At 37.7% G+C, this 262,916-nt stretch overlaps 12 protein-coding genes across 17 annotated transcripts; 6 read left to right on the top strand and 6 right to left on the bottom strand.

The window, feature by feature from the left end:
• Nucleotides 1–9,353: 9,353 nt before the first annotated feature.
• On the top strand, nt 9,354–10,034 carry LOC306879530 (transcription factor Sox-21-A; the record flags this gene model as incomplete). Its single annotated transcript, XM_079432538.1, has 1 exon — nt 9,354–10,034. One exon carries the CDS (start codon nt 9,354–9,356, stop codon nt 10,032–10,034), a length of 681 nt encoding a protein of 226 aa, XP_079288664.1.
• A 2,581-nt stretch (nt 10,035–12,615) lies between these two features.
• On the top strand, nt 12,616–20,364 carry LOC306878878 (dynein regulatory complex subunit 2-like). Its single transcript, XM_079431457.1, has 9 exons — nt 12,616–12,673; nt 13,337–13,503; nt 15,011–15,178; nt 15,337–15,506; nt 16,950–17,088; nt 17,462–17,659; nt 17,785–17,997; nt 19,203–19,355; nt 19,609–20,364. The coding sequence occupies exons 2-9, from the start codon at nt 13,360–13,362 to the stop codon at nt 19,900–19,902; spliced, it is 1,479 nt and encodes a 492-aa protein (XP_079287583.1). The 5' UTR covers nt 12,616–12,673; nt 13,337–13,359; the 3' UTR covers nt 19,903–20,364.
• A 3,614-nt stretch (nt 20,365–23,978) lies between these two features.
• On the top strand, nt 23,979–30,726 carry LOC306878637 (ADP-ribosylation factor 3). The gene is made up of 5 exons (XM_079431093.1): nt 23,979–24,024; nt 26,776–27,059; nt 27,645–27,755; nt 28,456–28,580; nt 29,318–30,726. The coding sequence occupies exons 2-5, from the start codon at nt 26,912–26,914 to the stop codon at nt 29,477–29,479; spliced, it is 546 nt and encodes a 181-aa protein (XP_079287219.1). The 5' UTR covers nt 23,979–24,024; nt 26,776–26,911; the 3' UTR covers nt 29,480–30,726.
• Nucleotides 30,727–33,802: 3,076 nt separating this feature from the next.
• LOC306879027 (receptor tyrosine-protein kinase erbB-3-like) lies at nt 33,803–59,699 on the top strand. The gene is made up of 29 exons (XM_079431698.1): nt 33,803–34,326; nt 42,068–42,219; nt 42,397–42,583; nt 43,384–43,509; nt 44,214–44,276; nt 44,379–44,497; nt 44,606–44,747; nt 44,936–45,049; nt 46,100–46,217; nt 46,415–46,488; nt 46,571–46,661; nt 47,216–47,233; nt 48,058–48,269; nt 48,731–48,863; nt 49,911–50,004; nt 50,100–50,257; nt 51,302–51,355; nt 51,434–51,575; nt 51,651–51,770; nt 51,938–52,036; nt 52,989–53,174; nt 53,266–53,421; nt 54,160–54,235; nt 54,324–54,470; nt 55,073–55,170; nt 55,281–55,460; nt 56,113–56,181; nt 56,326–56,593; nt 57,757–59,699. Exons 1-29 carry the CDS (start codon nt 34,224–34,226, stop codon nt 58,596–58,598), a joined length of 4,341 nt encoding a protein of 1,446 aa, XP_079287824.1. The 5' UTR covers nt 33,803–34,223; the 3' UTR covers nt 58,599–59,699.
• Nucleotides 59,700–60,368: 669 nt separating this feature from the next.
• LOC306879326 (proliferation-associated protein 2G4-like) lies at nt 60,369–69,987 on the top strand. Its single transcript, XM_079432165.1, has 13 exons — nt 60,369–60,724; nt 63,179–63,307; nt 63,500–63,605; nt 64,077–64,146; nt 64,523–64,615; nt 64,801–64,864; nt 65,551–65,629; nt 65,958–66,036; nt 66,139–66,272; nt 66,557–66,651; nt 66,743–66,870; nt 67,781–67,834; nt 68,649–69,987. Exons 1-13 carry the CDS (start codon nt 60,640–60,642, stop codon nt 68,709–68,711), a joined length of 1,179 nt encoding a protein of 392 aa, XP_079288291.1. The 5' UTR covers nt 60,369–60,639; the 3' UTR covers nt 68,712–69,987.
• Nucleotides 69,988–71,014: 1,027 nt separating this feature from the next.
• On the top strand, nt 71,015–138,677 carry LOC306878930 (myosin-10-like). Of its 3 annotated transcripts, XM_079431545.1 has the most exons (43): nt 71,015–71,363; nt 72,470–72,844; nt 81,316–81,472; nt 99,621–99,648; nt 101,159–101,261; nt 102,963–102,992; nt 103,575–103,592; nt 105,206–105,298; nt 106,615–106,678; nt 106,973–107,071; nt 107,283–107,426; nt 108,145–108,240; nt 110,111–110,229; nt 110,796–110,948; nt 112,057–112,230; nt 112,406–112,579; nt 113,157–113,271; nt 116,712–116,905; nt 117,043–117,164; nt 117,282–117,351; nt 118,228–118,388; nt 118,524–118,632; nt 118,815–118,946; nt 119,247–119,453; nt 119,696–119,833; nt 119,956–120,079; nt 120,170–120,341; nt 121,107–121,319; nt 121,827–121,971; nt 122,182–122,388; nt 123,034–123,138; nt 123,288–123,440; nt 124,874–125,122; nt 125,726–125,938; nt 131,560–131,772; nt 132,166–132,327; nt 132,549–132,677; nt 132,809–132,897; nt 133,227–133,350; nt 133,531–133,739; nt 133,841–133,949; nt 134,525–134,697; nt 136,735–138,677. In XM_079431545.1, exons 2-43 carry the CDS (start codon nt 72,491–72,493, stop codon nt 136,865–136,867), a joined length of 5,976 nt encoding a protein of 1,991 aa, XP_079287671.1. In that variant the 5' UTR covers nt 71,015–71,363; nt 72,470–72,490; the 3' UTR covers nt 136,868–138,677. The 3 variants fall into 3 exon arrangements, with proteins under 3 accessions (XP_079287671.1, XP_079287673.1, XP_079287672.1); XM_079431547.1 differs by lacking the exon at nt 103,575–103,592 and having other exon boundaries at nt 71,133–71,363; nt 102,963–102,996; nt 105,210–105,298; XM_079431546.1 differs by lacking the exon at nt 103,575–103,592 and having other exon boundaries at nt 71,133–71,363.
• A 200-nt stretch (nt 138,678–138,877) lies between these two features.
• Nucleotides 138,878–153,128, bottom strand: LOC306878931 (ubinuclein-2-like). 3 transcript variants are annotated; one of them, XM_079431548.1, is made up of 17 exons: nt 152,503–153,128; nt 151,205–151,321; nt 151,008–151,109; nt 150,580–150,708; nt 149,477–149,577; nt 148,758–149,274; nt 147,944–148,014; nt 147,704–147,833; nt 146,681–146,790; nt 146,423–146,533; nt 146,201–146,341; nt 146,074–146,121; nt 144,490–144,535; nt 143,027–144,358; nt 141,549–141,756; nt 141,234–141,302; nt 138,878–140,210 (listed from the first exon to the last, which is right to left on the bottom strand). In XM_079431548.1, the coding sequence occupies exons 1-17, from the start codon at nt 152,803–152,805 to the stop codon at nt 140,164–140,166; spliced, it is 3,582 nt and encodes a 1,193-aa protein (XP_079287674.1). In that variant the 5' UTR covers nt 152,806–153,128; the 3' UTR covers nt 138,878–140,163. The 3 variants fall into 3 exon arrangements, with proteins under 3 accessions (XP_079287674.1, XP_079287675.1, XP_079287676.1); XM_079431549.1 differs by lacking the exon at nt 141,234–141,302 and having other exon boundaries at nt 152,503–153,118; XM_079431550.1 differs by lacking the exon at nt 151,008–151,109 and having other exon boundaries at nt 152,503–152,925.
• An 896-nt stretch (nt 153,129–154,024) lies between these two features.
• On the bottom strand, nt 154,025–161,100 carry LOC306878932 (intraflagellar transport protein 56). Its single transcript, XM_079431551.1, has 18 exons — nt 160,990–161,100; nt 160,706–160,821; nt 160,358–160,504; nt 160,196–160,288; nt 159,899–160,013; nt 159,415–159,464; nt 159,174–159,319; nt 158,794–158,965; nt 157,925–158,102; nt 157,787–157,842; nt 157,471–157,524; nt 157,291–157,354; nt 156,275–156,363; nt 156,108–156,191; nt 155,958–156,027; nt 155,645–155,751; nt 155,245–155,378; nt 154,025–154,442 (listed from the first exon to the last, which is right to left on the bottom strand). Exons 2-18 carry the CDS (start codon nt 160,706–160,708, stop codon nt 154,331–154,333), a joined length of 1,674 nt encoding a protein of 557 aa, XP_079287677.1. The 5' UTR covers nt 160,709–160,821; nt 160,990–161,100; the 3' UTR covers nt 154,025–154,330.
• Nucleotides 161,101–163,029: 1,929 nt separating this feature from the next.
• On the bottom strand, nt 163,030–166,704 carry LOC306879450 (small ribosomal subunit protein uS2). Its single transcript, XM_079432403.1, has 8 exons — nt 166,603–166,704; nt 165,925–166,096; nt 164,860–164,978; nt 164,303–164,548; nt 164,092–164,220; nt 163,433–163,601; nt 163,264–163,299; nt 163,030–163,177 (listed from the first exon to the last, which is right to left on the bottom strand). The coding sequence occupies exons 2-8, from the start codon at nt 166,055–166,057 to the stop codon at nt 163,083–163,085; spliced, it is 927 nt and encodes a 308-aa protein (XP_079288529.1). The 5' UTR covers nt 166,058–166,096; nt 166,603–166,704; the 3' UTR covers nt 163,030–163,082.
• Nucleotides 166,705–170,744: 4,040 nt separating this feature from the next.
• Nucleotides 170,745–184,942, bottom strand: LOC306879375 (mitochondrial glycine transporter B-like). Of its 2 annotated transcripts, XM_079432250.1 has the most exons (10): nt 184,642–184,831; nt 184,450–184,512; nt 184,225–184,296; nt 183,975–184,099; nt 176,797–176,921; nt 176,069–176,153; nt 174,687–174,866; nt 174,414–174,582; nt 174,146–174,312; nt 170,745–172,706 (listed from the first exon to the last, which is right to left on the bottom strand). In XM_079432250.1, exons 4-10 carry the CDS (start codon nt 183,987–183,989, stop codon nt 172,584–172,586), a joined length of 864 nt encoding a protein of 287 aa, XP_079288376.1. In that variant the 5' UTR covers nt 183,990–184,099; nt 184,225–184,296; nt 184,450–184,512; nt 184,642–184,831; the 3' UTR covers nt 170,745–172,583. The 2 variants fall into 2 exon arrangements, with proteins under 2 accessions (XP_079288376.1, XP_079288375.1); XM_079432249.1 differs by lacking the exon at nt 184,450–184,512 and having other exon boundaries at nt 184,642–184,942.
• A 1,286-nt stretch (nt 184,943–186,228) lies between these two features.
• LOC306879355 (myosin-9-like) lies at nt 186,229–204,900 on the bottom strand. Its single transcript, XM_079432212.1, has 41 exons — nt 204,715–204,900; nt 201,266–201,597; nt 200,907–201,063; nt 200,781–200,808; nt 200,585–200,678; nt 200,047–200,067; nt 199,079–199,171; nt 198,936–198,999; nt 198,715–198,813; nt 198,343–198,486; nt 197,850–197,945; nt 197,446–197,717; nt 197,171–197,344; nt 196,886–197,059; nt 195,821–195,935; nt 195,316–195,506; nt 195,101–195,222; nt 194,883–194,952; nt 194,641–194,801; nt 194,293–194,401; nt 194,077–194,208; nt 193,783–193,989; nt 193,544–193,681; nt 193,027–193,150; nt 192,666–192,837; nt 192,275–192,487; nt 191,913–192,057; nt 191,443–191,649; nt 191,219–191,323; nt 190,863–191,015; nt 190,507–190,755; nt 190,166–190,378; nt 189,535–189,747; nt 189,257–189,418; nt 188,946–189,074; nt 188,722–188,810; nt 188,474–188,597; nt 188,162–188,370; nt 187,882–187,990; nt 187,435–187,607; nt 186,229–187,314 (listed from the first exon to the last, which is right to left on the bottom strand). Exons 2-41 carry the CDS (start codon nt 201,590–201,592, stop codon nt 187,206–187,208), a joined length of 5,886 nt encoding a protein of 1,961 aa, XP_079288338.1. The 5' UTR covers nt 201,593–201,597; nt 204,715–204,900; the 3' UTR covers nt 186,229–187,205.
• A 3,489-nt stretch (nt 204,901–208,389) lies between these two features.
• LOC306879374 (phospholipid phosphatase-related protein type 5-like) lies at nt 208,390–260,163 on the bottom strand (the record flags this gene model as incomplete). The annotated part of the gene is made up of 7 exons (XM_079432248.1): nt 208,390–208,606; nt 211,068–211,207; nt 212,325–212,501; nt 213,541–213,791; nt 215,317–215,437; nt 242,607–242,795; nt 260,086–260,163. The coding sequence occupies 7 exons, from the start codon at nt 260,161–260,163 to the stop codon at nt 208,498–208,500; spliced, it is 1,065 nt and encodes a 354-aa protein (XP_079288374.1). The 3' UTR covers nt 208,390–208,497.
• Nucleotides 260,164–262,916: the final 2,753 nt, after the last annotated feature.

Here is a 262,916-nt window from a genome sequence, read left to right on the forward strand (position 1 = left end):
TTGAAATTTTGATCATCATGGCTTACAGATAATGAAAACCCAAGAAAATAAGAAGATAACATAAGATCAATTTAAAAAAAAAAAAAAAAGGATATTTTAAACAGAAGTTTCAATACTTGGTTGGGCCTCCTTTTGCATGAATTACTGCATCAATGCGGCGTGGCATGGAGACAATCAGCCTGTGGCACTGTTCAGGTGGTATGGAAGCCCAGGTTGCTTTGATAACGGCCTTCAGGTCATCTGCATTGTTGGGTCTGGTGTCTTTCATCTTCCTCTTGACAATATCCCATAGATTCTCTATTCTCAATCAATAGTCATTGAACCAGCTTTTGGTACCTTTGGCAGTGAGGGCATGTGCCAAGTCCTGCTGGAAAATGAAATCAGCATCTCCAGCAGAAGGAAGCATGAAGTGCTCTAAAATTTCCTGGTAGATGGCTGCGTTGACTGTGGACTTTAGAAAACACAGTGGACCAACATCAGCAGATGACATGGCAGCCCAAATCATCACTGACTGTGGAAACTTCACACTGGACTTCAAGCAACATGGATTCTGTGTCTCTCCACTCTTCCTGCAGATTCTGGGACCTTGATTTCCAAATTAAACGCAAAATTTACTTTCATCTGAAAAGAGGACTTTGGGCAACAGTCCAGTTCTTTTTCTCCACAGCCCAGGTAAGACGCTTCTGACGTTGTCTCTGGTTCAGAAGTGGCTTGGTAGCCCTTTTCCTGAAGATATCTGAGCGTGGTGACTCTTGATGCACTGACTCCAGCTTCAGTCCACTCCATGTAAAGCTCTCCCAAGTGTTTGAATCAGCTTTGCTTGACAGTATTCTCAAGCTTGCAGTCATCCCTGTTGCTTGTGCACCTTTTCCTACCCAAATTCTTCCTTCCAGTCAACTTTGCATTTAATATGCTTTGATACAGCACTCTGTAAACAGCCACCCCTTTCAGTAATGACCCTCTGTGACTTATCCTCTTTGTGGAGGGCGTCAATGTTCGTCTTCTGGATCACTGCCAAGTCAGTAGTGTTCCCCATTATTGTGGTTTCAAAGAACAAGAGATACCTGGAATATACTGTAGGGATGGTCATTAATTGAAACTCAAATGTAAATATTCTAATATTTTGAGATACTGAGTTTTGACTTTCATGAGCTGTAAGCTCTAATCATCAAAATTAAAACATTTTTTTTTAAATGTTTTACTTTACATGTAATGAATTCAAATATATGAAATTTTCACTTTTTGAAATACGTTACAAGAAAAAATGAACTTTTTCACGATATTCTAATTTTTTTAGATGTACCTGTATATTTAAGCACCTCTCACTGTTTAAGTTAAAATAACTTAACTTAACTTACAAACTTTGAAAACCCATTATTTTCCAGTCAATTCAATAATGTGTGCAAAGTAAATCACAAGTAGCTTTATACAAGCTGCGTTAAATAATAATTCATTAAACATATGGTTAAACATCATAATATAATAATTTTTGTTTTATATGTTGCATGTAAAATTAATTATTTAAAATCAACAGCTACATAAGAATTGTCTTTTTTCAGAACCGCACTGAAAAGAAAAAGATTTTTACACAGAAATTGCTACTAAATTTTATTAAATGTGATGTTTGAAGCAGAAAGACTGAAGCAGTATTTCTTTCAAAAATTAATCCAATAATCTTTAACTTCTATGTTTAACAATATCTGCCAAAAAATATGAAGCTTGAACTGTGCCGATTTTACAGGTTCAAGTGCATACTAAATTTTTACAGCATTTATATATAAATCGCACTACATGAACATGTTAAATTGACAACCCTAATCATGTCACAGGGCACAGTATGTTTTCCTAACCTTCATTTCCATATGGGTTGATTACAGCTGGGAAACCCCCTGTATTCCAATAACCAGGAGAAGAAAAAACATTGTCACTTTACATCCCGCTTCATAATGGCTTTAAGATTTGGTGCCGGAGGTGACAGCAGGTATTTGTTTACAGTCTGTCATCCATGTCCTATGGTGTTTTGAGACTATGTTATGTTAGGACATAAAGGAATTAACCTGAAGGCAAAATCCTGAATTGACTGAGAACAAGAGGCAATGTGTTAGGCAAGCAGGCATCGAATCACAGCCTCTTGTCCTCAACATTTGTGGCTTTGTCTGTAATCGTAACCATCATCTCTGGAGTGTAAGCGATACTGTAGGCCTTTCTCCTCCTGGATGGACAAACAAAAGTGTGAGATCTTTGCAGTAGATGATCCTATTGTGTTCAGTTCAAAGGTGTGCACAAGAAGGAATGCCTGCCTTTACTTCTTCATTGAAAAAGCACTTTCAATACACTCTGGTAATGCCTAAAAATTGAGAGAAATTATGAAAGCATAGCCAGATCCATTATTATGAGACATATGTGGTATGATCCCCTTACAGCGATGATCTCATGGCAAAGCTAAACACACACACACACACATTCTCAAGCATGTGAAGTAGGCCAGAGTTACATTCATCTTGTGATTTGGATGCCTGCTCTTGTCATTTGTCACTTATTAAGATTATTAAATTTCTTGACATGCACAGTGGCACCAAAAAGCATTTGCACTCTTTAAAATGTTTGAATGTCATTGCAGTATTATTAGAACAAGTTGCATTAATTTTAAGGAAAGAAAGCACTGTTAATATTACTATTAACTAATACTATTACTTTTAATATTATGGTTAAATGTTCAAACATAATTTTCCCAGTTCAAAGCAAGTTCTGCTGACAGCGTCTGTGATTTTCTGTCATTTACAACTAAAAATTATTCTCATTCATCACGTTTGTGCATTGAATTTGTGCAGTAATGCTAACCCTATGGATGTCCACTTCCACCATGGAATAAAAAATTTTTTTTTGACTTTTTATCTCACTTTTCTCTCATAATTGTGAGATATAAACTCAGAATTGCGAGATATAGAAATGCAAGATACTGTATATACTTGCAAGAAATATACTTGCAATTGCAAGAAAAAAAAAGAGAGAAATGGTTGCAATTACCTTTTTTATATTTTTTTATTCCGTGGAAGAAGAAAAAACAATTGCGAGAAAATAAACTCAGAATTCCGACTCAGCTCGGAATTGCAAGATGTTAAATTTTTTGACATAAATATTATGCACATTGGCACCAAAACATATTTGCACACCTAAGCTCTGCTTAAAAATGTTTCGGTGTCATTGCATTATCAAATGATTACAATGAGTTACGATAGTTAAAGGATAGTTGACCCAGAAATGAAAGTTCTGTCGTTCCAAACCTCTATGGCTTTCTTCTGAGGAACACAAAAGATAGTTTGAAGAATGTTTGGGTCTAAACAACATTGGACTCCATTGACTCATTATAAACACGTTCAAAATACTGAGTTTCACAGAACAACAAGAAGTTTGTTTTTGCAGACAATGCTTGATTTTGGTGTTTGTTTTATAATGTGATGAAATTCAGACACTGTAAATGTTGCCTAAGTTTCCCAATAGGAGTCGTGTCATTTTATATGGGCCATTTCCTTACGATTTTCTGTCAAAACACAACAAAAGTACTAAAGTTAAATCTTCTGAACAATCACCTTCTGACAGAAATTGCTTTTCTGGAGCAAATCGCTTAAAGGGACAGGGAGAGAAGCATTTGTCATGCTACCACCCCCATTCTCTGTTTTATGGCACGGTCTTAATATCAGTTGCAAAGCTGCACAATGTCTTGATGAAGGTGACCGTGCCTTTAGAAATCAGTGTGACATAGAAAGCAGCTGTTTGCTTCTCCTTTGGACCGCTGCAGTCTGCGCTGACAATGTAGACTGATAACTGATTGCACGCTTAAAGAATGTTCCCAGTTCAAAACAAGTTCTATAAGCATCTGTGATTTTCTCTTGTTTATGACCTAAAAGAGTTTAGACTCATTCTTCGACTTCGTAAAACTTCATTTGTGGTAGTGCCAACTCTATGAAAGTTTGTTTCCACCATGGACTAAAAAAAAAGGTAATTGTGACTTTTATCTCACAATTCTGAATTTTTCTCTAGGACTAGTTGCAACATAAAAGTCATCTGTGGGATATAAACTCAAAATTGTGAGACACGGAATTTGGAGAGCGAAAAAGTCAGTGTTCTGAGTAATATCAGAATCTTGCAATTTTGAGAGAAAAAGTTGGAAATGCATGAAAAAAGTCAGAATTCTGAGATTTTATCTCATAATTCTGTTATCACAACTCAAATTTCAGAGTTTGTTTTTCTCGGAACGTTTACATCTCTCAATTCTGAACTCTTTTTTTCTAAATTGCGAAAAGCAAATTCTGAATTGTGAGATTAAAAAGTCACTTTTTGTACTGTTTTATTTCATGGCGGAGATGGGCTTCCATACCAAACCATGAGATTATGAGATTTTAATATTACATTAATTTTTGCATTTTGAATTGTATGAGAACACAACATTTTTATTTGAAAAAAAAGTAAGCATGAAGACCTTCACTGGGGAGTGAACAGACCATATGAAAATATTTTTGTACAAATTAAGCCACCAATTCACAAAAACAAAATAGCTACAAATTGAGTGTATCTTACAGTGGATGTCACTAGAGCAAGGCATTGCAATGGTATAAACGTTAAAATATGATAATAGAATTATTTTGTCAGTAAAGAATTGTACATGTTGCATGTGTTTAGAGTGATATACAGCTAATGGCTTGTGAATGTGGAGTCCTGTCAACTCCTGTCTTGACCATGTAAAGCCATTCTGAAACTTTCATGATACACACAAAGATGCAAAGAAATTGCCAGTAATATGTAACCTAAAAAATTCTCACCTATAGAGCCAACGTGCATTAATCTTAGCTCATTAAGAATAAGTTAACTGCTCTGAAACCCTGCAGAATGTGTTTCTCTCATAGACTTCCATTGCATGTGTATTAATAATTAACACTAGCTTAAAATTTTGACATTTAAAATAAGTTATTTTCGATTATTTCAATTTTTTCTGTTAAAATAGACACTACCAATTAAAACTAATTTTCTCTAACAACTATACATTGTAGCAAATGATTGTAAACAAAACAGATTATTGGAGTACGTTTTTACGAGAAAATACTAAAATACTAAATTTCTTGTTTCATTCAGTGTTTTTCTTGTAAATGCATGTGGAATTTCCGAATGAAAATTGTGTCTAAACTATTTTTCCAGTGTATTTACAAAGCAAATAATAAAGCAGTTTGTCATCAATTGTATAAACCTAACCTCCAAAAACTTTTTCAAGGTTTCATAATCTCATTAACAAAGAACTTCAACAACAATTCAAGCTGTTCTCATGCACGTGATGGTCGAGCATGTCTGATGACTTTTTGAGAGAATAAACGTTGGCTTTTCTCTCCAATCCTCTCCATTCATCCCAGTGTTTTCTTTGGATCCAGATCCCTGTCTTAAAGTCCGGCTGTCATGGTGATAGATGGGGATTCTTCCCCTTTCTGTCCTTTTGTTCACAGGCCCAAACTCTCAGCAGTTTCTCTTTCGAACAAAACCTTCAAATGACTCTGAGTGAATGTGATTAGGTTGAAGGACCTCAGACAAATTGAGTAGACAAAAACACTGGTCATTGTCCTGCCATTTGCTCCCATTGTTCCCATTCTCCGCAGTGAAAGCCTTCAGAACATTAGCCACACAGTGTGACCATCCTTCACTCTCACTGGAGCTGTCCTTTTATCTCCTTTCACATTCACTGGATTCATTACGGCCTACAAAGGACAGCCAACAAAACAGCTTGTGATGTCAGCTGGATTCTGGGTTCCTCGTGGGAAGCCTGTGTGCTCGACGCTGGAGCGGGTGAAAAGACTCGGGACCCCTGTAATTGTGGGACGAACGCACATCAGGCGCTGGGTGGCCGTACGTTGTGGTAGATGCTGCATGTCGTCCGTCTTGAAGGACACTGTGTATTTTAGACATTTCAAGAGGAATTCATGAGAATGATAGACTTATTTCATGGGCAGTGGAACTCTTTTTACCATTTCTTGGACCCTGACCATGGGGGTCTTATTAATAATATATCATATTTGTTTTAAAATATAATTTTAAAAAGTTTGTTTTAATTCATATTTATGACATTATTCTCCCTATATTAAATTGCATGTTATTTTTTATTTAGTACTGTCTAATTTTACATATAGTCCACAAGACAAAACAATTACTGAATCTGAACAAATGAACCAGTCCAAAAGTTTACATGCCCTGAAGTTTACAAGTTTACAAACCTTTTTGAATTGGGGGATTTTATTTTGTCTTCTAGGAAACATGTACATGTCTTATGTTGCTTCTGAAGTGCAGTACCAAATGAAAAAAAAACATCATACTTGTTCAAAAATTTACATCCCAGCTCTTAAAGGGATAGTTCACCCAAAAATGAAATTCTGTCATCATTTACTCACCCTCAAGTTGCTTCAAACCTGTTGAATACAAAAGATGATAACCAAACAGTTGACGATAGCCATTGGCGTCCATAATATAGAAAACAATATGGAAGTCTATGGTTACCATCAACTGTTCGGTTACCAACATTCTTCAAAATATCTTCTTTTGTGTTCATCAGAAGAAAAACTCATACAGGTTTGGAATGACATGAGGGTGAGTAAATGGTAACAGAATTTTTTTTTTTTAATGAAACTATCAATTGAATGCGTCGTATTGTCTTCTTGTTTTGACCTGTTATGAGTCCCTCATGTTGTTCTCAGTGTGGAATTGTCCTCGATTGTCAATGTTGGAAAGTGTTCAAATATGCATGATGCAAGAAAACCAAAAAAAGTGCAGAACTGATTCCTTCTACACACACTTGCTCTTTAGAACACAAATGTTAAAAGCACTAAAAGCTTTGCTGTTTCTGTCAAAGCGCAGTGGAGATAAAGTACTGAAGGCAAGGCAAAGCTGGACGTACAATGGCCTTTCTTCCAGCTGAAAATTAAAGGATTTCTCCATTTAACGCATTGTTCTTTTCTTCCGCTCTCTCCAAAGAACTTTCTTTTCCTTTCTGCTAAATAAGCTTCTCTTTGAGAGATACCCGGGAGCACTCATGCAAATCCAAGATGCGTTCCGAGATGTTTTCAGGAGATTAAAAGGGAGGCTAAACACAGAGATGGTTTTAAGAGTCCTATATAGAGTTCCTATAATTACTCCAGAGCATATTGTTCTGGTGTGGTCCTGACTCATGACTGACACCTCCTAGTTCTCAGGGTGTGACCGCTCCATAAAAGCAATTACAAAAGGATCTTATCACTTCCTGTGAATGAAAACATGGTTGGAATTATTGTTCATTTGTGTATGCAATAATGAAATACAATAAAAACACACTGGCTAGTTTATTGCACTTAAGTGGAAAAAGACATTGCATGTAATGAATACTAGTTTATGGAATACTATACATATATCTACAATAAGCAGAAGTATTCTACACAGTTGTCACATGAACTCATCACGTTGTGGGTAAATGTCATACATCATTTTGAAAATAAAAACATGTGTTATAGTATACTTTATTTTTGTGGACACACTCTCAGCCCAATCAAGTAATGGTTTAAAGTGTCGAGTGCTTTGCAGTTTGCACTGTGGGATGCAGTAATGTATGCAACGTGCTCTGGTGTATGCTGTTCATTATGGGAAATTTAGTACAGGTCGACAATTCATATCCATTTTAAAAATATATATTTTTGAACTTCTAAAAGATCATCGGAGTATGTTTTACAAGAGAATATTTCAATTTTTTCTACTTTTTTATGTTTAATTCAATGTTACTTGCTTTGTAATTAATTATTATGAATAGCAAATGATGAGTGAAAATTGTTTCTTCACTTTAAGAAGAAAAACAAATCTGTAAAAAAAATCACTGCAATGCATTGTGTAATTCCAAATACAGGTAAAACACCAGGGAAAAAAACTATTCTAACATTGCAATTTTAATTTGGGCTTGGTTATAGAGCCTGAGTGGTTAAAGCAGATCAATTGCCTGCAAAAAAATACGTCCATGGTTACAAGATGATTATGGAGATTTGAGTTTATACAAAGAGACACCATTAAAAGAAACAAAAGAGTGCAGAATTTCAACTTGCTTGTCTTAAGAAGCACTTCCTTTCTCCAGCAACCCTCTAATATAGAAATCCATTCAAAAAATGGCATTATAATCACATAGTAACAGAGAAACACATATGACTGCAGTTATGGACACAAGGTTAACTGAACTTGTCGGGGTGCCTTTCAATGACAGTCTCTGTGGGAAATGTAATGCTAGCAGCCTATTAGTTAATCACTGAGTTACCAAAACAAAAGTGACAACTTCTTCTCTGTTGAGTATTTATTTATTAGATGATAGACAGACAGACAGACAGACAGACAGACAGACAGACAGACAGACAGACAGACAGACAGACAGACAGATAGATAGATAGATAGATAGATAGATAGATAGATAGATAGATAGATAGATAGATAAATAGATAGATAGATAGATAGATAGATAGATAGATAGATAGATAGATAGATAGATAGATAGATAGATAGATAGATAGATAGATAGATAGATAGATAGATAGATAGATAGATAGATAGATAGATAGATAGATCCCAGAAAATTAATTAATAATATGATATGAATGCACAACTTGAATGCTTTGGATAATGCAAAATATACATTTTCAGTTCAGATTTAAGAACATTACAACACATTTAAACCATGACACTTTCATCCATCAGAATCTAGTATATCATTGGTTGAGTGAATGTTTGAAAAGTTTGGATTTGTATAATAACATTGTGATGACTAATGAGTAGGACTTTTCAAAGTGTAATGCCATTTGTAACAATCTGAATTTGCATTTATTTGTTAAAGATTTAAAAATGTAATTTTGTCATTGAACTGCTACCACTGAAAGAAATGCAAAACAGTCCCACAGTGCTGCTGCTAATAGTGTTTCAAGATTTCACAGGACACACCCACACTTACGTCATTGGTCTCAGGATTAAAGGACACGCCCACTTCATTTATAACTCAGCGCAGGCGCCACAAATCTGAGCAGTGATGAGCATTTAAACCCAGATCACTTCAGAGCCTCCCATACACACACCGTGCGTCCATGGATAACAACTCCAACAACTGGGACTTGTTTGAAAAGATAAACATCTGATTTTTGCAAGTCACATAAATTTGACAAATAGTCTAAACTTATTTCTAGGCGCAGACTCAGAATTGGTGCCATGATACAAAGGTAACACAGCCAGGTCTGACTGAACTGTGCGTCAAAGGAACTTTGGGCTGCTTTCCGGCGCACTGAAGTGAAAAAGGAGCAGCAGAGGAAACTGCTTCAGAAATGGCAAAGCCTATGGACCATGTTAAACGCCCCATGAACGCTTTTATGGTGTGGTCGAGAGCCCAGAGACGGAAGATGGCACTGGATAACCCAAAGATGCACAACTCTGAGATCAGCAAACGGCTCGGAGGCGAATGGAAACTCCTGTCAGACTCTGAAAAAAGACCTTTTATAGACGAGGCCAAACGCCTTAGAGCCGTTCACATGAAAGAACACCCGGATTACAAATACAGACCTCGGAGAAAGCCCAAAAACTTGATCAAAAAAGACAGGTATCATTTTAACGTGACGTACAGTGACCCGCTGAAATCGGACTCGTTGAGCGCGGAGAAAACGTCTGTCGCCGCTGCTACTCGGGTGTTTTTCACTCACCACCTGTCCACCAATCCCTACCCGTTTCTCGACCTGAACTCCAAAATGTCGGAATTACCCCCTGCACCTTTCCCACATTACTCAATGCTCGGGTATCCCGGTGGATTCTCCGCGTTTCCCGGGATTCCCGGGGTTCTGGCCGGTGCGCCGCACGCTCACCCGTCCGCGGGTAACCCGGGCCACATGGTGCCCTATAACTGCCTGGGCTGGCCGGGTTCTGGACCTGCTGTTCCTTCATCATACCTGCTTTTACCAGGAATGACCAAAGCTCAGCATGAACCTTATCTGACGTACGCTGCGACGATATGATTGGAAATGAATGGACCACAATGTTTGTGTGGTATAAGGTGCACGTGCACTTGTTTAAAGCTTTGCATTTTGTAAGAAAAAAGAAATAAATGTTTAAAATATTATTTGTGCAAAGAGTTGAATCTTTAATCTTTTTTGTATTTTATAAAAAAAAAAAAAATATTGCATTTGTGTAGTTAGCAGAACTTTGCTGTAAAAACAACTATGCTACAAGCATAACTAAATAGATATATAAGGCATTTTGTTTTACAGTTAGTAACCGTACATGTCATTAATTGATATAATGTTAATATTCCAGCCTATTATAGAGCTAATTAATGATGTTACTGTAAAACGTGCTGATAGCAGGTGGTAGTACAATCCAAGGTCACATGGTACGACCAATAATAACATAAAGACGCAGTGTTACACACAAACAAAACATATTAAATAATGCTATAAACACTGCATTACACTCAAATAAACTTAACTGACGATTAATGTTTTAAACCTAAATGTTAGGAATTAATGTCTATCACCATAAATTATGAGATCATTCATGCATTAAGTACTTGATACTTTCATGTTTACACATAAATTTGCCTGTTGTTTTCTTCATATATTATAAAGTAAATTATACTTTTGTAATTTTACAATAAAACTGACAACAACTTTATTTTATACAGCATCTTTTAAAGTGGTTTTCTCAAAGCGCTGTAAAATTGAGTATATATTTTACCGTGCATGTTAAGGTAACTGAATTAATGGGGTTTTACTGTAGCATTTTGCATTATTTTCCTGTTAAAATTACTTTTTCTTTATAATGAGACATGACATGTATGAACACATGATATGAGCTGATGTTATGACATGTGCATTTTTTTAAAATCTACTTTAAGTTTTTACGGTCAATTATACCAAATGTGGAGAGAAATACAGAAGGGATCATCTCTTCCAATCACCTTCTAATATCTGTTTGTTTTTGTCAAAATAATGTTTTTTCTGAAAAACCTGATAAATCTGTAATATGATGCAGAACAGCAATGGCACATGGGGAAACAATCTGTTAAGAGGACAGCCAAATCCATAACATCAGATAGCTTAAGCAGATAATTGCTCTCAACCAGGAACAGACTCCAAACAGTGATGAGGAGAAGCCCTTAAGAGGGAAGTGAATGTAAAGGCCAGAAAAATACATAACAAAGGCGACTCAGACACTATAGCTCCCGATGGGAAGTTTCTTTTCTCAAGTTCATGTGATCAGTTAACTTGCACTTCTCATCCTTTTGTTGGCTAAACACAAGACACAAAAAAGAAAGACACGAATAAATGTTTCCCCAAAATATTTAAAATAATAATCAATTAAATTGCACATTGCACAGGTTTATTTATATACCATATAATAAATAAGATCAATAATATTTGTTAACTTAAAGTCACTAAAACTAAACTGAGCTATTGAGTAATGTAACTACATTTACATCATGTGTTGTCTCAGACAAAAATCCATTTATTAGAACCCCTCTGTAAACCTGGCTCCTGGCGCTGGGCATTTTAGCAGACAGAATGACATTTTAACATTTTAAAAGCAAAACAACTGAAAAATCTAATTGTACCAGGAGGCCTATATAGTGAGATTTATGATTTAAAAAAAAAACAGGTAGAAGTTGCCAGAGCAATGTTAATCACAATAACATAAAATGCAATCAGTTTAATGTGCAAGTAATACAAATTATTGTTATAATATATTTTGCATGTCAGTCAACCAGTGGTCTAATTTTTTATCTATAATCAACAGTGACAACAGGTTACAAAGATCATAGGTAATTATTGGAAGCTAAGGGTAAGTATAAAGATAACATACAGTATATGACAAATAGCAGAATGATTAAGCTCCAGGAATGCAATTATTTTATTATGTTTTTTTAGTAACAATAAAACACTTTTATGTTAATTGACATAAACAGAAACCATTCAGGGTAGCTTTGAAATATTCTTAAAGACAAACAAGCACCTACAGTATTATTGCTGTAATTAAAGTTATTTTAAATACAATAGTAAAAATATGTGTTTATTTATTTTTAAGTTAATCGATACAACATATTGTCAACAACGTGTCATTATGTTGTACTGATAAATAAATAAATAATCTTGAAAAACATTTCGGAAAACGTTTCGGCTTAAACTACTTTCAAGTACGACAAAATTTCAAAATCAGTTTGACAAATAAAAAATGTACAAATAAATTGCGTTCATGCTGCAAGTCTTTTCTAGTCTATGAGCATGCGCACCTTTAAAGCCATAGCTCCCTCTGCTGCTAACAGCTAGCATTACCTTAAATGTTTATGTTTTATATTTTGTGCCTTAGTTTATTGTTTGTTTTATATATGAATGCCTTTATGCATGTATGATTTTATCTGTCAACTATTGAGTTTACTTTAAAAAAAAAAATGCAATGCACAATTGTTTTGCCTTTTTTGTCCAGCACACTTGAGCAAAACGACTTTATGAAAGGTTTTATTTTATGTCACAGCTAGATTAATTTCTGTGATGTGAAACGTGCACGCGCCCTACTGGATCCACGTGGCAGTGCAGCAGCTTTACTTTTGGTTGCTAGGAAACAGTCAACAGTCAGAGTCAGTGCGTGGAGACGTCGAAGGGTAAGACGATGTGAAATAACGCTACCAGTGCTGCTAAAAAATACTTTTACCAACCAAAAGTTTAAATATTACAACTGAAAACGTTTTTGCGTTTCTTGCTTTATTTCTACCGCTTACTGCGTGAAAATATTTAGCAAATATCTGCATGAAAGAGCAGCGTGGCCTTGGCCTTTAATTAATCTGAATAAAGGATTCGTTGATGATTAGTACAAATATTCTATCTATCTATCTATCTATCTATCTATCTATCTATCTATCTATCTATCTATCTATCTATCTATCTATCTATCTATCTATCTATCTATCGATCATGACAGATACGTAGCGGAAGGGGAGGGTCTACTGGTTTCTGGATGACAAAAAAACCTTATTAAAGTACATTTTTATATATTTGGGGCACAATTTGTGTCTTGACAAACTTTCTCTCAGAAGAAAAGATACAAGTAGGCCTACTCATTTGAATTCACTGTGTTATTCTATTGAATTAAACTCGGACACAAGATTTATTAGAATTGTATTAGATTTAAATGCTTTTCATGTTTTTGGTTTAGTGCCTATGGCTAAACTGAGGAATATTATTATGTAATCTTTAGTTGTTAGTTCAGTGTTTTTGCAAGTTCTGATTTTGTGTAGTTATGAAATGCATCTTCTCTTTTAAATTAGTGATCCACAGAAGTTCAGCAAGCATGCCTAAAAAAGCAGGGAAGAAAGGAGGCGGAAAACTTGCCGGAATGACAGAAGAGGAGAGGCTTCTGTACATGCAGCAGAAAGCTCAAGCTGAGGAGGAGATAGCCAAGAGAAAAGAGGACATGCTCACACACTTCCTCAAGGTGTGGCAAACACCTGACAAATAACATATCAAACATTTATAAGGTGAAGAAAATAGTTTAGAAATTGGAAAATTCAGAAGGCTTTTGTTTGTCATAAAATCATTTTGTAAATTAAATTTTATGCATATGAGGATTTATGAGGATCAAGAGTTTGATGGTGTCCTGAGTTTTTAAACTCGGCTTCCTTCCATCATAAATCAGCATGTTATCAGTCACATGGTCCGAATTTTACACACTCTTGCAAAGTATCATTTTGGATGTGATTTCTATAACCAGAATATGATACATTTGACACAGAATCAATTGGAAGAAACATTTCAAGCTAGAATGGTCAAACTCATACATACCAAACACAAATATGAATCCTTCAGCTATTCAATAATGATTAAAAAGACATACATAATATTTGATTAAAACACAATAATCTAATGTGCGGGTTACAAACATAATATAGGTTATTTCTATGCAGAGAAATAATTCATAAGTCCTTTTAAGATGATTTGTATTGCATATGAACAGATTGTGTGTAGTTCTATGGCGAATAAGAGGCATGTTCTGTGACGACCAGAGAGAGGTTAAAAGGTCTCCTAAGGAATTCCAGTCTGTCTTTGTCTTGTATGGGGGAAGACCTTCCCAAGAGAGTCTGTAGCTCGTGATTTACATGTGACGGCAATCTCTTTGACCATCAGTCTTGATTACTTGCCCCAAATTTGACAGTCTCCTTCCTGAATTGGAATTATCCTGTTCTTTTGTCTCAAGGTTGTAAGATGTTCTGTGAAAGAGGCTTGCTGGTTAGTTTGCTTGCTTCAGACTAGTTGGCGCTAGGATTTGGACAGATTTATGACGTTGTCCTGGGCCCCTCTTTGTGGAATCTCAGCTTCTCATGTTTCGATGTTCTGATCGAATCTTAAATTTGTCTGATTCAGTCTCTGATATCCTACAACGGGGCCATGTACCGTCAGGGGCGGGGAATTGAAAATGGGTCGTGGATGGGTATTCCAGCATGCTTAATCCCATAGAAAATCTGTGGAGTTGTCAAACGTCAGCCTCAAAACCTTAATGACTTGGAGAGGATATGCAAAGAGGAGTGGGAAAAAATCCCTCCTGAGATGTGTGCAAACCTGGAAGAAACATCTGACCTCTGTGATTGCCAACAAGGGTTTTGCCATCAAGTACTAAGTCATGTTTTGCAAAGGGGTCAAATACTTATTTCACTCATTAAAATGCAAATAAATTTATAACTTTTTTTGAAATGCGCTAGAATTTTTTATTTTTTTTTGTTATTCTGTCTCTCACTGTTCAAATAAACCTACCATTAAAATTATAGACTGATCTTTTCAAAGGGCAAACGTACAAAATCAGCAGGGGATCAAATCATTTTTTTCCCACTATGTATATTTATATATATAATTTATATATTGTACTTATATTTAGAATTTTCAAATGCAGACAGATTAATGCTTGTGAGACAAGAGATTTCTGCACTGACATATGATTTGTTTTTTAGGATAAACTGCAGAAAGAGGAGAGGAACACCATACTGAATCTACATAAGCTGCGGCAGCAGTGGCGCGCTGTTTTAACACAGACCAAGACAGCAGAGCTACGCAATGACATGTCAGTGCTCAGCCAGAACTTTGAAAGAGTCCTGGACTACAAAGATGACATCATTAAGGTGACAACATCATTTAAGAAAATTTCATGTATTCACAAAGCTTTAATGTATATAACATAGACTAGACTGTCACTTATAACTCATAGGAATGTCAGGATGCCATAATTTTTACAAGAGGGTGGAAGCAGCAAGCTTGTGTGTGTATATGTTTTAAACAGAGTTTGGTGGTTGATCTGTCTGAGAGGGAGCAGCAGTCAGAGCTGGCTCGCAGTTCTCATCTGCAGAACGTGGATTATCTGTTAGAGCTTCATACGAGTCGGCTGGCAGGACTCGAGTTGAACTTCAACACAAATCTAGAAGGACTTGGTTCAGAGTATAATACTGAGAGGTATGTATACACACACAAACACTCTGAATGTAATGTAGCCTGTTTCCCAGTTCCTGACAACATCAGTTGGGTAATTCTTTTTGTGCTGAACTGTAGGAAATGAACATACTTTTGGTTGTAATTTTGCTAAAAACTTATCCTCTGGCTCTTGTTTTGTAGATAAGTTTGTTTCTTCATCAGAACAGATTTGGACAAAATTAACATTACATCACTAGCTCACCAATGGATCCTCTGCAGTGAATGGGTGCCGTCAGAATGAGAGTCCAAACAGCTGATAAAAACATCACAATAATTCACAAGTAATCCACACCACTCCAGTCCATCAATTAACATCTTGTGAAATGAAAAGATTAGTGTTTGTAAGAAACAAATACATCATTAAAGTTTTTACTTTAAACCATTGCTTCTGGCTAGAATGTAAGTCCATAATCTATGCAGTAGTAGCCACAGCCATATCACCCTGCAGCCCAAGACCGGTTGCCCACTGAAGCTAAGCAGGGTTGAACCTGGTCAGTACCTGGATGGGAGACCTCCGGTGAAAACTAGGTTGCTGTTGGTAGAGGTGTTAGTGAGGCCAGCAGGGGGTGCTCACCCTGTGGTCTGTGTGGTTCCTAACCCCCCGGTATAGTGACGGGGACACTATACTGTAAAAAGCACCGTCTTTCGGATGAGACATTAAACTAAGGTCCTGACTCTCTGTGGTCATTAAAAATCCCATGGCACTTCTCGTAAAGAGTAGGGGTGTAACCCCGGTGTCCTGGCCAAATTCCCTCTACTGGCCCTTGTCAATCATGGCCTCCTAATAATCCCCATCCACTTGATTGGCTCTATGACTGTCTCTCCTCTCCACCTGTAGCTGGTGTGTGGTGAGTGTACTGGCGCCGTTGTACTGTGGCTGCCGTCACATCATCCAAGTGGATGCTGCACACTGGTGGTGGTTGAGGAGAGACCCCCACACATGATTGTAAAAGTGCTTTGGGTGTACAGCAATACACAATAAAGCGCCATATAAATGCATCATTCATTCACTTCTTCCAGTGAAAAGGTATGCATATTTCTCTCCTGATTCAGACAAGATTACTTTTTCTCTGGTTTTGAAGTTAAAAAGATCTTGATGGCTTTGTTTATTACAAACACACAGCTTGTGACAAACACACTCTCATTCTGACGGCACCCATTCACTGCAGAGGATCCATTGATGAGCAAGTGATGTAATGCTAAAAATCTGTTCTGATGAAGAAATAAACTATTCTACATCTTGAATGGCCTGAGAGTGAGTACATTTTGAGCAAATTTTCAATTTTGGGTGAACTATTCCTTTAAGGGCCTGAATTTTACAAAAAAAAAGAAAAAAAGAATCTCATATATTAAACAATTGAAAATGCACTTCAAAGGAATGAACAAAGTTAGCATCATCTGTACTATATTTCTTTTATATTTCAGAGAGCAAATTGTTTCAGAGCACCAGCAGGAGAGTATGTATTTGGAGAAGGTGATGTTTTCCATGGAAAAGCATTACACTGATCTTGACAATGAGGCTAGACGTGACTACGAGAGCACTCGCAATCAAATAAAAAAACAGGTACTGGTTTTATTATATTTACGATTATTCATTTGCCAGAAGCTATTATCCAAAGCGACTTAAATGAGGAACATTGCAAACAATTTGTCATAGTGCCAACAATATTCATAGGTTTAATAAAAACTAGATTAGCAAACAAGCTAGAGCAGAGGAGAAACACAGAAAAGAAGAAAAAGAGAAGTTTTTAAAAAATATAATAAGGGTTAGAGTGAGTGTCTAATTGCATTAACCTAATGGATTACAAAAATACAGATTACACAAATAAACAAATATGTGTGTATATATATGCAAGAATCTGTACAATATTTAACAAACAATCAAGACATAATTATGGGTTTATTATAATACAATGATGTTGGTTTTGTTTCTGCAGAACAAAGAGGATAAGCAAACAGTGAAAGATCAGATGGAAGGGTTTGTGGAAAAACTGTGGCGGGAACTGCAGCAGGTTTTACACCACTACAATGAGACCACCAAAGACAGATTCATCGCAACTGAGTCTCTGCAAATCAAGGATGAACAAAGTGCTAAAGAGATTGACATGCATAAAAAGCACATTCAGAAGTTGCAGGTCAGCAACAAAGTAGCTGACTACTTGGAAGAAGCAGTTTTCCACATACTTCCAATTGTGTTATTTCATAGATTTTATGATTTTATTCCGATTTAAAATGTGAAAGATTTGTTGAACATTTGCAGGAGTCTATCTCTGCTCTGCGCTGTCAGCTGAGCTCCAGTCAAACCGGAGGAACAGCTCAGCAGCTTCATTCAGGCCGTGAAGAGCTCGCCCAGAAAGTTCAACATTTCAGAGTCCAGCTCGCTGAGGGCCAAACCATTCGGAGAAAGCAGCTCACCAAACTTACCATTCAAAGCAGCGATGCTACTAAAAAACTACAAGACATTGTAGCCATGGTACGTTAATGCATCCACATTTTTTACAATATTTCCACACCATCAACAAATTGTTCTTTATTTTCCAAACATCTTCTTTGTCCCTTCAAGTAATGCCATACAGTAGGGAATTAGGATGCTGTTTTAGATTGCTAAATATTTTATGATTTTTACGAATCTTTTCATTCATCTTATTTCTTGTACATGTTTCAAGTGAGGCATCAAAACCTCGTAGAAAATGAGTAGAATTAAAGTAGATTTATTATTATTATTTAAATACATTTTAATTCAAAATAAACAAAATTATAAAAAAAAAAAAATATATTAATATACTGTAATTATAGTATATTAGATTGATCATAATATAATTAAAAATTCATCCATTCTCCTATATAATGTAATGTAATATAATATAATATGTGACTCTGGACCACAGAACCAGTGATAAGTGAAAGTTTTTTTCAATTGAAATTTAGACGGCTTTCCATTGATGTATGGTTTGTTAGGATAGGACAATATTTGAAAATCTGGAATCTTAGCGTGCAAAAAAATCAATTTATTGAGAAAATCACCTTTAAAGGTTTCAAATGAAGTCCTTAGCAATGCATATTACTAATCAAAAATTACGTTTTGATATATTTACGGTAGGAAATGTACAAAATATCTTCATGGAACATGATCTTTACTTAATATCCTAATGCTTTTTGGTGTAAAAGAAAAATTTATCATTTTGGCCCATGCAATGTATTGTTGGCTTTTGCTGCAAATAATATACCAGTGCGACTTAAGACTGGTTTTGTTGTCCATGGTCATATATAATATAATATATTATTATATAATATAATATAATATAATATCAAAAATCTCCTTCAAACAGTCAAACATTCCATGAAAGAGACTGTAGTCATAGTTTATTCATAATAAAGTTAAAAGTATAAGGTCATTGCAATGTTGTTGTTATGCTTATAGCAAATTGGTCATGCCCTGTCATATAATAACTGAGTTGGTCAATAAAGGATGGTTGTTCACAAAATATAATGAAGACTGAAATAAGATTTGTCATCTAGATAAATCCTTAAGGTTCTTAAAACAGGGAGAAACTGATTCTTGTATCATAAGAAGATTTACAAGAGAGTCTTTGTTCTTTGAACAGGGATGCATTTTGAATATTTATTGTGAGTAGTGTTGGATCTGGAGTAGAGATCATACCTCTCTCTCTTCCATAGGGGGAAAGGTTGATTCGTCTCTCTGAGATGTGTAGTAAGCTGGAGACGGAGTATGAGAAGGTTCTGCCCTTCTACACATCCTCACTGAGTGAAGAAGAGCTGAATCAGGAGAGAGCCAATGCCATGGAGCCGCCAACTGAGAAACTCGCTCAGGTAATGAGCACAGAGCTCAAGCTTATTCAAATCACACTCAGTAGTCCTTCAGGATCCACGTTGAACCTACATTCAAATCTGCCTCCATTCTGGCATACAGTGGCTTTTCACAACCCAATGAATTTCAGATGGGGGAAAAACATCATTTTCTCAATGGATATCAAGTTTCACTTAGAAATATATTGTGGACTATTCATGCAATGTGATGTGTTGCATTTATTGACGTTTGACTTGTCCTGTTCTCTTTCCCCAGATAATGCTTGACTATTTGCCTCTTGAGAAGTTCTGGCAACGGTACAACAAGGTTCAGCTTGAACATTTGTGTCTGAAGCGAGAGAAAACGCTGCTGTTACAGGAGAATGAACGACTGAGGCTGTATCTGAAGCAGTACCTGGATGAAGTTTCGGTTTCTGATGAGAGTTTTCGGCAACAGAAGCTTCTGGTGGTGTTGTCTCCTTCTCTTCAGGACACCGCTGCCACTGAGAGACGCGATCAGAAGCGCTATGTGGTCCAAGAAGCAGCAAATATTGTGCAGAAACAGTTTTAGGGAATAAAAATGCAACGTGTAATGCAAAAGTGTTTCTGGTTGCAATTAAAATGCTTTCTGCCTAGCATTCAATCAGTTAGTCTGTTTAATGCATTGATCTCAGTACATTTGAAATTAAATAGACACTTTCTTCACAGCTCTTTCATTCTTCTGTATATTAACTTGCGACAGTTCTAGAGAAAAAAATTAAATATGTTAATGAACAACAATAGCAGTAATTCTGTGTTTTGAAATTCTAATATTTGATTTGCTGCAAGGTTTGTCTGCATTTTTCAAACTCCTTATCAAATACTGGCCTGGAGTGAATGTTATCTTTCTGTTTTAACTCCCGTTGACGTGGGAAAATCACAAATTTGCATGAGGGACTTTAAGTTGAGGCAGATTTGTTTCATTCTCTCAACAAACGTCTTTTACATCAGGAAGACAGGTCGAAACCTCTTAGAAAGTAAAGTGAAGTTCATTAAAAAAAAAAGAAAAAGACACATTATTCATTGTTTAGACATTTATCCCATATAAATACATGAGCTCTATCACTCATAGATAGATGCATGACAAGATGACTGCAAACCTTCATAGTTCAGACGTTGATGCATGATGTCCTTAAAATAAATGCTGTACTGCTGTATATAATCTAGTAATGCGACGACAGGACAACAAATAACGTTAAGCTATGTTCTATCCAGTACATAACATTTATGCTCAGAGACGTAAAAAATGAAAATTGAATGTGAATGAAAACTATTGCGATGTGATGCAACACGTTATGTATTTCATTCAATCAATCAATCAATCAATCAATCAATTTTTGGCCCAAGAAACACCTCAGAAAACTGAAATATCTTATTTTGCACTGTAACTGTATAAACATTTAAGGTAACATAATATGATATATATATATATATATATATATATATATATATATATATATTGCTTTATGTTGATTTTAAGTACTTTGTAATTTAGCCAATTTGGATTTGTTTATAATTAATGCCAGTCTTTTGCATTATAATGTTAGTGAGAGACATAGCTTATACACTTGGAACTATTTAATTGAATATTTAATAAAATATACTTATATATATATAAAAAATTATATATATTTTTATATACTATAAAAAGTAGTAAAAAAGTAAAGAGTGTAAAGACCATCGACTCTACCGTGCGACTCCACCGGGCAGGGACACCGGCAAGGGATAGTAGTAGCTTTTTATTACATTTTTTCATTGATATGTTTATTATTGAAATGTTGTTGTTATATGCATGTGTTAATTTGATTTAATTTCTTTATTTTCTTAAATATGTGGGTAGATAGTATTTATAGAGTTGTAACTTTTTAGTTTTAGTTACTTTTTCTTATTTGTAAGTCGCTTTGGACAAAAGCGTCTGCTAAATGACAAAAGTAAGTAAGTAAAAAGTAAAACATAAATGTTTGAGACCGTATGTTAACATTATCTGAAGAAATTATGTGTGTGTGTGTGTGTGTGTGTGTGTGTGTGTGTGTAGTGAAATTATACCTGTGTATATATAGTGTTATTATAGCATCATTAATATACTATTAAAGATTTATTAATATTTTTCATTAAACGTTTTTATTTTTTCTGTTTTAAAATGGTCAAAAGCATAATATTACAGAGTGGACGTCGTAAGGAAATAAACTGCGCAGACCATCGACTGTGCTTAAAAAGCTTATGCTTGTTTGTATTGATACGTGAATGTGCATTTGTTATTAAAGCATGCATGCAGCGAGCCGCCACGTGGACTCTTGTAGTAATAGTCACTAGTCTCTCCACATGAGGGCGCGTGATACTCTGCGCTTCAGAAAACCACCGATGCATCCTTTTTTTCTTGATTTGTTTAAAGGCAAAGTGTCTAATTTCTGCAAAACAAGCGTCAGTACCCGGATCTGCAAAAATAATAGTTGTTGTCAGACAAGTTTCCTGATAACTCCCCCGTCTCCCATTGGTCTAACACAAACAGATAGCTCCGCCCCCGCCACGCTCAACCAATGAGCGACGAGCATGAAGTATTTTATGATCCACTTCAGCTTTAAGATTATTTTCTTTACAATAAACTTGAATAAAAACATAGATAAATGCGAATTATATCAATTTTAATCTATAGTCTATAATCGCTATACACGTGTACCATCTAGCCTAATTATTTGCTTCTTTGAATTCACATTAGGTTGACAATCTTATTTTTATATTTACTTTTACTTACTTTTTACTTTTAGTCATTTAGCAGACGCTTTTATCCAAAGCGACTTACAAATAATAAAAAGTAACTAAAACTAAAAGTTAACACTCTGTAAATACTCTATACACACCCATTTAAGAAAATACAGAAATTAAATAAAATTGACAAATGCATACAACAATATTTCAATAGTAAACATAAAAAGGAAAAAAATAAATATATTTATATTTTTAATTTAAAAATAAAATAAAAATAAAAAGCGATACTTATATCCTTTGCCTATATTTTTTAGTTATCTTTGCAAATTATGTTCTTTTATTTTCACTTTTTACTATTGTTATTTTATTATCATTAGTTGATGTTATTTTAGTATCCCTAGTTTTTGCTAATATGTTGAAATAGATTTTTCTGTTTTCGTTGTACATTTTAATAAATTTGTTGTGTATTTTGTTATTATTTTTTGGTTTTTATTGAAATATATTTATGCAGGCTGGTTCGTATGAAGTTTTAATTTGTTTAGTTTTAGTTATTTTAAAATGAGAAATGCCTTGCCTTGGCAACAGCTGAAATAAAACACTTTAAAAAGTTATTTCAGTTATTTAATTACAAGTAATTATATTTTATAATGGTTTTAGCTTTAGTTTAGTTTAACGATAACAAGTCTGGAGTATGTTTATTTATTTAGTCATTTAGCAGACGCTTTTATCCAAAGCGACTTACAAATGAGGACATAAGAAGCAATCAAAACCAACAAAAGAGCAACAACGTGCAAGTGCTATTACAAGTCTTGGTTAGCCTAACGCAGTACAGATAATTATTATTATTATTGTTATTTTTTAATAAAAAGACATAGATAAAATACAATTAGAATAGATAGTGCTAGAGTTAGAGGGTCAAGTAAAGATGGAACAGATGAGTTTTTAGCCGTTTCTTGAAGATGGGTAAGGATTCGGCTGCTCGGATCGAGTTGGGCAGGTCATTCCACCAGATGGGAACAGTTAATGAAAAAGTCCTTGAAAGTGTTTTTCTGTGTTTTTGGGATGGTACAATAATTCGTTGTTCACTTGAAGAACGCAAGCTTCTAGAGGGCACATAAGTCTGAAGTAAAGAATTTAGGTAAAGGGGTGCAGAGCCAGTGGTGGTTCTGTAGGCAAACATTAATGCCTTGAATTTAATGCGAGCAGCTATTGGTAGCCAGTGCAAATTGATGAACAGAGGCGTGACGTGCGTTCTTTTCGGCTCATTAAAGATTAATCTTGCAGCGGCATTTTGGATTAATTGTAGAGGTTTAATAGAATTGGCTGGAAGACCTGCCAAGAGAGCATTGCAATAGTCAAGTCTGGACAGAACAAGAGCCTGAACAAGGAGTTGCGTTGCATGTTCCGAGAGAAAGGGCCTGATCTTCTTAATATTATATAATGCAAATCTGCAGGACCGGGCAGTTTTAACAATGTGGTCTGAGAAATTCAGCTTATCATCAATCACAACTCCAAGGTTTCTGGCTGTTTTTGAAGGAGTTATGGTAGTTGTAAGTTGCTAAACTATTTCATATTAAGCGTCAGTTTAATAGTTTATTTATTATTTCATTTCAAGACTTAAAATGTGTTTTTATTTTCCCTTTTGTTTCCATATAGCCCTAAATTAATTAAAATAAACATTTTATGCCTCTATACAGAAATCATATAAATCATATTAGCTCAGAATTCCCAGGGATGTTGTAGTCTGAAGGACTGTTGTGACACCTCAAGCATTTCCTTGACATGTCATTTGTTTGGTTCTGCTAAACCAAAACTGGAGGCAGTCTCAAGATGCGAAAACCAAACATCGCGAGAAGTCCCCATCCAAGCCGGTGCTGTCGGCGTAAACTCTCGCGAGATTTTCTCTCTGTCTCTCCGTGTCCAAAATCGGCTGGTGTCAGCTCGCAAGGTAATGCAGATACGTTCAATTGTTGTGTTTGCTTTAAAATGAAGCGTTTGGAAGTGGTTCTGGCGGGTTGAAATGTTGTCTGTACGTTTGGTGAAAAATGACAGCGCGTCTTATATTGCGGCTGGAAACAGAAAGGCCTTTCGCGAGGCACGCGCCGTCTCTCCATCTCTCCAAATGAATGAAGATCTGTATCACAGATGAAGTGCTTGCTGTCTTACGCCTCTTCAGACATTATGACGGCTCGTATTGCTTTTGCATGAATTGTAGTGATCTTGCATAAGAACAATTTCATGCATCTGCTTCGCGCCAAACGCCTCTCTTCAGGGAGAAGCTCCTATCTTTGTATCCTACGCCGACATTGTCAAAGGGTCGTGGGCCTTTATGAGCTCCAACAGACCGTCAGTAACCCAAATTATTAATGTTTTTAAAGACCGTCGTATTAGAAATCATGTGGACCTATTTCGATGTCTCGTGACTACATTGTTGGGTTCTCTTGCACGGAAAATCATTCAGAAACAAGGAAGCCTTTAAAAAACGACGAAGTCTGTTACAAAAATAGTTGTAAATGGTATTCGTGAAGTGTTTTGAGTGGAAGGGGCGTCAGCACCATGGACAGCTCACTATCATCATTATCAGATTACTATTCATCACAAACACCTTCTCGTATTACTGTCTTAGTGGACATATTTACATGTGCATCAAGTATAGTTTATGCTGGTTATGCATCTTTAATATTGTTACCTTTTGTCTTGATTTTAAAGGTGAGGCCAAGGCGAGTTGTCACACTTCTGTCATTATTACTCAGAATAGATTTATTTTTAAAAGTAAGTTTATTTCTAGGCATGTTTTACAAAAAATATATTTTTTTTCAGCAGAATTTAATTTTCGAAACACAAAACAAGTCATGTTAAATATGGACATGCTGAAGTTTTTTTTTTTTTTTTTTTTAATTTTGAATTTTTGAAGCACAAGACAATGTTACGCAAAAATGTAAAATCATTTTTTTTAATTGCAACATTTAAAACATTTGAGAAACTAAGCTGATATGAAAAAAAAATTACAAGTCCTGTGCTCACAGTTTAACATTTTAATTTCAAATCTGGACATGTGTCAATGATGTGCTTTTTATTGTGTTTTGTTTTTGCCTGGATTTGTTTAACCAACAGTTATAGCAAGAATTTGATAATTGGTATTTCAGTTTGATGGACAGAATTAACTAATAATATGTGCTGAACATTTACTCACCCTCAGACCGTCTTCCAAGAAGTAGACGAGTTTGTTTCTACATCAGCAACAAAATTGGAGAAAAGTAACATTACATTACTTGCTCAGCAATGGATGCTCTGCAGTGAATGGGTGCCGTCAGAATGAGAGTCCAAGCAGCTGATAAAAACATCACAATAATACACAAATAATCCACATCACTCCACTTTAATGGAAAACCTCAGTATATTACATTTGTAAAACACAAAAATCATTGCTTCCGGCTAAAATACATGTCCATAATTCATAATAATATTTTCTCCGGTGAAAAAGTCCATTCCCTGTTTTCCTCTCACATCAAAATCCACTGAAATATTTGTTTAGAACTGTTTCAGACTGTTTTCGCTGTGCGTATTTCTCTTCTGATTTAGACAACTTTTTAACTGGAGAAAACAGTATTAAGGATCAAGCACTCGTATTTTAGCTGATGGAATTGTGGACATCTTAAAGGATTTTTTTCTCACAACGCACAGATTTTCACATTTTTATTGATGGACTGGAGTGGTGTGGCTTACTTGAGGATTATCAAGATGTTTTTTATCAGCTGTTTGGACTCTCATTCTGACGGCACCCATTCATTACAGAGGATCCATTTAAGTAATGCTAAATTTCTCCAAATCTGTTCCGATAAAGAAACAAACTTATCTACATCTTGGAAGTAAATATTCAGAAAATTGTCATTATTGGGTCACCTATTTCTTTAAAAGTGTTTAAAACAAGGTGATTTGACTCAAAACCCTTAGAGTTCCATAGATACAGCCACTGTGTGACTAACCTCAGTCTCCCTTAAACAAGTTTAATTTCAAATTTAAGCTTTATACATCGACATTCATGAATTAGGACAACACGGTTATCAGGGAATGTGTTCTACATCTCGGATAACTCCATCTGGGAATGTTCAGGGATGACTAGTGGGGGTTCATGTGAAGAGAGGGATGAACAGATTGCTGGATGGCCTGAAGACATGGCAGGATCATAGTTTCTTCAATTCAGTATGTAGCTTGTACACATAAAGCATACTAGTGAAGATCAGAAATGTACTGTCTACACACATCGAGAAGCATCATGTTCATTCAGTCCGCCCCCTCTGAATTCTGAGGCTTGCAACAGCCAAATGCGTCTTTGATAATCAGTTGCTTGATTACAGCGGGTGAAAGAATGTTTGACTGAAATGTTCAGATTGCACAGATCATCATTTACATGTTAAATTCGGTCAGTCCAATTGAATCACACTTTATGTAGATCATTTGCTGCAAAATGAGCATGCATATTTGCCTCTAAAGGGTACATATTTGTACCATAAAGCTACGTATTAGTATCTATAATAAGTAAATATTAGCACCTAAAAGGAAGAAAAGGCACTTTTGAAAAGTGACAGCTTTTGGACCTTTTTTTTCACTTTTGATCAATTTAATGTGTCCTTGCTGAATAAAAGTGCACATTTTATGAGCGTGAGCGTAACATTCCCTTTCCTTTTTCCCTTTTCAGGACTCTAGATTCTTTTTATCAGCGATATAACCTTGTTTCTCAAGGCTTTCAGTCTTTTATCTCAGTGGATTGTTCCACACCAAGGACTCACAGCTTTCTGGATTGTGATTGGCTAGACGAAGCAAAACGTTGAATCATGGGGAATATTTTTGGCAATCTGCTGAAGAGTCTGATAGGGAAGAAAGAGATGAGAATTCTGATGGTTGGATTAGATGCTGCTGGTAAAACCACCATCCTTTACAAACTGAAGCTGGGAGAGATCGTGACCACCATCCCAACCATTGGTAAAATCCTTCTCTTTCTTTATTCTATAGTTATGTTTACCTACAATTCTATTATACAGGTATCTGTACATCCTTAGACAGTATTCAAGGTCTGAGACACAATGACATTTCAAACACACAGTGTATAAATTTGTATTTAGTTTGTGTATTTCATCATATAATGAACTTTTGTGAAACAGCTGGTTGAAGAAAATTTCCATTTCAGTTTTTTTTAGTAAATTTATCATTTAAATTTGCTATTTGAAATTAAATAGAGAAGATTGTTCAGTTTTGACTTGCACTGTAACTTGTGGTTTCCATTTAGCTAAATATTTTAATGCTGCTATTACTGTTGGCAAACATAAATGCTTTTTATAGCAGAATCTGCCAGGTATGCAGTATTTGTAGAAGTCTGTAAGTTAGGAATTATGTCAATTATTCTTAAGAAATTAAAATGTTACAGTTTCCCTAATATCCCTATACATATACACTATCTAGAGCATTATATTTTTACAGTTGCTGTGAGGAGAATGTACAGTAACTGAATTGTACTGTGATTCTGGGTCATACAGTGTAAGTTTGTGATGTTTGTGTTTGTGTTTTAAGGCTTTAACGTGGAGACAGTGGAGTACAAGAACATCAGCTTCACCGTGTGGGATGTGGGTGGTCAGGATAAAATCAGACCGCTCTGGAGACACTACTTTCAAAATACACAGGGTGAGTTACACATACACTCCACTTCTCCCACTAAAACACAAGCTGTATTGAGTTGACTGTGTAAATGATGGTAATTTGGTGATTCTGTGTAGTTTGCGTTGTGTTCAGTGAGCACACACTGCATTTACACGGCTGTGCCTGCAGAACCACCTTGGAAACATCAAGCAGGGTTATTATAGCTAGCTAAAATTAAATGCATAAAAATATTTTTGTTACTTGAATTATAATAAACAAAAATGGAACTAAAATAAAATATGCATAAAATTAATTAATTTCTTTATTTAAAAAAAATATATTTTATTGGACTAGTTCCCTAGGTAACATTATTCATTTTCATTTAGTTTAGTTTAAAATATAACTAAAACTGAAATAAAAAAATTATAAAAAACTAAATATTCTTAATATATATATATATACTTTATATAAAATATATCAAGTATATATATATATAATAAACTAATAATGATGACAAAAACACAACAGAATTCCTAAAACAATAGCTAAAATATCTCAGTGATACTAAAATAACACTGGTTACATGTCCACATCTTAGTGTAAAATAGCTCAAATAATGTTCTTTTCAAACAAAACATTGCATCGCTGAATACAGTCTGTGTATTTTGTGTGTTGTGTTAATGTTTGTTGCTTGTTGAATTAAATTAAGTCTCTATTCTTTATCTCTGCTCATTTTTTTTCTTAGGTCTTATCTTCGTGGTTGACAGCAACGATCGGGAGAGAGTTAACGAGGCACGGGAAGAGTTAATGAGGATGCTTGCAGAAGACGAATTGCGTGATGCTGTCCTTCTTGTCTTTGCAAACAAACAGGTACTGTGATTTTTTTTAATTAAAGCATCCCTACAACCTGACAAATCACAAAATATATGTCCTAAAAATAATTAAATACCATTTCAAAGATTTGGGTCATGTTTATTCAGCAAGAATGAAATAATCTGAAGTGACAGTAAATATTTCTACATTGTCACAAAAAAAATTCTATTTCAAATAAATGCTGTTCATTTGAACTTTCTATTCATAGATAACCCAAAAAACATGTATTTTCCCAACAACAAAAACAAATTAAGCAAAACTACTGTTTTCAACATAATAAGAAATGTTTATTGAGCAGCAGATCAGTATATTAGAATGATTTCTGAAGGATCATGTGACACTGAAGACTGGAGTAATTATGCTGAAAATTCAGATTTGCCAACACAGGAAAAAATTGCATTTTAAAATATATTCAAATAGAAAACAGTTCTTTTAAAATTGTAATGCTATTTCACAATATTACTGTTTTAAGTGTATTTTCATCAAATAAATGCAGTCCATAGTGACCATAATATACTTCTTTCAAAAACATTAATAAGTCTTCCTCAAACTTTTCAATGTTAGTATATAGGTTACTAGCAGAACATTTTAGATAAACCGAAAATGGCCAGTCCATAATCTATTGTCTGTATTTCTATTGCTAAATTGTATATTTATTTTAGAATAAAAACATATGGTCCTATCTAAGCAAATATTCAATTTCACAATCTTGTTTTATTCCTCCTTGACTCCAGGATCTGCCAAACGCTATGAATGCAGCTGAGATCACAGACAAACTCGGCCTCCATTCGCTCCGCCATCGTAACTGGTATATACAAGCGACCTGCGCGACCAGCGGCGACGGTCTGTACGAAGGGCTCGACTGGCTCGCCAATCAGCTCAAGAATAAGAAGTGAGGGGCGGGATTTTCATTACGTGGCCGTCTCTCGTTTTGGGAAAGGGGTGGGACTAATTTGGCCTTCGGAATAATTATGGTTGGTTTCTCTTTGTTTAATTTTTGTTATTTTTTGGTTGTATTCTGGAAAAACACAGTATGTGGTTTATGGAGCCTTCTACGCTCTGTGTAAATCATCTGTATGTTTGTACGCACACACGCATTCACACGCAGATCAATATTTCCTCTGTTGACTTTTCCATTTCACTGTACGAATACTGTCGGTTTATAGCATCAACGTTTAATCGATTTCATCGTCTCTCTCTCACGTGTTTACAATCAGTGATCAGTGTTGTCCTTGACTGCCATGAAAAAGATTGTTGGGTCTGAGCGTGCTCATGTATTATGTTATATGCTTATGTATTTCCTAGTATTGTCGAAATGCTCCGTAGATGCGATTATGATGCAGTTTGCCTCCTCACGCACACAATATCCGCAGTCTTCGATCCCAGCAGTTTGTGATTGCCTCAGATACCCTGCTGTGTTTTGCATGGCTCTTTCTCTCAGTGTTGTGTTAAGCGTTGTGGTGTAGTAGAGGTTAGATCTGCATGTGTGTGTTTAGTCACACGGAACTGGTTGGTGTTGCATGCTGCTTTGTGGCTGTGCTGTACTATAATGGACGCTGTACAACGAATGTCGCTTATCACACATCCCTCGCCTAAATTGTGAGTCAAGCTGTAAATAAAGCTTTTTCTAATCAAACCCCTTTGTTGTAGAATTGACTTGGCTAAATGTTGCATGGGTCACTTGCATTGTCTGCATGGCATGCATGCTGTGCTTTTAGTCCAATAGATAGATAGATAGATAGATAGATAGATAGATAGATAGATAGATAGATAGATAGATAGATAGATAGATAGATAGATAGATAGATAGATAGATAGATAGATAGATAGATAGATAGATAGATAGATGCTGTTTAACACAGTCCTTTATTAGTTGCTATACTCATTTCCACTGACATGATTAGTAGATTGTTATGACACTAAACTATTTTTTGCTTTTGCTTTCATATTAGTGAACAGCATAAAACAGCACACACATGTACATTAAACCTCGGTATGTCAGTGGTCTGTGGCAAACTGCATAATAACTCATCATAATGCATTTTTAGGGTTCAGACTAACATCGCCCCCAACGAATGTGAATTTTGTTGAATCAGTGCACACATTTGGGCTTTATTCATGGTGTTTTTGATTATTATAGTTCAGAAATGAGAAGAAAAAAAAAATATATATATATATATTTAAAGTAGGTTGTCTTTTGTGTTTAACACTTCATAATCTATAACATCAACAATCTATATCTGTTACAGACTACAAGGACAAAAGAAAAATCATATGCTAATCTATTTTACCGTACTATCTAGTGTAAATACAACAGAACTGCTTATCCTGCATTGCGTATGTGTTGGTAATCCATCCATCACACAAAAATCTAACACTAACACAGTCTGTTTGTAACTGTATGTGTTTCTAACATTCTTTTCTAGTTTGCATTTTTGGCATCTTCCCACTTAATACCCACACCTTCACACTAAAACCCATTGTTATGACTCTTATGACTGTATGAACATTATAAAAGGCAAGTCTTTTCAACCTAGGACATGATCTGTATGGAGTCTTGTATTATTTTGAGCGCTGTAGCGTGTGGGTGATGCAGGAACGGGAGAGTTACCAAAACAACTGTGCTATTTAGCAAGACACTTAACCTCAAATGCTCCAGTTTGGCTATGGAATATAAGCTTAGTTAGCTTAACACACACTACAGTAGTATTTCAGCATATAATGCAAACAGCGATGTGTCTGCAAGGCCATTTCTACACAAGTCTGCAGTGTGAATCGTCCAGTCTGTTAAGTTTTGTGGCCTTATCTTCTTACAAAAGTGTGTTTTCACAAGGTTATTTATTAACTAAGTTATTGAGTTGTTTTGTTTTAGTTGATCTGGGAACAAAAGGGGTTAAAAAAATCTCAAATACATAGTTTGCTTGATTTCAAAGCATTTATTCTTTGCATTAAATAGTTTGTGTTCTTATTGTGTAGCTAGGGTTGAATTTTTTGGATGGTTTAAAGTTTGAGTTGATCTTCTTCGATATTATATTTTTATTTATGTATTTATTTTGGTGAGTGTTTTGGTGAATGTGTTTTTACCTCTGTGTGCTTATGCATTTTCTTTGTTGATTTTTTTACTGTGTTGGGTTAATCATTTTGATGGATTATACCGTGTCAGTGAACATAATCAATGAAGGGGAAAACAATTTATCACTGAATAATAAATAAATAGAATTTAGAAATCATGGATGAAATGTGTAATTATCTGTTACAGTAGATTAAGAAAGATTATTGTTGATTATTATGATGTAGACCGACACCAAAATCTTTCTCTCCCTCTGATCCCTGACTGTAACACTACACTCAAATAAAAACGGGAAAATTATTTGCTGTCTTCTCTCTTTTGTGTTTGTTCCATTTTACATTTTCAATGCTAAGAACATTATGTAATGACCACACCTGCTGGCAGATTATAGTAGATAATGTTGAATAAACCTATCCCTCCTGTGCTTTGAAACTTTGTGGAGTATCGAGTCTCTTTCTGCACTGCAGTCCCTTACTTCAACCAGAAGAAGGCAGAACTATTGTGAGAACCAACACAGTTTCAGACACTACTCGGTTATGAAAGGAAGCAAAGAACAAAAAAGTATATTCTCATTACGGCATATGTGCATGACAATGTATAACCTATATACAGTGCAAAATATTTATATAAAAACCCTCAAGCAAAGCAGAAAGTGTGTTCGAGAGCTCAATCAGGGTGTGTTCTGGCCAATAATGCTGTTGGCTGGTGAGATATTAACGAAAAAGAAATGTGTCCCAAAATCATAAAATGCATTGTTTATGTGCTGCACTTCCTTGTAAAAAAAAAAGTCATATGATGTACCCCCAGAGCATATAGAGGACAGTGTGTTTGTCTGTCTGTGTACTTGTTTGTTCATTCAGTGCCTCATACAGACCCGTAGTGCAGGAAGAGCTGGTCTTTAAAACCTGTTTTCCAACTGTGACTACACTCACATGCTGTCTGAATGGAGAACAAGGGGGAGGTACCAATATGAATACTTTATGCTGTGAACAGAAAAACACACTTTAAAATCATAATTTGATTAACGAGTAGCATATATTGTTGGGTCATATAAAATCCGAGGAACTATAAGGAATATGCTTAATAATAAATAAAAAATACTTAATAATTATTCTAGATTTCACTTAAATGCATTATTGTGAGGCACAGTGTGTGATGTGTGCTCTCAAAGTTTAGTGTTTACTGTTGAGATATTTAGAATTTAAAGTATTACCATGAATAAATTACAAAAAGGACACTAGAATGGGAAAAATAAATACATACCAATATAAAAATGTGTATAGTAATTAAAAATATATATTAATTATTATTTTGGCAGTTATTCAATTCGATGTGATTTTTGAGAGTGAAGTTTCAAGTAAAAGTTTAGTGATTACTTGAAAAATTACAATGAATAAAATCCTAAAATGACATTAAAATAAAAAAAAAACTTATTTTTTATTTTTCATAATTAAAATGTATTATTTTGACAGTTATTGAATTGATGTGGTTTTTGTTTCAGACTGATGTGTGATTTGAAAACTTTAGTGTTTACTTTTGAGGCATTTAGGATTTCAGGAATTACATTGAATAGGGTGCATTACAAAATGGAAAAACATAAATGCATAAATAAAAATATAAGTAATAATAAAATATTATTTAAAATGCATTATTGTGGCAGTTATGTATTATGTCTGAGAGTGATGTGTGCTCTAAACACTTTCTTGTCTCAGAGGTCTGAAGCCATCTGAGCTGAGGCACAAAGTGCTCTTTGTGAGACTGTGAGTCCAGAGCCATCAAAGAAACACTGATAAACTAGTGGACGATACCGGCACACAATGCCAGCCTTGACTTACACACAATGAGACCCTCACTCCAAGATGACATTATTATCGATACAGCAAAGCCCGGATGTGTGTATATGTGTGTTTGTTCAGGGAGAGAGAGAGAGGAAGAGAGAGAGAGCGCATCTTGGCACATAAATCTATCACAATCTCGTCGGTGTTTTCAGTGTTGGTTGTGAGGACTGTCGGGAAATTCAGAGCACTCTCTGTCTAATAATGGTCAAGAGTTCACAATCAAGGCTTTATGACTTGTTTACATGTTTGAAATAAATCAGTGCACGAGCTTTGGAATTACAAGGTCGACGTCACCTAGATCAGACCCAATCAGCGTTCAGCATCGTTCACCTGTAACAGGTAACAAACCTCGAGACGGCATTCCTGCGTGCGCGAGCCTTTTCATATTTACAAACCTTCTGGCCGCTTTTCTTCTCAAACTATTGATTGTATTACAATTTGTGTTGAAATCAAAGTGTTTGCTTTAAACTGACGTTTACTGGAGGATTTTATAGTCTATAAACTTTTCCTGCACCTGACGGAAATGGACTACTTGATATTGTTTTCGTTTGTTCTACACTGAATACAATATTTGGAACATTTTGGATTAAAAAGGGAAGAAGCGAGAGAGAAAAAACCCTAAGAATTTCTGTCAAACGTGGACAAGCCGAAGTGAAGGGAGCATCGCCTCTTCCGCGCTTCTTTGGCCATGAATATTTAACTGACTGACTTCACATTGGGAATATTCTGAGGATGAGGATGATGAAGATGAAAGGAGCTCTTCTGCAGATGCTCGCGCTGTGTCTCGCGCTCCGTTCACCTGCGCGCGCTCAGACGGAGGAAGGTAAACATGAAGGTAAATCTGTTTTTACTGTATGCACAATGCACCTGTCTGCGGCTGGAAAGACATAAGAGAATAGCATTTGCATTTTAATATTTAGGATGCTAATGCATTATCCATTTGCTACTTTTATTAAATTGATACTTTGTCACAAGTGTAATAGTAATAATAAAGTGTAATTTGCCTATAAATATTGTTTATATATAGGCTATAATGTAATATAATTTAAAAATAGTAGCCTATTTATAAACAGCTCAACAAATTTGTAGCAAAATGTGTTTTTTAAGACCCATATGTCATACACAATATACATCCCAAAATAGTGATGTTGCTGTCAGTAGCTAATGCATTCAGAAAACCTGTTCCTGCACCATTGTGTCTAAGCGCGATATTTTTGTTTATCTAACTGTGAGTGTATAAAAGGAGAGATTTGTTCCTGTACTAAATCAGTGCTCAGTTCAAATAACAAGTGACTCCACCAGTAGATTTTGTTAAACCTGTTCCCTGACTCAACGGCTGTCTTCTGAAAGAATCACAGAGGAGTTTGAACTTGTGATGCCAGCTGCATTTACCTACTTCTTGTATTGAATCTCATTAATGTTCGCTAGAATATTGTCTAGTTGTTTAGTTGTCTATTTTTTGGTTTTGTCTACACAGAAGAGCAACTGTGACTTTATTCAAAGAGCATCCCAGTTTTCAAATTAGTGTTCATTCGATGTGTGTAATTATTGTTAATTCCACCCAAATCTTGAATATTGGGTTGCATACAGTATTTTGTAAATTGCATATATCACATAATTTATACTTTCTATAGTGAAGAATCATCAGAAGCAGGAAGTATCCATGAAGAAAATACTAGACAACACATACGGAGGCTCACATACAGAGACCGAGTGAGATGTGATTTGATGCATTGGTTGATCTTTGGCCTCTGCAATAGTGTTGACTAAGAAGGGAGGAGCACAATGGCATGAACAACAACAGGTGTGTAGTCCAGGTGATCTGGCAACAGGTGAAACTACTGGACAGAGTCACATAATCCCACGTCATCTCTCAGAACAATCTGATTTGACTGCGACCCCCTGAATAGAATCCCTTACAAATCAAGCATTTCTTTATTTATGTCATGACAACTCCTGGAGAGTTTTAGCATGGTAATGTGCATGGCAATGTTAATGTGTTTGGTCTTGGCGGAATAGATCTGCTATGCTGCTGCGGCAGAAAAAGTACCAAGATTTGCTACTGCCAGTCCATCCAGAGACATGCTGCTGTGAGCATGTAGGAAATACTGCTGCTGCGCATATAACATACATAAAATAACCCCCATATACACTGTAAAAAATTATCGTGATTTTAACGGTAAAAACTGTGAAAATGCTACGGTAAAAACCTGTTACATGGTTAACGGAAAGTTCCTGTAAAATTTACAGGGAAAAACCGTAAACTGACGTTCCCAGAATTCCCTGCATTCCATTTCAAATTCTGTTTGAATTTGACGTTTTTTCTTTGAAATAACTATGTTTCTTCTTAGTTTTTTCTTATCAGTTATGTTTATTAGGGTTGTATGTTACATCTAATGTTGTTAAATTAATGTTTATAGCATATTTCAGTTTAATGAGTCTCACCATGATGCTGTTTAGTGCTTGTGTGAATGACACTGTGCACCTTCTATATATTCTATTGTTTAAAAGTTGCTTGTGATGGGCTTTGGCTCATCATGTGACTTTCTCATCATCACCAGCATATGGTGGATATCAGTGTATTTCAAAGGAACAAAAGGCATATTAAGATTATATCAGTTAAAGAAATTACGGTATTTAACTGTAAATTTAAGTTAAAACCGTAAAACCTAAAACATTGCTACCGTATTTTTACGGGAGAATTCTGGCAACCACAGTTGCCAGTTTTTTACCGTAAATTTTACGGAATTTTTTTTTACAGTGTATAGTGTACATAAAAGTACCCCATTGCAGATCTATACAGGTGGTGCTGGGGGAGGTGGAGGGATTCTGATGTGCATTGCAACTGCTACAGCAAGCACTAACCAAATATTTGAATGTTGAGCAGCAAGATAATTGGCTGCGCATGCAATTAAAATGGCTGTGGTAATGATGTGATGAGTTAGAGCCTAGAGTTTCATGGTAGTACTTTGTATTTATGTTGAAAATAACTAAAATGGTGTGGGGGATTGCATCTAAATGAGCATTAAATATACAGTAAATATCCCAAAATCCCTATTTCTCATTTTGCCTATATTTAAGGCTTGTATCACAGAAAATAAATGTTTTAAAATCTGAAGTGGTCCTTTCTGATCTGAATGTCAATTAAAGGGATAGTTTACCCAAAAATAAAATTTTTAATAGTGTAAGGACTTCTTCCTTTTCCTTGTAATCACAATAAATGTTAACTATTGATTTTCAAGCTTGAAAAACATTGCAAAACACCTTAAAAGTATCATAAAAGTAGTCCATACAACCCATGCACTATATTCCAAGTCTACTAAAGCATATAGACCGAAATTTAATTTGTTATTCAGTGAAATATTGATGGAGTATGTCTATCCAAGCTCTTCTTGGTGCATCCTTTAAAAAGTTGGGGAAAAAAACAATATCCGATTCATGAATGTATCACTCTTCTGAATCAGATCTTTTCAATGAATTTTCAAATCATAGTTTGCATAGATTGCACTTTATGAATCACACTGAAATGATTCTAGTTAATTGTGACTGTGTTTTTTTGTTTTGGTCTCAGTGCTTTACAGCTCAAGGGATGATTATCAGTGAATAACAACTGTAGCTTTGGTTTTCTATAAAACAAAATCCCCTTTTGTGTTTCATGGAAGAGTTATTTAGAACGACATGAGGGCTAGTAAGGACTGAAATACACTATACAATCTTGAAAATCAGAATAGACATCATCATGGCGATTTGTAAACTGTCACAGAGAATAATTGGACATCATAGAGTAAACAACTGAGGATCACACAATACCAGTCTTTCTGGTTGTTCCGATCACAACAAATTCACACGTAAACATGTGCCTCACTGCTGGGAGACACATGATAGATGAAATATGTGTTCTAAAATCATCTCAAAATATATATTTGATATCCTACAAATGAATGTAACGATAGTGTGATTCACAAACCAGCACAAACTCGACCAAAAATCAAGCCATAAGTAATTGTTGGTGAACTATTCCTTTCAATGTATTTATTGTAAGTGAGACTTTTCCATGGTGACAGACTGCCGTTGTCATGTTATTTCACAATGAGCTGGTGCGGTACATCTACAAAAATCAGAAACATAGCATATTTTTTGAAAGAATGCATTAAGGAACACCTGTTCTAACCATATTTGTTAGAAATGAATACAGTACACTTATTTTAGTATGCAACATGTGAATGCATACTTTTTAGTTGACCATTGCACTTGAGTCATACAAAAAGATATATGTCAAATGTCCCGTAAAGATTACGGCGGTTGTCGACCTTTTGGCATTGTCATGAAGTGTTCTGAGTGGAGTTTGAAGACGTCAGTATGAGTAGTACAGTGTGTGTTAAAGGCTCCCACACACATACTAAAGGCCGCTTCTCCTGGAGAGCTGAATAGATTCACAAGCACAGTGTGTGTAGCCTCTCTGTTTCTGCTGTCGCCTCCACATTCATTGTACATTCATTTATGGAAATACTCAGTTTTGAGCCCTGCCAAACTCTTGGTTTACGTCAAAGGATCATTTGAGTGAACAGTGAACATTTAGGCCCAAATGGTAAAAAAAAACTTCAATCTTAATATGGAACCTACTGAACCTTTCATTATAAGATAATAAATGGATGCCACAGTGTTTTAGTAAAAATATTTATGTTAAAATACATTTAAAAAATACTTTCAAGGTGAAATGTGCCACCAAACAACGACAAATAAAATCACTTTTTTCAAACAGGTTTTCGAACACTGTTCCACATTTTAACATTAATTATTTGTTTAGCATTAGCTATCTGCAATAGTTAAATGACGCATATTTATTCATGTTAATCTTTACATTTACTAATACACTGTATCTTTTAACATTAGTTAATACAAACAATGAACAACTGTATTTTTATTGCCTAACATTAACAAAGGTTAATACATGATGTAAAAATGTATATTGCTTACTGTTAGTTTGTGTTAAAGAATGCATTAACTACTTAACAAACAACTTATTGGAAAGTGTTACCCAATATTTTGATAGCACCATAGTGTTTACACTTTTCATAGATATAAACCTAAGACTGACTTTCTTATAGCGTAGCAATAAAAATAAATTATAAATAAAATGTAGACATTTATTTTATTATATATGTATTTTTTTCATATTGCATGCACATCTACTCACACACACAAACATGTCTGATAAATCAAAATTCCTTCTCTTGCCCGGGGAACAGGAGTAGCCTGTAACTTTTAATGGCTTTTAGGTGCAAAACAAAGTCATTAAGCTAGGCATGGTTTCTGTGTGTGCATGCCTGTGTGTTGTGTGTTAGCTGACCCTTTAATGACAATAAGTGATTCAGACATTAATGTGTAGATTTATGTGTATTTATGCCTGTGAGAACCAATCAGTCAGGTTTGGATAATCTCTTTGTGACTGTGGCCAAGTTTCTGTTTACCACGCAGCTAAGCCATGTCTGTTGTGTACTGCTTTAGACCTCCCCTGGCTTTTGTTTCTCGTACCTGTGATGTGAACCTGAAAGTTGAACCTAGCATGTGTATTTTGTGAGCGTTTGTTTGAGTTTTGGCGGTTCCTACACTTGTTTTCGCGCTCTGGTTGAATGGGAGCATTGTATCATTGTCTGCACACTTGAGTGGGCCTTTCACATCAACACATTCATGCTTTTAGAACAGCAGAATATTCAAGTTTGTTCAAACTTTTTTAAAATTCATACTTCTTTTAAAAGGATAGCGCACCAAAAATCATTCACTCACCCTCATGCCGTTCTAAATATGTGACTTACTTTCTTCTGTTGAGCATAAAAGAAGATATTTTGAAGAATGTGGGTAACCAAACAGTATGGAAAAATACTTTGCAAATCAGTGGGTACCAGAAACTGCTTGGTTTAATTTTTGGGTGAACTGTCCTCTTAATTTTATTTTTTCCTTTTAATGTGGCATCTTAAAAACACAGAATTCATGAGGTGCAATATCAAAGACATGCATTTAGTGCATATTTGCAAAAACTATTAAAAAGAGAAAAGGCAAAGGTACTGGTAATATTCTGCCAGGACATTTTAAATAAAGATTACACTTAAGTGGCCTTCTATTTTATTAATATTATATTTTCTGCAAGTACAGGTTTTAAAAACAAATTCTTGCAATACGTATTTGAAGTACACAACAAGTGCGCATTCAATACAATAAGGTGCACTTCTGTTTCACAAGGAGAGTTATGAAATGAGACTTGTAGTTGTTTGTTTTAGGGCTCCTCTTCTTGCAGTTTTGCTGCTTCCATTTAATCGCTTCTGTGAACTTAAACCTACAGGATTTGCAATGCTCAGAGGTTGCTATTTCATAACGCGAGCTCGCAGTTCTGTTTCAAGTAGCAACTTTTTAGGTGTCTCAGGTCAAATGTCTGAAGTAGCCTACATTTAACAAATGAGGCATGTGCTGACATATAGTATGCTTATAGAGTTAAATGAAATAAGATGAATGTTATAGCATAACTCAGATGTTATGTTTCATACTGAAATCTCAGACTTTTAATTGCATACTTTGTAATTATACTGGGGTCTTTTTCCTCAAAAGAATAATCTAAGCAGGCAAAAGTTCAATACTTCTGCTTTAACTGATGTTTGAAGCCTTTTTTGACGTTACTGGCCTTACCTGTCCCATTGTGGGCCATAACACGCAAAATTTCATTTTATTTAATTTCTCATTTTCAGTTAGCTTCAGTTAAGAATTTTTACAAAAAACCAAAACAAACAGAAACACAAAAAACGAACTAAAATTAAAGTAATAATATAAAATAAAATCTACTTCATAATACTAACAAAACCTTTAAACCTATAGTATATCAAAAATACTAAAATAAGACTGCTGTGATCTGTGTTTGCGCTGTGTCTGTGTTGAGCGTTCCCTGCATTTACCAAAGGAGAAGTTTGATAAGAACTGAAAGATTTCTGAATACAGTCTGGACCTACAAGAATTCTTTCTGAAAAGCACAATGTCTGATCGACACATCACACCTGTGTGGCTGGACCGAACACCTGCTTGTATTTCGCAAGAAACATTTAGGCCATTTGTTGGACTCTGTAACGCTGTTAACAGTTTACAGTATGCATGTGTTATCAGTGTCTGTGTTTTTCAATTCTTTTGCATGGAATGAAGAGAAGCATTGCTCTATTTATGAGAACAGAAACACTTCTACCTGCCATTATGAATGTATGATTCTGTAATCTCATATGCTTTCTGATCCTAATGGGTCATGAATGGACCATATTCTCAGAAGAATTTGAATCTGTAAAGGCTCCTGCGGGCATTTCTGAGTACCTCTAAGTATTAATGGGAATATTTTTTCCTAGACTCCCACCCTAAGTAATGGCTTGTTTTGACCGTGGCAGATTTGAACCAAGGGCAAAATTTGAAATGCAAACCAGCTTCACCTCAAACTACCTTAGTCCTCTGTTACATTTCATTTGTCCTTCGTGATGTCACTACATAAACAACAACAGCTCTATCTGTGGTATCATCAGCTGATGCTCAGTTTGAGATTTCGTTTGCATGAAATAGATGATAATGTGCAGTCAGTGGGCCATTATTGTAAATAATGACCCCTGTTAAGTTATTTTTGTGATAAAACACAATTGCTGGTCATTATCCTAGTAATTACAAAGCTTCTCACTACATAAATATATAAATGGGCATGAAATATTAAATATTAGCTGAGATCATGCAATTATTCCACTAATTAAAAGACGTCATACCACATCAATATATAAATGGGCATAAAATATTAAATATTCGCTGAGATTGTGATATAATCAGATGATGCATCTTTTCAGATTTTTTTGCATTAAATATGGCATAATGTGCATTCAGTCTGCCATTACTGTGAATAATAACCACTGTTGAATTATATTTTGCTAATATACAATTGCTGGTCATTATCCCACTAATTTTAACCACATAAATATATAATTAGGCATGAAATATTAAATATTAACAGAAAACACTGAGTAATATGATAGATATTATATATTGTAGCAGCCATTATATAAAAATATTTTAACATATTTTCTTTTCAATAGAAATGTATTATTCACTATTGTTTTTTAATTTAATTTAATATTTAATATTTTAATTTAATAGTTTCATGAAGCAAGGTTGCATTAAATTGATAAAGTGATTGTAAAGAAATTTATATTGTAAATTATATTTGAAATAATATAGGCCTATCACAGTTTCCTTAAAAATATTAAACAATATTTATTGAGCAAATCAGCATATTAGAGTGATTTCTGAAGGATCATGTGACATTAAAGACTGGATTAATGATGCTGAAAATTCAGCTTTGACATTTCAGGAATAAATTACATTTTAAAATATATTAAAATAGAACACAGTTATTTAAAATTATAATAATATTTCACAATTTTACTATATTCTTGATCAACTAAATGCAGCTTGGTGAACATAAGACCATCTTTCACTTTTAAATGGTCGCTCATTTGTTTTTTGTTACAGTAAATTCTCTCTTTCTCTCTCTCTCTCTCTTACAGTGTGTACAGGCACGCAGAACTCGCTGAGTGTGACAGGAAGCTCTGAGGTCCAGTACAAGCTTATGAAGGAGATGTACACGGGCTGTAAGATTGTCATAGGAAACCTGGAGATCACACAGATGGAGCACAACCGCGATTTCTCATTCCTACAGGTGAGGAAAATAGACCAAGTTGGTAGGATCTAAAGGATGTAACAAGAGATCAGGCCACTTCTGAATAAAGCAAGTGTGCATGAGCTCACACCAGATTCATTTGTGTGGGCTCATGTCTGCGTCTGTATGTCTATTATGTTTCATTTGATGAACGTGTAACCCAATCTCTCTTCTCAGTCTATCCGTGAGGTAACGGGCTACATCCTCATCGCCATAAACCAGTTCAGACATTTACCGCTGGAACAGCTGCGAGTCATCCGAGGGACGTCTCTGTACGAAGATCGCTTTGCTCTCGCCATCCTCGTCAACTATCAGAAAGACGGAGTGTATGGACTAAAGGAGCTGGGCCTCACACACTTGACAGGTGCGCTCACACATACGTGACAGGTGACACATTCTCACCCACAGAAAACACGTACTGTCAAAACGCCCCACGAATGTCTATGGCAACAAGACTCTCTGGAGGGTGTGGTGTGGAAGAGTGAGTCAACGGACAGAATTTTTTTTTTATGTGTGTGTGATTTATTAAAGGATTTCACCCACAATCTCTTCATAAACCCCAACTTGGACCGACACATACTTGTGACTGCCTTATAGATTGTAGAAAAATCCTATAGTATATTCTTCATCACGATAAATTCCAGGAGATTAGCGTTAGATGTCTACAGTTAGGCTCGAGCATGTACCAACCTGCTTCAGCAAACACGACACTTCTAATGTGAAATACAATCCATGTTGTCTTTTCATTGTGTGATTCTGAGTGTGTGAATCAATTAACATGTTTGTCATTTTTTTCCATTGCCCTTCCTTTAACCTCTTACTAATTTCATTGTGACTCAATGTGTGGAATCAATATGAATGTTACTTGTTTTAAAATCTGAACACAGAATATAATGCATCTTTATTAGTAAAGTTTGATTACTCTTAGCAATCACCTAACAAAACCATAGCAAATATTCACAACACCCTTGTTTTGTGGCATTTTAGGAAAAAAAAAAAAAAAAAAAATTGTAAAATCTCTTTGTGTTTATATATATATATATATATATATATATATAATTTTCTTCTTTCTGAGAGTTTAGAGGACAGGTTTCAAGTTTCGAGTTCTACCATTATGTCTTTGCTCTTATCTTAGTACTTCTAAGTATTTCTCATGATCTGCAGAGATCCTGGAGGGTGGAGTGCAGATCATCCAGAATAAATTCTTGAGCTATGCGCCGCAGATCAACTGGCTAGACATTGTGAAAGACAGTGGGGCAGAAATCATCATCGAAGACAATGGACCAGAATGTAAGGAGTGTAATGTAATATAAAACATTACAATATGTAATATATGTTAATATACAGTTCCAAAAATTTGGGATTGGTAACTTTTTACTAATTGGATTTTTCTACTGTTTTTTTGAAAGATGTTTCTTATGTTCAGCAAGGCTGCATTTATTTGGTTAAAAAGCAATACAATTTTTAAATATCATTACAATTTAAAATAAATGTTTTCTATTTATATATATTATAAAATGTAATTTATTCATATGATGGTATTAAAGCTGATTTTTCAGCATCATTACTCAATCATTCTAATATGCTGATTTGCTGCTCAAGAAGCATATTAGTGTTGAAAAGTAGCTTTGCTGCTTAATTTTTTTGTGGAAACCCTGATACATTTTATTTTTCAAGATTCTTTGATGAATAGAACGTTCAGAATGACAGCATTCATTTGAATATTTTTATAACATTATTACATTACCACTTTTGGCAGCAAATAAAGTTAAGTAAAGTCAATTAAAATAAAGTAAAATAAATTTATTAATTTCTAATATTTAATACTGACCACACAAACTTTGGAATGGTAGTGTATAATGAATAAACTATTTTTTATACATATGTAGTTGAAGATTTAATTATGATATTAATTTTAAATGTTTTGCCAAATAGATCTTTACTTTGGCTGATGATCTTATGGTAATGTATAAATTAGTTTATTTTCTGTTTAGTTCCCTGTCATGAGTTTTGTGGGGATCGGTGTTGGGGTCCAGGAAATGACTCTTGTCAAATCTGTAAGTCCTTGGAAACTCACACACACATGTTGTTCATCTTCTGTGTGTCAAACACGCACACACACACACACACTGCTCACTATGTTTCTCTCCTGTTCTCAGTGACTAAGACAGTGTGCGCACCGCAGTGCAACAGCCGCTGTTTTGGCCGCAGCCCGAGCGAGTGTTGTCACATAGAGTGTGCCGGGGGCTGCACCGGGCCGCTCGACACCAACTGCTTTGTATGTTCAACAAACTTACACCAGTTCTTGAACACGTGTTGCACTAGCATACCAGATTCAATGAATCAAACCTTGCTTGCTGTGACTTGGGTGTCTGTGTGTTCTCAGGCCTGCAGAAATTTTAACAACTCGGGGTCATGTGTGCCGCAGTGTCCACAGGCTCTCATCTATAATAAAGTGACGTTCAAATTGGAACCAAATCCTAATGCAAAATACCAGTACGGCACGATGTGTGTATCGCATTGTCCAAGTAAGTGATTCCTTGTGTTGCATGGAGTGCGTTTACCTGTAACATAGCATTGTAGGTTATAATGCCATAATAACTGAATACCCCACTCTCCTAATGGGACCTAAATAGGGTTTTTGTAGGATTTATGGTTATAGTTTGACAATTTGCATACAGCATATACTTATTTGCTCTGTTCTCTTGTACTTCAGCTAACTTTGTTGTAGACGGCAGTTCATGTGTAAGCAGCTGTCCAGCAGACAAGATGGAGGTGGATAAAAAAGGGGTGAAAAGATGTGAGCCATGTGGGGGTCTCTGTCCGAAAGGTAACATGCATACTTTGTTTACCCAGTTATCTAAATGGGTGCATAATTCTGTTGTTTTACACTTCTGGTCAAAAGTTTGGCATAATTGTTTGTTTTTTTAAAGTTTTTCAAAGACATCTTTGCTCACCAAGGCTGCATTTATTTAATCAATAAATACAGTAAAATAGAAATATTATTACAATTTAAAACAGCTGTTTTCAATTTTAGTATGTTTCAAAATGAAATTTATTCCTGTGATGTAAAGCAAAATTTTTAGCATCATTATTTCAGTCCTCAGTATGTATCATGGTAAATGTATGTTTCCAACATTGGTAATAATAAGAATCATTATTAATAATTGGGCACCCGTAATTGAACAGCAAATCAAAGATTTCTGAAGGATCATGTGATACTGAAGACTGGAGTAATGATGCTGAAAATTCAGCTTTGCATCACAGAAATAAATGACATTTTATAGAAATATGAAAATTGAAAATGGTTATTTTAATTGTAATAATTTTTTCACAATATTTGTGGTTTTCACTACTGTAAAAGTAGTTCTTCACATCACTTAAAAACATGAAATTATTTGAAACTTTTGACCAATAGTGTATGTAAAGCTAACCAAAACTACTACTGACTAGCTTAACATTTTTAGAGGGGGAAAAACATACTTTACAAGCAAAAAACTCTAATGATTATGAACGATTTACTGATTTTCCTGAATATAACACTTGTAATGCCATTGTTTATATTTACTGTTGTCTTTTTGTTAGTCCTTTTGAATATCCACTAAATGTGTCACCGTTGTTCCCTGAAGGAGCGGTTTTATTTTTAACCATTGCCAGAAAAGAAAATGTGCTAAAAATGACAATAAAGTTGTCTTTGACCTTTTGACCTTTAATGTATAGCATGCCACTCCTGTAAGTGCTTAGTTGCATTGTTAGTGCTTAGCATTATTATTAAAAGGTGCTTCACTGTTTGTTGAGAAAAAAGCACAATCTCCTTCATGTCCATCTTTGTGTGTTCTCAACCATAACTGTGTTCTTTCTGTTTTCTCTCTTTGTGCAGCATGTGTTGGCACTGGTACACCTTCCAGGCAGACCGTAGACTCGCAGAACATCGACAGTTTCATAAACTGCACTAAGATTCAGGGCAGCCTGCATTTCCTTGTAACAGGAATTAGAGGGTGAGATTTGAGATCATCAGCATTTGAGATGATGGTGATTGAAATGTTCATGACAAAAATGTTGAAAATGAGTTCTCCTTTCTTACACACTCTTGGACAAGAGCATGAAAGGAGTTAAAGAGACCCACTATAGTTGCAATATGCATCGCATGCTGTTAAGAAATGGTGACCTTTCTGTACCGCTCTTTCCTTTCCAGAGACAGTTACAATAATATCAGTGCTCTCGATCCAAAGAAACTGAAGATCTTCAACACTGTCAGAGAAATAACAGGTGTGTGTCTCTGTGTGTATCTTTGTCATTTCTTCTGCCCTCTCTGTACATCATCTAACTCAGTCTTCTGTCTGCTTGACAGACATTCTGAGTATTCAGTCTTGGCCTGAAGAGCTGGAAGATCTTTCTGTCTTCTCAAATCTTTCAACAATACAGGGAAGAACTCTGTACAGGTGAGCAACCGGCCCATCCTTTGTTTGTTAGCCATTTACATTGTCTCCTGAATTCTTAACACTTAAATGCATCAGTGTAAACAAAGCATTTATGTTATTAGCAGTGCTTGCACTGTTTGTGCTACAGACATGAATGATACTTTAAATCATCCTTGATTGGATTTATCTAGCTGACAATTAAACAGTTAAAAAAATCCCTTACGCTTAAGGTGGGACCATATGTAGCATAGGGATCAGATATTATATTGGTTGGCTTTTCTTTTTTTTATATGAACCAGTATGCAAGTTAAACAATTTAGCACTATTAATATATTATCATAGTATTTAGTAGGCAACATTTCATTTTTCATAGAAGTTTTGTAAGGTTTTCATCAGATATTTATTTTAAATTGTATTTCTGCTTCGTTTCAATTACTGAAAACAAGTTTCTTTGAAAAAGTAAAAAAAAAAAAAAAAAAAACATTATAATAATGATCTCATTTTTGCCTGAGATTTCTAGAAGTTGTGTGACATTCATTATTCATTTTTGTACTGCTTTCTTGTTTTCCCTCCAGAGGGATAAGCAGTAAGAGGTAGGATTGTATGTTTAGCTTTTAGCTTGTACTCCTTTTTCTCTCTTTGCTTGATTTATTCTATATATTCATAAATAAATCATTAAAATCTCATATTTTGCATTAGTTATTAGTGCTTTACAATCAGCTCAGTGGTGTGGTATTTCTAAGCTTCAGATTGGTGGTTGGGAATCTTGCATGGAAACATTTCTGTCGATCATGAAAAGTTAATTAATTGTTTCACGATACCAGTCTTTCATCTGGGACAGCCAAAAATCGTGCAGTGTCTCAGCCTTTAAAGTCAACATGAAATTGTGTTCAAAACCTATATTAGTTACTTATCTGACATACACTACTATTCAAAGGTTTGGAGTTAATGAGATTTTTATTAATTTTTTCAGTACTTTTACTCAGCAAGGATGCATTAAATTGATCAAAAGTGACAGTAAAGACATTTATAATGTTACAAAAAATACAAATAAATATAAAAATTTCAGTTATTTAAAATTGTAATAATATTTCAAAGTATTACAGTTTTTACTGTATTTAAAAATTAAATAAATGCAGCCTTGGTGAAAAAACACAAACCTTTAAAAGGTAAATCTGAATGAAAATTTTCATGCTAAAAAGAATAAAAAATAAACTCATTAACTGACATATATATATATTCAGTGGGACTTGATTTTATCAATTAAGAATCTATAGATTTTTTGCATTTATCTTCACATGCATCAATGAAACCAGTGCACAATACAACTAGCAACTTCATGTTGACTGAAGAACCATGTAATTTCATTTGTCTTTTATTTTTCAAATGACCTCTCTTTCCACATGTTCTCATTTAGGGGTTACTCGCTTTTGGTGATGAAGATTCCTACGCTGAAGTCCCTGGGTCTTCGCTCACTGAAACGGATGGGTGATGGAGGCATCTACATCACTGGAAACAAGCAGCTCTGTTATCACCACACTGTGAACTGGACACGTCTGTTCGGGAGCAGCCCTCGGCGCCGCCAGAAACCCCTCGACATCAAAGACAACCAGCTACAAGAGCTGTGCAGTGAGTACATGCTGTAGTTATGGGTTGTCTGAACAACTATAGTTTGTCATTAGGAAGTGGTTTTAAAGGGATAGTTCACCCAAAAATGAACTTTCTGTCATTTTTTACTAACCTCCATGTAATTGCAAACTTATATTAATTTCTTTCTTCGGTGGAACACAAAAGAAGATATTTTGTAGAATGCTGGTAACCAAACAGTCGAAGTCTGTGAGAACTGTAACTGCTTGATGAGCTTCAAAATAAAAAACTTTTTGGGTGGACTATCGCTTTAATTCTGATAGTGCCATGAATTTAAAGACACAACTTCTCTTGGAGAGGGTTCCAGCATAGAAGGCCTATGGAATATGTTGCTTATTAAATGTGAAAAAACATGAAAACATTCTAAAAATATTAAAGATAAAAAATATCATTATTCATCATCGCTAATTAACAATATATTCATCATTGCTGTGTGTTTGTAGTTGAAGAAGGGCACGTGTGTGATCCCCTGTGTTCATCTGAGGGCTGCTGGGGTCCGGGACCCGATCAGTGTGTGTCTTGCAAGAACTACAACAGAGGAGGAACATGTGTACCACAATGCAACTTCCTGTCAGGGTCAGTATAGGACATTATTTATTTATTTATTTATTTACTTTACATGCATCATCATTGTAGTTACATTTGGTGCAATTGATTATGGAAAAAAAACCATTAAAATTATTATTATTATTAAATGTGTGTGTGTGTGTGTGTGTGTGTGTACTTGTTTATGCTACATCGTGGGGACCAAATGTCCCCACAAGGATAGTAAAACCTGAAATGTCTGCGGTAATAAAATAGTAAATGATGTTTATCTGAAAGTGTAACAATGCAAACAGGTTTCCTGGAAGGGGTTGGGTTAGGGTATATAAAATATTGTTTAGACAGTATAAAAGTAAGAAGTCTATGGAAAGTCCCCACAATTCACAGAAACAAATGTGTGTGTGTGTGTGTGTGTGTGTGTGTAAAGCTAACTGTTGCAATGAATGAATCTGCGTTTTTAAATTAATTGAGTGAGTCGATTCAGTGACTTATTCATAAAGAATGAATCAGCCATTTAAACAAATCGGTTGAGTGAATGACTAAACAATTCACTCACTTAGACAGTGACCTGCCGCCACCTACTGGCGGTTTTAGTTTTACAGTTATATTTCAATATTTATTATTATATAATATTTATTTGAAAAACATTAATATGCATTTATTATCATTATTTATACAATGTTTCCTACATTTTGTAATGTCTGTAAAAAGCTGTTCTCATCTAACACAATAATGATTAAATGTTATAGTAATTAATTGCCACATAATATCTATAATTAGATTGTAACTATTTGTGACCTTTTATGTTGACTAAAAGGCTGCAAAAAATGTGGCATTTCCAGTGTATTAATAATACTGAGCAATCTGGAATGAAAATTTCAGTGTTCTGTAATGATTTTGACACTGAAACAGCGCCAAGACATGCACTCCTTAGGCAGTGAACTAAGGAGTGGATTGAGACACACCTAGTGAGTGTTGTGTGCTGTAGATAAGGAAAAACATATACTGAATGATTTAGTACTGTGAGAACTACTAGAAGAGATTTCCGGACCCCTGAATAATCTATTTTGCCCTCTACAGTGAAAAGCGCGAGTTTGCCGGACCTAAACGAGAGTGTGTGCTGTGTCACCAGGAGTGTGCGGTGCAGGACGGCAAACACACCTGCACAGGACCGGTGTGTAATCAATGGCTCTCTGATAGAATGTGATTCACTGTTTGCACAGATTGTTTGATTTATTAAATAATCTCTCCGTCTAATTCTTCCTGCAGGGTGCTGATGAGTGTGCAGCCTGTGTGCATTTGCAGGACGGCCCGTACTGTGTGCCCTCATGTCCAGAGGGGGTTCAGGGGGAGAATGGGCTCATCATTTATAAGTTCTCCAACAGCCAGCACAAATGCCAACCATGCCATGCAAACTGCACCCTGGGGTGAGCAATATATGTATTATATCAAATAAAATGCACATAAAATGAATTCTGTTTTTGAACTCTGAGATATTAATTTTCAATTAGTATATGATGCAATGGCCAGTTTATTCCTCACAAGTGTACTATTCAGAAGTTTGGGGTTTACAAGATTTCTTTATTTTTTGTTGTTAATTTTTGAAAGAAGTCTCTTGTGCTCACCACATTTATTTGACAAAAAAATAATAAATAGATATATAAATAAATAAATAGATAAAATGTAGAAACAGTAATATTTTAGAATATTATTACAATTTAAAAGAACTGTTTTCTGTTTTCAACAAGGCAGCATTCATTTGATAAAAAAAATACAGTAAAATTTTATTATTTTAAAATAAATTATATATATTTAAAGTGTATTTAAATCAATAATAAAATATTTAAATATTTATTTAAAGAAATAAATTACTTTAAAATAGCAAACATTTATAGTTGCAGTTACATTTCACATATTATTTCTATAATTTAAATAATAAATATATAAATGATAAATAATAATAATAAATTAAGTCTAATAAAAACTTATTTCAATTCAATGTTTTCTATTTAAAATATTTTAAATTTAGCCTATATATTTGCATAGTTTTGTTTATGTATATGTATATTCCTGTGAATTTTCAGCATCATTACTCCAGTCTTTAGTGTCACATGATCTTTCAGAAATCATTCTGAATCATGCTGATTTGCTGCTCAAGAAATGTTGAAAACGGTTGTGCTGTTTAACAGTTTTGAACCTTTCTCAGGATTTTTTAACCAATAGAAAGTTTAAAAGAGCAACCTTTATTTGAAATAGAAATAAATTTTGTTTATTGAAATGACAAATGTCTAATGCATTTTGCTGTAAAATATTAATTTCTTTAAACAAAGTATTAAAAGTATTAATTTCTTTAAAAAAATGACTGACCCCAGATTTTGAAGAGTAATGTATGTCATTGCAGTTATAATGCCTAGCATAATCGAAATATGTTTGCAAATCAGTTAAAGATGCCTGTATATTTTCTGTGTCAGATGTTTGGGTCCAGGTCAGAATGACTGTGTGGATTCGTCCAGGTCAGATGCTGGGTAAGTGTCTCCCCCTGCTGGTGTGTTGTATGGCATGCAGCTGCCTGTCAGTGTGTAATTGTGTGTTTTGTGCTTCAGGTTGCCTGTGACAGCAATAGTGCTGAGCGTTATATTCGGGGTGCTGCTCGCATTCTCAGTGTTTGTGCTGAGCGTTCTCTATCGCAGAAGTGCGGCTATCCGCAGAAAACGTGCCATGAGGAGATATCTGCAGAGTGAGGAGGTGTGAGCACATATACATATGAACCAACAAACTGAAGTGTTGTGAAGTTTTCTAAGGTTTAATAATGTGTTTTAGAGTTTTGAACCACTGGATCCTGGAGAAAAAGGTGTGAAAGTTCATGCACGGATTCTGAGGGGGTCTGAGCTACGAAAGATCAAACCTCTCGGCTCTGGAGTTTTTGGTACTGTGCACAAGGTACTGTACTTCCACGTCATTACATAAGCTCACACCGAAACCTGACAATAGCTCATATCACTTACTGAAGCATTTCCTCCGGGTGTTCTCATAATACATTGTTTTCTTTCTTTTTTTTGACTCTCTCACTCTGTTACTTTAACTGTATTTCATTTGTTTCTTCACAGGGAGTTTGGATACCAGAGGGAGACACTGTAAAGATTCCAGTGGCTATCAAGACTATTCAAGACCGTACAGGACGACAGACCTTTCAGGAAATTACAGATGTAAGACACACACACAGACAGACACACACATTGCCTATATACACTACTTATATACTATATACACCAATAAACTAGTTTATTTGTTTGTTTTTATTTTATTGTTATTATTTTTTTTTGCTTAAAATCATTTTTACACACTTTATTTTTACTTATGGTAAATAATTATCTGAAAACTTTTTTAAAAAATTCAGTTTGACCGGTGGGCGATAAATGGAAAAAAAAAAATACAGTAAATGGGGAACTTGACATATTTGTAGAAATATTGTTTTAATTAATGCTTTTATTCAGCAAAGATCAAAAGTGACAATAAAAGTATTTATAATGTTAAAAACATTATACTTGAAATAAATGATGTTTATTGGAACTTTCTAGAATATAAAATATATAACAGTTTCCATAAAAATATTAAGCTGCACAACTGTTTTCAGCATTAATAATAATAATAATAAATGTTTCTTGAGCAGAAAATCAACATTTTAGATAGATAAACAAATTAACATGTTAGAATGATTTCTGAAGGATCGTGTAATATTGAAGAGTAATGATGCTGAAAATTCAGCTTTGCGTCACATGAATGAATTACATTTTAAAAGATGTTTAAATAGAAATCAGTCCATTTAATTTGTAATAATATTTCACAATATTTCTGTTTTTACTGTAACTTTGATCAAATAAATGCAGCCTTTGTGAGCAAAAAGAGACTTTTTTCAAAAACTGAAAAAAATTGTACTGATCTCAAACTTTTAATAAATGAGCACAATTACTGTTAATTTAATTTTTTTTGTTTATAGTGACTTTTAGAAGTTTTAAATTAGAAACTGATGACTATTCATTTGTATTACTGTGTCAGAATGTTAACTATTCATTAATACCTTTTTACAAAACAACCACATAAAAACATTCAAAATGATTCCACGTACTAAATTGTAAATGATTTCTTTCTGTCCTGCAGCATATGTTGGCTATGGGGAGTCTGGACCACCCGTATATAGTCCGGCTCTTAGGCATCTGTCCCGGGCCCAGTCTGCAGCTGGTCACTCAGCTCAGTCCACAGGCCTCTTTGCTGGAGCACATCCGGCAGCGCAGAGACAGCCTCAACCCTCAGAGACTGCTCAACTGGTGTGTGCAGATTGCCAAGGTGAGAGAAACACAAAGTGCGTTTCGAGGTATTCAGATCATTTCAAACTCACTTAAACAACTGAAGTCTTTCCTCGCTTGCTCAATCCTAGGGTATGTACTATCTAGAGGAGCAGCGAATGGTCCACAGGAACCTGGCTGCCCGCAACATCCTGCTCAAGAGCGACTTTATAGTTCAAATAGCTGATTATGGCATCGCTGACCTCCTCTACCCTGATGACAAGAAATACTTCTTCAATGAAATTAATGTAAAGCAGACTTAAAAAGTTTGAAATAATAAAGTTTTCCAATGTTTTTTAAATAAGTCTCTTATGCTCACTAAAAGGCTGCATTTATTTGATTTAAAAATAAAGCATAGTTTAAAGCAAAACTAATATTCTGAAATATTTTATTATTCTAATATGCTGATTTGCTGCTAAAGAAAAAAATTATTATTGCCATGAATGCTGAAAATAGATGTGCTTAATATTTGGAAACTGTGATACACTAAGGGGAAAGAAAGATGGAAAAAAATGTATACTTTTATTCAGCATGGATGCATTTAATTGATTAAAAGTGACAGTAAAGATGTTTATAATGTTACAAAAGATGTCTGTTTTAATGAACTTTCTGTTCATTAAAGAATCCAAGAATTTTAGCTCAAATCAGCACATTAGGATGATTTCTGAAGGATCATGTGACACTGAAGACTGGAGGAATGATGCTGAAAATTCAGTTTTGATTACATTTAAAAAATATTCCAATAAAAAAAAAGTTATTTTAACTTGTAATAGTATTTTACAATATTATTATTTTTTACTGCGTTTCAATTAAATAAATGAAGCCTTGTTGATCATGAGACTTTTTTTCAAAAATAGTATAACAAAAAAATAATTATTCCAAACATTTGATTGTTAGTGTATATGTACTGCTACTATATTCAAAGCAGTTCCTCAACCAGTATCGCTAAACTGTGCCTCTTTTTTCCTAATGTTTGTCATTTCTAGACGCCAATTAAATGGATGGCCCTGGAAAGCATCTTGTTCCGCAGATACACACACCAGAGTGATGTCTGGAGCTATGGTGAGTCCATGGGTCGCACCATAAAATGGAACCGTAAAACACTGCACTTTGGATCTGATGATTCTATAAGAGGTCACTCTATCTCTAGGTGTGACAGTCTGGGAAATGATGTCATATGGGGCGGAGCCTTACTCTGCTATGCGACCACAAGAAGTACCTGATCTGTTAGAGAAAGGGGAACGCCTCTCTCAGCCTCAGATCTGCACCATCGATGTCTACATGGTCATGGTCAAATGTGAGTTGAGTCTTAACCCATAATGCAAAGTGGCAGTGATCTTGTGCCTCATCTCATTTATCATCTTGACACTCGACATATATATTCTTGCAGATGTTAGCATGAAAAGTTTGTAAATGAAAATTAGGACTGCACAACATATAAGTATATATTTAGCTTCGATTTATTATTTAATTTCAGTTTTAATAATTTTAGTACTTCAACTTATTTTATTTCAGTTAGTTGCGAAGGCAGCAATTCTAAATGTTTACGTTAAGTTTAAATACAACTTAAAATTTGATATTGAATATTCATTTAATATTTCGATTTGTATTTCTTTTGGTATTATTTAACAGTAATGAAATATGCTTGTGTATGCTTTAAAAACGTTAACAATTTAAAAATACTGTTAAATGTAATATGTAGCAAGTCTTGAAATGAATATCCATTTTTCATACATTATATCTATTTTTCATTCATTATGTCATATATTTTTCATGCATTTCATTATAATTTTAAGCCTATATTCATTTGTAGCATTTATTATTTATTTTCATTTGTTGTAACATAATTTTTTTTTTCATGTATTTGATAAAATAAATAATTATCGGCTTATTTTACAGGTTGGATGATTGATGAAAATGTTCGGCCAACTTTCAAGGAGCTAGCCAATGGGTTCACCCGAATGGCCAGAGACCCCTCCCGATATCTTGTCATCAGAGTAAGTCAAACTGACAGAGTACTTCATCATTTACTTCATTGTATGTTGCATGTCCTGGTCAAGCTGGAGCTGGTTTGAATGGCTTTTGTTGATTGGTGCTCCACCACTAGGAGGAGTACAGTGCTCCTGAACCGGCCTCAGAAGAGTCCCATCAGAGGGGAACTGAGATGGACATTCTAGGGGTGGCACTGCAGGACCAGGAAGATGAAGTCTTGGAAGATACCACAGACATGCCACGCTACATAACGCCATCTAGGAGCTTCTCTAGATTGCGTGTAGACTCTCATCGGGTGTGTTTTATTATATTGATCAGAATTAATTTGTGAAGGTTTCAAAAGAGACTAATAGGCAAATAGACATCATAAAACAGACATCATTAACTATTAAAAAATTTGGGGTTGGTTAGATTTTTTATATAATTGAAAGAAGCCTGTCTAATGTTCACTTAGTCTGCATTTTACATTGAATTTACATTGAAAGTTGTCTAATTTGATATATTTTAAAATTTCATTTATTCCTGTGATGCAAAGCTGAATTTCCAGCATCATTACTCCAGTCTTCAGAGCCACATGATCCTTCAGAAATCATTCTAATATGATGATTTTATGCTCAAGAAAGAACATTTCTTAATAGCATCAATTATGTAAACTATGTGCTTCTTAATATTTTTGTGGACAGCATCATACTTAGGACATTTTCAGGACTTAAACAGAAGGATCAGAAGAAGAATAGTATTTTAGTATCTAATAGAAATCTTTTGCAACAATTGTAAATGTAATGCATTCTAGTAGAATAAGAATATTAATTTATTTTTTAAAAATTAACTGGTCCCAAACTTTTGAACGTTAGTGTATATTTTCAGATGATTTGTGGAGGCTCTATAAATAATGAATTAATAAGCAACATATCTTTTTGACACTTTTCTTTTTATTGTTACACCAGTCAAGTCTGACTCCATCCAATGTTGCTGGATATCTACCAATGACGCCTGGTCTGGAGAGCTCAGCACAGGTGAGGTTTCAATCATACATTCACACAAAAACTACATTTTGATGTGTTAGAAATGAATATTGGAGGAGTAATGCACTTATTCAAGAGCATATGGCTTAATATATAACTTATAATCAATATATTGTCCACCTCATTTTGCTGTAGACGGGATGGGCATCTCGGTCCCGTCTCGACTCTGGATGCACTGTTTCTGAGAGCTCGGAGGGACGGGGAACTGCGGTGGAGCTGGAAATGAATGAGGACTTCTCGATGGTTGGCAGCATGAGGAGGGCCACACATCGTGAGGACAGCGCTTACATGTCACAGCGGGACAGCCTATTAGGACCTCCGGAAACAACCTCCACAGGGACTCAGGGAGAAGAGGACCAAAATGGATACGTGCTGCCTGGATTTGGTGAAAGTCCAGAGAAAGGTGAGCATAAGCAATTAGAGCAGCGTGTGTGTGTGTGTAACCTTTACGCAACAATTTATGCAAACTTTTGATGCGGTGAACCTTGGAAGGTCCTGTGAAGCAAGATTGAAAAGTCTGTGGAAACCTATTTCGGCCTTCATAGTAAAAAAAATAAAAAAATATTTATGAGATCAGGTTTAAAATAAGAAATAAATGTATGTTGTCAGATATAAAATCCCATTCTGAGATATAAACTTACAGTTTAACTTACACTTACACTACTGTTCAAAACGTGAAATAATTATTTTTGAGAGACGTCTCTTATGCTCTCCAAGGTTGCATTTATTTGATTAAAAATATAGTAAAAACAGTGAATATTGTGAAATATTATTACAATTTAAAATAACTGTTATCTATTTAATTGTATTATAAAATGCTATTTATTCCTGTGATGCAAAGCTGAATTTTCATCATCATTACTCCAGTCTACAGTGTCCCACGATCCTTCAGAAATCATTGTTTTTTGCTGCGATTTAAACATTTCTTCTTATTATCAATGGTTAAAAAAAAGTTTTTTTTTTTGCTGCTTAATTTTTTTGGGGTGAATCAATACACCACCGTTCAAAAATGTAACATATTGTATATTTTTTTATTATTTTATAAATTACATTTTAAAATATATTAAAATGGAAAACCAATTCTTCTAAATTGTAATAATATTTCACAATATTTGTGCTGCTTATTTTATTTTATTTTATTTATTTATTTGGGGGGGGGGGGCAATACTATACCATTCAAAAATGTAACATATCTTATATTTTGTTATTATTTATAATTATTTAATTCTTCTAAATTGTAATAATTTTTCATAATATTACTGTTTTTGCTTTATTTTTGATTAAAAATAAATGCAGCCTTTTTGACATTTTTCTCCTTATTGTCACACTATTTTCCTATTTTGATATTGTGCAGTTGCTTTGATACAATTTGTATTGTTAAAAGCACTATATAAATAAAGGTGACTTGACTTGAACATAAGAGACTAAAAAACAAAAAAATCTCGGAAAAATTAGCAATTACATTAAATTAGCAATTTTTTATTTATTTATTTTCTTTTATCAGTTTCCATAAATATGAGTAGCCTACTCATGTTAACACATCTCTTGTATTTTGATTTTCTTTAGAAACTCTTCTATTGGCATCGTCACGTGCAAAACGTTCTCAAAGGAGACTCTCAAGAGGTCATTCCGGCGACTTTTTGGAGGCCCACAGTGTTGCAGGTGATGAATACGAGTATATGAACAACCAGACCCTTTCTCTCGGGCATATACCAAGGCAGCTTAAAGATTACAATCAGCGACCGCCACGCAACCGCAGCGCCTCCTTCAACCCTGCTGGCTTGTACAGCAATCACAAATCTCTAGCGTCCAGCAGACCCAGTAAGAGATCGTCGATCGAGGGCTCAGAAAGTAGTGGCGGCCTCTCCCAGTCCTCGACCGACCAAAGGAGTCACAGCGATGGCGATTTTCTGTCCAGTGAAGCGGAGTACACAGACGGCGATCTGGATCTCCAGGAGCTTCAGTACGAGTACATGGACATCCGTGGTGGTGCAGGACCACCAGCCAAAATGGTACTCAAACTTCACCTCCCAAGACCGGTTTCCCATCCTCCTCGCAGAAGATCGCCACAAGGCGATGGAGATGAATATGTGGAGGAAGACTATCAGTACACTAACCGTCAGCCTCGGCTGAGGAATTCGCTCAGGGTTCAGGGGTTAATGGAAGGGGAAGGAGAAGTGTATGAATATGAGGATATGGACTCATTGGCTGCAGGTGGAGCGTCTGCAGCCGAATACCAGAATCTGGAGGGAGAAGATGAGGAGAGTGTTGGGCTGACGGATGAACCCCAGAGCCCGGGGCCGGAAGAGTATTTAAAAGTCCCTGCAGGGATGGAACATAAAGCTTTCGATAACCCTGACTATTGGCACAGCAGGTCATTTCATAAAGCCAATGCTGTCCGCACATAGACACGGAGAACGTGAAGGAACTTGATGCAAATGAACAAATGCAAGTTGAACTGTGACGAAAGTTGAGCATATTATTCAGTAATGCACTTCTTTACTGGTTCAAATCCAGAGAAAAACTGATGCAATCTTGACAAAATAAATGTATTTTGATGTAAAATGTATTTTAATGTAAAAAATGTGGCATTATGGTTTAAATACTTTTAAACAAGAGCAGCTTTGTTCTTTTTTTGATATGGTGGAATTCATGAGCTACACATTGAATGCACTGAGATTTACATCTGGATATGTATGTAAGTGTGTGGTTACTTGATGTTCTGTTAATGCCAAGTTTGTTGCACTCATTAAGTGAAGCCATAAGTTTGCTGTTTGTGCATTTGAGAGTTAGTGTTCATCTTAAATATCTGTTATTTAATGTGTTCATGAAGTGCCCAATTCAGTCAGCAGCTGTGCATCTGTTCAGATTGCACTCAAATTATTTCACAATTTAAATGTAATTTTCAAAATACATCTAATCTGAGGTATTTACATTCGGAATGTATAAAATTATGGGTAACACTTTATAATAAGGTTCATTAGTTAACATTAGTGAACTACTTTAGTTAACATGATCTAAGAATTAACAATACATCTTCAGCATTTATTAATCTTAGTTAATGTTAATTTCAACATTTATTAATGCAATGCATTAAAATAAACAGTTGTAAACATTAGTTAATGCACCCACTGCATTCCCATGAACTAATCTTAAGAAAGATTAATATATACTGTAATAAATGTATTGTTCGTTGTTCATGTTATATCATTAAATAATGGAATCTTATTGTAAAGTGTTGCCAAATTATGATGCCAGTTGAATAGCATATTGATTGAATTTGGGTAAAGGTATTTTTCTATGAGGTGTTTGTTGTGCATGCCTTCTGAACAAATCATAATGAAGTACTTGTGTTATGTTTCAAATGAAATGGCCAGTAAACAAGCTTTTATATTGTTTTGTACACACATATCTAACTAAAGTATTTTCTCTACTTTGTAACGGTTTGAAATGATTTTTTTATTTGCTTTTAGCTTACACTTTCAATAAAATCTTTCTATATAAACCTGAACATTTGAAGCTTTTACTCTCATACTCGTAACCTTTTTTCTTTGTGTTTTGTTAAAAATTTAGTAGCGTCTCAATACATATTGAGGTGGCTATTAATAAGAACTATTAGGACAATTCCCATGAAGACCAAGACAGATTTATCATCTGTGTGTGTTTGAGGGGCTCAAAGCAGGTGAGTTATGAATTCATCCAACCTAATTTTCAGAGATGCCTTGTTTGATACTGTAACATATACAAGCCTGTTTTATGATTTATTATTGTGTATTATAATCTCTTATCAGTTGAACAGAAAATCAGAAGTCTTGCGCTCACAATTTAACATTATTAACAATATTTATTTTGTTAATGTAATAATGCGATATTTAATAATGAAATATGTAATATTGTTTTGTGGATTTTATTTAAATCCTTTTAAGCAATTGAAAATGAGAAGTGCCTTAAAGCTATAAATTACTTGCAATGAACCATATATAGATTAATTTAAGTTTAGTTTATAATGTATTTATTTTATATTATAAATCTAATAATATTAATTTTAATAATTATTATTTCATATTATTATTTCAGCATATATTAATTGTAAGCTATTATTATTATTTTTTTTTCAATGATAATTCCGGTTTGTTATTTGAAAAGGTGTATTGTGAAATTGGAAAGCATCATAATTCAATACTGTCAGAAATTTTCAGGACAGTCAGATGAGTTGTAAATTTGACTACTGTGCCCTTTTTTGGAAAACATCCAAAAGCCTCGGTTGGATTTGGCGCCATCGTATGTGACGACACATGTGACGCGGCTGCGTAGTAGGCGTGGCTACGCTGTGCGTGGAGGCTGTGGGCGGAGCTGGACGTTTGGCGAGCCGCCTGGTGGTAGCGTGACTGATTTCTGCTGTCCGCTCATCGTACTGCCAAGAGAGACGCTTCAGAAGCCGGTGCAACGATGTCCGACAACGAGCAGCAAGAGCAGACCATCGCCGAAGACTTGGTCGTGACCAAGTACAAGATGGGCGGTGACATCGCCAACCGTGAGTTTGACGTTTGAGTGCAGGAGGTGTATAGTCTGTGACACGGGCCTTTCTCACGCATGCCATGTGTTAGGACGCGATGAGCGGCATGGGACACAAGACCCCGGCGCCCTGGCCTACGCTACATACAGCCGCATGAGACCTCTTTTAAATACATAGCTGTTCCTCCTGTACATGTCTATTAAGCCTGTACACTTGTTTTGCAGTCCTATAGAACGGATGGACTCATTCTGGAGCTAATGCTAGCTAGCTAGCATTAGCCCTCAGTGCATGTCAGTGGACACTTGTGGCTCTGGCATTGCCAGCTGGTAGAGGTTAGTCCTCAAAGGCATGGGTTATTAGTGAGCTGTCTGGATGGATATGTCCACTGCTGCCTTACTGTGGCAGATCAGTGACTTGATAGCTTTCACATCCCATCTGTCAGCGTCGTTCTCGCAGGTAGTGAACAGCATGGAGGTGATGCTGACAGGGCTTTTGACATTATCAGTCCAGAGCATTGTATTTTTTTGCACTTTAGTTACGCCAATTGTTTCAGACTTCATTGTTGAGACTATAGTAGTTTCTTCCCTCATTTAAGCTCAAGCACCTGTTATTTGCATATCTTATCTGTGTTATAAGTGATTGTTGCTGGTTTTCTTTCAGGACACTAATTTGTTTTGCATACAAGTTTGCACTAAAATCTAATGTTAAGAAGTGTTGATATTACATCTTGAACCATTATGGTTTCTAAATGGGTGTCAAAGTACACTTTTCACTTCCTTTGCTTCTATTCAAATGCATGGGAATGCTGGAGGGGGTAAACACAAACTCATGTGAAGAAGTTTAACATTTCGCTGTGTTCTGACCTCTGGGCTGGTGTCATGAGAAGATGTGAGACCAATAGAAGATTGATGCGTCACAGCATGACCTATAAGCTGAATAAAAAAAAAAAAAAACACACAATCTATGAATTGAACTGTTGTAGAGTCTGAAGAAATTTAGCGTGCTTAAAGTCTAGTGTGACCACCTCCTGAATTTGTGGTTTTATGCTCTCAACAGGCAATGATCAATGTGCAAATCATCAGCTGCATTCAAAATTGCACACTCTGAGTAGGGGGTACTTTTAAACAAGAATTTTGCAATCATTGGAAAAAAAATATAGTATTTGCATACTATATGCAAACAAATGCGTAAAATATGTTCTCACATATACACAGTACACATGGATATAGTATGTAAACATAAACTTTTATTTTGAATCGATTAATTGCGATTAATCGTTTTGCAGCCCTAATGTTGTCATTGTCACATGACCCAACAGCGTCAGTTGCTTTATCCGTGTTGCTATCCGGTTACTTGTTGCCTGCTGTTTTAAGAATACTATAAATTTAGACCTACTGCATGCTGTATAGCAGGGAAATGTGCCGTTTCGAATGCAGCCATTGTTATTTGCACGAAGCATCTTTATTCTCAATGCAAGCCTTGTTTAATGTAGTCTGGGTCATTTTTTGATATTGTATAGTGTTGTGGATGAGAGCATGTGACATAATCATGCATTGATTCAAACCGAGCAGTATTTCTGTGCAAAATTATTGCTCACTTGTTAGAAACCATAACCAGTCCATGTTGGAAAATGCCCAATTTGATTATGGTTTCTAACAAGTGAGCAATCATTTTGCACAGAAATACTGCTTGGTTTGAATTAATGCACAGCTTTTGACATCAGCAATAAAACATACTATAAATGTTGCTTCTCCCTTTCAAAAGCCTATTTATTTAGATGACTATGACCAATTATGTTATTAGAAGGATTGGTTGGACTTTCATTTAGTGTAGGTTTTACTCAGTTTTCTGAATAACATTTTGAGGGTGCCGTCACATTGCAAATTTTCACAGGCATTTCGAGTGCAGTCATTTCAATAGCACTCCATGTGATCTGAAAGCTCAAAAGGTTTTCCCATGCAAATTTAGCAAGGGGTTCAGATTGGTGGTGGAAATTCACCATGCTGACCAACAGTGGGGAAGTCGTGGCCTAATGGTTAGAGAGTCGGACTCGTAACCGAAAGGTTGCGAGTTCGAGCCCCCGGCCGGCAGGAATTGTAGGTAGGGGGAGGGAACGTCCAGCGCTCTCTCCACCCTCAATACCACGACTGAGGTGCCCTTGAGCAAGGCACCGAACCCCCAATTGCTCCCCGGGCGCCGCAGCATGGCTGCCCACTGCTCCGGGTGTGTGTTCACGGTGTGTGTGTGTGTGTGTGTGGATTTGTTCACTACTCACTGCTGTGTGTGTGCACTTGGATGGGTTAAAGGCAGAGCACCAATTTCGAGTATGGGTCACCATACTTGACAATACGTCACGACTTTTTTTTAACAGAAAGCTGCTTGGTTTGAAAGTGACTTCTTTGTGAGCCTAACATCAAAACCCTATAGACAATAGACTTTTTTTGCCCATAAATATTGTTCTTCTCTTTTTAGAGGTGTTGAGGGTCGTCATCGATGCAGCCAAACCAGGAGTTTCAGTTCTCAGCCTCTGTGAGAAAGGAGATGCTTTCATCATGGCAGAGACTGGGAAGATCTTTAAGAGGGAGAAGGACATGAAGAAAGGTGAGACCGAAATGCAGACGTGGCTAAATGCTTGTGGTTCGTAAGAGAGTGAGTGAGCCCATTCAGAATAGATGGGTTCAGATTTAGACTCCTCCAGAGAAATCTGCAGGCCTCGTTTGATATATCTCTCTCTCCTCACACATTATGCAGAAGGTCTTTTTGTTGAGGATTGGTGGTTGTCCTTTCTTGCAGGCATTGCGTTCCCCACCAGTGTCTCAGTCAATAACTGTGTCTGCCACTTCTCTCCCCTGAAGAGCGACCCAGACTACACACTGAAAGATGGAGATTTGGTCAAAATGTAGGCAAACTCCCCTCTCCAGTTCGTCTGCGTCTGTCTAACCTCCCCATGTCTTTTCCTTCCTCTCCTTTTCCTCAAGTCACTCTCCTTCCTCTTACTCGGCCCATCTTGTCTGCAGTGCTCTCCACTCTCTGTCTCTACCCCTTCCGACTGTGTCTTCCTGCTTGCTCCCTTGTTTCTTTGTGATCCACACATGCAACTTTGCACTTTAATATTACACTTAAGTGTTTTTATGTAGACTCTGCAACAAAAAAAAGTTTTCTGGAATCTTTTATAGAACATGTAATTGTCTGTGTCAATGTATTAACTCATACAGCAAGACATATTTATGGTCTGGTACTTCGTTTTTATTGTTCATTTGAAGTTTTGCTGATTATTTTCATTGTTCTCTGAAAGCACATAGGCTTTGCTCAGGTTTCCCTGCACCTATTTGTCTTTTTTCCCTCTTTAATTTCTCTTTTGTCTCAACAGTGATTTAGGAGTACATGTCGACGGCTTCATCACCAACGTGGCCCATAGCTTTGTAATTGGAGCTACTAAGGTTCGTGTGCATATATATGCTTTTCTTTCCCACCGTTACTACGTTTCTCATTTTATAAAGTTTCATGGCTGTATGGATGCCTGAAAGTGCTACTATAATATGATAATACTCTCACACCTCTCTGGAAAATTTGCTACTAATTGGTCAGTTGTATCATTTCATGGTCGCCGTCCCAGGCAAACAGTTTTCTTCATGGCTATGCTAGTTTCATTTAACTCGTATTGATCTGTTTTCTCTACTGCATAATAGAATCATTTATTTGGTAGTAAGTAGTGTCACGATAATTGCAACCATAAACCTTGACACAAAACTAGTGACTTTTCAGCTGAATGTACATTATGCTGTAATTTTGTGATGTGATTTTGATTTCTTTCAGGAAGCACCTGTGACGGGAAGGAAGGCTGATGTCATCAAAGCAGCACACCTGTGTGCGGAAGCAGCTTTGCGTCTCGTCAAACCTGGCAACCAGGTTAGTACATACTTCACAATTAAAGTGGAAAATAGTTAAGGTTGAACTTTTAAACATCTATGAGAACATGAGTTGAAAGCTCTTCAACACAAGATTGCACAGAATAGTTCGGTTTGTCTTAAAAACTGTCTTATATGGTGATGATCTGTTTTTCATGCAAAGTGTTTTGTCTTTTACCTCTGAAGAACACTCAAGTAACAGAGGCCTGGAATAAGATTGCCCAGTCATTCAAGTGCCATCCAATTGAGGGTGAGTTACGGCTGTTATATCATTTGGGAAAGCCCAACAGCAATTAAAACATTATCCATTCAGAAAGTATTGTGGAGTTTGAAGGTGTGGTGGTTAGTAAACTCATTACTCGGTAAAACTGAGAATGAAAACTCATTATTTGTACCAAAACTGGACTGGCTTGATATCTGATATTTGCTTTAAAGGGACAGTTCACCCAAAAATGTCATCGTGTCTGTCATGCCAAATTCTGTCGTTCCAAACCCACACTTTTGTTTATTTTTGAAAAACAAAAAAGTTATTTTTAATGAAACCTGAGAAATTGCTTTCCCTACTTTTGAAAGTCCTTGGAACCAAAACTTTGATGCGTTGAGAAGTTCATAAAGAGATTTTAAGAGTAATCCATGTGAATCGAGTGATTTAATCCGAGATGGATATATATGGTGCACTGATTAATTCACACACAAACATTGATCAACAACACACATATATGAAGAACATCAAATATGATAAACTGAAGCTCAGACATGTTTCATTTCTGAGTTGAACTAACCCTTTAATTGTATTTTAGATACATAAAACATGAAAGACAAACAACCCAAAGTACGTGCAAGTGCCAACAGGAATGTGTGACTGTGATCTACCCATTGTTCATAGGAGCATGTGCCAATATTCACAGTTCTTCTCTTCTTTTTTTTCATGGATAGGTATGCTGTCCCATCAACTAAAGCAACACATTATTGATGGAGAGAAGACCATTATCCAGAACCCCACAGATCAACAAAGGTATAAAACAAACCCGAATATGGAATTTCTTAATGTTCTCAAACACCTCAATCCAAGAGAGCACATTTTTATGATACCTCAGAGCCACAGGGTTTATACATTTTGGAAAAATTGGTCAACAAATGGCTTCCTTACAATATCTGCAGTTAAAGGTGGGATAAGTATTTTAGTATTATTAAAAATGGCTTCTTATAAGATTTTTGCATGACAAAGTTTATGGGTGGATTCTTTTGATTTAAGAAGCAAGCAATCTCATATGAAACATTAATAACAATCGGTAGAGAGATTTTCAGGGGCAAGCACAACAATCTCCGCTGTCTCAAAACAGGAAGGACCACGAGAAGGCAGAGTTTGAAGTTCATGAAGTTTATGCCGTGGATGTGCTGATCAGCACAGGAGAGGGAAAGGCATGTAATAATCACACGTTTATGAATGACACCTGGAATTTTAAATCTGTTCTGCATGGTTGTAATGCAGTAGATTTGATTGTGTACTTCTCATACCAATAGGCAAGAGATGGCGGCCAGAGGACAACCATCTACAAACGGGACCCCAGTAAGCAGTATGGGCTGAAAATGAAGACCTCAAGAATGTTCTTCAGTGAGGTGGAGAGGCGCTTTGATGCCATGCCCTTCACTCTTAGGTGGGCAGCAGCACTATTCTCCCATTTTTTTGGTTTCTAATTGGCTAAATCAAGAAGTGCATCTGAATTGGATATTCTGTTCTTCGAAGAATGAAGCATGTGATGTAGATTTTGACTCGAACGATGCAAGAACAATGCTGTTGATTTTTGATGACGGGTGCGCTCTATATTTGTATCATCACATGAGAAGGCTAGGACAATGACTTAAAAACTTGGTGGATAAATCGATGATGGTTTAGATTTCATGGGGATTTGGTAAACAAAGTAGTCTTTGTGTCCTGCAGGGCGTTTGAGGATGAAGGAAAGGCTCGTTTGGGAGTGGTGGAGTGTGCCAAACATGAGCTCCTGCAGCCTTTTAGTGTCCTGAACGAGAAAGAAAGTCAGTTTCATTATCATTGCTGCATTTCTTTCTGCTTTGACCTCTTTCTGTACCTGGTAAATATCTCTTTCCACCTGTTTCTGGTCTTTAGGTGAATTTGTGGCTCAGTTTAAGTTCACAGTGCTGCTGATGGCCAATGGGCCCTTGAAAATCACCAGTGGACCATTTGAAGCAGAACTCTACAAGTCTGAATTTGATGTTCAAGATCCTGAACTGAAGGTACATTAGACCCATCGATTCCATTTAAATTGACTATAGACCCTTTTTGTGTCGACGTCACAGTGCTAGCTGGAGGCAAAACAAAGGGAAAACTGGAGGCGGCCCATTCAAACCAGCACGGATTCAGCTACATAAGCAGCTTAAAATATAGTCTTGTTGTGATGTTGGGTGCCAGAATCGACATAGTACAGGATCCAATTTGAAATGTTATCGCTTACCTGCCGCCAATGCCAGACAAAAAAAACAACGACTGTGGTTAAATGCGATAAAATGAGCGCACCGGACCGAAACGATCGTCAAAAATGCTCGCGTTTGCAGCGCACCCTTCTTATCAGAAAAGGTTCAATTAATTATTGTCTTTTGCTGTTATGAGTGCGTCTAAAGATTTCTTATGCATCTCACGATTTTGTCATGTATTGTGATTCTATATTCATTAATTGTGGCTGGAATAATAATGTAGCTGTAAAAATAGTTGCCTGCTGAAATTGAAATGTATAAACATCTTCATGACTAGATAGTCAGGGTGAGTTTGTCTTTGTTATACACGTTAGATGTGAGTCACTCAACCGGAGGGAATCCTGTCAGACCGACCAAGCTTTGAGTTAAAGCGTGTGCGGGTCGGCCAATCTGGTTTCGTCCGTTAAAGTTAACCTTTTCAAATAACAATCGCGGTCCCGGACAGTGAGTGACCTTACGAATTTCAAATTTGGGTAAATCGCGTAAAATCGGATTTTATCCAGTTATGGTTAAAAAAAAAAAACAAGCTAACAAATTTCATAGCTAGCATTAGTGAAGCGGTCAGGGGAATCTTTCTGCCTCCTAAGCTCCGTCACTTTCTGCTAACAGAAAAAGGGTCTACAAACGAAGGTTTTTCCTACCATGATGTTTTGTTTTTTTCTGTCATTTTCAGTCTCTGATCCAGAGTTCTGCAAGTCGCAAGGCACAGAAGAAGAAGAAAAAGAAGGTGAGGCTTTTGCTTTAGGAAGAAGGAACAATCCTCATGTTGTTCACAAGCAAATGACTTTTTTTTTCTTCCATTAAACACAAAATGAGAAGTTCAATAGAACGAAACAAGCTTTTAAGCCATTATAAAGTTGTCATTTGCACTCCTGTAAGAAACTAGGTTCAACAGAAATTTTCAGCAAATTTCTTAAATTTTTAGTTTGTGTTTTCCACATCACTATTATATGGATATAATATGGAACATGGCATGCAGGTTCTTTGGATTAAAGCCTGTTCATACCAAGAATGATAAATGTATTGCACCCATACTAACGCACTATAACATTGTTTATCATAAGCATCCCTGCAGTTATGTCATCTGCATCTTTAAATGCTCATGCAGGATGCATTCTGATTGGCTGTCAGTGTGTTAATCATTCATCAGCTGTTAAAAATCATTCTGAAAGTGTCGTTATTGTTATAGTTGTGGTGTGGACTTCCTATTCTCATAGAGTTAGAATGCTTGTATCATTATAGTTTTACGATGCTTATATTGTTATAGTTATGATTATCAGTATAGTTATCATTCTTGGTGTGAACAGGCCTTGAGACTTATGGTGCTTTTGTCATTTTGGAGCTTGACTGTCCCCTTTCATTATAATTATATGAAAAATAGTCATTGTTGTCAGCCTGAACAAAGGAATGACAGCCATGCGGGTTTTTATGGGTGCATTGTAACTTTTTATACTGTCATGGAATTCTGTTTATTTTGCATAATTGAATACCATCCGTCAGTGCTCTTCATTCATGTGTCTTCCTGATGCTTTTTGTTATAGGCTTCCAAAACTGCAGAGACTGCTACAGGCCAACCAGCTGAGAATGAAGTTGCAGCTAAATAGAGGCGACACCGTCTCACGAAATCCCCGAAGAGCAAAAACCTCAACATTTCACTCTCGCCCTACTGTCTATCCTCATCAAATTTGATCAAGAGTCACTGTTAAAGCCTGTGTTTAAGCATTTCTGCCTCCCCTGTTACGGAGAAATGTCATTTCAATTTGGACTCTAAGCGAGTGCAACAAATTTGTACTTTCATAATGAATCTATTAACTCTTTTGAAGCACTCGATTTACATTTCAACTGGAACGCAATGCCTTTTTCAAAATGTAATTAAAAAGCTTCGCAATTCTTTTGTAGAGTTGCGTTTTTCACAACATGTACTGGTGACTGTTTGAAATGCTTTATTTGGCCCAAAGCTTCATTTGAAACTGCATTACATTAGATTAAGTGGTTTTGGGAAAGAAACCAATTCGATTTGCAGCTATTTCTCAGGGTTCTGAAGAAAAAAAACAACAACATCTCCCTTACCTGAGAAGTAGTTTTGTACAATTAGGTTTGAGAACACATCCGTGGAGAATTTCATGACTTACAGGGGCATTAGAATTGGAATTCTGTGTATAGAATTCCTAAGTACTCCATTGTGACGCTATAGCATTTCCAAAAAGGGGAACATTAAGTCTTTTTCTCTAACTGCCATCCCTTTTCACAAGTGTCACATTTGAAGATGACATAATTGGTCATGCTTTATTCCTGCCCGTTCTTTCTTTTTTTTCTCCACATTTTAATTTCTAATTATTTTTTGTTGATGCAGGGAGATTTTCCAAACATATTTTAAGCTGTAATAATTCAAGTTAATATTAGAAACTGATTTATTAGGGATTTGGTTAAAGGTCTGGTCCAAGGTACACTAAAGCTACTTCAACCCACTGAAAACTTCACTTCCACTTGCCAAGGGCCAGCATAGTATCACTTTATCTTCTACAAGCAATAGAGTGTCTGTTTGACTGAATATACAGATCAAAACTAGGCTCGGACTGGATTGAGAAGCTTTCCCAGTGTCATTTTACAATCCAGTCAGTGCAGTTATTTCAGGAGAAGTGGCTCTAGAGCATTTCTGGATCAGTTCTATTATTTGGGACTTCGTTGAGGCTGGTTCGATACATCTTTTGAAATGTTGGTTATTGTGACTTTTGTTCTGTTTCCAGATTGTAAAGGTTTATGTGGGAGAGGAGGCTGGTGGATTGGATTTGACACAATCTTGTTTTTGTAGTACGAACCATCATATGGGACTATTTTACAACTAATGAAATAAAACATAAGTTTGAATATATTTTCTTTAAGATTGTCATCATTGATTGTAAGAATGCACACAGTTTATGCCAATATAGTTGGTGTACTAGGATTGTTTAATTCGAGTTCTGTTAGTTATAAGTCATTTAGAAGTTCGAAGCGTTTGTAATAGCTCTGAGAAAATAACAGGAACTTTTTGAAGGTTTTGTGTCGATATACTATTTATAAGTCAGATAATTATATGTCTACTACTTTATTTGTGTCTCCAGTAGGGAGAAGTTGAACTTTTGAATGGAAAAGTAGGGTTTCTTTTTATATAAATGGCAACAGAGGGCGCTGTGCGGCCCAGACTAACAATCCCTGTCGAAATTCATTGAGAAGATGCTTGATCCAAGTCTATCAGTTAACAAGAGAGACTAAAACATGTTAAAAACAGACCAGACACAACCATCCACGACAATACTTAAAACTAGAAATAGCTGAAATGTCTTAATTCCACAACCACTCACATGTGACGAGACAGATACACATGAACTTAGTTAAAAATAAAAATTTATTAAGGAAATTGTTTTATCCAATGAATAATTTACCCTGATATGCTAGAGATGTCGGATTTTTTTAAACGAATCATAGGAGTCGGATCTTTTCAATGATTCTGAACAGCTTTCGAAACGTGTGGCGAAAAGTTTCAGTATATCTAGTTTAGTTTTACTAGCACACATACGAAACACATCCAAAATAAATAAATAACATAAAAAGCTGAGTATGTAAAATGGGATGCCGTGCTGAATCGTTAAAAAAACCGTTCGAAAGAAATGAATCTGAACATCACCAGAAAATGAGGTTTTAAACGTCAAGATAGGTAGATTTTCTATGCTTCACCGTTTCATAATTATAATTTACTATAAAATAAATTTGGTATCTATTATTTTTATTATTATTTCGCCAATTATTTATCATTATTTTCCGTTTTTTATAAATTCTAATTTTAATTAATAATTTTGAATAATTTTCGGTCATTATTTCACGCTCACGGCATCGCAACCAATGCGTTTCTATGGATCCAGCTCCCGCTACATAGAAGAAAGCTTGCATGAACAATCACTTTTTGTTGAGGGGGAGGGGGTTGGGTGTAATGCTAATAAACCAATAGCTTGTGGTCAAGCCCCGTTACAATCCAATCCCCGTTCCATAAGGGAGCCGGTGGGTGTGACCGGAGTGCGACGGAGAGGCGGGCGCAAGAGAGTGCGATGCTGAGTTCGGTTGAGGAGTTCAGAGAAGCAGGTCTGCGGACGGTGGCATCGGTGCGAAACAAGGGAATATTTGGCCGAATTTCAAAAGAACTGGGTTATAAAAACTGGACGCGCTGGATAGCAGCTCATTCATCTCTTCGTGCACGTAGGTCTCATCGCTGACAGCCCGTGGTAAGTTTATACGTCTGTTCATTTTGGCCCGTTTTTCCCCGTTTGCCGTATAACGGTTTATTTTTCGCATTACTTTTGAAGCAGCGGGGAGAGCTAACGCTAGCCCACGTTAGCGAGTTTGTTATTGCGGTTCTTTTAAGCAGATAAATACATTTCCAAATTGAACAATCCCTTGCTTTTGGGCAGCCCTGAGCAGCATATGTCGGTTAATGCACCTATAAAACGTTTGTCCGCTTCGACCCGGGCCATATAACGGGAGATACGGGAGATGGTGATGAGGAGGAGTCGCGTGCAGCTCCCGGTTTGCAGGCGCGAACTTCAGCTCGTGTTTTCTCCGTTAACGGTCACCTCGTCACTTTATTTGTATACGTACTTAAGTGGCATATTTGTGGGATATCGTTTCAGATTATTTTTTGAGACGGTGACCTTTAGAAGGGTGTTTTTGAGGTGGTTTATCATTGAATGAATTGTTGAAGGACTGGAGTCCCGCTTCAGTTTAACGTTACCGGGGATTCATCACGCTCTCATCTGTGAAATAACCGACATCACCCGTTTTTCCCCCCTGCTTGTCTTATTTTAGCCGTTTTTTCCCTCTGTGAAAATGACAGTAACTCTTAGTCCGGTTGTAGGCCACAGTAGACCGAGACCATCTGGCTCTTGCTGTTATTGGGTTGTTTTTTTGTTAATGCGACTGAAAGGCCACTGAAGGTGATTCATATTAAACTTACATTAACTAGAAGCTGTAAACTAATTCAGGCAATGCTGCTGTTTCATGACAAATGCTGTATTTGATGAATATTCATCAACTAATAGTGAGCTAGTGAGGTGAGAGATAAATCCACACAGTAGTAATGAACATATGCCAGAAAAACCACTACAGCTGTTTTATTTTTACAATTAGGACTGATTTAAAATGTTAACTATATTATATAATAAATTGAAGTGAATGCTGCATAGTAACTACAAATTGAACCTTCTCAGCTATATGCATGTAAATCCAATGAAATATTTGACCCTTCAAACTCCTTTGCCACTGTGTCATATCACATAAATTCAAAGTGAATCTCTGCTCTTTCTTCACTAACTCTCTCTAACTCTTTTTCCAGGTGGCCTATTTTTAGTTCCTCATGCCGGAGATGGCGCAGCGGAGCGGGCAAGAGGACCCCGAGCGGTACCTCTTTGTGGATCGGGCCGTGGTCTACAACCCAGCTAACCAGGCAGACTGGACGGCCAAAAAGCTGGTGTGGGTTCCTTCCGAACGGCATGGGTTCGAGGCGGCCAGCATCCGAGAGGAACGTGGAGAGGAGGTGCTCGTTGAGCTGGCTGAAAATGGCAAGAAGGCTGTGGTAAACAAAGATGACATCCAGAAGATGAACCCACCCAAGTTCAGCAAAGTGGAGGATATGGCAGAACTCACCTGCCTGAATGAAGCGTCTGTTTTACACAACCTGAAAGATCGCTACTACTCTGGGCTCATATATGTAAGTGTGATGATAATACATTTGCTTTCAAATGGCAGACTTTTCTACCTTGGTTTATGCAGGTTTGTGTAGGGAGTAGGGCAATTAACAATTTTGATCATTGATTGGTCTGATGATGTTCCTTGTTAATTTCGATGCTTTTATTTTCTGCAAACAAATAAAGTGAATATATCAATTTATGTTTACAAGTATGTTTGATGGGTATAATATTAAGCGTTCTCATGTTTGGGATCACTTAGTTCGTACATTTTTCCCATAGCGGCTCAGTCTGTGTCAGAAATGTGTTTTTTCTACCACGAAATGACACGACTGGTGAATTTTTAATTTTTTTTGTGCATGTATGCATATTAATCTAATCAAATCCCTTGTTGATTATTGTCATTATCGATTTTGATTAGCTGTGGCAGCCCTTGTAGGGAGCTTCATTTTACCTTGTGATCTTGACCCATTTTATAGCATGTACTCAGAGAGAGAAATCGAGGGACTTTTATTATTCAAGAGAGAAAGAGAGTGTGAAGCAAGCTGTTTGGAGGTGTAGCCCCATCATTTCCTTCATTACCCAAGTGTGAAGGAGATCGTTATAAATCTCAATGAGAGCAGCCACTTGTCTTCACACTTCTGTTGATATTACCACCCAGTTGCATCCTTTAAAACACTGGATGGAATTTATTCAGTTTAACTTTTCATTTCCCATCACTGAAAGCTTTTCCAGGTTGTCGGTAACCGAGATCATCTCGATTGGCCGCACTTCACGGTTTATGAAAGCGGGCGCTGTTGTCATTTTACACAACGATGAGAGCGTGCAGACCACTCTCTCATACCCACTTAGTGGAAAACAGTCAGGCTGGATTGTAAGGCTAGTTTCCTGCATTTTTTGGTGTTTTTGAAGCCTCTGTTCCATGTGGTTGCTGTGCTCCCATCTTATAGGCTACAGTAATTAGCTGTAGAGGCTCATGCTTGGCATAGTAAAACCTAAAGTTTTATAACGGGACCTTTGTGTTTGGCATCAAGCTGCAGCTGGCTTGTAATATCTGTAAGATGTCAGACTGATTGCTGATAGCATCTACATTCCTCACATTTCTCAGCTTCCTTATTACTGTCGGCTAAAGTTTATGTTTGAAGAAATATAGCCCACAAAATGGAAGCATAATGTTATACATTTACTTAAAGATTGTATATTCTTTCCTGTGTGCGTGGCTGGTGACCAGACCTCAGGCTGGCGTGTGGTATGTGCTCTCATATCTGCTGTGTGGGCAGAGCCGAGGAGTTGCTGCGTTCCCCTCTGCCTTCCTACGCCCCTCTGTTCTTGAATAGCATGATGGGCGATGAAACGTTAGATTTGATTTCTTTATGGGTTTCAAATATTTTCCAGTTCTATATATTCATCATGAAATGATTTTTTTCCCCCCTTGGTTTTAAAACTTTTTTGAGCTTGTAATTTTTTAGTCTCTATACCACCCCTTGATCTTTCAGTGAAACGTCTTCTTTCTCTTTGGTGTCGCATGCTTTACTTATTCATTCATTCATTCTTTCTGCATAAATCCAGCTCCTATCTTACAGTCGACTGCAAACTTGCATTCAGATCCAATCAACTACTGAATTGAATCAAGTCCCCACCTTAGTTATTTTTTTTTCTTTTTCAGTAATCCGTTTCACTCGGATGCACGTCACGTACGGAAGATATGATCTGCCGCTATTTTTCTTATATTGTAGTTGTGGCTTGTTTTGCTCTGTTATCAGAATTAAAAAATTAAGAATGATGAGACCATTGTAGTATTCTTGGATATTATACAGTTTTGGTATTTTGAAAAGAGGCGGAACAATCAGTTGACTCATTTCCTTTTTTTGTTAGGTTTCACAAATTTTGACAGGATTTGAAAAATGAGTAAAATAAATATAAGACCAAAGAACATCATAACTGACTTCGGTCTAGCATGAGTATATTCACTTTAAAAAACACTCCCGTTATAATCAGTAAAGCTGTTTACAGCTGAGTAAATCTCTTATATTTACATTGCATATCTGTACTTTGTTTATGATGAGAGAATTCACAAGTCAGAATTCAGTCAGCGTATGCTGAACAACAAAACTCTGCTGTTTCAGCGATGACTCATCTGAACACACCTGATTGGCCATTGCATTCATAAGCTCAACACACTCGTGTGTAATTGGTTATAATGCGCAACACTGTGAAAATGCGTAAAAATAAATATAATGGAACAAATAAGCCCTAATATTATTTAGATAGTATTACTAGCCTGATAATAATAATCATCATCTTGCTATTGTCAAAGGCATCAGCCACAGGCGATATCGCTGACTATTTTCGATACACGATACTATCTTCTATCAGCACAACCCTACATTACGCGTACTCTTAACATACCTGTAAAAACAAAATTATTCTTTGGGAATATCATGCTGAAATTATACAGGCATACTCAAAATCAGGTAGTGTGTATTAGGGATGCGCAGTATATCGGTACTGGAAAAGTATTGGTATATATTATATTTCAAACGGCACGATATCATAATTTTGCTCCATTCGATATTTCATACGCTGCAGTTGTGAAATGTGCTTCCCAAATTGCTGCGCAACCGGTAAATGTGACAACAGAACAACACGATGGATCAAACAGATAAACCATCAACGCACCCGAAATTAATAAATAAAGTGAACAGAAGAAGTGAAATATGGCATTACTTTGGATACAAAACAGATGACAAAGGTGAAGGAACTGCCCTTATTGCGCCTGTATGCAAGGGTTGCTATAAATATAAAGGTTTTAAGAATTAAGAGATCGACAGGTGAGTGCATCATTCATAAATTCAGATTTAATTTAAACTTTTTTTTTTTTACAACTGATCAACGCACATACAGATGTAATACAGTAAGCTCAAGTTTACGTGCGTGTGTGACACGCTAGAACCAGTGAAGTTTTGGTCACATAATATATGCACTTGCACTTCATACAATCGAATGTTAATTGGATTTGAATTGAGCAAGAGTTTTGCTATATTAATTTTAGTATCAATGATATGAAGGGAATGATTCTGGCACGCTGCCAACCACTAATATGAAGCAGCCAAGAGAGCGAGATTGATATTTAATGCTTTTTCTTTGGATGAGTCTGAAATCTGAGAGCGAGAGAAATAATAACATGATTTTGAATATTATTTTGACTGTTAGAATAACACTTTACAATAAAGCAACATTTGTTGCATTAATTGCGCAACTTCAGTCGTATTTTTATTTTTTCTTCAAACTCAGTCAAAATGTAACCTATGTTCCCGGGAAGGTTTTTTTGTTACATTGAGACATTTAGTTTGCACTGAAAAGATAAGAAGATTTGAATATATTTTCATTGTATTACTTCAGTTAGCCTATTTTTATTTATTTTTCTCCAACATCAAAATGTTCGAGATAGGTTTTTTGTTAGTTTGATACAAAGGGATTAAGATATTAATCTGTTTTTTATTATTATTAATAAAATTTTTAAATTCCCTTATCTTTTGAGGCTGGTTATTTGTAACCTATGTTATCGATTTAGTATTGATACCGAGGTATTGCATTCTGGTATCGTACCGAAGCCAAAATTATGGTATCGAGCCATCCCTAGTGTGTATAGGTTAGATTGCCTGAACAACTAGTCAATCTTAAGAAGCTCTAAGATCAAATGTATATCTTAGAGATATATGGCACTTTCATAAGGTGAGGAATACTCAACACAGATAAATAAGATAAATAACCATAAACTGGCAAATTATATGTTGGATAGTCTTTGGGATTTCAACACAGAGCACTGACTCATAACTGGCGCAGTGCTTTATATTTATTCAGTGTAGCATATTAAATCGTTTAGGACTGCCGTTGTGCAAAGCTCAGATAGGAAGCTGCTTTCTTCCATATGTAGCCTGACAAACATTGAGTGATGCTGGAAAGAAACAACTTTCCAGCCACAAGTCTCCTGAGTCCCAAGTCTATTGTTCTGGCCTGCAATCTAGTTTGGCAGGATGGCTTTATTTAGTGGGGAGTTGGGAATGGGATGTAGACAGATCTGTCCTCAATGCACCCCCGAAACTCCTCCACACCCATATATTTCCATTCATAGAAGAACCCTTCAACAGGCAGACAGGGATTACCTCTCCCCCGACTTGCCCCCCTCGCTGTGTGTCTGGAATGATCACCCAGCAGTGGCCGAACATGCAAACAAACATAGGTTGTTCTCAGTTATAGCTTCATATGAAACAGCTTGAAGGACAGGGTTAATATCTTGTAAATGTCTTCTGTAATGAAGTGCAGGGCAGCTGCACTGGCAGGGAAAGCATGCCAGCATTTCTCAAGAGAAATGCCTTCATTCTGTACGCTTAATGTGAGATGTTTTCTTTGTCCCTTCTTGAAAAAAAATCTTAAATTCATAATAAACTATTTTATCTCATTACATTATTTTTAGCGGTCCACTGATATATTACAATGGCCAATGTTACTGGCTAAAATTTAGCATTTTTAATGATCAGTATCAGCTGATAAGTTTTTCTAATAATTTGAAAGCCTAATTCTTCAATTATTTACGGTTGGCGTTCAGTAAATACACACATTAATCGAGTCTATCTGAATATCTAATGTTTTCTTGCCACAAACTTTGGCTGTTAGATCATGTGTGCATAGCTTGCATAAAATGCATAGCTTGCATTTTTTTTCACAATGTATGATGGGTAATAACATAGGACTGTGTATTGGCAAGAATCTAGCGATAGGATGTGCGTCACGAGACAGGGGTTGCGATACGATACATTGTGACTCTGTAAGCAAGGCGATATATTGGGATATTTCTTGTTTTAGGAATAGGATATTTTTTTGGGAAAGCTGTCATTAAGAGCACACCACCATATGCAAACATTAGCAATAAATAAATACATAATAATTGTTTAACCAGAACACACTGGGATCTGCATTTGCAATAATCAGTCTCTGTAACATTCAACGTTATCGAACCACTTTTTGTGCAGTACGAGTAAAGGGGGAAAAATTAAAAGTGCTTGCAGGATTCTTTAGTTAAATCTATGTATAAAGTGTATTTTATAAAGACCATATATATTTTTAGACCCTGCTTTAAGTTTACATTTGTAATATACAATGTCATAACATTTTGATCTGAACAAAAAATTACATCTGCTTAGTATCAATGAAAAATAAAGTGCTTGCAGGATTCCTAAAGAAAACAAAACAATAGGTTGTTTGCAAACACGTGATTCTGATGACGTGCAAAATTCAGCTGGAGGGCAGGAAGTAATTTTTTCTCCATAGGAATCAGTAGCAGAAACTCAAGATGCCTGTGTTTTGCGTTGTTTATGAATGCTCAAATCGGTCAAACCGAGACATCACAAGGAGCTTGTGAAAATGTGTTGTTCCGTTATAATCAATGCAAAACACAGGCATCTTGAGTTTCTGCTACTGATTCCTATGGAGAAGGAATTACTTCCTGCCCTCCAGCTGCATTTCGTGCCACAGCAATGACGTCGTGCAAACAACCTATTGTAAAACAAAATAAATACAGATGTTGAACATTCTCAGAACCTTTCAACTTGGATTGCACAGGTTTTTCAGTTTGTATTTATGTTCCGTGTGGAATTGCAGAGAGCGAGCACCGCCCCATCTGCACAAAACGTCCCCAACACGAGAGAAAGCTTCAGCCGCGCGAAGGCTCTTCAACACTGGATGCGGCAAGCGGCGGAACCGAGGTGGCGCTCACGCTGCGGTCCCGGGGCGTACGTTACCACAAAAGGCCCAAATGACGCCACACTTCAGCTTTGTACACCGAAACGGGAGCTGGAAGAATTCTTTCATCCTCCATTACTGGCAGCGAACTATATTAACGCTAACATTGCGTGCCCTAATGCTAATATTTCCGGTCACTGTTTAAGTTCAGAGATGAAGACTGCTATCTTGCGGTCGGGATATGAACTCAAAACGAAAACAACTGGCTCTTTTTTTTTTTTTTTTTTTTTATATCGATATTCCGTTTTTGAGAACCGATACAGTATCGCCAAACAAAATATCACGATACTCGTGTATCAATATTTTCTTACACCCCTATAATTTCCGTGAAAAGCATTAGACAATGTCTGTGGGTGAGCATGTCTTCGCCATTCAAAATCAAAGCACGCCTTTTCATTTTATAATGCCGTCTTATTGCTCTTCGTAGTAGATGCATTTTAACAATGTTTTCCCGACGAATCCTGGACTTCTGCTCAAAATAATAAATAAAAAAAATTATATAACGACAGCTACAAAAAAGCCAACAATAAGCCCTCGAAGCTGGGATGACAGCTATGAGCGGAATTCCTGAAAATAAACCGTGGAACTTTGACCAATGAGAGGACCGTTTGCTTGCACGTGACTTATATTAACAATTTTGGTCCGTTTAGAGACTGTGAAAGCGAACTGCACCAAGAATAAAAAGCAACATTGTATTTATCACTGTTATCCTAAGATATCAGCATCTGCCATCAAAAAATCTATAATGGACGAACACTAATGATTTGTTAAAATTAATAAAATGCAACTGGCATATCACATGTTCTGTTGTTTTTAATCGACACCTGTCTAAACATAACGCATAGAAAAATATATGGTAATTCATTCAAATTGGCTCCAAACTTTCTTGAAATTAAAGCTTGAATTTTAGACCCTCGTTAAACATTCTTTATTTTCAGATTTATTGTTCTACAATGTGACACTCTTAATTAGTGCATTTTAACAGTTGTAGAGATCACTCACCACATCTAGAAAGATGCATATAGTTTCTTGATAAGTTCATGTCATTTGTCAGCCTGTTGTCATTTTTTTTGTAAAGCTAATAGCAGCTGATGATGCAGCTGTTGTTGCTGTGCAGTGAGCACTAAGTGTAGCGCTCTGTGTAATCAACCATGTCTCAGTTGGAGATGGAGTGGTGTAGTTATAATGCTGGGACTCTTACTTAAAAACCATGGCAGTCTGCAATATCTTCAGAATCAGATGCTTAAAAATGTTATGGATGCTTTCCCAAAATACAGATTATGTTCAGAATGAAAAAGATGAACAGAAACTGTATGAATGGCGGAAAAACTATAATTCTCTGGAGTATTGTTTCAGAAATCCCTGAATGATTAAACAAACTCTAGATTTACTGTTAAACCAGTAAACTAGAGAAAGAAGCGTGGCTTTACAAGAAATCAGACAAAGAGTTACCATTATGTTTAATCGCTTTTGTTCTTTTATTTGAAAATGTTGGATTTATGTGAAATTGTAGGGTTCGATTATGAACACGTGTTCAATGTTTTTAAACCGTTTTGTGTACATAAGTAGGGATGCACGATATTATAGGACTGATATTGGAATCGGCCGATAATGGCTTTAAATGTAAATATCGGCATCGGCCCGATATGAAAAATTATGCCGATATGTCTTGCCGATAAGAGGAATACGTTAACTCGCATGTGCTCAGGGTTTGCTAGTGATTAGATCACGTCAGCAGTGTGGCTCATTCTTGAAGCAAAGTTTTGTCTGAATGATGATTAGATTTACTCTTTTGGATCACTGCATTTAATCTGTGAAAGCACGTACAGAATGATGTGTTCGGTGTGTGATTTTAGGCGCGTTCGACTTGAAGCAGCACTGTGCAGAATGATCATTGTATGACATCAAAGTACCGTGAGAGCGATAAGAGAGCAGATGGATGCATTCGAATCGCTCTCGCGGTACTTTGATGTCATAAAGTGATCATTCTGTGCAGCGCTGCTTCAAGTCGAATGCGCCTAGAGTAAAGCGTAATCGCACGTGCAGCGGCAGCCTCCCCCGGGTCCTAATGCCCGCTCAGTAAGAAGTTTTAATCTGTAGGGGGCGTTGTTGGCCTACTTCTAATTAAATTAAAAGTAAAATAGCCTACACAAATAACATTTAGACTGTTTCTGATTAAATAAAGCAGTAATGTCATAAAATAACGAGTATGTTTTGATTTAGAGGTCAGAAGCTGTTGCTTGCATGAAAAAAAAGAATTGTAAGATATAAACGCAGTTGCGAGTTATAAAGCCAGAATTGCGAGTTGCAGCAATTGATATATAGTTTTAGTTATTTTCAAATCTTCAATGTAATGTCAAAACTTTATTATTGTTGATTTAATTCTAACAAATAAGTTCTTGTTAAAAACTAACCAAAATGAAAAGTATTTTGTTTATAATTTCTGCACAGGAGAGATTTGGTGTTGTTTCCAAACAAAAGGAAATATATCTGTATCGGACAAAATGAGTTGAAAAATATCGGCAAAATCCCAATATTGTGCATCCCTATATAATTGAATGTTATTAAATGTATTTATATATTCCATATTTATGCAGTTTGTCCAGCTTTTTTTAAAAACCCATATCGGTTGACCACCAGTTAAGTGTTAATTTTCTTTCCCCCTTTTGTTTGTTTTTGTCTGTCTGTGCAGACTTACTCAGGACTCTTCTGTGTGGTCATAAACCCATACAAAAACCTCCCCATATACTCAGAGAACATCATCGAGATGTACAGGGGCAAGAAGAGGCATGAAATGCCACCTCATATCTACGCCATTTCTGAATCTGCCTACAGATGCATGCTTCAAGGTAAGGCCATAACAAATATTCCTTATGATGAACTGTCTCAGGGTCTCCATGTGTTACAGAGATAACATTTTTGAATCCTGCATTTCCATTGAGAATTTTTGCAGCGAAAATAAATAGGGGGTGTTGTGTTTTCTCAATCTTTGTTCAGCACTTGCTATGTTAGATGAGACCACCACGTTGTTCAAATAAGCATTTGAACTTTTGCCGTTTTTAGCCGTTCAAGATTTCCTAAACCCTAAAGCAGAATTTGAGCTTGCTAGCAGTTTCAGCCAACCTTTAATGTTATTGGCTGAACTTTGTGTTTCATAGTATCATGTGATGTAGAGCGGCAGAAATGGAATGGTTGCTATTTCCAATGATATCTATTATATTTCAGTTTGTTTTTCCACTCTGAGAGAGAAATTAATTTTCCCTGCCACATCTGGTGCTTTCAGATAAGCCCAGAAAACGGAAAGAACAAGGGGCTGCATTTTTGTTCATATTTCACTGTGGCGGGCTTGAGTTTGTCTTGCCCCAGCTGTGGATCTGTGTATATTATAGTGAGAAATGAAAGATATTACATCCATCAGACACTGTGTTCTTCAGCTACTACTAAACTACAAGGTTACTCCAGAAGTAGGGTTGTCACGATACCATAAAAATGTCTTGCGATACTATACCAGCTGAAGTATCACGATACCATGCAGTATTGTGTTAATTTAAAATTAAATTCCACAAAATTAACCAATTTCATAAATAAATAGATATAAATGAAAACAGACAATATTTTTCTCTGAATACTTAATGTGCATGAATGACTGGCTATTATCCATGAACTCATCCTAGCACTGCACAGAAGCTGCATGAAGTGACATTTAGATTGTATTTATAATTGCATAATGTTATGAGATTAATGTTTTGAATACAAAATTCTGAATATAGAAATATGTTGGAAAAGAATGTAATATCCCTACTTTTAGATGGGAAACTTAAAACGGGCAGCAGTTTGTGATTGAATCACTGAGTCATTCAAACGATTCTTTCAAAACTGCTGAATCCTTCAGGAGCAAATCAAATGACTGTTTTTATGAATGGTTTAGTGAATCAGTAATTCACCCAAGACAACTCGGATATGGATTCGAACACAGAAACAAAACAAACACCACTCTTGCTCGTGTCATACTGCCGAACTGTCAGGAGCATTTTTGCTTGCATATCTTGAAATTTCCAAGTTAGCAGCATGTATATTAAAACATAACATTATAAATGAATAAAAAAAATAATATAATGATTGATCAGAACCAGATTGATCAGAATGTTGATGAATGGAATTGCATTCGTGATCGCAAAGATGCTTCCAGAAACTAACTGTTATACAGTGTGGCAAATAAGTATTTGATACACTGCCGATTTTTCAAGTTTTCCCACTTACAAAGAATGGAGAGATCTGTCATTTTCATCGTAGGTACACCTCAACTGTGAGAGACAGAATATTAAAAAAAAAATCCAGAAAATCACATTATATGATTTTTGAATAATTAACTTCCATTTTATTGCATGAAATAAGTATTTGATCATCTACCAACCAGCAAGAATTCTGGCTCTCACAGACCTGTTAGTTTGTCTTTAAGAAGCCCTCCTATCCTCCACTCATTACCTGTATTAATTGCACCTGTTTGAACTCGTTACCTGTATAAAATACACCTGTTCACACACTCAATCAATCAGACTCCAACCTCTCTAGTATGGACAAGACCAAAGAGCTGTCTAAGGACACTAGGGACAAAATTATAGACCTGCACAAGGCTGTGATGGGCTACAGGACAATAGGCAAACAGCATGGTGAGACGGCAACAACTGTTGGAGCAAATTATTAGCAAATGGAAGAAATTCAAGATGACTGTCAATCTCCCTTGGACTGGGACTCCATGCAAGATCTCGCCTCGTGGAGTATCAATGATCCTGAGAAAGGTGAGGGATCAGCTTAAAACTACACGGGAGGACCTGGTCAATGACCTGAAGAGAGCTGGGACAACTGTCTCAACGGTTACCATTAGTAACACACTACACCGTCATGGATTAAAATCCTGCAGCTCGCGCAAGGGCCCCCTGCTCAAGCCAGCACATGTCCAGGCCTGTCTGAAGTTTGCCAAAGACCATCTGGATGATCCAGAGGAGGCATGGGAGAAGGTCATGTGGTCAGATGAGACCAAAATATAACTTTTTGGTATAAACTCCACTCGCCGTGTTTGGAGGAAGAAGGATGAGTACAATCCCAAGAACACCATCCCAACCGTGAAGCATGGGGGTGGAAACATCATGCTTTGGGGTACTTTTCTGCAAAGGGGACAGGACGACTGCACCGTATTGAGGGGAGGATGGATGGGCCATGTATCGCAAGATTTTGGGCAACAACCTCCTTCCCAAAGTAAGTGCATTGGAGATGGGTCGTGGCTGGGTCTTCCAGCATGACAATGACCCCAAACACACAGCAAGGGCAACTAAGGAGTGGCTCCGTAAGAAGCATTTCAAGGTCCTGGAGTGGCCTAGCCATTTTTCTGGATTTTTTATTTATTTATTTATATTCTGTCTCTCAGAGTTGAGGTGTACCTACATTGAAAATTTCAGATCTCTCCATTCTTTGTAAGTGGGAAAACTTTTTAAAAATCGGCAGTGTATCAAATACTTATTTGATAGTGGTAAAATGAATAAAACTGCGAGAATACTTTCTTGTAAGATATGATGTTGAATAAGTGATGCTTGAGCTGCTGTTTTTTAAAATGACATCAGACGGTGTGAATCAGACCCTTTCTTCTGATAAACTGCAGCATGAACAACGACGTACAAGTGCAACTTCTCATTGCAAACTGAACTGAAGCGTCGGGAAACACTCAATATCTTATAAAGCATATACACAGACTATACTACACAGAGCACAGCAGAAAGAAACATTACAAGTTGATTGCCAAATGTCTGCCGGCATGCATGTTCAAACGAACGTTTTAAACAGTGTTCCTGCCGTGCATACAACACATTTTACGGTACTAACGTACGGACGATACTAGAGTTTAAAAAATGCAATGGCACCGTGGGTATTTTTAAGCTTTAGTATCGTTTTAGTACCGGTCTATCGTGCAACCCTATCCAGAAGTAATTTAGATGTGTTGAAAGAGTGCAAGAATTAGTGAGTCAGGCTTTTGGATACAATGCTCTGTTGTTTATCATATGTCATTGGCTGTGAATACTAAGCTTCTATCAATCACAGCAGGAGAGCATAAAAAGTTAGCCCCATCGCTCCTGTTCTTGAGCAGTTGGAGCTTTTTGAAATGCTTTCTGTGTTTTCTTACTGGATCTCTTCTCAATTGAAGTGGATAGGTTATGGTTCATTGTGAAAGGCAAGATCAGGAGATTTAATTCTCTGATTCAAACTGTAATTTTTTTTTTGTCGTAACCTTTGTCATCTCTTAGTAAATCTGGGGCAGTTGGATATTGGAGTGGGCAACTGTGTGTCACAGATTAAGATTGCATTTGGCAGTGATGTTAGTGTGTTCCATTACAAATGAATCATTTAATCTTTAACTCTCAATTTAATTTTCACTAGAAAGGTGTTTAAAGGTTTATACAATCAATGAACAGCAAATGTAGTCTGGACAATGGTTTAATAAATGTAGCTGTATTTCGTAATATGATATTTGTGCTTGTAGGTAGGCTGCACCAGTTCTGCACTTCCACAGTGTGGAATGGAATTCTTGTATTTTGATTCATTGCCGTAGTATTTGTGATGGAAAGGATTACCATTATGTGTAAGATTTTATTAATGTAATGTACACTACTGTTGAAAAGATTGGGGTCTGTACAATATTTTTTAAATGTTTGTGAAGTACGTCTGTGTCTGTTTGATCAAAATACAGTAATTACTACTATTTAAAATGACCATTTTCTATTTGACTATTTTAAAATATAATTAATTTCTTTGAATAATATCTGGAGTAATGGCTCCTAATAATTCAGCTTTGCCATCAGTGTCACCTGATCCTTCAGAAATCATTCTAATCTGCTCATTTGCTGCTCAAGAAGCTTTTATTATTATTATCAGTGTTGAAAATGTTTGTGCTGCCTAATACAGTTGTGGTCAGAATTATTGAAACCCTTGGTAAATATGATCAAAGAAGACTGTGAAAATTAACCTGCTTTGTTAATCCTTTTGATCTTTTATTTAAAAAATTCACAAAAAGCTAACCTTTCATTGGATAATAAGAATTTAAAATGGGGGGAAATATCATTATGAAATAAATGTTTTTCTCAAACACACGTTGGACACAATTATTGGCACCTTTTTATTCAATACTTTTTGAAACCTCCATTTGTCAGTTTAACAGCTCTAAATCTTCTCCTATAATGCCTGATGAGGTTAGAGAACACCTGACAAGAGATCAGAGACCATTCCTTCATCCAGAATCACTCCAGATCCTTCAGATTCACAGCTCCATGTTGGTGCTTCTTCTCTTCAGTTCACCTCACTCATTTTCTACAGAGTTCAGGTCAGAGGACTGGAATGGCCAGCAGAAGTTTGGTTGTGTGCTCAGTGACCCATTTTTGTGTTGTTTTTGAGGTTTGTGTTTGGATTATTGTACGGTTGGAAGATCCAAACATGGCCCATTATAAGATTTCTGATAGAATCAGTCACTTATTGATTTTTTATCTGTTGGTATTTGATAGAATCCATGATGCCATGTGTCTGAACAAGATGTCCAGGACCTCCAGCAGAAATATAGGTCCACAACATCACAAATACAGCAGTATATTTCATTGTACACATGGGGTACTTTTTATCCCTGTGTTCACCAAACCCATCTTGAGTGTTTGCTGCTAAAAAGCTCATTTTTTAGTTTCATCTGACCATAGAAGCCAGTCCCATTTGAAGTGCCAGTCCTGTCTGATAACTGAATATGCTGGAGATTGTTTTTGGATGAGCTAGGAGAATTTTTCTTGAAATCCTCCCAAACAACATGTGGTGATGTAGGGGCTGTTTGACAATTTTTTTTTTAAGGTTTTCTGACCCCGAGACTCAACTATTTTCTGCAATTCTCCAGCTGTGATCCTTGAAGAGTCTTTAGCCACTCAAACTCTCCTTCTCACTGTGCATTAGGACGATATAGACACACGTCCTCTTCCAGGCAGTTTCATTACATTTTCTGTTGATTGGAAATTCTTAATTATTGCCCTGATGGTGGAAATGGGGATTTTCACTGCTCTAGCTCTTTTCTTAAAGCCACTTCACTAATTTGTGAAGCTCAATTATCTTTTGCTGCACATCAGAAATATATTCTTTGTTTTTTCTCATTGTGATGGATGATTAAGGGAATTTGGGCTTTGTTTTCCCTCCTATTTATATTTCTGTGAAACAGGAAGCCATGGCTGGATAATTTCATGTTCATAATCACCCTAGAGTGCTCAAAATTGTGAATATGAATGGGAGTATACTTCAGAGATATTTTACTCTTAAGAATTTCTAGGGGTGCAATAATTGTGTCCAACGTGTGTTTGAGAAAAACATTTATTTCATAATGATATTTCCCCCCATTTTAAATTCTTATTATCCAATGAAAGGTTAGCTTTTTGTGAATTTTTTTAAAATAAAAGATCAAAAGGATTAACAAAGCAGGTTAATTTTCACAGTCGTCTTTGATCATATTTACCAAGGGTTTCAATAATTCTGACCACAACTGTATATTTGTGTGGAAACTGTGATTTTAAATTATGTTTTTGTGATCAATAGAGTTCAAATAAAGAGCATTTATTTGAAATATAATATAATTGTAATGTGAAAGTCTTTAATGACACTTTGATTTTTTGTTGCTGAATAAAGTATTAATTTATAAAAAAAATAAAAAACTTGCTGACCTCAAACTTTTGAAAGGTATATAATTATGCTAAATATATTAGCTTTTTTGTATCCGTAAATGCCATGTACATAAAATTTGATACATTTGAGCTCCTACATTGGTACATTTTTGGTAGTAGTGAACAATCAAACAAACTTGGAGTCAAAGAAGTTTGTCCAGGAAATGGCGAAGCATTTGGCATCAATGCAATGCTGAATTCCCTACCAAAGCTGACTCTCTCACATGGAAGGATAGGACAGTTGTCCTGATCTGTCAGAGGCCAGTGAACAAGAGCTGTCCCAGGCTGGGAAGGAGTGGCTGACCTGCATTGTGGGGTACAATGTCGTCTTTGTGTGCCAATGGGGGGGAGCAGTTAATACTCTGACGTGCTGGGTCAAGTGTGGCCGGGACACATGGATCCTGGTGTCTGCCTCTGGAGGAAACACCCCTAACTATGCGGCACGTGCCGGCATCATTAGAGCTGCAGGGATTACGGCTATGGAACCAAGTTGTTTATTTTTCCTCTTGAGATGTTTCCTCTGTCATGGCTTCTTTCCAGTTATTGTTTAAGCACACTTGTGGTTTCAATCACATTTATGGTTGGAAACCACTCTATTACACTCTTTAATCAGAGAACCAAAACTGGCCAAAGTTTAATCAAAGAATCTGATATGGTATGCTAAGGTGGTCTAAAGCGTAATGGTAACAAGCCAATGCATTTCCTTGTGTTGTTGGCGTTTCGGATTAGTTTTTGTTGTATAGTGATAGTTCAAATGGCCAACATTTATCAGCATCAGCTGATATCACAAGACTAACTGAGACTTGTCACAGCACTTTATTCTGTTGCTCTTTCGTTGGTCTGTTTGCTTCTACATTGTAAGTCGCTTTGGATAAAAGCGTCTGCTAAATGACTAAATGTAAATGAAAAAAATTTAAGTTTTGCAAATACTTCAAAATAAAAAAGGCAACCAACTGTATTCATCAAAATATTTTATTATATAATATATCCACGTTATCTAACTGCAAATATAGCATATACTGCCTATTATCTAAAAATAAACATTAACTATAACGCGTTTCATAAAATACAACTACTGGTCAGATTTCCGAGAGGTAAACTAATGCGTTAAAATGGCAAAAAATGCTGTAATTTCCTCAACTTTCTGGCGACTTTGCTTGAAGCACTGAAATGAATGGGCTTCAATGCTGAAACTATCGGTTGTTTGGAACTATTGGCTGCTCCATGACACGCTTTACTTCCGCATTCCTAAGTTCCTATGGGAGTGTCGCAACTCTGTTTCTCAACGGCTCTGGTGCTGACCATAGTGCTGGCGCGCCGTCATAGTGATAACAGCCAATCACATACTTTTCTGCATAAGGCGATCTGATTGGCTGACGCCTGCGTTGGCGCTTGAAAAGTTAAAGTTTTCAACTTCTGCCACGTGCAACGCCAGTGAAGCGACGCGAGGGACCCACAATTCAGTTCAGTTGATGCCACTCCATTCAAAGTAAACGAGAGGTGTTGACGCAGACGCCCCGTGTGAATGTGAATATTTTTATTTATTATTGTTAATGTTCTCTTATGTTCAACAACTTAAAGCTTTAAAATTATTCAGTTTAAGGGGTCTAAAATAAAGAAAAGACAATTATTTGTTACTCCAGCACTTTATTATACTGAATGTCCTGTTTTTTGTTTTTGTTTTTTTTTTTTGTACTTGAGTGCAATACATTTTGGTTGAAAAAATGAGAATCGTGTAAGAGAATTGTGATCTCAATTCCATGGAGAAAAATCGTGATTCACATTTTAGCAAGAATCGTGCAGCCCTACATCTTAGCAGTTACTATTGCGATTCGATATTACAATTGATTATGATTTTTGTTTACGTAAAGACTAGACAATGGAAAATAGTTGATTATACCCTTAAAAGAGACTGTATATGAGTCATATTAACAAAATCAATGCATCACATCTTTCTAAACTTTTCAGGAGCATACACCTACACGGTGTATATTTAAAGTACCTTGAACCATGAAACTTTCAAGTACCAAAACCCTGAACTTGCACATGAATATAATAGTCAAATGTTCAACAAAATGAGCAGAAAAAACACTTTATGAAATAAAATAAAGAGCTATGTTACTTTGCATACCGTTTCAGTCATGTGTAGTCATGTTTTCCCGGTAGTTGGGATTCAAAACGTGAAGGTGCAGAAAGAATTCTGGAAGAGGTTTGATCCTCTGCCTCTGTCATGGTTTTGCTTTCTCGTGCCGGCTTTATATAACCTATATGACGTCATCTAATCAGAAAGATCGCTGTATGACATCAAAGTACGGCGAGAGCTACAGAAAACAGACTGCTTTCGAAGCGCTCTTGCGTTACTTTGATGTTATACACTGAACGTCTGCGTGGTGCAGCTCCAAGTCGAACACTCCTATACATCTCGCCCTCTGTTAGAATTACAAAGTGCTAACTTCTCCCCACCACCCCTTTGGAAAAATAAAATAATGGATTCTGAGGTAAACCAATTGATTTTTAAATCGTTTTAAAAAGAATCGCGATAGTTTTTTTTTTTTTTTTTCTCCCACCCCTAGTAACATTACAACTTGTATCTGCACAAAAGGATGCATATGCCAGTGAACTTTAAGTTACGCGCTATAGCGAGAGAGAGGGTGAGAGAGCTCCCGCCGTGATGCGTTTTCAACAACGCGCTGAAACAAGGGCATGGACAGAATTCACTATAGATTTCGCATTCTATAAAGTTCTCATTATAATGCTTGTCATTAATGTTTATGGAAGATTTGTGCTATATTTCATCCACATTATCAAGTGATTCCTAAAATTGCCTGCGTGTTTTCGAAGCCATAGGAAGTACGAAAACAATTTTAATTGAAGTATGCCTTCTGTTGAACATATGAAAAAAAATCTCTGCTGCATTATAGGATCAGTATTTTTGACAAAGAAACATCTAAAAGCAATATGACCGTCTCAAATAACTCAGTAAATATCGAGCATTGCATTTGAGCATGAAACTAAACACACTGGTAATATGCAGCGCAGCCAGCATGTAAATAAATGTTAATATCCCAACACATCCTATATAAGATCTAATCAGATATGCATGTAGCTAACCCAGACATCACTACGTGACTTCAAAGCCAAGCTTCTCTCTCTTCTCATGTCTACTTTGAACTGCATGCTGTTGCAAGCTAAACAATCAGAGCTCAGGGTGCCACCCAAAGTGCTGCTATAACCAATCAGAAATGTTTTTTTCCACGATCATCGTTTTCATGAACGATCATCGCTGTCACGGCCAAGTGCTCGATCGCTGTTGCACATCCCTATTCACATCTGTCCTTGATTAGTCTGCCAGAAACCAGCCATAATCCCACTCTCTGGCTGTTGACTGAACTTTGTTACAAAGGGCTAATTATAACAACTTTGAGAACTTTGGAAGAGCTGATCTTCACTTCAATAGTAAAAAAAGTCCCGTCTCTCTTCAAGGCATATGGAAGCTATGAAATCTAAACACGGTTACTGACTGGAAAGTTATGTCTGAAACATATAATTACAGCCTTTAAAACAGCAATCTCACAACCACATTTCCCCAGTGCGGAGGCATACTTAAATTTAAATTATGCTAAGAGATGTCGAGCCCCCTAGCTTATCAGTTAGGAATGGGATGGAATAGGTTGTTGTGTGCCAAGATAGTTACTGTTCTGTGGAGTATTTGACCCACCTGTTACCAATACATGTGTAATGAGAAGTAATGTTTTTCAAGACTTTGTCCTTTTGAACCTGGCCCAGGTTGTTGCAGAGAGATCTCATCTGGCTCTGAGCCCACTGGAACATAGTGACCAGAGACCCTATATTTCAAAGACATTCCAAGGGGAGCTCATAAACATTTTTGTACCCGTTTCAAATCAGCTGTGCTTTCCTCAGTACTTCTTAGACAGGATAACTGATCAATACTGTAGATACTTGCTGCTTAAACCTTGCTTGTTTGAGTAAACCATCTAGTTATATGAAGACTGTTCTAAAAATTATGGACATATTTCAGTATTACCTACTATAACTCTACTTTGCAAGTTTGTGGACATGGTGTTGTCCATTTTGGTCTGTGCAATAATACAGTAATACACCTGACAATTATGGATCTACATATTTGTGCCAAAATCATTGTAACTTGATCAAAGTGCTAAATTCAATTCTGAGAAGCAGTTAAAAATAAAAAAATAAATGGGAAGAAAATTAGTATTGGAACTCTCTGAAGTTTTGACTTATGGGTTTGTATTCTCTTATTTTATTTTTTCTTATAAATATTTGGTTGGTTTGGTTGATTTAGGCTTATGAGTTGTTCTATGTTCAATACTTTTAGCTTCTGTCTAATCCCATACAGAAGACCACACGGTGTTTGAGTATGTATAAATATGTCATGTATAAATAATTCTTGAGTTAAGTGTTTATTTTGTTTGTACATCCACATAGCATGAAGGGTCCAGGGTTTACCAGGGTTGTTTGTGTCAGACAGCCATGACCTTTGAGGTGTTTGTTCTTGCAGTAGTCTGAGGCTGGCTGCCCACATTGCTAAACACACCCCTTGAGCACAACAGAATCAGGGAACAAATGCCCTCCCACACTACATGGTTACAGTATCCCATAATGCCTTTGTGAGCTGAGCCCCTGACAAAAGCAGATGATATATTCTTAGCTTGCTAAACATCAGCTGATATCATGATTTACTTTATTTAATTCCAGCAAGGATGACATGTCTCTGAATGAATCTCCTGTCTCTGAATTAATCCTATTGTAGATTGTAATGTATCCTCATAGTGGGAATATATTTAGGACATAATAAGATTGTGCAGCATTTCTTATGAGAGTATGTGTAGTCTGAAGGTCTCTAGATGTTTGGTTTGTAATTTGATAAAGATGAATGACATGCAATCATGATGGTGTTCTGTGTAATAGAGATGCAGTCTCCAGTAGTTTGTGTCACTTCTGATCAGGCCATATCTGGGTCGGCTCACTGGGTAGCTAGTGAGTTATATTTCTCAGTGTGTGACTGACGGGCTTGTCACTTCAAACAGCTACATGATAAATTCCTGCGGACAGCAGTTGCAGCAGATGGGTGGTTATCCTGTTGCGGATACTTGTCGTTGCCTGCTTGTTGTTTTTGCACTGCAGTTCATACGAATGATTCACTCAGGCCTGTTTATTTTAATGTCTATGAGCTCATGCGTCTTATCTGTTTACTTTTGCAATTGTCTTTTGCTTCATATGAAAATGTTCTGTTGAAAGTACAAAATGTTTTATCAACATAAACAGTAAATTGTTTTCTGTGGTCAAATAATATCTGAGAATAAATACGAATAAATATCTGATAAATACCTGAGGTGAAATGGCCATGTGGATATTATAGTTTCTCTCAGAATTAATACATGAAACAATGTAAACACAATAAATATAGGCTGACTCGAGTAGCCTATAGCCTACGTTCTGTACTGTAATTGGCACAATCTGCTTGATTTTTCCGTTTTCTCTGCTTGATCTTGAATGCTTTTTATGTATTTTTGTTTACACGTTTTCAACTAAAAATAAAACCTTGCGATATAACATAACGTTGTAGAACATTGTGTAACGGCTAATCATAAGCTTGTTCAGAAATCGTGACACAAACTTGATAATGAAAAATAACGTCTTTCTCATTAAACCTCATTTAAATAAACGAATATTCGTTTTTTTATGAGCCCAAACATTCGAATGCAAAATTTTGGGAAAATGCTCATCGCTAAGATTAGCCACTCTACAACTGCTCAGCCAAATACTTTAAAATGCATGCGAAATCTAGTCATTACAAAAGGAAGTAGGCGTTTTGCACAAGGGATGAAATCTGTATATTTTTGCTCATGTTCAAGTTGGTCATGTAGATTTGCTGCATTGCCCGACAAAATAGCTGCTTGCTTAAAAAGTGACTTCTGTGTAAACAGTTCTTCATATATTGCTATTGAGGTGAAATTTCATTATAGTGTGACCAAACTTTAACTTGTCAAATTTATGCAGCCCTGTGCCACAGATATTTCTACTAGAAGCACAACAAAAAAATTCACCACCCTTGGTACAGTATGCATCTATACCATGATTACTCTGTTTTAAAGGGGTCATCGGATGTAAGGCTGCAACAATTAGTCGATAAAATCGATAATGAAAATAATCTACAACGATTCTTGTGGAATCAACAGAAATGAGTGGAATAATATTTAACAAAATTTGCATATTTAAAATATTGGTAGGCTTCAGATCCATCTTGAATTTTATTTATTTTAAGAACATTAACTGTTATGAGTTTATAGTAATCCCTAACATGTTTATTTTTTGACATTGTCCGCCCTTATTCGATGATGGATTGTTTATTATAAGAATACTTTTCTTTGCATTAGGCCAGATACACTTTCAGCCATTCAGGGCTAGAGTGCCAGACCTTCCGTCTTCTCTTATCGTTCAGTATTGTATCATCTTCCTGAAGTCATTCTGACAGGCTTTGTTTACTTTGCACTTCACTGCCTTTCTGCATCACCATGAGGGGTGAAACAGACTTGATTGTCTGATCAGTGTGTAAACACGGACTCATTGCAATTAGAACCATCATCACCACGTATTATAAACTGATGCATTATTAAAATATTTTCCTACCCTTATGCTGCTCTTGATTAAATTATTGGCAGCCCTTTTGGCATTCAGTATTACAGTCATTTCTTTCAGCTGTGGTAGATGTTGTTTATGGTTTGATAGGAGGCACAGATCTTTTTTTTTTTTTTTTATGGATCAAATCTCAGCATCAGAACCGTTTTCTGATGTGTTGACCTCATTCCTGCTTGAGCAAAAACGGGCACAAATTATTTTATTTGTTGGAATTGCCTTTTGTTATGTCAACTGCAGTTGTTCCTGTGCATGATACATTTTTCCATACTAAGTGCAGTTTCCAAAAACAGTGCCACATTTCAGTTCAGCCATGATATTTTGCAATAAACTGTATTTGTTAGAAACTGTTGCAAAGCAAGGAATTGTATGTGTTTTGAGTCCAGCAGCACAGAGTTTTACTAGCCTTGGCATGCACATAAGAAAGTGTAATGAATGTTTGTGCATCCCATGTTATTGAGGTGAAAGTGACAGTAGCCCTAGCATTGGAAGGCTTTTCCTTTGTGTCTGTGTCCAGCCTCCTCTCTCTGGTGTCTGGCAGCGATGTGGTTTGGTATGTGAGGAATGTGTCCTGTCGTAGGTTAATGCAGAAGGGGTGGGCCAGCTGAGGGGTGCGGAGTGAGAACTTGGAGTTGAAGCTCACAGCGGTCCTCTAGACTACCCTGATTTTAACTAGAGAGAGTCTGATAATTGATTTGACCGGTCTATAGATGTCATTTATAAAAGCTGAACTTTAAGCAGTTATTACTCCAGTCTTCAGTGTCACATGATCCTTCAGAAATTATTCTAAATGGCTGATTTTGTGATTTTTCTTTAATGAGAAACTATTCTTATTATTCATTTTGATTTTGAAATTAATAGAGTTCAAAAGTACAACAGAACATTTAATTGAAACAAATGTTTTGTAAAACATGTCTTTATTCCCACTTTAAATTAAAAGTATTTGAAGGACAAACTATTTATTTATTTATTTATTTATTTATTTAGTATTAATGATGATCATTTGTGTGGAGACTGGTAGTTATTCAAAAGATGTTAGTCAAATCAAATACCATTTTTTATTTTTTTCACACACTTGCATGTTTCTGTGCAGTGAGGAATTTGACTTTTAGTCATTTATGTCTGGATATGTATGAAGAGAAAATATATATATTTGTGGTTCCAGACTATTGCCCCTATTCTGTTTTATAAAATATGAAAATTTATATTTTCTAAAAATAGATGTTTTACAAGTGCTTTTCATGGCTTATGAAGTTGAGATATCTATACTCAAGTTTGTTTCTTTTATGTTTGCAGTCACATACTTTTTTTTTTTTTTTTTTCTTTTTTTCTTTTTTTGAAGAATTTGACAAACATTTAATTACACTGGAATCATGGCCCACACATCTTCTAGAGCAGGTTTGGAACCAATCAATGAACAAATTAAATGAAACGGGAAGTATGCGAGGTATGATCTGCTGACCAAGCCTTGTCATATTACAAAGATAACGGGTTATTAGTTATCTTTTGAATGCTTGTTTAGGAGCTCTGTTTAATTTAATTATTTCCACACGTTCTTATGGCTGTGCCTGAATTATGCTGGAATCTCTGTAATCAGCTGTTCGTTATTCAGAGAAGAGTTGCTAAGGCCTTGACAATGGATGCAGTGAAAAGAAGTCAAGAGCCCTCTCTTCACTTGATTATAGGCTTCCCTTTTCTGCAGCTATGCTGATAGGAGAGGCCATTCTTCAGAATCCTTGGCTGCCATATCTGTGTCTCTGTATCTGAGACAGATAGTGTCATGAATGTTCACAGAGATTGATGTACGCCACACAAAAGGAAGCATCACCACCCTGGAACTGCTTCCAGTTCTTGTAGCCTGAGCCCTAAACCTTTTATCTAAAACTTTGTCTTTGAACATGGCATGTTTCATAGCTCTGCTTATGACAACATCAATCCAACATTCTGTTCCTGTTGATTCATACGTGAGCACATTGAGTTATTAGGGCCCAAGCCAGTAAGGCGCAGGGCCCTATTGTTCCCCTAAGGATTATTTTTATTTATTTATTTTATTTTTTCAATCATCCAGGCACTTTTGGGGGCCTTAACGTGCCCGAAAACTCTTGAAAATTGGCACGCACGTATGGCGAAAAATGAGACCCAGGAGATGCCTAATAACGTCCACATACATTGTATGATGTAGATCAAACTTCAGTGATTTGTTCGTTTGGATAGTTTGGATTAACCCTTTAATTGCTGTATCCCTTAAAACCAAACTGCCAGAGGGTTACTGTAATGTGTGTGCTCGCTGGGCACCGTTTTATCGATGCCACCGGGGTGGCGTATGCACTGACGGCTTGGGCCCGTCATCGCTGCTTGCAGCTATATTTTAGTCCTTGTGTTTTCTGCTATCTAGTTTTTAAACAAAAGATGTTCTAACAGTTGCTACATGCTTCCTTTTATGGTATTATCATTCTTTCCCATATTCTGTTACACGTTTGGCCTCTTATATGAAGGCGGGTTCTCGAGTGTTAGACTTTTAGTGAGTCCAGGTGGAGGAAACCCCATACTGAGGATGTGCCCAGCTGTAGATCCTCTTCATCCCAGACAGCCCTGACCTCCTGCTGCCAGAATAGGAAAGCAGTCAGCACTATTTTATCTTCAGGCATCCTTTGTTCCCATTGGTGAACTTAGTCAGATACCCCTGTGTCTCATTAGAGGACTGCAGGACAGTCTCCTTTCCATGCCTAAAAGAAGGAAGCAAATTGGTTGTGGCATTTTAAACGACCTCACTACTTTTTAGGAGCTTGATGAATCTTCACCACAAGTCCTCTGAGGATGCTAAATTATGTATCAAACTATCATAATTCTGACTGCTTTGGTGGAGCAGTGATCAGTCTACAAGCAGCGCTTCAAAAGCACAGCTGGTATTTTATTTTAATAAAGCTCTTGGATCGATTTCCTGTAATCTTTTCACACCGAGACATGCAACACTGCTAACAAGGCTGACAATGTGAAACAATAGAGCAACTTTATTATTTCCTTTTGGTCTTTTGAATTTTGTGCTGTGTGAATATGCCTTTTCACACTGTAGGTACAAGATGAAAATAATCGTATGAATCTTGATCTAAAGTAGATCAAGTTTAGAAAAAACACTGCTGAATGGGTTATATGCCAAAATGTCAAGCTTAGTTTAAGAAAAAGTCTGCACAAACATTAAAGCAGCGACTTGCTCCTGAAAAGAAAAGATGTCTGAGGACATTTTTGGGTCGGGTTGGCCAGGTTTATCTTATCTAGTGCTTCTTGGTTCCACCAGACACACACAGATGCCTGGCGTTTCAAGGATGGCCTGTTCTCAGCAGCTATCTGATACTGCAAGAGCAACCGTTTAACGGTGACATGAAGTTATTTATCTACATCATTAGCAACATTCTGCAGCTCCAGATTGGGGAACTGAGACACCACCCAAATAATCACTTGGAAGAGCTCCTAGGGTGGGTGTGTGTTAGTTCGCCCCTGGTTTACAGAAAATGTATTCAAGTGAATCACAAGCCTGTGGAGGAACATGCAGAGAGTTATGCTGTAATACAGATGAATACTCCAGTGTGAGCACAAAAAGCTTGACGAGTACAGTGTATGTGGTTTTGTAACTGCTGTACAATGCGGAGGAAGTCGTTTACTTTATGAGCTTATCAGATGTCCTGTATTGGGAGGAGGCTGCAGGACATTAGGTAGTACATTAAATCTGCTGATCTGTTTCCTTTCAGATTGCTCTTTCTCTGGGCATGACCTGAGACCAGTGTGTCCTGACACTGTGGTCAGTATTGGCCATAGTCTCTTAATACTCTCACCCGATTACCTATGCATTCGTGTTTGATTAAAGTGAGCTGATGTTACAGAGATCAGTGCACTTAAAGCATGTCAGAGGTTTTCTCGTGCATAGGATAATGTTCATGTAAATATCTCTGGCATATACCAGAGTTGACATTTAACTGTTTGTTGCTAGGAAATGAAATGCGTAAGTTGGCAGAGAGTTTTGCTCACATTGAAGCTAAAACATCAAAATCAGTAAAATGGCAATCTGCATCATATAAGAAATATGTGCTGTTAAAAGCCTTCTTTTAAAAACCGTCCTCAAATAAGCAGTCACACGATGTCCCCTATCCTCCTCTTTGCTTGCTTTTAGAATTTTCTTATAAAGCCTTTACTTTCAAAGTTGCGAAATCATTCCGTTTTGTGGAAGACCAACCTGTTTATGAAGTGAGATTTACAGATGAGTGGGAAACCTACTTTGAATATAGACGAGATGTGACATAATGAGTTTTGCAGATGTTTTATGGCTTGCATTATAGGCCAACACAGCATTTTCAGTTGGCACTCATTTTCATTTTATTTTGAGCCATCTTTCTCTCTGCTGTGTTTTCTTTCATGAAAACTTTCCGTCTGTTGAAAAGACAGAATAGTCATAATATGCAGTGTTGAGTATATTCAGATATGACGGCAGATTGTAATAATAATTGGGTAGGAATAAACCATAAAATAGGGTTTTAGGTTCTTTTGCAAGATTGCATCAATGTACATGTGTTGTTTGTATTTGATAAATCACTCTGTGGTGAAATATTTGTCTTTTGCTGTTTTAGATGCTTCTAAATGTCAATAGGGTGGGCGATATAGCCTCAAAATTATATCACGGTATTTCAAGAATATTTGTGATAACGATATTTATGACGATATACAAAAAAATATGGAACAACGTTTTATTGGTGATTGCAGCTGGCAGGAAGCAGCATTTATTAGTGCAAACACAATGAAGGACATTTTCCATCCTTTTCCAATGAGCTACTGTCATTGATGATAGACTACCTAATTCGACACTACGTGGAATAATTATTATTTTTAAACATTGTACACTAATGCAAAACAATTTAAAATACTTATTTAACACTGAACATTTTTTAACTTTCTAACAGACATTATACCAAAGCACAAATTAACTTTAAAATTAGTAAAATGATATTTTGTGGCCATTTTTATGCAAATAAATGCAGCCTTGCTGAGCAGAAGGGAATTCTTAAAACATTAGAAAATATTACAGATCTCAATTTGAACACTGTGTGAACGTTATAATAAATGTATTAATAGAGCTGTTGTAGTAATTATCATTGTTATTGTCTTTTTAATTTTTATTTAACAGAACAACCGTAAAATTACAATACTGACATTTATGAATGTTGATGGAGCTTTTATTTTGACGGAAACCCGTAGGAAGTCCTTTTTGTTGGTTGACAGCAGCAGATTTATAAATTATTCTCATTACTAATTTGGGAAGATGCACATATCACATTGTCACATGCCTTGTAGAAATTCATAAAAGTAACACAGTTTCAGAGTTTGGATTTTGAACCCTGGCTAGTGGCTAACGAAGAGCTCCTGCAGCGCTGTTTGAACACATGCAATTTATGCATGTATTATATATATATCATGGATGGTATGATATGGCACACCCCTAAATATCAAAGTGGATTGATTTGAATTAAAGGCTCAGGTGAACTGAACTGAAAATGCTGACCCATTATTTTTTTTTTTTCTCTGTCTCCTTTTTTTGCAGATCGTGAGGACCAATCAATTCTTTGCACGTGAGTAACCGTTAGGTCATCTCTATTCAGCAGTTACATGTTACGTCAATCAAGTCGGGGCTGATGGAAGTGATGTCACGTCCCCAGTGCTGCACAGGAATGGGCTTTTTTGGAATCATACATGTACAGCTATGCCTGAAAACATGAGTCATGTATCACGGTGGTATTAAATATCAGTAGCTGCAGCTGTTCGGCATGTAATGCATTCACAGTGGGAGTCAGACCCACGGCAAATATTTCTAGTCAGCCTAGAATTCATCCAAAGAAATTTGAGCTCTTGATGGATTAAGCCTGAATTATTGTCTTTGCACATTGTAAATAAGTAAACAGCCTCTCTCATGTCTTTGTGGCACTCTAAGAGGTTATGAGAGTGGGTTTTAACATCCTCTCTCAAAGTAAACCCCTCCTGTCGATACCACTGCAGCATATGCCATTCTACACACCCACTATGAAGACGCATGTCTATGTAGCTTGAATGCAGGTTTAAGGAATCTCGCACTTAACAGCTTATAAATGAATGAAGACAATTTATGGCTTCAGAAGTGACTATAGTGTACAATCATACAGACTACTTTTATTATGCTTTTTGGAGCATGAAAGCCTTTAGTGATTTACAGAATCTTCTAGTAGATTCCAACTAATACGTCTTGCTAGTTTTTAACAACATGAGGATATTTTCTTTTTTCAGAATGGAATAAAATGCAGGAGTTTTAAGAGATGCTTTTAGAAGATAGACGGTTTCCATGACATCTTTAACTCAATAAACAGTGGGATGCAATACATTTGGCAAAGATGTCAGTCTAATCATCTATTGCTGTAGCTGGGGTGCTTTTAAGGGTCTTAACTTTATTGATAGTTTTATCATGAGCTGTTCGTAATGTCAATGTGTATAGTGCTTTACAATTGATTTTGTTATAGCATTTTTAAGCATTTTGTTATTTCATTTTGTGTGGTTCACCCATTTGCATTAGATTTTGCTGTTATATTTTATTGATTGAAGCCAATGTTAAGTGAATGACTTCACAGGCCTTTGTGGAAAAACTTTGGCCGCATTTCTAAAGATTTTTTCCATTTATGGGCAGATTGGGGAGAAGAATTTTTGAATCAGACCTGTGAAGAACTGCATTTCTTGCATTCATATCATTGTTATAAAAAGTTTCCAACAGGATTAATTTGTATATTTATATATTAAATAAATATACATTATATTTATTGCATATTATAAAAGACTTTTAATGTTTAGGCTACTTAATAAAGCTCATTGTGTAATGCACAAGCACTATAGACTAAATCCTCCTCAATCAGAGTCCTAGCTGCTGAAAGGAGCTGCAGCTGTAAAAACAAACAGCAGAGCTAGCAGACCTGTTATGCAGCCTGATGCTTAATTTAGCTTGTGGAATGCAAATGTACTTAAGTATCTACCCAATCTGTTGTGTTTTATTTTATTTGGATATTTTATTGTTCTAATGATATTTGTGTGTTTGCTTTTGATTGGATTTTTCCCTTGCAGAGGGGAATCAGGTGCTGGAAAGACAGAGAATACCAAAAAAGTCATCCAGTACCTGGCTCATGTTGCATCGTCTCACAAAGGAAGGAAGGACCATAACATTCCAGTAAGTTCCATTTCTCTCGGCCATTCGCTGAATCATTCATCTTGACATTCTTGTTGAATTTCACCAATAATATAGGTGTGGAGAGAGGGATATGTAAGCATATTTTGGGACACTGTCACACCTCAGTAGGGGGCAGTACTGAGCAGGATAGGATAATGAGGCTTGCAGGTTAAAAACTAGTAAATTTAGAATCATATGCGAAACTACATATGTTCTGTCGATTACTCCTATGTTGCTAATCGGTTTTAAGAAACTTTATATAATTAGGGTTCATCTTCATCTTTAGGCAGTCTGCATTTTTAGACGGAGACGTCTCTAGAAGCCCTTTTAGAAGGTAGACTATTGACATGCCATCTTTAAAAAAAAAAAAAAAAAAAAAAAAGTGTGGGATGCAATGGGCAAAGACATCTGTCTAATCGTCTATTGCTCTAGTGCGGCTGCTTTTAAGCATATTAAGACTTTTTTGAGAGGAATTTACAAATAGGTTGTTAGACAAATAGTCAGTTTTTATAACTTATCTTTACTGCATTTACAGTTGAAGCTCTCATACTGTACTCTTTAATTTGCAATGTCTCGTATGTAATCTATTTGATCTAGTTACAATGACATCAGGGTGCTTTTGCTGGAAGAGGAATTTTAACCGAATTAACATACATCAGAGGATAACATGCACTTGTATGTCATTGATAGATGTTTTGTGTAGATTGTAATGTACTGATATTGTTGTCTAGATGATCATGTAGTAATAACTGCTGACTCTTAACTCTGTGTATAAGTAGTACTTGTGGGCCTGTATTGAGGAAACATCTTAGTGGTTGCAGTGCTGGCCTGTAGTTTGCCATCCTTTTGCAGTTTTACTGGTCTCTTAATTTGTGATAACATGTATTACCTTCATAAATGTATGCAAACACGCTAAAGAGTTTTACATGCTGTGGTTATTGGTCTTAATGTATTCGCATGGGTACTAAAGGCTTAGATCTGTCCCGTGGTCTAGGGACACATTTACACTGCATGGTTCAAGTGACCCAATTCCGATTTTTTTTTTTTTATTTTTTTCCTCCCATGTGGCACAGATCGGATATGGCCCATGACAGTGTAAGCAGGAAAAAATCGCATGGATTCCAATATTCTCTGATCGGTTTCAGGCCCATTTCATACGTGGAAATAAATCAGATATGAATCGGATAAGTGTATTTGCGCCTGCCGTGTAAGCAGACAAATCGGATTTCCCCTGTAAATGCGACTCCTACGTCATTGAAAAGTGAGGTTTTTTTTTTTTTTTTTTTTTACATTTCGTGGTACAGACATACCATACATCGCAAGCTTTCAGCGGAGCTGCGTACATCACTTGCTGAATAATTTGTACTAGGCTATATTATTTTGATGTATAGATGTAACTGTTGCATTAAAAACCTTTCTGTGAATTTCATGTCAAATAAATTAAACTCAATGTACTATTCAAATTGATTTGTGATGTCATATGCTATTTTTGGCTTGTTTCACCAAGTGCTGTGTAAAATGCACACATCGGATACGGGTCACTTTTAAAAGAAATGTAAGCATGTCGTCCAAAAAATCAGATAAAGTCACAAAATCGGAATTGGTCATCAAGACTTGTAGTTTAAATGCAGCCTAAGACACTTGGAGAATGTGGCCCTGATGCCTTCTAACATATTACATCTGTTTATTATATACAAACAGCCAGAATCTCCTAAAGCAGTCAAGCTCCAGGCAAGTTCCCTTTAAGCTTTTTATACCTGCTCTGCCTGTGCATGCAAAACTAACCTGCTGTATAAACACCAATGGAATGTAGCCAATCCAAGGGGATATTTTTTAAATAAGTAAACACATTGCTTTAAGGGGTTTACATTTGAATTATTTGTACATATTTTGTCACATTTGCTAAATGGTTTGGAATGTATGCACTCTGTCCATGTTTAGTGTTGGATAAAACGTATTAGAGAAAAACCTAGTTAACTTGCCAGGATAGCTAGGGGCATTGTGATAAATTTGCATGATGTGAAAATCTGAAAGTCATTTTCATATTTAATTTAGTTGTATGGAAGTAAAGAGCTGATCATGTACAACCTGAGCTGATGTCTAAGAGATAAAAAAAAAAGTAATGAAATTTAGTGTTTGTAGCACCACACATAAAGGTCAGTTCTGTCATTTAGACCAGCAACATTATAAACCAGCCTCATTTTGTTCAGCTTTTAAATCACCTCTTGCTTGTGTGTTTTGTCTGTTGTGTGTTTGTGTATTTCCCTCTGTGACATTAACACCTCTGTTTCCATGATAATTATTTGATTACAGAACGGAATCCTGTTTTATGTGAGTAGCTTGTAGTCCCTTGTTTTTTCCTGTTTTCTTTGTTATCTCATGCTACTTCTTTGGGCATAGGAAACTATCATTTTCGTTCATTTTACCCTCATCTTTTATTTATTTGTTTTTACTAACGACTTCTCATTCTGTCGTATAACATCTGCTTTCTTAATTATTCTCTTCTGTTCTCTGTGAATCCTGTACACTTTAAAAGTACTGCATGATGGTTGTAGTGCTGAATTCCCATTTGTCAGATCACACGTTACTCTGCTCCATCCATGCAGCTGGAAAGTTCTGGAATGTCCATTTACAAAGAGCAGCTCAAATGCCAGTAGTTCTTTGCATACTTACTGTAATGATGAAAGTACCTTTTTGACTTAATCTAATCAGACCTTCATTTGCTAAAAATTACCAATGCTAATGCAATTTTGTCATACCACTGCAAAGGTTACTTTATCTTCGGTTTAGATGAGAGTGAAACCTGTTATTTTTCTTAATGCTTCATCACTAATGCTTTTTTAAAACTTCTGACTTTAGTTATTGATTTTTGTCTGTCTCTCAGATACACCCAGATATGTTTAAACAATTCAGCAACTAATTCAACAGTTAAAGATCTTGTGGTCTATAAACATCTTGCAGTCTATTTAGGCTTTTTATAATATTACATTTCTGTAAGCATGAAAATTTTAAAACTTTAAACCACAAAATCCCCTGGACTGTATCCACCGTCGTTTGGGTGACGTAATGGGAACGGGGTGTAAATTCACAGTGGCCATTCTCTCTTGATAATGACAGCAGCAAGAACAATGGGACACCTGTCTAAACTTCCTATCAGGTGGCCGTGGGCAACACTGAGGGTGACTAGAGGATGTAAGGGGGGTGAATGTCCCAGTTTTGTTGCTGGGGAGCTGTGATGCAGACTAACTCTGTGATGTGGCACAGTGGGGCTTTGGGCGTCTGTCGTTGCTAATTTGAGGAGTTTCCTCTCCGACCCCCCAAATGCCTGTGTTTCAGGCAGCCAGTGAGAATTTGCACAAAAAGCCTCCTGGCTACCCAGGCTTTAATTAGGTTTATAGGGTAGTGTATTTTTACTCCATCCAGATGATCTGCTTCTGGTTTGAGGGTCAAATGAAGAGAAATGGCTTTGCTATGGAAGCAGACTGATCATTGTTAGCCACACCATCTTAACAAAATACTGTGAAGAATACAGTAAATAAATGGTATTTGTGTTCAAGATGATATGGAACTTTTGAGTTTGGAGTCAGTCATCCCACTCCAAAACGTATGTGTATTAAAAAGGGGATGTTAATAAAGACCTTACTAATGATACAAACTAATCCAAGGTGATCTGCAGCATACTGTTTTAAGGTAATATATGGTCAAATTTGCAAGTTTGTAAAATTGGAAATGTTTCTCTTTTCTTTCACTCTGTTTATTGGTGTTAAATAGAACATTTTCACTGGGTTTCTTTTCAAAGTTTCACAAACATTTTCTATTGCTTTTTAGTTATACACTACCTTTTGAACTTTAATGTTCATTTTGTATCTGTTCTTGTATGAAACTTAATTTAATCGTGTATTTAAAATATTTAATGTTTCTAACCAGTGACTATTGCATTACAGGGAGAGTTAGAGCGTCAACTCCTGCAGGCAAACCCTATTCTGGAATCCTTTGGGAATGCCAAGACAGTGAAAAATGACAACTCTTCACGCTTTGTAAGTTGGTCTAAGTCTGATCATTCCACCTCTGTTTTTCCTACTGTAACCCTGTTTCAGCACTGGTTAGTTCTCACCGCAAAAGTGGGTGTGGACAGACAAAACAACAGCGTTACCAGCGTTAATGGAATAATAGTCAACATATTATACATAAGCTCGCTGTACATTAAATAAATAAATAAATGCACAGCTGTTTACATTTGCACTCTGCAAGGAAAATATACGTTATAAAAACACGCTGTAGCATCTTTAAAAACTTTTGTAGTTTATTTAGCAGTGTTTATGTAAGCCATAAATGAATCGGCCTATAGAAGAGAATTTATGCCATACCTTGCCCACTACACAGCAATGACAAAACAAACACTTTCAATCTGTGAGCGTTTCTCTCACTTACTGTAAGTGATCTCAGTCTGAAGCGTCTGTGATAGGAAATCAACACATGCTGTAGTGAATAATTCAGATTTAAAAAAAAATAAAAAAAAATAGGATTATTAAAAACATCCCCCCCCAAAAATTGTATATTTACCATTTTATTCCTTCAATTAAAAATAAAGCATGCTAGCATTGTCTTCTATGATGTGCAACATAAAAACCTCTCAGAAAATGTAGTGTTTCATGACCCTTTAAACATTGCCATAGCGTTTTATTACATTCTTGTTACATTTTGGCAATGACCGTTATGTTTACTGATTATGTTTATTTATTTATTACTTTACAATGACATTTATTATGTTATGCGTGTAGCATCTGGAAAGGGCCATTTAGATACACACTCAGTAAAATCCACATTCAGCGATCTGAAGAAGTAGCCGTCTTGTCTTGCATTGGCTCCTCTTGTCTGCTGCTTGAGTTTTCGCTGGCATGCGTCAAAGTCAGCAGAAAGCTTTTAAGCATACAAACAAATCAAAAGCCACAGAGGAATTTGATTCTTCAGGCCTTCCTTTAGGTAATTATTTTGGGGGCATTTGCTGCAAATAACCATGTCTGTTAGCCTTTTACACATACTTTGAGTACAGATTCTTTTCAGGTAGAGCTTTTTAAACATGTGCTGCATATCATGAATGCACAAGCCCCTCTGTCCAAATATTGTAGATCAGGGGTTCCCAAACTCGTTCCTGGAGGCTCCCCAACACTGCACATTATCAAAATGTGCAGTTTTGGGGAGGCTCCAGGATTGTGTTTGGGAACCCCTGGTGTAGATGATCATCTGCTCAAATGAATTCTTAGAAATGTTGATTAGGCCCATATATAATGATAGCTATGACGCAATGGTGTATTGTAAAAAATGCATATCTTAAATATTTGTCTTTCCACAGGGCAAGTTCATCCGCATCAACTTTGATGTAACCGGTTACATTGTGGGGGCCAACATTGAAACCTGTATCCTGATCTGATAACCATGCAATTACATTTGAGCATTGCTGCAAATAGCGGCAAGATCAAATGCCTGAAATGGGTGAATTTCTGTGTCTCTTTATTTTTCAGTAGGAGTAAGGGTATTAAAAGTATTATTTAGTATTTTACAAATAAAAATAAAATCAAACAATTTCTAATCTTTGCGTATTAGTTTTATTACATTTAAATATAGTGCTACGAAAAATGTGTACAGCTTTGATTTGACATAGACTGAAAAAAGAGCAAATGGACTTTGCTTGCCCTTAACTCAGTCTAAAGATCTTCTTGAAAAGTCCAGGGCTGTTCGCCAAGCCAAAGATGAACGCACCTTCCATGTTTTCTACCAGCTGTTGGCTGGTGCTGGAGAGCATCTAAGATGTGAGTATTTCTTATTACATGGTTAAGTTTTTAGTCAGTTTTTGCAATGAGATTGGAAGACTTCATTCTAAGTGCAAGGTCAACATGGATGTAATGAAACAGGCTTTGGATATTCTCAACATGTAAAGTAATCAGACTGATTATGAAGAGTATGGTGCAGTCTGCTGTCTAGAGAAGATTGCAGCTGTTAATGCTCTTGTTCTTCTGGCAGCTGATCTACTCCTGGAGGGCTTCAATAACTACCGCTTCATCTCCAACGGTAACGTTCCCATTCCAGGCCAACAGGACAAAGATAATTTCCAAGAGACCATGGAAGCCATGCATATTATGAGCTTCTCCCATGATGAAATCTTATGTAAGCATACATGAAACAAACCTACTTCTACTACGTAGTATATTTACTGCTGCTTTATACATGCATACTAGTAAATCATCATAAACGGGTATTGCACACCTTTTTGCCTTCACGTTGCATTCAAAATGGTCAATGAATATACAGAACAAGAGCCTCATGTAGTCTCTCTATTAATGAGTTGATAACCTTGACAACCCTATTATTATTTTAAGACATGCACTTAACATTTAACATGCAGTTAACACGTTCAATTAAGTTTGTTTAAACACTAACAATTTAGTACACAATTTAACCGTTTCATTCTTTTAAGTAAATTTTTCTCATTCTCTTAAGTTATTTTTTGTTTAATTAAATTTTATTACATTTACTTTGCAATTTGATGCAATTCAGAAATGTTTGTTTTGAGGAAAATAAAACTCCTGCATAAATCTTCCTGTTCAGTTTCATCATATAGTCCTCATCCACTGAAATATTTGAACCCCTCAAATGAGACTGAAAAGGATGGATATGAAAAAAAATAAGGAATAATCTTGATTAAATGTAACTGTTTAACATCCCTAATAAGTATACAATAATAACGAAATTCTGGATAAAATAGTTTTAAATGGAGTATAAGCATGCCACACTGCAGGACATCGACCTTCCAAAAACATTTCATGTCAACTACCCACATACTATTGACGCTCTTGTCCTTTTTTTTTTTTTTTTTACACTGCAGCAATGCTCAAGGTGGTATCAGCCGTCCTGCAGTTTGGCAACATTGTGTTCAAGAAGGAGAGAAACACCGACCAGGCCTCTATGCCAGAAAACACAGGTATTCATCTGTTTTACAAGTTTCAGAAATGCATAATGCCTTATTTTAGCACCGAGATAATGTTTCTTTTTTTTTTTTCAGTAATGGAAATCTAAGTTATAAATAAATCGTAGTCGTTGTTGTATCTGCGAGTCATCTGTGTCACGTCACCTGTAGCGGTTTTTTCCCCTGTTGGCAAAGGAATGGATCCGCCCTACTCTGCCTCTGATTGGCTTACCTTAATGTTCTTTCCCTCATCCAACCAATCTCACTCCTGAAGCCTAACTTTTACACGCTGCAGGCAACTGTCCATATTTCAGACGGAATGCATTTGTATCTGCTGTAAATTATGGTGTTCCAGTTTAAATGGTGATTACTGCGTGAGGCTGCTTTTTTTTTTGTGTGTGTGTGTGTGTGAGGCTGCTGTTGCGATAGCTATGACGATTGTAAGTTACGTTATCACTACATTAGTTTGCTACCCTTTGCAAAAATGCTTCTCAGTCTCGACCTTAACATTTGTCTCGCATATCAGTAAGCTATTACTCTGACATGAAGTCGATTTGAGAACTGTTCGACCTACAAGTAAAGCATACCGTTTAATGTATAGTAATGTTAGTATCACTGAGCTCAAGTCAGGCAGCGCTAAGCCAAAGCTAGGTGTCAGCCTGTCAAGTCACCTTTATTTATATAGCGCTTTTAACAATACAAATTGTTTCAAAGCAACTGCACAATATCAAAATAGGAAAATGGTGTCAATGTAAAATGACAAGATTAAACACTCAATTTTCAGTTAAAGGCATTATTGAATTCAGTGATGGCATCATCCAGCTCAGTTCAGTTTAAATGGTGTCTGTGCAATCAAGTCGACGAAATCGCTGGAAATGAAGTGTAACAGCCTGTTTCAAGATGGAGAAACACATCGCGTTTAGCCCGTCAGCTGCTTCAAAAATTTGAGTGCTGAAATGAAAATTTACAGTGGTTTATTTCCCCTGACTAAGTTCATGTAATCATCCTTGTTGATTGTAGACCGTAGTTGTCGCTCAAATGTCTTTTAATCATATAAAGGTGTTTATCCTTGAATGGTGCACTGCAAAAAATGTTTTCCTACTTAGATTTTTTGTCTTGTTTCTGGTCCAAATATATATAAAAATGTGTTTTTGTCACCTTTTTCACTCCTGACGAGTTTGCACCCCTGGTGAAGTACTTGTATAACTCCGTAAATCTTTTGGCAGTGCATTAGCATTAAAGTGTGTTCGCTATCCACACTACCCTCCAACCTAACCTCTGCGCCAGATGTTTTGTGCAGTTTTCCACTGCTCTGTTTTGACAAATTACCCGTTGGACTTCTCTTGGGCTCCCATGATGACAGTTTGAATGGTTTTTGGATCCGTTTCATATTAAAAGAAAATACCGGAATAGTTGTGCTAAGTTGCGTTAAATCAATCGTGTTTACGTAAGAGCCCCAAAAGTTTTACCGTCATGATGCATTCCAGCAAGCTTACTCCACTGGCATTTTGATTCATTCATTTTTATCATCACTGTTCATGGTATATTGAAACTTTCATCTGTTCAAGCCTCCAAGTCATTCACGACTTGAAGCTGGAAAGTTATAGTCGTGCTGGTGGTCCTGGGGGGGACTCTTGGGGTTTGTTTGGCTGCTAAATGGGCTGTAGGGGTTTAGAAGTCAGTAAATTGCAATAACGACCTGACTTATTTGAAATACCTCTTATATTCATGAGCAAAAATGTCCCATAATAACTTCTCTCACCACCATTTAAGTGCATAAGGGATACTTCTAAAATCCTATAAATCGAAAAAGAATGTCATCATTTTTGGTCAGCTTGCATTAGAGGACCATTTTGTGAACAAGTGAGTGTTTTCTGTTTTTCAGCTGCTCAAAAGCTTTGCCACCTGCTGGGCATGAATGTCATGGAGTTCACACGTGCCATCCTGTCTCCAAGAATCAAAGTGGGCAGAGACTATGTACAAAAAGCCCAAACTAAAGAACAGGTAATGAGCTATTACGTTGTCTACTGTATATCTGTCAAATCACCCACCCTTTCAGCTATGAAGCGGTGTTTTCATTAGTGTTTTATCTCTTGAATCTTGTCAGGACTGATTGTAGACCATTGCTGTACTTTTGTTCTATTCACATTTCCTTTTCTCCTCTGTCCTCTTACAACAATAGGCTGCTAGTCTCCTGTCATTAAAATGTTATCATAACTGAACAAATTCTGCAGAGGGGGTAGTGTTTGGGAAACCTGTTTGGAAAATAATTCCACTAGAGGGTCATTTCAGGCTTTGCTTACCATTTTTAGTGTTGGGTATTGAATTTTAGCAATACGGATTCTGCTTATCGATTCCAATAAAAAAAAAGAAGCATGTGTCCTATTGGCTCCACGATTTTTTTAAAAAGTGGAAGTGGTTCTAAAATGAAACCAGTTCTTGATACCCAACCCTACTTTTGTGTCTGTGTTATTATAGTGTGATTCTATATTATAAGGGATATTTTTGTAAATGTGAGGTTTGTCACTTTTTCCCTTTGCCTGATCCTGTCTCTCTGTTTCTTTGACCAGGCTGATTTTGCAGTGGAAGCCCTGGCCAAGGCCACATACGAAAGGTTGTTCCGCTGGCTTGTTCACCGCATTAATAAAGCTCTGGACAGGACCAAGCGCCAGGGAGCTTCCTTCATTGGCATCCTGGACATTGCTGGCTTTGAGATATTCCAGGTGCGGCTTTCTTAGCTCAGCTATCTCTTTCGCTAAACCGTAGCTATTAATCACTATACTGACACAAATCAGAGGTCATATGATATGAGGTTTTCTAAAAATGCAGGCAGTGCAAGAACTTAAAGGCTGTAATTTTTATTGTATAGAAAGATATTGTTTGGACAAATTTTATTTAGTTTAACATAGATTTTAAGCATACCACAGTATTAGTGGGTTTCAAGACTGATTAAAACTGATTGTACAAAACAGAATTTCTGTGGAGAAAATTAAGAATTGAGTTCTTGATTTGTGACAAAAATAAATGACTATTGTGCCACAGAATGTACTTCAAGTAGTAATTCAAAATTAAGTTTTGTTCCAATTTTATTACTACATTTTTTCTTTCGTGTTTTAGTGGTAAACCTCTGTGATCACTGTTTGCCAAAAATAAAAGGAATTGTTGGATTTTAATTTGATTTGCGTTTTTATAGATTAATTGAATTGTTAATATTTCTTTGATTACCAGCATTTTTGATGCTGAAATTTGTATTAAATCATTAATCCAGAAAAATAAAACGGACAACACAGGATTTTAAAATATTTTCTAGGCTTTATTATTTAAAACAAAATTGTATCCGTTGTTGTAATAAATTATTGAATTGTTAAAGTTTTACAATTCAAATAACACTTAATTCAACCATTAAATCGGAATCTAAAGAAGAAAACCGAATTTTGGACATGTTTTTGTGATTTACTAAAATGTAATTATACCATTAAAACAGAGTCCAGAAAAATTAATGGGAAAATGGAATTCAAAAACAATTGCGTAAACTTAAACTTGAAACCTTAAGAAGGTTTCTTCCTTCGGGTTTTGCTGGAGGATGTCCTTGCTGTCTTGCTTTGGATAGGATGAATCTGCTAAATTGAGTAATATAATTATGGTATAGTTAGGATGAAATTACAAGGTTTACAGTAAATAGCGTAATTGCATACCCACTCATAGCTGCAGTATTTAGTTAAGTGATATTGATATTGAAGATACTGATGTTGGTTAAAGAATCTATTATGCATGTTCTGGGACTACAAATGCTATGGACAAAGACCCAAAGCTCTCCCCATCTCTTGGCAGCTGAATTCTTTTGAGCAGCTCTGCATCAACTACACCAACGAGAAGCTTCAGCAGCTGTTCAACCACACCATGTTCATCCTGGAGCAGGAGGAGTACCAGCGTGAAGGCATCGAATGGAGCTTCATTGACTTTGGCCTCGACCTGCAGCCCTGCATTGACCTCATCGAGAGACCGGTGAGCGCTCACCACCCTTGAATTTTTGTTCTGGGTTCCTAGAATTATTTTCTACTCCAAATATTTGCAAAATGTCATGTGATTTGAAGTTACTGTGGAAGCAAAGAATATTTTCAGTGCTTTCTGTTGGCTTTTCTAGAAGTTGTTTTGATCGGTCTCATGGTACCATTCCTAGGCAAATCCTCCTGGTGTGTTAGCTCTGTTGGATGAGGAGTGCTGGTTTCCAAAAGCCACTGATAAAACCTTTGTGGACAAACTGGTGCAAGAGCAAGGCACTCATGCTAAGTTCCAGAAACCACGGCAGCTGAAAGACAAAGCCGATTTCTGCATCATTCACTATGCTGGCAGGGTACGTCTGCATTCATATGAATGAAACTACACATAGCTGTTGGCTTCACTTCTTGTACTTTAGTCCTGTGATGGTTTTTGTAATGAAGGCCTTTTGTTAGTGTTTCAAAGAAACAAGGAATGCATCGTAACCTAACCTTATGTAATTGGATTTAGTCAGGTCATACTGACTTGCAGTGAAATGTTGCGTTGCTGTCTTTCAAGGGTAGCAGCATCCAGCTGTGGTATGTGCTAACCATAGGACACATCTGTTTCAGATCAGTGAGCTGTTTGCAATAGAAACTTGACACTGCATGAAATGAGGAACTTTTGATATTTCTCTCCCTTTGAGCTATGTTTGGGTTACAAGCCAGAAAATTAGAGTTTGCTTTGTTTCCTGTTGTTTATGTAAAGAATAATAGTGCAATGAGTTATACTTTACCACTTTCAGTAGTTACATAACACTATGCGAACAGCCAACTACCGCTGAACTGCAGCACCTCTTAAATTAAACGATCCAGATTGAACCAATCCTGACTTAATTCCATTCTTCCCATCTTGAGGTTGTTATCGTACTGTTTAATTCTCTCATTTTGCAGGTTGACTATAAGGCAGATGAGTGGTTGATGAAAAACATGGACCCTCTAAATGACAACGTGGCCACACTCCTGCACCAGTCCACGGATAAGTTTGTGGCTGAACTGTGGAAGGATGGTAAGCTGTTTCCTTCTCGAGTGCCTTCCGGATTCCCTGACACATGAAACATTAAACAGATCGTTTTTATGGTTCTACCCTCCCACTCTGTGAAGAAAGAGACTGTTGTTTTCAATCTTCAGTTTCACGTCTTGTCTGTCTTGTAAAACGAGCTTGTCATGCATTTCAGTGGCTTGATGCAAATATTTTAACTTGGTGGGGGGAACTATTAAGTTACAAAGAGTCAAACTTTGGGCTGGGTGGTGTGTGTGTGAATAAAAATGCATCCAACAAGACACTTTTGCAATACTGTTGATACCACAACATATTTATTTGCATTGTAGTTGTAATCAGGGCTGCTTTACATTAATTACAGATCAAAGCAGTGAGTAAATATGAAATGATGCAAAAATCCAGAGTGGGATGTGTCATTATATTGTCTCATTTCAGCATTGATTGTATTTCCAGCTAAAGTAATTGTGTATTATGAATAACATAATACACTTTTATATAAAATTATTAATACTGTTGTAAAATAATTACTCAAAAGTAAATACCAAATAGAATGTGTGTGCTAAGATCGATCAGCAGGGTCTTAAAATGTTCAATTGAAAGTACACATATCCAAAAACATTAGAAACTAGTGCAAATGGAAAGACTTTTGCTTATTCTCACTTGTGTTGCACAGCACTAACCAGTGTGTTTACTACCATTTATGTCTTTTATGTGCTAGCTGTGTTCTACTACTACTTTTTTTTTATTTTGCTTTTTTTCTTGTTTATCCCCCTTTCTCTGTCTCTCGACCATAGAGATTCAGAATATCCAAAGAGCGTCTTTTTATGATGTCTCTAGTCTCCATGAATCGCCAGGTGAAGGTATACGATGCTGTAGGTCTCTGCTTACCAGCACATTGTGTACTTTCAAACACTCCCATGGCTTGTAGACCTGGGCCCTGGTCCCTCTAGCTGGCTAACTTTAGAGTTAGCTGGATCCATCTGGAAGGAAGCGTGACTTGGCTGATTCATTAGGAAGCCCAAACTGGCCATGAATGAAGATTGCATGACAAATGAATGCATGTGCATAGTGACATAATACAGAGTACTGACACTGCATAAGAAACATTTGAAAGTGTCTCTGGGTGACTCTATGGGTGCGCTGGCTATAAGGATTAGGGCCCTTGCTTGTTCTTTGAGTGCCTTTCAGCAATTTTGATTCACACACTTGCTAAATATTTTCCCTGTAATTTATTACTAAAAGTGTCAAATCATTATTAAGTCCACACCTATAGAATTTTTCTGTCAAGACATTTTGACAAGAATAGGTGATTCTGAAAACTTGGTCATATTTCACCCCCAAGTCAAATAGAAATATGCTTTGCTTGTAGAAAATAAGTGTTTATCTGTCTGTCTGTCATAAATGTAGTTTTTTTTTTTTAAATAAAATGTTTTTTTAATACTTATCTACAAGCAAATTAATTTTCATTACAGGAAATCACAAGTTATTATTAAAAAATGACTATATTACAGTAATAAGAATCTTCAACAGTAATAATGAGTAAAAACAATTGTCTGGACGCATTATGATAATAACAGTTTTGGGTGAAAATTTGCTTAATTGTCCTAAAATGGACTTAATGCAAAATATTATTTCCTTGTTAAATTTAGATTCCACAGTGAAATATGACCTGACCTGGTTTTCACGAGATTCCCTCAAACACAGCTTAGTTTTCAGCAGTCAGAGCAGTGTGTGTGGTACGGTGCTTATGCCCTTGCTTCTGGCGGTCAGACAACTTGTTTGTTTTAAGTGTCAGACGGCGATTTGATAGGCCGTGTGAGGGAGATGGAGGGGTGGAGGAATTCTGTAGTGTCTCCAACAAGGAGCATGGAACAATACACGTCTTGTTTCACTGGAATCCAAAGGACTCGCTCAGCCCTGTGCCAGTCAACGCTGACAGCTCAGTAATTTCTCCTTGGAGGTTACGGAAGTCATGTCAGGAGCCCCGTTATGAACAGAACGTTACTTGGAAGCGGTTCTTAAGAATGACGTTTACAGGAATGCTGCAAGACCTAGAATTATAAATGTAGCTGCACAATGAATCAAAATGAATATGTAGTTTTTGATGACTTGTTTTGAGTGATTGAAGTTTGACTTGTTTTGCTGTATGACACTGTTATCAGACTCAAATTGGTTAATATACTTTTTTTTTCTGATTGGGGTCTAATTTATTCCTTAGCAAATTCATTCACATTGATTTATTCAGTTGCTGAAAGGAGACATCTTTGGTAACATTACTCAGAGAGAAAACTTGATTTACATGTCTGGGTCATATTTCACTCAAAAGAAAAAAAAACAAACAACCGCAACATTTTCCCTCAATTTGAATTGCTGTAATGTATCCAAATGCTTTATTTTGAATTTGTTTGTTAGAATCTCATTTCTGTAGAGTAAAAAAAAAAAATTGTTTTATTGAAATCAACATACTGCAACAAATACGTACACAATGTATCAATACTTTACAATGCACTTTTTTGTATTCTGTAACAAGAATTGGAGTGGAAAATGTACTTGGTGGAAACATCTTAAAATGAAGATTTAATTTAAGCAAAATATATTTTTTACTTTCTGTTTTTATAAATAGAATGTACTTTTTTTTTTATAAACTTAAAGCAATGATCACTGCACTGCTAAATACACACTGCCATTAAAATTCGCCACACCAAAATAAATCAGATTTAATTAGTTTTAAATATGGGCTGCATGCAAAGATTTATGCAGTGTAATAAGTGTAGTCTGATTCACAAGCAGGTGACTTTTACAGTTCAAGAGGAGTTAGGCATTACTGATTTAAATCTGTCTGATGAAACCATGAGAGCAGTTGCTGAATTAACATCTGACTTAATGAACTGCAAGGTATTGGGGTGAAATATGTCCTGGACATGATCTTGACAGGTTTTGAGGTTCACCTTTCCATTTACTTTCTTTTGCAGCTTGTGCTTGTTTATAGATGTAGTCTTATCCTTGGCACTCTTCATCTGTCTCATGTCTCCATTTGCCTAGCACTGGACCTGCACCTGCTGGCGTAGTAGGGGCCATTGGCTCTTGAATTGGCTGTCTAAACTTGTGGCATTGAGTCAAAATACACTGTACTACTTTCTCAGTTATTTTCAGTTTTTTTTTTTTTTTTTTGGGTGGGGGGGGGGATATGACGAATAAAGGCCTGAAGGAATCAAAGAACAGGTTTTTTTTTTTTTTTTTTTTTTTTTTTTATTAAATGGTTTTTGTAAGAATGCAAAAATACACAGCGTATTTTGACCTTCTGCTTGGTGTTGTTGAAGCTTTAGTTGTAGATTTCCATCTTCACATGATTTAGCTGTGCTGTCACTTTTTTTTCCATCTGTAAATAATTTGAAGATCAAGCTAACCCGTTGGTATCTTTCTTTTTTTCTCACTCTTCATGGTAGTGGACCGTATTGTTGGTTTGGACCAGGTGGCAGGTATGAATGAGACTGCATTCGGGGCTACATATAAGACCAAGAAGGGCATGTTCCGCACTGTGGGTCAGCTCTATAAAGAGTCCCTCACAAAACTCATGGCCACACTCAGAAACACCAACCCCAACTTCGTCCGCTGTATCATCCCCAATCATGAGAAAAGAGTAAGTGACATTTTGTCCCTTCAGTTGTAAGTAAATATGTCCTTCAGTTTAATAAAACTGAATGAAATGAAATAAAAATGATTTGACTAGAGTTTCTTTAATGTGCTCATGCACCTTTATTATTGTCATTCTTCTAGGCTGGTAAACTGGAGCCTCATCTGGTTCTAGATCAGCTGAGGTGTAATGGAGTTCTAGAAGGGATCCGGATCTGCAGGCAGGGATTCCCTAACCGTATTGTCTTCCAGGAGTTCAGACAGAGGTGTGTTTCAGAAATCTCATTAAAGAGTAGAGAAGCACCATATGTTTTAAGATGCTGTAGCATTAATATTATTGTATTTTATCAGTGATAAAACTCTCATATCGGTTTTCCTCTCAGATACGAGATCCTCACCCCTAATGCAATCCCCAAAGGTTTTATGGACGGCAAGCAGGCTTGTGAGAGAATGGTGAGATGTCTTAAGATGACCAACAAATGAGGTTGATCAATCATAATATTTAAAATACCAGTGCATTATAAAATATTCCATAAAAACAAACACTACTGTTCAAAAGTTTGCTTTTATTAATGAAGAATGCAGTCATTTGGTCAAAAGTGTAAAAAAATTTTTGTAACAATTTCTTTATTTCAAATAAAGTTAACAGTTCTTTTAAACTCCATTCAACAAAAATCCTGAAAAAAATGTATCACCATTTCCACAAATATCTTAAGCAACAACTGTTTTCAGCATTGCTTACAATTATACAAAAAAAATTCTTACACAACCAAATTACCCATTAGACTCATGTGACGCTGAAAAGAAAACCTGGAATAAATGACATTTTAAGGTATATAAAAATAGAAAAGAATTGTAAAAATGTCGTAATGTTTCACAATATTACTGCTTTTACGGTATTTTTTCTATCAAATAAAAGCATTCTTGGGGGGCATAAAGTCTTACTGACCCAAACATACCAATGGTAATGTAATTGTTTTAAACATTTTTATCATTTCAGATAGATTTGCACTAAATTTAAGTTGTTTTCTTTTGATAATTAAAATGAGTATATCCAAATGTCACTTTCAAAAATAAGCTTCATTTCTGAATCAGACCTTATAGCTCAATAATGCATCTTTCCAAAGAGCTTTATCATAATGAAATTTGTTTATATAATTTAATTATCAATTTTTAATTGATATAAAGAAATGTCAAATTAAACGTGCACTTTAATGAAGTAATTATTTTGTTCATTCTGTCTTTTCATAGATGTTTTTACTGATGTCCATTTATTGATAAACCAGCATCTGCTAAATACTAAGTATCATCTAACAATCTGATCTGTAGATTCGAGCCTTGGAGCTTGATGCAAACCTCTTCCGGATTGGGCAGAGTAAGATCTTCTTCCGCACTGGAGTTTTGGCACACCTGGAGGAGGAGAGAGACCTGAAAATAACAGATATCATCATCTACTTTCAGTCAGTCTGTCGAGGATATCTGGCTCGCAAGTGAGTCCAAATGCAGATGGCTGATCTAAATCTGGTCTAAAAGGGCAGCTCTTACTGTTTATAGTGTAGAAATAAAATGTATTCTTATGAGACCTTGACAGTGAACTGCTGCTGTTTTGCGGTTGTGTTTCTCAGAGCCTTTGCTAAGAAACAGCAGCAGCTAAGCGCTTTGAAAGTCCTGCAGAGAAACTGTGCCGCCTACCTGAAACTACGCCACTGGCAGTGGTGGAGACTCTTCACCAAGGTTGGTCTTGTTTTTTGAAAGAGACAGTTTTCATAACCGTTTTAATGATTTGAACAGGTTTTGTATACTTGTCTAAAATAAATCTATGTGTTTGCAAGAGAAATTGAAACTTTTAAAAACACATTTGCAGTATTGTTGCAGATAGTCTTTATTTAGGACGTGCATTGCATGTGTGTCTGCAGGTGAAACCCCTCCTCCAGGTGACCCGTCAAGAGGAAGAAATGCAGGCCAAGGATGAGGAGCTTATTAAAGTGAAGGAGAGGCAGGTGAAAGTAGAGAACGAACTGGTGGAAATGGAGCGGAAACACCAGCAGGTTAGCACACACTCACCTGCTCCCTCTGTCTCCTGAAAATACACAGTGTTACTTCAGTGTTATGTTTTTGACCTAATAACCGATGGAATGAGCCACATTTAAAGACACTGTTACATATCTGATATATGTTTATGGCCTGAATAATGTTGCTTTCCAAAATCACTGTAATGTGGTCTCTTGTGGCTTTATCCAATGTAGTGGATCTTCTGCAGTGTTACAAAATCATAGTGACCCTGTCAACCAAAATGAGTGCTAAAAATGTTGTAGAAACCGAGAATAGATCTGGTTTGTTTCTTTCAGATCTTGGAGGAGAAGAACATCTTGGCCGAGCAACTGCAGGCTGAGACAGAATTGTTTGCTGAAGCTGAAGAGATGAGGGCTCGCCTGGTGGCTAAAAAACAAGAGCTGGAGGAGATTCTCCATGACCTGGAGTCCCGTGTGGAGGAGGAAGAGGAGAGGAACCAATCTTTGCAGAATGAGAAGAAGAAAATGAAGTCACACATACAGGTGAGAACATCACTGGGGAAATAAAATTGTTTCCTTAAAAAAATTACCTCTTCGTGAAAAATCCTTGATCTGCTGTAAACTTAAAATACGCCTCTCAGCTCTGAGATGGTAAATCTTCATCTAAAAATTCTGGGTTGGAATAATGAATTCAGCAAGGCTCACAAAGTCCTACACTGTTGCTGTACAGAAACCACAAGAGTGCGTGTGTGTGTGCGTTTGTGTGTGTGTGTGTGTGACTTCAGGACCTAGAGGAGCAACTAGATGAAGAAGAGGCTGCCCGACAGAAGCTTCAGCTGGAGAAGGTGACTGCTGAAGCCAAGATAAAAAAGATGGAGGAAGATATTCTGCTGTTGGAGGACCAGAACTCCAAATTCCTAAAGGTCAGTGCAGATGTCAAACCACCTAATCAAAATGCAACCCTCAGGGGCCTTTGTTGTAAGAATGCTCTTAGAAGAACTTTGCAGGAGCAAACTGAACTCTTCCTTTCCTCTCTATCCCCCAGGAGAAAAAACTCCTGGAGGACCGTGTCAGTGAGATGACCTCCCAGTTGGCTGAGGAAGAAGAGAAGGCCAAGAACCTTGGCAAAGTCAAAAACAAGCAAGAAATGATGATGGTTGACCTGGAAGGTGAGGACTGGATTGAATGTGGGTTATTTTATTTAAGTGAATGTAAAGCAGTGAGTCTTACATGTTTATGTGTGCGTGTTTGACCCTCAGAGCGTCTGAAGAAAGAGGAGAAAACTAGGCAGGAGCTTGAGAAAGCCAAAAGAAAGCTGGATGGTGAGACCACAGACCTACAGGACCAGATAGCTGAGCTGCAGGCCCAGATTGAGGAACTCAAGATCCAGCTTGCCAAGAAAGAAGAGGAACTACAGGCTGTACTGGCCAGGTGAAGATCTGTTCATTGAGGAGCACGGAATAACAAAATAGTTTGGCTGTCGTCTAGCTGACCATGTCAAAACAATAACTTTATGGTAGGCCGAGTTATGTTGACATCATATAAATTGGAATATTAATCATGGAGTAAGTTTTTATACTTGACCTTTGTGTTTGTTAACCTTGTGCAGTCCTGAAATAATTTAGTAAATTGGTATCACATTGCTGTTGCAACATCTCATCATTAACACACACAAAAACATGCTTGCCCATGTTATGTAAATAACAGGGGCATCCAGTCTGTATTTTATTTTAAATCTGTCATGTTTACCAAGGCAAAAATACAGTGAAAATGTTTTGAAATATAATTACAATTTAAAAGTGATTATTTGAAATAGAAATCGTTTACACATTATTTTAAGGTGTCTTTGTTACAGTGTAATTATATATTTAAGTACGGAGTAATATTGTTTAACTACATGTACCAACTATATGGGTTAGGATTAGGGTTTGGCTTTCGGTTACTTGCATGTAATTATGCATAGTTAATTGTTATTATAATAGTAAGTACATGTAACGTGTAACAAGGACACCTTGAAATTAAGTGTTACCTTAGAAATCTTTTGACATATTATAAAACTAAAAGTATTCATGTTCATTTCAGGACTATTTAATCAGGATTAGAAATATTTTTTTAAACACAGTATAGAATATAACTCCTTTAATTTAGCATGCATAGTTTTGTTAATAATCTTTGCTTATGTTTGTTGTTCCACAGAGGTGATGAGGAGGTCGCTCAGAAGAACAACGCTCTGAAGCAAGTGCGGGAGCTGCAGGCCCAGCTAGCTGAGCTCCAGGAGGATCTGGAGTCTGAGAAAGCAGCCAGAAACAAAGCTGAGAAACTCAAGAGAGATCTAAGTGAGGAACTGGAGGCTCTGAAGACTGAGCTGGAAGACACCCTGGACACCACTGCCGCCCAGCAGGAGTTGAGGTACAAGAGTCTGCATCAGGAACTAAATTTATCATGACCACTAAATGGAACTAATTTTTAAAGGCATAATTCACCCAAAAATGAAAATTCTGTCATTTACTTACCCTTCACTTGTTTCAAACCTTTTAAAGAATGTTGTTAACCAAACAGTTGACGGTAGCCTTTGACTTCCATAGTATTTTGTTTTTCCATACTATGGAAATCAATGGCTACAGTCAACTTGGTTACAAACATTCTTCAAAATATATTATTTTGTGCTCAGCAGAAGAAAGAAACTTATACAGGTTTGGAAAGTGTGGAGTAAATGAGGACAGAATTTGTGCTTTTATGTGGGAAAAAAAGAAGAAATATCAAAACTATGCTAAAACCTTGGTGCCAACATTTTTCTACGGTTGACTATTGAAAATTTGTCTTTTGGTAATGTAAGAGGAGATCCTTTTAAGCCAGATTAAGCTAATTGAAATTTGACCCTTTCTCCTTATAATAATGTGTCTTTCGCTCACAAAGGACCAAACGAGAGCAGGAGGTGGCAGAGCTGAAGAAGGCCATCGATGACGAGATGAAAAACCATGAGTCTCAGATCCAGGAGATGAGACAGAGGCACGGCACAGCTCTGGAGGAGATCTCTGAGCAGCTGGAGCAGGCCAAGAGAGTAAGCCACAGAGATGAACAGTAAATGATTCATTACTGTAGTGAGGGATTTCAGTTCTAATGTCTCGACTGGAACGCTGCCAGTCTGCTGTCAGAATGATGTGTTTGGAATTCATTTCCTCGTTCAGTGATTGAATATGGTATGGTCTCCTGTTGATACAGTTCAGGCAAAATCTGGCTCTCTCTCACACTGTCTGTCTGTCAACATTAGGTGAAGTCAAATCTGGAGAAAAACAAACAGACTCTGGAGAGTGATAATAAGGAGATGACCAATGAGGTGAAGAGCTTGCAGCAAGCCAAGTCTGAATCTGAGCACAAGAGAAAGAAACTTGAGGCTCAGCTGCAGGAGTTCATGGCCCGCTTCAGCGAGGGAGAGAAGGTTAAAGGAGAGCTTTCAGACCGTTCCCACAAACTACAGGTCAGTGCTGTCAGACTGTGTCACACAAACTACAAGTGAGTTCTGTTACGCTTCATATCAGAATCATTTCTGATACACACAGTTCCATGAAATACTGTTACACTCCCTCCTCCCTCACACACTACAGATGACTGTTGTTTCATTGGTTTTTGTAGACTGAAAGTGTGGCTGCACAATTAATCAAGATAAAACAAATCACGATTATGGCTTGATCAAATTGCAATCATTAATTATTGTAATTAATTGTAATTATTATTAAATAAAATTACAAATTGCAATAAATAAATATTAGCGTGTACTATTAAATTATTATATATAATAAACATTTTTTTTATATGATTTTAATAGTCGTATTTGTATATAATCGCAGCATTGTGTACCCCTACAAACAATCACAGCAAACCTGAAGCTTTTTTTAAAGCCCAATTTTAATCATTTGTTTTTAAAACATTTATTTGCTATACAGAATTTCATATGAGACCTGCAATCATTAAATTTGCAATTATTAAAATTAATTGTAATTATTCAGTTCGGACCAGGCTGTCAAACTAAGTGTGAAAGCAACCTTAAATGGATCAGAATCGAGGGTACTTGAGAAATATCGCTCCACTGCAAATTTATTTATTTATTTGTCATTTGTTCCAGACGGAACTGGACAATGTTTCTGCTCTATTGGAAGATGCGGAGAAGAAGGGAATTAAGCTGGCCAAAGACGCCTCCAGCCTAGAGAGTCAGCTTCAGGACACTCAGGTAATGCGTCTCTGCAAACTGGAAGCCCTGCAAGAGTGGATAAAGCAGTGACATAGAATAATAAAACAATAGATAATTAATAAAAACAATAGATAGACTTTTTACAGAAATGGTGTGTGTGATATGATTGATTAATATTGTGGATATAGGAGCTGCTTCAAGAGGAGACACGTCAGAAGCTGAACCTGAGCAGCCGTATCCGTCAACTGGAGGAGGAGAAGAGCAGCCTTCTGGAGCAGCAGGAGGAGGAAGAGGAGGCGCGAAGGAACATGGAGAAACAACTGGCAACACTACAATCCCAGGTATGTGCAATCACTCCATGTTTTTTATTAGGGAAGACAGCAAGTCAGTTTATATCAACATCTTGCACATCAGTTGACATTCAATAATGATGTGTTTTACTCTACCAGTGACATGTTGGCTAGAGCCTCACAAAAGCCTGTCATATTTGAGGACCAAAAGTAGGTTATGTAAAAGTGTAATTTTCCAGGGTTTCTGCGGGGTCTTAAAGTCTTAAATTGTACTTCATTATGATTTCAAGAGGTCTTAAATTTGGGGACGGAAAGACCAGAATTGCGATATGGCTGAATGTGACGATTTAACTTCAAAAGGCTATGAAACATGAGCGCTGCTTGTTCAAAGTCCGGTGCTGCTCTGCTTTGTGTTCAGCGTTACTGGAGAAAGTTATATTTCCACCAAACGCACCACCTGCTGGCAGAGAATTAATGTGCAATTTCAATAAAACTGTTGTTTTGATCAGAGTTCAGACAAATGCAAAAATCCACCCATGTTTTTACCCTGCAGACACGAGTATATCGCGAAAAGCAAGCAAAACACACCTACAGAGTGCACACATACATTACGTGATGAAGTCTAGTAAGTTAACATAGGTTAAACTAGTGCACGTCAAGATATGGGGTAGGGTTGGGCCGATAGACATCACGATGTCTTGTGTAATCTGTAATCAGAAGCACATTTAAAACGTGAGATTTGTTTCATAAACACAATCCTTTCTGGATTACAATCCGCCATCAAAATTATTTTTTGACATTTTAATTATTCTAGCTGAAAAGGCTATAAATGATCCGCCACCTGAAGGGATCCTCACATGTGATCGCCTACTAGCCAGGAAAACTTCATTATGTTTACAGACGTGACATAATGACACAGCAGCATGCTCGAATTTCCTGCAAAAATCTACCTGTACCACTCAAATTAGAAAACATTATTATAAGCCAACAGTGGTGAATCAGGCTAAAGTAAGGCGATAGTTTTGAACACTGGCTGGTTATGTACTTGCTCAAATATTGATTTTGGATCATTTTTAACCAAAAAAAGTTACGGACTGCAGCTTTAATTTATATAACAATTTATTCATAATAATTGTTTAAATTAATATAATAATTAATACTTTTGACTCATCCATTTTCTTAAAAATGGTTTAAAGGCTGAAATGTAAAGTTTATCATTTGTAAAATATTTTTTGTTTTTCTGAAAACTTGTATTTGAACTGTAAATTATGCTTTTTACAGTAATTTTACGGTTTAATATGGTATTCTAGATATTGCCCTACCCTGCTCATATGGTATTAAATTTATTTGTGCAGGTCTTAAATTTGAGCTTAAAAATCCTGCAGAAGTTTTCAGACTTCTGTTCAGAAAGGAAATCAGATGTACTATTTACTAAAACATTTGAAAGTAAAAGCACTCCTCTGTAATCCTCCTTTCTTGGATAGCTGGTGGAGACCAAGAAAAAGCTGGAGGATGATGTGGGAGCTCTTGAAGGCCTGGAAGAGGTCAAGAGGAAACTGCAGAAGGACATGGAGGGGACCAGTCAGAAACTGGAGGAAAAGGCCATCGCTTACGACAAGCTGGAGAAAACCAAGAACAGGCTGCAACAGGAGCTTGATGACCTTATGGTGGACCTGGACCACCAGAGACAGATCGTCTCAAACCTGGAGAAGAAACAGAAGAAGTTTGACCAGGTATGAATTGTTTTGGTTAAACAACATTTCACCCAAAAATGAAATTTCTCATTTACTCTCCCTCATGTCATTCCAAATTTTTCACACCTGTTCAAAAAATAAATGAAGATATTTTTAATTAAACCTGAAGGTTCTGTCTTTCTATTGAAAGTCCATTCCAACAAATCTTGACTTCAATTTGAAGTTTTAAAGTTTAATTTAATCCAAGACTTCTGAAAAAGACACAATTGCTTTATATGATGAACAGATTTAATTTATACTCTATATAGAGCTTATCAAATATGGGAAAGTGAAGCTCAAGCATGCTTGCTTGATGTGTGAGAACTTTTGTCTTTATGAACTTTTTGAAGCGTCAAAGTTTGTGGAATGTACTTTCAATGGATGGACAGAACTCTTACACGTTTCATTTAAAATATCATAATTTGTATTTGAAAGATGAACAGAAGTCTTATAGATTTGCAACAATATGAGGGTTAACAACTGATTTCACTTATTTAAAAAATATATATATTATTTTAAGTGAAATTTTTATTATCATTGAATTCTAATGAAAAACATTTGTTAATTATGAAAAATCTAACAAAATCATTTATTGTTTGTTAGCTGCTGGCCGAGGAGAAGACCATCTCTGCACGTTACGCTGAGGAGAGGGACCGTGCGGAGGCCGAGGCGAGAGAGAAGGAAACCAAAGCTCTGTCTATGGCCCGAGCCCTAGATGAAGCTCTGGAGGCTAAAGAGGAATTTGAGAGACTCAACAAGCAGCTCAGAGCTGAGATGGAGGATCTGATGAGTTCCAAGGATGACGTAGGCAAGAATGTAAGTCAGTATGTCACTGGATGTTTGTGCTGTTATTTTACATATGTGGTTATGTTTGAATTCATCATGATGTTTAAAGAACCTTTGGTGTTTTGTAAACAGCAGATTTTGTTGGCTGTTTTTGTTTTGAGACCTCAATGTGCTGACACCCTACAGCATGTGATAACTGAGTGTGATGCAACAAGTTTCAGGTGTCAAGTAATTTGCAGAATACTTAGAAAAGTGACAAAATCAGCCATGATTAATGTAAAGCATTTAGAGCAAGATTTTAGACTAATGAATTTTCACTCTCAGGATCTACTCAGAGTGCCGTGGCAAAAAACAAAGTAAAATTAAAATTTGGACAGAAAAATGGATTTCCAGGTCAAGTCAATATTATTTGTATAAAGCTGGATGGCTTCATATCAGCTTTACAGTATTTAGACGGGGAAATAGTTTGTCAAAATAGTGTCATTCTCCTCTGGCCAGACAAAATCAGCAGTTTAAATCTAGGCTAAAGCAGAGTCAGATTGTGCAAAGGACTCATCTGGTTCCTTAGGGATGGGTGATATATCGCATCTGGTTGCATGCGCATCTCGTCAGTAAAGCCGGTTCCTTGATTAGCACTAAATCTCCATCACCTGTTTTCAAATGGAGCGGCATTTAATACACGGAGCCGTAGTTCACCGACAAGCTACGCAATTTGCGTTCATTGTCGAAGGCGATATATCTGCAATAATGAAAGCGATATTGCGTAGCTTGTCAGTGAACTACGGCTCCGTGTATTAAATGCCGCTCCATTTGAAAACAGGTGATGGAGATTTAGCGCTAATCAAGGAACCGGCTTTACTCACGAGATGCGCATGCATATCGCATGCGATATATCGCCCATCCCTATGGTTCCTGTGGTCTTGTCCCGATGGCCGTCTTGGAGACAGGGTCTTCACTGGGGATCAGTCTCTGGGGCTCATCTAGGTGTCCTGGCTGTAGAGGTCATCTCTAGGTGCTGATCCACCATCTGATCTGGATACGGACTGGATCCGAGTGGCTGCAGTGACCATTTGATCTGGATAAAGTCTGGATCCAGGTGGCTACGGTGACCTCGGAATAAGAAAGAAACAGACTGATATTAGCGTAGATGCCATTCTTCTAACGATGTAACAAGTACATCGGGTGTTTTGGGAAGTGTTCCCGGTTCCGGTTGACCTAATTAATGCAGCCTAACAATCCTTTAACGGATTTGAATTATAGAAATGCGATAGTGTATTATGTGTAAGCCAGGTTAACCCTCTGGGCCCTGAGCGTGTTTTGGGGGCCTGGAGAACTTTCGACATGCCCTGACATTTGTGCTTTTTTCAGTTGCTTATAAAAATATAAATGGCTAAAGTCTAATAACACTGTAAACAGCACAAACTGGGCTACAATAATATGTTAGCAGCATTTATGTACATGATTGTGTTTTTGAGAAAACAACGTTTATGCGTGGTTAGTGAAAAACTAACATTTTGAAGTCACTGAAATGAGACCATAAAACACATACAGAACAATTGTTTACAAGACTTTTGAGAACCAGATCTTGTAGGCTAGAATATTTACTTCACAATTATGTGAAAATCATCTTGTTTATTTGCTCACAGAAAAAAATACATTGATTTAAATTTTTAAAGACATGTTTTGTGTTCGAAATCCAATATGCGAGGGAGTGGTAATGGGCTTGAATATTAAGTGATTCTCACCTGAGAGACAAAGGGCCCTCCCCTAAAGGTGCTAATGGCCCATCAGTGTGACTGTGACTGAGGCAGGTAAGAGAGTGTGAGGAGACTGAAAAAATGGGTTTTTTAAATGATTTGTATTTTATTTACAACACAGTATAATCAAAACATACATAATGAAGGTCAAAGACACATTATTGTGCACTGATCTAACCACAGAGATGTGAACAGACTTTGACTCGTTCCTGCAACAGATTCTGTTCAACAAGTGAAACAGATAAATCATACCTGATATTTACGTGTTATTTAAGTGTTTCTGCTACTTTCCATGGATTCAAGAAGAAACTGTTCTTCTGATGTTGGTGCAGCGCTCTCAGAGGAAAACAGTTGGAAGAGACTGAAAGTCAGCAGGATTCATCATCTGTGGTGCAGGTGTCTGATTCAATTAAATACAAACAACCAAAAAAAGAGAAAACATTTGTGAGCATGTTTATATCAGGAGCATCTATATATATATATATATATATATATATATATATATATATATATATATATATATATATATATATATATATATATATATATATATATATATATATATATATATATATATATATAGGTTTTGTAGTCATAGACTCATTCATGCTTTGTATTATCGTAAAAAAAAACATTTTATATCTGAGAAACTAATTATTATTGTTTAGCACGTTATTTAAATCTATTTTTGAACAGAGTAGGCTATTAATCATAAACATGTTCTAAACATACTTAGACTCGTAGCATTCATCATGTTACAATGTACTCTCATATTACTTTTATTGTTTTATACTCGCGCCGTAAGAAATTTAAATACAATGAATTGCCCATCATATTCACAATGTTTTACTGGATTTCAAACATTTTAGTCAGGAATTATAGTCATCCTGAACATCATGTATGATTTTATAGTATAAAAGATATGATTCTGCAGTCATAGACTCTGTACTATAAAAGGATATACTTCGTACTATAAAACATATATTTTATATCTGAGAACTAATTGTTATCGTTTAGCACGTTATTAAAATATATTTGTGAACAGATTATTAATAATAAACATGGTCTAAACATTCTTAGATGCGTAGCATTTATCGTGTTGTAGTTTGGGAACAACCCAACTAGTAATGTGTACAAGTTTGTCACAATAACACGTTAACTAATGCAGAAAATAAAATAAACATTACTTACTCATCAGATCGATTTTGAGGGAAATCCAGCCTTTACTCAGCGCGTCTTCTTCCAGAAAGTAACAGTATAGCAGCGATGAACTCCACACTGACGCTTTGTTTATGCTCCGCGCGCGCGGGTCACGTGGTTATTTGCATGTGAACGCGAGGGGGCGGGATCTCATTAAAAATAATGAGTTAGATGGGACAGACTGAACATCGTGTTGGTTTCATACGGATTACTTCATCACAGAATATTTGTTTTCGATATGACTTACTTCATTTGAAAGAAGACACTTCAAGCTTTCTATAGAGATAACTCTCATGTTTCTGTGTTGAGTATTCGCTGAGTTACACTTCATTTTAGTGACGCATTTCTGAAAACAGATCGCGGAGACGGAGAAGACCGAGAGCGCACGCTGTTTCTTTTCTTTATTCTTCAAAAGCACAAAGTTTAGCTGTTATTATGAGTGAATACAAATAAAAGAAGACCCCTTACAGATTCGAATGGTGTATTGCTCTTATCTGAACGATCAAAAATGGCAGAGTAATTCAAGCTCATTTCTGCCTTATCAGGAAAATCTGCCCCAAAACGCGTATTCGCGTTTGTCGGGCTCAGAGGGTTAAAGACATGGGTCTTTAATCTAGATTTAAATTGACAGTGTGTCTGCTTCACGAACAGTGTTAGGTAGATTGTTCCAGAGTTTGGGCGCTAAATAGGAAAAGGATCTCCCGCCCGCAGTTGATTTTGATATTCTAGGTATTATCAAATGGCCAGAGTTTTGAGATCGCAGCGGACGTGAAGGACTATAATGCGATAAGAGCTCACTCAAATACTGAGGTGCCAAACCATTCAGGGCCTTATAGGTAATTAGCACAATCTTAAAATGTATACAGTGTTTAATAGGGAGCCAGTGCAGTGTTGACAGAACTGGGCTAATGTGGTCATACTTCCTGGTTCTAGTAAGAAACACCAGCTGGTTCAAAATGCAGCAGCTAGAGTTGTTTATTAAACGTGCAGAGCAAGAATTTACAGAGCAGCCGTCAAGTATTAGACAGTGATCGATGTTATTACATGCAAAAGTTTTTGGTCCAATAATTAACACCTCTGTTTTTTCAGAATTTAGCAGTAAGAAATTGCTAGTCATCCAGTTTTTGATACCAACTATACATTCCGTTTGTTTTGCAAATTGGTAAGTTTCATCAGGTCGCGAAGAAATATAGAACTGAGTATCATCAGCATAAAAGTGAAAGCTAACACCATGTTTCCTAATGATATCTCCCAAGGGTAACATGTAAAGCATGAAAAGTAAGGGGCCAAGTACTGAGCCTTGAGGTACTCCATACTGCACTTGTGATTGGTATGATACCTCTTCATTTACTGCCACAAATTGATGGCGGTCAGATAAGTACGATTTGAACCATGCCAGTGCACTTCCTCTAATGCCAACATAATTTTCTAGTCTATTTAAAAGAATGTTGTGGTTGATCGTGTCAAACGCGACGCAGAGATCCAGTAGCACTAATAGAGAGATACAACCACGATCAGATGATAAAAGCAGGTCGTTTGTAACTCTAATGAGAGCAGTCTCAGTACTATGATATGGTCTAAAACCTGACTGGAAATCCTCACATATATAATTTTTCTCTAAGAAGGAACATAGTTGTGATGATACTACCTTTTCTAATATCTTTGACAGAAAAGGGAGATTCGAGATCGGTCTGTAATTAATTAATTCTTTGGGGTCAAGTTGTGGTTTTTTAATGAGAGGCTTAATAACAGCCAGTTTGAAGGTTTTTGGGACATATCCTAATGACAATGATGAGTTAATAATATTCAGAAGAGGATCAATTACTTCTGGAAGCACCTCTTTTAGGAGCTTAGATGGAACAGGGTCTAAAACACAGGTTGTTGGTTTAGATGATTTAACAAGTTTATACAATTCTTCATTTCCAATAGAAGAGAATGAGTGAAATTGTTCCTCAGGGGATCTATAGTGCACTATCTGATGTGATGCTGTGGCTGACAGCTGCATGGTTACAATTTTATCTCTGATAGAATCGATCTTGGAAGTAAAGTAGTTCATAAAGTCATTACTACTGTGCTGCTGGGTAATGTCTGCACCTGCTGATGTTATATTTTTTGTTAATTTAGCCACTGTATTAAATAAATACTTGTGGTTGTGTTTGTTTTCTTCTAAAAGAGACGTAAAGTAAGCAGATCTAGCCGTTCTTAATGCTTTTCTGTAGGATAGGGTACTTTCCCGCCAAGCAATACGAAATACCTCTAATTTTGTTTTTCTCCAGCTGCGCTCCATTTTCCGGGCTGCTCTCTTTAGGGCCCGAGTGTGCTCATTATACCACAGTGTTGGAGTCTTTTCCTTAATCTTCCTTAAGCGTAAAGGAGCAACCGTAAAAAGTGAGAGTCAATAGTTTGCTACATCAAGTTGTTCTGAGCTATTGGATATGCTGAGGAATTGAGATAAATCAGGAAGATTATTTATAAAGTAGTCTTTTATGGTAGAAGTGATGGTTCTACCATATTTGTAACAAGGAGTCTAGAAATGTCAAAAATGTTAAAAGTGGTCTGGAAAATATTCCTCAGCATTCTCTTAGTAATCATGAATACCTAGGAGTGTACTGGATCCTGGATTTATAATTTGGCACTTGATCGCGAGTGGTTCTGATAGTCACCGTGTATTTATTTACATCCTGTTATCTGTAGGTGCATGAGCTGGAGAAATCCAAACGCACTCTGGAGCAGCAGGTGGAGGAGATGCGCACTCAGCTAGAGGAGCTGGAGGACGAGCTACAGGCCACAGAGGATGCCAAGCTGCGTCTGGAGGTCAACATGCAGGCCATGAAGGCCCAGTTTGACCGAGACCTGCAGGCCAGAGATGAGCAGAATGAGGAGAAGAAGAGGGCACTGGTCAAACAGGTGGGTTATCCATTTTCTAAGATTTAAAGTGGTATAGTCACTGGTACCTGTTTTCATCAACAAATAATTATTTTAACCCTTCTTGATTTACTTGATTGTTTACTGCTGTTTGTTTCTTTTCTTTTTTTTAAATACAAGAATATTTTAGGTAGTTCTTCTTTTTAGATCATGAGAGCATGATTTTATTTTTTTGTTTAATCCAAAGTAATCATTATTTTATTTCTATTATATATGGCTTATGTGCTTGCAAGTAAAGAACGAAGTCTTGAGGCAACATTGTGTGCAGTAAAGGTGCAATACCTTAAAAAGCAAGGAATTTGTGACAGCCATAGTTTGTACTCAGAGTAAACCTATTTGATATAGTTTTTTGATCCATGATTTCTGTTCCTTCAGGTGCGTGAGATGGAGGCGGAGCTTGAAGATGAAAGGAAGCAGAGAGCTCTTGCTGTAGCTGCCAAGAAGAAACTGGAGATGGACCTCAAAGATGTGGAAGCTCAGATTGAGGCTGCAAACAAGGCCCGTGATGAAGCCATTAAACAGCTACGCAAACTCCAGGTAGAATCTTTTCCAGAATGCTGCTGTTCATGCACGGAAATGTGATGACACAGATTATGCTAACAGTAAATGAGTCATTTCTTGCATTATCATTACTGTTTATCCTCACAAGCTCCAATTGCATCAGTCTTTTAGTAGTGACACTACTAAACACTATTAATATTTTGGGTCATAGTCAGTACAGTGATATGACAGATGGCAACATCTCTGTTTTCATCCAGGCCCAGATGAAGGACTACCAGAGGGAGCTGGAGGAGGCGCGCACTTCTCGTGATGAGATCTTCACTCAGTCTAAGGAGAATGAGAAGAAGCTCAAGGGTCTTGAAGCTGAGATTCTGCAGCTGCAAGAGGTGAGCTGACACTGAAATACACATTTGAAAAAAGCTTTTCTGAAGAATCTGTTGCTTGTTTTTCTACACAGTTTTAAATCGTATTAGTTAAACTGGCGAGTCTTTTGTTTATGATTTGGTTGTGATTTTAGGACCTGGCATCTTCAGAGAGAGCCCGACGCCACGCTGAACAGGAAAGAGATGAGCTTGCGGATGACATTTCCAACAGTGCTTCTGGAAAGTGAGTCATTGTGCTGCAAACCTCTCAAAAGTCAGTGTAAACCGGAAGTCAGTTTAATTGAGAATTGTGATGCATTTATGAGCGAAACAGATTTGGAATGAAAGCAAATAGACGGTGGGATGTTGCAATGCTTCTAAGTGATTTATCAATTTCCAATTAACAAAATCAAGTCTGGCCCTTCATTTCTTTCTTTTTTTCATTTGAAAAGCAATTTCCAAACATCACAATTTCTATTTCATGCTGACTTGGATGTATTCTGCTGTTAGATCATTTGCTCCTCTGTTTGTTCAAACAGTAGTTTTATACTTCATTCATATTCATTCCTTCAGGGCTGCACTCTTGGATGAGAAGAGGAGGCTGGAGGCTCGTATCGCCCAGCTGGAGGAAGAGCTAGAGGAGGAACAGGGCAACATGGAGCTCCTGAACGACCGTTTCCGCAAGACCACTATGCAGGTGCGGTGTTGAGGAAGCTGCTGTAATTGTGATCAAGCTGTTTTCAACACCGTTAAACTTGTCAACATGGCCTCTGTGTGCTTGTGATCTTTGCAAGATGTCTATTTGTTATCTTCATAAGCATTCTTGGCTACATTTGACACATCACGTCTTTAGTAACAGCTGTTGTGTCTATTTCAGGTGGATACCCTGAACACAGAGCTGGCGGGAGAGCGCAGTGCCGCCCAGAAGAGTGAGAACGCCCGTCAGCAGCTGGAGCGGCAAAACAAAGATTTGAAGGCCAAACTACAGGAACTTGAGGGATCCATCAAATCAAAGTTCAAGGCCTCTATCGCCGCCCTTGAGGCCAAGATTATCCAGCTAGAGGAGCAGCTTGAACAGGAAGCAAAGTATGCAACAGTGAAAAGAAACCAAATTAATGCCGTGTTCTGACTGAACATTGGCACTAACTCGTGTTTTGGCAATGGTGTATGATCTGTGCGCTTCACAGGGAGAGAGCTGCAGCCAATAAGATTGTGCGTCGCACAGAGAAGAAACTCAAGGAGGTGTTCATGCAAGTGGAGGATGAGCGTCGCCATGCCGACCAGTACAAAGAGCAGGTGAATGAAACCCAAATCCTAATCTTCACTCTGTGTACTAGGTCCCCAGCCACTTAAGCTTAAATTACCACTTTCCAAGCTTCACACAATATTTCCATGGGCTGTTAATGAAACATCTGATACCTATAAAATGGCAAAATCTAAAGATTTCCATTTTCTGATTGGCTAGTTTTATAGCATTTCCACAAGATTTTTTTGGAGAAACTTGTCACTAGGCAGCATTTATGTGATCAAAAATACAGTAAAAACAGTTATATTGTGCAAAATTATTAGAATTTTACATAACTGTTTTCTATTTGAATGTATTTTAAAACAATTTAATCTTGTGATGGCAAAACTAAATTTGTAGCTTACTCCAGTCTTCAGTGTCACATGATCCTTCAGAAGGCATTCTTATATGCCGATGTGCTGCTCAATTATTACATAAATTGAAATAGGTTGCGAACCACTTTGCTCTCAGAGCTAAATTCAATTTCAGATTTACAGCCTTAAACATAATGCACAATAAATTGTAGCTTGTTGCTTTTCTCTCATAAGAGAGAAATCTGAGATTCAGAATTGCTGTCTGTCTTTAGATGGAGAAGGCAAACTCCCGCATGAAGCAGTTGAAGAGGCAGCTGGAGGAGGCTGAGGAAGAGGCGACTCGAGCGAACGCCTCCCGCAGGAAGCTGCAGAGGGAGCTGGACGATGCCACCGAAGCTAGTGAGGGTTTGAGCCGAGAGGTCAACACGCTCAAAAACCGTCTCAGGTACAGGCGGTGTGCCAGTACAATCACATATTGATACTGATATATTGCAATACTTTAGATCCTTGTATCAATTTGTCTGTTTATTTGTGCATTCATATCGTGCCCTGCTGTTTAATAATGACGCAGTCACCCGAGGAGCATAACGCTGCTGATATTCACTGCCATTTCAGACACTGTAATTTTTTTTTTTTTTTCATTTATAGGTTGGGTCAGTGTTATTGAAAACACAACCTAAAGCTATAAAAATCATTTTCAGAAATTAAAATAAGGCTGAAATAAAATAAAATATAAATATTAGATTAATGAAAATTAGAAATTAAAAATATTTTTTACAAGTTAAAATACTAAAATTACTAAAACTAAAACCGAATTAATGCTAAATAAAACAAAAGTATAAAAATTATAAAAGCACCTAACAAATGACTAAAGCTTAAATAAAAATAAATGAATGCTAAATACAAATATAAAAAGACACATGCCCATAAAATTACTAAAGCAAAATAAAATATATACATGCTAAATAGAAATGTTTTAAAAAATTAATAAAAATGACAAGCACATAACAAAATACTACAATTAAAATAAATGAATGCTAAGAGTTATAAAAAAAGGTATAAAAATGATAAAAGCACCTAACAAATTACTGAAACTGAAATAGAAATAAATTAATGCTAAATACTAGGGCCGGGACTTTAACGCGTTAATTTAGATTAATTAATTACACAAAAATAACGCGTTAAATTTTTTTAACGCATTTTAATCGCACTTATTTTTGCACCGCGGAACGTTTCTCACTGGATGAGTTTCGGCGGACCGATTATACTGGAGTACCTACTAGCGTTCAGACAAAAGGCGGTTTCTCAATTCCAAGAACGCAAAGAACGGACTTGCGTTCTCGTGGAGACCGGTCTTGCCAAGCTTCCTTGGAAGAACGAACTCGGAAGGACACGAGAACACAGAACGCACACTTATGAGAATTGAGATGTACTGCATTCCTGCTTAACTGACCGCATAGTCTCAGCATAAGAAACGGCCAATGAACAATCAATATTACAAAATGTCATAACTTATTAAAACATTTCATACTATTATAGATATTACTTTCATATAATTGTGTTGTGTTTTATTTTACAGCGTTATGTTTTACTGTTAAGATTAATTTTAATATGCCAATAAAAATGCAGACTTTCTCCGGGTCTTATAACTTTATTAAAATTAACCAAAACAAAACGATAAATGTTTACTTTCAACTTGAAGAGCCGTTAAGTATTTGTGAGAGCGACTTTAAAGCTTACAGGCTTACGTACACCGGCCACCCACAGCGTTTTCTGGGATTTCTAACGGCTCGATTCTCTCAAGTCTGCACTCGATGCATCCTCAGTTTCAAGAACATATCCGGGCACTTTCATGCATCCTCTATACTTGCATTCTTGAGAATTGGAACTGAACTTCGACGGTTAATGATGACGTAGAACGAGAACACAAGGATGCAAGATCGCTGAAGAACGCATATTGAGAAACAGCCAAAAACAAACCACAGTGAACATGGACAAAGAAGCTGATGAGACCGCTTTGGTTGGCCCTGTGGATGGGAAATTAAAAAATCCATATAAAAAAAACTTACTTCTCACTGTTCTCAGGTCAAATATTTATATGCGATTTAAAATGCGATTAATTGCGATTAATTAATTACATAGCCTCTAATTAATTAGATTAATTTTTTTTATCGAGTCCCGGCCCTACTAAATACATATAAAAACATGACAAGCACACATAAAATTACTAAAGCGAAATAAAATAAATGCGTTTTTTTTTTTTTTTTTTTTTTTTACTAATAAAAATGACTAAAGCACATAAAATGACTAAAAATGGTGCTGAATAGGATTTTAAAAAATAAAAATGAACTATAACAAAATTACTCAAATTAAAATGAAAGCTAAAAATATAAAAAATAAAATCACTCAAAATATTAATACTATAATAGTATATAGAGTGCTGGGTAATGCGCTCTAATGCCTTATTTACTGTCTCCTGCAGGCGAGGAGGGCCTGTTAGCTTCTCAAGCCGTTCTGGCCGCAGGCAGCTGCAGATGGAAGGGGAATTTTCTGACGATGACGCCGACAGCAAGGCCAGCGACCTGAACGAGAACACGCCGGCTCAAGCGGAGTAGAGCACAGTGCCCACCTGTGGTCATCAAGCCCCACTGCTTCCTCCTCCAGCACCTCATTCTTCTCCTTTAGCTATGTGGGGTCCGCGGTACAGAAAGAGAACCAGTGAGCGATGTAAACACACAACTACACTAACACTTCCACATACACACACACTCACATAAGCTACCCTCAAAACTCCATTTCTATCCCCTCCCTACCACAGGAGCATCAACTCTGCCTTATTCTAAATACAAGATGCTTCAAGACCGAGCGAACACACGCCAATTAGTGTTTCCTGCAACTGTAGCCTACAAAATACCGCGCTCACGACAAAACACACTATAGAAGTGCATTTCAAATGTCCAACTTTGCTTTTTGTACATGAATATGCTCATTCATAAGAGCGTGCAATGAAAGTATTCACTCCAATTTAGTTTAATGATGTAAAACCATCAGCTAGCTAAGCAAACGTGATGGATTGGATCTTAGTTGCACAGTACAGTTCTCCAAATACACGAACGGTCTGCAGATTTTGGGTCGATAGAAATGCATGTGCTGCTCGTTCGCTACAAGCCAACACTAAATGAATAATAATAAAAAGTCCTGTGGCACTGGGCCGGATCTGAAACGGACCAGAAAAGAAAAAAAAACTGTGAAAAAGCTGCTTGCTTCAGCATCTCATTAACGGTTAAATACACTAAATAGTTAAAACACAAGAAATCCTGCGCGTTTATCTTCACTTAACTCCAGGTCTGTTTGATCTTATTTGGGAGATTTAGCTAACGGAGGCGGTTTGCGTTTTAGGAATTGGGATGTAATCGCGGATTGCCTTTAACTGCACATTGTAAGAAAGCCATAAAAGGCCATTTCAACTGGAAAGGAAATATGAAGTATTCTGGATGCAAATGCACGTCGAGATGAAGCATACATGACTTTACATATGTAATCTCTTTAGTTTTTTTCCCCGTATATGTGACCGTATGATGGTACTTCTCAAACCCAGCTGCTCTATTAGATACACTACAAGTGAAACCAAAAGGAAAGTTTATTGGAACTTGAAGGAAGATGTTTGAAACGGTGCAGACGTCAATGAGAGATCAGCGCTGAAAGCAACTGGAAATACTGAAGACGTTAATTCACAGGCACTTGACTGAATTTTTGTAACTCGAGACTGGGAGTTTGATGGCGAGTATGCTTTGAACACTAGTAGTATTAAGAGGATGAACGGAAAGCGTACTAACCTGTTCCACTGTTAGCATTTAATGACGTGTTTCTTAAAGTGCCTTAGACACTAATTAGAAAACATCCATGAAAGTATGTCACGTATCAGTAATGAAGAAACGCTAATATGAAGGCAAAACTGGCTGAAGGAAATTGAAATAAGATGCTATGTAACCCTTTTTGTTGTTCTTTTGTATTTTACTCTGCTATGAATCATATCCAGTATATAGGTCTCGTATCCCTTGTATTCTCATGAAGATCTGAGGGAAATCAGTGTTAATGTTGGTTTGATATAAAGAGGAGCAAGTGTGATTTCATTTGGTTTAAAGCTTTATCATCCATGATCTAGTTACTGTTATTGCAGTTATTATTATTGCTATATTATCACTTCTATTATTGGACTGGCTGTTGACAACCAGGCGTTCAACTGCTAATGTCTCTCTTGTTTTTCTCTTGTATACTGTAACTATTTCTAGACGACAGTGAGTTTTGTAAAGGAAAAAATAAAACATTCATTGTAGAAGAAGCATGCTTTCTCCTGTTTCTGAAGTTGTTCATTTCTTATAAAATAAAAAGGAATGACCAGTGTTCATTATGGTTTAACAGGTGAAATAATGGTCGACCGGAGTTATTTTAATGCTTGTGCTATTCATTTATAGGTTCAAAATGCCTGATAAAATGCAGCATGAAACATGTTGGAACAACATGAGGGTGAGTAATTGATGACAATTTTAATTTTTGGGTGAACTATCCCTTTAAAACCTTGTGCACAAATACAGCTCTGTTATGCCAGTAACGTAACTACAACCATATCTGCCAATGTTTTTATTGAATGAATTTTTAGAGCTTGTACTTGAAACAAATGACAGCATTTTAATTCCAGAATAGAGACAAAAATAATCTACCCAAATAAGAATTTAAGGTGAGCATCAGTTCAAATTACACCCATCCGCTTCAGCATTTTTAGAAAATAAAACAAAGCACTATATAAAATTGGATTTTAAAAGTCAGTCCATCACAATATCCACAGAGACGACCAGAGAGCACACATTTAAGATGTTACACTGAGCACACACAGACACCTGACCTGTTGCTTGTCAACTCTGAGCAAACGCTGTCATCTTTGGTGCCATTTCTCATTTGAACACAGTCATGAGATACAGGTGAGCAGTGCCAGACATTTTGAAAAATGAACAGGTGGTGGGAAAGGATGAAATGGAACAGAGACATGGAAGGAAGAGACATCAAACACAACTAATGTCAAAAGTGGAGCTCTAAGCAATAGCTTACTTTGCATTGAAGCATTTACAGTCCTGCATAGTTATTCAAACTTACAAACCAAGGTGTTTTTATTGAGTCTTGGGAGTTCTTGTACTGCTATTAAGCAAAACTAAACTGAAAGTTCAAGTAGGCTATAATCTCATAATTTTCCTCTATGAAAAGCTTTCACACATGATTCAGTCATCCGTTTTGTTCCTTACACAAGGTCCAGTGAGATACGCAGCACCAAAGACAGCAAGACATCTGCACGCACAGATGAGAGGAACATCATACGGTCCTCGAAAGAAAATATATCACATAATATTAATGTATATTTTATATACATACCCATTTTATTCTACTAATACATTTAAACATCATATGTCCCTGTCGAAAAATTATAAATAATTTACCCATATGTATTATTATTAACAGCTACTATTCTAACAGTCTTCGAAGGAAACGGTTGGACTATCGCATCTCTTCAGGAGTTCAACAAAATCTACTAAGAAAATAAACAGGAATGCACGTTTCCAGCCAACATTAACTTAAATAGAAATTATGTTGCTTTGTTTCGTACTCCTCTCACTTCCTCTAGCTCTATGTCCACAGTGATTAAGGTCTTGTGTAAACATGTTGACAAACAACAAAAATTAAGATGCACCCGGCTCACTCCAATCGTCCAGAACACTGATCGATTAAAAGCAGAATGACATTAATTGAAGAAGGGTCATTAGTGAAGTTCCGTCTGAATGAAAGCGCAGTAGGTGTTCATCCAAGCAGCTGAAAACATCCGTCACCAGCGGTATCCACTTGTACATTCTGGTTGTGGCGGTCAGTGGGACTTCCTCTTCGTGTCTCCCCCCTGACTTTGGTTTGCATCTGTGGAAAATCCAGACAAACTCTTGTCACGATGCATTTCAAATGACATAAATAATCTGTTCCAAAACCCAGTGAGCAACATGTGCCAACTGTTCCAAACCACAAGCATGCTTTATAAAATACCTGATTTAGGCCAAATGTTGACCTAGTCTAGAGTGGATACCGCAATCCCAGAATACACAGTGACAAGCTTGCAAATTATTTGTTTTATTTTATCCTGAAAAGTATGACATAAATTGGTTTGCTTTTAATAAAAATATTGCGTGTTGTAAGTAATTAACTAATGTTAAAGGGTTTTCGTTACATTGGTTGAAAGTCTCTTAACATCCTGAAAAGCAATCACTAAGTTAAGTGGTATAAATGTATTTTCTGTGGAGGGTGTAGGACCATAAAATGTTCATCCAATCAAAATGTTCAGTCCGAACATTACCATAGGCTCTCCTGCCTGCCTGTCAAAATGTATTTGCATTCCTCTGCGCACCCTGTTTGCGCAGACATGATACGTCAGCAGCGTGTTCCAGCATATCTAACAACTCTTGACTTAAATTGAATGACATCAAGGCTGTAATGTGATTGGTTATTAAGGCACACGTGATCCAAGTTGACCGTTACGATTTCCCAAATGGACCTTTTTCACATTTCCGGGTTTCTCAGCAGCGGAAGTCGTCATAGTTGGGTTAACTTCAATAGCAGTGTATATTTAGAGTACGGAGAGCCGACGCAAAGCGTCAACATCGTTGGCTTAGAAGAGTTCCTCAAGAACATGCCTCATTTAACGGTAACTGAGTTGCAACCCATGAAGAAGTGTTCAAATTAATCACTTGACATCACATGAGGTTCCACTTCAGTTAGGATGCTCCCTGAGAAGGTAACTGCTTATATATAGACAGACTAGGTTTTGGAACAGAGTTAATGCCACACTAATGAAACACAAAAAAGGATTGAAACAAGCAGAGGAAATAAAGGAACGGTCAACAACCTAAAACTACAAGACAGTGAGCTGGAGGTTTCTGCAGCATTTACCTGAGAAAGCAAGCTGCAAGTGGGGAGGTAGAGCAACCTGAGACCCTGGCTGAAGACTCTTAAACAGATCTGGGGGGTGGCAGGACAGGTGGAAAGAAAGATGGACAGATGGGGTGCACAGCAATCCAGGAGCAAATGAGATGGCAGGAATGCAGCACCAAAAAAAGAGGATGTGAAGTGGAGAAAGAGGAGGAAAATTGAAAAAAACAGATTAGGGAGACACGGAAAAAGACTCAGACAAGCCACGTTAAATAAACACAGCCAATCACGAACATACATGCACGAGAGCTGCTGTGCTCATGTACACACACTCACTCTGTGCCAGGGTGTATCCTGAGTTGGTAGCGGGGGAAGCTCCCATGTTGCTGCAGCCAGGAACTCCAGGGCCTGCAGGGTTGAAGTTGAGGAGCGAGGGGAACTGGAAGGGTAGAGAAACAGGCACTAGACCCCCGATCATCCCAAAACCCAGGGGGAGGGAGGGGGGCACTGAGCCCAAGAGGTTACTTCCTGAAGCTGAAGACACCTGTGGGAAAGAAACACCTGAATGAAATGTTTGGCATCGGAGTACACAATAACAAAACTGAAACTATATTTGGAATTTTTCAAAAACAACTGACCTTTGGCTAAAGCCTGCCTTTAAAATGTTACTGACCAATCCCAATTTAGCAACTGTTTCTCAGACAAACATTCACTCTTTTCTATTGGTACAGGGTCTGTTTTAGGATAGTTCATTAAATTGAATTATTTTATGCCAAATACAGTGAAATGTTGTTGACAGGTCCCTTATAATACCGACACAAGGTACCCAGAAATAATACAAGTGGTATTTTTTCCAAGTCTTTAAATAACATATTATGCAGATTAAACTACAGTACTGTTCAAAAGTTTGGGGTCCGTAAGATTTTTTTTGTTAAAGAAAAATACTTATATTCAGAAAGAACACGTTGAATTGCACAAGTGATTTTTTTGTAAAAAAATTAAAAATGCTGTTCTTTTGATCTTTCTATTCAAAGAATCCTGAAAAAAGTTTTCCATAAAAAAAAAAAAAAAAAAAAAAAGTTGCACAACTGTTCTAAATAAGAAACGCTGAAAACATGAATATCAATATATTATGAAATATAATGAATTAATATGAAATGCCATCACAGAAATAAATTGTATTTGAAAATATTCAAAAACAAAACAGTTATTGTAACTTGTAATAATTTCATCTTATTGGTTTTCTGTATTTTTGTATTGATACAGGTCACTGTGTGTGATGTACTGAGGAGCTCACAGTTTAACACTGAATGTTTTGTGGAAACATTAGAAACGATTCTGTTTAATTTAAGGTCAGCTGTGAGAGTTTGCACACAAAAAAAAAAAAAATCACTGTCTTATTAAATCAATTATGCAATAATTTAATTTCTTTAAAGAATGGCAGATAAAACACTTTGTAATGTCAAATCAATAATATTGCATCAAATACACTTTAAAAGCTCATTACTGAAGAGAAAAAAAAGGTACAGTTAGATCTTAAAAAAAAATAAACCCTAAAAATAACTTCTAGCCTCTGAGTGGAAAAAAGCTCATGGGCATTGGAAAAGCACAGCACAAACAAAGGCTAATGACTAATGAACACACATACTGATCTACTGAGTGACTGACCACTGAAGTCGCTTTGCATAAAAACAGCTGGCAAACGCATACATGCAAAGTGCTACCACTCAGAGCTAGCAACTGCAGAAACAGGTTTAGCATGGCCAGACATTTTGTATAAACAGGTTTGGAGTGATTGAGGCTACTGGACTCACCTGTGACAGATGAGAGGAGACAGGAGGAGAGGGCAGGCTCATGACTGATGCCCGACTCGTAGTAGACTTGGCACTCTGATTAGTTCCTCCCACTGGCCTCTGCCGCTGGCTGTGATTGGCTGCGACTGCTGAAGGGGAGGGGCTACCGTCCTGGCACCCTACAGACAGGGACATGGCCATCGGGGTGGTGTTGGTGATGTTTGTGCCACCACAGGGCGAACTATTGGATTTGTGTCCACCTGCAAAACTGTAACTGGCCTGTCCTGATCCGGATTTGACTCCAGATCCCACTGTGGTTCCTTGTGTGGTAAACGGCGGCCTGAAGGCTGGACTCTTGGGGCTGTATTGGTGCAAGCTGGAGATCATTTGAGGCCTGGGGTGGGTGAGAGAGGGAGATGATGAAGGTGAGGGTGAGGATGAAGGAGGAGGAGCAGGGGCAGGGGGTCGTGGTGTGAGCTTGATAATAGGAGAGCTGCTACTGTGGGAAGACTTGGTGAGCGTGGCCTGCATGGGCGTGATGAAGTTTGACTGGTTGTGTGGCATTGAGGGAGTCTTGGCCTGTGATAGTAGGGTGGAAGGAGAGGAAGTGGTTGGAGGAGGAGACTGCTGAGGGCTCTTGGGATTCATCTGAGAGGGATGAGTGTTCATACGAGGCTGCTGGGAAACCAAAGTACAACCACCAGTAGTGTATTTGTTAGCGCAGTTTTTTGTTTGTCCAACAGAGGGTGGAGTCTGGACCAACTTCACTCCCATTGTCCCAAATGACCTCTGCTGCGGAGGCAAGAGGGGAGAGGCGGTAGGGGGTGGACGGGGTTTTGCAGACTGCGCCGTGTTCATTCCTGAAATGCCAGCTCTGTGAGCGGGTGTTCCCGAGGGTCTCTGCACAAGCCCGCCGTCCTTTAGCATCCCGAAGTTCTCGCCTCGCATGGAGGAAGAAGACGACGAGGTAAGCGGAGAGGAGAGGGAAGGAGAGGTAGTTAGAGTGCTCATATTTGCCTTTGAGATACCAGAAGACTCCATTTTAGCTGGAAGGGTGGAATGTGACAGAGGTGAGGAGTAGTGGCTAACTCCAGATGAGGATCCGGGGACACTGGGAGAAGAGGCGGCGGGAACGCCATTGTTCGGCGTCAGTCCCTTGGCAGCGTTACTGAGGAGAGCGAGAGCTTGGGAAATGGAGTCTAGGGAGTTAGCGGCCAGATCCTCGTCCAGTGAATCCGAGAGGCAGATTGGTTCAGAGGGGGAGGAGGGTGGTCTGCACACTGGGGCAGGTAAGGCAGGCGAGGCAGAGGTGGATCCAACACCTGGAGCAGGTCTCTGTGTCCAGCTGACATCCTGGTGCAGATGTCAAATACACAACTTAGAAATGTAACCACAGTCAACAGGAGGACATATAAAACTGATGAATGTGCACTGTGTTTGAGTATATGGGCATTATGGTGGAAAACTGGTTGAATTTTACATACCGTCATTTTGGCAGCTTTTGGGGTTGGAACAATTCTTTTCTTGCCCCTGTTAAAAAAAATTTTCAGCAAAAACAATGAAGCATTAAAAGACATTATTTGAGCAGTTTAAAGACCTGCTTATACTAAAACGAATAATCGGTGCAATAAACACTATCATTTGAATGTTAATGCGTCTGTTCAGACAGTCAACATTTGCATGGCTTCAATGCAACAGATTGCAAATTAATCTGTCCAAAAAATAAGATTTGCACTTATGGTCACATGCCCAGATAAAACTACCACTTGGTGCTCACAAACAGGATTTAGTAGAGGAACAGTTCAGAACCGGCTCTCTTTCTCTTTACTCATGCATTTGGTGTTGTTTGATAAACACCACAGTGAACACAAAAATCAGAACGGCCGTTTCAAAACATGTAAATACTGTTTGACCTTCTTTCTACTCTTTCTACTACTCGGGTGTCAGGATCAGAAAGTTGTGCAGTGCTTTGTGCACGGGGCATTTCTGCTTTTCTGTAAGTGCCACCAACAGTCATTTTTGCGCTTTGGTCTGAAGAGACAAATCACATGCAAACATTTGGTCAAAGTTGTTGATGTGAACAGGCCTTAAACGAGAGATTCTCCACATGATCCCACTGCCCTACATCACGTCTGTACCTTTTTAGACGTCCGATTTCAATTGCAAAATCAAACCTTCCATTTTTAACCTACATAACCTGCTGTCAAATCTACTTCAAGAACAAAGTGGCCAACATTGGTTGTTTATTCAGTCAAAATCAAACTCAGAGCAGTGGAATTTGCTTCCTTATTTTCCATGCACTGCCAGAGATCAACTTAATTAAGTTACAGTGACAGCAACCATCCTCAAGTCATTATATATTTTGGGTGTTAAAATGAAAATTAAGCCTATTTTTGCACCATCATTTTTGTATTATGACACTAATTACATAACTATTAAGCACATTTGGTCTCAAACTCAACATTGCCATAGAAAAGCATTAAATGAAGTTCTCAGGACTCTCCTATTAGGGACTAACGTTATACGTGTTGTCCTCTAGGTAAGGAGACATGAGAGACCACTCACAAAACCTATTAATATTTCAAGATGTCTGCCATCAACTGAAATTAGAAGGACATCTATAGCATGGGGTGCTAGAAATAGAACTTCAATGAAACTTTAGAAAGTGTCATTTCAGGGAGGAAATTGATTTGAACGCATAAGTTCATAAATCATCATCCGTATAATCACTTGCACACTACGTTGCTAGTCTTTAACCAAATAATTAGCCAAATAAGCAACTCACCAATGATATATAATTTTAGACCTAGATATATTTGCATTGACATTAAACTCATTTTATGTGCTATATAGAAAATTCACATTGCATCACTTTTTTCACACACATCTGTTAAAAATAGGCTTGTGTTTATGATGGACCCTGTATATACGGCAATGTGCAAAACCTAGCCTAAAGAGACAACACAGCTTACCCAATCAAACATCTTACTCTTCTCCCCACTATGTATGTTCTATATGGTAACTGCAAAGATTAGTGTAAATATATATGAAGAGGTTGATCTACTCACAGGCCAGTGAGGTGACCATGTACCGCACGACTCTCCTTAAAAAGCATCCTGGAGAAAAAAAAATAAATTCTAGTTACATGCTATTCTACTAGAAGAAGGTAACGTTACCATATAGTCAAACACACACCTGGTCTGCATCCAGCCTTTGGGCCAGAGTAGCTTGACCTCATTCTCCATGAATGCTTTGAGATAGTCCTCCACAGAGAGAGAGCACTGCTCCAGCTCATAGCAGCTCAGCTTCACACGGACCAGATTACACAACAGAGTCCTGGGAAAAACAACACATATACACTGTTAGTCTATTGGTGGCTCTGCTTCATTATTCATTTTAACTTGTAAAAGTCTAAACCTGAGTTTGTCATCCCATATGAACTTCTTCCTTGGTCCCATCACCCTCTTTCCTGGTTTCTCTTCATCATCATCCTCCGATCCGTTCTTCTCTCCATCTTCTATCTGCTGTCTGCGACACACACGCACACAGTCAATCTCATAATCTATATATATCCACGCCATCCGTATGTCATTTTCCACAGTCCATTCCACTAATCTAAACAAGCCAATCATGAAAGCAGAAAGAGGCAGGAAGTTGGGAAAGTTTAAGACTTACTTAGCTGCAGCTTTTGCCATGCAGTCCATATTATATCTGACAATCTGCTCTGGCATCACGCTGCACACGGCGAGTTTGAGATTTAGCAGGGGTGTGCGTAGGCGGTCATCCTGATTAAAGAGAAAGACACCACGGAGACATTTGAGAGATGAGAGTTGTATCAAGTGTTGAGAAACTGATCTAAACTATAGCCTGTCTTGCAGTCTCACTTCTACAGTCCAGTCATAATTTAAACTACAGTCAAGTTAATCTGTTTGAAAGTTACTGCACCAAACGATAGCAAAGGGCCAAAGTCTTTTGAAATGATTTTGCAATCATAATTATTCATCTGGTGCAAAAACAATGGATCTCAAGTGACAACAACCAATGAAACTAGAAATCACCCTGAATAAACTTGAAATTAATAATAATGAAAAACAGAAGCATTTAACTTACAATAGTTAGCTTCAAAAGACAAGAGACAAAACTTCAGCCTGTTTCACACAGCATAACTGCGACCGCAGGATTACGTTGTATTCCACACTTTCATTACTCCACACAGACTTCTGGGTAACCACATTCAATTTTCTCATAAATTATAGTCTTAAATTATAAAATTGGTCATGATTCAACTATGAATTACGACTACAATCTTGACCATTGTGAAACTTCATTCAAATAAAGAGTAGGGGCATCACATTTACACCTAAATATTAATGATGCTACAAAAAGGAGTCCCAAGTCTTAAAGTATAGCTATAAACTATTAAAATGAATTGGTGAATAATTTATTTGAACCGATTCATCAACTGATTCTACTTTTCATGATGAAAAGAGAGATGTTCTAGGTCTAGGACAATGTTATTATTAATATGAAGCATTATGCTACACTATTTTAAAAACAGCTGACAAAATTCAAACGTAATTTAGTACTTTCCGCTCCACCAACACTAGTATCATTACCATGTACAAGCACTACAAATCCTGTTCTGGTGTTAGCGTAAAAGCTCAATAACCTATGGGAAGGTATCGTATAGTCCTTCACCTGTATGTTGAGGCTGAGTTTCTTGAGTCGTTTTAGTAGCGCCTCCTTGTTACAGGGCACAAAGGCTTCCAGGTGAGAGTACACCTCAGAACGAATGTTTGCCGGCTGCTCCTGAACCTGCAGCTCAATACTGAACGAGAAGAAAAATGATCAATGACAAGAAACAACAGACTACGAGAAATTACCAAATTTAAAGTCACAGATAACAGCTGAATGAGAACATGCTGAGATTTTACTTACTCCTGCAAGATATTATTCATATCCTGAGTGAAGAATTTCTTTCTGCCTTCTTGATCAAATTGCCTCGATGCCTGAGTTCAAATAAATAAAACACAAATCAAGTTAGGCTGGAAAATGATATTACTGTCAGAACATGAACTCCCTGAAGTGTTTTTAAAATGGGAAGTGGATTTGTGGGCGTATATTCGCTCTCTGTACCTCTGCATTTACCTTCAGTGAAAACATTTAATGCGTTACATTTTAAAGTTAGATGTAATGCAGTTTATATAACAGGTAGCCATCACCAAAAATATTCAGTGGACTTTATTCTTATAAATTCATCTGCTCTCACAGAACAGGCTGGAATAGATTTTAAACCACTTCCTGATGGTCTTAAAGATGCAGTTTCATACATTTTATTCTTAGGTCTACTTATAATATTAGTAGAAGTCATCATTTCTAAGACGTCTATGTAAAAGCTGTGAATCTGCAGTAGTTAATCTGCCCCATCCTTCAAAAGCAGTCTCTTGGCAAATCCAGCAATAAATTGTGAGACATTCACAAAACAGACTTTGCTGAAATGTGTCTCTGATCAGATCAGACTGAAATCATTAGGGATCTTGTTAAAAATAAACTTCAGTCAGCTAACATTAGAGACATAAAGAGCTTTTTTTTTTCTCAACGTGGAATGAATAAATTGATTTTTGAGTTTTTAAAGCCCCCCGGTACGGTTACGACTCTTATTTAAAAAGATAAAGAATTTGTTGTTGTCTTCATGACATTACCCTGTTTAACTGAAATGATGGCTGCAGAAAAATAACAAAACATGACTCACAGCTCGAAGGTCTTCTATGCGTTTGATCAATGGGGCTGGAAGACCATCGGGGAGAGGTGGAAAAGAGATGAGACCACCCTGCCCTCGATTCAGTCCCCCTCCTCCAATCTTATGCCCCAATGATGCACCCAACCCAACCTGCCCATTCTCTCTGGCTGATGAGGGCATCTGGGGCGCTGCATCCAAAAAACTAAAGTCCAGGTCACGCATGAGATCCTGAAGCTCGCTCTCATTGGCCGAACTAAGCAATGACATCATGGCAGGGTCAGCAGTCATGTCGGCTAGTGAAAGGTCATTGTTGTTGGCATTGGCTTGGAGATGGGAGTTCTGCAGTAGGTTGTTGGAATTGGGAGTGCTGGTGAGACCAGGGCCTGGACGAGATGCGCTGGCATCCCGTTTCCGCATCTCTTCCTTCTCTCGTGTGAAACGACGGAGCATTGCAGCCAGACAGAGCGAATCCTTCATTAGTTTCTTCCTCTTCTTCTTCTCAGGGCGATGAAGGCTCAGACCAGCCACTCTGTGAGCAAATATATGGTCAGATTTGGATAAAACCTGCATTCGTGATTAACTAATCCATGTTTAAACTACAAGTTTACACACTTTGGAAAGTCAATCACAAACAGCTTCCTAATGGAACAATTTTAAGAAAAGTTACAATTTAAAATTGCATGATTTACACAGGTTTTACAAATTGTATATAAACAAAAACTAATTCTTACCCTTGTTTAGCTACTTTGTTCTTCCTGGGTTTTTTCTCCTCTATACTGGCTGCATCTTTCTTCTTCCTTCGTTTTATCAGTGGTCCCTCTCCATCTCTCATCTATAATCAGAAAACACCATATTAAGACAAACATCATAAATAGAGTCTTAAGAAAAATAAACTTTTAAAGGGATGGCTATTCTGCCCTTACCATGTCACTCCAAACCCATAACATTTTGTTAATATTTGAAACACAAATGAGGTTGTTGTTGTTTTAAAATGTGAGAGATTTCTGTCCGTCCACCAAAACTTGAAAAAAGTTCATTAAAAACAAATAATTAAAACATATGATTAAAGTGGTTTAATCCAAGTCTTCTAAAGAGACACAATCCCACGATAAACAGATTTAATTTAGGCTTTTATTGACATATCGCATGTCTAGCAAGCGCATTTGAGCTTTTGTTTTCCATATGTGTTGAGCTCTATGTATGTGCACTCGTCAATGTTTATATGTGAATAAAAGCCAGAATCACATTTCTTCTGTTCATACAGATTTCATTTGTGTTTTAAAAGATCACCAAAAGTCTCATGGGTTTGCAACGACATTAGGGTGAATTTTCATTTTTTTGGTGAACTGTCTCTTTAACAGGTCTATATATCATTTAGTGGCCCTGTTTACACACAGTAACAACATCCATCTGGGGTGATCGGATCACAAGGGTTCAGTCGAGACTGATATTATAAATAGAAGTGTAAATGGGGTTCAAATTGTTTTGTGATCTGGTCACTCAAACCACATCTGAACGAAGTCGCACACGAAGGGTTTAAAACTCATAAGATTTCATGCTCCGTAATCTGATCTGACTTGGAAAAGCCAACCTTATACACATACACCCCTCTGTGGTAAGATTACAATTAAAACATGCATTCAGGAGCAACAATGTGTCAATTCTTTGCTTTAGCATAGTAGGAGATTTGATCACAAGTGGTCAAACGAGATACATTGCAGATGCATAATAAAACCCAACGTCAATGTCTATCCATCTCTGACCGGATCACCCGCGATGGACATTAATAACCAGGTGTGCACAGGGTCACTTGGCAAAAACCAAGTAAACTCACCCTGGATTTTTCTTGTTTGCCTCCATCCTCTCCCTCAGATTCAGAGGCAGCTCTGAACTGCAAAGTACCCGTATTTATGTAGAATCCACCGAGCTTGGTGGTCAGGGAGGCTGGAACAAGCTCGTCATACTGACAGGAAGAAGACACAACGATTTACAGAAATATTCTGCTGTTTGTTGTCTGTATTTCTTAGGTTATGGCAAAGTTTTAGGCCGGTATGACGGCAAAAGTGACTCCAAAACCACACATTTCAAATCAATCCATAAGGTAAATCTAAATATATCCATCACTGACTTCAATACGAATGAAAAAGAAACACCCCTTAAGTTCAGAGAGCAATGAGACAGAGTTGGTAAACAGCATGTTAAATGCCAATCGATCATCTCCATAGTGATGTCTGTCTGTTGCCATGGCAAGTGCCCACTCACAGCTTCCGAGTTGTCTATGAAGGGGTCACTCTCATCGTAGCCGAAGCCAATGTCAATCAAATCCTGCATCCGATCCTTCCGCCTCTTTTTCCCTGCGTTACCCTGTAAGGACGTCGGTGGCAGCGGCAACGTGACATTTGGCATTTGAGTGCCCACACATTTGAATATGCAACTTAAAATCATAGAACAACACTTACGTATTTGCTTTCAAACTTTTTGGCCAGTGCCTCGACCTCCAGACGTTCTCTCTCATCATCATTAAAGGGACCATTGGGGTCCAAGGAAGACTTAGAAGCTGGTCGATTCTTCTTGGCCTGTGGAACGAAACATTTGGGAGCCTAATCACTCCTGTTGGGCTAGTTGGGACATTTCTTTTTCCAGTTCGGATTGGTGGATCAGAATGAGTACAATACATTCTGTATCAATATTATCCTGGGACACTTTATTTTCCCATTCAAACTTAAAGGAATATTTCACCCAAAAATAACAAAAAGAAGTTTCAGAATTGCCTAAAATTGCCTGTTTCAGTTCCCACTGACTTCTATTGTTTTTTGTGGTGTTTTTTCTCCATACAATGGAAGTAAATGTGAACCAAAAGTGTGTTAGGTTATCAACATTCTTCAAAATATCTTATTTTGTGTTTCACAGAAGAAAGAAAGTCATACAGGTTTAAAATGACATAAGTGTGAGTAAATTTCATTTTTGGGTGGACTATCCCTTTTAGGCCCTTTTCAAGCTTTTAAGGTCAATAGCTATAAATATTTAATTAATAATTGTTCTAATTCTATAATAATAATAATAATAATAATAATATTGAAATTCACACACCAAAACTTTAACAATAATGAGATCACTTTCAAAAAACGATAAAGACAAAGACATCCAATCAGAAACCAGCCTACTTTAAAGAGCTTATACATTTGAAGCAGCAGAAAACACAACTATTATTGATATTATTAGGTGGCAACCCACTTCATGTAGAACAAAACAGCTTTTTCTACAACACAGATAAATAGTCTTTATCACAAACCATTTTAATGGTATTTCTCAAATTATTTATTTGCAAAACTTTTTTAATTTAGCAAAAAGTGCACTTTTAACAAAGCAAACCATCTGACAGATGTCAAAGGCCAGGCCTACATTCATAAAAGTTACAACAACAGCACTTAGCAACAATTCAGCCCTCCAGTGTGCGCACAGGGCCCTGGGGGCCACAAGGGTCACGTACTCAACAAAGTGCTCTAAAGTTTATGAGCAAGCAGGATAGAGACGCGTCGTAAAAAAAAATGAATGCACTTCTCACTCGATCACAACATATGTTACACTTGCCACTTAGAAGGAGATCCCGAAGAGGGCTTTATTTTTGGACTCCAGTGCTAACAGGCTAATGCATGAGCAAACTCAGCGAAAACAAGCAAGCGGTGGCTTTACAATAACAAGTAATGGTTAGACTAACTCACTCTCTTCACTGAAGTGATCGGGATAGTTACTGTACCTGTTGAGACTGGATGAGCTCGCTGTAGTTGAACTCGGCCGAGCATTGCTCGTTAGGCTCGGACAGACACAGGTTGAGGCGCACTGTCTTCCCTTTGGGCTCTTCGCCGTCTTTCTTCCCGATCAAACCCCCGCGGTCACCCGCTGTCGTCACCTCGGTCCCCATCATCTTCATCCTGCTCTCTCTGTCAAAACTCATCTCGGCGGCTCCGTCCTCCTCCAGCCGCCGTCTCCTGCCCTCCGCGCCCGGACCGCCGGCCAGGGCCGACAGGGTGACAAACTGCACTTTTCTCGGCTCGGCCATTTGGATGTTCAGTGCTCTTGGACACTCGCTCACTCACTCGCACTCAGCGGCGGGGCTTGACTTCGCCAAACAACTTGATTTAAAGAGCTTCACGCCGGATGGAAGGGGCGCTCGGAGGCGGTACGGATGCTAGAGTGCCCTCCGCGCCTTACGGGGTGCGCGTGGGAAGGGATGGCCGGGTGAAAGTTGATTTTGGAGGCGCAAGCATCTTCGGTCGCTTCGCTCTGGGGACTCAGGAGCTCCGAACAGCCATCTTAGATGAGAGAGAGTAAATAAAAGAGCGCAGACGAGCGAACTGAGTCTGCGCACACACGGATACCGGAAACGGCGTGCGCGACGGAGAGAGCCCCTTGGCCAATCAGAGGACGCCGACGGCGGCAGCGCGTCCAATCAGAGGCGGGCCTACAGGCAACAGACGCTCTAATGAGCAATTAGAGATATTACGGTAGAAAAAAAGGATTCCCCTTGAAATTGAACTAATACAGAGATATAGAACTAATAGAGGAAAGTGTTTTCCAACAAAATGTGTTTTAAGGTGTTTCCTAAAGGCGCGTATTATATTTTGTTTGGAAATGTAATGTAATATAATGGCTATACTTTACAATAACGTTCCATTACTTAACGTTAGTTAATGATTAACTAATATAACTAACAATAAACAATACATTTGTTATAGTATTTATTCATCTTTGCTAATAAAAATAATGAAAATACTTTTTTTTTTTTTTTCATTTTAGCTCAGGTCCATTAAATAAATATGAACAGAGACAACTTTTGATTTTAATGTCAAAATTAACAAACTAAGATTAATTTAAATTCATTTTTGGTTACACTTTATTTTAAGGTGTCCTTGTTACAGTGTAATTATACATTTAAGTACTGAGTAATATTAATTAACTTCATGTACTTACTAGATGGTTAGGATTAGGGTTTGGCTGAGGGTTAATTGCATGTAATTATGCATAATTAATTGTTATTATAATAGTAAGCACATGTAATATGAGTAACAAAGAAACTTTATAAATTAAAGTGTTACCTTCATGTTAACAAATGGATCCTTATTGTAAAGTGTTACCAATAACAATTCAATATAATATATATTTTTTTTTTTTTTTTTGATGCGGTACATATTCATTTTTCTCATCTTTTCTGTTAGGTTGTCACAGCCTGTTCTGAATCTATTTACTGTTCCCAAGACAAAACAATAAAGGCTTATATTGCCTCAAGTATGAAAAGATATAAACTTTATTTGTTGCATTGTAAATATAGTTTTCTATTTCTGACAACTGCAAATATTAAAAAAATATATAATGTAATAAACATTAAGTAAATGTTTTAGTGTGGCTGTACTTATTGTAGCTTTATAAGAGCATTTGTTTTCTTTCTAAGATGTATCTGAATTGTTGTACTCATCACAAATTTTGTTGACAGACAAACAAGCATAAGGATACCATACAAAAAATAAATAACAACATAAATGTCCAAGATTGACTACTGCAGTGTGTTAGCACATTTATAAATGCGATCAGAGAGCCACTCTGTTGTCTTTGGCCCATTTCTTCATGATGCGGATGATGTACTCGACTTGTGGGTTTCCAGTGCTCCTCAACATTGGCAAAACCTCCTTCAGCGTCTCTCTGAAAACAAACAAACAAAGCAAATAAAAAAATATATATATGATCTGTTTGATTTAACAGAATTTTGCCAAACTTGGGTGAGCTACGGCTGTGTATTTTCTCCCTTTAAAGCCAACTACATAATATTTGATACATATATTTCTAAGTCCCCTAAATTATCAAAATGAACAAAACTTTGCTGATAAACCTGTTGTACACAGTCAACTACAAGCCTTTGTCATCTGATATTCTATACTCTTTTAAACAAGTAAAAAAAGATATAATTCTAAAACTGTCCAACCTTCAGGTTGTGTTAGACATGTCTTTTTGCTCTAAAATGTAGATGATTTTTATAAAAACTGTGTTAAAATATTAGCTTTTGAGGAACGTTTATTTGTACATCTCTCAGTCATGATTGTATTGCATAGTTTTGTATGTTTTGCCCTGCAATTAAAAGCTATCAGAATGTCATCTTTTTGGCATATAAATATCAGCAACTGCACCAAATTGCACATTTTTGCTCAGTTTGAGCATTAATAAGCAGAGGTGTTTTTCGCCTCCTCGAGTGGGACTTCCATATTCTTACCATATCATACTAAATAGGCCATAAAAGGCTGATGTATTAAATATGATTCCCAGAAAAACACATAGGAAATAGAAAAAATAATGGTTTAAAGGTTCAATAAACTATGACTATTGTTTCATATGTCAGGCTTTAAATGTAGATTCTAATAATATTTTAGTCTAATAATCTGAACCAAATAATAATGGCTTTTAAATTGCATTTAACACCTTATTCCTCAAACGTGTCATTGGTTCATACCTGGACTCTTGACCTGCCAGTATGAGCTGGAAGATCCCGACACATGCTCCACGCTTCCCCTCCCAGTACTCAGGGTTTTGATCCAGTCTCTCTAGAGCATCAAATGCTTTAGCTGCATAATAGAACTGCCCCATCTGAAAAGAGGTCACGGAATAAATATAAATAATCTAATGAAACCTTCAGAAGAAAACACAACAAGCTGAAACTGGGCTGTAGAAACAACAGCCACAAACTTCTATGGGCTGAACAAATATCAATGGTAAACGGTTATCTCTATGGCTAGCACTCTACTGTTTTAACACACTGTCTTTACAGCCTTTATTAAAAAGCAATTAGTACCCAGCTGATATATGAATGAAAATGTGTTTATAGTCACGACTGGCTAAATCAGAATCTGCACCTTGTAGCAGTCATTTGCGATGAGCTGCAGGAGGCTGAAAGGGTCAGATGAGGTTTCCAGTCTCAGATAGAGCTCCCAGGCCTGTCGAGCCTTCTGATTCATAATGTCTAGAACAGAAGATGACATCAGACAGCGAGAGGTCTCATGCGTCTACAGAAATGACTAATCGAAAAGAGTTGATGTGTAAAAGACGCTTCCAAAGTCCATTCCAGTCCTTCATCTTCATTAAAGTCAAAACTGAATTTCACTAGCCCAGAACAGGAGATCTGTTGGCCATGGTTCAAAACTTTCAAAGACATATAGGAGAACCTACAGCAGCGTGCCATCCAGCTCAGGTAAACGTAATCATTCTTGATCTTCTCATTCTGGATGAGCAGGAACACCTGTTCACATTAAATTCAGATTTAGTCATACTTGCAGATGGTTCCTAAATCATATTTACTGAACCACGGTTGTTCTGTACCTCTTCAGCCTCCTTATAGTTTCCCAGGGCAGCCTTGGCTTGAGCGTAGTTAAAGTTGAATATGTCCTCGTTGTAGAAGTAACTCTGCAAGGAAGCAAGATAGATATTTGATGCTGATGTTTTTAATGCTTCTGCTTCCAGTCCAAACACTCTGATATATGTATTACCTTGACTGAGTTTAGATATATAAGCACATCCTCAAACTGCTTCAGCAGGAAGAAACAAGAAGCCATACACTGCCTGCCGGGTATTGTGTCTTACAAGAAAAAAGACAACAGAAAATAGATCATTATATGTGTTTTACATGTCCAGGGCACAGGGAAATGCATTCTCAGTGAAACAAATGTACAAAACTTACATTTTATTTATGTGCTATGTAGCTTAATAAATAAATAAATAAATCCACCAGGTAAGAAATGAACACTCGACAATTGCCTAATGCAAAAAAAAAAAAAAAATTTAGTAAATAAAGTTATTTGGTGACTCTAGAGTCAACTGCAATGTTCCACAGAGATTAATTACGTATTTATTATTTTTTTAGGCAACTAGGCAAAAATAGGAACAATCTTATTTTATTTTATTTTACAGAACAACAGTAAAATTGCAGTACTGATATTCATGTTTATCCTAATTTCTCTCCTGTCAAGTGTTAAACCACAGAGCTTTTATTTTTGCAGAAAACAAAAATGAAAGGATAGACCTCAAAGCTTCTCTGTTGTTGACAACAGATGCTCGGAACAAATTTGGGAAGATGAAGTTTGTGCGGAGCAGCAGTTACTGCAAACCGAGCCGCTCGGAGACACTGAAAACATCAGGTGTAAATGAACACAGTGCTGAGCTTCAAGCACTCGTCGTTTTAAAATGAATCTCACAAATGGCCAATTTTGGATTCAAAATGATGATTTTGAATTCCTACATTAGGGACAAACACCATTTTAATAAAAAAAAATATTTATAAAATGTATTCATAAAATAATATTTCAGTTTTACCATGTTAGGTGCAAATTAAATTTAGCAGTGAAATAGAAAGGACATATAATTGATAGGCATTTTCAGTCTAGGATGAGGCATAGGTTGTGCCAAGAAAACAAACTCTGTCACTGGCTCCATTCCATACAGCACTGGGGCCCGGCTGCTGAACCAGCGCTAATATTGTTATTGTTAGCCTAAACAATGATGTTACCGCATTCACTGGCTGAGCCTCCAACCAACTGGAAAAACTGCTGGGCAATTTTTAAATGGTCCCTCTGTAAAAATACATATAACAAGGTAAGAGAACATAGATTTGGGAAAACCTTTGGAAAACATGCACAAAGGCTTTGAGAGGAAATACTGTTATCTGATATGAATAAACCTCACGAACCGATCCGATATCTTGTCCCAAAGCAGCATTCACCACCCCCTTCAGAATATATTCCTGTGAATGACACAAATGCTATCATTGGCCCCAAAATGTATTTTAGACATGAAGTCAGAAAAATGAAGATGGAAAATGGTTATTTATGATGGAAAATATGATTTGATAAGCTTATAATTGTCAGTCCATTCATACTGGTACTGATGATCACATCCCATACCAGCAGATAAAACACATTATAATCACTTATAAACTCAGTAATAAGTCTAAAACAGTAAACAGAGTAAATAAAAAGAAATAAGCATTAGGGTGGACTAAATACCTGGGGTGTGGTGGGCTCAAGGTCTTTGATGAGTTTGTAGGCCTCCTGAATGTCATCTAAATGTGAGATGGCAAAGTTAATAACAAGCCAGTCTCATTGTATCTGCTAAAGACAAGAGGATACACCTGATCGACATACCTTGTCTGAGATAGTAGATGACCAGGTTGAGTCTGGCCTCTGATATAACATCAATTAGAGGAGGTAAAACCTGCAAGGCCCCCTCACCCCCACGAAACACAACCAGATTGTGCTGAATGAGCTCTTTAGCAAACTGAAACGAGCTGGATGAGATATCTATCAGGTTCTTCAACTCCGTCTAAAGAGTCAAGAGGGACAAAAACATTTACTTAAAGAACTCAATGCACATGTATGTTACCTAAATGCATTTTATTTCTTAGTAAATGTACCAACTGAACAAATTAGTCAGTTAATGTTTCATCTGAAATGACCTGAAACTAGCATAACATTATTTTTTACGTTATCAACATTTCATTATTTTTCATTCAGAAATGCACTACCATTCAAATGTTTGGTGTTAGTACATTGTTAGCAACGACCCATTTAACTGATCAAAAATGACAGTAAAACATTTGCATTGTTAAACAAAAAATACTTCAAATAAAAGATGTCCTTTTCAACATTCTATTGAGCAAAGAATTCGAATTCTATAAAACTATTAAGCGGCACAGCTGTTTTCAACATTGATAATAATAGGAAGTTTATTATAATTATTTCTGAGGGATCGTGTGACACTGAAAACTATAAAAAATTAAACTTTGCATCACAGGAAAAAATAAAAAAATTTATACAGATGTTTGAAATTTTAATATTACTTCACACAATTACTGTTTTTAACTTGGTGAGCATAATAGACTTTAAAAAAAAGTTAGCTTACTTTTATACAGTAGTGTACTTTTATACAGTAGTGTACAATTGATGTTGTGTTTAGGATCATGATCATCAGCGTTCATCTTGTGTATACTACAAAACATAGTAAAGAAACTGACCTCGGCAGCTTTGCCATTGTAGAGTCTGAAGTGGTTGCAGGCTTTGAGGTTGAGGGCGATAGTAGAGTCAGGAATACTCTGCAGATACACGGCCAACACCTCCTGAGACACGTCATAGTAATCCAGCTTATAGTAACACAAAGCCACATACACATTCAGGGCCAGAAAGTCTCTGCAGAATTGGAGAGAGACAAATCATTTGTCAGTATTTATGTTGTGCTGTACGAAGAATGTGTTGACATTCCATATATTAAAGACAGAATTAACCGCAAAAATGTTTATAACTACAATTCTAATTTTTTATATTATTATATTATTGTACAAATGCAATGTAAGGCGAATCATATGTTGATTGCGATCATGATGTAGTTCTGAAGCACCTGTTCTGCAGTAAGATGCGTTTGTAGATATCAATAGCCTCTTGGTAATGAGAGCGCATATAATGAATGGAAGCCAAGCTCAGCTGATCCTCAGTCACGTCCTCCAGGTTCTGATGGAAACCCATTAGCTTCTTTTCATCATTGAACTTCACAGAGAAGAACAAAGCAGATAATATCATTATCATCTGATGCACTACCATAATAATGTCCAGCAGGGCATGAAATATTATGAAAAACTGACCTTATGAGCTAAATGAAAGAGCAGGCGATTCTGAAGCTGAGTTTTTGGTCCTGAAAAAGACAGCATGTTATAATGCTGCAAAAAAAAGTATCTATATTTCTAATAATGGTGTTTTTGAACTTTCTATTTATAAAAGAATCCTGACAAAATGTATCACAGCGTCCATAAAATTTTATGTAGCACTGTTTTCAACATTGATAATAATGTTACTTATAGGCACCAAAATCAGCATATCAGAATGATTTCTGAAGGTTCATGTGACGCTGAAGACTGCAGTAATGGTGCTTTACCATCACAGGAATAAATTATATTTTAAAATACATAAAAAATAAAATAAAATTGTTAGAATATTACAGATTTTGCTGCATTTTCGATAAAAAAATTAAATAAAAGTACAGCCTTGGTGAGCATAAGAGACTTCTTTCAAAATCATCTTATAGACCCCAAAACGTTTGCCGGTAGTGTACAGTATGTGAAGACGAACCTTTTAATGCTGCCTCCTCGGCCTCTTTATAAAGCCCCAGGAAAAAGAGTGAACAGCCCAGATTTACCCAAACATCCACTGGACACTCGGGCCTCAAAGTGAGAGCTTTGTACTCCTGAAAATATTTAACAAGTAGGAATATTTCATGTTACATACAACTCATTTCAAATTAGACACAATCAGCCATAATGTCACACAGCCTCGCTCTTTAAAGGTGATTCATCCTCTAGTCAAGCATAAACTGACAGCATCCAACATCCTGGTGATTCTGCAGAATCTATCATGTCTTTCACTAACCTCCATTGCTCTCTTGTGGTCTCCCACATGAAAGGCACAGTAGCCAATCCAAAGGTCTGCATGCTCCACTGACACCCCGCCATTACGCTGAAACTGGCATCACAGAGTTTATGTAAATATCATAGAGTTGTAATCTTAGGTCTTATGTGTTTGTTTTTGTACCTCTAATAGTGTCAGGGCTCCTAGATAGTCTCTTTGGTTTAGATAATCCTCAAGTCTTGGAGTCTTTTTGGTTTTATTTTTCCTTTTCTTCTCATTAGAGCTGGTGGAAGCTTCCCCACCCACTGCTGGTTTCATCCGAGACAAGAGCTTCAGAACAGAAACAAGATGCTGCTTTCAGGATATACAAGATATATTGTATACACTGGGTTGTAATTATGCACCTGTAATATGTATTTATTTAATCCTAAGAATATTATTATACACCAAAAACACAATTATGCTTGTTTTCTCGGAACATTTTATTATGTGAACTTTATAACTATAAATATGATAGTTGGTGATACTCACCATGGTGATGATGCTTTCCTGTGCACGAGCATATATAATCCTGAAACTAGCCTAAAGTTAGCCAGTCATTACTAACACTCTGATCACCGTAAAGCCTATAAGAGGAATCACTAGATCTGCAAACAGAACCGATTTAGATGTCAGTTGATCCAGGAACAGTATTTCTAGTGAACTAGCCAGATTGGCTACTAGCTAGCAAACTTGCTAAGCGACTATGTTTAGGTGTGCGTATAAGATATTAATCAGATCTGCGTTTGTTTTAGAACAAAAGCAAACGATCCTACCTCCTGAATTAAATCAAATTCTAGATAATACCGCAGAGCGTGAATAAATGTGCTCGTCGTGTTGTGTGTAATGTCGTGTCTCGACTGCCATGTTTAGCGGCGCGGCGTCGTGATGTTGCTAAGCAACCAGATCAATGACGAAAGACCGCCACGTGATATGATTCATACCAAAGACTATCCTCCTTGAAAGGGAGTTTGTTCATACTCAACGCTTTGCCTTGTGATATGGATCGAAATATGGATAAAATATATCAGAGATGCCAAAGGAAATATCCGTAGGAAATATATAGAGATACTGTGTTGTTTTTATCACTATTTATTATATATAATTAAGTTAACCAAACAAAGATGCCCCAGTGGCCTAATGGATAAGGCACTGCGTTCAGTAATAATGTCCAAGCACACAAATGGCAAAACTGGTTATGAACTAATCCAAAAACAAGCTAATCTGAATCAGACAGACATTTTAGATTCTAAAACCATTGACAGATGTTTGTTCTTGATTTCAGCATGAAATAATTTTATTTAGTTCAATTTACATTTGCAGTAAATGTTTATTGATGTAATGTTTTGATGTTTAGATATTTGAATTGGAAAACAAAAATACTGAGGAAGATATTTATTTTATGCAATGTATGCAACATTTAATGCCACGACTTTATGAATCAGTTTCTGTGAGGATATGTGCATCCCCACCAGGACATTCTTATTCAGTCATGATAAACCATGGTTTACAGGGAAACTCAAACAGCTTTATCATGCCAAAGAGGATGCTTACAGAAGTGGGGATAAAATCGTGTATAACCAGGCCAGGAACAGACTAACAATGGAGATCAGAGTGGCTAAAAAGAACTACTCTGAGAAGCTGAGAAAAGAGCTTTCAGCAAATGACCCGGCGTCAGTATGGACTGGTCTGAAGAGCATCACCCTGTATAAGACACCAGCCCCACAGTCTGTGGAGAATCAACAAGTGGTTAACGATCTCAATGTGTTTTACTGTCCATTTGAAAAGGCCAGACTCACACCAGACACCTGCTCTGATCTGCACTTCACACATTCACCTACCCCCTGTTGCCCTCTGGCCGGAGCTACAAAGCACCAAAACAGCCAGACACAAGAACAGTTTTTTCCCCCAGGCCATATCCCACCCGAACAACACATATCACACCGCACACTGCACATATGCTCATTCACAGACATTTTCCTTTCTCTGTGTATTTTGTATTACTATTGTTCTTTATAATTTGTCTATTCTCTCTAATATTGTTTTATTACCTTAATTTTATGTGTCTGCACTATATTTGTACTTTCTAAACTGGAAGCTCCTAGCACCAAGACAAATTAATAAAGAGCAATAAAGCTCTTTCCGATTCTTAATTTAAGACTTTCAGGCCTCAATTTATGGATGGGTATTACTGTTTGAAATGGTTATTAGTACAACTACTTGGGTTCAAGTAGGTGTAGATTAAGTCATTAACATCCCTTCACACTGGTATTTTCCCCCTCAACATTTAGACAGGCTCGTCTAACCCCACTACTTAAGAAACTCACCTTAACCCATCTCTTAAGAGAACTACAGACCGGTTTCCCTTCTTCCTTTCATTGCAAAAACACTTGAACGAGCTGTGTTCAACCAAGTCTCTGCCTTTCTCACACAGAACCACCTTGACAGCAACCAGTCACATTTAAATATTGAAAGTTATTTCATGCGCACTATAAAATTCCTGATTTCATTGGTCAAATCGCAACCCAATGCAATCTCTCTCAAATGTCTTAAAACAAGCTTGCAATAGATGACCTTGTTAGGGTTTATTATAGAACACTGCTTGATTGACTACATTAACCCTTAAATAAGCCATCACATACATATGACTACAGATGACACATCTATTTGAATACTGTGCAAAAAAAAAAAAAAAAAGGAAAAAAAAAAGAAATCTTACTATTACAGATGCTGAAAAGCTGGTCTTGATAATATCATATGGACACTATATTCTTAGACAACCTAGGGCTTAATTACGCAAAGAAATAATCAGAAACAAGATTTTAAACAACCAAATTTATTGATTTCACAGGCATGGTTAACATTTTTCTTAAGACCAGTCTGCAGTGGTGCCGCCCCATTCTCCGGCCTGAGCCGTGGGAGCAGCAGACCAATCTTCAGTGGCAGGCTGAGCACTCCAGTCCTCTGTTGAAGAGAGAAATTAATTTACACCAAATGTTACACATTATTTTGTATAGTGCATTTTATGCTACTTGGCAGGAAAAACTTACCTGCAAACACCTCTGCTGTTGCAGGTTTGGCAGGAGCTAAAGTTCAGAATAGTTGATTAGTTAAATTTTTCCACACATTCAGTTGAAATTATTAAAAAATGTCCAAAATTGCATTTTGCATTTACCAAATATAATATGTGGGGAAATAAGTCTACAAGCAGCAGCTTACCCTCTATACCAGCTGGGAACTGCTGGATGGGCACAGATGGAACTTGAACACCTTCAGACCAGTCAGCAACCTCAGGCTGGTTGAAGTCAGGCGCAGGAGCGGTCCATTCTCCCTGGAACTCCTCCTTACCAACAGCCTTCTCAGCAGCAGCCTGCTCTTCCTTCTCAATCTAGAGTTAAAGCAGAGAGCCACTGACACAATTAGCACACTTTTTACAATAAAACAAGTGATGGTATAAAGCTACACGTGAACAGATTCTGAATGATAATCAGCTTCACAGGCTATTACACAGCAGATACAGATTGATCATTCAGCAAACAGTACGATAAATACAAACATTCTAGAAAATTCAACTTCAAATTTTGTATATACAAAACTCTATAAAAGATTCCTTAAATGTACTTGTCAAAATGGTTGTGTCCTTCTTACAAAATGTCCCTCAAAGTTTGTCCAGATAAAAATGGTTGTCTCATGAATTAAAAACTGGGCAAACAGAGAATTGCGCTTCAAAGCCCATGAGTCTGTCTAGTATGGCCTATATGACACCTTGATTATGCCTGAATTTAAAAGGGTAGATGCATGCGTTTCCCACAACAGGATTCACAAATGATGACAAAATGACTGATTCTGAATATGCGGATGAGGAAACTGATCAATACCTCCTCAGGATCTCTGTAGAAATACAGATCAGGCATGACCTCCCATGGGTGCTCCCTGGAGATGGTGCCCCTCATCCTCAGCACCTCTCTGGCCAACATCCACCACATCAAACCCACAGAGTGGGGACCCTAAAACACACCATTTAAAACCTTAACCTTAAAACCACACCGAACAAACACCACTTGCAGGAAGAGATTAGTTCTTTCGTACCTTGTTGTTGCATGGGATGGCGATGTCGACATATCTCAGAGGGGAGTCTGTGTTGCAGAGTGCAATGGTTGGGATGTTGACGTAAGAGGCTTCGGTCAGTGGCTGGTGGTCAGCACGAGGATCTGTCACGATCAGGAGGCGGGGCTCCCTGAAAGCAGCCTGAATCTGATTGGTGAAGGTTCCAGGAGTGAAACGACCAGCGAAGGTGGTCGCGCCAGTGCCAGAGGCAAATTTGAGCACAGCCCTCTGACAGGAAAAACCGGTGACAGTTAACACTAAAATCACCAGCAATCATACTAACACAAATTTAGTGCAAGTAAATGATTAGAAACATTGTGGCTCAGGTTACTATCAAACGCCAGTCATGGGGTATAACCCTCATGGTGTTAGCGAAATCCCGGCCAAGTCACTCTAGCACACTTCCGACACCCAAACACTCACAGCAGTGCCAGGTTTTAATAGTGTGCCTGGTTAAAAAGCTCTTTAGATTTTTTTTAAATTTGAGGATTTAAGACAAATGCTGCTGGCATTAATCAGGCTCGGAGTTTGTCAATTACCTGGCCAGTGTTTCTGGAGGAGATAACACAAACATCAGCTGGATTCTCGATGGCAACAATGGCACGAGCAGCCAACAGCAGTTTCTCCCAGGTCTTTTTAAGGTTGATGATGTACACGCCTATAGAAAAGCAAAAGTCACAGCAGTTATAGTAGGCGTTCCTAAATTGTCACCCAAACCCCTTTGACAAAACATTTTCTTAAAAGCACGCCCTGAGATGAAGTAAATATTTCCATAAGTTACCACACAACACAACCAAAATGTTAGTCAAAACTTGATATGATAAATATAATCAAATCATCTTATGCTGCTGCTGCATTCCAGTAGCCCCTCACTGCAGAACAAAGATCCAGGGGGCGGGGTTGGATCTACATCTAGGGGGTGGAGATTGGTAGGTTTAGGGGTGGGGATGGGTGAGTTTAGGGATCAGGGGGTGGAGATGGGTAGGTTTAGGGGTGGGGACGGGTAGGTTTAGGGGTGGAGACGGGTAGGTTTAGGGATCAGGGGGTGGAGACGGGTAGGTTTAGGGGTGGGGATGGGTGGGTTTAGGGGTCAGGGGTGGAGACGGGTAGGTTTAGGTAAATGTAAGGTTGGAGGAGTTGGATCTAGATCCAACCACACCCCCTGGATCTTGTGTTCTGCAGCGAGGACCATCTCCTGCATTCAGGCAAAAAGAAAGATGCCTTATTCTGATAACAGAAATAGTTTAGGGATGTTCACACTTGGGTTCAATCTTACAAGACCTCTTTCAGTGATCCTAATTGCAGTTTTAATTTTTCTGAACTCTGAACAGACAAGTAGCATGCAAAAATTGGAGCAAATTTTCAAGCCAAACATTAAGGTTGGTGTGATCAGGCAATAAATAAAAGATTTTTGAAATTTGATAAATCACTAAGCCATCTAACAATTTAATTTTTTTCTCAATAGCCCCCCACCCGCTTTCATTTTATAAATTTAATTTATGTTTTAAGTAACTCACAAACCCCCTGCAAGTAATAGTACTTTACTAAGATTGATAAAGCACTAGAAAGGCATATCACCCTAGTCTTTAACTGTTACTGCTTACCGTCACTCTTTCTCTTGTAGACGTACTGCTCCATCTGGAAGTCCAGGTTGGTTCCTCCCAGATGGGTTCCTGCTGCCAGGAACTTCAGCACATCCTCCTCCTTCATCTGAAGGACATCCAGACCTCCGGACATCGTGACCACTTTCCCTGCGTAACGAGTTCAGTGGGAGAGCTGGAAGGAAACACGAGCGTATAGATGGCTTAGCCTAAACGAAACTGACATGTGAAGCATTTTATTTTATTTTTTAAATAGGATGAATGTAGCTCAGGTCGCTATCAAACCCCAGTCATTGGGCGCATCAGCCCTTCTGGTGTTAGCGAAAACCCGGCTGTATCACTTTAGCACACTTCCGACACCTAAACACCGACAGCAGTGCGAGGTTTTAACAGTGTGCGTGATCCTCACAGAACGAAGAGCAATCTCGCCTCTTCATTAGCACGTTAGATGCTATACTTCAGGAATTGTATACTGTAGTATTAATGGTTCTTACGCTTGGCCATTGCGCTACTCTGACACGTGCTTCCTTGCAATTCAGGCCATCATATATTTAAAGAACTGTCGCAAACTTCAAATTTATCATGATATTTGATTACTATTGTTAATTATGGCCTTTATTCACCAAAGCCCGACTCAAATAGCCGTTTAAAAGTCGTCAAAATTATATAATTTGTGCTCACCACGAGACAACGCCGTATGGAGTTCTGCACCTAACGGCAAAAAGAGGGCGGGATGAGGAAATGACGTGCTTTATATACCCGAGTGTCCACCAATCATACTGCGGGATTTCTTGCTCTTCGCTTTCCTTTTGTCTAATCATATAAACATACTACCCCTAGCGGTGGAGGAGACTTCAGTTGTCAGTTCTTGATATTTTTCTTGGTTATGTGAAATAAAAATGATGGGTCCTCAAAAGGTTTAGGTGTTTTTTGCAAGAGTAAAAATTATTTGCTAATACAAGGATTTTATCATAAACACACTCCATCAACAATATAGTGAGTACAAATCAGGGTCATTATAATTAAGTAAAACTAAATCCATAATATATTGTTACTAGAAATAAAACAAACATTCAACAAACAACAACAACCTTAAGTATATTTTATTTGAAAGGCAACATTGCCCATTTTCATTTAGTGTGGCTTGGTATACTAAGACAAATACAACTATATATATATATATATATGTAGTTGTATTTGTGTGTGTATATATACTAAAATTAAAATGGAAAATATATAATTCAAAATATTAATCAAATAAATTAAAGTCAAAAATGTTAAATATTGCTTTCTAAATAAGAAAGCATCATGTTATACAGGTGCATCTAAAAAAGTTCATATATAATGAAAATTTCATATATTCTAGATTCATTGCAAGCTTGAGAATACTGTCAAGCAAAGCTGATTCAAACACTTGTGAGAGCTTCACAAGGAGTGGACTGAAGCTGGAGTCAGTGCATCAAGAGTCACCAGCTCAGACGTCTTCAGGAAAAGAGCTACCAAGCCACTTCTGAACCAGAGACAACGTCAGAAGCGTCTTACCTGGGCTGTGAAGAAAAAGAACTGGACTGCTGCCCAGTGGTCCAAAGTCCTCTTTTCAGATCAAAGTAAATTTTGCATTTCATTTGGAAATCAAGGTCCCAGAGTCTGGAGGAAGACTGGAGAGGCACAGAATCCATGCTGCTTGAAGTCCAGTGTGAAGTTTCTGAAGTCAGTGATGATTTGGGGTGCCGTGACGTCTGCTGGTGTTGGTCCATTGTGTTTTATCAAGTCCAAAGTCAATGCAGTCGTCCACCAGGAGATTTTAGAGCACTTTATGCTTCCATCTGCTGACAAGCTTTATGGAGATGCTGATTTCCTTTTCCAGCAGGACTTTAACACCTGTCCACAGTGCCACAACCACTTCCAAGTGGTTTGCTGACCATGATATTAATGTGCTTGATTGGCCAGCCAACATGCCTGACTTTATCTCCAATTGGAATCTATGGTATATTTTCAAGAGAAAGACGAGAAACAGTCGATCCAACAATACAGACGAGCTGAAGGCTCAATAGTGTCTCAGCAGAGCCTCAGGCTGATCGCTTCCATCCCACACCTCACTGATGCTGAAGTTTGTGCTAAAGGAGCCCCGACCAAGTACTGAGTGCATAAATGAACATACTTTTAAACATACCTTTACATAACTTGAACTTTTCTGTTTTGAAAATCCTTTTTTTGATTGATCTTAGGAAATATTCTAATATTTTGAGATACTGGATTTTTGACTTTCATGAGCTGTAAGCTCTAATCATCAAAATTAAAACAAAAAAACTTTTGAAATGTTTTACTTTACATGTAATGAATCTAAAATATATGAAAGTTTCCCTTTTTGAAAAAAGTTACAAGAAAAAATGAACTTCACGATATTCAAATGTTTTGATATGCACCTATTGTTAATTTTGATTATGTAAACTCCATCACATAGCAGCACAAGTCTAATGTCTGCATTCTTGTTTACGCTGGACATTATTATGATATCATTATTATTTCCTTAGGGAGCCTAGCTTGTTTCTGATAATATGCTTGAGCCATTTTGCAGTTAGGTAAATAAAAGCTGACAGGAGTCTGGTGTCATGTGTTATAATTACTGCTCCCTGTTTGATTCGTGTCACTGCAGTGCTTCTGTCCCTCTAGGTGTCCTCATACCTGCCCCCCTTCACACTGTCTGGCAGCATGTCTGGGGACTCTGAGCTGTCAGGGTTTGTACCATCAGCAGCACCCAGCAGAGCACAGAATAACAGTGAAGCAAGATCATTTTGTGCCATAGTAACAGTATACTACACCATTGTTTTCTTTTCTTTTTTTCCCTAGCAAAACGCTAAAAGAAAGCAGCATTGATATTTATCCACCTTCACTTAGTGCATTGGTCTCAAACTCAATTCCTGGAGGGCCACAGCTCTGCACAGTTTAGTTCCAAATCACACCTGCTTGGATGTTTCTAGTGATCCTGAAGACCTTGTTTAGCTGGATCAGGTGTGTTTGATTAGGGTTGGAGCTAAACTGTGCCGAGCTGTGGCCCTCCAGGAATTGAGTTCGAGACCAATGACTTAGGCTGCGTTTACACTGGCAGAAAAAAATCAGATCTTTTGCCCATATCTGACACAGATCGGAATTTGATGCACGCGTGTAAACACAAAAATCCGCACGAGATCCGATTTTTTCGTATCCGATCTGAGCCGTTTCTAAATGTGGTTTTAAATCAGATACATATCTGGACATCCGACCTACGTATAAACACACATCCGATTCTCCACAGAACCCCCAATGCGAGGGTGACACGTTTGCTCATAAAGATTTTTAATGGCGTTTTAATGCCGGCGTGCTCTTAGAAAAGATGTGTTAAAAAATTACACATTTTGTGTCAATATTAAATAAAAATGTGTAGAAAAGAATATGTGTAGTTTAAAAATCAACACAACTTGTGTATTTAACACAATACAGATGCATCTCAATAAATTAGAATGTCGTGAAAGTTATTTCAAAAAGTGAAACTTTCATATATTTTATATATATTTGGGCTGCCATGTCATCTGCTGGTGTTAGTCCACTGTGTTTTCTGAAGGCCACAGTCAATGCAGCCATCTACCAGGAAATTTTAGAGCACTTCATGCTTCCTTCTGCTGACAAGCTTTATGGAGATGCTGATTTAATTTTCCAGCAGGACTTGGCACCTGCCCACACTGCCAAAGGTACCAAAAGCTGGTTCAATGACCATGGTGTTACTGTGCTTGATTGGCCAGCAAACTCGCCTGACCTGAACCCCATAGAGAATCTAGAGAGTCAAGAGGAAGATGAGAGACACCAGACCCAACAATGCAGATGACCTGAAGGCCGCTATCAAAGCAACCAGGCCTTCCATTACACCTGAGCAGTCCCACAGGCTGATTGTCTCCATGCCACGCCGAATTGAGGCAGTAATTAGTTTACTGTGTGGAGACGTGCTGATATCGCATTTGGTCTCGTTCTGTATCGAGTATCTTGTCAGTGTCTGCGCTTGTTTGGCCATTTGTTGTGGAAAAATAAGGAAAGTAGCTTACAATCTAAATTTGCTAACATGATATCAAATAATTGATGTTGTTTATTACACAATCAGAAGATGGACCATTTTCTATGTTCACCATTCAGGTAAGCACTGCAGTAAAACTCACACTAAATCATTCCAAATGATAACATCAAGCATTCTTTCATTTATAAACTTTAGTTTATATTTTAGCATTATTTTGATCTTTCATTAGGCAGAAGACTCTATGCCATTGCAGGCCCAGGAAGGTATGTAATATCAGCACACAGGTGGGTTAACTACTGTAGGAAGGAGAAATATCATCACATAGTAATTGCTTGCATGTGTCTTAGAGTGTCTTTGTCTCAAACAGCTACCCCTTTACTGCAGACAAGCTGAAGGCTAAATCCTCAATTGGAGTCTTCCTCTCTATGGATCTCAGCATTTTTGGACAGAATTTAGGATAAGTATTAAAATTAAATCTGGCATAATTTAGTTTACAGTTCAGCTGAAATGTTTGTATATGTTATTGACAAGCTGTTACTATCATCTTTATTTCTCTAAAGAATTCTACCTCAGCTGTAGATAAAATAGTCTAACAAATTAAAATTACTGTTATTTTCCGGTCTTTATCTGTTCAGTCAGATTTTGTGCTGCAAAACATCCACGACAGCCAGATCTGTGCATCAAGACTTGCAGTGTGAACGCAGCCTTAGTGGATTAAAACTCAGTGACAAATGCTAAAAATGTAGTGTAGGTTACAAACCACCATTCACAATCATTTATAAAACAGGGCAGATTTATTCACATATTAACATAGGCACATCATTTGTATGTGCAAATGTTCTCACATAGACAAAATATCAACAATAATGGCAATAAGAAATGCTGAAGAGACGAGACTGATTGTGTGAAGGCAAAGAGTATCTCCACAGTAGAGCACAAAACACAGTAGCAACATGTGACCAACACACACACCACCCAGATTTGGTTTGAAAGCAGTCAACTTCACTGAATTTAAAGTGCTTTCACAAACTATAAGCATGTAGTGTGCAGTGTGACCGAAACTTATGAACCCTCTTAACTGATATAAAACTAGTATATCACTTGGCTCCGCATGTCTTCCAAACTTCATACTATGGGCACTGAACTGCATTCTGCGCAGATAATCTTGCTGTGTCAGGAAGCAGCCAATATAATTTTAAAATACTGAATTTAAATTGTCAAAGTCATTTGATGTATGTGGTAATGATTCCTGTAGTACAATCCAAACATTTAAACCCCATGGGATCGACACGGAGCAGTGCACAAACAATACGAACCCTCAAAGTATATAAAGTGTCAGATGGCAAAGTGCTATCACAAAGACAACCAAGAGAAGAAGAGACTTAACTTACCTAAGGCTTATGGGGTGAATTTCATTAAAACATGTCCACATAATATTAACCCCAAAAATGTCAAATCCATAAAAGTTTTTGCATTATGACATTAGTTACAAAACAATTAATTTTTACCCCCATTGTTAAAATTAAGAATATATATAAAGTAATGATAATTTGGGGAGAAAATGTGCCTAACTGGAATGAAAATAATGCCACAATGCCAAAATTCGGAATGGTTCTCATAAGCTTTATTTACTCTACGAATTTTGGGGGTGAACAACCACCCGGACATGTTTTTGGCAGACATCCTAAAATTGCCCCTATGGGTCATGTAGAATTAACATTACACTGTTGTGTTCACACCGAGCACCACACTATGGCATCTTGCAGTGGTTTTACACACAACGTCAACACGACAAAATGTCAGTCAAAATCATCCGACAACTCATTCAATCCAAATCCTATCTTTGTCTGTGCCCAGGAGCGAGCTTTCAAGAAAATAAAAAACCCAGTGTACTGGAATGCACTGATAAATCAGCACAAATCATCGCATAGAGATGCGCAATTATAGTCAGAACGGAGTATTTTGGTGAGACAGTCATGTGTTGTCAGTTCAGGTGTCTCAGCCCTGGAGTAATCTGGGCTGATTGTCGGAGCGCTGGAGTATTGTCAACATGTCTTTGTAAGACCAGTCTTAGACACCCACTAAGCCTCATCCTCCACTAAAAAGAATTTAACTCAGAGGAACAATCTCAGACACTGGAGTCCACGGAGTTTCTGAGAACCCTGCAAAGGTGGGCACTTTTCAATGACACTGAGACATGTGGTTTTCTAAAGTTAGTTGCCAAAAGAGGGATTTTCCTCCAGTGAAAGGAGTGTTTTCTTGTGAGCTGACGGCACATGATTCAGCAGTCTCTCATTGGTATTCTTCAGTGCGGACCCCTGTCTCAATATGCAGGCGTCAACAAGGCAGACAAACTCACAATGTGGCAATTTAGGAATGTCACTCTCAGAGGTATCACGGGGTAATGACTCACTGCACCTGAAAACACTAACGCACAAATAAACACACACACACACACACACAACACTACGATCACCTGTACTTCAGCCAACACTAGCTGCTTTTGATCAAGCCCTCAAGGATAATTGAAAGCCATCTTTTCACCATCGTCTGAAAATCACACACTCCTGTAACGGACACAAACAGAATGTCCACACATGAAGTGCGTCGGGTGTCTTTAGGACTTCAGTCCCATGCGTGCCATCAGCTGCTCGTACACAGTCCAGGCCATGGCCGCCATGAGGGTTCTCCTTAGAGAACGAGGAACCGCTCCTCGAAAGAACCCACTCAAGCCATGCTTCTAAAATCAGACAGAGACAAAATAATAATTCAAATGAAGCAAATGACTTTAAAAAGACTTTAATCTACTGACAAAACCATGACTTAAAAAAATGACACGCACAGTATGAAGTCCACACATAAGTGTGCCAGGTGTGTTTAAAAACAGATTTTTAGAAAATACAAATTTAACTTCTGTAATGTGACAGTCAAGTTTGAAACAGAAAATTCAGATAAAAATGATGTTGGGTGGGACTTCATTTTATCTGTGAGCATTTGACTAGATAATGAAAAGTGGAAACATGTAAGGATATGTTCATATTATCTTTCAGTGACATCCTCAGAATCACTCTAGATGTAGAAATATATATTTATATAAAAAAGCTTATTTTCTTTAAGAATATAATACATTTTGCACAAGGCTAAGAACATTTATTAAGAAAGTAAATATGATAGATACACTACAGTACAGTAAAAAACACTCATTTAAAATATTATGAAATAATACAGTTTAAAATAACTAAATATATAATATTTAATATATTTTAAACTGTAATTCAATCCTGTGGGCAAAGCTGAATTTTCAGCATCATTACTCCAGTCTTCAGTGTCATACAATCCGTCAAAAATCATTCTAATATGCTTATTTGATGATTAATTTCTTATAAACATTTCTTATAATTATCAATATTATTATAATGCTTTTAGCATTTTTCGTACAAACTGTGATAAATTTTTTCAGGATTCTTTGATGATTCGAAAGTTAAAAGAAGAATCTGAAACAGATGTTTTTTGTAACAAGGCTTTATTGTTACTTTTAATCAATTTAATGCATCATCCCTAAACAAAAATAAATAAATATTTTTTTTCATAAAAAAAACAACAAGTTACTGATCCCAAACTAGTATATATATATATATGGTAATGGTATTGTATGCCATATGTATATATATATATATGTGACCTTGGACCACAAAACCAGACATAAGGGTCAATTTTTTTTAATTGAGATTTATACATCATCTGAAAGCTGAATGAATAAGCTTTCCATTGACGTATGGTTTGTTAGGATTGGACAATATTTGGCTGGGATATAACTTTAGCTGGGGTATAAAGTTCTTAGCAATGCATATTACTAATCAAAAATTAAATTGATATATTTACAAAATATCTTCATGGAACATGATCTTTACTTAATATCCTAATGATTTTTGGCATAAAAGAAAAATCGATAATTTTGACCCATACAATGTATTATTGGCTATTGCTACAAATATACCCGTGCTACTTATGACTAGTTTTGTGGTCCAGGGTCACATATATGGTAATGGCAATGGCATTGTATTTCAGGGAATTGAGTGACTTTTGTTTCATGCTGTGTTTAAAATAACATTTTGTGTTTAAAAAGACTTCTAAATACCACTAAAGGTCAACAAATATGGTTTATCCTGTGATGCTTACCGCATAAACGTGGCGTACAGCGTCGCTGGTCTTGGGATACAACGCTGGGCTCACTTGCACGTGGGTTTTGATCACGTCTGCTGGCTGAGTGGCTAGAGAGGCCAAAATACCAGCCACCACACCACAGCCAAAATTAACCAGTGGGACAAAGGAGGACGAGCTGATCTCTGAGTGCGTAAGAGAGAGAGAGAGAGAGAGAGAGAGAGAAGTCTTCATTAAACAATGCCATATCCTCAGATTACATAATCGTGACTGATCAGAAGCTCACCCTGTGGCAAAGCCTTTTTGGCCTGGCTGTAGAACATGACATAGATGCCAGAGAATGGGGCGTCTCTGAGCAGAGTTGCTGTGAGCCCGGAGTAAAGAGCCCTGGGACCTTCATTCTGACACACACTTTTAAGGGCTCCAGCTACGCTTCTGTAATTGTACCGCCCACTCTGAAATAAAACATGCAACAGTGAATAAGCACACAGATACAACAGAAAACATGCATTTTCAATGTGCATTCAGTAGAGTGTCAAAGCTCAGTAATGATCTTCACCTCAAAACGAGTCTTAATGACTGTGATGGGCAGCATGGCCACGCCTGCCACACAACGAGCTCCCGCCCCTAGCAACACCGCCTCCCCAGCGCTCGGAGACCTATCCTGGAAGAAGTGTTGCTTCAGCGAGTAAAATGTGCTGAAGTAGATCCCTACACCAGGGATACAGCGCATGAATGACTGTAGGACAGAGAGAGGGACAAGTGAGACAGATACAACTACAATACTTGATTTACAAAAATAAATAGTGATGCACTGAAATGTTGCATCTCTGATGTTTGACTGTGTCAGTGTCTATTTCGTGCACACAATGTGACTAAACTACAACAGGTAAACGTGTCAGCTGTATGAATGCTAGAGCTGGATTAACAATGATTTTTTGTTTTTAATTGATTCTGATACGGATTCATAAATCTCAAGATCAATCTTTTAGTCTATGCCGTTTTCTGTTGATGCGTGAACTTTCCAAAACATTATTTGTAGTGCACCTACCATCCAATAATCACAAAAATCTTTGTGCTTTATTACTTCATTACTTACTTAAGATCACAGTAGCACCTGTATCATTATAATCCCTTACTCTTTACTACTATCTGCAGCACAAAATAAATGAACAAACATCAGAAGGTATTTCTAAACAAACAACCTACTGAAATGTCTCATGTAATCATTCAATCAGTGTTTCAGCCACAGAAAAACATCAATAAAACAGCTTATAAACAATGTCAAGTAAAGATACATTTACTTCAGGAATGCCATTCAATGTCCGTAAACCTGACAGCCAACGAAAAAAATCATTCTAGAGGAGCATTTTGCTAAATTCATGCACTATATTACATATTTATTATAGTTTTACTTAACCTGTGTTTGCATAAATCTGCCATGAAATGTTTTTCCATTTAATTTTTTTTCTTTTCATTTAAATGTTTATATTTAAAGAGTGCATACATAATTATTTTTTGTGACATAAGGTGACAAAAACTGCCTCGTGTGCAATTTACACATTTGCAAAACTCATGTTTTTCTGATTATCCATCGAATCTGACCAATTACATGATTATTAAGTGACATATATTTCCGGTTTCTGTTTTCAGCAAAGTGCATCCTGAATTTTCGGTTTCGGACCACAGATTTAATTTCAGTGCATCACTAATAAAAAACATAACAGGTGTCAGGAAAAAGTATTTTTAATCTATATAACATAATATTCCTCACAGGACAACAGGATTTTTGTTTGTGCCACATTAAATATATCATCTACAGTTGAAATTCAATGAAGAACTGGACGTATGTCTGAGATCAGAACACTGATGGTGTTGCAAGATCAAACCGTGAGCGAGGACCAAAGGAAATGGACACATCAGCCAATACACTTGACTCACCGGTGAAACCCCCTTCCACAGGCCAAACAGCTTCTCTGTGCGGATCACATTGAAAAAGACTGTAACCATCCCCACTTTAGGAGCACTGAGAGGCAAAGACAAAAATAGAAATGGTCATGATGGAGACACACAGACACACAAAGAAGGGCAAAAACAGACAGAAGAGCCAAAAATCTGCGTTTAGATGGCATGCTGAGCATTCGAGGACACATCATTTGACATGGGTAACATGTTATCCTCTGCAATGCTGAGAGAGGCAGACAGTTTAATAACACAGCACTCCCACACAGCATACAGAGAGGACGTGGTTATATAAAGGCTAAAACCTCACAGTTGTCACAACAACCAAAAACGCAGTAAAAACACTGAACAAACCAAAAGCAAGCAATTGTTGCCAATAAAAGTAACTATGAGGTTGCTTACTAGCTCAGGTCAAGTTTATTCCAAAATCTCTGTGACATTTTGGATCAGTAGATATGCCTTGGGTGCCGTTTTAATGTTAGTTTACGGAATTTGTATCGATTTATCATCCAATGACTAAGCCACTAACTTTAAGCATGCTTTAGCAAACACCACAAAATTATTAGCTATCAGTACTGGGCAAAATTGCTTTGACATCTAATACCAGACAAAGATCAGGGGAAAAAGGACACCACCCTAACTGCAGGCGTATGTCTAGACACGGTCAGAGAGGGTCACAGCAGGCATGTCGGCTGGTGGTGTCTCACCCTGGGTGCATGTTGTTCTGCAGGGTCTGCAGTCTGGTCTTCACCAGATCCAACGGCTGGAACAGCAGAGTGGAGCAGGTGCCGCTGAGAGAGCCACACATGAAGGCCTTCAGGGCAGGATGAGCCTGAGAGAACAAACCCAGAAAGACAGAATTTGAAAAAACAAGGACTGAAGGAGGAGACAAAGGTTAAAGTTAGAAAAGAGTATAAATGGATGGATATAAAATGTGGGGTGACAGCAGAGAAGAAGTCAAATGGTTTTGAGATGAACAGAAAGATCAGATGCAATTCAGGCAGCACTTTAAAGGGGCCATATTCAACACTGTTCTACCATTTAGCTTTTTCTTTAAGTCCACTTCACATGTTAGTTCAACAAAAACAGTAATAGTTTAGAATCTAGATCTTAGATCATAGTTTATACCATCTTTCAACGCCGCTCTGACCCTTTGAATTAAACAAGGTGAGGCTTCCATCTCTTTTTCCGTGTTTCACGTTGGGGGTACGATTCGTAAAGGTGTATTTTAGCATATATACATTCATATCTCCAGATGTGTGTTTTGTTATTTAACATTTTATTAAAAAAATCTATGCAACTTATTTGTATGTTTTTTTAGGTCTGTTATTTACTGTTACACCGTACTGACCAGTCCTCATGAATATTATAGATTTTCGTTATATAATTTTATTTTCAGATATGTGAAACAAAACATATTGTATAAACATTGCAAACATAATTTTTCCTTTAACAAAAGCAAAACTAACAAGAGAAAAAAAAAAAAAAAAAAAAAAAAAAGAAGAAATTTTTTCCCAGCCGTACCAGCCAAAAGTATGAAATATGAGTATGATGAGACGAATCTAATAATTCAGTATCCCCTAATATCCAAACTCTAGGATCATAACTGATTGGGATACCTATAACCTTAGAAGATATATCAATTATATATTCACAAAAATCCTTCAATACAGGACAATTCCAAAGCATATGAAGTAAATTGCCTTCAGATGTTTTACACCTTTGACATTTGGAAGGTATAGTAGTGTTTAACATGTAGTGTTTTGAGGAGTGTAATATGTTCGGTGCAGAATATTAAATTGGATTGGTCTATGTTTGGTGGACATTAAAATAGTCTGCATTCTTTCCATAACACACTCCCACTCTACCGGATCGTATGTGCAGTCAAGATCTCCCTCCCATCTCTGCTTCAAGACTACATTGTCAAATGGCTTAAAATTGTTTGATAATGTACTATATCCTACAGAAGCAATACCTCTCGGAGAAAACACAATCTTGTTAAACGAGATTTTCAAACGGCGATAATGTTGGAACTTTAGGAAATGTCTTAGGGGTGATCTCTTTGACCAAATGTCTGACTTGCAAATATTTGAAAAACTTTTGTTTTGGAATATTATATGTCTGGGATAGCAATTCAAAGCTCATCAAAGAATCATTGGCATATAAGTCCTCCAGCGTTTTTATACCTTTACTCTCCCGCGCTTTTAAGGTGCTATCAGCAATTCCAGGCGGTACAATAGGGGTTTCACAAAGAGGTAAATGTCTAAGTGGACCAATATTAAAACTGCATAAATTATGTGATTCTACCCAAGAAGAAAATGTATTAAGTATTAATGGTTTTTTAGTGAATGTAGATAAATCAGTTTTTGACCCCAAAAAAGGAACAACCTTTAGTGGTATGGAACTCATCTCCCACTGTTCTCTGTCCATGTAGTATCAACCTTATCAGGATGTAGCCAGATCCATATAGGCCGAAATTGCGATGCAAAATAATAATGTCTAAAACTGGGAAAGTTCATCCCGCCTTTCTTATACGGTGCTTGAAGTTTAAGAAGCTTTACTCTCGGGTTTTTGCCTTTCCACAGAAAGTCTGAAAATACTTTATTTAGTTCCTTAAAGTAAGACTTGGGAATGTTCAAGGGGAGACACTGAAATTTATACATATATTTAGGTCAAATGTTCATTTTTATAACATTGATTCTGCCTATTAATGATAAGGGTAAATCTTTCCATTTTTGCATATTTTTCACTCCAAAAGTGTAGTGTAGTGTTTTTATTTTAACATATCATATGATAAATCAATGTGGATACCTAAATATTTAGACCCATTAGTACACAGTATTAGAGGTTTAACTATATATTTGAACTCTTCTGGTATATTAATAGGTAATGCTTCACTCGTCATAATTCAATTTGTAACCAGATATATCACTGTATTCCTTAAAAACTTGTAGCAAGGGTGAAATAGAGGATTGTGGATTGGTCAGGTATATTAACAGATCATCTGCATAAAGGGATAGTTTGTGTTCATTAGTGCCAATTTTAATTCCTTTTATAACAGTATGGGACCTTACTGTAATAGCAAGCGGTTCGATGGCCAGAGCAAATAATAAGGGAGATATAGGGCAGCCTTGCCTACAACCTCTAGACAAAGTAAAAGTGCTTGACATAATACCATTGATGTATATTTGTGCTTTAGGGCATTTAAATATAGTTTTTAAATATCCAATGAACTTGGACTCAAAACTCATGGCTTCTAAGGTTGCAAAGAGAAAAGTGGGCTCAATCCTGTCAAAAGTCTTTTCTGCATCCATAGACAATAAACATTGATAGTTTCTGCTTTTGAGTGATATTAATTATGTGTAATAGCCTTCTAACATTGTCAGAGCCTTGTCTATCCTTAACGAATCGTGTCTGATCTGGATGTATTACTTCGGATATAACGGTTTCCAGCCTTAGGGCAAGCAGTTTGGTCAAGACTTTATTATAGTCAGCATTAAGGAGACTTAGTGGCCTATAAGACCCATATTTTTACTGAAAACCTGTCTGTCCCAGGTTTAGGAAGTAATGTTACTGTTGCCAATTCCAGGGAGTGCGGAAGAGAGCCTCTCTCTAATGATCCTTTAATCATGTTTGTTAAAGGGGTTAATAATATGTTTGAAAAGGACTTAAAATACTCCACTGGAAAGCCGTCTGGTCCAGGAGCCTTGTTAATTCCTAAAGCATCAACAGCTTTAAGTACCTCATTTTCGGTTATATCTGAGTTCAATAATTTATTATCTTCATCATCGAGCTTAGGTAATTGTAATTTATCAAAAAAAAATTTTAGCATCAGTATTTCAGATCAGTTTTGTATAAAGTTTCATAAAAATCCTTGAATAAAATATTAATTTCTTTGATAATTTATATATCTTCCATCATTTGATTGTATCGAGTGAATATATCTATCTGATTCTTCTTTTTTAATTTGCCATGATAATAATCTGCTAGTTTTATCTCCAAATTCGTAGTAACGATATTGTGTTCTGGCCATAATAGATTCAACCTTCTGTGTGCACAGATTATTATATAAGACCCGTTTTTGAGTAAGTTGTGTCAAACATTTCTCATTATTAGTCATTAAATGTTCTAATTCCAATGATCTTATTTATTTTCTAACTCTGTTGAAACAGTTCTCTTTTCTTTTTGTTTATAAGACCCGTATGAAAGATGAGTCTCCTGAATAAAAGCTATACCGGTGTTAACCCTTGTCAAATATGAAAGCACCTTCTTTCTTTTAATTGGATTATTTAAACCCCTGACGTTCCATGATACATAATTTAAGATACTAGCCATTCAACATGATCTCAGAAATGAAAATGAGGAGATCTCCACTGCACACAAAATTGCCTTCTATATTTACATAATAGAAATGTGGGGGGTAAATCTTGTTGCATGAAAAATAAGAAACTAAAATAAAAATTAACCAAGCAAAATGTTTGGCATAAAATAAAACAACTAAAGAAAAGGAAAAAAAGGCAAGACAGATAGCCTTCTTACTAACCTTTGCTACCGAACTTGATATATTATTCACCTATTTGGCGTGTCAATATTCCCCCTTCAATATTATATGAATAAAGTAAAAGTGTATATCAAACAAATATAATTTTTTTCTATTAGCATTAGACTTATTTATGTGAAAATACTAAAACTGTTAAGCTATTAATACAAGTATTAAGCTACATGGCAAACTAGAGGAACCGTCAACAATAGTAAATTGCAATCTAGCAACAATAAATCATCCTGTTACTTGTAGTGGCCTTCAAAAAGGTCTATAGTCTTAACTCAAAATATAGTGTCCTCTATATGAAGGCCATTACAATAATAATGCCTCAGTTCTCATTCAGGAGTGGAGGCTTCTGTGTCCTTGCTAAGGGAGTCAATAAGTTCTTAACCTCAGATGGAGTGGAGAAGATCTTTGTATAGGATCCGAAGCTTGGAAGGGTATGCGAAGGAGTACTCGATTTCCCTCTCTCTCAACATTCGTTTCACATCCGTGTAAGCTTTCCGAGCATTCCGCAGCTCCATGCTAAAATCAGGGAAGAAATTAATGCGCCGGTTGTTATAGTATACCTCCTTACGTTCTCTCGCAAGATGAAGGATTTTCTGTTTCTCTCTGAAGTTCAGGAGTTTCGCCACGACTATCCTTGGAGTCGCTCTGTTCGACGAAATGTTTCCCGTCCTGTGCGCTCTCTCAATTATCGGAGGAGATGGAAAGTTTTTGGCACCAAGGATCTCTGGCAAAATTCATTCCAAAAACGAAACCATGTTTCCTCCTTCGGACTTTTCCGGCAAGTTAATAATACGGATGTTAGATCTCCTGCTTCTGTTCTCCAGGTCTTGCACTTTATCGTTTAGATAGGAGAGGAGACATCCTTCTCCAAGCGACTGACTGTCGAACGAGTATCTCTTATGTCATCCTCTGTGTTCGGATAATGTTGACATGATGCGGGTCAATTTGGCCAGAATGTAACTGTCAATTTGTTTGCTAATGTCCTCTTTACTGGCTTTGATCTCCTTCCACAGCGTCTGTAACGATATTTCACCTTCCACATCTTCGGTCATACTTGTTAGCGTATTGAGGTCGTTCGTTTACATCCTTTTCGGCGCAAATTGTATTTTTCCATAAACAATAGAGACTTCCCAATAACTTAATATATTCAATGATCTTTCACTTAGGGAGATTGATGGAGGATTTTTTATGAATAATATAGCTAGTCTGAGGAGCTCACTAAAGCACGTCTATCCTCGCCGCCTGAATCACGTAACTCCATGAATATTATATTTTTGTCTAGTTTTGTACTCACAGCTGTTGTACGTCTACATCTTTCTTTGTTAGATAAAGATAAAATAAAATAAAACTTACAGGACTTGACCACAAAATAAATAAAAAGTTTGGTTTGAAAAGTTTGAACTTAAATTTATGACCGAAAATGTAATATTCAGATTTTTTTTTATTTACTTACATTTTTTAAAGTAAAATTTTTTATAATTCAATTGATTAGACAGGCTTTCTAAATATTAAAATGTAATTAATCCATGTAACAAAATCAGAGGGAGAAATTTATTTTGGAAAATACAAATTAAATTCAGAGATTTCAAGAGGGCTAAAACATAAACATGGGCGGTCATATACTAATATGCTCATAACTATGATGTCATAACCATGATGATTCCTAATGATGAACAACATATTTTTGCAGCTTGGTTTTCATTACCGTTCTGGGTGGGCTGGGAAGGGAGCTTTGCACTGTAAAAGTTTCATTTAAAAAAAGCAGAATAATATGGTTTTCCAAGTTATGCCCCCTTTAACAGGCTTGGGTACAAAAACTGCCTTCATTTTCTCAACACAACAGTCACCATTTACTGCAAGAGCACTAAAAACACCACAGTGACCAACACCGACATCCTAGATAAAAGGATATTCTCTCACACTGAATATCCATCCTACATTTGGTGCCCTGCATGGACACCAAACCTTCAAATACACTGTGTTATTTGCATATACATTTATGCAAATAAAATAATAATAAAAAAAAATAATAGGTTGTGTAAGTGTGCACGACCACACATACACATTCTCTATTATGGTCCATTTTGAAGTGCGTTCATCACACCCAACACAGATGCACAACCACACACTGACAGCGTCAGCATCATCACATGCACACTGACAAGCACATCAAGACTCGAGCGCTGCCGACAGGCTCCTCGGAGCGCTGAGATTCGTTTAGAAGCATGAAAACAGCAAGACATGAGTGATGGGCAGACGCACACACAACTGCACAGAAACATACAAAAACACACACTAGAGAAACATACAGTGAGCCACTGACTAATCTGCCCTACCTTTCCCAGGCTGCTGGCAGATTTGGGCTGAGGGTCCTTTTTCTCTTGCATCTCTCTCTCTCACACTCACTCTTTCTGCTGCTGCTAACAGCACATGACAGAGTAAGCCCCCATCTCTCTCCTCTCAAACACAATGCCCACAAATCTCTCTTTAACCCCCTCCCACCCAACAGCAAGAGATTCAAACAGCTTAATCCACAAGCTTCCTTGCTTGCCGATCTCAGTGCTGGTTTTCCGCACTCCTTATCGCACCTAAATGCACATCCGTGGTTTCAGTCCCTCTGTTTCATTTGTGTTCCAGATCAAGTGCTTTCAGCACAGCGTGAGTCATGCAGCTGCTGAAGGCATATGTATGTGTGTGTGAGCGTGTGTTTGTGTGGATGTGACAGAGGAAATGTGGGTCATACATTGGATGCATACAACCTATTATTCCAACATAGGTTCAGCCAGGTTGCACAACAATGACAATGACTTTCGGATCGTCATATGCCTTTTACACACAAAAATGGCTTTGTGTTGGGAAAAAACAGTGTCGTCAAAACATATTCACACTCTCTCAGACTTCCATTACAAATAAGACATGAAAAAATTAAAATATGATTGCTTTTCTCTGCTAGTGATAGTCAGCCAAACTGGTTATTCTGCAGGCATTTGGTGACTATGGCACATGTGCATCAGTTAAAAAAATACAACTGCTTTCTTAATGACGCATGGACACGTTTTCAGCTGATATTGTGTATAAGTGTTCATTTCAGTGGAGCAACTTGAGCATGTTTCTTCGGGTATCAGTGAATTGCATTATGTTATATCGGTCAACCATTATTTTCTCCACCAAAAAAAAGTCACACATTTAAGCTGACGTTAATGTTTTGCAATCAATCTGCATTGCAGAATATATTAAAATAGCATACCTCAATTAATGCCAGGCTATTCTATTATATTCATCTTTGGTTAGAACAGTTCTACATTAAAGTACACGGCCTTAGCAACAACTCACCAAGGCAATCTCCATTGCAGATGGAGAGGATGATGAAGTTTGTACAGAGGAAGAGCTCAACTCCCTCCCTTTTATCTCCTCTATGGCCGTTGTGATGTGTTAGTCGTCAAAGCTTTGATTCCAGCCTGCATGAGGGAGAAATTAATTTAATATCCACTGCTTTCATCACACACAATCAAGAAAAAAAATAATCGCGTATTAAAGCCTCGGGGGAGGGAAATAGAGAGTGTGTCAGATAGATTTAAGTTACCTGTCTGTTAAGGACCGAAGAGGAAGAGTGAATGAGGACAGATCTTCATCATGATTCTCGCTCTTTCTGTCACTTTACACAAATTTACATACAGAAACCACCAATTAATTAATCAAATATGACATAAACATGTAGAAATGTGCAGCATATGACAGAATTAATTGCCAAATAAAAATAAAATATTAAAGCACAATTTAGTAAAAGCTAATGCTTTTTTCTACATACTTCGTTTCAAATATCCTGCAACGGCCAACTGCTCCTAAACAGTTTTCTTCATAAAATACAAAGCTGGTAATAAAATAAACACACGGCAAAATATTGGCAATAATGTGGCGCAACACACGTCAGCTGATTTCTGTCAGTTAGCCGGTAATGCTAACAGTCACCTCTCAATCCATCATAAGCCACAAACTTTACCTTAAACACAGTTGTTCCGTTTTCCGGTACCTCCAAAAGATTGTGTATTTTCGTTTCAAGCACTCGATGTTTATTGAAGTAGAGGTGAAACCGCAGGCGGACGTTACACAACAGTTTTCAATCACAATCCTGCGCGGAGACCGTGAGCACAGCAGTTTGGAGTTACGCTTGCGCGAGAAAGTTGTACGTCGTTTGCGTAACTCGTGCGTACTCTTTGCGCAGTCTGCAGAACCGGCTTCAGCTCGATTATTCCAGCGGAGCCGGTTGCACGTGCTCCGGGGAGAGACGCTTGATGCCCCCCACTGGAACACTGAGGTCAATGTCTTTGAAATGAATGAAAGTTAAGGCTCAAATGTAAAAAAGGGGCAATATTTTTTATTTTTTGATCATCAAGTCATCAAGCCTGCATTTGTTTGATCAAATCAAATTTTAATATAGGCCTACTTCAATTTATTTTGCATTTTATGCAGTGTTGAAAACCTGTGATACTTTTTTCAGGATTCTTCGATTAATAAAAAGTTAAATAAGAACTGCATTTATTTAAAATAACTCTTGTAACAATATACACTACCGTCCAAAAGCTTGTGGTCAGTGTTTAAGAAAATCGTTTTTATTCAGCAAGGATTTGTTAAATTGATAGAAACAGTGATAGTAAAGACTGATATTGTTAGAAAACATCTCTACTTTGAATAAATGCTGTTCTTTCAAACTTTTTTTTAAATCAATGAACCCCAAAAAAGTATCACAGGTTCCAATAAATAAAAAAGCAGCACAACTGTTTCCAACATTGATAATAAATCAGCATATTAGGATGATTTCTGAAGGACCGTGCATTGAAGAATGGAGTAAATTCAGCTGCCGTATGCCAAAATTGTCATACCAAAATTCAGCTTTGAATCACAGAAATAAATATATTAAAATAGTATAAATGTATATTAAAACAGAAAAACATTCTTTTAAATTGTAATATTTCACAATATTAGGCTACAGTTTTTTCTGTATTTTTGATCAAATAAATGCAGGTTTGATGAGCATAAGACACTTTCATAATGCTGCATAATTACCAAAAATAGTATAATAAAGTCATCTCATCATCACCATTTCGCCAGTCTACGCTTCACAATAGGCCTGTAGGTGGCACTTGGGCTTATGATGGTTTCATCAAATAGTAATTTAAATTAATTCAATAGCCTGACTTTTGAGTAGTTACTGTTTTGTACAAATTGTCATGTTAATTAGAATTCAAATGCATTGTCTTATTAACCACAATATTATTCCTTTTTGTCTGGGGGGGGGGGGGGCACTTTTGAATAATTTTGAAAAAGGGCAGAGGCTCGAGCCCCCAAAGCCCCCCCTTCTGCACGTGCCTGATTACTGGTATTGGTCACTGATGAGAAACCCCCCAAGAGCCTAACTCAGAAGCAGAAGCAAGCAACCATTATAATATAAATATTTCTTGAATGTGACGGAGTTTGAATCTAAAATCTATCAGTTATCAGCACAGATCTTTAACCATTAGACCACTAAATCAGTATGGTCTATAAGGAAATGCGGTGTTTGGAAAATAAAAATATTGGGAGATAAAATTGAGGGTACAAAAGAAAGCTTTAATCAGATGCAATGCAACAGTATGTGACACTAAAAGTGACAATTGTTCGAAATACAGTCAGTCCGCTACCATTGCACTGAATTTTGACAATTTATAGGCCCATCATGATAGTCTCCAAATGGAGTGTTAGAAACATACAGCAGGAAAAATGTGCAATGCAGACAAATACTGCATGACAGATAAATCATTTTAGCAAATACATTGAAAATGGAAAAATACAAATGAAAACACACCCCACCACCTAAAGTGTTAACTTCAAACCATCAAGGAACCAAAAAACAAACAAAAAAAACTTAGTTTGCAGTAATGCGAGGTGTACAAATCCTGAGAACTCAACATTAACAATATCTGACGCAATTAAGGCAAACAGTCTTAATTTTAAATCACGAGTAGAAGAGGTGGAAAGGTGCCAGTGAAACTATGGGGAAACAGGCTTAATTGGTGCTGAAGTGCTCTTGAAACAATACAACTAAGATTAATCTCTTTGGCTGATAAGTAATATTTCTTGCAAATCCTGGATTACATACTATTATTGCATAAGGAAACTTCTTCCCATTATCAATTATAAAAAATTCCCAACATTTAATTTACTTTGAAAATGGATAAATACTTTGTCTATGTTGTAAAATAAATAGCCCATATTTATTCAAATGCATTATAAGGCAGTCATCAACAGGCAGCTTCAGTTTCACTGGAAAGATGAAGTTTGATAAGTGGCAAGATGAAAGATTTTTCTTTGCCCTTTTTTAATTTATTAATTTTTTTATATTGGACGCAAAATTATGCTCATGGCTCGAATAATCGTTTGGCTCAATCTGCTTTAAAACATTGAAAATTGCAGCGAAAATCCCATTAAGGATACGGTTGCCCTCAAAGCATACAAATTTAATTTAAACCAGACAAACTTGGTGGCAAATATTAGATCCTCATCTGTAACACCCATAGGCTCAGAAGTTTACTCCGGAGTTGGCTCTGACCCCTCACTCTTCAGATCGTTCTCCTCGTCACTATCCACACCCGAGCGTCCAGCTGTACGACGTACGTTTACAGTGAAATCTCCACGCCTAGAGAAGATAAACATAACACTAAATATGTGGCATACAAATTTACTGAAAAGTTTGACTTATTTGTCAGTAATTTCTCATTCAGTTTGTGTGACTATCACAAAGAGGCAGAGTACGCACCTGAGTTTGTTCTTGAGGGTGCTGACCTCTCGGTTCATAAGAGTAGCAGATTCGGTGGCATCTTCCAGCTCTCTCTGCAGCTTCCTGCGGGAGGCATTAGCTCGAGCCGCTTCCTCCTCAGTCTCTTCTAGCTGTCTCTTCAACTGCTTCATACGAGTGTTCAGCTTCTCAGTCTGACCAAGAGGAAGATTTCATTTTGAAAATGGCATTCAAAATACTGATACTTACTTTTCAGATGTCCACCATTAATAGTAAAACTTTATTACTAGTTAAGGTTCCTATTTAATAGTCACAACAACAAAACAGGCCTTGAATTTAAATTAGCAGTACTGGAACAAGTGAACCAAATCACCTTTGATTGAAAACAAAGATCAAATTAAGACTCTGCCTTGGCTTTGCAGTAGTTTGAACAAGCTTGGAGTATTATAAATTAATTGCACAGCCTACCTCATTTTTGTATTGCTCAGCATTGCGTCTCTCATCATCAGCCTGCAGCAAGATCTCTTTGAGCTTCTTCTCCACACGCCGCACCTGTTTAGTGGACTGCTGCCTCTCCCTGACAGTAAGTAAATTAAGTTTGGTTTAGAGACACAAAGTAAATCACTGACAGATCACTGAGGAAAAGCTGCTTCGTGTTAACATACTAATAAAGAATGACTGAATGGTTACTGGGGGATTTGTGGTGTAATTATGCTGTATATAACAAACCATCTCTAACATCACTCACTTCATCTCAACATCCAACTGCTCTTCGAGCTGTGGGATCTTGGCCTCCAGGGCAGCGATGGTTGACTTGTACTTGCTCTTCACAGCTGCCTCCAAATCCTGAAGCTTCTGCTTTAGGTCCTTGTTCTGGCGGTCCAGCTGTGAGCGCAAACCCTCTAGACGCTGGCAGTTACTACGCTCTGCAGTCAACTCCACTGTAACCTGCTCAGCCTGATGTTAAACCAAAATAAAGCCACAGAGAGTCACGATGAACACCATTTGAAGTGTTCCCAATCTCAGCAGTTATCTCATGAAGCATCGCATGATACTCTACCTGCAGTGTTGCCTTCTTTAGTCGATCATTGACCAGTTCCACATTGAGATGTTCTTCCTCAAGTTCCTCCTCAAGCTGAGCAATACGTGCCTCCAGTCTCCTCCTCTCGTCGCTGCTCAGCGAGCTGACAGAGAAAAAGAACACCATTTAAATAATTGAACCCAGTATGATACCAAATACACTTTGATCTTCTTGGACTAACTGTCTGATGCAGGATACCCTTCCAAACAATACAACAGGTAACTCACTTCTTGGCATTCTGGCTATTGATCTCATCCTGCAGCTCATCCCGTTCTTGTTGGATTTGTCGCTTTGCTCTGTCAGCAGCAGCCAGATCCTACCAAGACAAAAATGGAAAAAAAACAAAAATAAATGTTTACCACATCCGTATTTTTATAAATAACTCTATACTCCTAAACTAACAATCAAATTGACCCTAGTTGCAGCACAATGCTGATCAAACAAGACAAACCTCATGCAGCTGCATGATCTCAGCCTCCATGCTCTTGATCTTGCGCTCGTTTTCTTTGGCCTGGTTAAGAGCCTCGTCTCTGGACAGACGCAGCTCCTCAAACTCTCTCATCTGATCTTTCATCTGGGCCTGCAAAGCAAGAGAGGAAATGATATGGATGCCATATTGGTACCATATTCCATGTGCTCTAATTATTTTATTCCACAAGAAAAAGTACAGAACGGATTTCTGGTTCTTGAAACCAGAAAACGTCCTCAACACTTTAATACAAAAGTGATGCATGCTCATGTAGAATGTGTATGTGTGAATACCTGTAGTTTCTTAAGCTGTCTGAGGGCCTCATCTCGAGCCTTGTTGGCGTTGTCGATCTGAGCAGCCAAATCTGACAGATCCAGCTCAAGCTTCTTGCGCACAGATACGGCCTGAGCCCGCTGTTTCCTCTCATCCTCAAGCTCCATCTCCATCTCACGCACCTGACATATTAAAAGCATGATATCAGTAGTTGTGTATTATCTCCCAGTTTCCCAACATGCATCAGCATTTCATGGATTAACATTGCTCTGGAGAAGTCAGGCAGTGGAGCACATACCTGTTTGACTAGCTGCTTCCGTTTCTCCTCACCCTGCTCATCTCGGCTCTGCAGGTCTCTCTCAAACTGAGCCTTCATGGCCTGCATGTTGACCTCCAGGCGCAGTTTGGCATCTTCTGTGAGCTGCAGTTCATCCTCAAGCTCTTCCAGCTGAGTCTTCATTTCCGCTAACTGCTGTTCCATTCCTCGCTTGGCCCGCTCAAGTTCATGCACCTTAAAAGAAAAGAACGAAAGATTGAGCACAACTAAGATAAGGCGTAAGAATAAATCATGACCGCCATTTTTAGCAAACTGCTGCCAAAGGACACTGGATAAAGTAATTTGCCCACCAGTCAGATTTTTTTTAATCAATTGATCCTAATGAAATCTTACAACATGCCAAAAGCATTCTTCTTTACCACAATGAGCAAGACCTTCAGAGATGGTACATTTTCTTAATGAATACTCCTTAATGAATAATTACATCTTTAGAAATTAATAGATGTTTTGGCAATGGCATGTAGACAATATTAGCTCTGTTCCAAAACCGTTAGCATGTTAGAAGGATAATTGCTGTCTAGGTTGGCAGCTTATTAGGTTTTGGAACAGAGCTGTTGTCTTAAAATAAATGTAATGCTTAAGTTTCACATACACTCTTGCCAGCATCATCTTTGGATGACATAAGGTCCTCCATCTCAGTTTTGAGCTGCTTGTTGACCCTCTCCAGTTCGTCCTTCAAGTCAGTAATGGCCTCCAACTCTCGAGTCAGAGTCAGGGCTCTGGTCTCTTTCTCACGGGCCTCTGCCTCAGCACGATCCCTCTCCTCTGCGTACTTCTGAGAGATGTTCTTCTCCTCTGCCAGCATCTGCACAGATTGAGGTATTTTATCACTTAAGCTGATTGAACATGACAAATTATTTTTAAACTTTGTAGAAAAACACCCAGAGAAGTAGCATTCAAAATATCAAATTTTTTCCATTAACAGTTCTCTACCTGGTCAAACTTCTTCTGTTTACGTTCCAGCTCCTGTACGGTCTGGCGCAGGTGAGCCTGGTCTACCAGGACATCATCTAGTTCCCGCTGCAGACGGGTCTTGGTCTTCTCCAGTTTATCGTAGCCAGCATTCCTCTCCTCAAACTGCTGCATGATGCTTTCCACCTCCCTCTGCAATTTCTTTTTCCCGTCCTCCATGCTTTCCAGGCTCTGGGCCTCTTGCTCAACCTTTTTCTTCATGTCTGCCAACTGAGAAACAAAAGCAAAAACAATAAGAACAGTTCTTTCAAACACAAATTGCTTCTAGATCAGCATCATCTAGAAGAATGTGTCCACAGATTTAGGGGTGCACACACCTGAGCTTGAGCAGTGTGCAGCTGCTTCTCAACATTTTTCTTGCTCTCCTCTTCCTCCTCCAGCATCTCTTTCAGGTTGTTCTGTTCATCCTCCAGTTGCCGAATACGAGTGGAGAACGCAAGCTTCTGCCTGGTTTCCTCCTCCAATAATGCCTATCCACAGAAAAAATTAAAATTATAATATATATTTATATATAAAAACACAAACTAACTTTTGAAAAACAGAATAAAGTTTTATTTTCTGGTAAAACACATCTGTGAAAGTTCACCATTAATGTTAGGGCAAGCAGGACTAATAACCTTCCGTGACAAAAGTGTGTGTGAATTGTGCACAATAGTGCATGACCAAATTGTACCTGTGTGTCTTTAAGTTGAGATTCAACAGTAGAACAATCTTTTACAGCTTTGATGGATTTGCTCTCCACCTTGCTCAGGGTGCCCTGTAGAGCGTCAATCTCCACCTAAACATTGACACAAAATTAAACAATTTTCAACTAGGCACAAATTTCCACTAAAATTTGCAATTATCCAAGTGTATCAAAATGTTAAAATCTCTACAAGATCCTTATAGTTTCAATACCTGCATCTTCGACACTTTATCGGCCAGTTCCTGTTTCTGTCTCTCACTCTCTCCATGTTTGACCTGAAGCTCCTGGAGCTGCGATTCTGCTTTCTTCCTGCGGTTATCAGACTCATTTTTGCCTTGTGACAATGACTGAAGTTCGATCTGAAGTTCACTGCGTTCACTCTCCAGAGCCTGTTTAGCTTTTTCCACAGATGCTTTACCCTAAAGGATCCAACGGTGAAAGTTAGTCAACATTTTCCTGCACAGTTTACTTGTGGTCATCTTTTTCTGGAGCCAATATCAACAAAGTTGTCATCTTTTTCTAAAAAAAGAGCTGGGAGTGCTAAATACATACAATATGCATTGCTACATTTTAATTATAAAAGCCACCTTTTAAAAAAAACAAACAAAAGAAAAAAAATTCCTAATTCTCAAAGCGGCATCATTAACAGCCTCGATGGTTTAAGAGAAGCACGTGGTCTCACCCTTTTGGCCTGCTCAAGCTGTTCATTGAGCTCCTCAGAGGCCTGGTTGTGTTTCTGTCGCACTTCAACTAGCATCTGTTCATGTGAACGAGCCTCATCTTCCAGAGTCTTCTTCAGGTGAGCCACTTCAGTCTCTCTCTTTGTCCTTCAGATAGGGAGAGAAGAATCTTGAAGCTGATATAGGACAGTGCAGTAGTACCTTCATTTTCCCATTAGAATGACATGCTACCCTTGCACAATTTCCATCACAGATAATCCAGCTGTAATTACCAGTCATAAATTAAACAAAAAAACTGATTTGATGAAGCAAAATATCTCAAGTCAGGTCTTCACTAGCCCAGCCAGTTTTCCTCATGGCTGACCTGAGTTCCTGCTGAGCTGCAGTAGAGTCCAGTGTGTCCTCAAGTTCTGTCTTTAGAGCCTCCAGTTCTTCTCCCAGGTCCCTGCGGTGTTTCTCCGCCTTAGCACGAGCAGCTTTCTCCAACTCCAGATCTTCCTGCAGCTCTGAGAGCTGGGCCTCCAACTCACGAATGTTCTTCTGGGCAGCATTCTTAAGTGCAGCTTCCTCCTCAATCCTACAGTGGGGGAAAAAAAAAAAAAAAAAAAAAGAAATTGAAGCAAGAAATGAAAATAGTGTTCCTAAGAGAAAGTGTTAGGCCTAAACGACATATGGAAGTGATGGACAAGTGAAATTGAAGTTAAAAGCTAATCCTCCAGTAACCTCTGATAGGTTCTCTTACAAGTTTTACTCACCTTGCTAGTGCAGCCTGGAGCTCTTCCTCTTTCTTGGCCAGCTGGGCACGGAGCTCTGCGATCTGAGCCTGCAGCTCTGCAATCTGATCATGCAGCTCTGTAGAGTCACCCTCCAATTTCCGTCTACTCTTCTCCAACTCTTGCCTCTGCTTCTCTTCCTTCCTTAAACGATCTATGAGTGAACGTTTAACATGTCAAAGAGAATAAAAACTGAAAAAAGCAAATATGTACAGAGATGGAGAATAGAGAACACTGCAACATAACTGTTGCTGCAAATAGTCCCCCCCACCAATCAGCATTCTTGGACTGACTTTAGATAACATAGCGTTTTTAAACATTTCAAGGTCCTGAAAACGCTTACCCTCCAGGTCAGTAATCATGGCTTCATGTTTGTTCTTGAGTTTCTGCAAACTCTTGGATTTTTCGTCCTCTTCAGCCAGGTTAGTGGTGAACTCAGAAATTCTCTCCTCCAGCTGCTTTTTCTCCTGCAAGCACAGATACCAACACGCAACTATCAGGACAAGCACTAAATATTTTTTGCAGCAGATAAATGGACACCTCATGCAGTCCCTGCAGATGGGTTGGAGTAATGGCTGACTTTATATCTGGGTTATAAATCAAGAAATGGTCTTGGAAAAAAAAAAAAAAAAAAAAAAAAGTAACTAATCTCGGCTGTAGTTAAACATTTTTGAGAGAACTATTATAGTTGTAGTGTACATTTGTTGCATGTAGCATTGAATTACTTGTCTGGTCTGGAGCCAATATCAATGGTGGAATCAGAACCAGGTTCAATTTCTTTTGAGTCCCACCCCAATTACTGAATAGTGAATTTTAACTACATTGTTGATGAATGTAAAAGCAGAACATGTTTGTTAGACCTTGTTAAATTTTGCGTTTTGGTCATCAAGAACCATAATTTCCTCCTCAATCTTCTTCAGCTTGGCATCCATGGTGACTTTCTCCAACTGCAGCTTCTGTCTGGCAGCTTCCTCCTCATCCAGTTGCTGCTCCAGATCCTGGGAAAGGATTTTAGGTTTCAATTACAAGTGAAGAGTAATCTCAATCTGAAACACTGTTCGCCCAAATGCAAACTATTTTATCCAACTTTCTCTCTCACCGAAATGTTCTGTTGCATCTTCTTCCTCTCCGTCTGAAACTGTGAGACTCTCTCCTCCTCCTCTTCTAAGCGGGACTCCAGATCATGCAGGATCTCCTCCAATTCCTGCTGCCGTGCAGAAAGACGTGCCCTCATCTCTTCAGCCTCTTGACACAGCTCCGTCTCTGCCTGCAACTGCTCCTGCAGTGCCATCTTCTCTGCGTTTAACTTTCACAAGGAAATATCTGATAAGGTTATGGACACCAAGAAAGAATAAACCATCTTATAGGGGAAACACACCACGACCATATATACCTGCTGTTGTTTGGTCTCAAACTCCTTCAACTGGTCCTCAGCCTGTTGCTGTCTCTCCTTCATCTTAACCAACTCTTCCTCTTTAGCGATCATTTCCTCATCCTGTCTGGTAATCTGCAGCAAAGGCTTCACCTGAAAACAAAAAAAGTGGAGATATTGCTTTTAGATCTCTTATTGATCTAATAAACATACAGGTTTAGGAGTCTGGATGTGTACCTTGGTGAAGAGTCTCCACCAATGCCAATTCCTGAGTTTCAAGTAGGCTGCACAGTTCCTTTGGATCACCCTCATGGCCGTCAACTGCTGCTGCCTCTTGACAAAGGCTCTACATAAAACAAACCCCAATTTATCATTGTCAAACAGCCCTGTTCAATAACCACTTCACAGACATCTTCAGTCACCGGTTAAAGACATTTCAAAATTTATAGTTATCAGCAGTAGACAGAATTTTAACACTGGTGCATCCCTAAAAAAAAAAAAAAACATTTAGCTCAAGTAATTTTTAGCACGTCAATCTCTGTTGTAGCTCTAATCTGTACAAGTTTAAATATTTAAAATATCTACCTCCTAGCAACATAGCCTCTACACCAGGCCTGGAAAGTGATAATGACATCCGTGATCTTCAGATCTCTCTCCTCTTCCAAGTGGGCAAGAACTCCAGCCCTGAAGAACACTTTACTCTGACCGATACGGTACAAGTTAGAATCCAGCTCCAGGGCTTTGATCTGAGAGAGAGAAAAATGTGTGACTGACAAGTTTACACATTAAGAAAATGCATCAATTCTCAGGTGTGCATTAACTCTTACCATGAGGACACAGGCCTGCTTTCCATCCATAAAGCCCTTGGGGATGGCATTTGGTGTGAGGATCTCATATCTGGAATTATATTAGGGGAGAATAAATTAGAGACTAAAGATAGTTTAAAAACCTATAGATACTAAATCAAACCAAAGCAATTCTATATATGCATTATTCATAGTATACAAGCAGACAGAATACTCAGCATTCATGAAAATCCAAATACCTTTGTCTGAACTCCTGAAAGACAATGCGGTTGGGGAACCCTTGTCTACAGATCCGAATTCCTTCCAGAACTCCATTACACTTTAGCTGATCTAGAACCAGGTAGTGTGCCAATTTACCAGCCTAGAGAAAAGCAGTGACGTAAATTTTAGAGGCCTCAAAAAGTACACGAGTTATCAGGCTGCACAAACGTGTTGAAGATTTCTCTCTTCACACCTTCTTCTCATGATTGGGGATGATGCATCGGACAAAGTTAGGGTTGGTGTTTCTGAGAGTGGTCATCAGATTGGTCAGCTGCTCTTTGTACAGCTGTCCTACAGTACGGAACATTCCCTTGCGAGTCTTGACGGCTCCATGCAAGGATTCAGCCATTCCGGCCACTTTGTCCAATCCCACAATTCTGTCCACTGATGAAAACAATGACAAAGAAAACACATTATGCAAGAAACTAACAAAAGAGTTAAGACAAGTTTTCACGTTTATCTGTGGAGTTTTTTTTTTGTGTCCAGGGTGAACAGTAGCAGACCACCTGCATATTACATGCTGGCAAAACCAGACTCACTTTTCTCTATGATGACCTAAAAGCCTGACAAACAAAAGCTCAATGCAGCAGGTGGATTGTCGTCAAAGCTTGTTAGACATTAGTGACATCCAAAATCACACTCAAATTACCAACCATTAAATCAATCTACTGGGTAATCATCTACTCAAAGTGTCATACCATCCTTCCAGAGCTCAGACACAAACTTGTCTGATGATTGGTTGAGTAGAGTAGCCACATTGTCATTCAGAGGGTCCATGTTTTTCATTAGCCATTCAGTTGCCTTGTAATCAACCTGTAAAAGACCAGACACATACATAATACACTTAATTTCCTCTTAAGCCCCATTTGTTTTTAGTTTTATATGGAGAGGTGAAGGAAATGTAATGTTCTCGAATATGTAAGTGTTGAAATATAGACCTTTTTCTGAACGTGGAATTCTCGCTTGACTAGAACGGTACTTTACTTTTCCGGTTTCTAGTCACATTTACATAGTTTTCACGTTATATTATCGGCTCGGAAAATATATGTTAAAAATCATGTGGCACCATTGTTTCCTTTACAGTGTCACAATGACGGCCTTTTTGCAGTAAAGGACCAGTCATGGTTTAATGAGGGAAGAGGACACGAAGCAATGCGAGTTTAGCTCCATTGAAAACAGATGAGCGCAGATACAGCTCCCGATTGGGGCGAAGTTCATGGGATTTTGTCCACAGAATGATAAGAGTAAGCATTATTTTAACATTATTATTTCACACTCAGTATTTTAACTTAAGCGCTGCAAGCCATGCATGTAGCGCCGGACATTACAGATTATCTGGTACGCAAAACAAGTACTTTATTTCAAGTATAATTCCTTAGCTTATTGCATTTACTGTGGTAGCCAACAACAGCACAGCTTAACCCTCAGCACATTTTTATATTAAGTTATATTGAAAAAGTTTAAATTCGGTCAATCTTTTTTTTACCCCGCCTTAACGGATTTCTATGGAGACCGGAACACGAGAGCACCCAAACAGAAGTTAGAATCCGCCATGGCGCCGCTCATCCGTTACTCAGGAAAAAGGTCTATATTTTTATACTGAACATTGTGATGCGCTCACTTGCCCACCTCAACAATTTCCACAGACATTGCTTATCCAGTATGACTTCATGATACAGACATCCACAGTATAAAATAACTTTACAAACATATGAGAAACTAATCTTCTTCAAATAATGTTTAAGACCCATAATAGCTCTTACTTTGCCAGCGTAGTGCATGATACAGAAGTCAGAATCATCTTTGAGCTTCTTGGGTTTCTGGAATTTTGAGTTGCTGCCCAATTCCTGAACAACTTTCTCCACAAAGGATTTGTCTGTGGCTTTCGGGAACCAGCACTCCTCATCCAACAGAGCCAGGATTCCTGGAGGACCAGCCTGAGGAAGGGGGAAAAAGCAAGAAAAAAAAAAATAAAGGCAAGGAATGAAGGGGGATTTGAGACGAGCAAAAGGAATCTACAAAGTTTGAAGAGGAAAGAATAAACCTACTGTCTTCTCAATGAGTTCAATGCAGGGCTGCAGGTCGAGGCCAAAATCAATGAAGCTCCATTCGATGCCTTCACGCTGGTACTCCTCCTGCTCCAGGATGAACATGGTGTGGTTGAACAGCTGCTGAAGCTTCTCGTTGGTGTAGTTGATGCAGAGCTGCTCAAAAGAGTTCAGCTACAGAGAGAAAGAATTTGAAATCAAAATTAGAATGGAGTCCCTCAAAGAAAAAAATAAAAATAAAATTCAAATAAAAAATTCCCACGACCCTTTCACACCTCAAAGATCTCAAATCCTGCAATATCCAGGATTCCGATGAAAGAAGCTCCCTGGCGCTTGGTCTTGTCTAAAGCTTTGTTGATGCGCATAACCAACCAGCGAAATAGTCTCTCATAAGTGGCTTTGGCCAAAGCCTCTACTCCAAACTCAGCCTGCTCTTGAGTCTGAGCCTTCTGAACGTAATCACGACCCACTTTGATGCGTGGCATGAGAATGGCACGTGTGAAATCGGTCACATTCATGCCCAAGAGGTGGCTCACCTTCTGGGCAGCTGATAAATGAGAAAATAAACATTTAAAACTCAGAAGATGATTGATTTCACTCTAAAATAAACATTAAGTATAACATGTAAGAATAAAATCAAGCTGGGATTAATTTGTAGTGCATGTTAAGAAAGTGAAACCTGTGTCATCGGGCATGGAGGCTTGGTCAGAGTTGCGTTCCTTTTTAAAACTCATGTTTCCCAAATGCAGTACAGCAGATACTACCTTCAAAAGACCTGGGACATGAGAACAGAACACATTACATTTCCTCAGACCAACACTTCACCTCTCAGAAAGACAAACGCCAAATTTAGTTCATTCAATATATTAAGGATAACTACAAAGTATAGTTCAACACAGCCATCATGAGAAACTGGCAAGCTTTCCCGATTCATGAAAGATGTCATACCTTTAAGCAATTAAACACTACAGAAGAAATACAGATGAATGAGTGTAAAAAAAAAACACATTTTTACGTGTACTTTGTTAGGCTAACCAAGTTTTGTAATAGCACTTGCATGTTGTGCGCGTTTGTTGGTTTTGATTGCTTCTAATGTCCTCATTTGTAAGTCGCTTTGGATAAAAGCATCTGCTAAATGACTAAATGTAAATGTCTTGTTTGAATCTCTATACCTGTCTGCTCCTCCTCAGGGATGCCCATAATCCTGAAGGAATCTATGGTTTCAGCAAACAATTCTTTATCCTGTTGTCCGGGGATTGTAACATTTCCATTTGACAGGAAGCGATACTTATTGTAGTCCTCTAGGCACAGCTCAGCTGTAGAGTGGAGAATAAACTTTAGAAACTTTTTACAGAGATTAGCCCTCATTAGTCTAATGGGTATTCGGTGTTAAAGTTAAGTAAACTTGGTGTATATTCACAAAACAGCATCAAGTTAAGTCAATTCTTAGTTTAGTTTAAAAAAAAAAAAAAAAAGTAAACAACATGTATGGCTTTGAAGAATTTATAGCTTGAATTAGTTAAATGGCATGAAATGGTTCTCACCACGCAATTTGTCTCCTGCTCCCGACAACAAGTAATAAAAAACATGGAAGGTGCGTTCAACTTTGGCCTGTCTGATTGCACGAGACTTCTCTAACAGATCTGAAAAATGCTTGTTAGGGGATTAACAGAATAAGATGAATACATTCTGCATGAGAACAATGAAATATAAATGTTAGCTTGTTAATATTTTAGTTTCCTAAAGGTTTCAGTCAAAAGGATACAGGTCTCAATATTGGCTCCAACGATGTAACCGTTGACATCAAAGTTTATCCTGATAAACTTTCCCTGTGAATGAACAGCTTTTATTGATTCATGTCGACACTTAAGACCTTTTAAGAAACCTTTTTTGTCTGTACACACTTACAAATCGAGAAGAATTATCGTTTTTCACAGTCTTGGCATTGCCAAAGGCCTCTAGAATCGGGTTAGCCTGGAGTAACTGTTTCTCCAACTCCCCCTGCCAGACAAAGAATTGATTAGATGGAATTAAGAGCACATTTAAAGTTACAAAAGCAGGAACTGTCAGCGATTAGTGAAACAACCCACACGGAAATAACCTATATAAACATATGTTTTAATATAGGTTTTGATATATGTTTTTAATATATGTGACACATAAAATTGGCCGTTTTCCTATAATATGTACACATATGCGTACATGCATGTACCTATATAGGTACATACATACACATACATATATATGTGCACCTATACGTTTACCTATATTTTAGTAAAATTATTAAAATCCATAGCTGCTAGACAACATAAATAAAAGCCCAAAATGTCGAAATTTACATGTACATATAGGGCTTATATGTGGATATAAAGAAGCAATACAGGAGACCTATATGGCCTTTATATGCACCTCAATTTTGCCTATATGTGGCATATATGTTATCATATGTGCATATATGTTTCATATATGCGCATATATCTTCATATAGGTTCTTTCCATGTGGGAAAGACTACATCCTGAAACAAAGTTCCCAAACCATCAATATACAGCAGACACAGATCACCTATTTGCAAATGAAAGCTTTGCTTGAGGCTGAAAACTGATGTCCATTTTTGCAGTTGAGCACATTCTACCACTACGTTTATAATGCTAAAAACCATTCGTGCATTAAACTTTATTCCACACCAGTGTTAGAATTTGGATTAGCTTAAGCTGTTAGGAGACTTTGCAACATAAAACATAAAATCACGCCTGTAGACAACCATGATCAAATGACCAGGAAAGTGGAGTGTGTATACAGCCAAAAAAATGAATAAATAAAAGTAACGGATGGTATTGTTGGACAGAGAGAGGAATGGGGAAGGCGTATAACTCACATGTGACAGGGTGACACTGCTCTGGAGGATGAAAAAGAGAGATAGTCTCAAAATATGGGCACAAAATGAGGGGGGACTCAACCGTATTGCACAACAGGATGCTTGTAGTGTTTTTTAAAAGGGTTTAGTGCATCATCAACCATGAACAAATATGCAGGTATTCACAAAGTGATTAGAAATCCAGTGGGAACAGGTCTAGGCCTGATACAGGAATGTGAAAACACAGAATTTTGACTTCCTGGTCCAGAGAAGACACAGAGAATGACAGAAGTTTCAAATCCATAAAGAAACTGAGAAAGACTTTTGACAGGAAAAATGGAGGATGAAAAACAGGAAGCGATAAAACCGATATCAACAAAACATTTGTCATGAAGGGGGCTGGAGACAATAGCTGATGTTAAAAATGGATGTGGTTATTTATGAACAGCTCGGTCATGACAATCAGCACTCGTCTTCTGTCGGCTGTGCACGCAAATGAACATTTCCTCATGAATGACTAGTTTCCATGACCGTGAACTCAGTGGGGGTAAATACTCACTTGATCTTTCTTTGTTTTGAAGGATGACGCTACAAATGCAAGGTACTGGATGACTTTTTTGGTGTTTTCTGTTTTTCCAGCACCAGATTCACCCCTGAAGAAATATTAATAAAGAATAAGTTTGGAAAGAACAGTACTGGTCACTTTGAGATTTTATTTTGGTCCTAGCATTTCAGAAGTTCCAAGTCAAGCTTACGTGCACAATATGGACTGATCCTCACGATCTAAAAAGATCAAGAAAAATTAATTAACAGTACTCACATGAACAGGAGTGCTATTTTGGCATGAATAGTGGTTTCAGGCATGCAGTTAGTGTTCTCACCCTGCATCATGCTCCTGTAGGCCGTGTCTGTGATGGCGTAGATATGAGGGGGCATCTCATGCCTCTTTTTGCCCTTGTACATCTCGACAATCTCTTCCGTGTAGATAGGCAGATTCTTATATGGGTTTATTACCACACAGAAGAGCCCAGAGTATGTCTGAAACAATGATTTACACATGCCATTCATCAGTGTGTTAAGCAGATTGACTAAAAGAACAAATCACAAATAACCCAATATTAGATAATTCTCTGTGAGTAATGAAACAGTTTTCTGCATAGTCAGCATGTTCATTTGTTAACCTGCCATTACAAGCACAATATCTGAACACCATAAACATGCGCAGTTCAGACAGACTTACATAGATGAGTCCAGAGTAGTACCTCTCCCTCAGGTTGTGCAGAACAGAGGCTTCATTCAGGCAGGTGAGCTCCGCCATATCCTCCACCTTGCTGAACTTGGGTGGGTTCATCTTCTGGATGTCATCTTTGTTCACCTTGATCTTCTTGCCAGAGTCAACCAGCTCCACAAGACACTCATCTCCAGTCTCCTCTTTGATGGAGCCAGCCTCAAAGCCGAGCTTCTCTGAGGGAACCCACACCAGCTTCTTAGAGGCCCAGTCTGCCTGGGCCAAGGGGTCATTGATAGTATTGCGGTCAGCATAGAGGAACTTCTCTGCGTCTGACATTTTGGCTACATGTGAGAGAAAGTGAAATTTACTATTTTAAAACCACAAAAACAAAGTTCAACAAGATAACCCAATAAGATGACAAATGTTCAGGTAAGAGGATGTGAGAATTAAAACTAGCATGACAACAGTATCTTGGGAAAGAAAAAAAAAAGAAAAATAAATATATTAGTACACAAACATCTACATGGCGTCTCGTTCAAGCATCTGACTCCAGTGTGTGTCAATATTGTCCTATAAAACATGACAACCACACCTGCTCAGGCTTCTGACTGATACGGTGCTACCTCAACTCTTTTGCTTCCAATTCTCTATTCCACACAGAGTCAAATTTCTTTAACAACCCGTAATTATAGGAATTCCATAAATTCCCACACTCAAATTAGAACCCATCACCAATCAGTTTTAAAAATTCATATCACCAAATACAAGTGCTTGGCAATGTCTTTTTTGTGGCTAGAAACCAAGTCATAAAAGACTTTGAAAATGCATTCCTTTTGCATCGCATCTTAAGGCACTTTTAGTGAGGGTCTACCAAACACCTACTGTGTGCTGACGCAAACATACACAAGACACAAGCTCCTATTACTTTGAAGTGAGGAACATCTGCTCTGAAGGAGTAATTCCTAAACAAGTTCGGACAAAGACAATTTCATTATCCGCCACACCCTGCAGAAGGCTCCACAACTCTGAAATTAAGGATAACACCTTTATTTCTGTAAAAAGTGCAAAAATGTAACCTAATATGGCTTAAACAGCTTACAGTGCTATGCATGTTCAGAAATGTTTAATCACTGGATCACAAGAGCCCACTTCAGAGGGCAAATAAGAAACATCAGATGAGTTTAATCAATTATGCAAAGTTCCTCTTTAAAGAAATATAGCCTCTGCTGTCAGAGTCTAAATGGATAAATTCTAATATGCATATGAATAGAGCAATGTTCCTTAAAAAGGATCCATTTAGAAGCCAAAAGCTGTAAAATATCTAGAAGTAGGCATGTCAAACTACACAAATTTACTACAAGTCAGTTCAGTACCACTCAAAATGGTCAATGTCTGCCATTTTGGGGTGTCTCTACATAGTTAATAACATCACAAATACACTTAGAGAAAAATACACTCCCCAAAATCTGTTCAGATACTGAAAACTGTGAGGATGTTATTAAAATATACTATATCTCTCTGCAAAATTTACAGCCAGTTAGCAAGTTACAGCCAGTATTAAAAATAAATATATTTTTTTTGTTTTAAACCGTGCACCACACCCCTAATATTGACAATTATAAAAGAGATTGTTGCAATTCACAACAACTGCCATTTGTAATATGGTTACTGAATAAATAAAACTAAAATATATAAATAAGGAAAACAAGGAATATGACTCAAAGAAAAAGAAAAGAAAAGTGGGATTTCACTCTGGTGACTCAAGGGGAGTCATATGGCAGTGCACTACATAGATCTGTTCCTCAGGGGCAAGGAAGAGAGAGGCTTCTAAGAGTCAAAGTTCTCTGCCTATTCAAACATTGAATATACTTACTGTCAGCAACCTCTACACTCATTCAATCTGCCAATTTATAACCAGACAGATAGAAAATACAGACAGCCAATGTGGGAAAAAGATACTAAGTGATGTGTAGGGATACCATTAATGGCACTCAGAGCATCAGAGAAGTATCTTGAAAGTGAAAAGAGATGACAACAGCACAGCTTTAGTGCACTGCTGAGATGGAGTGGGTGTAAGAGGGATAAGGAGATTAGCAGGGTGTCATCTCTGTTTGCAAGTTCATTAACAGCTCAAAATCAGTCGCTGTGGTTAAATGCAGATGACAGCGTGTGCCCATGCACATGACATGCACCTCTGTTGGGTTGCCCCATGATGGTTTGTCATCCGATTATACAAGAACAAAAAAAGGAACTAGTAGTACATGTACGTGACAAAAGAGTTGGACAATCGTGGTTTAACAAGGAGGAACAAACAGCCACCAGTGACGGAACAAAACAGTGAAACGGTTTCTGGAACTTGTTGATATTGAAAAGTTGCTTCACCACACAGACACACTTCCTCTAGCTTGAAGCTTTAATGAAAGACCTTAGAAGGCAACCTTGCGCTTATACTTCAGCCTACAGTTTAAGTGAAGAAATTCAGATCTGGTTATATCTGGCCATCAGGGCCAAACAGAAGACTTGGTAAAATATCCTTCATGTTTCAACCTGGAATCTAAATTAATATTTATATGTAATATTTCTCATTTATATTTTATATTTAATGTCATACCTTAAATGCCAATTTTATGCCAACTTGATGCAAGTAAAAGCATTGCATTTGCTTTTTTAACTACAAATTAGTCTCAAAATAGGCTGAAATATGATCAGATTAAGATCAATATTAGCTTTATACATCAGAACTAATTTGTTTGTAAATTATTTTTGAAGAGGGTAATGTGGAATGCGAGGCCTGTCCTGCGGTCACAGTAGTCACCTGCAGTGCCATGCTTTATTTTATCCCTCCATCAGCACGTTCTCTCATCCCACTGATCTTGGCTTATGTTCAATCCTTGCTTATAGTTCAAATGCCAACAGCTCTGAGATGAAGTCAACAACAGCAACACAGGAGTACTTACAGTGATCATTTTATGCAGGGCAAGTTGAGCAGTTATGATGCAAAAGATTTCACAAAGAAATGAAGACATTCATGCAACTTTGTAACTAGAATTGTGACATAAGAGTTAAGGCATCTTGTTCAGAGTCTGATCTGAATGCGTGTCCTCAGGGCTTAGCAACCTAGGTCGTTTCTACTACTGGCCTCAATGCAGATTGGGCGTGTTGCACAGACCTGAACTGAGATGTTACAGATGGCTGAGTTGCGCGTGCATTCATGTAGCTACATTATTTTGGGTAGCAGTACAATAAAATAATAATAAGCAATAATAAAGCATCAGCATGTCATGATATTCTAATATTGAATATGTTTCATGAAGCCACCCTAAATTAAGACTAGCAAGACTCCCTTTTCCCTACCATGAAAGAATTTTATCAGCAGCCTAGTTCCACGCGCGTGCATCAGCTGATTGTGCAGAACAGGTACAGGTGCGCGCTCAGGTGAATATTAAACGTCAGCTCACCTGTTTTCTCTCAGCCGCCGTTTATTGAGAAGACCTGCTTTCCCCCAAATCTCCTGCTTTTACGGAGAATGACACGGATGCGACAAAATTATCCGAAAATCTCTGGAGTGTGACACGTTCCTATTTGATCATCGGCGTTGAGCTCTTCTGCTTTCCTCTCACTTCTCTCAGCAAGCTCCCTCTGACTCTTAAATCAGCTGTGTGGGCGTGTCTATACAACGTCAACAACCCTATTGTCCCGCCCATTTATATGATTGGACGTGTCAATCAAAAGATGTGCTTTCATTGATTGGTCATTTCTTCAGCACGGCTATAATTGTGCCAAAAAAGTGATCTTAGGCCAGGCTGTTAGGTCTGAACTGAAGTACAGTCCAAACGTCTGATACAACATTGAAATTTAACGTAATTCAATTTAGTTTTTGTTTTATATAGGAAAGAGGGAATTTAGAAAGTTTAAAACAGATTTTACGAATTAAATATGCATCAAATATTTAAATATACAAGAAATATGTATAAGAAGAACAATAAATATTGAAAATATGGGATTCAGAATAGAATGCTGATTTTTTTTAAACAATTTTACAAAATTTGTACAAAGTTCCACTCAACATTGTGCTAAGATTTCAATGAAACCATCATAAAATTGACTTGACACGTTTTATTACTTAAATTACTTATATAATTACACACACACACACACACACACACATTATCCCTTGTAGTTCAGAGAGAGGCTATGGATTATTAGCCTAAATGCTTCATAAATGCTGGAGGAAGCTGGAGTGGAGGAAGGCTGCTGGTGGAGGCTGAAGGAATGCAGAGCTTTGCCTGTACTTGCATTCCTGCAGTGATTTTCCTCAGTATATTTAAAGAGTCATACTGTGGAGGTAAACTAAGACTGAGAGAGAGCGAGCAGGAGACTAAAGTGAACTCATAGCAGTATACTGCTATGAGTCACCCATAGGATATCATGAATATGATGAACTGGTCTGTAAACTACTGACACATGATCTTTGTGGCATTTATAGATATTGCATTTTTCTGTGTGTGTCAATCAGGGGTTGAGATATGTGAATTGATTATTGTAAATGATGTTGCTGTTATTAGCAACAAGGTAAACAGGCTTCCTTTACAGAAAAATCAAAAAGTCAAAGTTCAAGAGAGTCCACAAAGAAGGTCAGACAGATTATCCACGTAATCCTATGTGAAATTGATTTGTGGCATAATAATGGAAATTATTAACCAAACGGAGGCTCACAGCAAGACAACTTGTTTAAAAGACACTGACAAGTATGAGTATGAGTCTATACCTAGCCTCAGGTGGGTTGATTCTTCCTTATATGGTATGAAGCAAGCATGTAGCGAAAGGATGGGCTGTAGTTTAAGCAGTGGTGGTGGTTTTGGATTACCCATAACCCCACTGGCCCACCCCATTTTCTACCTTCCTTCTTCCTCATATTCATCTGAAATACTCAGTGGCATGAAAGATGAAGAGATCATTTTCTAGAGAAGGCTTGTCGCTACATGACCACACACCAGATAAACAGACAGCAAATGAGATTTCTTAAACCTGCTCATGTTTGCACAGCGTTCGGCTGAGTTCTGCTTCACATACACTGTGGTATCTGTAATCTTATCCATAAATGCCAAACATGCATAGGGTGCGTTACTTGATATGATAATGAAATGAAAAGGTGGCTGGTTGACTATACCGTTGTCTACTTCTCAGTCTGATGCAGTTTACTGTTATTTATACACCCAGAGGAAGAGAGTGACAACTGAGATGATATAGCACTTCACAGCAGTGTCCTGCAATGTCTGCTATACTGGATCTAAAACACTTTTAAAAAAAGAAATTATTTTTATTCAGCAAGGATGCATTAAAGTGATCAAAACATTGCTAATGTTTCCTTTGATCTTTCTATTTACCAAAGAATCCTCACAATGTATCACAGTTTCCACACAAATATTAAGCAGCACAACTTTTTCAACATTGATAATAATTAGAAATGTTTCTTGAGCTGAAATCAGCATATCATAATTATTTCTGAATGATTGTGTGACACTAAAGACTGGAGTAATGATGCTGAAAATTCAGCGTTACCACGACAGGAATAAATTACATTTTAAAAAACGTTAAATAGAAAACAGTTATTTTAAACTGAAATAATATTATATCACCATATTATTTTTGGCTTCATTTTGAATTAAATAAATGCAGCCATGATATACATAAGAGACTGCTTTCAAAAAAAAAAAAAAACTTATTTTAAGATGTCATGCTTTTTAACGGGTAGTATATACAGTAAAGTATATATTTTGAATTTGTAAAATCTTTATGCACAATCACATGACAGAAACAGAGGTCTCGGGAACTTCTATTTAGCCTGTGTCATTAGACTCCTTAAGTTTCTCTCAAGCACCACCAGAAGGCGATCTGCAATAATAAAAAACAAAATTCAGGCCATTTCCTTTTAATTAAATGTTTAATTAACAATCAGCTGATCTGCAAGAATCATATATCGTCATATTCAACTTTTATGTTTATTATTATTTTATTTATTTGTTGTTGTTTTTTGACAAAATGAAAGGAGGGCTATACCTGAACAGTCACATTCAAGCACCATGTTACATACAGAGGCTTTATCTCACTTCCTTCAGTAGATGAACTATGTAGAAAAAAGCTGGCTTACAAAATAGCCAATAACATCAATAGACAAAAATGTCTGACAACAAGCTTTACAGAATATTTTCAGCTTCACAATCTTTAAAAAAAAATCACAAAATGAGTGTTTCACACAAGTCTCTTGTATGCATGTTCAGTAAATTCTACAGAATTAATTTGTTTATTGAAAACATAGCAATTTGTACGTAAAATGCCAAAAAAAAAAAATGTGAAAAAGAGAGTTATTTGCAAAAAATTATATAATTTTATGAGAGACACGGACAGTTGGTAGATGTATCCCATTAACCTTAGGATGAAACCTGAGGTGATTCCTTAGTCTCTGTATTTTTGGTTCTGTATCACTTATATCACTGAATTGACTTAAACTGTCAATAATTCTAACAGCAAAATTCCAAGGGAAAACATTCACATTTTATACAATGAAAGATATAAAACATTTGCTACATCCTGTACATATGTCTCCTTCACATCTCCCCTAACTGGTGCTGAAATTTTCTTAAATATATTATAGTCTTGAAAACGGTCTCTGTACAGTCTCTGGATTCTCTATAACCCTATTTCTGAATAATGCAATACTTTGCTCTATTTATTATCTGTCAAATATGCTTAATAGTACTTTGCTACATCCTACCGATCTTTATTTCCAAAAATAGAATTATTTTCTTCCTTTCACTCTGAAAATGTCAGTAGATGTTAATTTAAATCTGAAATTTCACAGTTGATATTCAGTTTCTGTATGGCTGTTAGATGAGAAAATATTTTATAATGTACACAGAATGTCAATGTCTGTCATTAATAATACAAATACATGGCAAATTTATGGAAGATTATTATCAGTTGGAACACTTTCCTTTAGTAAAAATAATACAAAACACCCACCCAAAAGATAAGAGACAGATACTTTGAGGATTCAGACAAACATGAGGCTGTCATTAAAAAATAATCCAGATTGAAATGAGTGGCTATTGCTGTCATTGTCTCTGTCAGCCAGTAGGGGACAGTAGAGGGGAGTAAGGGGAGCCTCTAGACCTGAGTGGAGTATGATCTTGTGAGAGAGGGTCTAGGGCGAGCGCAGGTAGAATATTCTGAAGGCATGTCTAGACTGCGCTGGAGATGGAGCGACGTGAGTGGATGAGGACATCGGGAGGGGCGGGGGCCAGGTATGGCTGATGGTCATGTGATGCCTGTGTACAAAACCCCTGGAACCTGCTGAGGATAGAAAACAAAGCATTTCTGAAAAAGCGTAGAAGGGAGAGAACAGGGTCAAGGTGACATTTCATTGCATGCAATCAGGGTCAGAAATTAATGTGGGTTGGGGCAAAAATGCCACCAAAATTAACAAAAATGCTTCCCAAATTCATGATAAACTAAATCTATTAATGCTGTTGCGATTACAGTGAAATGTGGAAATGAATGAAGAATGTTGACTGCGGTATTTAAATCTAAAATTGCACCAGATTACTTTGCAATGCTTAGCATTTTAACCAATTACACACATTTCTGTTCAGCTTATGAATACAATGACCAATCAGAGGCGTTTTGATTTGTTGTCTAGTGCTGTCAAATGATTAATTGTGATTAATCGCATCCAAAATAAACGTTTTGTGTACGTAATATATGTGTGTATACTGTGCGTATTTTATTATGTATATATAAATACAAACACATGCATGTTTATATTTAAGAAAAATATGTTATGTTTATATATTATAAGAATATAAATATATAAATGTATACACATGTAAATATTTTCATAATATATACTGTATGTGTGTGTATTTATATAAACATAATAAATATACACAGAACACACACATATATTAAGTAAACAAAACTTTTATTTTGGATGCGATTAATCGCGATTAATCGTTTGACAGCACTAAAATGCAGATATAATATAATTAAAGGAATTTATGTGTAGACAGCTTCACCGATTATTACAAGAGATTGCATAACTTAGACTGAAGTCATAGACCACTTTAGTGATGGGGAACGTCTTCACTTGCGTTAATTTTATAAAATATACATTTAATTTATCCCCAGTTTGAATGGCCGTTGTGTTTTTCAGTGTGCTAAAATACAGTGCTTGATTTTGCAGTCTTGATTTTCAAATGTGTAAAAAGCAATAAACTAATTCACAAACGGTTCTTAGCTTAGTCTGTGTAGCCAGAATGATGTGCCGTTTCCCCAACACTGAAATGATTTTTAAAATGGATTCTAATAATCAGCTATTTGTCAATTTTATGGGTCTGGCTTCCGGTGTCATCTGCTTCCAGCTATTTTTAGCTGTACAAAACAGTTCATTTTGCTGCTTGATATTGCAAATTGGTGTCTCTTACCATACTGTTTTAATGTATTATCTTAATTATGAATACACTGGTTTGTAGTGCAAACTATTTGACCATTTACTGCACGTTTTTATTCTTCTCGTTATTTCCCTAATGTGGCTAATGAACCAGAAGATGCACACATTCACAGAGAAGTGCTTACTTCCACATTGAAAAATAAGCTGGATAATGTACAGATTTTTTGTAGGCTATTTATATTATGCAATTGTTGTGTAAATGCATGTATGCCACCTTTGAGTAGCATTATACAGTATGTAAAAAACATAAATGCCGTGTCAGATGCAGTTTCTGTTCAGCCTCTGCAATATAAATATGGCTTTTGTTGATGTTGATAAAATTTTATTATCTATAACAGAGGTTTTCAACCCCCTATGTTCATCAAATTTCACTCAATGCTGCTTTACATTCAGTGTCACTTGATTACAATGGAGTTTACTGTCTTTTGTCATGTCGTGTCGCACCACTCGTGTCTGGTGTAGACAGACTGAAACATTAAAAATATAAACAGCTTACTAAATTTAGTGTGACGGCTGAACCATCTGTGGTATTCTTTGTTTTTGCACCAAATCTGCAGTAACCATAGCCGATGACGATTTCGCTTGACTAGTCAAATTGCCCCCTCTAGTGGATTTTGCTAGCAAAATCTTTACTCACACCTGTGTGCTTCTGCATCAACAGGTGTATGCCCCCCTGAATGGGTACTAGCCCCACAGTTTGAAAACCACTGTCTATAATATTGTGACTGATTGAAGCAATTGATTTAATTTAGGCATTTGAAATAAATACAAAACACATTTAATAAAGCAATTATAAAAACTGTGTATACAAAGCAAAAAAAATACCCAGGAAATCAATTCCATGGGCAAATGTTACCCCTTAATAAAAAAAGAAAAAAAAAAAAAGAAAAAATCTGACCCTGGATGCAGTGTTTGCTTAGAATCTGGTTAATACAAGGAGATTATGATATGTTTAGGAGCAGCCTTCACATCTGAAGCACATCTATGATACCGTAAAGATGTTGTCTAGGTAGGCAGCTAATTAGGTTTTAGAAACTAAGCTAATGAGAAAAAAAAAAAAACAATGCACCAAATTCCTCTTCAGAGCCAATAATATCAGTATTACCACATTTGGGATATATGATCCCAATATTCACGGCTATTTTAAAACCACAAGTATATGTGGGCAGCAGACCTCATTCAGCTGAAGAATAGGTACATTATTATACAGTACAGTTAGCTGTTAGCTCTTGTTTAGATTTCCCACGCCTTCTTGGTGTCCAATGCACCCACCCGTCACCCCTTACCTGAGGGCCACTTAACTTTTCGAGTGGACTCTCTACGCAGGGCATGGCCACCATGGGCATGTTGAGCAAGGGCTCTGGGCGTGGAGGGTGCACAGGGGGTGGTAAGGGTGGCAGCTGAGGCTGGGTCTGCTGGAAGTTATTGATCACACATGTGACCTGGAGGTGAACCAAAAGCAAGGGTTAATAATGACACTAAAAACGTGCGAGGCATTTACAGTATGACAATGCAGGATCTGTCTCTTGTGGATTAAGGCTTTATGCCCAGAGCATGTTCAGTCTTGGCATGGTTGTGATTGGACTTGATTTAAGAGGATGAAGGATGGAGTCTAAAGACAGTGGATTAGCTACAGACTCAATAAACATCTGAGTACTAGTATTAGCTCTTAAACAGGTATGTGCTCAGAGTAATGACCTGTTTTACCCTCTGAACATGGCCATTCCCAATTCACACTCTCTCCATCCTAGAAAGTATGCAAGGATGTGTGCAATCCAGGAGGCAGTCTGTCAGGTAAATCAGTTTGTGGAGGGTTTTCTGTCATCCTTTTTGGACTAGCAACATTCACAAAACCTTGTTCAACCAAAGTGGATGAGTTTGTGATGTTTATTTTGAACTTTTCAATTGTAGATCAATTCATTTAGCTAGACGCAAATATTTTCCAATGCCAGCATTCAACAAAGGCTTCAATATGCAATTGTATGATGCAGATTTCAGCTATTCTGTGACTTTGTACATGCAATACTCTATTTTTCAAAAGTTTGGGATCAGTAAGATTTTTTATGTTTCTTAAACTCACTAAGGCTGCATTTCCTTGATAAAATATACATTAAAAATAGTAATATTGTTAAATATTATTACAGTTTAAAAAAATGTTTTATGATTTCATATATTTTAAAATGCTATTTATTCCTGTGACGGCAAAGCTGAATTTTCAGCATCATTACTCCAGTCTTCTTTGTCACATGATTGAGAAATAATTAAAATATTCTCATTTGCTGCTCAAGAAACATTTCTTATTATTATATGCTGCTAAATATTTTTGTGGTATTTAGGATTCACTGCTGAATAGAAAGTTTGAAAAATCAGCATTTTTGAAATAGAAATCTTTTGTAACACAATAAATGTCTTTACCATCACTTTTGATGGACACCTCCTTTCTAGACAATATTGCTTATTTCTTCAAACATTTGAATGGTAGTGTATGTTCTTAAAAGGGTATGCTCTGAACCGCCTGGCTATAGCGTATGTTGTTCTCCAAAGTTGGCAGATTCTCACCAGAAAAGCGGCAATGGCTCCTCCGGTGAGATATCCGGCTAGAACATCAGACCAGTGGTTGCGGTACTCAGCTACACGGACGATGCCCACCAGAACAGCCAGTGAGAGGAAAGTCAGACAGAGAGTGGGTTTGGTCAGCCTTGTGCCTTTAGTCCTCCACACCAGAGTTATATACATCTGCAGAAAACACATAATACACATCGGTACAGTATGCATTAATGCACATCTATCATGATTATTTGCTCAGCAATACAAAACCTGAAACATCCCAAATGTACTGTTGATTTATCCATGCATCATGCCCATTCTGCCCTTTTATTTTTATTTGCCATGTGTTGTTACTTCAAAACACTGCCAGAAGGCCAGCAGCATCTCTTCTCTTCACTGAGTTTGTGTGCTGCTTAATGGAGCTTCTAGCTGTTTCTCAAACTAGAGACAATGTTCTTCTCATCTTGTTATCTGGGCATCCACTTCTCTCTCTGATAGTCAGATCCAGTGGTTTATGAATTAGACGTCATCCCTCAAAAGAGCAACCATAATGGGATTAATAGTTTTCTAGAGGAACTTGTTTGTTTTTGGCCATTTTTACAATCAAAATTTGACTCTAAACTAGAAAGTTTACAAAGACTTACAAGTGCAGGGGTGTGTTTAGAGATTTACGGACCCTAAGCAAGCTGTCCCCAGGAGCCCTGTAATTGCATGGTACCTAAACACACTACTGTACAAGTGTACACTATACTTCAGCAAGTGCAAAAGACACTGCACTGCCGTCTCCATACTTCATTAAACAGCATAATCATTTTCAAGTGTGCTAATAATAGGAGATGGATGTTGAGTACTAAATCAACACATTATGATAATTTCTTAAGGATTATATAACACAAACTTCTCAGTACACTGGAGTGATGGCTTTGCCAATCACAGCTAAAAATGTAATGAATAAATAAATACATAATTTCAGACATTAACAATGATTTACAATATTACCTTGTTTCACTGTATAATAATTAAATGCTAAACTGAGGAGCCGAATTATGAATTTCTTTCAAAAACAAACATGTCAAAAACAAACAAGAAATGATATCTTATTTTATATCTTATAGGAGCTCTGTCATCTCTTCAGTCAGTTAAAACATCAGCACTTTTAAAAGAAAGGATGACTGTGATTTCTTTGCACGATGTGTCATGTTTGATTTCTTGTCCTGGATGTACTCACCACTGTATAGACAGCTGAGTACATACTCAGCGCTGCGTCCTTGGAGGGGAAAGATTTACGGGCGGAGGTGATGAGGTAAGGGTTTCCTGTGCACGCTCGCCTCTCTGTGATGTACTGCAGCGGTGAATGGCAGCCCAGTGCTGTGTAGTTTGGACGGCAGGTAGACAAGAAATGAGGTGTCTGGTTTCCTGTCACTACCTGCCCTGCATTGGCAAAGATGGTGGTGGTAAAGAGGCCAAAGGAATACACACCTGACAACAAGAGGAAGAAATCATTTCATCATCCACTTGATAATTATAAGAGGATTTTCACATTTTGGTCATTTAAAGTAGTTTGATATATATCATTCAAAATTTTGAGGGCAGTGCAATTTTGATTTAAAAAAAAAAACTCATAATTTTTATTCATCAAGCTTGGCTTGAGTGTCATTAAAGACATTATAAAAGATTTATATTTCAAAGAAATGCTTTTCTTTCAAACTCTGTATTCAGCAAAGAAACCTAGAAAAATGGGCATTGTTTTTGAAGAAAATATTAAGCGGCACAAATGATCTCAGGCCATTCAAAATGTAGATGAGTTTATTTCTTCATCAGAACAGATTTGAATCACTTGCCCACCAATGGATCAGATTCCTCTGCACCGAATGGGTGCCGTCAGAAAGAGAGTCCAAACAGCTGATAAAAACATCACAATCCGTGAGACTCCAGTCCATTAATTAACATCTTGTTAAGCAAAAATTTGCATGATTGTAAGAAACAAATCCATCGTTAAGATGTTTTTAATTTCAAACTATTGCCTCTGGCTGCAATACAAGTCCTTTATCCATAATATTGCTTTCTCTAGTGAAAAGGTCATGTTCTCTGAATCAGGAGAGAAATATACACTGTTCAAGCAAAAACAGTCCATAACATTTCTAAACAAATATGTCTGTGGATTTTGATGTGAGAGGAAAACGGAAGATGGAATTTTCCACTGCATTGCAAAAAATGCTTTTCTTACTTAGATTTCAGATATCTCAAAATAATTTGCCAATGGCGTAAGCAAAATAATCTTAAAATAAATACATTTTCTGTTTGAAATAAGATTATTTTGCTTACCACATTGGCAGATTATTTTGCTTGTTCTAAGCAATAACTCACTCAATTTTGACTAGTTTTTTCTGAAAACAAATTTTTACTTGTCTAGAAATCCTTCTTGATTTAAGAATATTTAGATATTTTGGCTAGAAACAAGACAAAAAACTAAGTAAGAAAAGCATTTTTTGCAGTGTGGAGGATGTGTTATTATGGAATATTTTGGCCTGAAGTGATGGTTTAATGTTAAACTCCCTAAATGATGGATTTGTTTCTTACAAAATGCAGCTTTTTGCTTCACAAGAGATTAATTGATGGTCTGGAGTCGTGTGGATTATTGTGATGTTTTTATCAGCTCTTTGAGCTCTCATTCTGACGGCACCCATTCACTGCAGAGGATCCATTGGTGAGCAAGTGATTTTTAAATTTCTCCAAATCTGTTCCGATGAACAAACAAACTCATCTACATTGTGGATGGTTGAGGGTGAGTAAATGTTCAGCAATTTTTGGGTGAACTATTCCTTTAAAATTAGAAAACAGTTGTTTTAAATATAATGCAGCCTTTGCCGCTTTTGAACAGTAGGGTAAAGTGCTTGCAAACAAACACACAGACCCAAAAATTGTAATGTAGCAGGAAAAGTTTGATGCGTATGTGTCAGATTAACAGTTTGAATAAGAATAAAAAACTCGAAGCATTGTTTACCAAGGAAGCGGACAATGCGTCTCAGCAGCGGGTTGAAATAGCAGCAGTCAGCCGTAACAATTGTCTTCTCCTGCGAGGCCTCAGGTTTAGTGAAGAAGGATGCTAGCTCCCCCAGCAGAATCTGCAGCAGACAGACACAGGAATGAGATTTCTCAGGTGTACATAGCTTACAGAGAACAGCGCTTAGGGGGGAACCACAATATTTTCCTTAAACTGATTAAACTGATTGCCAAATGTACCAGGAAACATTGTCAAGACTGCTCGTGCTCCAATTCCAGAATTTACAAGAAATCCGCGAGAATGAGAGAATCTCATTTTCAGTACCATACATGTATTAATGCTAAATGCACCAGCACAGCTGAGACAGGTTATATGTTCAAAATGCCCTAATGGGACTGCATTCATAAAACATGAATCCTCGTAGATTGGAAAGTAACATCACATTCTGACTGAAACTCAATGACAAATAAAAGTAACCATGATTAAGGGAAAAAAAAAGAACTAATTCTAAACATTCTAAATTCTAAAACATGTCAAGTTCTTAAAAAAGTACTTTAGAATCTTAAAAATATATACTTTAGAATATATATTTGTGTTGGTGTTATATGGTTTTGAAAACCTGAATTTTTCCAAGAAAGGTTTAATGACTCTAAAAATGTCATGTGGTGTAAACATTATGTAAACAAGCAATAACATAGTTCTTTATATCTTGAATACATATATCCTGAGTTTTAAGACACTCCTTGACAAACATTTGATCATTTTCTGTTTTGTGTTTTTTTTCTGCATGTTGGTTACGCCATCTAAAGCCACATGACTTTGATTTGGTGGAGAGTGTTTTCAAGTCATTGAATTGCATTTTCAGCAATTGCATTCAATGAAAAACAAATTGTATCAATAGAAAGAAAAGAAGAATAAACTCCAGAGCAGACTGTAATTTCCACCTCACTGCTGCTGGACAAGCAGAAAATACAGTACTTTGACTGCTTTTATAAAGACACAATTTGCTATGGAGTTCAGTGTCCGAGTTAGTTCCACCTGTGAAAAGGTTTGTGTATCACAGACACCTTCTTAAGAGTTACTTAACCTGACTGAAAGGTCTATTTAACTATTTAACCTCCACAGACATGACGATTCAGGTTAGTGTGTGGTAAAAGAGGTGCTTATTATTATGAATTGTTGCCTGTGCTAAAAGATCTCATCTTCTGTCTAATGCCTAATTTTTCACAAATGCCACTCTAACCCTCTTGCTGAGAGAAAATGATTCAGGGACATAAAAGCCTGAATTTCTGAGTAACCTTCAAATGTTTAGTGATGCTTCATGAATGATATTTTGTGGGGCTTATTGCAGCGTTTTGAGGGCTCTTGTCTTGTGGTATAACAAAAAAGGTGAAAATAGACAGACAGAGGAAGAGTAAGAGAGAAAAAAGAGAGTGAATATTTCACTTGAACACCCTTGACATATCTGAAGTGCTCTGAAGCCGCAATGTTGAAGCAGTAGTGATACCGGCAGCATGGTGCTTTCAAATCCTTAACACACATCACGATTACAACACACCTGCTCTGAAGAGTTTCAAAACTCTGGAAAAACTGTGACACACACACACACACACACACACACACACACAACATTTGGAGTTTAATGAATGCCTCAGTGTCAAACAATCAGGACGCTCAAAGCACTCTTTGTAGAGTAGGGTTCACATTCACATCAGAGTTGTTTTGTTTTGGTTTGTTCTGTGTAAAACAAAGCAGAGTATAAAATTGAGCATTCAATGGAAAAATGTCATTAAGTCATTAAAATTGTTCACCCAGAAATAATAATTCTGTCATCATTTCAAAGTTGCAGGACTTTCCTTTTTTTCATGGAACACAATCATGCACATTTTTTATATATAGAACTATACACTGATCAGCCACAACATTAAAATCCCTCACAGGTGAAGTGAATAACATTGATTTTTACCATGGCTGCTGCCAAGGTGCTCTGACGAGGGTCAAATTATAATGAAGGCTAGACGACTGGATCAGAGCTTCTCAAAACAGCAAGTCTTGTGGGGTATTCTGGTATGCAGCAGGCATGTACTGGCCGTATAGGGAGCACCGGGACATTCCCGGTGGGCCAGTCGAGTATTTGGCCGATTGGCGAAGGAAGATCTCCCCCTCCCCAAAATAAGGCGCTGCTTTTAAAATGCAGCACATCTGCAATCATCTCTTTTTCAGGCTTTTGAGTCTCCACTGAGCTACGTGACCTCAGTTCATCATAAGTCTCTGAAGAGGAATGACGTGGTCTCAGTTGAAGTAAAGTGAAGTGAAGTGAAGTGACATACTGCCAAGTATGGTGACCCATACTCGGAATTCGTTCTCTGCATTTAACCCATCCAACGTGCACACACACAGCAGTGAACACACACACACCGTGAACACACACCCGGAGCAGTGGGTTGATCACCATGCCGTCTATAAACAGTGGTCGATAATGGATCATGCCCCTTGCAAGACACAGGTCCAGTCTGCTGCATAACCACTCCAGATAACCACTTTGGATCTCCTCCCACTGTATTGCGCAAGAAAGCAGATTCATTCACAGCAAAATATCTTTCTCGTGCCTGATAATCATGTAGATTTCTTTACAAATATTGTTTCCTGTGAACAGTTTCATGAATGTTTGGTTATAGAAAATCCAACCTGGTGCGGACATGTCTCAGTGACTCACCTGTAGTACAATTTGGGGTGGTACGATAAAAAGTGCAATAGAAATAAAGATATCTTATCATCAATGCACATTTGTTCATTATTCAGTTTTTTTATGCCCATCTTAAATGTTTGGACATACCTCTCAGCCAATCCATTGGTGGCTGGATGTCTGGGTGCAGCAGTAGTATGCAAAATACCATTCCGTTTCACAAATCTTCGAAATTCATCAGAAGTAAAAGCAGTTTCATTGTCAGTCACTATTTGTTCAGGTAATCCGTATGCAGAAAACAATCTCTTCAGTCTGGTAATTGTAGCTTGCGATAATTTGCAACATGCGGAAGACTTCTAACCACTTGGAATAAGCATCCACTACGATCATGGACATATTATTCAGAAAAGGACCAGCAAAATCTATATGCAACCGTCTCCAGCACTCACCCGGAAATTCCCACGGATGAAGAGGTACTTGACTTTGCATTCTTTGTTCTTGTTGACAGACTACACACTCTTTACAGGTTTTTTCCACACATATTTAGCCAAAGCTTTCATTTTAACAATGCCAGGGTGTCCTGAATGAATTTCACACAACACTGATTTCTGAAATTTGAATGGGACAATCACTCGTGTGCCCCATAATACACACCCCTGTTCTGCTGATAATTCATCATTTTTAGCATGAAACACTTTCAAATCCTCTGACACTTCACTTGGCCAGCCTTCCATTACATACTGGTAAACTTTAGAAAGCTTTTGGTCTGTTCTAGTTGGTAATCTGTAATGCATTAAGAGGAGCCTCTTGCAGATGATTAGTCAGAAAAAAAGTTGATATGTGCTGAAATGGCTTCTGTGCCCACATCCGTGATTTCAGGCAGGGGAACCCTTGACAACCTATCAGCATTTTCGTGATTTTCTGACTTACGATAACAAATGTGGTAATCATAAGCTGACAAGATGATAGCCCACCGCTGAATGTGAGCTGCTGCCATCATTGGGAAGTGCTTATGTTCCCCAAACAAAGTCACTAAAGGTCTGTGATCAGTCATCAAATTAAATTCTAATCCTTCCCACAGATATTGATGGAATTTCTTAACTCCATAAATAACACTCAATGCTTCTTTCTCAATTTGTGAATATTTCTTTTCCGCAGGAGACAAGGTACGGGAAGCATATGCAGTAGGATGTTCCTCACCATTTGGCATCGTATGCTGCAGCACTGCGCCAATTCCATAAGCTGAAGCATCACATGGTAAAGTCAAAGATAACTGAGGATCATAGTGTACTAACACTTTATCACTGGTCAACAGTTCTTTGCACTTATCAAAAGCACCTTGCTCTTTCTTTCCCCACTGCCAAACCACTTTCTCTTTCAACAGCCTATACAGTGGTGCAAGCACGGTGCTCTGGTGTGGTACAAAGCGTCCATAATAATTTACCAGGCCTATACACCACAACTGCCTTAATTCTTCGTGGCATAGATTCAACAAGGTTGGAACCATTCCTCAGAGATTTTGGTCCATATTGACATGATAGCATCACGCAGTTGCTGCAGACTTGTCGGCTGCACATCCATGATGCGAATCTCCCGTTCCACCACATCCCAAAGGTGATCTATTGGATTGAGATCTGGTGACTGTGGAGGCCATTTGAGTAAAGTGAACTCATTGTCATGTTCAAGAAACCTGTCTTATTGAGATGATTTGAGCTTTGTGACATGGTGCATTATCCTGCTGGAAGTAGCCATTAGAAGATGGGTACACTGTAGTCATAAAGGGATGAACATGGTTAGCAACAATACTCAGGTAGGCTGTGGCGTTTAAACAAAGCTCAATGGTAAAGTGTGCCAAGAAAATATCCCCCACACCATTACACCACCACCACCAGCCTGAACCGTTGAGACAAGGCAGGCTGGATCCATGCTTTCATGTTCTTTACGCCAAATTCTGACCCTACCATCTGAATGTCGCAGCAGAAATCGAGACTCATCAGACCAGGCAATGTTTTTCCAATCTTCTATTGTCCAATTTTGGTGAGCCTGTGTGAATTGTAGCCTCCGTTTCCTGTTCTTAGCTGACAGGAGCAGCACCCTGTGTGGTCTTCTGCTGCTGTAGCCCATCTGCTTCAGGGTTCGACGTGTTGTGTGTTCAGAGATGGTATTCTGCATACCTTGGTTGTATCGAGTGGTTATTTACTGTTGCCTTTCTATCATCTCTAACCAGTCTGCCCATTCTCCTCTGACCACTGACATCAACATGGCAGTTTCATCCACAGAACTGCCGCTCACTGGATATTTTCTCTTTTTCGGACCATTCTCTGTAAACCCTAGAGATGGTTGTATGTGAAAATCCCAGTAGATCAGCAGTTTTTGAAATACTCAGACCAGCCCGTCTGGCACCAACAACCATTCCACATTCAAAGTCACTTAAATCCCATTTCTTCCCCATTCTGATGCTCGGTTTGAACTTCAGCAAGTTGTCTTCACCACATCTAGATGCCGAAATGCATTGAGTTGCTGCCATGTGATTGGCTGATTAGCAATTTGTATTTAGTCCATTTTAAGGCCCAAATCCCAGGAAAAACATTAATGGGTGAACTTACAGGCTGGATGGGATGAATTTGTTCAGGGCCAAATTTGAGCCCCAGTCCAGCCCTGGAATGCAGTGGCTAGTAGCAAACAAAAGTGGTACAAGGAATGATGAACCAGCATCAGGACCGTGAGCACCCAAGGTTCACTAATGCATGTGGGGAGCAAAGGCTTCTCCATCTGTTCTCATCACACAGAAGAGCTTCTGTAGCTCACATTACTGAAAAACTCAATGCTGGCCATGACAGAAAGTTGTCAGAACACATGGACATGTGCCCATGGGGCAATCGAAGAAGGTTGCCAGGTCTGATGAATCACCTTTTCTTTTAGATCAGGTGGATGGCTGGTGCGTTGTTTGCCTGGGGAAGAGATGGCAGCAGGACGCAGTATGATAAGAAGGCAGGTTGGTGGACGCAGTGCTATGCTCTGGGCAAGGTTCTGTTGGGAAACCACTCTGAAAAATTGTTCAGGAACGGCCAGTTCAGGAACATGACAAAGAGTTCAAGGTGTTGCCTTGGCCTTCAAATTCCCCAGATCTCCATTCAACTGAGCATCTACGGGTTGTGCTGGAACAACAAATCTGATCCATGGAGAACCACCTCACAACTTGCAGGACTTAAAGGATCTGCTGGTAATGTCTTGGTGCCACAGATCACAGAACAACGTTCAGAGGTCTTGTGGAGTCTATGCCTCGATGCATCAGAGTTGTTTTGGCAGCACAAGAGGGACACAAGATTAGGCTGGTGGTTCAAATGATGTGGCTGATCATAACATTTGAAAACAGTGATAAATTTTTTTTCTGTGACTTAAATTTTGGTCTTTTCTCACACATCATATGACTTCATAAGATTTATAATAGCTTGATATGGACAACTTTTATGGTACTTCACTAGTAATTTAAGAGATTAGCGTTTGAATTAGAAGCCTGAAACGTTGGAGCTTGAATGCTTTTACTTCCAAATAACCAAGTAATATTTAAATAAAAATATATGCCTGAATGTCTGACTTTAAGACACATATCGTGCCAACTAAAGATGTGGAGAGCTGAATGTATGCTGTCTAGACTGGGAAACACCATGACTTTATAATGCTCAGGACACAAGAGACACACAGACCTCAAAACATAGCACACAAAATATCAATGACAAAGTTTTACACACAAATGAAATATTCTGAGTAGAAAATGAAATCCAGGTGCCATAAAACAAGTTACCAAACTTGACAACAACATCAACCAAAGCATCAGTGCAAATTTTTAAGTTTTTAGATTTTATTTTATTTACATTTATGCAAGTGGCAAAACATGTTTTTTTTTAAATATCATGCATTCCCTGGAACTCAAACCTTGGCATTGCTAGCAGCATGTACTACTGTTTGAGTTAAAGGAACACTACTTAATTTACTTAAATTAATACTGTTAAAAAGCACTTAAAATTATGGATAATTATAAAAGGTTTTATACTTTACTTGGGAAGTCACTATAAATGTAACAAACAATCCTAAATAATATAAATGTACATTTTTACATTTGTGTGTACCATCCCTTTAATTGTTCAGTTCACGTGGCATGTCAATTCATTGTTTGAACTGATGTGCCAAAATTATTCTAACAGTGATACCGTCAGCAAGCATTTTGCTGTAGTTTTGGCGTCCTGTAGATAGATAATGAGAATGAAACCGATAAAGCAGCAAGACATGCTCAGTGTTTAGCACCAGCTGCAAACCCCCAAGGCCACATCATCCACACTATAAGCAAATATGGAGCTGTCATTGTCATGTCATAAATTAAGACACAAGGTTTAACTTGTCCTCTAGAAGCTGTAGATACAGAGGACAAAAAACATGGTCTTTAGAGCGGATTAATGGAAGCTGTTAAAGTAAAGTGCTTACATGTTTAATTGATGAAACAGCTCTGCTGTTTCACTCTGAAGACTTTGATGGAAAGACAGACAGAGGGAGGGACGGGGACAAGGAGTTCAAAACAAAAGGAAACAGAGCAATCAATAGTGAAATCAAGTCACAGAAAAAGGGTGAAATAAAAGAGGAAAGAGAGATGATGGCTGAAGTGAATGGTAGGGATGTCTGTTTCCTGAGAATATCTTATGGTGTGTGAACAATGTAGACACAGATGTGTCACGGCGGCTGGGAATGCTGTCAAATCACAAGCTTCTAGTAGAAAAGTAGAGCACCGAAATATGCAGACACTTAGTGATGTCAAAAACCCTCTGTGGTCTATAGTGGGTGTCAGACTGTCGGTCCAAAAAATACACCACACAAACACCCCAGAATGCCTTGAGGTGCTGAGAAAACAAATATAATCTCAAAGAAGCACTGCAAATCAACAACAATATTACAATATACAACTGTTCATGTATCGTCAAACATACACTGACAGTCAAAATTTTGGAATAATTAAAGTTTTTAAAAATGTTTTTAAATAAATCTCTTATGCTCATTAAGACTGCATTTATTTGACCAAAAATACAGTAAAAACAGCAATAGTGTGAAATATTATTACAATTTAAAATAAGTTTTCTATTGAACTTTTTTTTAAACCGTGCTCACCCTATAGAGATTTGAATTGTAGTGCATAACGATTTAAATATTGAGCAGCAAAAACTGTTTTCAAAATGTTTCTTGAACACAAAATCAGAATAATAAAGTGATTTCTAAAGGATCATGTAACATTGAAAACCAGAGGCGGACAGTAACTAAGTACATTTACTTGAGTATTGTACTTAAGTACACTTTTTGAGTATCTGTACTTTACTTGAGTATTATTTTTTCTAGAAACTTATGACTTTAACTTCACTACATTTGAAAGACAAATATAGTACTTTTCACTCCACTACATTTCCTATCAAGGTCCTGGAAGTAGAAAGTCGTTACTATGTAGCAGCTTTGAAAGTCAGTGGGTGATTTTTTTCTTCTCTAAAACATGACTTTCTTTTTTTCAGACAGTTTATCAGTAATCACTCTTGTAGGGCTACAGGAAGTGATTTCCCAGCATTTTTTGAACACTGAACAGTAGCAAATGTGATATTTATTTACAAAAATTCAATAAGAATAAGTTTATATTGTGGTATATATTAGAGACAATATTTTCAGATTTTGCTAAATTGTGTAAGTAAAAATATTACCTATAAAGTCACAGAAGAACTGTTGTGCGTCTCCTAATAAAACACAATATAGGTGTTGGACACACAGACTGTTCTGTGTGTGAGACCAAAGTACTGCGAGAGTGATTAGACAGCATTTTTTACATTTTTGGTTTGATGTCAAATAATCTTGCTGTTTTGCTTTTTTGTTAAAGCAGTGTTGCTGTTGTAAAGTTATACAGCTACAGTTGTGTTGCTGGGTTTAAAGCAGGTTTGATTTTTTTTCCCTTCCGTATCACTTTATATTTACAGCAGTTTCAATGTCCACTCTGTTTTAATGTGGATGAATGCCTATAGTATACATAGATGTGTGCACCCACTGTCAGAGCTGTGTGAATCCTGTTTTTGTGGGGGTGGGTAGGGGTGATAAAAAATTTTTTTTTCCTCATAGGTTTTTAACATTCCAAAAGCTCTTTATTCCAATGATATTACAAGCTAGTCAACCTAGTTCAGTAGGTGTAATGTATTGTAAGTTGCTTCAGAGGGTATTGCAAGTATTACATAAAACAATAATAAAACAGTGCATTGACATAAAAAAGGAAAATTACTTTTGGTACTTAAGTACTTTTAAAAGCAAGTGCTTCTGTACTCTTTCTAAAGTAAAAACCAGTCTTACAACTTTCACTTGTAATGGAGTAATATTTGACCAGCAGTATCTGTACTTTCACTCAAGTAATGGAGTTGTGTACTTCGTCCGCCTCTGTTGAAAAGTGGAGTAATGGCTACTGAAAAATCAGCTTTGCATCAGAGGAATACATTGCATATTAAAAGATAGAAATTATTATCAAAAGCAGTTCTTTTAAATTGTAATAATATTTCACAATACTGCTGATTTACTGTAGTTTTGATCCAATAAATGCAGCCTTGGCGTGTAACTTTAAAAAAAAAATTAAATTATTAATTATTCCAAACTTTTGACTGGTAGTGTACATTTTCATATTATACATAAATATAAAAATGTAACTATAATGACATGTTAACCTCAGGTCTACGAACTATTATCTAAATGTGTGTACTGCGTGAAGCTTTAAGACTGACCAAAGATGGGATGCATTTAATGTCAGATGGGATGCCAGCAGTTCTTGAACCACCAACTGTTATTTTACCCAGAAAGTTGGCAAAAGGGTCTAAATCCATAATGAAGGTGCAGCAGGCAGCCAGAAGATTTGTGCACAAGGACAAAATTAACTTTAATTATGGCATTTGACCAATGTCAAATTAAATGAGGAGAAGCATTGTGAAAATTCAGCTTACAGAAATTAAATCTCTCAGAGGAAACCTGAGCCAAAATACAGTAGTTAATTTGTTCTGTACTGAGGTTGCGAGAGGAAAAAACACAGACATGTTTGATTAAGTCTTAAAGTGCCTGCCAATTTTACATTACCTTTTCTGGGAAAATTTCTCTCTTCTCAATAGCTCTTAAGAAACAACCAAAAATGTCAGTGACCTTAATGAAAAGACCAGGGGCCAGATGCATAAACAAAGCTATGATGTTAACACTGTTTTAAAGAACTAATCTGACCAACTAGCAGTTACCCAAGTGATTTAATTTTCAGATTAAAATTAGGCCAGTTTAGTTTTTTAAGTAAACGAATAGTTCACCCATAAATATAAACTAAATTTCCAAAAAAATGTACTCACCCTAAGGACATCCTCTAGTTTAGTGTATATTCCATATAGCTAAAGCTGTAAAGCTGTAAACTCCTTGTTGCAAATATGGTAGAACCATCACTTCTACCACAAAAGACTACTTTATAAATAATCTTCCTGATTTATCTCAATTCCTCAGCATATCCAATAGCTCAGAACAACTTGATGATGTAACAGAAACTATTGCCTCTCACTTTTCTAGCACTTTAGATACGGTTGCTCCTTTACGCTTAAGGAAGATTAAGGAAAAGACTCCAACACTGTGGTATAATGAGCACAATTGGGCCCTAAAGAGAGCAGCCCGGAAAATGGAGCGCAGCTGGAGAAAAACAAAATTAGAGGTATTTCGTATTGCTTGGCGGGAAAGTACCCTATCCTGCAGAAAAGCATTAAAAACTGCTAGATCTGCTTACTTTACGTCTCTATTAGAAGAAAACAAACACAACCCCAAGTATTTATTTAATACAGTGGCTAAAGTAACAAAAAATATAACATCAGCAGGTGCAGACATTACCCAGCAGCACAGTAGTAATGACTTTATGAACTACTTTACTTCCAAGATCGAAACTATTAGAGATAAAATTGTAACCATGCAGCTGTCAGCCACAGCATCACATCAGATAGTGCACTATAGATCCCCTGAGGAACAATTCCACTCATTCTCTTCTATTGGAAATTAAGAATTGTATAAACTTGTTAAATCATCTAAACCAACAACCTGTATTTTAGAACCTGTTCCATCTAAGCTCCTAAAAGAGGTGCTTACAGAAGTAATAGATCCTCTTCTGAATATTATTAACTCATCATTGCCATTAGGATATGTCCCAAAAACCTTCAAACTGGCTGTTATTAAGCCTCTCATTAAAAAACCACAACTTGACCCCAATGAATGAATTAATTACAGACCAATCTCGAATCACCCTTTTCTGTCAAAGATATTAGAAAAGGTAGTATCATCACAACTATGTTCCTTGTTAGAGAAAAATTATATATGTGATTTCCATTCATAAAACCTGATTTCCAGTCAGGTTTTAGACCATATCATAGTACCGAGACTGCTCTCATTAGAGTTACAAACGACCTGCTTTTATCATCTGATCGTGGTTGTATCTCTCTATTAGTGCTACTGGATCTTAGTGCCGCGTTTGACACTATCGACCACAACATTCTTTTAAATAGACTAGAAAATTATGGTGGCATTAGAGGAAGTGCACTGGCATGGTTCAAATGGTACTTATCTGACCGCCATCAATTTGTGGCAGTAAATGAAGAGGTATCATACCAATCACAAGTGCAGTATGGAGTACCTCAAGGCTCAGTACTTGGCCTCTTACTTTTCATGCTTTACATGTTACCCTTGGGAGAGTCTTCGTCATCAGTTAGGAACCTAGGCGTACTTTTTGATAGCAATCTGTCCTTCGAAAAACATGTTTCTAGCATTTGTAAAACTGCATTTTTCCATCTTAAAAATATATCTAAATTATGACCTATGCTCTCAATGTCAAATGAAGAAACATTAATTCATGCGTTCATGACCTCGAGGCTAGATTATTGTAATGCTTTATTGGGTGGTTGCTCTGCACGTTTAATAAACAAACTCCAGCTGGTTCAAAATGCAGCAGCTAGAGTTCTTACTAGAACCAGGAAGTATGACCACATTAGCCCGGTTCTGTCAACACTGCACTGGCTCCCTATTAAACATTGTATACTTTTTAAGATCTTGCTAATTACCTATAAAGCTCTGAATGGTTTGGCACCTCAGTATTTGAGTTAGCTCTTATCGCATTATAGTCCTTCACGTCCGCTGCGATCTCAAAACTCTGGCCATTTGATAATACCTAGAATATCAAAATCAACTGCGGGCGGGAGATCCTTTTCCTATTTAGCGCCCAAACTCTGGAACAATCTACTTAACACTGTTCGTGAAGCAGACACACTCTGTCAATTTAAATCTAGATTAAAGACCCATCTCTTTAACCTGGCTTACACATAATACACTATCGCATTTCTATAATTCAAATCCATTAAAGGATTGTTAGGCTGCATTAATTAGGTCAACCAGAACCGGGAACACTTCCCAAAACACCTGATGTACTTGTTACATTGTTAGAAGAATGGCATCTACGCTAATATTAGTCTGTTTCTTTCTTATTCCAGGGTCACCGTAGCCACCCAGATCCAGACTATATCCAGACCAGATGGTGGATCAGCACCTAGAGATGACCTCTACAGCCAGGACACCTAGATGTGCCCCAGAGACTAATCCCCAGTGAAGACCCTGTCTCCAAGACGTCCAACGGGACAAGACCACAGGAACCAGATGAGTCCTTTGCACAATCTGATTCTGCTTTAGTCTAGATTTAAAGTGCTGATTTTGTCTGGCCAGAGGAGAATGACACTATTTCGGCAAACTATTTCCCCGTCTAAATACTGTAAAGCTGCTATAAAGCCACCCAGCTTTATATCAAGCCGATGTAAAGCTGCTTTGACACAATTTTGCATTGTTAAACGTGCTATACAAATAATATTGACTTGACTTGACATCCAAGATGTAGATGATTTTGTTTCTTTATCAGAATACATTCGCAGAAATTTAGCATTACATCACTTGCTCACCAGTGGATCCTCTGCAGTGAATGGGTGCCGTCAGAATGAGAGTCCAAACAGCTGATAAAAACATCACAATAATTCACAAGTAATCCACATGATTCCAGTCCATCAATTAATGTCATGTGAAGTGAAAAGCTGCATGTTTAAAAGAATCTATAAAGACATTTTCCATAACTTAATAAAATAATAAAATATAAAATAAATTAAAATGCAAGCAGCTTTTTGCTTCAAAAGACATTAATGAATAGTGGAGTGGTGTGGATTACATGTGGATTATTGTTATGTTTTTCCTCAGATGTTTGGACTCTCATTCTGACGGCATTCACTGTAGAGGATCCATTGGTGAGCAAGTGATGAAATGCTACATGTGTCACATTTATGGTCTGTTTTGGTTTTGTTTTCCATGTGCTCTATTTTTTAGGTTTTCCCTGTTTCTTTATGCCCTTATTTGGTCCTTCCTGTTTCCTGTCCTTGTTTAGTGTGATTATTAGTTCATTAGTCTTCAGCTGTGTTTTATTAATTATCAATTTTCATCCTGTGTATTTAATTCCTGCCTGTTTACTTCTTTTTTGTCTGGTCTACTTGTTACATTCCCTGTGTGTCTCAGCCCTGCCTTGTTGTACCCTGTTGGCTTTGTATTAAAGACTGTTGATTTGAGTTTACTCCTCGTCTGTGTGTTCCTCGTGCCTCCTTGCTGTGTGCACCGTGACAACATGGCTCTCAATCTGTACAGATGAAGAAACAAACTCCTCTACATCTAGGATGGCCTGACTGCGTGTACATTTTCAGCTAATTTTCATTTTTGGGTGAACTATTCCTTAAATGTATGACCTAAAAAACTTGTAAGACTAGTCTTTTAGACTTGGCTGGTGAAGCTGGTTGAGAAATCTTGCTGGTTAAGGAACCTAGAAGGAACCCCAGCACATCATTATTCTATGCATATAACCATGATGATTTTTCTGCAGGGTGGTAAACATGGAACAACTGTGGTTTATGAGCAGGACAGTATCACACGACCAACGGTACTGGACATTTTGCCGGCAGTGCAGTGCCCCAGGCGCTGGTCCACTTCTCCTCTGCCAAACCAATTCTCTTGGTGGACTGGGTACATAATATACCGTCCAGTCCACAGTGACATAGAACAATATTAATAATTCATTGTACACATCATGTGCCTTAAAGGGTCTGTTTGGAATTGGAGCAAGGTCATCGTTTCTAGAGAGAAAAGGGAAACAGGTGCATTTTATTGATGGCATTTTGAATGCACAGAGATACCGTGACGAGATCCTGAGGCCCATTTCTGTGCCATTCATCCACGATCATCACCTCATGTTGCAGCATGATAATGCACGGCCCCATGTTGCAAGGATCTGTACACAATTCCTGGAAGCTGAAAACATCCCAGTTCTTGCTTGGCCAGCATGCTCACCGGACATGACACCCATTGAGCATGTTTGGGATGCTCTGGATCGGTGTATACAACAGCGTGTTTCAGTTCCTGCCAATATCCAGCAACTTTGCACAGCCATTGAAGAGGAGTGGACCAACATTCCAAAGGCCACAATCAACAACCTGATCAACTCTATACGAAGGAGATGTGTTGCACTGCGTGAGGCAAATGGTGGTCACACCAGATACTGACTGGTTTTCGGACCCCCCCGGACCCCCCCTAATACAGTAAAACTGCACATTTTAGAGTAGCCTTTTATTGTGGCCAGCCTAAGGCAGACCTGTGCAATAATTATGCTGTCTAATCAGCATGTTCAGTGTATTAAAAGTAAAGTTCGGCCAAAAAAAACCACATACTGTATATTTGCCCTCATATCATTCCAAATCATATATTTATTTTTTTTCTTCTGTGGAATTTAAAGGCAGGTCCTTACTAACATGTTTCCAACACAACAAAAGTCATGGTCACCAGCTGTAAAATATATATATATAAAAAAAAACAGAAATGTATATCACTGTTCATGGAATATAACCATAGCTCTCATTTCATATTTGTTTTTTTCCATATATTTCCTCATTCACACCAAAAAAGCAGCAGCATTAACCTTCTACTAACATTCTCCTTTGGTGTTCCAAAGAAAAAAAACAGTAATTCGGGTTTGGAGCAGCATGAGGATGAATAAATGACAACATAAAAGAACAAATTGGAGATGAGCTTATTCTGAAACAATGCACTGCTCAAAAGTAACAGTTTGCTCAGCTGACTTTCCATGCAGTTCTCCCTGAGACTGACAGTCTGCTTAGGATCTTATCTGGGTGACATGCTTGAGGATACAAGCGAATATCTGTTGTCATATTGTTACCATGGCATCAGTATGACAGCTGATGCACTCATGCTCTTGCTAATCCAATACAGATCACAAATAGACAGCAACACATCACAGATCACATTCATTTCCACATGCTGTCATCCAAATGTTTAGCTGTCATTTGAATACAGCAAACAGAGATATCAGCACCAGTGTGTTTGCATTGATCTGTCCATAATGTGTGTCCACTGTTACAAGCTTCTTCAATTTCTTTCATCTAGTCGTTCTTTTCTCTTGTCCTTTTAGTGGGTTTCACACTGTCATTCCTGATTTCTGGGATTTGTCCTTCTGTCTTTCTGCGGGCGTCTCTCCAAGTACCATATAGGGAAACTGGGTTAGCATCATTCCTCTATCTCTCTACCCACCACCAATTCCTTCTCTCCTTCATTCTAATGACTTAATTTCTCATGCTTTATTGTCTTCTTTAAAGTCAACATGAAATCAAATTTGACCCCATTTACTTTCCTAAACCATCTTTTTAGTCTCATTGTAGATGATTCATCAGTGCACATTACTGCGGGGAAAAACAAATGTCAGTCTTTGTAAGCATTTGTCAAAATGTAATAACGTGCACTTCCTCTGGAATGACTTTTCTTGGTGACGGCAGGTCTAAAATACAGAGAGTGCTCTCCGTTAGCATTCCCATCTCAATGGAAGTTGCTTTGTCTGGCGCAGGACCACCTGGAGGTATACGTTTCAAAATCTGCCAAATTCTGGGTGTTTAGATCTGCAGCCAAGTTATTTTGAACCACAAATGCCAAGTGACTATTCACTTTGCAGCTGCAGGAAAATGACATCATGACTGGGAACACTGATTGGCTGATGGCACCTCAAGAATTCACACAAACCCTTAATTAGTGGCTATCCATGAAAGGCGGCAGACAGCATTTTACACCAAAAACAAACATGCTTTAATATAATATTAAATATTTTAAATATTATATATATTATATTTTAATATATATATATGATGCATTTCAAATAATAAATAAATGTGAAAAATATTGTAGAAATTAAAAATATGAAAACTATTTTAGCATTTTATATATTTTACTTTATTTTTGATTAAAATACATTACTATTCAAATGTTTGGGATTGGTAAGTCTTTTATGTTTGACAAGGCTACATTTATTTAATGAAAAATATGGTAAAAACATTGATTCTAGGAAATATTATTATTAAAACTGTTCCCTATCTGTCGGTCACTACGAGTTATGTCGTGACGACATAGGGATTTACTTGGAAGCCCCAATCATCTCTGACTTAAGAGAAAACACCAATGAATATTGGCTAGTGGATTTTGCATACCTGAGCCACTCCCCGTGCATACGGGTATAAAAGGGTGACAGGTGCATCCACTCATCAGATTTTTGCTTCGGAGCCGAGTGGATGAACGTTTTGATCTCCACAAAGCCATTCATCATCTGTCTGGAAGCTGTTCTGGTTGGCGTCACGGTGCGAACAGCGGTGTCCTGTCTGCAGCGATTCCCCTGGGCACTTCAACTAAAAGAGCAGATTTCCTAAAAGAGCAAATCATGGTCGGTTCACGTCTTTTTAAAGACGCTGTTCCGGCCGTGTCCTCTTGGTTGCGGTCGTTTCCTGTCCTCTGTCAACAGCCACGATCGTTGTCGTCAGTGTCTGGGCTTCCAGCACGCTGAAGCTGCGTTCGTGGATGGTTTATGCGTTCATTGAGCGTGTAACCATGGCAGCGCTGCGATCGCGCCTCTCTCTCCTCACGGGGATGGGAGGGGCTCCCTCTGTCACTACCCGCGCTGGCTTCTCTGCCACAAGCTAGTGCTCTGGGCGATCTGAGGGTTACAGTGAGAGCCTTTCTGCCGGGCCAGTCCCCACGGACCTTTCACTCCTCCTGCAGTAGCTGTTCTGTGCGGCTCCCCGGTGATTCTGCTGTGCCGTCTTACGGCGTGCCCAGCATTTTCATTAGATAGAGGATTAGATGTCGATCGCGGCATCGGGGGATGGGCAATCGTCCTCTGAGGATGAAGGTTCGGCGAAGCTGCGGGGTTCGCGGCCGCCGCCGAATCGGATCCAGAGTTGACGGCCGTGCTTTCCCGGGTCGCCGCAAGATCGGGCTGGAGGCGTGCACACCTCCCAGTCCCGAGCCCTCGCGGTGAGATGATTGGCTCCTTGGCATGGGCTGTGGCTCGCGACCACGCCCTGCCCTGGTTCCTTTCTTCCCGGAAGTGCACGAGGAGCTGATGAAGTCGTGGACGGCCCCTTTTTACGGCCAGAAGCGGCGCGTCTGCCTCCTCCATCCTCGCTACCCTCGATGGCGGGGCGGCTAAGGGTGACGCTGACATTCCCCAGGTGGAGAGAGCGGTCGCGGTGCACTTGTGCCCGCGAAATGCCGCCACTTGGAGGAATCGTCCGCGTCTCCCGTCCAAAGCCTATAGGCTGACAGTTGCTCTTGCGGCCAAAGCTTACAGTGCTGCGGGCCAGGCCGCCCCTGCCCTGCATGCCATGGCTATCCTACGAGTACACAAGCCAAGGCATTAAATGCACGAGGGTAGTACCAACCCGAGGTTGACGCAGGAACTGCGCTCAGTGACTGGCCTTGCCCTACGGGCAACGGAAGTCACAGCGCAGTCCCTCGGGAAGGCGATGTCCACACACTTGTGGTCCAAGAGTGCCGTCTATGGCTCAGCCTGCTGAGAGGGGCGAAGTCGACAAAGTACACTTTCTCGACGCTCTCGTCTCCCAGGCTGGACTGTTCGGCAGTACTGCAGCAGACCGAGGCCGTCCAGCACATCTTGCCCCGGCGTGATGCACCGCTCCACCGCAGGGAAATCCCCAGTCTGCTGGTCACCGTGGGCGCCCTCCTGAGTTCCCTTGAGCTGCTCCGCCTTGTGAGCCTCTTGCAGGAGTGTGGCGCCCCCCGTGTTCCAGCTGGCCCCGATATCGTCCAAGGAGGCGATAAAACGGTCCTGACACGGGCAACCCGAAGATGTGGGAAGCTGCTCTATCTCAGGAGATGGCGAGGTCAGCGCCACTCCTTCCCCCGAAGGATGGCTGGGAGAGAATCATTTCATTCTGTTCCGCCGCTGGCTCAAGGTACCCATATCGTCAAAAGAAAGAGCAATTTCCTTTTCCTCCGGGTTATCAGGTTCGCGGGTTGACCGTATGCGACGCGCTGCCTCCGCACTCTCGCCCACGACCAATCTTGCCAGCGGCCAAGAGAGTGCAATTCGGGGATGCAGTGCCTCCCCACGCACCTCTAGCCAGTCCCCTTCGCCTTCTGTACCATCCAGCCTACCTACCATTGTGCCGTTGGAGCCCCTTGCACGGCGCCCGTCTCGTTGGCTCGCACGCACAATTCGACTCAGCTACGCGATTCAGCTCCTGTCTTGTGCGAGGAGATTGCTGTCCTCCTGGCAAAGGATGCAATCGAACCGGTCCCTCCAGCCGAGATGAGGCAGGGGTTTTACAGCCCTTACTTCATCGTACCCAAGAAAGGCCGGTGGTCTTCGACCAATCCTGGATTGCGAGTCTTGAACCGGGGCCTGCACAGGCTCCCGTTCAAGATGTTGACGCACAGGCGCATGATCAGGTACATCCAGCCCCAGGATTGGTTTGCAGCGATCGATCTCAAGGATGCTTACTTTCATGTTTCGATCCTTCCGCGACACAGACCGTTCCTACGGTTTGCGTTCGAAGGTAGGGCATGGCAGTACAAGGTCCTCCCCTTCGGGCTCTCCCTGTCTCCCCGTGTCTTCACCAGCACCCCCGGCAGTCAGACTGGGCGAAGCAGTCTGACGCCAGGCCCAGTACTGGTGCTAGCTCGCCCGGGTCTCCGGTCAGCCCCTGTACTCGGCTAGGTGTCCGTATAGCCTGATTCCCTTCGGGTAATCCCACACGTGTATTCGTCCACGGTACGGTTTCCCTCACGTAAACCCGTGCCTTCCCTTTGACAGAGCTCTGTCAGGCCCTGCTGGCAGCCCTCCTCCCTACTCCTAGGTAGGATCTGCCCCAGGGTCCAGTCGTATGTAGTACTGCCCCAGGCCTGGGCCAATCCATATCAGTGTCTCCACATGTTACCTCCCTTCGAACAGGATGTGGCCTCCGTAGCGCCCTTCTCTGGAAGGCTCACTTCCCTGTCGTTACTGCCAAGCTGTAACAACAAATAGGAAAGACTTGAAGCGGTCTTTAATAGAAGGTCGAAATCCCTTCCGATTTCTTGGGGAAAGGAACAGCGGCTTGGCTATCTCCAGCAGCAATGTACTCAGTGGTCCCTGCGGGCACCAAGGATAGCGAATTTGCGCTGGGGCGATGGGAAGGTTGCGACCCTCGCATGGCATTTGTCTGTCACGCACTAGATTGTCAACATCTGCATGCCACAAGGTCGTGATGGGGTTCAGGTTGTGGCGCTTTCCATACGACCCCTATGTCGTCACGACATAACTCGTAGTGACCGACAGATAGGGAACGTTTCGGTTACGTACGTAACCTTCGTTCCCTGATGGAGGGAACGGAGACATTATGTCCCTATGCCACAATCCTGAATCATCGCTGGTTGCCAGGGACACGTTTTCGGCTCCTCAGCGGGTAAAACCTGATGAGTGGATGCACCTGTCGCCCTTTTATACCCGTATGCACGGGGAGTGGCTCAATCCACTAGCCAATATTCATTGGCGTTTTCTCTTAAGTCAGAGATGATTGGTGCTTCCAAGTAAATCCCTATGTCATCACGACATAACGTCTCCGTTCCCTCCATCAGGGAACGAGGGTTACGTACGTAACCGAGACATTTTCTATTATAATATATAGCTTTTCAGAATAATTACTCCAGTTTTCAATGTCAAATGATCTTTCAGAAATCATTCCAATATGCTAATTTGCTGCTCAAAAAACATTTTTATTATGTTAAAAACAGTTTAACATAATAAACATAACAATATTTTTGTGAAAACCACAATACATTTTTTTCAAGATACTTTCATAAATAGAATGTTGAAAAGAAAAGTGAGATTTTATTGTAACAATACAAAATTTGTTAAATTTACAGCAATATGTCCTTTCTGTATATAACTTAACTTTTTTTTTTTAATCTTACAGAATCCAAACCCTTGAAATATTAATTGTTTTCTTTTTTAACTTTACAATTTCGCTAAGCTTTTTTTTTAAAGCACATTTACAGTTAATTTTTTTTTCTCTTTGCAAACATTTCTGTTCGCAAATACACTTTTAATGCTAGTTATCATTGTTAATTGCCAAACAATTTGGTTTGATGAATCCTTCTATTCTATTTTAAACTCAAGTACATATTTTCACTCTTTTACTGTGCACACTTCCAGCTTTCTTGCTACCTAGCAACCTTGAAGAATCGCCCTTCAGTGATGCTTTTCAAAGTGAAGGTCACAGCCGTGCACGATGCTTGTGTTAAGCAGTTTGCTGAAATCCTGACACAAGTCATGCGAAAGGGCCTTCATTTTCTCCATTTTTCATATTCCCATCCACAAATGGGCCCGCTTCTCTCTTTACTCCAGCACATCTCTCGCTCCATGCCCACATGGCCAACTCCCAGTGTTCCCAAGGCTGAGTAGGAGTGTTAAACAAAAGCTGATGCCTTAATCTAAGGCTTTCTAAGATTAGGCTGTGGATTGTCTCTGCAGAGAGAGGTTAAACACATCCTCTGGGCATTGGTGTACATTTACAAGAGCTGAGTGCGGATGACACGGATCTCAATGAGAATATCATATTTAATGTTTCTCTCTCTCTTCCTCGTTCCTCTTTTACACCAGTGTTTTCTATTTCTCTGCCTCTCTCAAACACTTATTAGAGATGAAAAATGGATTGATGCAGCCCTATTAAAATCCATTTTTTATGTATTGTATTGCTATTAAAAAAAATGGTTGTAATTATTGACAGAAAGACTGTAAAAATGCTACTGTAAAAACTTGTTAATTGGTTAAAAATAAGTTTATTTCCATATGGTGTAAAACAGTAAGAATTCTAATGGGATATTTCTTGTAATATTCCAGTTTTGGAAAAAAAAAGTCATCTAATAATTTATAGTGAAAAATCATAAATTGATATTTGAATTCCTTATATGAAAGTTCACATTTGATGTGTTTTTTTTGTCATGTAAATTAGCATTTTATGTTACATCTTAATGTTTATTGCACTATTTAGTGTCACGTGGCTCTAACCTGATCTCATGAGAGTGCGTTTAAATGGCACGATTTTTGTGTTTCTATTTATACAGTATGTAGAAATGGACATTGGCGTGCATATGTTGCACAATGGTTAGGTTTAGGGTGCGTATTATACTGTATGTTTGCCAAAATGTGCATCATATGCATGCCAACAAAGTGCGTATCATATGCACTCAAAAACGGCGTATTATATGCACGTCAAACACATGTGTATCATATGGATGCCAAAGTCACTTTCTGTGTATAAATAGCATGCAAAATAAAAAAAAATACAAAAATAATAATAATAAGACCGGGCTTGTGTCTCTTTACCACCTGTGTTTTTTTGATGGTTGTCAGTATATTAGAAAGTTAGCTGATTTTCATACTTCCATAGGTTAGTATATTAACATTATATTAGTTAATGAAATAAATAAAAAAAATAACTGTAAATGTAAATTCATTTTACTGTAAAATAATGTAATCCATCAAATTTTGTTACGGTAAAGTTTTAGCAAACACAGCTCCGTTTTTTCCACAGATTATTTTTCCTTTTAAAATGTATTGTAAGAGCATCACCCAATCTCACATCAATTATAAAAACAATTAGTTCCTGTACTCAAATTTGATTGGCCAATCAATAACAGGACATTTAACTGTTTGTATGACTCTGATTGCCTGTGTTCCCAACATTCCAGACAAGAGCAGGTGATATAACATGGTTTTGTGTTTGATATTGCTTAAATAAATAAGTCTCTCTCTTTCTCCACTATCTCTCCACTAGCATCCTCAGACAAACAGAATGAGGCTACAGAAATGCACTTATGGCAAACCCATAGCACTGGCATATAGGAGCACATGGTCCCCAAACATCCATCATGAATGAAGAGTTGTGACATCTTCCAGCTGCAGCCTCTGACTGCATGATGCTTTATATCTCTTCTGGGCCAGAGCCCACTTCAGATCAAACACACAACTTCCATATTTACCAGAAAAACAGACTGCCAAAAACACATCACAGCATGAATAATTTAAGGTGCATTTGTCAGCATTTGTAGATTTCATTAAAGCACCATTAATGGACTAGTTTCACCTGATGTTACTGTTCCATGGAACACACACACAAAAGTTATTGTATAATTTTTTCAAACAACAACAAGGTTTGATTTTTAGTGGTTGTTTACTGGCATGATCTGAGGTTTTATTCATGCCTGTAGCACAAACAGCGCTGAAGGTTAACGCTTAAAACTTTTTCAAATTACTAGCCCCAAGTATGAGCAATAATAACAGTGGTGCTTGCATCAACAAGCTAATAACACAACACATAAACTATTTAAACTATTTATTGGACAGTAACATATTGGTATATACAGTAAATATTGGGCTTTGAGATGATTTCAACCCAAGCTAATCTGAAAAAAAGTGCCTGTTGCGACATTTCTGCAAAATTATATTATGTTGCTTCTTGCACATTTCGCAACACTTTCAAAGTGAAATGTCCAGGGAGTGGTCATAAAAGTGTGTTCAGTTTTACTTGAAACAGTTGAAAATGAATCTAGCAACATTTTATTATGTTGGTTGCTGTGGTCCATTGCTTATGCTCCACATTTCTATGCTGTACCAGGTGTGCTACCGAGCAATTTTGTTATGTTAGAAAAGCCATATACATATGGAGCTAGTTATGTGATGCAAACATCAAAATGTATTATTTTACAAATCATGCACTATGGTAAATGTGTTTTGAGGTCAAAAGATCTACACCTGTAATCATAATTGGCATGAAAAGGATTAAAGGTAATTGGAGATTTACTGTTACTAAAGTTAATTTCAGCTGGAAAATGCAGTGAATTGTATATATAGATACGTTTTCGTAGTTTCGGCAAAATGTCAGAATAGGCATGTTTTTCTGATCAGACTTTGACCATGTTTCCTTAAGTAAAAAGTGGATTTCAAATGGATATTAACAGCAACAAATACTTATGTAACTTGTGCAAAATTTTGTTGTATCAGTGTTTTTATGGTGTGGGTTTGTGAGGTTTGTAGGGACCTTTTTCATACCACCTCATCTGGACTCATTATATAATACTTGAAGCCTTCAACATCTCTATAACCGTTATACTTATTTCAGTCCAGCATTTTACAATTTCATTTTTAATGCACTTCATGTTAAACAAATCTTAGACATGTATGTTCTTATCTAAATTAAGTGTTAAATGTCCATTTCCCACCTACTCTTCGACCCTAGGCTATTTTCACTATTGTACCTTCAACATTTCTCTGTTAACTGTCTACATTATGTTTCATTTCATTGACTTCACTCCACCAGGGCTCATCAAGACATGGCACGCTGCTGAATAAACAAATGGCTTTGCTAATGTTCATGTTTGTGACTGCAACACTATGAATGCTTTGTAACAAATTTATTCCTTCCAATAAAAGTCCTTGATAAAAAAAGTTGTTGACTTATACACTATATTCCAAGTCCTCTGAAATTATATTATATCGTTGTGTATGAAATTTAGTCATTATTAGCTGAAAATCATACTCTCCAATGTGCAGTAGCTCTGAAATCTAAATACAGCATGTCAAGATGCATCACACTAGATTCAATTTCAACAGCAATCGGTCAAAGACATGAAAATCAATGAAGTTTGAAGTGTGTCCAATCCTGGTACAATGATTGATGACATCACATTTAAACACGACTGAAATTTGAGAGCTACTACAAATGTGAACATTCAAAGACTTAAAAAAATAATGTCATTAAACTACTTTTCTTATTGTATGGAAAACAGCAGCCTGGACATTCAGCCAAATAACTTTTTTTGTGTTTAACAGAAAATGGGTTTTATCAAAAAATGAATAAATGTTGACAGGAACATGAATAAATTTTTTTTAGGAAACTATTGCTTTTAATAAATTCAAGGCATTGTGAACTGAATTTCACTCCTCCTTGTTAAATTATCTGTAGTGAAATGGAACTGACCTCAATCCAGCACTCCACTCATTAGGGAACACAAATGTCTGTGACTGCTGTGAATTAGAGAGCCACTTGACATCTTCAGATGTGGAGAGGCAGCATGTCTCAATAATTAAGCCCTTCAGCGGGGTTCAAACACGTGTTTATAGAGGGGAAAGATGCCTTGTTTAAGGCGCTAGAACTGACGGGAGAGTTTTTCCTTTTCACTATCACTGTTTACAGATTCTACTCTCAGCAAAAGATAGAAACCTCTAACCGCCCACACACACTCCAAGAACCCACATATTCACACATGTGCACACACATTCATGCACGCACACAGGGCACAGATGCAAATGCTCACTATCCTCAAGACAAAGAGAAAAAGCAGTTACACACAAAGAGAGCATGCTTACACACATGCACACAGTGTTCCTACATAGATATGTTCATCTATCATGAAAGAGAAGAAATGTCCAGATCACATTTCACATCAACATCAAAATAAAAAACAAGTCATGAAATGAAAAATGAAGGTTCCTTTGATCTTTTGACATATAAAGGTCCTTGTACTACAAATCCAAAAACAGCTTTTATTGAAACCAAGCTGCCAAAACAGTTTGCCTCATATTTTATCTCAGTATGATGTGGTAGTGTGATGAAAGACCTGCAGAAGATCAACACCTGCTTCTTCATCATTGCCTCTTTAGCCCTGCCCAACAATTTGCATATGTAGTAGAAGGTGAGTAAAAATGAAAGAGGTGCAAACACAGGATTACTCAAGCAACATAATGATAGAGATGCCTTATTACAAGATGCTGTATGCCAAATTGTGGAAAGACTTTTTATATTGCTTTCCTTGTGATCTTAACACCATGTCCACACTAGATGTGACCGTTGTTGCATCACGTTGCATCCCACTACAACAGGCTACACTGGATGCAACAAAGTGACTGTTGGAATTCTCCTTAATGAAACATGTACGTTGTGTCACATTGCATCACGCTGCATCCAGTGTAGACAGAATCACTGACAACGTTTACATGGACATCAGTAATCAAATTATTTACCTTATTCTGAATAAGACAATATTATGATTAAGGTGTTTACATGAGTTGCTTTTAGAATATTCCTTTCATGTTCCCGTTTTACATTATATAGTTCATAGATCGATTAATGGCACACGTCATTACGTCCCCACGCAACGCAATCTGATGTCAATTTTGCCGAAAACGTATCACTAAAATAATTTCACATTCAAACACATAGACTAGATAAACATGGCAAGAAAAACACACAGCTTTGCCCAAATTAAACCTCAGGTGCTTCTCAGCGCACAGAGGGAGCCTCAGGTGTCCCTGTGCACACTGCTGTCATCTCCATGTGAAGAAAGACAAGATGGTAAGCTTTTTTCACCTTCTGCTCTCATTTGCACAGATGAGGAACGTGTATGTGTGTGTGTGTGTGCAGTGTGTGTAAAAATACTCAAAAGTGAAGAAAGCCTCTCTGATGTTTGAATATGTGGTATCTCACCATCTGTTTCTGTGATGTTGGGTGAGACATACATGAATTCACCCTCCCTCTGATAATGAATCATTTGATACCGCTGGGAAATCTGTATTTTTTCCTGGCTAGCTGAATCGAGACTCTTGTGTTGACCTCATCTAGCTTCCATTCACTGCACTGCATCACACTGTAGAGATCTGACCTTGTTAATGTCACTAATGCTGGGACTGGCCTAAATAAGAAAGACATGATGTCCCAACCCTGACATCCAAACAAGAGACAGAGCAGGCCCACAACATGCCCTACACAAGTACATGAACGCTTCTAGCCACACAACTAGGGGTGTCCTCGACTAAGGATTTTCATAGACAAATTGGAATTTTAAAATCTTGCCGATAGTGGATTGATAGTCGAATCATGGGCGAATTCCCTATGCCCTACTCCCTCCGAAGGGCAAAGCCCTTGAGGTGTGTTCTTTGAAGGGTGTAGGGCATTACTGTCTCGTATAAGCGTTTGGAACTCTCTTGGCGAAGGGAATGACGGACAAAATGTTACCTTGACAACGCTGGGTTCACAATTGAGCGCTCCAACAGTTGTTGCAATATTATTGTTTTTACTGTATTTTTGATTGAATGCAGCCTTGGTGAGCAAAAGAGACAAACGTTTTACAGTAAGTTAAACCTCTTAAGGTAGGGTAACATTAGTGAAATTTTGTGGGCAAAAAGGTCAATAGTCCACTATAAAATGTACCAATGCATCAAGAACTGCTCGCACAGCTCATTTACAAACAAAGAAGCTTGCTGTTGGTCAAAAAGGTGAATTTATATAACCAATCAGCATGCAGAAATTCCCGACTGCTTGGATTCCTATTGAAATGACTGGATTTCACTCGCAGAATTCGCTGAACTATGGTAAATGTGACCAAACATTCACTGCAAACTAAAGATTTTCTAAACTTATTGGGTTTGCTGCAAGCAGCCACACAGATGACACACACACAAAAAAACACTGTATGCTCTGTTGGATTTGTTTTAGATGAGTAACTGACACAAGCTGGTTAATCTTCTTTTTTTTTTTTGGCAAGTGAACCAACCTGACCAGTACTAGGTGATCAACCAAAGCCAGTATGAAAGCACCTAAAACAAACCTTACAAATATTACATACAATATAGCTGTTCACTCTGAGTGTTTACTAGCTGGACCATTTAAGATTTTTTTCTCCTTTCTCTTTCTCATCTGTCTTGAAAGTAAATGATAATTCTCTTGAATAGCACAATTATTTTCCCTAGAATGCATTAAAGAGCAATTAAAAGAGATTTGAATATGAAATCAAAATCTGCTATTCACAATTTATAGCTATATACTTATACTATATGTGAACAATACTTAAAAGTCACATTTTGTATAATTTTGATTTCTCCTAAGAAATTTTAGGAGGAAATAAAATGTCTTTAGAAGTAGATTCTTATTATTTTATCCAGATTGTTAACAAATGAGAAATGAGTTGAATGAGTTTGTAAAATAGCAGATGCATAAGATCACATTAATAAACATTCACATTTAAACACACTCATTAAGGATCCCACACACCGACACAATGACGTACACACGTGTGGCACCTCAGAGAAGTGGGAGTTTATGAATGGCAGTAGAACTCTTACGGTGACGGTGGGGATGGCGGTGACCAGCGAATACACCAGCACCGGAGCAGCATTGCTGTCATCTTCAGGTCCTGGATACGGCTTGGAGAAGGCTTTATCGAAGCAGAAGAATCCTTGAACGTGCACTGGGAATGTGTCCGTATACTCAAAGTAGTAAGCCAGGAGAACCGTTCCTGCCATGATCACCAGCTGGAAATAGAACATGATTCCAGTTTAGAATAGAAAATCCGTTCTAATACGTGGATGGTGGTGTTCTGGAATAAAACACAAGCTGCAGTCGGAATCTTCGGCTGAGTGAAGGAATAAACACAAGAAAATAAAAAAGACAATTCTCCCCCCGTAAGAGAAGTGACAGAAGATTTTGTGGCGTGGATGAGTGAAGGCAGCATGAAAGGATGCTGAGAGAACGGCTTGAATCTCTTCAGCTGTGCCTATCTATAGAAATAAAAAAAGAGAGGCATGGAAGACACAAATAAAGAAAGAGGCATTTTACGGAAAAGAAAACAAGCAAATGAGAATGATCAAGGGAGAGAAGAAAAATAAAGGAGGAGGAACAGAGATGGTAATGTTGTAGAGCACGAGAGAGAGAGAGAAGGACTGGAGGGATGAGAGAGAGACAGAGAGAGAGAGAGTGAGAGAGGAAGGGGGGCGTGTGCATCTGTGCTCACAGCGGGAGAGGAAACGGGGAACATCACTACAAGTATAACATGCAGTTCTTTTAGATTTTTAGGCAGCAAAGATAAATAGTATGCCATTTATTTCAAAAATTGATGGAATGGCACTTTCACAGAATAGAGTACAAGTAGGGCCTGAAACTCTAAAAAAAATGTTATTCCCAACAAATGGTCAGTGAAATTGCATGCTTTTTTTCAGAATCTTCAGAAAATGTTGACTGAGCGACAACCCTAAATATTATATCAGCCATGCATACAGCATGTTTTTGTTAGTTTGCAATTTGTATTTTCCAGCAATATACACTTCATACATAAAAATGTATTAAAAATGGCATGGCAGAATGGCTTCCATATTTAGCCTAAACTGTGGCTCAGAATGGGGTTTGCTAGTTTGGAACCAACAGATTTTAACATTTGACAAACCATTTTTTTTTCTTACAATAACTTAGGTAACAGAGTTGATTCTAGTCTAATAAATAAAGGGTTAGTTCACCCAAACATGAAAATTCTGTCATTAATTACTCATCCTCATGTTGTTCCAAACCCATCAGACCTTAGTTCATCTTCGTAACACAAATTAAGATATCTTTTATAAAAATTGAGTGCTCTCTGACCCTCCATAGACAGCAATGCAACTGCAATGTTTCCAGGTCCAGAAACGTAGCAAGGACATTGTTAAAATAGTCCATGTGACATCAGTGGTTCAACCGTAATTTTACGAAGCTATGAGAATACTTTTTGTGTGCAAAGAAAACGATAATAACATAATTTATTTAACAATTTTTTGAGAGTTCCCCAGAACAAAATCAACGTAATCAGCGTTGTTTTTGGTGTTGGTTTTAAGGGTTTGGAATGACATGAAGCTGAGTAATTAATGACAGAATTTTCCTTTTTTGGGTGAACTAACCCTTTAAAAGCACAGCGTGTTGTGCCTCTGATGGACAAGTGTCTTGAGACCTTCACAAATAAATCATAATTCCTTGTGACACCATCTAGCATTCTTAAATGTGATTGGTGAGAAAAAAATAGAACCCTAGAAAGAGAATGGGAGAGAGAGATGGAAAGTGCTGTAGTGTGAAAAGTATTTGCACGCATGTGTAGGTGCACCATTGTTTCCACTAATGTCCTATTTCAGTCAATGTTCACTATCAGTCAATGTTCTTATGCCTCCATTCATTAATATTACACTGGGTTGAATAAAAATGTAATGCCTTTTATTGAAATTACAATGCTATGCTTTCACTGTTTTTCTAATGGTGAGAAAACACTGAATTTGTCTTTATTGCTGTACTTTGTTCAACCCAGTTATGTTGTGATATTTCCCCCTTTAAAAAATAATGTTTGTTGCTTCTAACATCAAATTATAATTTTTGACAACATTTTCGAAAACTGTTAAGTTATAGTCTTTATCAGTATTTTGCTCACACAAATCAGCTTCGTAAAGCTCAATAGTTCAGTGTCGTGGAAATCATCACAGTGATCCAATTTAAAGGCAGGGTATGTCATTTTTCAAAAATGTTTTAGAAAACTGAGTCGGGGGCTGGGGCCGAGTACCAAAACAAACTTGTAGCCAGTCAGCAGTAAGAGGTGTGTCTACTTGTGATATGGAGGAGAGAGCGTTCAGTGAACAAAAAACTTTTCTGCGACATATAGTTCCAGGTAATTTTGGTGGAAAAGCGGCTAATGTTTCACAGAACTCATCATTGCCTGGGTTGCGTAGGTACAAAGAAATAATATTAACTGTGAACAATGGGGTGTGCTGTGAATAAATTTACTTGCTTAACCTATTATTAAGACATTTTCTGAATTAATCATTACCCCCATAACATTCAACAGCAAAAACCTAATAATTTAATTGTAAAACTCCATGTTAAAAATGGCATTTAGTTTGGGGTAATGCATCCCTCGATGGTGGTCCCTCAGTGTCTTTCTATGGGATTTACAGTCCTTTGTCAGACATAAACCTTTGAAATTATATATATATATATATATATATATATATATATATATATATATATATATATATATATATATATATATATATATATATATTTATATATATATATATATATATATATATTTATATATATTCCATCACAAATAATACCTTCAACAATTATGACTCCCAGACAAACTACAGTTAAGAAAGGCCAGTAGATGTGCAACTTCCAGCAGAGACTCCGGAACTACAGGTGCATCTCAATAAATTATAATGTCGTGAAAAAGTTCATTTTTTCTTGTAACTTATTTCAAAAAGTGAAACTTTCATATATTTTAGATTCATTGCATGTAAAGTAAAACATTTAAAAAGTTTTTTTGTTTTAATTTTGATGATTAGAGCTTATAGCTCATGAAAGTCAAAAATCAGTATCTCAAAATATTAGAACATTTACATTTGAGTTTCAATTAATGACCATCCCTACAGTATATTCCAGGTATCTCTTGTTCTTTGAAACCACAATAATGGGGAAGACTGCTGACTTGGCAATGATCCAGAAGACGAACATTGACGACCTCCACAAAGAGGATAAGTCACAGAGGGTCATTACTGAAAGGTGTGGCTGTTTACAGAGTGCTGTATCAAAGCATATTAAATGCAAAGTTGACTGGAAGGAAGAATTTGGGTAGAAAAAGGTGCACAAGCAACAGGGATGACTGCAAGCTTGAGAATACTGTCAAGCAAAGCTGACTCAAACACTTGTGAGAGCTTCACAAGGAGTGGACTGAAGCTGGAGTCAGTGCATCAAGAGTCACCACGCTCAGACGTCTTCAGGAAAAGGGCTACCAAGCCACTTCTGAACCAGAGACAACGCCAGAAGCGTCTTACCTGGGCTGTGGAAAAAAGGACGTCTCAAGTTACATGTGTAACCATGGTTCCCGGAGAGTAGGGAACGAGACACTGCGTCCTCTAGGGGTCGCTATGGGGAACGCTGTCAGCGTGACCCATGTCTGAAGCATACATACAAAAACACCACATGTTGGCCGGCGACAGCCTATAACGTCACTACTGGCGCAACCGCAGTATAAAGCGGCGCCGGGAAAATACGTCATTCACTTCTTCGTCTGAAGCTTGCGTCCGAAGCATGGCACCGAACCTAGAGGACGCAGTGTCTCGTTCCCTACTCTCAGGGAACCATGGTTATACATGTAACCTGAGACGGTCCCTTTCGAGGGAACTTCGAACTGCATCCTCTAAGGGTCGCTATGGGGAACGGAATACCCACGCCACCATGCTGAGGGGAGTACAAGCCAAGCACAAAAGGCAAGCACTAAGTACCAACTCTACCCGTCTAAGGGAGTTGCCCCTGGGACGGTACGACGGCTGCCAGTTACATTATCCCCTTCGGCCAAAGGCCTGAGCTGCATACCCCAGAACGTACCTGTTAGGGGCCGGGCCTCCTGGACTCAGGGTAGAGCTCAAAGGCTTGGAATCAGAAGAAGAGATTCCTTTAAGGGGATACGACCAAGAGCCTAGGATAGTAACTAAGTCTTGGCCTGTCACCCAGGGGCTACTGCTTGCTCTGCAAGAGCTCGCTGAAGGAACTGTCTCAACAGATCCTTGGTAGCAACACCCTGTTCAAATAGTATCACTGGGGATACATAGGTAGAGTGGGGCCCAAGGTGAAACCGGGGCCTGACCGACTCAAAGAATGGGCACGAAGCCTCAGCGCATAACCCATACCGTACAGGATTTTAGAAAGACTGCAAAACACTTGGTGTGCGATCTTATCACAACGTGCCTTTCAGAAAGTGCACAGAGACTAGTGTGCTCACTTATCATAACATGGATTTGTAAACACCGTCTAGCAATGCTAGCTCTACCAACAAGGAGAGCACATCAGACGCCCAGAAGGGAGTGGCATGCTCATAGGTGACCCTCTAAGGTGAGGGGAGCAACGCCAGCTCGACCAGCCAGGAGAGCATAGGGTGCAGGAAGGGAGCAGGGAGATTGCTACTTAAAACCCCCCGGAAGGGGAGCAGTCCCTGAGCTAGCACTTAGATATCCTCAGATAGCCATGCACCTTTCTCAAAGGAGGTGTCCCTATGCCAAGAATTGATGTTAAAAGACCCGTAGGTCCAGGCATTGTAGGGCTGGAGACCTGATGACCAAGGAGGCTCCCACAGAAACCTACGACTGGGCCACACGATCCAGGGGTATGAGGCCGGAAACAGGGCTCTCATCCTAGCCTGGATCTAGTATCGACGAGTGAGGTCACCACTGCACTGAGTCGAAGACAAGAGGTGAAAAACACAAAACAACAGGTCCCAGAAACTGCAAAGAATGGCTAACAATACCAGTGAACTGTAAAACTGGATCGTACTCACCTATCCATGGCTCCTGCACATGAGATCAGTCCCGGAGGCGAAGTCCGAAGAGTCGGGTCCGCACCATCAGTAAGGTAGTTTCTATGAAAAATAGAACTTAACCAAAACATCATAAGTCCATGCACAGAGACTGCAATGTTTTTAAACGCAGGTTCCTAGGTTCCTACCTAACCTCGTCAGGTGGAATTAACGGTGGTTGCTTGGGAATTAGAGAGGAGAAGATGAGGGCAGATGACAGGCCCCCTGAGGGAAGGGAGTAGATGTTCATAGTGTTACTCTTGTCCGGACGAGAGCATTGAGAACGCCTCGTCTGGATCACCTCCCTCAGGTCTTGCCTACCTTTCTTTGACCTGCGCCTCCCTCTAGCCCTACCCGCAGGCGGGGGAGGGGCACGAGTCGCGACACTAGCCTTCTGTGCCCATTTCTGATCCCCAGATGGAGATGGGCCAGGACCCCTGCGTTGTTCGGGCTTAGACCTGGACCTTCTTGGAATAAAGGTTTTGAAGGCCGCTGAGATGTTTCCTGAAGGGGCCTAGATGGCAAGGAGGGAGCCTTGAGAGAGGATGTCTCACCCTCAGAGAGATAGCTGGCTTGCGTCTCTTCCACAGGGGGCATCCTCTCATAGCTGTTTTCACGCATCCCTTTTTTTTTTTAAATCGAGACGACCCCATGGTGCCACCATCTTGGCCCGCTTCCACGGCAAGTCAAGCCTTGCCGTGGCGCGTTCCATAATCTCCAACAGTTCGTTATACAAAGGGCAGGAGAATTGAGAGGGCTCAGTCTCAACTTTTTCACCCTCAGACATCTGCTCATCCTGGCATAACCCAGCAGAGCACCAACCGCTGGATCAGATGATGTCAGCAAGATCGCGTCATCATCATCCCGCGGCTCGCACTCGCTCGCGGCTGACGAGCGCGAGACGGAAAGCCCCCTCTCTATTTGGGCTGCCATGTCATCTGCTGGTGTTGGTCCACTGTGTTTTCTGAAGTCCACAATCAACGCAGCCATAATCATCACAATTAAAAGAACCAAAGACTTAAACTACTTCAGTCTGTGTACATTGAATTTATTTAATACACAAGTTTCAGAATTTGAGTTGAATTACTGAAATAAATGAACTTTTCCACCACATTCTAATTTATTGAGATGCATCTGTACATGTCTACAAATAAAAATGTTTTTTCCAAAACCTAAATAAACTGATCCAGAGGACTAGTTCTACTCCTGGTCTTGTAGGGATAATTGGAAGAGATGATAATTGGCAAATTCTATCATCCAATGCTTGAGTTCATGATAAACAGTTCTGAAAAACCACAAAGCTCTTGTATAAACTGTTGCCTACTTATTGCTTTGTTCTTGTTCTCCTCCAGTAAGATCTTTTCTGCTGACTGCTTCTGTCTCCTTCTGCTGTGCATGCTTTCATGTTATTTCTAGCTCCTATCCCACATGAACATGAGTTTTCCACTCTCACTCATCTAAAAGCTATCAACAGAGATCTGCACCCAGCTTTAGTCTGCTTTGTAAGTCCTCACAGTGCTTCCGAACCTTTTTATGTAATAGGTAACTCAACAGCCACATCAGTAGCCTTTCATCAACATCAAACTAGAAACGGATATTATACTGGATATCTTTCAACAGTTTGATGTTTACAGTTTACAATGATTTACTTTTAAACAAAAACAATACTGTGGGTGAACAATTATTAAGTATATCATTATTAAGTATTTCCTCCTTGTAATGAGACACATGATCTTGTTTGTCACGAGCCAACTCACATTACTGGCCAACCATGGAGAATCGTCCTTGAGAAAAGCCTAACAATGATTTACAAATTTATTTACAAATCAAATTTACATTTTTGTAATTCAAATCCTTCCTGGTATGAAAATCACCACCTCAAAAAAAAAAAAAACCAGATGGCTGATTTCCATGCAATCTAAAGATTATTTTGCTGGCTAATATAAGATAAAACCCAATTTGAATCCTGCCACATTCACACAGTCCTGTGTCACAGGGGTAAAAATGGTGCTTTCCAAAGTAGGTTACAGCTAACAATTTTGATGGCTTCATCTAACAGTTAATCAAATGAAATAATTCAATCTTGACACAAGGCTTTGAATAATAATTCACTCATGCCTCATATCCTGTGATGATTACAGTATTCTAAACACAGTCTAATACAGTTTTAGTGTGGAATTAACAATTTGCTTGAAGATAATCCTCATTCAAACATAAACACAGAGAAATCCTCTCTAAACGGGTTTGGAATAAATCTGATATACAGAGAATTAAACTGATAAAACTTTCACAAGAATCCAAAAATTCCATCTACAAGTCTTGATATATATACTGTAAGATGTTCTTAATTTTTAATAATAAGGATGGATTAAACTGCAATGACAGTGACAGTAAAGACATTTACATTGTCACAAAAATTCTAATAAATGCCGTTCTGAACGTTCTTTTCATCAAAGAGTCATGAAAATAAATGTATCATAGTTTCCACAAAAATCTTAAGCAGCATAGCTGTTTTCAACATTGATAAAAATAAGAATAACAAATCAGTATATTAGAATGATTTCTGAAGGATTGTGTGACACCAAAGACTGCAGAAATTATGCGAAAAATTCACCTTTGTTCATCACAGGAATAAATTGCATTTTTTAAATATATTAAATTAGAAAAGAGTCATTTTAAATTGTAATGATATTTCATTGTATTAATGTTTTACTGATCAAATAAACATGGCCTTGTTGAGCATAAGAGAATCCTAAACTCTTTTGTGTGCTGTATTATGTTATATAATATTCCATGTGTATACAATTACTTTTTTGAAGCTCAAAATAGATTTATGCAAAATTATCAACAGGACCTGTAAGAGAAGTGCAATTTCATTACCTCAAACGTGTAATGTGTGTACACGTTTGAAAGGCAAAGAAACCGGATGTGACTGTGTATTCATTCAATAACAGTGCCTAAAATGAAAGACAATAGCCTGAATGCTTAACTATTATGTGAATGTCTGTAATAAAGTGCACTCAGACTAATGCTTGAGGTTCTTCTTAAAAATGAATGAAAATAAATGCATTGCACAATGACCTGACAGGAGTGACAGAATTGAGTTCATTATCTCATTTTCAATAGATGTGCTAATTGCGAGCAGAATGCATGTGTGCTTGCTTAGCAATGCTAGAGAATAAAGGTCACACATTCACATAAACAGCAGGAAAACAGGACAGATGGGCATAAGTCAAATAAACAACATTGTCAGATGAAACAATTATAAATGTATCCAAGAAACAAGGCTGGTTTTGACACATCTTTGGGTGAGTGCTGCTTATGTTATAAATACAGTCCTCAGTTTATTTGTTGAGAGAAATATGTCACAGAGGGACTTTTAAAGAGCGGTCCCACTTTTGTAGCCTCATTTCTCGGAACGAGTCCATTGCTTAGTCAGTTTTTTTGTCTTTCTGGATTTTTAACTGCTGTGCCAGCAGATAAAAATTCAGCTGTCATGCTAACTCTGCCACTCTGTCAAAAACTGACAAGAGGGTGACAGAGAGAAAGAAACTTTAACTATTGCCGTTAGCAGTTTTGCACAGGAAAAACTGCTTAAACCAGTCTGCCAGCCAGACCAAGCTGGTTATGTCAGTTTTCGATGGGTTTGTGGACTAGCTGACCAATTAATGAAATCAGCTTAAGCTTTGTCAGGCTGGGGAGAATATAAACTTAAACCAATCTTAAACCACTTAAAACCAGCAAAAACTCATGCAGAATTAAGCATTTTAGTTTGCTTGTTTGCAGCAGGGTGATCTTGCATCTTTACTGTTAAAGCGTGTAAAATGAATAATTTAACAGTAAAGTCTTCCTGACAAATGACAGTAAAAATCTTGAAAATTATTAAGCAATATTACAGCTTAATAGTTTCACCTAAATAAAAAAATTGCCAGGCAGCTTCCCAACCAGTCCAATAGGATAATTGTGCCCTCTGCTGTTCACATACAGTACTGTATTTCAAAGGCAGCACACAAAATTCATAGTAAAATATAGTTCAAAGATTGTTTTCTTTCAGATTTACCTACCACAGATATATTGTTTATTTACACTTCATCCAAGAAATATTTCTTTAATCAGGCTGCTTTGCAATTTGCTGAATCATACAGAAGGTTATATACAGTGTGTGTGTGTCCCCTACACAATGGATTTATCAAATGCTTTTTTGGAGAGTGATGGAAATAAATGCTTTAGCACCATATGCGAAACCGTGGTGAACAGATGGCAAGCATGCAATACAAAAAGTTGAGGGTTTTATTTATAGAAGTACAAATTGAAAAACTTTGTTCAGAAGTGAATCATTCCTATTACTCTTATTCCTGCTGTTCCAAGAAAACCCAAAGAGCCACTAGCTGAGAAGTAAGCTACATCTTTACTTTAGCATGCATTCGACTTTTTTACAATAGCAAAGCTAGCAATATATAATCCTATATTGCACCTGGGGAAATTAAACCGCTGTATTGAGTGCAGAAATGACTGCAGTATTCTTTATGTAGTCTAGGCTAAAGACATTTTGAGTTACATTTCACAACTTGTTGATTGTAATCCAACTGAAGGTGTGGGATCCTGTAGGATGTTCATTGATGCCCACACACTGTTAAAATAAATGATTTGAGATGAAAAACAACCTGGGTTTGAAAACCTCTGAGGAAAAAAAAACTTTAAATAGAACTCCTTTGTATGATTTTATTGTTGTTTGTTTCACCAAATTAAAGTTGAATTGAGAATTCATAAATGCACGTTTACCAATCATTCAGTGAAACAACTGCATGATTGCCCATGTATTCTGCACACAAGAGAATACATTAGTTAAGGTTTTACTATTACAAAAAGTATAAAACAAGAGACCTACTTTAGAACAGAATAAAAACTTACATTTTTTTGTGCAATCTGCTCAAATTCTACCAGATCTTTTTTTCCTCAGAAAGCCAAATTCATTATTCATGGATAAACATTCCTTGATGTCACAGATTTAGCTTTTTCCAATAAAACGTTCTTCTTTTACATTGTATGTGCATATTATAAGTTTCTACTGAGCACTTCTGTTTTTCTACTTGGACACATTCTCCCAAAGGATCATTTCTTTAAGTTGCATATTTTACGATTATATTTTCATGCAACACATTGCGTTCTTCTCTTAATTTGCTTTTGACTTGCTTTTGTGATTGGCCTGCAAAGAACTAAGGCAAAATTGTGATCATCAAAGTAACAATCTTTCCTCTTGGCGAACACTTCCACGTGTTCCTCCCACTTCTGCTGTTCTGTGGAAGTTCAGAATTAGTCTCTTATCTCTGGTCTTATCTAATCTCCAACTGAACGCCAACACAGGAATGAGTTATCTCCTCTGGGGGACCTAAGCGGGGACTTCAAAAACTGAACCCTAACAAAACATGTCTAATAGATTACAAGAACGCTGGGTGGTGGCAGCTCATGAGGTGAGCAGCTGGTAGATTAATCCAAAGGTTGCATGCTCAAATCCCAACTGGAAGATTCTTTATTTGGAGAATGAATCTAATGCACTCGATCAAAAATCATAATAAAATAATCCATATTAAAAAATAAAGTACTGTAAGTTGTGCTTGAAGTGTAAATATTACACTGAAAACATTATTTTTTTTAAAAGTTGTAGATAAAACAAAACAAAGAATAGGTTTTAAGAGAAAATGCTAATTCTAATTTTTCAAAATTTCATTCTTAATTCAACATGTTTCTTGCTGTTTCTGTGTAAAAGTTACTAGAAATTTCTAAATGAAAATAGTTTCCACACCACTTTTGACAACCAGGGTTATTATCGTTAACTAAAACAAACAAAAAAAAAAATCCTAAAAAAAGAGAAATACCTTTATATACCTAATACCTAATATTCATTGAATTTGCAAAAACCACTTACCTTAAAGGTGCCATAGAATGAAAAATTGTCTTTACCTTGACATACAGTGAGCCTCAAACACCATAGTTTCCTCCTTCTTATGTAAATCTCATGAATAAAAAAAGACCACTGAAAAACAGGCGAATCAGAACATAACACAGACTGTGACGCAACAGTCGGGGTCACTACGCCCCCAACATTTGCATATACCCGCCCATGTTCTAGGCCAGCTGCCGGCTGAACCATCAGAAGTTCTGCAGGTATTGTAAATAAACAAGCGCGGACAACAGCGAAAACGGCAGACCATGGAAATAAATGTTATGTTCCAGGCTTTGCAGGGGATGTGAATTGCTGGGATGGGTTGGTGTCTTTATTCAGAAAGGCATGGAAAGCAAATACCGCGTTCTACTAAAATAACGCGAGCCACTAAAGGGACACGGTTAGCTCCTTGCTAGCGGTAGCCTCTTACACTCCAGTAGCTATGTAAGATTTCACTTACCACATAAACAGAGTAAGGAGAGATGAGGATGATGGCGAATGATTTACAGATCCTAAGCACCACTGACAAGCATCTGATCTTGTAAAATGTGTGGTAAGTACTGCCGCTCCATAATATAAACAGAGTTCGTGCGATCGCGTATCTTGAAAGTGAAACTATAATGCGATCGACCGATCGTTCAAAAGCAGTTTCAAAGCCTTGCGTATTAATAACGGCTCCCTGATGCCCGCATTTTATATACAGTATAATTACCCGATGATATGACTGCGAAAGTATTTAAATATATATTTTCCTCCGTGTGTTTCCTTCTTGCTGTGTGTTACTGAAATGAGCTGCACTGTGAAACAGCCAATCAGAGCAGAGCTCAACATTGAGCATCACTGTGAAACAGCCAATCAGAGCAGAGCTCATTATTATTCATGACCCTGCCAAATAAGCCAATATCAGACCGTTTCATTCTAGGGAGAAATCCTAGGGTTGTAAATGGACATGTAAAATAGTTTCTGGAGATTTTTTGCCCTTACCTAAGCCATATACCTTCTATGTAGATATCAGAGAACAATTTAAAATACTGTATCAATGCATTCTATGGCACCTTTAAAAAAAAAAATAGTATAATTTTTTTAATTCTAAGAAAACCTAAAAAACTGTGGACATATATAATTTTTATAAAAAAAAAAAATTAAAAAAAAATTTTTTTGTCAAGTAAAAAAGTAATAAAATGTGAACTAAAATTAAATATATACACACACACAACAATAAAATCAAAATATAGATAAAAGTTGTTTAAGTCACACCAAGTGTTCACTGATACAGCCTGTCAGTGCTGATCGATTCTCAAGCTTTTAATGTGCAGATAACATGTCCCACAGTGATGAGACGAAGCATGAAATGAAACCGAGCTGGAATGGCATCAAGAAACGGGGAAAGAAAAATGCCTGAGACAATTTTACCAAATGCAACTGATAATGAGATGCAAATGTAGAACAAAGGATTATGGGCCACAAGGGAGAGCTGGATTCCAGCAGGGAGCGCTACTTTGCTACATGAAAGCGTGCTGGAGACACTGAGGAGGCTGTGCGGGGCTGGGTACCTCCAACCTCTGGCTGTGTTTGGAATACTAGTTTACTACTTACTGTGCACTATATACACTGTAAAAAAGCAGGCATTCCATGAAACATTATTATACTTTATTATCAATGACCTCCTCATGCTCTAAATGAGTGGCTTCTAGTTATAAACTTAAATGCATTAAAAAAATTAAATCTGTAACAATGATTTAAATTCCGTTTTAACTTCTGATCAAATAAGGAGTCAAAATAGGGATTACAGCAGTAATTAACTAACTCAGCATGCTCACTACATACTGAAGAAATAATAGGAGCAAGGTTATACGTGTCACAATCTGTGATGGATGGAGCGAGGAATGAAGTTAAACAGTCTTTAATTTAATCCAAACAAGGGGAATTCACACAGGAAACGGCTGGAGACACACGAACATGACGAAGTAGACCCGACAAACACTAACAGAAGGACTGGAACTTTTAAACATAGGATAATTGGGGAAACGACGAGACACACCTGGAATCAAATTAACACAATCAACATGAGGGAAAAACTGGGTCACTGGGAACACATGGGGAGCAAAACACACACAAAACGGTCCACAATCCTGACATATCGCCCCCCTCCCGGAAGGTGCGTCCTCGCACCGTAGTAACATCCAAAAGGGGAGGGGTCGGCGGGAACTAAGGAGGAGGCTCAGGAGGAGGACGGACACCCGGGAGGGGACGGGCAGACAGAAACCAGGGAGGCGACGAAGGAGGGAGGAGCCAGGGAAGAGACAGAAGGGACCCGGACCAGGAGGCGCGCAGCTGGACCAAGGCCACAGCCATGATGATGGCCCACGTAGGAGCCGACGGAGGGAGGAGCCATGGAGGAGGGATGGCCGGCGACTCCAGGGGGCCGACCAACGGCGATGGAGCAGGTAGTGGAGGAGCACGAGGCAGAAACGGAGAGCCAACGAATGCCGAGGATCCGGGGGGCCAGGGTGGAGCCGAGGGCTCTGGTGACCGAGACGGAGGCGGCAGTCCAGAGATCCGGCGGTGGAGCGGTGGAGCCGGAGCGCCTGAGGACCCAGGTGGAGTTGAAGGGAGGAAGGAGCCCAATGGAGCCAGTGGGACGGAGCGACAAGGTGCAGCCAGAGGAGAGGAGTCCTGAGGCGATGGCAAGTCGACGCCCGACCAAGGCGGAGCCAGAGGGACGAGGGAGCCCGGTGAAGCTGGAGGATCGATGGATGACGGTGGAAGCGAGGGAGCTATAGGAGCCAAAGTGGAGCCACTGGGTCTACGGGCCGAGGCAGAGTCCGGGCCTCGGAGGCGGAGGTGAGGGATACTCCAGCCCCGGCGACACTGGAGTATGGCAGACCCACGGGGCTCACACTGTACAGATAGGGGGCTGAGGGCGAGCGGGGGGCTGCCAGACTACAGTGGTGGAGGAGGCAGGAGCGGGTTGGCAAATTTCGAGGAGCGGGCACTGGAGGATCTGATGCCCCCTCCCTAACCAAAATAACTGTCTTGTTCACACTGCACCAACAGACACCGACCAACTCTCGCTGACTGGGGAGAAAATGGATGATCCTACATCTATAAGCATGTTCAGTTGGGTGAAAACAAACTCCAAACCAACAGACTAGTTTGAGTTTGTTGGCGTTTGTCTGTGCGGTGTGAATTGGCCTTTAAAGAGACTTTGACATCATGTTCTCACGCAGTGAAAAATGCATCGCAGAGCAAAGAGGAAACTGAGCAGGTTACTTCTGAAATGACACAAGGTCTCAAGAAATTCAGACAATAAATACAGTTTTGTGGCTCTATAATGTGTCGTGACAGATCACTGTATTGCCTCAGTTCAAACACGTGAACCAATCGTCTTTTCACATTTACTTAAAGCACGAAATAAACATGAATAAACATCAGAAAGTGTTTTATTTAAACTGCGGAACACACCATTTTTCAAGTTTAAGTCCACGGAAGTGAATCTATTCTCCAGTCTGATTTGTGGTTAAGGCTAGAAGGAGACAGCTGCGGCTATAACGTTACTGGCCATGCGTATTTACATATTTTCCCAGCCAACAATAACATGAAACCTATAAAAATGGATTTAAAAAGTATAGTTTCATCACTTCAGAGTGTCGCAGTGATCGTCTTTTTGCAGGAGAGGACCTATCATAGTTTAATGAGAGAAGATGACATGAAGCGACGCGAGGAGAGCTGGATTGAAAACAGATGAGTGCACATGACTACAGCTCCCGATCGGCACACTTTTATATTTAGTTATATTGAAAAAGCTTCAATTTAGTCTATCTTTTTTACCCCGTTTTAACATGTATTTCTATGGAGACAGACCATAGCTGTCGGGCAAGATGGCGGATAGCAGTGGAGGCACATAATCTCTGCGTTCTGATTGGTCAGATCGCCTATCACTCAAGCTTTTTGAGAACAGTCAAATAATATTTTAATTTTAAAGGAGAGATTGGATGCAATATCTCTTAATTTGCATTTAAATGTGTCTAAGCAGTGTGTGGACAATAGTCTCAATTATCAAGCCGTTTTGATTTTGTAGTGAATAACCACCGCTCTCTTCCACCCTCGAGCAAGGCACCAAACCCCCAACTGTTCCCCGGGTGACGCAACAATATGGCTGCCCACTGCTCCGGGTGTGTGTTCACAGTGTGTGTTTGTTCACTACTCACTGCTGTGTGTGTGCACTTGGATGGGTTAAATGCAGAGCACAAATTCCGAGTATGGGTCACCATATCTGGCCACACGTCACTTCACTTTCACTAAATCCGTTTATGTCTGGCTGCGCAAATCATTTTACTCTAGACTGCTTTCTGAATAAAGTACAATTCAAGGCAGGTTTTGTTAAAAAGTTAAAACTCAAGGATGGATCAGTACCATTGTTCATGATCCAGCTGCACCTCCAGAAGAAGTAAGTCTCACACTTTATATTTTTTATGATTATTTGTGAATCGTGTTTTCTCTTCCACAGAAGAGAGGGGTGGGGTGAGCAGAGCTCATTAGCATGTAAATAGATATGCACAGAAACGAGTCACTGTGTTGTTTTACACGACCACTGAGACCATTTCAAGAATACCCTAAAGAATCATACCAACTTGTGGAAAATGGTCATCCGATGTCCCCTTTGAAGCACAGCCACCACAAAATCAGACTTACTTAAAAATCATTCTAGGTTAAATACAGATTTAAAATCATAACAAGAAATAGTTTAACAGCTATGATACTGTTTTTGAAATCAAATCTTTGCATAGCTATGACAGGAAACACTGGCGTCTAACAATGCCTTAGAAAAAAACAGTTAAGCTAAAAAAAAAAGCATTTACATAAACCCATATAGGAAATATAAGACTTATTGGATAAGCATGTAATAAACTTCTGAAACATTGGTGTTTCATATTTTAGAGCAGTCACTGCAATTTATGAATGAAATCAGTTAAATCTGTATGTGTTAAATCTGGAGTGTGTGTGAAAAAATCAGATGTAACCCCCTTTGTAATCCTTAACATTTTCATTAGTAACTGTAATTTAATTACACATTTTTTCTTAGTAACTATAACTAATTACAATTACTTTTATTTTGTAATTAAATTACGTAATTTACATTTACATTTATGCATTTAGCAGACGCTTTTATCCGACTTACATTGCATTCAAGTTACAGTTTTCTCTTGCTTTCCCTGGGAATGGAACCCATGATCTTGGCGTTGCTAGCGCCATGCTCTACTATTTGAGCTATAGGAAAGCCACTGTTCCGCCACTAATTACGTTACATGTAACTAGTTACTCCCCAACATTAATTTTTTTCCGCCACAGAAGAAAGAAATTGTGCCACGCAAGGAAGACGTTGTGCCACACAAACTTCAAAGTTTCAATTTAATTACTTTTTAAAAAATAAACTGGACCAAACCAAATTTGGGCCCGAATGTGTATTTAATGTATGTTAATTTGTACATTTGGTTACTTTGGAAAGCCTATGAATTCTGAAGTCCAATCAAATTTCAGGCTGATGCAAATGTTTTTGGCTGGAATCATTGCCTCTGCACTGGGCCTAGAGCGACTGAAGCAATCAGGCGCTGTGCACGCAAACGCTGCTCATTAGCAGGGTTAATTAAGAGCGCTTTTGAGGGTATTTGCCTCCGAGACCTAGGAGCCAACAAGGACTCCGGAATAAAGGGAAGTGGGAAGAGAACATCACAGATGAGTAAAGAGGTCATGGAGTTATGCCAGCCTGACAGTAGACTGTGACTGAGTTCAAAGGATGACTGTACTGTTCATGCTAATCTTAAGTGACTCACGTGTCGCAGTCAGGTATACTGCGTGACTCTAATGTGTTCGCTTCTGGAAGTATTTATTAGAGCTGCCAGTCAAGGGAGCGGAGTTTCAGCTACAGTTTAATGTATTTCCGCTCCACAGATTATTGAAAATGGCAGTGCATGTCTCAGGTGGAGAACCTCTTTCTTACTGAGGAACGTTGAACACTTTTATAAAGTGTTTTATGAATTCAGTATTATCACTCAAAGCTGCACCACACACTAAAGAAATTGTCTTTACTCACCTGCATTTCCAGGTGTCAGTCCAAACCTGTATTCTGTTCATTGTTTCCGTGAAATACAAAAGCATAATTCTGACAAACCTTCATGGAGATATCTACTTACTACTGAATTTTAATTGTTGGGTTCATTATTACTTAAGTAATATTTATTAAAATATTCCCATGGTGAATTCTCATGCCTTTATACAGACACAACCAACTTGGAGAGTTACTATAGTATTTCATAAGCAACAAAGGCAAGATAAAATCTCAAATGAAACGCTGAGCAAGATAACCCAAGAGGATGAACAATCCCTTTGAAGACTTTGAAAACTTAAATCCCTTTTAGTTCCACTAATCCAATCATTTTTGTTCATGATAAAAAAAGTGAATACGGAAGTCTATAGATGGGTGATGACCTCTAATCCAGTGAATACTGTAACTCACCTCTACTAACAGGAAGCATGGCACTATATATTTGCTCCTCTTAATTCCTCCACTCCCAACAATCCTACTTCTGTCCATCTCTTCTGTCTTCAGTATATCAATCAGACACCTAGAACAAACACAGGCATGAAACAGTCATAATGAGATCATCTTACATTATTCAGTTACATTGTTCATATGGAGCACATCTTAGATTGAATGCATGTATATTATCATCTAGAGCACTGCAGTGATGATGTCTTTTTGTAGGCCAACCCATTAGTTCGCATCACCTGGTTCCCTTGACAAAAACCCAAAAGGATTTTTCCACTGGCATTTGCAAAAACTAAAGTATACTATAGTATTTATTTCAGTTTATCAGTTCTCTATAGTTAATACTACAGTATGCTGTAGCATTCATGAAGTTTTGTTAATACTATTGTATATACAGTATAATACACTTTACTATAGTATGGTTCAAAAACACTATAGTATTTGCCATAAGCTACAAGACCACTACAAACCTACAAAAATAGAAACATGGCACCCATAGTACTTAAAGACAATAACTAAGGGAATAAAATATATGTTTGATCATGTTTCTTGATGCATCTACTCATATACAAAATTTCTTGCTTTTGTATTAATACAGTATGGGTCCATGTTTACAATAAAAAATACAATCAACAGTCCCAGTGAGGCAAATGGCTTAATGAATGAACTAAACAATGAAAATATGAAAATGCAAAAAATTGCGGGGTTAGGTTCAGGGTAGTGGATAGAAAATATTGTTACCATAGTACAAAAAGAAAATTCCACACTATGACCTACGACTATGGTGCATTTGTGAAGGTTCTTCAGATACACGTCTCCTCATGTTTCGATAAACCACTTGTTGAGCTTACAGTGTGGAAAAGTTCTTTGGTGTCACAACAACGGTTTTCAAACTTTGGGTCACAAAAACTGCATCTAAATATTTCTGACATAACATTTCCCAGACCTCAGTGTTTCCTGCCCAGCTAGTCTGTGTGTTCACGCACACGCTGCATGAAAAAAATAATAATAATTACAGCATAATCTTTGTAGTCCAATTAAAAAAAATACTCCTATGAACTAGTTCTTTTAATGAATCATTCTAAAAGATTTACTAAAATCCCTGAAACAGTCAGAGCTGCTACTCAATCAACGTTTGACTCACTGTGAGTTCCATGTCAATGCATCATTACTTCAGTACAGTCATTAGACTGCTCTTTCTTGCTGTGCCACCAGGAAACAAAAATTTGACTCTCTCTTTATCTCCATACCTCAATGTCACTTCATTGTTCATGGTTATTCTGACTTTTATATTGGTCATGCAGTGTTCATGATATGACTACATAAAATTTTTTTAACTTAAAACGAACAAAAGTATTTTCCCACCTCATATTTCTGTTTAACTTTGGCGAGTCTCAAGATTGATTATAGCCCTCTGGGTAGGTCCTATCATGACAAAGTTTTCTACTTCCTGTTTTCAAACTTTGCAAAACTGGGGAAAAATCTAAAACAAAAAGTGTAAAGAAAAAGTGCACTGTCAGCTCACGAGTGGCATGCACTGAAATTCTAACAGATGCAAACAAGTTTCAAATGGTTTACACATAAATATTTTATCCTCTTAAAAATCTGTGAAATTAGGGCCAAACATAAAGAAAGGACATTTTTACCGAGTGAAAAACTAATCAGATTATTGTACTGTGTTAATGCATTACCTCGATACTGAAGGTTACTGGGTGTCCAGATGCATGTATTTGTAGCACGACAGCAAATGGATTTATTATTGCAGCTATTCCATAAGTAATGTCACCATGGCATGAGATTATCCATAAAACTATTACGCATTGACAATAATTTTTCCATCACCAGCTCTGTATCGTCAACTTGAAACCCTGTCTAGCAATGCAGCATCAAGAACATTATCAGCACAGCGGCTGCTCGTTTCATTTGCAGCCGGGACTCGCAGAAAAAGAAAAGCAAATTCCCACTGTGCCGAACAGAAGATGAGTTATAGGACAAGGGACTGAAATTTGAGATTAGAATCTTAGTGCAGCACTTCAGAATTCTCTCGTTTGATGTGTAGGTCACAAACACACGCTCGCATACACGTCGCCCCCAACCAAGAATGCATTAGTAAAGAGACCAACAATAAGAATATAAGCTCTCTTCTGAGACTCTGCAATGATCAAGATCACTTTTATGTTTTCTTCACTATTGTTACTTAATGAGGGGGAGAGAGATGAATAAAGACAGATGAATAAAACATGAGGTTTAGCTTCTGTCTTTAGCACTGTGTTCCTCAGGCCCAGCAGCAAACACAACACCACAAACATCTTGTAGCTGTCACCATCTACACAGAGCCATTAAAATTCATCGTTTAAAAATGCTGAGGCTCGAGTTGAAAAAGCACAAAAGTGATTTTATGCACCAATTACGATGCAATGACTTAGGTCTGCAATTCAACCGAGTTAAAATAGGGAACAAGATATTTGTGCTCCTTACTGGTGCTGTAAAGTTTTTAATGATTTTAAAAAGAGAGTCTAGCAGAAAGCTTCCAGCTAACAACTCATTGTTACCAGATGCAGTACCTTTTGCTTGTCAAAATGTTCCCTGAACACACTTTTTGAGATTCGTCTTTGGTCAGGCAAGAGGTTCTCAAATTTCTGGGGTATGCTGGTTTGATAATAAATAAATAACCTAAATTAAATCTGTTCATCATATAAACCGAGCAAGTCTCTTCAGAAAGATTAGACTAAACCGCTCGATTCTTATGGTTTAATTTTACGATCTCTTTATGAACTGTTTTTTCTTTACATTTTTTA

Source organism: Barbus barbus (genome assembly GCF_936440315.1).
Source record: "Barbus barbus genome assembly, chromosome: 13".
NCBI classification, from domain to species: domain Eukaryota; kingdom Metazoa; phylum Chordata; class Actinopteri; order Cypriniformes; family Cyprinidae; genus Barbus; species Barbus barbus.

Bases quoted from the DNA above. Each gene is read 5' to 3' on its own strand.
- LOC306878637 (XM_079431093.1), top strand. From the start codon at position 26,912: ATGGGGAATATTTTTGGCAATCTGCTGAAGAGTCTGATAGGGAAGAAA. The intron at 27,060-27,644 runs GTAAAATCCTTC...TTGTGTTTTAAG, and splicing joins GACCACCATCCCAACCATTG to GCTTTAACGTGGAGACAGTG. The intron at 28,581-29,317 runs GTACTGTGATTT...CCTTGACTCCAG, and splicing joins TTGTCTTTGCAAACAAACAG to GATCTGCCAAACGCTATGAA.
- LOC306878878 (XM_079431457.1), top strand. From the start codon at position 13,360: ATGCCTAAAAAAGCAGGGAAGAAAGGAGGCGGAAAACTTGCCGGAATG. The intron at 17,660-17,784 runs GTCAGCAACAAA...GAACATTTGCAG, and splicing joins AGCACATTCAGAAGTTGCAG to GAGTCTATCTCTGCTCTGCG. The intron at 17,998-19,202 runs GTACGTTAATGC...TCTCTTCCATAG, and splicing joins TACAAGACATTGTAGCCATG to GGGGAAAGGTTGATTCGTCT.
- LOC306878932 (XM_079431551.1), bottom strand. The intron at 158,966-159,173 runs GTGCTTCAGAAC...CCAATTCTGCAG, and splicing joins CGCATCTTACTGCAGAACAG to AGACTTTCTGGCCCTGAATG. The intron at 156,364-157,290 runs GTAACATCATTG...TTTTCTTGTAAG, and splicing joins AGGCTCAGCCAGTGAATGCG to ACACAATACCCGGCAGGCAG.
- LOC306879355 (XM_079432212.1), bottom strand. From the start codon at position 201,592: ATGTCAGACGCAGAGAAGTTCCTCTATGCTGACCGCAATACTATCAAT. The intron at 197,345-197,445 runs GTGTGAAAGGGT...TTCTCTCTGTAG, and splicing joins CAGGATTTGAGATCTTTGAG to CTGAACTCTTTTGAGCAGCT. The intron at 194,802-194,882 runs GTAAGAGTTAAT...TCTCTCTCTCAG, and splicing joins AGCAGGCCTGTGTCCTCATG to ATCAAAGCCCTGGAGCTGGA.
- LOC306879027 (XM_079431698.1), top strand. From the start codon at position 34,224: ATGAGGATGATGAAGATGAAAGGAGCTCTTCTGCAGATGCTCGCGCTG. The intron at 42,220-42,396 runs GTGAGGAAAATA...CTCTCTTCTCAG, and splicing joins GCGATTTCTCATTCCTACAG to TCTATCCGTGAGGTAACGGG. The intron at 51,576-51,650 runs GTGTGAGCACAT...AATGTGTTTTAG, and splicing joins GATATCTGCAGAGTGAGGAG to AGTTTTGAACCACTGGATCC.
- LOC306879450 (XM_079432403.1), bottom strand. From the start codon at position 166,057: ATGTCCGGAGGTCTGGATGTCCTTCAGATGAAGGAGGAGGATGTGCTG. The intron at 164,549-164,859 runs GTAATTGACAAA...TTTTCCTGTCAG, and splicing joins CCTCCAGAAACACTGGCCAG to AGGGCTGTGCTCAAATTTGC. The intron at 164,221-164,302 runs GTACGAAAGAAC...GGTGTGTTTTAG, and splicing joins CCATCCCATGCAACAACAAG to GGTCCCCACTCTGTGGGTTT.
- LOC306878931 (XM_079431548.1), bottom strand. From the start codon at position 152,805: ATGGCCGAGCCGAGAAAAGTGCAGTTTGTCACCCTGTCGGCCCTGGCC. The intron at 146,342-146,422 runs GTTTAGACTTTT...TGTTTTTCCCAG, and splicing joins ATATGGGATGACAAACTCAG to GACTCTGTTGTGTAATCTGG. The intron at 141,757-143,026 runs GTGAGTCCAGTA...TCTTTCCCACAG, and splicing joins TCTCCTCTCATCTGTCACAG to GTGTCTTCAGCTTCAGGAAG.
- LOC306879326 (XM_079432165.1), top strand. From the start codon at position 60,640: ATGTCCGACAACGAGCAGCAAGAGCAGACCATCGCCGAAGACTTGGTC. The intron at 64,865-65,550 runs GTGAGTTACGGC...TTTCATGGATAG, and splicing joins CAAGTGCCATCCAATTGAGG to GTATGCTGTCCCATCAACTA. The intron at 65,630-65,957 runs GTATAAAACAAA...GTCTCAAAACAG, and splicing joins AACCCCACAGATCAACAAAG to GAAGGACCACGAGAAGGCAG.
- LOC306879375 (XM_079432249.1), bottom strand. The intron at 174,313-174,413 runs GTGAGCTTCTGA...TTACGCACTCAG, and splicing joins CAAAAAGGCTTTGCCACAGG to AGATCAGCTCGTCCTCCTTT. The intron at 172,707-174,145 runs GTAAGCATCACA...GTCTGATTTTAG, and splicing joins CTGTACGCCACGTTTATGCG to AAGCATGGCTTGAGTGGGTT.
- LOC306878930 (XM_079431545.1), top strand. From the start codon at position 72,491: ATGCCGGAGATGGCGCAGCGGAGCGGGCAAGAGGACCCCGAGCGGTAC. The intron at 105,299-106,614 runs GTAAGTTGGTCT...GTCTTTCCACAG, and splicing joins ATGACAACTCTTCACGCTTT to GGCAAGTTCATCCGCATCAA. The intron at 121,972-122,181 runs GTAAGCCACAGA...TGTCAACATTAG, and splicing joins AGCTGGAGCAGGCCAAGAGA to GTGAAGTCAAATCTGGAGAA.